This window comes from Xiphias gladius, chromosome 11 (genome assembly GCF_016859285.1).
Source record: "Xiphias gladius isolate SHS-SW01 ecotype Sanya breed wild chromosome 11, ASM1685928v1, whole genome shotgun sequence".
Classification (NCBI taxonomy): domain Eukaryota; kingdom Metazoa; phylum Chordata; class Actinopteri; order Istiophoriformes; family Xiphiidae; genus Xiphias; species Xiphias gladius.
The window spans coordinates 387,796-657,693 of record NC_053410.1 but is presented as its reverse complement, the minus strand read 5'-3'; the positions used below and the strand labels follow the sequence as shown (position 1 = coordinate 657,693).

The following is a 269,898-nucleotide window of genomic DNA, read 5'->3' as shown; positions in this document are numbered from 1 at the left end:
AGAGCTTTCCTCAGGGTTAGTGAGTATGTTACTGAGAGACTTTGGACTTTTGACTTTTAAACACTTGACTACAGTCCAGCTCTGAACATCAAAAATCCCTTTCTGGTCAAAGCAGCTGCCCTTTGAACTTGGATAAGACTTTACATAGAAAGTCAGAAGTTTCTGTGAAACTACTTTCAGTCTGACTGCAGCGAGTTTCATTCGTCAGCTGCAGCACCATGAAGGTCAAACCGGTTTTCCGTCCACCTGTGAGGGGAGGAGCTGTTTGCTTTAGTCATGTTTGACCTTTGTTATGTTCTTTCTTTATGTTCCTTCACCTTAATATAGTATTATACTGTACTCTGATAGGAACTGAACCTTTAGAAGTAGCAGAATCAGTACTTTGCTCAGAGTACCAAAGATATACAGTGCAGACATCAGAGTGAAGTGCAGCTCTCAGTAGAGTTTAACCAGCCTATGGATCAGTGGAGGTCAGAAACACTGCTCAAGGACGTCTGTGTTTTGGAAACAGTCACTGCCTCAGAAAAACCCAAACATGACATTTATTACAGCTGGCTGAGCATCAGGAGAAGAAGAGCATTATGGGAGTGTAGCTAAGTTTATATGCAGGAGTAAGTGAGAGAACCAGACTTACATAAAAGGATCAGTCTGGAGATATTCAACATTTTTCCAATTTGCAGATCCAAACCAACGAGGACTGTCTCCCACTAACATGTACTGTCTGTAATATCTCCTCTGGACCAAGCTCACATTGGTTCATTAGTAGTAAACTGTGTACTCAGTTATCTATACTTCATTTTAACGCTTTTGTTCAGCCTTTAGCTTTTTATGTTATCATTGAGCTATTAATGTAGCCGTTTTATTACCAAAATTCATAGCTTTTAGCTTTGGCCATCATCCATCCATCCATGTTTTTCAGCTGGTGTGGTCATTACAATCATATGAATAACAGGATATATTCTATGTCAGCCTGACACACAGTTGGGTCCATGAGTATCTGGACAGTGACCCAGTTTTCGTAACAGGATCTCAGAGTTCCACATCAGCTTTCCTCACTCCCTCTGCAGTGGACGGACCCGCAAACAAACCCCCCCCCTCCCGCTTCTCAACCAGCAGCTGTCTCAGCTCCGCTACTCTTGAATTTAATATCACTTGCACATCAAACAGGTTAGAAATGAGCACCAATCCAATGTCTTACATTTGTTTAGTTGATCTAGCGTAAGATTTCTTGGAAAACTGTCCAAATCAAACACAAGAAGAAATATGCAACAAACATAGGCCAAAATAATTACCGAACTTAACCAACAACACATGAGGAATAAATGGACGAGCCCCTAGACAATCTATAACATTGTCAACCAGGAAAAAGGCAAAGTGAAGCCAGCATCTGCCAGGTGCCATTTTAAAGTAACACTCAAGAACAGAAAGGCCAGATTAGACTTTGACATCATCTTTCAAACATGGTGGAGGCAGTGTTATGGTCTGGGCCTGTATGGCTGCCAATGGAACTGGGTCACCGGTGTTTATTGATGAAGTGGCTGCTGATAGAAGTAGCAGGATGAATTCTGAAGCGTATAGTTCTAAACTATCTGCTCAGATTCAGACAAATGCTGCAAAACTGACTGGACGCTTCTTCACAGTACAAGATCAATTATGACCCACAACATACTGCAAAAGCAACACAAGAGCTTCTCAAGCCAAAGAAATTGAATATTCTTCGATGGCCAAGTCAGTCACCTGACCTCAAGTCAAAAGAACATGATCTTCACTTACTGAAGACAAACCTCAGGGCAGAAAGACCCACAAACAAGAAGCAACTGAAGGCGGCTGCAGTAAAGGCCTGGCAGAGCATCTCAAGGGAGGAAACTCAGCATTTGGTGACGTCCAGGGGTTCCAGATTTCAGGCAGTCATTGACTGCAAAGGATTTTCATCCAAGTAATAAATATAATCTGTATATTTGTAATTAGGTTGGATTGTCCAATTACTTTTGAGCCCCTGAAAATGAGGGACTATGTATAAAAATGGCTCTAGTTCCTAAAGGGTTAATGTGATATTTTTGTTAAACCCCTCGAATTAAAGCTGAAAGTCTACACTTTAAACACATCTTGATAGTTTTGTTTCAAATCCATTGTGTTGGTGTACAAACGCAAAATTACAAAAATTGTGTCACTGTCCAAATACGTATGTAAATCTGGATGAATTTCTGAATTTGATGCACAGACCAAGGAAACTTGTTCTTCAGTCTGTAGCCAAGAAGTCGAGTAATTCAGTTCAACTAAGTTTAACTTCAGTTTAACTAATCTGTATACACATACAAACTCAACAAAACATTAAGTCTGAGGGAAATTTTGCGAACAGATGTGTCCCAACAGGATTGAAACTTTCTGTGAGTTCAGGAGGTTTATTTAGGAATAAAGTCAGCAATTCTCATTTTATCACCAAACTCTGTGGCCGTTTAAAGGTTTACAACGGGTGTAAAGAAGTCAAAGGTTCATCAGGCCCCTTAAAGCACCCACAGACAGTTCAGGAGAGGAAAGTGACGTTACAGTGCTGTTGCTGATACAGTCCGTTTGATTATCTGTCCTCACAGCGCTACTGTCTGGCTTTATTCGAGCTGATAGAGACACAGTCAGCTCCTGTTTCTCACTGTTCGATGGTCAAGAAAGAACAGAACATGTAGGTCAGAAAGGGCCTTCTCATTTCACAGGGTTCGGGAGAGAACAGAAAATGTCCTGAAAGTTTTATCCGAGATGACTGTGGCCGTGTTGCCTCTGTGCCCGTGATGTTGAACTCTTGGACTGTTGCTGAAGAAAATGGCGTCTCTATGCCTTTTCCAGGTCAAACACACCACTACTCTGACTCTAAGTCAGTGGCTGAATGTAACTAAGTACATTTACTCAAGTACAACTTTCAGGTACTTCCACTGGATACACTGTTGTTTGACACATTTTTGGAAATCTGGAGATGGTTTATAACGTTTTTGGAGAGTAAGTCATTTATAATTTTATAGTTGGTTTCCTGTGCAGTAGAAGGGTGGAAAATAATCACCACAATATTGTGACAGCTTCTGTATGGACCTTTTCAGTCTTCAGAAATAGTTTGTTCCGAATATAACAGACACTCCACATGTGTCTGAAACATTAGTGAAAAACTCGTAGGAAACGGTGTCCATGCAGGATTTAAACAGTGTTACTGATCTGATACACAGGATCGTGAACAGAGACTTTGACCACAGAGTCGGACAAACGAATCATTAAACCGCCTTAAACACGCAGCAAAGTGTGAGCTGTCTGACATCATAACCGGTTTTTATTCCTGCAGTTTATCTGTAAACCACCCACGGCGTCATAAAAACCGCAGCTATTTATCCCCTCTGATCAGACAGGCAGGTGTCTTTCTCCAGATAACGGACATGATTCGCTCATCACTTTCCTGATTCAAGCAGGCTCGGGCACTAAAGCAAGTTTTCATGTTGATCTCATACTGAACCTCCACCTGCACGTGCATCTCACGGTGGACTACGCTGGAAAATCAGTGGAAAGTAAAACGTTTCTGACATTGTGTGATGTGAGATATACTGTAGAGTAGCGCAGTGTTGTTACAGATTGTAAACGACTGACCGTTCAGTGAATAAAACGTCAGAAAATAGTGAAAAATGTTCATAATTATTCCCTGAAGCCTCAGTGAACATATTCTAATGCCTTGTTGTGTCTGAGCAACAGTCAGAGACAGGAAGATGTTGAGTTCAGAAGCTGGAACCAGAGACTTTCTGGAATATTTTCTTAAAATTACTTCAACAATTAATCAATTATCAAAATACTCGGCAATTAATTTCCTGTCTGTCAACTAATCAGCCGCAACCTCTAGAGTCCTGGTTGGTTTCTGGGTGTTTGAGCAAATAATGACACTGACATGGACAGTGGGGGCCTCCCGAGGGGCCCCTCAGGAGGGGAATCTGAGAACAGAAGATGCTTCAGCCCGTTCATTGAGTTTTCTTAGTCTGACCCTCTCTGGTTACGCAAAGCTGCTCATGTGTGCTGAAGCTTCACATTTCCAGTGGAAACATGTTTGCCACTAGTATCAGTGACCAGTAGAGGCCGTCGAACCTCCCAAAATAACTGACAACTGGCAGCTACGGCGCTCTGATGCCTGAAGAAGACAAATCCCTCGAGACGAGGTTTTAAAGGTCACAATGAATGATCAAATAAATGACCGAGTATGAGCTAATGAGAAGTGTGTTGTGTTTACAGCTCAGTGTAAAGCAGTGGTTACCTGTAATCAAGGTGTGAGAGGCGGCCGACTCATCGACCTTAAATCCACAGTGGATGCTGCAGTGAAGCGCTGTCCCACTGTCCAACATGTGTTTGTCTCTCAGAGGACAGAACAACCTGCAGTGATGGGAGAGCTGGACATCCCCCTGGAGGAGGTGACACACCCCCTGATCAATACACCTGATCAATACCTGATACACGTTGGAGATTATTAATCAGACCAGTTTCAGACACTGTGTGTGTAGTAGTAGTAGGAGCAGTATGAGTTGTTTTAGCAGTAGCAGTAGTAGAAGCAGTAATAATAATAGTAATAACCACTTTATTTATAGAGCACTTTTCAAGTGATTCACGAAGGACAAATAAAATAAAATTGAGGAAAGCAGGAAAACAATCAAAAACACAATCACAGCCAGCAAATAAGATAACACTTAAAACAGTTAAAGTAATGGTAAAAGAATGGGTAAAGGTAACAGATAAAATATAAGAGAGAGTCCATACGGTCAAAGTAGGTTTTGAGAGATAATTTAAAAGCAGACAGTGAGTTTTCTAGTCTAAGTTCCTCAGGTAAACTGTTCCAGTGGGTTGGAACAGCTCGGTGCCATGCAGGGCCTTAAAAGTCTAAATCGGACAGGCAGCAAGTGAATGGAAGAAAAAATACGCGAGATATGATCATGCTTTCATGATTTGGTTAAAGGTCTGGCAGGTGCAATTTGGATACTTTGAAGCCATGCAATCATGTTTAGGCCAGGGCATGTAAACACTGCATTACAGTAATCCCAGCCAAGGTCGTTCAAATAAATAAAGGATCTAATTCTAGATACATTTCTCAAGTGGAAGGAGCACGACTGATCTAGCCTTTTAACATGGGAGTCAAGAGTCAAGCTCTGGTCTAAAATAACTCCAAGGTTTTTAACAGTGGGTACCACATGTCAAGCTAGAGATCCAACAGCAGGCTGAACTTGGCCATGGGTGAGCTCGGAGCCTATAATAAGGATTTCTGTTTTGGAGAAGTTAAGTTGAAGAAAATGTACTGCCCTCCAATCCTTAACCGCAGCTACGCAGTTAAGGATTGGTGTCTTTGCAGGACAAATACAGCGGCGTATCATTTGCGTAGCAGTGAAATGAAATATCCTGCTGTTTAATCATTTGGACCAGAGGGAGTAAATAGTAGCAGCAGTAGCAGTAGCAGTAGTAGTAGCAGTAGCAGTAGCAGTAGTAGCAGTAGCAGTAGTAGCAGTAGCAGTAGCAGTAGTAGTAGTAGCAGTAGCAGTACAGTAACATGCTGTATTCTGCAGGTGATGTCCCATCAGTCCTCAGTCTGTCCTGCGGAGCCTCTGGACAGTGAGGACTTCCTTTTTCTTCTCTACACATCAGGCAGTACGGGGAAACCTAAAGGCATCGTTCACACACAGGCTGGATACCTGCTGTACACCTCTATGACACACCAGGTACACACACACACACACACACACACACACACACACACACACACACACACACACACACACACACACACACACACACCTTTGTCTTTCTATACTTGTGAGGATTTACATAATACATTCTCAAGCCCCCCAAACTCTACCCTTAACCATCCAGCCCTGGAGCCAGAAAAAAAATTGTTCAACAGGTATCTGTCAACAGGCTCTTTTTTTATCTCACGTTCAGATCATTAAAACCATTGATGGACAATAATGGAAATACTGTCGATATTTCCATTGCATTTGAACAATATTGGAAAACTTGAATTCAAGAATTCGTTTAATTTTTGCGAGAGGCTGCTGCATTATTGTCACAATCTTTCAGAATTAATTTGGTGTTTTTTCAACGGGATGAAACCAGAGCACAAAGTGCAGCCAATAAAACCACAGCATCACAGTTACGCTCAGTTCCATTTTTATGAAAAAAATCTTCCCAATGCTCTCGCAACACAGTGAATCACGTCTCACAGCATCATGACGTTGTATCAGCCAAACAATGTGAGTCATGGAGAAATGGAGATAAATACACTGACAGCACAGAGTTTGCACTCACACAGCAGTTACAGATGTGGTTTCCTCACTTCTGACAGACGGGACATGTGGTAGATGAAATACTGAAAATGTATTTATCTTGAAGTGAAAGTTCCAGTTTGAATGAAACTCGGTCACCACTTCACCGTTAAACACCAGAGCCGGTGTTTCAATGAGGGAGTAAAGACAAAAGAGAGCAGTTACCCAACAGGCCAAACAAAAACACTGCTGTTTGTCCTCAGAGCGAGGACGAGGAGGACGAGGAGGACGAGGAGGAGGACGCAGCCCTGCGGCCAAATCTGCCGCAGAAAGCTTTAAATTAGCTTTTTCTGATTGGCAAGCAGAAACATCTGCTTTCTCTGCGTGTGTTTGTGTGCAGGGATTGACAGACGCCGACATGTGGATGATGATAATTGACTAAAAACATAAACTATAATAACCCCCCACCCCACCCCCCCCTACCCCCCCATCACTGCCAAATATTTATCAGTGCTAATTTCCAAAGCCGCTTAGCGGCTCAGTGTTCGGGGGGCTTGGCTCGCTGTTTGTTTGGATGAAACAACGGCACAAAGCTGCTTTATCTGAGAAAGACAAGGGCTGCTGGGTCCACGCCAGGGCGAGAGACACTAAGACACACTGAGAGAGAGAGAGAGCGGCTGAGAGGTGGCGTTGCTAGGAACCTCACTCTGGCTTTTCAGCCATTTTGTCTCTGATCAAAACAACTCCAGATTCTTTCCACACTGTGAGAAGACCATCTACCTCAGACACTACTCGCTCCTAATGACATTGAATTAACCTTTTCTTTCCTGCACATAAACTTTATTTAGTTGAGATTGAGATCTGTTTTTCAAGAGAGCTCAAAAGAGCGAGGAAGAACAGTGACAAGGGTCAAAAAACATCAGATAATAAAGCTTTAAAATCGCAGAGGGGAAGGAGTAAATCAAGCCTGACGCCAGTTTACAGGTCATTTAAAAGGTGCAGAAAAAGTGAGACTAGTTCTGCCAGGATTAGTGTGAACATCTGGATTATCTCAGGTTACATAGTGACTGGATCACATAGTTAAGATAAGATAAGTTGTACCTCATTGTCCCCGCAGGGAAATTTGTCTCACGACCTATAACATAATACAAGATAGGTACAGAATTACCTCCTGTGGACAACACAGAACAGACACAGACACAGGGAGTATTTCTAAAAGAACGCGAGGACCTGCCTCAGTAAAGTGGCAAAGTACATCAAACAGAATTACAACAATAAAAAGATGAAAATCAGGTGAGCAAAGGAGGCGAATCGTGTCCATAAAGGAGATATGGAAATTAAGTAAAGCAAGTTATTGCGCTCGCTGTCAGTCAGCATTACGCAACCTTATGTTTAAAACAAACGACTGAGCAAAAGACACAGGCTCTTTGTTCAACAGTCCTATGGAGGGAGGGACAGAGGAGCTAATGATGTCTAAGGATTTCACAATTTAAATGAGAGAGGAGACGTGAGGTCGTTTTAACAGCGGAGCTTTGTAGATACATGTTCTGAGATGTCAGTGAAGACGTCGACCCAGCCCCGTGCTACAGAGAGCACTGATGCGCTGTGATAAGCGGGGTTTAACTGCCAAGTAACGACGGGGCCGCCCGACAGTTTTATCTCCGTGAGCCAGCGCAGACATTAAAGTTACCTAAGAAACAGTTTCAGGGCTTGGGACGAAAAACCAGGCAAACAGCCTTCAGCTCTACACAGAAAGCCCTGAGAAAGAGTCTGAACCTTCAACCACCGTCTGCAGTAAAGCCAGACTCTGCCCATCTAATAGTTCTCCTGGAACACTCAGACAACACACCGTGGCAGTTATTTACCATAGATTCTCTGGTGATCAGGAACATACCGAAGAATAAACGATAAAAAGAAATAATTAGATTGAAAAAATACAAAGTAAATGTACACGAAAGTTTGCGAACATTACAGTGAAAACTAAATCATTTATAGTAATACTAGTTTATTTATAGAGCACTTTTCAAGCAAGAAGCACAGAGTACTTCAGAGTTAAGAAAATAAGAGACACTGACAGGACACAAGCAGCATTTAAAACAACTGCATTAGGTGAAAAGAAAGTATGTCTGTGCTGCTGTAGGCATTAGGGAAACACATGGTTGAACCCAAATAAAAGTTCTAAAAAATGTCTGGAAACTGAAACCATCTCAACAATTATACGTTCTGTCTCGCATTGATATAAACCGAGGCTTCTGGGAAATGTGGTTTAGCAGTGGCAAGAGAAACAGTCTGTTGTCATTTGAGTGACTGAGTAACACTAACCTGAAGCAGAGCAACTTTAACCCCAGTTGTGTCCTGTCGTGTGTCGTGTTTATTTCAGTACGTGTTCGATTACCGGGACGGTGACGTGTTCGGCTGTGTGGCGGACGTCGGCTGGATAACGGGACACAGTTACGTAGTCTACGGGCCGCTGTGCAACGGCGCCACCACCGTCCTGTTTGAGAGCACACCGGTTTACCCAGACCCAGGTAAGATCAACAGCTGGAGAGAAGTTCCAGGCCAACAGATGTTTCCCGTATTCAGTGTTGGTGACTGACAGTCCTATGTCTGGAGATATACAAGAAGAACCCGGAGAGAAGACACCTACGACTCCCAGGATGCAGTTCACTAATCAACAGCCAATCGCAGAGCTTCATGCTCTGTTGCATGCTCCAGCCTGTTTAATTCACCACACATTTGAATTTCATTTTGCTTAAAAAACGCGTGATGGGATATGTATCCGTCCCAAGTTTACACAAAGTCAGCTTCCAAGGCATTCTGGGTAAAAGAGCAGAGCGAGAGCACTTGAGGGCATTTGGACGTTATCTGTCTAGACAGGGGACGGGCTGTCTGTCTCTGGCGTCCTACTCCGTGGAGACGACTGAACCGCTCCCTGGTCCACCCGCCGGAGCTGCCTCTGCACTGTTTGGGGGGCTGGCGTGTGTCTACGCTGCCCGACCAAGACAACTTTTTACGCTTCAGCTTTTCATTACACGCACCTGAATCAAATAAAGACGGTTAACAAAACCTGCACCCACCGTAACTTCTAAATCCTGAACTCACCACGGAGAGCTGACACTCAAAACACTGTGACGTCACTGTGGATCACAGCTGTGCGTCTTTAAAAGCAGCTGTTGCACAGTGTTTTGGAAAAAGTTAGTGTCGTTGAACAGTCAGTGACGGCCAGCGCCGGAATGCTGCAAACCCCACCCCGATAGTGACCAGGCCACTGGAAAGTCACTGTTCCTCAGGGAAAATTCCTGTGCTGGAAAACCAAAGATGCAGATGTAGAAGTTCAGGCCCCGTAGTCAGACCCTGTAATTTATGTTTGACGCCTACAACCATAAATACCCACAGACCAGGTTCTCTGCTCTGCACAGACAGAAGAACTGGCCTTAAAATACTCCTGGTTTTACTCATTGAGGACCAGTCTGGTCTCTCTTCAGAACTGGGTTTTGGATGACATCCCTAGTCTGCAGTCCCGCTAACGTGATAAAATTCCCTTCGCTCTTCTCCTGTCAGGTGTCAGCGAGGGTAAGCGTCCTGAGGTGTGACGCTGTCAGACCCGTTCGCAGAGTAAGTTTCCTGGCGTCTCTCCAGGCTTCAGTTACTCATTAATGTTGTGGATGTTGGTTTATCGCCTGACGCGGTTGATCCCACCGCTATTGTTTTATGGTCGTGTTTCCTCTCGGCTCCGATTGGCCGGCTGCCACTAGCAGCTCTGACCTTACAGACGTCTCCGCGAGGTGATGTGACCTTTTGTCGCTGTGATGTGGCCCTAACCTTCGCCCTGTTTACTTTACCGAGGGTCCGGGAAGAAGCTGTGGGGAAACCGCGTCCTGACACTTAAGAGTCTGACACTGTTCGCCTTTTATTTCTTGTCGGTAGTTAATGTGTCAGAGGGAGGGGCCACAGGTGAGTCACAGGTGAGCAGTGAATGTTACTGCAGAGTGTCCCAGTCCCAGGTCCGGAGCCTGTGGAGTCCAGCAGGCATCATGGGGAAAAATGTTCTCAAATGACTTAACTCGTGCTCTCAAAATAGATGATTGAGCTCTTGAATGAGATAAATCAGGCGTCGCTCCTTCTTGTGAATGTCGTCTGTTACCACCTTCATCACGTCCGGGTTGTGAGTCTGATCTAAACGAGCTGCTCGGGCTGTTGTGTTACCTTTGACGTCCTAAACATACGTTTGGTAAAAATGAACGGTAGTTACGATCAGTTCATGTCTGTGCATGAAAGGTCAATGGTACAAATGACGACATTAATGTTGCAAAGTGACCTGACAGGAAGGCAGATCAGAAGGCGGCAGAAAGTATCTGACCGACTGTGTAGCGACACAAATTAAGAAAGGTTCTTTTTTGCAGAAGCTTACTGGCCCCCCAGCGAGCCGCCACAGTGCTCTCGTTGAAACGAAGGAGGGAGCCGCGTTTCTTCTGGTTAAAACCCAGTTAAAACCTTTTTCCATTTAGAATAGAAACTATGTGTTGTCCTTCAGGCAGGTACTGGGAGACGGTTGAGCGTCTGAGGATCTCTCAGTTTTACGGAGCGCCGACAGCTCTGCGTCTGCTGCTGAAGTACGACGAGAGCTGGGTGAAGAAGTACGACCGCTCGTCTCTGAGGACGCTGGGATCAGGTCAGACACACACCCGATGGTATACATGAGTTTAAATTAAGCTCACTGTAATGTTCACTGACGTGGGAGATTCTAGGCAGGTACTGAAAAACTGATGATTCTGAGCAACTTTTAAAATAAAGGAAAGAAATACTTTTTAAAATCCAAAACTGCAGCTGACCGACGCCTTTGTCTTTCATACAAACACTTACGACAGGCCTGTAACACTGTGTGAGTGTGTGTGTCGTCATTTGTGTGTGACTTTATAGGTTTTCAACTTTCGTTCAAGCTGAAAATGTCTGGCCTGAAAACGGTCCGGGTAAAATTCTGTGTGCAGTTAATCTCAGTTCAGTTATTTACACAACCTGGATCTCAATAATAGAAAAGTTTCCTCAAAGAGACACAAATGACCCCGTATCTGTTGATATGACTTTCATATCATAATGTTGACTCAGTGTCTTCTAATCTTAAATCTTAAATCTTCATATTGAATCCATTCAAATAAAGTTTGTGTAAGGTTTGTGCGTAAAAGTCAAGAAAATATGAGCTTTTACCTTTTTCAACCACAAAAAAGTTTTTTGTTTCATTTAAAACCATGTAAAGAGTGTGTGTGTGTGTGTGTGTGTGTGTGTGTGTGTGTGTGTGTGTGTGTGTGTGTGTGTGTGTGTGTGTGTGTGTGTGTGCGCCTGTGTGTGCAGTGGGAGAGCCCATTAACCAGGAGGCCTGGCACTGGTTCCACAGCGTGGTTGGAGATGGACGGTGTCCTTTAGTGGACACCTGGTGGCAGACAGGTGAGACATACCATTGTTCACATGTAAACTTCAGGGACCGTGCTGGTCCTCATGAATCTACATCGTCCGCAGTTAAATGACAACAGCGACCGTGTGTTAAAATCCAGCAGGTTGATCAAACCGCGGCCTGATCGTTATGTTCGCGGCTTTTTAGGTCGGATGGTGACCTAATGATCAGGCTGTAAGTCCGTCTGATTCTCTCCTTACTGAGGCTTTAACCCTAATTTGAACCAATAGCAGCAGAACATCTGCAGCCCTGCAGAAAATGAATGAAGATCAAATCCTCAACACACTCCCACCCCTAACACAACCCCCCCAGGACAAGACGGTCGAGGATCACTGACAGCGCTGTGTGTGACCTAATTCCTCGACAATCACCACCAGAGTACAGTGTGTGTGTGTTGTTTTTAAATCAGACGTTAAACTCTCTGCCAGCTGCTTCTTTCTGTTAAAAGGAGAGAAAAAAATCCCCAATAAATTAAGAAATTAAAGGAAATTAAAGCTGCACTCAGAGGAAACATCTGACGCCCTCTAGTGGCAGAGAGAGGAATCTTTGTTTTCACTCCGTTTATTTGATTTATAAAGAAATATCACTGCAAGTCACAGATTCGCAAGATAGAAACTTATATTTACATAACAAGAGACTCACACTGCTGATAAACAGCAGGTGGAGCTGATTCTCCAGTCGCTGCTCTTAAACCACCACAGAAGAAGAGGACGGTGAGACGAGGTCGTTAAATGCGGAGAAGATGATGGAAACCTGACGTTTCTGTTGGTTTCATGTGTTGACGTGAGGAAGGTTCCAGCCTCCTCACGGCTCCTCACTGACCTGATGGTTCCCTCTCTTCACGCTTCACGTCAGCGTTTATTCACTCAGCCTGTTTCATCCGTGGCTGCTGTTCCACCCAGCACAACAACAAACACTGTTTCACTTATTTCTGGTGCTTGCACTCAGATTTCTTAATGTTAAAATGAAATATGCAAATAAAAACACACTTAATGGGTCCTGGATTTCTGCAGTTTGCTGCACCAACTGTGACACATCGCAGTCAACACTCACATGCAAAAATAAAGTTTTTTCAATAAAACAGAATTTTAAAAAAACCCACCTGTCATCACCACCAGGCAGCTGACATTTGTCGGGCAGAGACGTCCGTCCGTCCAACACGGTGATTCAGAGATATCTGAAGAACCACCACTCAGAGTGCCAAGAACTTTTCTGATCTCCTTCCTGCTCCTCAGAGGATCAACCCTTTAGATTTTAACGACTGAGCGTCAGGACAAAGTTTAAACGTTTAGCTTCACCACGGTTCAAGCTCTAGGAGTACTTTAATACCAGGTTAGGTATTTATCATCAAATCCAACTGCACCCGAACACAACATGAAAGAGTGGAGCATTTTCTTTCCCAGTCTCAATCTAAAGTAGTAATTTCGTTCCTCCTCTCTCTGCAGAGACCGGAGGAATCTGCATCGCCCCTCGTCCTGCAGAAGAAGGAGCTCCTATTGTTCCAGCGATGGCCATGAGGCCGTTCTTTGGCATCCAGCCTGTTATCATGGGAGAGAAGGTGACCTGAAAACATGCTACACAACCACAAAACACTGTGCTAAACACAAAAAAAGTTAAGTCTTTGACGCTAACTGAGAAAATGACCCTGAGGCCTCTGGACACTAACTCATAGCCAGGAAACAACACTGCTGATCTGATGTTAAAAGGTCTGACTCCAAAAACGTCTAGAGTCGCTAACCCTAAATCCACCTTTTGGGATGGTACTATACTATCTATATCTACTATACTATCAACTGATCCTTGTCCCAGTCTGTAGTGTGGTTTGGAACAGAAGTTCTTTTTCTGGAGAAAATCCAGTAATTCTGTTCTCTAGACTGGTCCTGACCAAGAACCAGTTTGAGAGCCTCATCGTCGTCGCTTTGAGTCTCTTTGAGGTCGTTTTTGAGTCTTTCTGGTTGTTTTTTGACTCTGTGGTCGTTTTGCATCTCTTTTAGCTAATTCTCCCTCTGGTTGTGGTAGCGTTTCTCCTCGTCGTCGTCGCTTTGAGTCTCTTTGTGGTCGTTTTTTGAGTTTTTGTGGTTGTTTTGAGTCTCTTTGTGGTTGTTTTGCATCTCTTTGAATTAATTCTCCCTCTGGTTTTGGTAGTGTTTCTTCTCGTCGTTGTCGTTTTGAGTCTCTTTGAGGTCGTTTTTTGAGTCTTTGTGGCATTTTGCTTCCCCTTGTGGTTGTTTTGAGTCTCTTTGTAGTTGTTTTTTGACTCTTTGGTCGTTTGCATCTCTTTTAGTTAATTCTCCCTCTGGTTGTGGTAGCGTTTCTCCTCGTCGTCGTCGCTTTGAGTCTCTTTGTGGCTTTTTTGCGTCTCTCGGTCGTCATTTGATTGCTTTTCCCTAAGAAAGGTTAACAGTCACATTAAACAAAGGCTCGGCTCCCTTGGGGGCACTGGGCCTGTGCCTGGTCTTGGATACACAGCCAATACTCGTATGTAGAATCAGCTCATTGTTGGTTTGGCTCTGCACATAGGATAGGATTTGTTGACAACAGGAAAAATATAGAATATCGCCAGATTTATCTTTTAAGTAGGAGACACGACATGTGAATAACAAATTAAAAAACTGTAGCCAAAAGGAAAAGTGTGTCTATGACACGGACGGAAGTGTGTTTTGGAGATTCATTCAAAAGACGATCCTTTGAGCATCTATCGGGCCGAGCTCTCCTCCAATCAGCTTCGGAGCAGATGTCCCGTCAGTGCCTGCGTCTCATTAACCCCACTTGACCTATAGATGTAAGAGGTCGAACGAGCCTCGGAACGACACCCCTCTCTCTCTCTCCCAGTTTAATCTCTCAATTAAAACAAGACCAGCAGCATCTGTTTGCTTTGATTAACAGACTTTCAGACCCTGGTGGGACGATCGCCGCTCCTCCAAATTAATTATCCGCTAGTTTCCCCATTTCCCTCCCTCTGTTAAAGAGCTGTAATCTGCGGGCGTTCGAGGGTTTTCCATCATCACTGGTTACTGAGTGTAGATTAGATTAGATTAGGACTCCTTCAGTTTCACATCTCATCTTCAGAGGGGGTCGAGGTCACTTGCACTTTCACTGCAATCTTCTCCGAGTTAACACAAACTGCACTTGAACCGCTGATGAAGACCGTTTTTGCGTCTCATAAACAGTGGTCCAGGATTTAATTTGCACCACTTAACACTGACCCCATTCTCAGTGCAGTAGCGCAGAGTTAGTCCGAGGGGAACCGTGATGAAGGACATTGGAGAGATGGGATCAAAATGCTCGATAATTCTGAAGAAACGGGCCCTGCCATGTCAAACGACAACTGTCCCTGGCAGATTAAAGTCAACCGTACCCAGCGTGGTCAAAAATGTGTCCTGTCCTCTCCCTCTGCCTTCGTTCTTTCCGGTTTTCAAGAGGTGATTAAAAAAAAAAAAGTCCAAACTGTTTGTGCACCGACTCTCTGTCCAACCACAAAATTAAAAGTTGTAATTCGCCTGCTCAGGTTTTGAAGTACTTTGTGTTTCATTCCGTTGGTGGTTCCGAGCACCGGAAGGCAGCTCGGTGTTCAGAGTGAGCCAGAGCAGATGTGAGTCGCTGAGGCAGCTCTAGCGGGAGACCGTTATAAACTACAAGGGGCAGACTTCTCTTGTCGCTACTGTTTCATATAGTACGCATGGGCTGCATCACGTCGTTTGGAGGTGTAGTGAGCAGTGGGACAGTTTCAGGAAACCTCCGTAGTCACGCGCAAGCGTGACGCTCAGCGTCGTTTCCACGTCTTACCTTCAGATTCTGATCCAGACCCCACGTGTTTACCGTGTCAGACCAAACAGCTTCCGTTATGTGCACGAATGGCAGGAAGAGCGACGGGTAAATTCCGCCCTATCGGCATCCAGTGCCAGTTTGAGGTTCTGCACGGATCTCGAGACTGTATCCCCGCTGTAATTAGTCACTAAACCACAGTTGGACTGGGCTCCCTCCCGAGGGGGCCGCGTACTTAGTAGTGTCTGAACCGTTCTTCGCTGACCTGGACGTTGCGTGTCGTGTGGTGTGATTTTCAGGGCGAACCTCTGGCCGGTAACTCTGTGAGTGGAGCTCTGTGCATCAGCCAGCCGTGGCCTGGAATGGCCCGCAGCATTCATGGAGACCACCGGAGATTTGTGGAGGCTTATTTCAAACCGTATCCTGGTCAGTGGAAATAAAACACGCTGCGGTCATTCAGTCCGCGACCCCGGTCTGTGAGCTGACGTCGGTTCTTTCTTCTGTCAGGCCATTATTTCACCGGTGACGGAGCGTACCGGTCAGAGGACGGCTACTACCAGATAACCGGTCGGATGGACGATGTCATTAACGTCAGCGGTCATCGTCTCGGCACGGCAGAGATAGAGGACGCTCTGGTGAGTATACGCATTATCCTCACTCTACTCTCAATATCATCTATGTTTTGAGAAAATACTACAGAAAATCGAATTGCAAGAATTAGAGCTGGTATTTTGAAATCTCCTCGGTGACAACAGTTAATGTTCTCTCAGTATGTTTTGTTTTGTTTTTTTTAAAAAGGGAGGAAAAAAAAGTGAATCCTAGACAATGAGGCAGGGCAGTAATAGGGTTCGTAGATTTAAATTAGAAAAAATCTGATGAGATGAGGAGAAAACTGGGATTACATGACATGAGATTAAATGTGAGATGAGGAGAGAGATTAAGCTAAAAGACGGGAGGTGAGATTGGAGGAGACATCACAGAAGGCGACGTGAACCATCCTCTGAAAACAATGAAACCAGAACAATTAGGCAAGAAATGGTGTGAGATAAGTGGATGGGGTATGTGACGAAGAGAGATGAAACAGAAAGACGCGAGAGATTGTGATGAAATGGAGAAAGATGACGTATATGAGCTGATGAGATAAAATGTAAAGCGAGAGAGGATGCGAGAAAAGGTAAAAACACGAGAGATAAAATGAAGAGATTTCTTGAGATGCCGAGGGATGGCAGGTAGTGTGATCAGATACGATTCGAGGTGCAATGATGAAAGTGTGAGAGGATGCGAGGAACCTTAAGGAGATCCAGCTGAGATGGAAAAGATTGGGCGAATAAAAAAACGAGTGCAAGAGATGACGGCGAATGAGATTAGAGCATCTGAGATGATAATTTCAAATATGGCATGCGCTGATATGTACCGACATGAGATTACAGAGATTAGGATGAGATGAAATGAGATGAGATAATATGAGACACTGCCTGAAACGAGATGCGGCATGAGAGTAGCGGAAACGAGATATTGATTGAGATGAGTTAACAAGAGCCAATTAATCAAGATTAGGTGACCTAAAATGAGTTTAGATGTGAAGTGAGAAAAGATGAAAATCAATCATTTCAGATAAGAGCCAAAGACTAGTGAGATGATAAAACATGATGAGATGAAAGAAGAGAAAATAACGTTTAGTAAAACAAAAAAATCACTGCAACAGAAGTTGGAAATCAAGATAAAACAAAACAGGATTAAAGGATGTGATACGAGAAAAGATGACGTGAAACTATATGCAACTGACAGGTGAGGTGACGAGATACGACATTATATGAGATGAGGTCACAACATCAGTTTGTCCCTGTCAGGCCTCTTCGTGTATATTTGTAAATCTCTTTAGTGTTTCACCTGAAAACAATAAACAACAATAAGAATCCAATGTGAACGTTCGTTGTTGTGACAGTGGTGATTGTTTGTGCAGGATGAACATCCAGCTGTTCCAGAAACAGCTGTGATCGGAATCCCTCATGACATCAAAGGAGAAGGTGAGAGTTGAAACACAGGAAACGCACTGATCTGAACTCCCATCATGTAAAACATCCTCTTCACCATCAGACGGACTCCCTCCTCTCTGTGGGGCGGGTGTTTGCTCTTCGGCTCGACGGGAAGATGCGTCTACAACGTGGACTTCCTCTGTCGTTTCTAAAATCTCTCTCTCCGGCCGTTTCAAAATAAAAGTGTGAATGGGATTTGGTGATGAAGGCAACTGGGATTTTCTGGGTAACGAAGGAGAGAAGGGCGACAGTTCACGTTAAGGATACTCAGAGTTTCAGGACGTAATAACCGGTTTCTAACAGACTCTAAGTGTGATCAGATCCCGTTGTTGACGCCAGTTAAACCGTTTGTTAGAACCGATTCTCTCCGGTTGCCGGTGCCAGTTCGGTGTCTCGGTTTATCGTGGAGCAGAAATCACAGGACCAGAGGTTGAACAGGAGGACGAGGCCACTCCCGCAGGCGTGCTCGACCTCCGGCGCTCTGCTGCCGCCTGCTGGTCTGGCGGCGGACCTACTACCGGAACCGCTCCTCTGCTGTTTATCCATCCGACGCCTCACGATCCTTTAGGAACCCGCTGAGATCCGCGTTTCTGTCGCCGACGGTTAATGGCGAAGATCAGCGACCGGAACCGTCAAATTCCGTTTACGATAAAGTCTTCACGAGGAAACGATCGAACGCTCTGACTCCTGCTTAAGACTGATTCCCCCTCTCTCGTTCTTCCTCTTCACCTGTCTCCCCTTTCTCTTTCTTTCTTCCCTTTTTCTTTCTTCCCTTTTTCTTTCTTTCTTCCCTTTTTCTTTCTTTCTTTCTTTTTTCTTTCTTTCTTTCCTTTTTCTTTCTTTCTTCCCTTTTTCTTTCTTTCTCTTTCTTTCTTTCCTTTTTCTTTCTTTCTTCCCTTTCTCTTTCTTTCATTCTTTCTTTCTTCCCTTTCTCTTTCCTTCTTCCCTTTTTCTTTCTTTCTTTCCTTTTTCTTTCTTTCTTTCCTTTTTCTTTCTTTCTTTCTTTCCTTTTTCTTTCTTTCTTTCTTTTTTCTTTCTTTCTTTCTTTCCTTTCTTTCTTTCTTTCTTCCCTTTTTCTTTCTTTCTTCCCTTTCTCTTTCTTTCTTCTTTCTTTCTTCCCTTTTTCTTTCTTTCTTTCTTTCTTTCTTTTTCTTTCTTTCTTTCCTTTTTCTTTCTTTCTTCCCTTTTTCTTTCTTTCTTTCTTCCTTTTCTTTCTTCCTTTTTCTTTCTTTCTTCCCTTTTTCTTTCTTCCCTTTTTCTTTCTTCCCTTTTTCTTTCTTTCTTTCTTTTTCTTTCTTTCTTTCTTTCCTTTTTCTTTCTTTCTTCCCTTTTTCTTTCTTTCTTCCCTTTTTCTTTCTTTCTCTTTCTTTCTTTCCTTTTTCTTTCTTTCTTCCCTTTCTCTTTCTTTCATTCTTTCTTTCTTCCCTTTCTCTTTCCTTCTTCCCTTTTTCTTTCTTTCTTTCCTTTTTCTTTCTTTCTTTCCTTTTTCTTTCTTTCTTTCCTTTTTCTTTCTTTCTTCCCTTTTTCTTTCTTTCTTTCTTTTTTCTTTCTTTCTTTCTTTCCTTTTTCTTTCTTCCTTTTTCTTTCTTTCTTCCCTTTCTCTTTCTTTCTTTCTTTCTTTCTTCCCTTTTTCTTTCTTTCTTTCTTTCTTTTCTTTCTTTCTTTCTTTTTCTTTCTTTCTTCCCTTTTTCTTTCTTTCTTCCTTTTTCTTTCTTTCTTTCTTCCCTTTTTCTTTCTTTCTCTTTCTTTCTTTCCTTTTTCTTTCTTTCTTCCCTTTTTCTTTCTTCCCTGTTCCTTTCTTTCTTCCCTTTCTCTTTCCTTCTTCCCTTTTTCTTTCTTTCTTTCCTTTTTCTTTCTTTCTTCTTTTTCTTTCTTTCTCTTTCTTTCTTCCCTTTTTCTTTCTTTCTTCCCTTTTTCTTTCTTTCTTTCTTTTTTCTTTCTTTCTTTCTTTCCTTTTTCTTTCTTTCTTCCCTTTTTCTTTCTTTCTTCCCTTTCTCTTTCTTTCATTCTTTCTTTCTTCCCTTTTTCTTTCTTTCTTTCTTTTTTCCTTCTTTCTTTCTTTCTTCCCTTTTTCTTTCTTTCTTTCTTTTTTCTTTCTTTCTTTCTTTCTTTCTTTCCTCTTTCTTTCTTTCATTCTTTCTTCCCTTTCTCTTTCTTTCATCCCTTTTTCTTTCTCTTTCTTTCTTCCCTTTTTCTTTCTTTTCTTTCTTTCTTTCTTTCTTTCTTTCTTTCTTTCTTTCTTTCTTCCCTCTTCACCCCCCCCCCCCCAATGAAAATCCAACCTGCAGCACAAAGTGCAAAGTTACTGTCTGAGGCCGCTGTTAATGTGTTTCACATGTTTAATGTGTGTGTGTGTGTGTGTGTGTGTGTGTGTGTGTGTGTGTGTGTGTGTGTGTGTGCGCGCGTGGTCTCAGTGCCCTTTGCCTTCGTGGTCCTGAAGGACGACGTCGGTGACGACCCCCCCGCCGTCCTGCGGCAGCTCCGGGACCTCGTGGCCACCAAGATCGCCAGATACGCCGTCCCCGAACACTTCCTGGTGCGTCACAGCCCAACCAGCACTCAGAACACCCCAGAGCCGGATTAGCTAGACCAGGTTTCAGGTCCACGGACCAGGTTTATTCAACAGGTGTTACTTTTATATTTGAATATATACTTTATTTTTGTTTCAACATATTTGTTTTGTGTTTCTTTTATTCAATTCTGTCGGTAATAAGACATTAAGACAATATTTATTATTTAGTTCAAGTTATTTTATTTTTTATTTTCTGTAGATTTTGTATTTCGATGTATCTCAAATTTTTTTCTTTTTTTAAATGATTAAAACTATTATTAGCTGCTCTTTAAGAGGAAGAAGAACCGAGGAAATATCTGGTGAGTTTCAGCTCGACGCGTTTGAACCGACGGAAAAGCCTCGTTTATTCTAAACTCCAGGCGTTTGGTGTGAAAACGTTTTAACCGGTGAGAAAGAAAATATTCCGAGGAGGCGAGACGAGACTCGAGGGAAGTACAAGTACCTCCAACGCGTACTCCCGTGCAGTACTGGAGTAGATGTACTCAGTTACACCGAAGCGCGGGTAAGAGCCGTCAGCCAACCGGTAACTGTCGGTCTCCGTCTCTCAGGTGGTGAAGCGGTTACCGAAGACTCGCTCCGGCAAGATCATGAGGCGGATCCTGAGGAAGGTCGCCGCGGGGACCAGCGCCGACCTCGGCGACGTGTCGACTCTGGACGACCCGTCCGTCGTCGAGGAGATCATCGAGGCCCACGAGCTGTACAGGAAACGGAGGAGTCGGGAGGAGGGGGAGAAGAAGGAGTAGGGGGGGTAGGAGGGAGGGAGGGGGGGTCCTCAGGTACTCATCACATCATCCCGACCTGCTGAACCGCTGCTTAATGATCCATCCGACATAGACCAGGGTCCTGACAGCGGCTCCGCTGGGATCAGACGGGTCCAGAGTCCAACGGATGGATCGAGTTACATCCGGCCTCTTTCGTTGGATTTCACCTTCACATTTTTCCTCCTCGGCTTCACGGCAGCCTCCTCCTGGGGAAGCAAAACGAAATCCTTCGCTTCTGAGTTCGTCCTGATCTCACTTGCAAAATGTGCAGATAAATCCGAATTTTCTGAGATGAACTGAGCGTGAAGCCGGACGAGAAACTGCGAGATCAAGACAGAAGTTCCATTTAAAGTGGGTCAGAACTTTCTCTGAACTTTCTCCGGTTTTATACCAAGTCAAAGACATTGAAGCGGAAACTTCCTGTCACGGTCACAAAGGTTAGAAACTCGTCGCTGCAGTGCGTCAGTTCAGTGGGACACTGGCCTCGCTTAGACTCAACGTATGATAATTATGATCAGATCTAAATAAAGTCTGGATTCGGATTTTCGTCCATGTGGCTCTAACCCTCTTCAGATGCTTTTTATTTAACGGAAAAATACAAATATTCCGACCATATCAAGAGATTTGACAGATTTTAGTTTGAAGCTTAAATCATACAGTATGTTAAGAATGTAAGTTAATAAATGTATTTGTTAATTATTCATTCAATTAACCGACAATCAGATCAGACACGTTGTGTATCATTACTGATGTAAAGGTACAGAAATAAACATTTCTAACAAACCTGAATTCTGCTGTTTGTCTTATACACGACTGATTTACTCATAAATAAAGAATAGACACGATTAAAATCTTAGTCATCTAAATTGTATTATTATGTTTATCTGTTATGTTTAATGAGTTTGTATTTATATTTGATTTTGTTTTATATTCATAAAAAAACCTAATGAAATTTCACCTGAACCTTGTTGATTTGAAATGAATGTAAATCATTTTGAATTTTTTACTGTTAAAAAAAATCATTAATTCTAATTGTTTGCAATTTATGTTGATATTTTGATTGTGTTGAATTTATTCATTCCTAAAATAAGATAAGAATTTATATATATATATATATATATATAATATTATATCATTTATATAGATAGATATATTTAAAGTAAACTACAAGAGATGAGAAAATTATACAATTTTATTCGTTTATTTGTTTTTATTGTTTGATTAAATATTCAAAACTAAACATTATAAACTTTTATAGATGAATGAACTTTGTAGATTTTATCATCCTCGACAGCTTTTTTATTGTTTTATTTTTATTGTATTTATTTGTTGTTTATTATTGAGCCGTTGTGTTTTGGACCTCCGTCCAGCAGGGGGCGAAAGGCTGCCGTCTCTCCGCTGCTCCTGTCGTAAAAGCTGCCGTCAGTGAACAGGCAGAAACGACAACAACAGACCGGTTCTCTCTGCAGCCGGACTTCTTGTAGTTTTTTTTTTATTTTTATTTTTTTAATCTTGTTCTTCATTTCAATAAATTTTTTGTTTCAGTAAAATGTCGTCCTGGGTTCAGCAGCTGGTCTCCGTCGTCATGGAGGAATTCACGGTGACCGCGAAGACTGAAATCTGTCAGAGACTGAGACCTGGAAACTCTCAGACTCAGGTCAGTTATAGACCTAGGTCTGTTGCTCCCAGACCAGGCTCAGTTCCAGACCAGGCTCAGGTCAGTTACAGACCTAGGTCAGTTATAGACCAGGGTCAGTTAGTCCCAGACCAGGGTCAGTTAGTCCCAGACCAGGGTCAGTTAAAGACCAGGGTCAGTTATAGACCAGGGTCAGTTAGTCCCAGACCAGGGTCAGTTACTCCCAGACCAGGGTCAGTTACAGGCCTAGGTCAGTTATAGACCAGGGTCAGTTAGTCCCAGACCAGGGTCAGTTACTCCCAGACTCAGGTCAATTACAGACTCAGGTCAATTACAGACCTAGGTCATTTATAGATCTAAGTCAGTTATAGACCAGGGTCAGTTAGTCCCAGACCAGGGTCAGTTACTCCCAGACCAGGGTGAGTTACAGACCTAAGTCAGTTAGTCCCAAAATCAGGTCAGTTACAGATCTAGGTCAGTTACAGGCCTAGGTCAGTTATAGACCAGGGTCAGTTAGTCCCAGACCAGGGTGAGTTACAGACCTAAGTCAGTTAGTCCCAAAATCAGGTCAGTTACAGATCTAGGTCAATTATAGACCAGGGTCAGTTACTCCCAGACCAGGGTCAGTCGTGAGGAGGAGTCGGTCGTAATGCGCCCGGTTCTGTCTGGCGGCGATACACAGAGACACAAAGCGGGAGAACGTGGCTGGTTAATGAAAACTCAAAAATCCGGACTAACGTGTGTGTGGTGTAGGAGGAGCTGCTGGCCGTGGTGAGGAGGCTCTGCGAGGCTCTGCTGCAGGAGCTGAGGAGGCTGCTGGAGGAGAAGCGGGAGGAGAACCAGGATCTCAAAGGAAAGCAGGAGGACGGTAAAGACTCTAACATTCTCACTGTATCACTGTATGACTATACGCTGACAGGACTGCCCCTGCCTCTCTGCAGTCTGCAGTCCAGCCGACCGTCCCCCCCCCCCCCGTGCCACTCCGGACACGTGATGTGGATGCGTGCGTCCTGCGGCGGCTGCAGCCGGCGGCAGGCAGGCGGCCAGGCCCAGCAGCAGCAGCACTGCAGACGCAGCAGCTCCAGCAGCTCCAGACAGGCAGGTCCTGGGGTCCACAAGGCTTCTTCCCCTGTCCCTAGAAGGGGAAAGGGAAAGGCTTCTCGCCTCGCCAGAGAATCAGAGTCCATCAGCTAGCCCACCCGCAGGCCAGTGTTCCGGCCGTGTTCGCGGGTGCAGGTCCTGCGGACGCAAGCGCTTCCGCCTGCCGCGGGGCTCCCGCGGCTTCGCCCGCCTGGCGGGCCACACCGGCGGGCGCGCGCTGAGAGCGGCGACCGACTGACCTGTCCGGGGACAGACAGGAAGTTCAGCTGTGCAGAGTGCGGGAAGGAGTTCTCTAAACACAGTTACCTGTCCGCTCACCAGAGAGTCCACCTGAAGGACAAACCGTTTAAATGTCCCACCTGCGAGAAAGGATTCACCACGCGCCGCAGCGTCCACGTCCACCAGCTGACCGTCCACAGAGGGCTGAAGCCGTTCACCTGCGGCGTCTGCGGGAAGGCCTTCAGCCAGCAGAGCGGCCTCAGGGCTCACCTGAGGACGCACACGGGTGAGCGGCCGCACGCCTGCGAGCAGTGTGGGAACAGTTTCTCCAGCAGGAGCAGCCTGTCGGTCCACCGCCGCGTCCACACCGGCGAGAAGGCCTTTAGCTGCGACACCTGCGGGAAGAGATTCAGCGTGTCGGCCAACCTGTGCCGCCACCGCCTCGTCCACTCGGGCCGCCGGGCCTTCAGCTGCGACGTGTGCGGCCGCAGCTTCACTCAGGCCGGACACCTGAAGGTGCACCGCGCCGTGCACAGCGGAGAGTGGGCGTTCATATGCAACACCTGCGGGAAGGGCTTCCGGCAGCGCAGCGCGCTGCTGCTGCACGAGAGGAGCCACGCCGGCATCAAACCCTACAGCTGCGGCGAGTGCGGAAAACACTTCTCCTCGTCTACCTCGCTCAAACGCCACCAGCTGGCACACGGCGGGCAGAAAGCCCACACCTGCGACGCGTGCGGGAAGAGTTTCACCAGCGCCCGGGTCCTAAAGACGCACCTGCAGCTGCACGGCGGCAGCAAACCCTTCCCCTGCGACGTGTGCGGCCGCGGCTACAGCTCGCTGAGCTACCTGAAGACGCACCGACGCAGCCACTCGGAGGGGAAGCCGTTCGGCTGCGCTCAGTGTGAGAAAACCTTCTCCACGCAGGCCAGCGCCAACCTGCACCAGCGCACACACAGCGGAGAGAAGCCGTTCGTCTGCGAGGTCTGCGGGAAGAACTTCAGCGTGTCGCAAGAAAACCTGCAGCACAGCGGAGGGAGCTCTGAAGCAGAATCCGGGAGGAGCGCTTTGAAAAACGGTCACATTTGAACCTGCTTTTGGTCTCAAGTTACAGTTCCACTGTATCTCAGAGTATTTTGTTATAAAACCACCGACCGACTGTTGATACTGACAACGGAGGTGAAAGTGCAGCGGCTGTGAGGACGGAGGAGAGGAGTAGAAAGGAAAGTGTTGATACTGGACAACGGAGGTGGTGAGTGCACAGCGGACTGTTGATACTGACAGCGGAGGAGGCTGTGGCGTTGACTGGAGGGAGAGGAGCCAGAGAGAGAGAAGCAGGAATCTAGATGCAGATTTCTCCACTGTTTCGGTTGCTACACCCGAGTTCTCCACAGTCGGGATTTGGAAGAACAGAGCAGAGTGTTTTGTCAGTGGGCCCCCTGGTGGTTCAGAGCAGCGCTGCACTTTCATACTCTGAATGATTGTGTTTTAATAACTGTGAATTGAGATACAAATCTTTTTTATTTTATTTTAATTTAATTATTTCCATCTACTTTGTGTGTGTGTGTGTGTGTTCATCTCTCCCACTGACCGTGGGAACAGTTTTGTTTGCAGCGTCGCCGGTGTTGATCCTGGAAAAGCCGCTTTAGAAATGGACTGTGAATCATCTGAACATTTGTTTTTTCAGGCTTGTAAATGGAAAATTCAAAGTCTCTTTAAATCTCTGGAGAAGTGACGCGTTGTTGAAAATTCTCTTAGGTTTTGGTTTGAAGTTTTGATGAGTCCAGGACTGAGTGGAGCTGAAATAAAAGACAGTTTCAACCTGTTTCACGTGTTTGTCAGTGAATCGAGGGAACGAGTGAAGTCATCTGGGGGTCACGTTATCTACATTAGCAGATAAAATAAAGATATCATTTATCTGCTAACAATTATTTGAGGGAGAAGATGTTTTGTAATTCTTGATAAATATCCTATTCATTGTTGCTAACGGAAGTTTACAGTCCCTCAGTCTCTCTCTTTGGGCCAAATAAATGTTAATGACGTGTTTCAGTAGCTGTTCAGTCTTTGACTGCACCTTTTATTTAAAGATGAACATTTTTAGGTCAGTGTTCCCTTTCATGTTTATGTTCATATTATATTTTTTATCTATTTAATTTACTTTTTCTTTCTTGCTTTTTATTTTCTTTTGTTCTTTCTTTCTAATGTTTCAGTTTTATCATTTTACTTTTCCTTAATATTTTACTAATTTTTTCCTTTTATTTGGGTTTCCTTTTTGCTTTTATTTATTTATTGTTTTTATTACACGTTTATTTGTTCTTTTTTGATTTTTTTTATTCTTATTTTTGTTACTTTTTCCTTTTTTGTCTGTTTTTTCTGTTTCATTTGCATTTTTGAAAACTTGCAAATTGAATTCAAAAGTTTTAGTTTTTTGTTTTTTTTATTACAGTTCTGTTTTTTCTTCTTGGGGTTTTTACATTTCTTTTCTTTCTATTTTTTTCCGTTTTTATTTTTTAAACTCGTGAAACGACAAAAGATGATGACCGGCTGGTTGGTGGGGCCTTTATTTTGAAGCGGACCGGAAACGCGCTTGTTGTGAACACCCTCGATAGGATGGTCCGCGGTCTCCGGGTTTCCTCCCTCTCTACCCGGTCTAGACCTCAACACGGCGGCCCGTTCCAGCTCCAGGCCAGCTGCTGAACCCAACCGATCCGAGCCGGTCCAGGTTAACCGTCCGAGTCCAGCATGAACGAGTCGGAGGGGCTCCGGTTCCGCCGGCTGCACAGACCGCAGGTCATCACCGACGAGCTGCCGGAGCACCGACACAAGGGATCCGGGTAAGAAACGGACCCGGGACCGCTCTTAGACCCACGTCCCGGGCTGGACACGAAAACAAAAGCAACCGTTTTTATCACCGTCAATGTACCGGTACGTGCGCACTGCGCCGTTTGTTTCCGACTGATTGATTATTGATCAGATTATCCGCAGCTGTCTCTCCCGGATGCATTGATCACTGTGAGCTGGTTAGAAACTGCGCGGATCCAGGTTTTAGTTACAGTTGAGGTCTTTGATCGCCGGAGCTCAGCAGCCGTCGGCCTCCTGATTAATCGATCAGAGGCCGATTGGTTTCGGAGTCACTAATGATCGATACAAGAGAAGTGAAAATTCACCTGGTGGACAGATTCAAGTTCAACCTGCGCCTTCATACACCTGATCATAGACACTTGAAGGGACACAGTCCTCCTCCTCTAGTCCTGGTTAGTCCTCCTCTGGTCCTCTAGTCCTGGTTAGTCCTCCTCTGGTCCTCTAGTCCTGGTTAGTCCTCCTCTGGTCCTTTAGTCCTTTACTCCTGGTTAGTCCACCTCTGGTCCTTTAGTCCTCCTCTAGTCCTTTAGTCCTGGTTAGTCCTCCTCTGGTCCTTTAGTCCTCCTCTAGTCCTTTAGTCCTGGTTAGTCCTCCTCTAGTCCTTTAGTCCTGGTTAGTCCTCCTCTGGTCCTTTAGTCCTTTAGTTCTGGTTAGTCGTCCTCTAGTCCTCCTCCTAGTCATTTAGTCCTCCTCTAGTCCTCCTCTAGTCCTTTAGTCCTGGTTAGTCCTCCCCTGGTCCCTTAGTCCTTTAGGCCTGGTTAGTCCTCCTCTGGTCCTTTAGTCCTCCTCTAGTCCTTTAGTCCTGGTTAGTCCTCCTCTAGTCCTTTAGTCCTGGTTAGTCCTCCTCTGGCCCTTTAGTCCTTTAGTCCTGGTAAGTCCTCCTGTATTCATTTAGTCCTTTAGTTCTGGTTAGTCGTCCTCTAGTCCTCCTCCTAGTCATTTAGTCCTCCTCTAGTCCTCCTCTAGTCCTTTAGTCCTGGTTAGTCCTACTCCTAGTCATTTAGTCCTCCTCTAGTCCTTGTTAGTCCTCCTCTAGTCATTTAGCCCTGGTAAGTCCTCCTCTAGTCCTGGTTAGTCCTCCTCTAGTCCTTTAGTCCTCCTCTAGTCATTTCGACCTGGTTAGTCCTCCTCTAGTCCTGGTTAGTCCTCCTCTAGTCCTCTAGCCCTGGTTAGTCCTCCTCTAGTCCTGGTTAGTCCTCCTCTAGTCCTCTAGCCCTGGTTAGTCCTCCTCTAGTCCTGGTTAGTCCTCCTCTAGTCCTCCTCTAGTCCTGGTTAGTCCTCCTCTAGTCCTCCATTCCTCCTCCAGTGTTTGTGGACTAAAGGTCAGGATGTCTCCCCTTGTGCTGCTCAGGTTTCTGGTTTCTCAGCCACTTTCCGGAACGCCGTTGATCCATGGCCGGATCAACCCTTTAACCGAGACCTTCAGATTACGACGGTTTCCAGGTTCAGACTCGTAGCAGGTAGGAGGCGTTTATTTGGAGCCTCAGCGAGTCGACCTGCGGAAACTCAGCGGCCGCTCTGACAATCGATGAATCCCGTCAGTTATTTTGCCAGATATTCTCTGGCTCCACTTTTTCACCTTTTTTGTGACGTTCGATTGATTAAACGATCGATCGGTCGATCGATCGAGAAAACAACGGTCAGACTAATGGACAACGACGGCCCCGCGTGTCGTTTAGCAGCTCGCCGTTAAAATGTCCTCTGGCGTGTTGACTCGCCCTCTGTACCGTCTCTGTCCGTCTCTCAGCACCTACAGCGGGAAGGTGTTTCAGGTGACTCTGCTCTCTCTGGGCGGCTTCCTGCTTCTTCCTCTTCTGGTCGTCGTCCTCATCCTGGAGTCTCCAATCCAGCCCGAGGTCTTCAGGTGAGTCCAGCAGAAATTCTTATTAAATACTAAATATTATTAAACTATTCTTCCAAGCGGTGGCAGTTCTCGGCTGCAGAGAGACGCAAAACGAAAGGAGAGACCGCTCTCTTTCAGTCCGGGGTCTTGCGGTTGTGTAGGAGGGCGGGGGCCCGTTGTCTCATTATCCGTCCATGGATCCCTCAAATCTGGATCTTTAGTTTCTTTCCGGTGAGGCTGTAATCGTACCCACTGCTTCGACCGAAAATTAATTCATGTTTATCATTACTGAGTTTGATATTAGTTTCCTGATAATCATAATCAACCCAGAATACTTCCTCCACCTGAACCCAGAGTGGTTCCTGGTTCCCTTCTGCACCTCCCGCACAAACTATACCTCTGTGTCAATGGACGACATCTCTGTCATGGTTTGCTTCTTTTACACAACTTCCACATTCTGCCAAAAAAGTTTATCCTGACACACAAACGGAGATATGAAACCGTCTGGACACCCTCATTTTACAGTGAAACAAAAAAAAAAACCCTCAATTTTATCAGGTAGTTTAGTCCTGAAAATCAAATTTTTAACTTGTTGCAGGACTTTTGTAGAAATAAGAGCCAGTATCTGGAAGTAAGAGAATAAACCTGACCACTCAACTGCAGGCGGAAAAATGATGAAATGAGTAGATTTTTTGTTGAAAGCAGCTGAAATCAGTTCACTCCACTGACAGAGGTTTTCATTGGTTTGACTAGAACTCTAACTTGTACCACGGAGTGTTGGGGGCCATGTTGTGAAAAAAAAAAATTTAGAATTTGAGGATACATTAGTAATATTTCAAGAAAAATGTAAGACATTTTCAAAGATTAATTCAGAATACTCTGAGATTTATTTCTTTAAAAATGTAAAAAATTTAAAAAGTCTCACATTTTTGAGAAACATTCAAAAAAAGTCATATTATTCTGTAAATTAAATGCTAATATTTTAAGGAAAAAAAAGTAATATTTCGTGGATAAAGTTGGAAAATGTCTGAGCAGAATCGTAATATCTTGACAAGTGAATGAAGTTACAATATTCAGAAGGAAAAAAGTAATATTTTTAGAACCTGTAAAATTTTGAGAAGAAGGTTGGAATATATTAAAACGTTGGCATATTGTAAGAATAAAGTGGCACCATTTCTAGAAAAAAGTAATATTTTAAATAAAAAGCTATTTTCAGTTTTTCAGTTTTCAGTTCTGAAAAATAAAAAATGCTAATTTGAGGAAAAGTTGTACATTTTCTAGAAACGTGTTTTAATATTTGCAGAATAAAGTTGTGATGACGATCTAATACTCTGCTGTAAAAACGCCTTTAAAATTTCCGTATTTTTAAAACTTCCACGTTAACCTGTCCTTTTGGGTTCCTTTACTGCCCCCTGCTGGTTGTTTTGTGTGCCGCAGTCTGAAGGAGCCTCCGCTGATGAAGGGCTGCTGGGAGCCGAACCTGAAGCTCAGACAGGCTCAGAGACTCTTTGAAGATCAGATCATCGGACCAGAGTCCATCGCCAACATCGGAGGTCAGCTTGTTTGTTACTTTGTCGCCGAGGAAACTGTCAAACACAGATCAGTTACATCAGCTTGACGTCCGACATGTGCCAACACAAAAATGTCAAGGGAGATTTGGGAGATTTCCTCAGTTTGGGTTCAGCTGCAGCCACTGAAGCAGACATCAGACATCCCTCCAGTCTGGGACACTCTGACCATATCGTGAACTGGGTTGTGCAGAGTTTAAAGTCCAGTGTCCAGACTCACATCTCAGTCCTGTAACCTTTCAGACCCCGATCTTGTCTAGTTTTCCTCTGATGTAAAAACCAGCAACTTCAATTAGAGGTTTTAAACCTGGAGGAACAACCAACTTTATCGGAGTTCCTCAAGAGTCGATCGGTGGACCGCTGCTTTTTAACTTTTAATTTTGGTATTTTTCTGTTTCACTTTGTATTTTCTTTAGTACGTGCTGCCGCTGCCGTATGCACGTTAGTGTACAACAGCACATTCGGTTGTCTTGTATTTAAAGGTTCTTTATAAATGAGATCGCTTCGCCTGTTTTCCTCAGCCAACGGCGTCGAGTGAGTATAAACTATAAACTCACAATGAAAAGAGAATTTTGATTTTTCTAATCTGGTTCTAATCTATGGCTTCATACAGAACCAGGCCTGTTTAAAAATTTATGTCAAAAAACTATTAAAATATGTTTAAAAAAAATAAAAATAAATAAAAATATAAAAAAAATTAAAAATGATTAATCGATTAGTCGATCGACAGACAATTTATCAGCAACTATTTAGGTAATTGTTTTAATTGATTGATCGGTTAAGTCAATTCGGTTGGTCAAAACATTTCATGAATTCAACATTGACTCTGGGACCATGTGACAGGCATTTTGCACTATTTTCTGATGTTTTAGAGACCAAACGATTAACCGATTAATCAGGAAAACGGCCTGCAGATGAATCAATAACGAACTAGTTGCTGATTGAGCTTAAACTGCACAGAAACGCTGTTGGATTTCGATTTCAGCGTCACCAGGTGTGAAGGTTTCCCACCTGCGACGAGGATGATGACGACGCATCTTCACACTGCAACATTTAGACAACAACACTGACTGATGGCTGCACTTGATATGTAAAACTCAGTTAGGTGAAAAAAAACACCTGAGAGAAAGAAAGAAAGAAAGAAAACAGTAAAAATCTGCAAACATGTTGAAATCTGTTCAGTGAGGAGGAGCATGAGAAAGACCGAGAGCTGACAGATGTTTGTCTCCTCTGTCTGCAGATGTTTTGTTCTCTGGAACAGCTGACGGGAAAATCGTGAAGCTGGTCGGTCGAAGAATCCACACGGTGACGAGACTCGGGAAACTGCCCTGTGGTGAGAAAAACTGACGTTTGGTTTGGTTCAGAAGTTTAGTTTAGTTTAAGATTCAGTTCAGTTAAACTTTACTTGACTAAACCTCAACTTTAACATTTTAAAGTTTAGTTTAGTTTAACAGAAGCGAGTTTATTAGCACAGCGCCTGTCAACAAGGAAATTCACTGTGATTTAGTTTCATTTAAACTCGTTTCATTTAAACTCAAGTGTAGTTCAAAGCTTTGATTTTGTTTAGTTTAATCATTTTTTTGTTTAAGGCTGAGTTTGTTTTATTTCAAGGATTGGTTTAGTCTAAAGATTTAGTTGAGTTTAAGGTTTTGCTTAGATCAGTTTAAAGTTTAGTTTAAGACTTTAATTTAAAACTTTAAGAAAAATGTTATTCTTTAAAACCTAACCAACAAAATTCATTAAACTAAGCTAAACCGTACTAAACGTTTAAATTTCACGTTCAGTCTAAGTTAAATGTGACTGGATTAAAAAGGGCTGCCTGCTGTTGAGCAAGGCATTAACCTTTAACCTGCTCACATTTGGAAACACTGTGAGGTTTTTCTCCGTTTGCTCTGGTTGCTTCACTCTGGAGTTTTAAACTTTCACCGGACGTTTCTCAACCGCCGAGTGAGGAAACTCAGAAAAACCAGTGGGACTGAGGCGGCGACGTGTTCAGACCTTCTCTGTTTCAACATTAAACACACACGAACTCGGCTGAGATGAAGTACGACACGTGGCTTCAAGCAAACACAGCTGACCACAAACAGTCTGAGAGAGTTTCAGCCTGTGACCCCAAAGGTTTTATTTTCTTTAATCTCAGTTGCCAAACAAACTGTATTTATACTAAAACATGTATCTTTCACAAGAGAAGACCCAGTGTGCTTTAACATTTATATAAAAACAGAAAACGTGAAACGATAAAGCAGGAGTTTTATTGTGAAACAGGAAGTCTGAGCGGAGAGTGGATTTACTGGTTTTTACTGATGTTTCAGTTGGATGAAACTGGGGAGGAAGTTTTGTTTAGACACACCGTGCAGTCGGACTCGCTGAGCGTTAAAATCCACTTACTGTGGTGGTTCTCCGAACAGGAAACTCACTGATGATGGGCAGATGTGGGTTTGTGACACATTTAACTGGTCCTGCTTTCTGATCTGAGTCTGAGTCAAAAACGAAGGTGGAGCGACAAAACAATTACAGCTAATGTTCATTCACGTAGAATTAGAGATGCCGTGGAAGCTTGTTATTGCCAGAAAAATAAAAGAATAAGCGAAGCAGAAATAAATACAGTGACGTTCGGTGATCGGGGTCCAAGCAGACTGGGAGCATTTGGATGCTTGTTCCTTGTCTGTTCATGAAATATGGTTTTCACGATTGCCAGCTGAAATAACGAGACGCAGTCGGCCCAAGAACTGGAACCTTTGGCGTTAAGAGCAGGTGAAGTAGAGTTGGGGCAGGTTTGAACCGCCAGCTAAAGGTCTGAGCTGTTCCAGAAGAAAACTTCCACCGCACGTTATGACCCCAACTTCCCCCACTCAAGCTACTGATCTGTCAAGGCTCCAAGCAATGGACACACATCTTTTTGATTTTAAGCCGTTCGCTTTAAGACGACGTTCCTGAAACTTTGCAGTCGTGCTCGTACGATCTTTATGATCACACGTGCAAACTTTGGTAATGACTGATTATTTCTTTTCAGAGAAGTAGCTGGTTTACTCAGTTCGGCAATGCTGTTGTGATGTGTTTTCTTATTTGTTTAAGATGGATTGATGTATCAACTTTTCTTGAGCACCTCCTGATTAGCTCTTGATTAGCTCCCGATTAGCTCTTGATTAGCTCTTGATTAGCTCCTGATTAGCTCCTGATTAGCTCTGGATTAATTTTTGAGTAGCTCCTGATTAGCTCCTGATTAGCTCTTGATTAACTCTTGATTAACTCTTGAGCAGCTCTTGATTAGCTCCTGATTAGCTCTGGATTAGCTCTTGAGTAGCTCCTGATTAGCTCTTGATTAGCTCCCGATTAGCTCTTGAGCAGTTCTTGAGCAGCTCTTGATTAGCTCTTGATTAGCTCCCGATTAGCTCTTGATTAGCTAATTATTAGCTCTTGAGCAGTTCTTGAGCAGCTCTTGATAAGCTCCCGATTAACTCTTGTTTCACTCTTGAGAAAGTAAATGATTAGCTCTTGAGCAGCTCTTGATTAGCTCTTGAGCAGCTCTTGATTAGCTCTTGATAAGCTCTTGATTAGCTAATGATTAGCTCTTGAGCAGCTCTTGATTAGCTCTGGATTAACTCTTGAGTAGCTCCTGATTAGCTCTTGATTAACTCTTGAGCAGCTCTTGATTAGCTCTTGAGCAGCTCTTGATTAGCTCCCGATTAGCTCTTGAGCAGCTCTTGAGTAGCTCTTGAGATTAGCTCTTGATTAGCTCCCGATTAGCTCTTGAGCAGCTCTTGATTAGCTCTTGATTAGCTCCCGATTAGCTCTTGAGTAGCTCTTGAGTAGCTCCTGATTAGCTCTTGATTAGCTCCCGATTAGCCACGGTCTTGTTCCAGCAGTTCTGTCAAAGCTCTGAACTGCGCTTCAGACAAAACTCTTCACGCATGAAAAAACCCGTGTTGTTACGTTCGAATCATAGGTTTGCCTGAAATCATTCATTTGACAGCTCAGTTTTGAAAAACGATACGATGGCGTCGTTCGGATTATCGCCCAGCGCTAAGTAGAGAACGCTCTAATTCATTCCCAGGACTTTCTTTTTTGTGTCCCGCGTCCCGCAGGCTCCAGAGAGGAGGAGTCCAGCTGTGGGAGACCGTTGGGGATCAGAGTGGGACCCAACGGGACTCTGTTTGTAGCTGATGCGTACCTGGGCCTGTTCGAGGTCAACCCCACCACAGGTCAGTGAGCGTATCACTTCTTTCAAATCTTCATATTTTGCAACCATCACATTTGTCTGTAAAGAGATTGAAATTGTTACCTTTAGTTTTGTTCAGCTATTTATTATTTATTCCGTTCCGTCTTCTTCGTGTGCTCGCGTACTGATAAAAACAGATTGGGATTTTACTGTACATTCATACGTTTCATTCAGAACGTTTTCAGACTCCTTCACTTTTCTTCACTCTACAGCCTGATGCTGAAATCGTTTAAATTCATTTTCCCCTCATCAGTCTGCCGTCGCTTCCCCACGATCTCCTTGTTATCGGTTTCGATTGGTCGTCGGTTGTTCGGCTCGTCCTAGTACAGTCTGAACTCCGCCTTCTCTGAGTCTCTGTGTTTTGTTTTTGGGGGTTTTTTGTGTCTCCGCAGGTGAGGCGACCAGGTTGGTGTCGGGCGGTCAGGTGGTCGCCGGCAGGAAGCTGTCGTTCATTAACGACGTGGCGGTGACGCAGGACGGGAAGAAGGTGTACTTCACCGACTCCAGCAGCAGGTGGCGGCGCAGAGATTACCTGCACCTCATCATGGAGGCCACCGCCGACGGACGGTAATAAAGGCCGTGAATTCTCAGACAGTGAGATGTGAAACAGGCTCGGGATAGAGACGCTTCCCACCTGTTCACCTGTTGTCGTGATAAATTCAGGATAACATCCACTGCCACAGCCTCATATGGAAGATTTATAACCGTGTTAAAATCCCACACGGAACTTTAATGAAAGACGGTTCGCATTTATTTCCTTTCTAGAAAATGCCTTTAAATGTTTCCCTTTATTATTCTGCTCACTCTTGTGTCTTTATGGGGAAAGAGAGTCGTGTTTCATAAAAATGAAAAGTAAAGTGATCGTAACATGTGAAGGGTCATTTTATGAGACGTGCTTTCAGTTCAATCACGTTCTAACAACTGTTCAAATTGATCGGTGGGTTAATAGATCATATTGAAACTTGTTATGTTATCTTTTTAAAGAGACATTCTAAATCCTCCACAAGATTAATTTCATGAGTAGAACAATGGAGGATAAGACACTTTCTCTTTTAATACAAATATTGTTCCTGTTATGAAACTTAACCCTTCCTGCTGATGTTTCACATTAAAAGCTTCCCAGTAGATCACCTTTTTGTAGTGACAGATTTTTGCCGTGGTTTGTTCTCTCAGAGTGTTGGAGTACGACACGGAGACCAGGGAGCTGACGGTGGTGATGGAAAACCTTCGATTCCCAAACGGGATCCAGCTGCTGCCAGATGAGGAGTCGGTGCTGGTGGCAGAGACCACCATGGCCCGGATACGCAGGTGACGCACCTGACTCGCCTGCACCTGACAGACCAAGTTTGATGAAGATGTTTTCTTCTCTTAAATTCTGAGTTTCCAGAGTTTCAGGTTTGTCTCTGTAAACCAGGTGCCGTATAAACAGTACACTCAACAAAAAAAAAGGTTATGGTCGCCATTAAAATGTGTATTTTTGTGTACGTATGAACGCAGTGATCAATCTAAACTAGAAACCAGTGAGATATCGGTGAGAAAAGATCTGTGCGTGTAGTTTCTTGGATATAATCAGGTTTTTGGAGTCACCTGGTTTTGTTTTTGCACGTTGACATAAAACTGACCAAGCTTCCCGGAGTAGTCGGATGGAAACCTGTGGCCTGTAAACGCCCGATCCGGGTTTCTGATCTTTCATGTGGATCTTTCCTGACGACTTGTCCTCAGCTCCAGTTACATAGTAGATAGTAAAGCTGCTACACAAAATAAAATAAAATAAAATAAAATATAAAGTTCTACCATAAAGTGCTTAACAAAATAAAATGAAATAAAAAGTTCCATCAACAAAAGTAACATATAATAAAATGAGATGAAGCTCTACCATAAAGTACTTTGCAAATAAAATTAAAAGAAACAAAGTTGCAAAATAAAATGCTTCACAAACCCAAATTATATTAGATACAATGAAATAAAATTTAAAAACTGAAAAGTTTTAACATGAAGCTACACAAACTTCAATAAAATAGATATAAGAATAAATAAATAAATAAGTTTGTTTTTTTTCAATTACAACATTGTGTTCTACACAAATGAAACGAAACTAAAAAATAAAAATTTAAAGTTCCATTCACAAATAAAAATAGAATAAATACAATCAAATAAAATGGAATAAAATTTTTAAAAAGCTCCAACATGAAGCGCTTTGAAAACTAAACTGAAAATAAATAAAAATAAAAGTTCCTTGTAAAGTGCTTCACAAAATACAAAGATAAAATGAAGTTAACAGTAAAAAATAAATAGAATTCGCCTTAAATTCGACCTGAGAAACACAAATCCAGATCAGAACTTTACTCTTCGGAACGTTACTGGATTTATCAGGTTAGATTTTAGATCATTTATCAAGTAAAAACAAAAATAACGACTCCACACCTGAAAGACCGGAGCGAACATGTCGTCTCTGTGTATCGCACATGATCAACGTTACATAACCCTCTCTGGGATGGAGGAGGACGTTGGCGCTCTTTGTTGCCACGGAAACAAGCTGGCCTCGTTTTACCGCATGAAGGGAGAGAGAGAGGGTGTGTGTGTGTGTGTCTGTGTGTGTGTGTGTGTGTGTGTGTGTCAGGTCAGCAGTTGTAGTGGGAGGTGTTGGTTTATTTTCATCCTTCCTGCTGTGATGGAAACACTCTGAGCTCAAATCGTTTCTCTGCTGAACTCGATGTCAAATCTCAACATTATATAAATACAACTTTACATAGACTTTATTTTGTACCTATAAGCACCGATAGACATTTAACGACAGGTTTAGAGTAGATTTCAAGGACAGATCCGAGGACGTGTAAGTGGTTATTAGAGGGGCAGTGTGTAAAAATAAGAACTGTTGAATTCATGCTCCAAACCAATAGGGGCTGAGGTGAATGGTCACAAATGTAGAACTGAATGTATGTGTTTACATAGAGGCCCTCGGTCAAAGGTCGTCAGAGGAGGCCTCGCAGGTCGAATAGGAGGAAAAGCTTTGGACGTTAAACCGTAGGTTAGCGACGTTTTTCAGGGAAACAACGGCCCCTATTTAAGGCGAGGGAGCAGCAGCATCAGTAGCCGGGCTCGAGGAAAGATGGAGGAATGTGGCCGAGAGAGGACGACTGCAACACGTACGTAGGTAGGACGAAGACGTAGTAGCTGTGAGTAGGTTTATAAACCCACTCACAGCTACTACGTCTTCGTCCCTCGTGTTGGACTGAGGGCAGATTGGATGCTGCCGTGACTCACTGTCGCCTCTTCAGGTACAAAGCGGTACTACGAGGCGGGGCTAGCTGGTTAGCATGCTAACTTCAGTAGATATCCCGCAGACGTCACCGACACAATGTCCAACTGTGTTGTCTTCACAATCTGTTGATGATCTTAGTTGATTTTTGAATGTTTTAAACCGTTTCACCAAACCGTGATTTAACATCTACAATGCGACAAAATCCTGCGCGGCGCAGTGCGATACGATACGACGTGCCATGTGACGTGGTCCGACAAATCAAATTCATCTTCCCTGCGGAAAAATCCTAAACCAGTAGGAGCACAGACTGTAGCTGCTGCTCCAGGCAGTCGGGGCCTCTACAAACCATCCGTCTTTCTTTTTCTGTACCAGAGTCCACGTGGCCGGTCTAAACAAAGGTGGGATGGACACGTTCATGGACAACCTGCCCGGTTTTCCTGACAACATCCGTCCAAGTTCGACTGGCGGTTATTGGGTGGCCATGTCTGCGGTGCGGCCGAACCCCGGCTTTTCCATGCTGGACTTCCTGTCCCAGAGACCCTGGATCAAGAAACTCATCTTTAAGGTAAAAAAAACAACACAGAGAGCAGGTCCAGGCTTCCTGAAACATCTCAGAGGTGAAACCAGATGTGATAATGTTGTCCAAGTAGGGACAGTGATGAACCGCCGGGTGTCCACGTAGAGACGACCGACTCCCAGGTGTTCAAGTAAGGATGATAACCCACTCCCGGGCGTTGGCGTAGAGACAACAGAGACGATAAATGCTCCCAGGTGTCCACATTTCCACGATAACCAGCTCTCAAGGTGTCCATGTATGGACAATACAAGACTGACAGGTGTTTATTTAGAGACGATAACAGCTGATGTCTCAGCCGTCCACAATAACTCTCCCTGCAGAGACAGTAATGAACTCGTCGTCTCCTCTCGTGAATGTCTCGAGTGTTGACGAAACATGTCCCCAGATGGAGCTCTGACCCGTGAACGTCCTGGAAGTTTTCCAGGAATATTGCAGAATGTATTTTCACCCAGTTTTTACACAAGAGTCCGGACTGTGCTGTGACACTCACTCATCTGGTTTTTGTCCGTTTCCTCCCTCCTTTTTTGTATCCCTCTTCCCTCCTTGGTCTTCCCTCCTTGCCTCCTACGTCCTTCACTCTTTCTGCCTTGCCTATTACTCACTCCCTGCCTCTCTTCATCCTTCCTTTCCCCTCCACCTCTTCTGACCTTCCCGCCCCTCACCTCCTCTTTCTTTCCCTCCGTCTCCTTCTCGGTCATCGTCCCCTCTCCAGCTCTTCAGTCAGGAGGTGCTGATGAAGTTCGTCCCTCGGTACAGTTTGGTGGCGGAGCTCCACGACGGCGGCATCTGCACACGGAGCTTCCACGACCCCAACGGCCTGGTGGCGGCTTACGTCAGCGAGGCCCACGAGCACGACGGGAGCCTGTACCTGGGTTCCTTCCGCTCGCCGTACGTCGCCAAACTCGACCTGCGCGAGGCGTAAAAAAAACCGAGGGATGAGCAGACGGACATGTGAGACTTGTGTGTGTGACTGTAGGATCGGTGTGAAGTCTGAAACCAGGACAAAGCGTTTGTCTTCAACTGTCACGTTTTGATGCAGGAGCTGAATTAAAAACTTACATTCTGGTGGATCGACGTGAAATGAAACATTCATGGTCTCCAAGAGGACGCATGCGACGGAACCGCCTCGGGTTGTGTGTTTGTGTTTGTGTGTGCGAGTGGGACGGATATCAAACCTTTACCTCGTCGGTTCAGACTGAAACGTGTCCGTCAGGCACAGAAAGTCGACATCAAACGTCTGGTCAGACTGATCAGAGCTGCAACTAACAACTAATGCCAGGAAACGCTGAAGATGCTCGTTGTCTATTCTTTTTACTAACATTTACGTTGGCGAGGCCGGAACGGGCAAATGCTCAATTGAAAGTTTAAATCGATAATCTTGACCCGTTCGTCGACGGGAGAGTTCCTGATTTAAATCATCATTTCTGCCGGTTCCAGACTTCGTTTAATTCGGACAAAGTTCTTGTTCCGCTGATGGTGTTTGTTTTTTTTCTTCTGTTCAATGAAAAAAGGAATTTTTGTAGGAAAAGATTTCCACGTTTCTCAAACTAAGGAATCGAACCGAGTATCATTATGGTCTCGGTGCTGAAACTTGGGGGCCGGTATCAAAAGATTTCGACCGGCTCTCAGCCCGAGAACAGACAAGGCGGCCTGGCGCACGTGCTAACGTTACGTGTTACTTGCTGACGGAGCTGACGGTCGTTGCTGCCTCTAGCTGCCGTTTCTCACTGGAATACGTGACGTGTTTGGCCTGAGCCGACAGACGCGCGTCGAAGCGCGGACTGTGGTTAAAGAAGGAAACGATAGGAGGAGCTCTACCGGTTCCCAGTTAGCTGCTTTACTTCTAACCTGGGAAAACCACATCGTGGCCATGACTTTCCGACTTTCATCCGTTCCGTTAACTTAGTCTGACGTTTGCCTCGCTTGACTCTAAATCAGAGGAAGGTTGTTCATACATTTCTCGCTCGCCAAACGAAACCATCTCCGGGTTGTGCCGAGGTCACGTCTTGGTGATCTCAGGATCTGGAAATGACAGCTGTTGCTCACGTTCAGTTTTCAGAGCAGTTACCAGGATTTGCAGCTCAGCTGATGTTCGAGTCTGGTTCCGTTACAAACCACATCTGGTTCCTACGGGAAAACAGCTCGTTATGTTGAGATCCCATAATTAATTCGGCGTCTTTAAATCAGCAGCGTTCAGCTTCTGCTCCTGAAACGACGAGTGCGTTGTTTTGACGTTTTATCGTGTGTTGAGTTTTTCGTGCCTGAGTCGTTGAGACGAGTTGCCAAATTTAGCTTGTGTTTCTTTGCACTAAGACGTTTTTCTGGGAGCCAGGCGCAGTTTTCTGTGGGTTGAAGCTCAGAGCTGTGACTTAAAGAGCTGCTCCTGCCTCCTTCCTCCCTCCTGATCACTTTTCACGTGTATTTCTGGATTGTTCCTTCTTGGCACCTGACGACGGGCTGACCTCCTCCTGTATTTGGATCTGTCTTTGTTTGCAGTGGATGAACCTGTTCTGCAGCTTTTCAGCTTCCTTTGAATAAAACCTGAATAAAATCTGAAGTTTTCATGAACCCGAGGGTTGGAGTCCAGCTGAGATGAGTCTTATTTTGACAGTTTTGTCCATCGGTAGTAACAACATTGTTTAATGTTTGAGATTTGAAAGCGTGATGCGGCGTCGGAAATGATCCATCAGCGTGGAAAGTAAATAAACCAGTGAAACCTCATGTTGAGAAAAGGCTGAGGAGAGAAAATGACAGCGTTTCAGGTGCAGAGAGACACTAAAAACCCGTCTCACCTTTTCAGGTGATTCTTCACCGACGCTCGTGGACGTCTCGGCGTGTCCACTACAGATGGACGGTCTGATGTTCAAATTCCACCTAAAGACAAGTGTTTGGTGCTTTCATTCAATTTACACGTCCATTTGGAATATTTATTCCAAGTATTAACTGTCAATTCAAGGACCTGTTAAGGTGACTGGACAAATTCACGGAAACTTTAATAGAGCGGAACATTAAGGGTTTTTTTTAATAGGATAAAATATTTTTGAACATTAATTTCAAGTTCCCCATAATTAACAGTAGTTCTCTTTTCACCTTAATTAAATCATCATTAATGGGTAAATGAATGAAATTTCAAAATAAAGGGGCTCAGAGTCCTAACACTACTGTTGCATTGTGGTATCGATTCTGGGCCGGCTTTCGTGTTCCTGCGTCAGTTTCAAGACCTTGTGAAGTCCTAAACCCTGAAAATAATTCTTTAAAAAAGATCCTAATATATTTAAATCCACTCATTTATAGATTAAAATCACATTAAATCATTATTAATCAGTAAACATCAGGGATTCAGTTTCATAATGAACCACTGTTTTTATTGTTTTCATAATTACTGGAACTTTACGTGCAGACTTCTTGGGTGTTAAACATTCCTAAGGCACAAGAACTTTTTACATGTTGAAACTAAAGTCAGATTCTGGTCTCGTCTCAGGTTGAGGTTCTGTGCAGTTCAGTCCACCTGTCTGCCGTTCATCCTTCTGACCAGCAGGCGGCGTCATAGGCTGCGGTCTGCAGAAGAACCTGGGCGTCCTATAGGTACCTGGCTGTTTTATTCTGAGTGAGAAGATTTCATTTTACAGACGAGATGAGATGAGAGGCTGAGAGCAGCGAATCAGACAGGCGAACAGGCGAACAAGCAAACAGGCGAACATGTGGACAGGCGAACAAGCAAACAGGTTAACAGGCGGACAGGCGAACAAGCAAACAGGTAAACAGGCGAAGAGGCGAACAAGCAAACAGGCGAAGAGGCGAACAAGCAAACAGGCGAAGAGGCGAACAACCGACAGGTTAACAGGCGAACAAGCAAACAGGTAAACAGGCGAACATGTGGACAGGCGAACAAGCAAACAGGTGAACAGGCGAAAAGGCGAACAGGCGAACAACCGACAGGTTAACAGGCGAAAAGGCGAACAAGCAAACAGGCGAAAAGGCGAACAAGCAAACAGGCGAAGAGGCGAACAACCGACAGGTTAACAGGCGAACAGGTAAACAGGCGAACATGTTAACAGGCGAACATGTGGACAGGCGAACAAGCAAACAGGTTAACAGGCGAACAACCGACAGGTTAACAGGCGAAAAGGCGAACAAGCAAACAGGCGAAAAGGTGAACAAGCAAACAGGCGAAGAGGCGAACAACCGACAGGTTAACAGGCGAACAGGTAAACAGGCGAACATGTTAACAGGCGAACATGTGGACAGGCGAACAAGCAAACAGGTTAACAGGCGAAAAGGCGAACAAGCAAAGAGGCGAATAACCGACAGGTTAACAGGCGAACAAGCGAACAGGCGAACAAGCAAACAGGTAAACAGGCCGACAGGCGAACAAGCGAACAGGCGAATAAGCGAACAGGTTAACAAGCGAACAGGCGAACAAGCAAACAGGTTAACAAGCGAACAAGCAAACAGGCGAACAAGCGAACAGGCGAACAGGTGGGTGTGACCGTCACCAGCACCGTTAAACTCCATCAGGAAGAGAGGCTTTAGAGAAATCTGGAGGATGGAGGTTCTGAGGCAGCTGGTGGTCTCAGGGTTGACATAGGAAGACCAGGATCTTGGTCTCATTGTCCCAGGGAATCACCCAAACCTCAAAGTGGCACTGAAATGTCTGGAAAACACAACACAAAGGGGATTTTTCACATTAAAACCCACAAGTCCTCTGTAGGGTCTCTGGAAAAATTAATTTCAAGTTCCCCATAATTAACAGTAGTTCTCTTTTCACCTTAATTAAATCATCATTAATGGGTAAATGAATGAAATTTCAAAATAAAGGGGCTCAGAGTCCTAACACTACTGTTGCATTGTGGTATCGATTCTGGGCCGGCTTTCGTGTTCCTGCGTCAGTTTCAAGACCTTGTGAAGTCCTAAACCCTGAAAATAATTCTTTAAAAAAGATCCTAATATATTTAAATCCACTCATTTATAGATTAAAATCACATTAAATCATTATTAATCAGTAAACATCAGGATTCAGTTTCATAATGAACCACTGTTTTTATTGTTTTCATAATTACTGGAACTTTACGTGCAGACTTCTTGGGTGTTAAACATTCCTAAGGCACAAGAACTTTTTACATGTTGAAACTAAAGTCAGATTCTGGTCTCGTCTCAGGTTGAGGTTCTGTGCAGTTCAGTCCACCTGTCTGCCGTTCATCCTTCTGACCAGCAGGCGGCGTCATAGGCTGCGGTCTGCAGAAGAACCTGGGCGTCCTATAGGTACCTGGCTGTTTTATTCTGAGTGAGAAGATTTCATTTACAGACGAGATGAGATGAGAGGCTGAGAGCAGCGAATCAGACAGGCGAACAGGCGAACAAGCAAACAGGCGAACATGTGGACAGGCGAACAAGCAAACAGGTTAACAGGCGGACAGGCGAACAAGCAAACAGGTAAACAGGCGAAGAGGCGAACAAGCAAACAGGCGAAGAGGCGAACAAGCAAACAGGCGAAGAGGCGAACAACCGACAGGTTAACAGGCGAACAAGCAAACAGGTAAACAGGCGAACATGTGGACAGGCGAACAAGCAAACAGGTTAACAGGCGAAAAGGCGAACAGGCGAACAACCGACAGGTTAACAGGCGAAAAGGCGAACAAGCAAACAGGCGAAAAGGCGAACAAGCAAACAGGCGAAGAGGCGAACAACCGACAGGTTAACAGGCGAACAGGTAAACAGGCGAACATGTTAACAGGCGAACATGTGGACAGGCGAACAAGCAAACAGGTTAACAGGCGAACAAACCGACAGGTTAACAGGCGAAAAGGCGAACAAGCAAACAGGCGAAAAGGTGAACAAGCAAACAGGCGAAGAGGCGAACAAACCGACAGGTTAACAGGCGAACAGGTAAACAGGCGAACATGTTAACAGGCGAACATGTGGACAGGCGAACAAGCAAACAGGTTAACAGGCGAAAAGGCGAACAAGCAAAGAGGCGAATAACCGACAGGTTAACAGGCGAACAAGCGAACAGGCGAACAAGCAAACAGGTAAACAGGCCGACAGGCGAACAAGCGAACAGGCGAACAAGCGAACAGGTTAACAAGCGAACAGGCGAACAAGCAAACAGGTTAACAAGCGAACAAGCAAACAGGCGAACAAGCGAACAGGCGAACAGGTGGGTGTGACCGTCACCAGCACCGTTAAACTCCATCAGGAAGAGAGGCTTTAGAGAAATCTGGAGGATGGAGGTTCTGAGGCAGCTGGTGGTCTCAGGGTTGACATAGGAAGACCAGGATCTTGGTCTCATTGTCCCAGGGAATCACCCAAACCTCAAAGTGGCACTGAAATGTCTGGAAAACACAACACAAAGTGGATTTTTCACATTAAAACCCACAAGTCCTCTGTAGGGTCTCTGGAGCTCCATCGGTGTCTCGGGTCCCAGTGAGACGTGGGACATTTGGACAAAAACCAGATTCTGTAGAGAAGGTATCTTCACACAAAGAACAACCTGAGGAAACGAATCTGTTCTGCGCTCAACAACAACGACGACGATGATAACAAAATTAATAGTTATCGTATTTTTTAATCTTAATAAAAACGAACTGTCAAACAGAGGTGGAAAGTAACTAAGTACATTTACTCAATCACTACATTTCGAACTAACTGAGGCACCTGTACTTTACCTGAGTCTTTTCATGTCGCTTCATCCTTCGGCTCCACGACATTTCAGTTTTGTTCTTTACTATATTTTTCATACAAAACACATGATCGCCTTTTAAATTATGAGGCATTTGTTGCCTGATGAAATCCACTTGTAGGTTTTAGTCTAGAGCCGTTATCTTCTCCAGCCAGTGCAGATGTGCACTCAGGACACGGAGGCGTCAGGTTCATTAAAACAGCCTGAAATGCTTCTGGATCGGATCACTCGTCCTAAGAAAGGAAGGTTTTCAGGACCCAGGTAGAACCGCGATTGTCTTTATAACCCTGGAGCTCAAAGGTGCAGTTCTACAGCAGTGAAACCAGAGCTGGAAAGTAACTAAGTACATTTACTCAATCACTACATCCTAGAGTATTTCCCTGTTCCGATACTTTATACTTGTACTGCAGCATATTTATCTGGCAGCTGCAGTTACTTTTGACAAATGGTATGAAGAGATTATAAAACAGGTTGTTCTGTTGCCGACGGACAGGAAACTGATTGTCAACTATTGTGATGATTACTTGTCATTTTTCATGTAAAACTCCCAAACATTTCACGGTTCCAGCTCCTCAGTTGTGAAGGTTTGCTGCTTCTCCTTTGAATCATTTGAATCATTTTCATGTGTTTCAATGCCCTTGGTTGTAATAGTGTTGAGGTTTGGACAAAACAAACTCTGAGTCCCCGTTGAATCTTTACAAAACAAACCAAACACATGAACTGAGAAGATAAATCGGCAGATGAATCCAGAATGAATCGTTAGTTGCAGTCGTTTATTAAAGGGTGAAAAATGAGCTCTTGCTGCTCCCCCACACCTTTTAATATATTTCTCTCTTTTATCTGTTCCTGTCTTTGAGTACAATTAAAAGCGCCGTATTCAACCGATTTATTATATATATTATTTATTATTTATGTGCTTTTACCTAAATGAAGGACGGAGTCTTTACACTCGGCGGTATCAGGTTCTCGGGTCAGACTCACCTGGTGCAGACGACCTTTAGGCTGAAAGTCACACTGGGACAGGTTGTCGATGTGGTCTCGTTTACGGCAGACGGTTCTGGAAATGTCCAAATCTACGATGTATCGAATCCCTTTAACAATCTGAGACAGAAACACACACGTATGTAGATGGAGAAGTAACATCTGGAATGACTTTCACCAGGAGTGAAAAGTGTGGAAGCTGCAGGGAGGATAGATGAGAGGATGAGAAGTGACGCTGTTTTTGTGGCGACGTTTCACATGGACAGAGAAACATCTGACTCGAACGTTGGTGTTAACATAAAAATCGTCATTCCGACCCAGTACGTCCATCTTGATTCAGTATCAGAGTTTTAATGTAGTAAATCTCCACGTTTTGACGTAGTATCAGATGGAGGTCCAGGACGTTTAGCCTAGCTTAGCACAAAGACTGGTAGCAGAGGGAAACTGTTAGCATAGCTCCACCGTCTAACGAGCCTGTGTGGTTTGAGAGGAGGAATGTAAAAAGGAGATGGAGCGAACTGCCTGTAGCTCACCCAGCTATGATGCGATGAAGCTATTTGATTGGATTACTGGATTGTAATCGGCCTGTATTAAGGAAGATTTAATTCTCTCTTTTTAAACGTATTTCATTATCTCTTAAAATGTTTTAGGAAACGTTTTTACCAAATAACATTAAAGCTGTTCGTTACTTGTAGCCTACCTTTAAAAATGTCCTTCATTTTTCTGAGGCAACAGTTCAGGTTTGGCTTTAATGATATTTTCTCATTTTTAAGGTTTTTTTTTTTTTTTAAACTTCTTGTAAATCAGTTAATCCACGGTAATTTAGGAGAAACATCAGCCGTGATCCTGCAGAATATTTAGAGGAACTCATTAACTAACTCCATCGGGGATAAATCCTTGGTTTGTACTTTGACTGAAAAGTTAAGATCATTTAAAGCACAAATTCAGAGGTGCATTCAATGGTAATTCGTAAATCTTTTTTTTACCCTTACAGTTGAAATTAAAGTGTTTTTTTTTGGGTTTTAGGGGATAAAGTTCCTTCAATTTTACCAAACAGCATTAAAGTCATCCATGCATTTTTATCTCAACTGAAAAGTTCATTAGGATCCTTGTCAGGTATAAATTCATGGATGTCTTTCACGCTATAAAAAGGATATTTACCTCTTCAGACCTTCTTTTATTACATTCCAGTACGTAACCCATTAATACTACCTTAAAGGCATCAATGGGTAAATTAAGGCTATTTAAAAAGGTAAATACTGAGGACTAGGGGTTTTCCATTGAGCTGCTCCAGACCTTTGACCCCCCACACACACACGAGTGTAGAATGAGTGAGTTCGTTCCAGGTGTGTCTCACCTGTCGCTGCGCCCTGCGGATGGCGGAGGGTTTGAAAAGGAAGGCATCGTTCGATCGGTCGTTGAAGGAGCGGGTGGCGGCGAGGACGACCTGCTGGAGGCCGCGGTCGGTCCTGCTGATGTTGAACGGAGAGCCGGGCATGGAGTAGCCATAGTGGCCGCCGGCTGCCGAGCTCACCCCTGGAGGAGAAGGATGACGATCAATAAAGCTTGTTCAAAGGGATTTTTACTTTGCAGGACATTTGTGTTCGTGGCCTGAGGATCGGTCGACGACGTCATCAGCTGCCGGTCAGATTTTAACCAGAATAAATCGATCATCAGACTGAGGTGCTGATGAACTCTGCGGCCTGTAGGGGGCGCTGGCAGGACTTAAACCGTTGACAGAAAAGGGTCTTTGAGTATTTTTATTTCTGACACTTGTCTGATATTTTCTTCAGTGCTTTTTATGTCGTTCAAGCATTTTTACTAATAAACTAAAAATATCGTGTTTCAGGCTTTTGCAGATTCTGAATAAAGACAAATGAAAAGAGTCAAAGTGTAGAAGTTTTCAGAAAACTGCCCCGGGACATGAACTGCACGGTTGGTTACAGAAATGAGACCAAATATGGACTAAACCCATTTGTCTGGGGAACTGGAACTTTGAGCAACCACCAGAAGGAGAAGCAGCTTGTGTCCTCATTAGGCTTCCTGCTGCTGTGTTTAAGGACGCTCTGAAATCTGACAATCCTCTGCTTTTTCTGCAAAAACCCAATTCTCATTCATGTTTTCACAGTGTCTGTGTTTCCTGAGGTCAGAGCTCGTTATGAGGCGTGTTTCCACACACGTTTTTATGCTCGTGGAATGGAAACACAGCAAATTCAGAATAATCGCTGACGTCTGCGAAGCGTGAAGAGAGGGAACCATCAGGTCAGTGAGGAGCCGTGAGGAGGCTGGAACCTTCCTCGCATCAACACATGGAACCAGCAGAAACGTCAGGTTCCATCACCTTCTCCACACGGTTTCCCAGAGTCTGAGCTCCGACTGCAGCTCTTCTAACGACCTCGTCTCGCCGCGTCCTCTTCTTCTGTGGTGGTTTAACGGCAGCGACCGGAGAATCAACTCCACCAGCTGTCGATCAGCTCACGTTCACGCAGCAGCAGTGGAGGGAGACCAGACTTCGCCAGACGATTTTCTGGAAATTCGGTTAAAGTTTGTGCTAAATTTGGAGGAAACTGTTCTGCTTTTAGAAAAGTCTTGATAATGTGACCTATCAGGTGAAAAAGGACTAAACGCTGAGGGATTGTCTCTCTGCAGGAGGACAGAAGACAGGACACACAGTCAGAACCTTACACGTGGTTATTTTCTGTCATTTTAGACCCTGGAGACCAAGGATGAGACTGGTGTTTTTCTAGAGTTCTCTCGCTCTCTTACTCTTTTCTTTTCACACATATTTCCTGTGAAGAGAAATGTGATTCTGTTGTCGGCTCATTCACCGATTGAGGCCGGTTTTGTTCACCACCGCCACTAAACAGCCGCAGGTTTCAACGTTTACCGTGCCGCCTTGTCGTTGAAAACGATTGTTGCAGAGTTTTTAGGCTCCCGTGTGTGAGTTTGTTGATGGTTTTGAGAACACAGGACCTTTCGGAGCTTCGGCTGTTTTGCAGAATCGGCCCGTTTCTGAAAAAAAGCATCAAACTATCGAGCAAAAGTGTCAAACTCTGCGACGCTGCCTCACCTCAGCTGGTACTGGAGATTTCTTTGTTTGACTGGTGGCGGCTGAGGCCTCTCCCCACAGCATTTTGTGCTCAGTGTTAAACATTGAAACTCAAGTGAAAGCAGCTTTTTAAAGAAGAACATTTGAAAAGCAGCTTGAAACAACTGTCACATGGACGGAGGGAAACCCTGAGACCTCATCAGCTTCAGGACAGAACATGCAGACATTCCCCACATCACAGCAAGTTAAACCAGATTAAACTCATGAAGGAAACAGGAAGTCCTCTTACCCAGGGCGACGAGCAAAGAGACCAGCAGCGGCGTCTTCGGTCCCATCATTCACTCTGCTTGTTTGTCTCTGTGAGGACGTGCCTGTGTTTCCTGTGAGGCGGCCACACTCTGACCACAGATCAGCTCTGTTCTTAAAGAACACTTTTGCAAACTACACTCAGCTGCAGGAACAATCGCTTCACTTCTTCAGACGTGGGAAATGCGTGATGTCACTTCCTGTCAGTGGCATAACTGCCCGTACCTGTGCGGGGACTGAAATCCTCCTGAGTCCTGTTCACCGTGCGGCAGCCGGGTTTCCGCTGCAGGCTCCAGGTTCAAACCGTCGAACTGTTGAGGACTCTAGGTCTGGTCTCACCTCCTGCTCTGCAGTCAGCTCTGTCACAGCTGATCAGTGATCAGTTAATGGAGGCTCCACCTCCTCGTTTCAACACTGGAAACAGAGAAGAGCTGATCAGAAAACCGGGATCCACAGTTCTCCATCCTGCAAGAACGACCCCACACAAGAGTCGGAAGAACGGCGTCAGAGTAAAACAGCTGCTGTCTGAGTTTAAGCAGTCAGACGCATTCATCGGCCACTTCCTCCTACTCACAGCCAACTCTCACCTGATCACATGATCCGTCAGAGAAGGAACAGCCAATCAGAGAGAGAGATGGACCCTACACCTGCCATATTGTTCATTCTTTAAAAAAAATCCCTACACTTTATTCAGTGGAATTATCATTTTAAAAAAGTTCATGTTCTCGGTGTGAAATCTTTAAATCTGCAGGAATAACTAAAAACAGTCTGATATATTTTCAATGTGTAAATATAGAAACAGGGACGAATTAATGGGAAATTGTCTGAAGCGAGAGACGTTCTGCTGCCGGTGGACGAGGTTCCTCAGAGAAACCAGATCTCGAGGAGAATCTAGTTCCACGCTGACGAGAGCAGACGTGAAGACGATCCGAGACCGGATCGCGTCAGGGCCACGTTTATTCTGCTGCTTTGTTTGTTTGCAGCTGATAAATGACATAATATTATTATAAGAGATTTCTATTGTTGTGACTGTGATCGGACAGAAAACGTGGTCGTGCTCAGGTGTCTCTGTGCTGCAGTCGTGGAGGATCTACTCTGAACTTTTTACCGATTTTACTTGAGCGCGTGACACTGCGCGGCCGGACTCTGGTCCAGAAAGCGAAATAGATTCCGAGGTGCATCTCGTGAACCTTCAACTGGCCGACATACGGTTCGCAGACAGAGCGGGACGCACTGTCACAGTTTCTGACCGCGGTAGAACAACGAGGACGCGAGGGGGGTTCGCGGCCGGGAAGAGGAGGAGGAGCGAGGCAGCGTGGCGGGAGGGCTGGGAGGAGAAACCGAGGAAGAGGCGGCCGAGGCCGAGGCCATCGGCGGGAGGGCCGGGAGAACCCCCACGTCCTCAGCGCAAACGTTTCCTAGAGTCAAAATACACTGTACTGGAACACACACACACTCACACATATGCAGGCATATATACATATATACATACAGTTCAGTGTACATACACAGGGACATATTTTTAAATCTTACTCCCTCTCGTGTTTTACGTGACTGTATTTTTCCCACATGGGCCTGAGAGACGACCTCACGGTTGGGGGGGTCACAGGACCTCTTTTCACACCAGGAGGGGGCTCCCTGCACCAGGCTCATGGCACATAGTGCCAACAGACGAAGGGAGGTACAGAAGACAGCGATGTCTTTGAGAACCTGGTAGCATCTCAGCTGTGCACGGGGCCCTGACTAGGCACCTTTTGACAGGACTAGCGACGGAGCGAAGGAGCCACGGTAGCAGTGTGTCAGGGCCGTACAGCGACGGTACGACACGGTGACATACGGTACAGTAAGTGTGACCTGTACACGTTGGCTGTGGCTGCAGAAATCACTGCGTGTGCTGCTGTTTCAGAGCATGTGGTGTTCACTTGTACTCCCATTATTGGGCCTCTTCAGGGCCGATGGGACGGGGCTGATTGGAGACCATTTACCAAAGCATGTGGTCGTTAGGAATAATGGGGGTTTCCGTCACTCACACGCCATCAGGCAATCGGCTTGTGACCGACTGCAGGATGCCGATGGAATCCCTCCCGCCCTATTCCCCTTTCCTCAGCCCAGCTGAGGAGCTCTACTCGGCACGGAGGCGGAAGGTTTACGATGGCCGGCCAGGTACTCGGACGACCCTGCTGGCTGCCACGGGGAAGGCACGTGCGGGGGAGAATCTGGAACGTCAGGAGGTGCAGAAACACTGCCCGATGACTCCCCGCACAGCGCTGCACGTACGCGTTCTGTCCCAGGGATATGCTCCATGTTCACATTTCTAACTTTAGATTCTCTTCCTTTGTGCTATGCAGTGCTGTAAAACTCTCGCGTCTTTTTCTTTTCTTTGTAAAACTGTCCCCACTTTTACGGTGTGGACTCAGAGACAGAAGTGGACAAACGCTCACTATTCATGCATCTCTGAATCGCTCCTCCACGTCAAAAACCACAATGCATCAGGGTTGATTACCCGCCGGCGCCTCCACACCCATCTCAGCTCTGCCGCTGCAACAGCTGCCGCTTATCCTGCCGATCTTTATCTTCAAACTGAGCGCGCTCAGTACGACGATGAGTCAGAGCTGCCTGACCCCGAGTGACCTCGAACCCTCCACGGAGACAAAACTGGGTTTGTCTGCTCTGTTTCATCTGATGGTAAATTCCTGATGTGACGCTACTGAAGGAAACACATCACAGTGTGGTGTCACAAGACCCCCCCCCCGTCAGGAAATGAAACATAACCAACAGGAAAGGAATCTGAAAACAAACATAATGCTCACAAATGAATGAAATGTACAATACAATTATAACAAATATGCACAAATAATTAAAAAAATAGATGCAGATTAATCTATGTAGTCTGGGATTAATAAACTGTATGGTCAGATGATGAAAAATATGGATTATTATTGAAAAACATGAATAAAATGCAGACTTGGATTAGTAAAAAACAATAACAATCAAAAATACATACGTCTCAATGACCCGTATACTCGGAATAGTACCTGATATACTTGATGAGAAATAAGCACAAAAATATAAAAACATACAGCTGCATTAATAAACTGTGCAAATGCGTGAATGAAAAAAAAACCAACCGAATAAAAAAAATGTATACTTAGATTAGAAATAACGTGTGTGCGATAACAAACAGCATAAATGGACAAAAAAATATGCACGGATTAATAAACTGTACACACAGAATATGCAAAATACACACAAATAATCAAATAATAATCAATGCAGTGGTATTAATGCACAATTAATGAAAAACACACCTGAATTATTAATCAACTGTGTTTAGATAAGTCTAAGCATACACATTGATTATTCATACAAACAGATCATAAGAAATACATGCGATTGATTAAAAAATATTCACAGGATAATAAACGTGTGCACTATTAAAAACATCTGCATGGACTGATAATGCGAAACAACAAATGATAAAAAATAAAGGAGATTTAGGAAAAAATGCTCTGATTAATAAAATGCGTCTTTGAGGAATTGCAGTGTCCTGCAGTGTTGCCTTAACCTTTACGTCGGTCATTGTTATCACCGCAGGACCCACAGCGCGTTCTGCTCCTCTGCTCTGTTGTTTTTGTGTTGCGGGATGCTGTGTTGCCTCCCTTGTCACCATGGTGACGGGGGGTTTGCAGCATTCGGTCTCGTCATCTGTCGATGCCCTGAAAGGTCAGAGGTCGTCCGTCCGACGGGGAACGAACATCCTGCTGCTCCGCTGGAGACAGATTTAATATTCAGACACTTTTTATTAACAGATCTTCATCAACAAAACCTGTGATTCTACAGAGCTGCTCCTGAAGGGCCTCCACACAGGACTACGGTACCCAGAATGCCCCGCTGGAGGAGGAGAGCCAGAAGGAGGAAAGCGGAGAGGTTGAAGGAGGTGAAGGAATGATGGAGAGAGGGATTCAGTGTCTGTTCACACACAAGGATCAGGTTTCTTCATGTGCGTTGCTTCGCTGCGTTCGTCGTCTCTGTCTAGTTATTTGGACTCTGGTGACCACGTTTCCCCTTCGAGCTCGTTACAGTTTGAGATGTTGACGTCAGCTGCTGCTGTGAAAACAGAGCTCAGCCGGAGACGTTCCTCCTATTCCTGTTCCTGCCTTTTGGTTTTCACAGCAGAGGCTCTGCTAAATGTTTTCGCTCAGTCGTGATTGAGGAGCTTCCTGTGTTCCTCGTGTTCTCTGAGCCTGCAGACGTGTCGGCTTTTTCAGCAACTGCTCTGATTATCAGTAAATCTCTTCAGCTATTTATTTAGAAAAAGGGGCAACGGTTTTCTGGTCGTTCAATTATCGGGACTTATGCTTTATGTCATTTTTTAGCTGTATCAGGGTTTTGGACCCAAACAACTGGTAAATGTATGAATTCTGCATATTCCTCATCAACCGCGCCTACAGTTTACTTTTCCGAGCTACTCTTTTAATCGTATGTGGATATTTTTGATTAACTGTGATGATCTTCTCATGATAATCAGACAAACATCCTATTGATCGGTGCTGCAGGGTTTTTTTATGAATATTTTTGTAGTCCAACTATGCTTTTTGTTATTGCAAACATATTATTTTCAATAATTCCGCACATTATTAATAATCTAAGTGATCATTTTATTATTCCACTTTAATTTATTATTACTCGCATATTTTTGATCATTTATCATTTATTTATTCTTCCTGGGTATTTGATGAGATCAAAATAAGATATCATCTTATGTTTTAATTTTCATTTTAGGTATTTGTTGTAATTAAATTATTTTAACTCGTTTTATATTCTATGTTTTGAACGTTTATTGCTTTTATTCTTAGGGTTAGCGCTTTACAGTAAAAACGAACTTTGTTTTGAAAGGTAGATACAGTCATTATTATTATCTGTGACCACGAGACTCCTTCGAGACGCCTTAACCCTTCTGTAGTTTCCATGTGCAGATAAATGAAAATAATAAAATAAAAATCACCTCTCACCCCTGTGATCTGTGTACAGTCATAACTGTGTTTAAATGACACATAAAACACATTGAACATTAAAGGATCCTGATCTGATCATTAAGACACAAACACAGACGTTTCAGTGGAAATACAACATTTAATTTTTATTAGCAAGCACTTGAAATTCAGAGGTTGTTTAAAAAAAAAACCAAGAAAAACAACCAATCACAGAGTAGCTCTGTTTGTTTTGCAGCTGGGCAAGAAGTGTGTGTGTGTGGATTTGTTTTGGTGCTAGGCACCAACACAGTTTCCCCCTGGTTCCAGTCTTTGTGCTAAGCTAGGCTAAACACGTGCTCTGAGCTGGACACTGATGAAACTGATATCCATCTGCAGCAAACAGAAATGTCTCTCAGTCCTTTAAGTCTGAGTGACAGTAGAAGGAAAGCTCCACCGTTAAACATCACGTATCAAACTGTGGTTCGGTGAAATTTCCCTGCGACACAGACGTTAACACTGGAGCTGAGACGGTGTTTGTCCGGTTCCGCCAGCGTCTCCGATTTTCTGTCGTCGCCTGTTTTATGTCACAGTAACTGAATCTCTTTGGGTTCTGGACCAAATGAGACATTTGAAGACGTCAGAACTGGGCTCTGGAGAACCTTTTTGGACCTTTTATACCGAAAACAACTGATGGATTAACGGGGAAACTAATCAAGAATAGCTGTCAGTTGCAGCCCTAGTCGGCACATTCAGTAGGTGTGCAGGTGTGGCTGACATCACAGCCCAGGTGTGTCTGCAGACAGGTCTGACCGATGGCGCTTGCAGCCCTTTAGCCCAGAGTTTATAAGTTAAGCTGCCAAGAATGAGATCAAGACCGAACTCTCGTTTCTCAGAACGGGTTTATCAAACGCATTCATTTTGACATTTTCAGTCAGACAGCGACTGTCCTCCGAAACATCCAAGAAGGTCCAGGATCAGAGGCTCTCGGTCTCAGACCGGCCAATCACATCCAGCAACACTCACAACTGTTTTTGGCAACGTCCAAAATGTGTTTGTAGCATAAATATCGAGCCCGACTCCGGTGTGTGGCTGAGGTTCAGGGAGGGTGGTGTCACAATACAGGTAAATAAAGTAAACACATCCCGTGTCATGCTTAAACCAGACCCCCACCTTCCCTGAACCTTGAGGGGTCATTTGGGTCAAACAACACGTGGTTTTAGTGGTTCAGAGTAACTGAGAAATAAGTATAATTCTGGATTCATTCATGACATAGAAAATCGATGGCTGGACGGGTCTCAATGTGTTGGACAGCCCCCCCCCCATGTGAAGAGAAAGCAACAACACATGTCCAGAGTCTTTGGTAATGACAGCAGCCAGGTGGGGCTGACGACCTGCTGCCTCGCTGCCATTCGATTGGCTGTTTGCTGAGTCCTGTTGTTGTCACCAGTTAGTATTTCTCTTAAAGAAGAGCAGCTGTGGATTATCTTCTACTGCACAGGTGAGAAAGTCTGACTTTCGAGGCGAAACTGAGAATAAACTCCTCAGCGTCACCATCTGCGGGATATTGTTCTAAACCAAACCTGGTGAAAAAAATCCCAGGTTTAACGTGGAGCGGTTCTCCAGGCGAACATGGCCGACTGCAGCCTGTCAAAGAAGGAGCGCCTTGCCTCCTGTGTGTTACTGGGAGGAGGCGGTACCTGGTCAGGAACAGGTTTCAGGATCTCTTTCATGAGATCTCTTTTCAGCATCTTTCTGAGAGGATCACCAGACTCCCAGCACATAAAACTGACCTGAGAACAGGTATGCGCTCAGTCAGATTCTCACCTGGGGTGTAACTGTGCTTAATCCCAAACTGTGAAATTGTGTAATTTTCTGGTTTTGCCACTTCCTCCCACATTTTGCACCAGTTTTCTGCCTGTTCCCTTATTTTATTGCACCGTTATAAAACCTCAGCGGGTCCTTTAGCAAGAAAGGATGGACTCAGTTCCACTGTTTAGCAACTAGAAACATGCACCTCGTGTCTGGAGAATGGAGACGCCATCTATTGGTCGGTCTGGAGGCAGAGAGAACCTGATTGGCTGGTCCGGAGGACACGTAGCTTGTGCTTCGGTTAGCTTAGCATCAAGCTAATTTAGGGGAACGTGACCGCGGTCGGCGAGCGAGACTGGAGCCTTTAAGCCAGCTTCCTGTCCGTGCTCCGCCCTGTAAACATTAAGCCTCCGTCAAACATCAGCTGATCACCTGACACCCTGGGGAGCGGTGTTAGCGTTTGTATCCATCACCCCGTGGTCCCGGGCGGGCGGGGTAGAGAAATATTGCACTGGGTGTATTAAACAGATATGTGATCGGGGTCTGATGATGATGATTGTGATCAGATCTGGAGCTGCAATTATTCTTCTGTTGGGTTTTACTGCCGCGATGGATTCAGACAGTAGAAAATAAAAACCAAAGGGATTTAAAGGGGACAGAAGGCGATGAAGTTCTTTCTCAAAAATGATCGTTTTGGATAGAAATGAACTGAAACCAGTGTGTGTCTGGAAGGAATGAACGATGGTTCGGAGCCTGCAGGAAAGAAAAGTAAACAGTTATTTTTATTAATGGTTTGTTGCTTTTAAATCCAACAGGACAAATGTTTGGCAGGTGTTTTTCTGAGGCTGGTCTGACTGTGACGCAGATTATCAGGTCAGCTGACAGTTTTTATGGTAAAAACCCGGACAGAAACAAGCAGAGAAAAGGATCCACAGAGAGAAAGAAAACAACAGAGTTCAGCAGACGAGACAGAAACATCTCGACAGTTTGTCAAAAAAATATGGATCCAGTCTTTGTGTCCTGATACACAAAGTGGAACCAGCCAGTCCAGTGTCACAGATCCAGTCTCGGTGATCCAGTCCATCTGAGAACAGTTTCCTCTTCGTGATCAAGCCTTTTGTGTTGAAATTCACTTCTAGTGTGATTTTTTTCTTTTACCATTTCCCACATTCTCTTGCTGTAGATGATGAAGCGAGTTTGATAAAGTACGAACCAGCAAGTGTTTGAAAAAATGACTCAAACAATGAATCCGTTATCAAAGTAGTTGAAGATTAATTTTCTTTCGATCAACTGATCACTTCATCAACCGACTGCTGCAGCTCTAAATCAGGAAACTAATCATCGAATTACGTACTAATTAAAGTCAGTAATGCAACAACTAGAGACCATCCCGTGATGGGAATCACAGCAGACGCTTGTCAACATGTTGACGTTCAGGCCCATGAGGACTCGTGGGTCGGACCACAGCTTCGAACTCGACCTTCATTTTGATCTCACACCTGTAAAGTGTCTGACTGTATCTTTCCCAGTTGTGATGCTATGGTGGTGACAACATCTGTCCACAGTCAGACAGATGGTGTCTGACTCAGCGGCAGTCCCCACCACAGGAGGCGTCTCCAGGACCGGATTCTGCCATGACGAGACATGCACAGAGCCCCAAGGTGAAAACAACACCAGCCCCGCTGTCACGGCTGGTAGTACGAGCGATTATAGGCTGACATTTGTCTGTTACAAACTAAAATAACTGAAGTTAGAGATTTATAAATGATACAATTTAAAATCATTCATTTTTAATTTGATCTTGTCTAATTTACGTCACTTATTTAACAAAAGAATTGTGGGAAATAACAACGGGAAAAAAACCACACTGGAAATGTTCTTTAAAACTAACTGAATTCCTCAGAGTCAGAAAAACAAATTGCTGGAGCTTCTTTTGTTCCCGCTGTCTCACCTCTTTCAAAACTTCCACAGTTCCTCACAGAGATCCTGGAATCTGATTGGTTTAAAGGTTTCAGGTTGGAGTCCTTCAAAACTCCAGAGTCACCTGTCAAACAGTCGAGTCATCCACAGACGTGGCTCGACCTGCCGAAGAAATGCTCACCTGAGGGCCGGACTCCAGGTGGACATGAGGGAGACGCGGGGCTGATGGGTAGTTTCCCTCCCTACCAGTGGTTGTTCTTGGAGAGGTAGGCGATGAGCGCCACGGCCACGCCCACATAGATACCCGTCCCGATGGTGATTGACAGCACGGCCAGGAAGAGAGCTCGCCTGGAGCTGGAGCTGGCCAGGTGGAAGTCTCCTTTAGACACCGCCTTATTGGTCTGAGAGGAGGGGGGAGGAGAGGGGAGGAAAAGGTGGGAGGAGGAACAATTTCATTGTCAAATAAGAAAGAAACGCCTCTTGTTGTTCCGACTCGGGAGAGTAGACACATTATTCCAGGTGTCGGCCCTGGGAAACAGCTTCGATACAACAGCTCAACACTCAGTAAAGAGGAAGCGAAGCAGTTAAAAACTACTGTAAAATAGTCAGAATAATAATAAATACACAGCAAGGGAATAGAAACACGTACAAATGCAAATGTGCAAAAGTCAAGGTAGGATCAAGAGTAACACGAATTCGATAGTAAACGAACCATAATGTGAAAAGGTAACTGAATGGAGAGTGTGATGTGGGTCGGTGACAGTAAACTAACAGCAGAGTAGTGATGGAGGCGTTGAAAGAGGAGGAAGCGTACAACTGGATGGTCACGGGAAGGAAGGACCTCGTGGGACGTTCAGTGGAGCACCCAGTCCTTCTGAGTCTCCGGCTGAACCTGCTCCTCTGGCGAACCGGAGCACTGGGCGGAGGGTGGGAGACGTTGTCCACGATGGACAGGAGTTTTGACAACATCCTCTTCTCTGTGACTACACGCAGAGGGAGCTGACTCTGGCCCTTCCTGTAGAGGTCCGGTCCAGTTTTCTGTCCAAGCGGACACCCGGGTATTTGTACTCCTGTACCATCTCCACCATCTCTCCCCTAATGGAAAGAGGAGTAGCAGGAGTCGTGGATCTCCTGAAGTCCGCCACCAGCTCCTTTGTTTTGCTGATGTTGAGCTGCAGCTGGTTCAGCTCACAGCAGTCCACAAAACTGTCCACCACCCTCTGGTACGCTGACACGCCCCCCCCCCGATGCATCCGACAGCTGCAGACTCATTCGGGAACTTCTGTAGGTGGCAGGTTTCTGTGTCGTACCTGAAGTCCGAGGTGTACAGGGATAAGAGAAAAGGGGACGGGACAGTTCCCCGTGGAGCTCCAGACTGCGCAGCGCTGTGTCTGTCACACAGTTTGATAAAATTATAAAATAAATATAGGAAAAAGGAAAAAAATCCTGACGTTTGAGAAGTTTTTTATTTCTGTATGAAAAATGAATTGAACAATGAATCAAATGGTTGCCCTTTAATTTTCTGTCTCTACTTGACACATCCCTGGGTGTTGCTGATAAAGACATGTCTCCCCCTGTCTGTCTGTGGACACAAACTGAGACACAATGAAACCAGACCCCGGGTCCTGTTCCAGAAAGCAGGTTTAGTGAAAACTCTTGAGTTTTCAGCCCCAGAAACTGAGAAGACCTTAACTCTGTGAATCTCACCTGCTCCCTGGCAGCTTTTCTTCGTCTGACACTGAGTTTCTTTCTGCCTCCTCCTGCCGAGCCTGAGGCGGCTTCTGAAACTGAGCTTCGGGTCCTCATCCATACAGTCCCCATCAGAGACCACATCAGAGCGCGTTAATGTGCAGAAGTTTGAATCCTGGTTGGACATTAGTTTGTTCCCCGGGACCTGTCTTTACCAACATTACCTCTTTATGAACAGTCAGTCATCAGACAGAGATCCAGATGTTCCACATCGTGGCTTCGTTCTCTGCTCAGAATGAAATCTATTCACTCTCCGTCTTTCTAACATAGAGACTGTGGACATGAAGACAACTGTCAGGTTGTCTCCATCAGTCCCCTGCACTGAACTGAAGCATTAACATCAACCACAAGTTTAACGAAGAGTGAACCTAGTCGACTGAACTGACTCAGATCAGCTGATCTGTAACGGACTCTTTGAAGACTCTGAGTTTCCATCTCAGGATTAGTCGAGTCAGAGTTCAGGTTTAAAGTCTGAGTTTGTTAAACCTCCTTTCCAGAACAGGCCCCTGTTCTTCAGATGTGCTGACAGCTGTTCTGTGATTTCAGCTCTATTTACCTGTAAAATGATCAGTCGGAGAGAAAGTGAGAAGCTCGTTCACGTCTGTGTCAGCTGCCGTGTGGTCAGTTGAATGCGACGGATAAATGTGTGTGTCCGCGGAGGGAAAGATCAACCTCGTGCTCACGGGGCAACACCGGCGACTCTCTTCTACAGAAAGTAGCTGAGGTTTGTCCAGAAAGTCGCTGGATTTGTCGCTCGGTGGTTTTGTGAAGAAAAGTCGCTAGAGGGTCTGAAAAGTCGGTAAATCTAGCGACAAAGGCGCTAAATTGGCAACTCTGACGGAAAGCGACCCCTGATGACGCATAGAGACCGTCTGTCAATTCACTTTCAAAGAGCAACGACCAATGGGGAGACTGCAACACTCAGCTGCCAGACAGTCAGTCAGCGACAGACATTTGCATTTACCGCTGTTGTGGTCCAGCCAAAAAATCCTGACTCATGTCAAAACGTCAACATTATAATCTGGATTACTCGGTTATCCACGTATTAAGAACGGGGCGATTGTCCACAGGGTGAAATATCTGAACTCCACCGACGACTCTGAAATGAAAAGTGGGAGTTCAGAGGGAGGATCCACATGTGGCGGCAGTTAATCTGCTTTACAAAGAAATCCTGGAACACTGTTCGTTTCTGTGCGTTACGGAGAGAGAGCAGCGAGGTAATGAGCAGCTCGGTCGACACAGAGGTTAACAGGCAGAAACACAGAGGAAGAAGAAACAAGATTAAACAGCAGAGGAAGAACATCGGAGCGGACGCATCAGTCTCTCTGCCCTTTAATCAGTTTTTAGTAAAGCTGATCTGATCAGGAAGCAAAACATCCTGTTTAGTTTCAGACCCCGGGCGCTTCCAGGACCCGCTGTACAGTAAATATCTGTTTCTGATCTGAGTGGGGGACTTGCTGTCTCTCTGCTGCTCTGTGGAACTGATCAGAAACATGAAATACTTTTAAAGGACAGATTCAATGTAAAGTCTCAAAACAACAACACGTGCAGCTTCATGTGTTGTTGTCCTCTTCTGTGATTAGCTGGTGTTGTGTTCAGTGACACTGCTTAAAACTCGAAGTCCCAGCCACTGCAGTCTGAGAAGAGCCTGTTAATTGTGCTGCCAGGTCATGAGGTGAGATGATGTGCCGTCAGTAAATAAAGGAACTCAGGTGTATCCATCAGTCTCACAGAGCTCCGTCAGGCGAGTGCGAGTCTCTTAACGAGCTCAATTAACTCTGTAGACGTGATTAACGAGCTCGTTGGCAGGAAACCGCCGGCTTCTCTTTAATTACACGTTCTGACCAGAGAGACGTCACACCCTTGACGTCAGCCAACCAGAGCCAGCGGGGACAGGACCTCCTGTGATTGGTCCAGATGAAAACAATGAAGGCTCCCACACTTTCTGCTGAATAAAGAGCAACGTCCTTGTAGGTCTGAGGAGAGTGTTTGGAGCCAGAGAGTTACGTAAAGAGCTCAGAGTGAGTGTGTGTGTGTGTGTGTGTGTGTGTGTGTGTGTGTGTGTGTGTGTGTGTGTGTGTGTGTGTGTGTGTGTGCTGGGCTGAGCTCTAAAAGCATCTAAATCAGATTATCCACACTGGCTTAACAAAAACAGATTGTTTCAGTCTGCCACTGCACAGTTTACTGTCAAGACATTTTTACTGTCAGGACCATTTTCTAGAAAAGGTTTACTGTCGGGATATTTAATTACTGGTGCAGTTTAGTTTCAGGATATTTTACCACTGGTGGGGTTTAGTTTCAGGATATTTTACCACTGGTGCAGTTTAGTTTCAGGATATTTTACCACTGGTGGGGTTTAGTGTCAGGATAGTTTAGGACCCTGATCTGTGTGCAGTGACTTCAGCTGTTTGGTCACCTGGCAGATCTGAGATCAGTGATTTACCTGTAAGTCTGAACAGAGCTGCTAAACCACCAGCCAAACATCTGCCGCTCTCACCGCCCCTCAGTAAACTCTCCGAGCTGACAGACGTGATGCGGTTCGATTATAGATTTGTTATCGAATACTTCAGCGCGACTGGTCGGACATGCAGCCTATTTAGCAGCTTCAGCATGTTGACAGTGTTTTCCCTGCTGCTCCTGCGATTAGTGCAGCTGCTGCTCAGCATCAGTCACTTCAGGGAACCTCTGCCACGTTTTTACAGCACAAACCCCACAACGCAAACTGAAACACCACCACTCAGACTCTAGACTCCAAATCAAACGTCGCTGCTGTTGAAATCTGAGCACGTCATCAGTTTTTTCTTGCAGTCAATGAGGACGTTTCTACCTTTATTTAGTTCAGTTTTAGTTGGAATGTTTTGGGGATGTTTATTTCTTATTGTTTCATTTGTGTCATTTTTTATTTCCCTTCAAGTTCTGTGGAGCAATGTGGGAGCTGGAGCTTATTGCTGGTGTATCTGGTACAACAGGACATTTCTGCACACTGGTTTTTCATTCGACATATTTCTTGAACTAGTCCGTGTCACGGTTTTAAGACATTTCAAGCACCTCACGCCTGAATGAAAAGTACTGGATGTGCAAATCTTTCTTCCTAAACTGGTGCGACGCTGAAATATCATCATTAGTTTCAGAGATTCTTTTCATGACTTGGATGAACTCAGGAGCTCTTTTCTTCTGTTTTCTCTGCCTGATTTTCTTCATTTTCGATTAGTCGTCTCATATTTTGATGAGTCCTCATCACCAGTAGAGTCTGTTTACTGTCTGGAGTCGTCAGATTAGCTGAACCCTCAGAATTTTCGGATGTTTTCAGTTTGAACACCTGCTGGGACTTTTCACCTCTGACCTCCCTATAGAAAGGGGGGGGGGTCATCTCTTCCTGTTTGTGGTGAACTATTCCTTTAACATGACTCACGTCCTCTCTGGTTTTATTAAACTCTCCCTCCTCCTCCTCCTCCTCCTCCTCCCCCTGCGCCTCCTGCTGTAGAGCTTTCTGTTGTTCAGACATGGATTTCAGTGTGGGAAGCGTTGCCAGTGGCAACCAGCCCTGTTTCTCGTGGAGCTGTAGGTGTGCAGTTGCCATGGAAACCGCATCCAGGACACATGCAGCAGATCAGCTGCCGCCACACAACAACAAGAGGAGCGTTTGCTAAAAACATCTCAGCCCGATTGTTCCTGCTCACCCAGTCTTCACGCACAATACAGAACTCCGTTTGAAATTTAAACATTTTAAAAAATACTCCAGATCTCGCGCCATCCACGCAACGAACACGCTCATCTAAACTATCGTTATGTCAGCTGCAACAATAAGGAGTGACATGAGCTGAAATCTAAAGTATCTCACCGCTGCTCTGGCCTGAAACGAATAACACAGCTGATGAGCAACATTTTGTTTCTTCAAACTATTTAGTGGCTTTTCAGGTCGATTTTTTAATTGTCAGGCGACACACAACTATTATCCTGATTGATAATTTATGAGTTGACTGTTGTGTCATTGTTTTATGTATTGATTTGCCGTTGAAATATTAAAAAGCTCAAAAAACCCTCAGTTTACAGAGATATGACATCACAGCGCTGTGAATGTTTGACATGTTTTTACACAAGAATGAACTCTTATCCGAACTGTCACTGATGCATTTTCTGTTAATTGACCAATCAATCAATCAGTTTATCATTTCAAAACGACCAACATTAGAAACTTAATATCCGGTGTTTTTTTCCCCTCACCGATGTGGTCACTAACTGAGCGAGACGCTCTGAAATACCAGCAGAGTATCTTCTTCTTCCTCCTCCGGCTGACTGCGGATCAGTTACATAAGGTGTGTTGTGTCAGTGTGTGTAGGAGCGGCTCGGTAGTAATGATCCAAACACAGAAAGAGAAGAAGAAGACACTGCAGCAGCAGAGCAGCTCATCTGCAGTCTGAAGACACACACACACACACACACAAACACACGTTGACCTTGGTCACTTTTGGGGGACATTACAGAGACTTGTATTATTCCCAGAGACCTACCCTAACTCTAATCCTAAACCCGGTTCTAACCCGAACCCTAAAACCAGGTTTGGACCCTCAAACAGGCCTCTGAGGACTGGACAAAATGTCCTCACTCTGTGATGGCTATGGCTCAAACTGGTCCTCACAAAGACAGAAGCACAAGCACACACACGCACACACACACACACACACACACACACACACACACACACACACACACACACACACACACACACACACACAGCATACGTGAGGTGATCCACAGCACTGTGCTTCACGGTTCTGCTGGTCTTTACAAAGACTACATCTTAGTGTTGGATCAGTGCTACTGTTTTGTCTTATCTGTCATATTATTATCATAATTATTATTATTGTGTTTATTGTTGAGTTGTTATTTCTGTATTATTTTATTTGCCTCAGTCCTGAAGTGTTTTAACCCCGGTTCAACCATGTGAAGCTCTAACTTTGTTTTGAAAAGGGCAGTAAAAATAAAGTTTACTATCGTTATTATTATTATTACTGCTACTGCTGGTAGCGGTACTGGTTTTGTAACCCACTCAAACAGACCTTTACCACTGCTGCTGGTACGAGAACTACTAATCTACTAATCTAAGGACTGATCTAGTAAAAACTATTGATACTAATCTAGTAATCCTATTACTGGTAATAATACCGATACTACCTGTAGTTTTACTGCTACTGTTGCTGTTATTTTTACTATTATTAGTCGTATTATTATTTTAATTATTGAGCGGCAGAATCCTACTGTGTTGACAAAACAGCAGCCATCTTTGGACGCGCCGTTGTCTGATCGCTGACTCGCCCCGGCTCTAACCGACTGTCGGTTAATGTTTCTTTTTTTTAATGGTTCTGCAGAACCGCTCGTCCAAAAACCTTCACAGTCGACGCTGCACTTCCTTGGATCCTAAGCGATACACACGTGAAGTTTGAAGTCGGTCAGACGAGCGGTCGACGAGAAAATCGACGAACAGACAGACAGAGGCTCCTCCATTTATTAGTAGATACATCAGAATTCAGTGGAGCTCTCTGTCCCGGTCTCAGCTCAGGTGTGTCGGCGTGCGTGCGTGTCCTCACCTCGTGCGACAGGTAGAAAGCTGCGATGCCGAGCGGCCAGAAGCAGCAGAGCATGGAGAAGACACTGAGGCCCAGGTGATCTCTGGGAGGCATCAACAGGAAGGTGTCCTCACTCTCTGATTCGCTGGAGTAATCGCTCTGATAATACACACACACACACATAGACAGGTGAGTCCACCGACTGTTTCCATGCAGTCACGCAGCAACTGTACTTGTGACAAACAGATTTTAACTGTTAAAGCTCAGATGGACAGAAATAATTAGACGTTGTCGCCTGTAAATCACCACCCAGGGTCAATGTTTGGTCCTGTTTCTGAGAGGCAGGAGTTTGTTTGTGTTTCCAGCCCTGAGCAGTGTCTGCAGGTCTTTCTCTCAGCCTCGTATTTCCTGTGACTCATCAGTCTGTTTACTTAAATGCCTTTTTCATTTCTTAATGATGATGAGATCCAGACACATGAAAACAGTTAGATGATTCTGATGTCACTGCTCACTGAGCTGCCTACACTCCTCTGCTCCTCTCCGTGGACATTTACCCGAGGAACGCCTGTAGTCGCTCGAAATGCCCCTAACGAGCTTTGTATCGCAACTTTATGGATTTCCATCATGTGAATACAGAGAACATTCTTAAAAATGCCTTGAATGAAGCAGGTTGTGTACGATATTTTGTAAAAAGCCTTTGAAAGCACAGTGCACTGGAGAAGAGTTGTGTGTGACACGTTTTCATTTGGTTGATGGACTGAAGCCGACTGGTCTGTACTCAAAGTTAGACACTGTTTTTATCGTCCAGTTCTCTCTGATAGATCGGAAAAGGCGACGCCGAAGGGCCTTAGAAACTAAACGCACCGTTACGTCCTCAGCTACAATCAGCTACATCGCTGGTGTAGAAACATTCAAACTGGTTGTTAATCTGCTGGTTTTTGGCCTCCGAGCGCCTCTGTGTGACACGTGCACATCGATGGGTTTCTGTCACTTTGCGGTTCATCGATCAGATCGAGAGAGAAAGCTGGTGGTTGTTCAGGGGAGAAACGACAGCCTCAACACAGAGTCAGTCATTTACACGCCAATCTTATTTTGAAAAGAGGGGTAGGACTACACAATGATAATAATTCCTCTACACTTCACCTGTTCTGTGATAGAATATGTACACTGCTTCCAGTCTGCAAGTCAATCAGTTTTGCACACTCCTTCAGTAATCCCTCTCTCTCTCTCTCCCTCTCTCTGGTATTAGCGGGGCAGAGTAGATTAAACTGGACTTTACAGAGACTAAATCACAGCATTTCCAGCTAATCGTCTCTAAAGCGATTGGCTGTTAGGAAGCCAAATGTGTCGCTCAGAGAGCTGCAGCTCGCTAATCGCGTTCTGCTGGGAAGACTCTGGCTCAACCGGAAGGAGGGAAGCGGGGAGGGTGGGGGTGGGGGGTAAGGAGGGAAGGAGAGGGAGGGAGGAGGAGGAGGGAGGGAGGAAAGGAAGGAAGGAGAGGGAAGGAGAGGGAAGGAAGGAAGTGGGGGAAGGAGGGAGGAAGAGATAAGGAGGGAAGAAGGGGAAGGAAGGAAGGAGGGAGAGATAGGGAGGGAGGGAGGGGAGGGAGGGAGGAGGAAGGAAGTAGGGGAAGGAGGGAGGAGGGAGGGAAGGAAGTAGGGAGGAGGGAGGGAGGGAGGGAGGAGGAAGGAAGGAAGGAGAAGGAAGGAGAGGGAGGAAGGAAGGAAGGGAAGGAAGGAGAGGGAGAGAGAGAGGGAGGAAAGAAGGAGGGAGAGATAGGGAGGGAGGAAGAGGGAGGGCGAGGGAGGGAGGGAAGGAAGGAGGAAGAGATAAGGAGGGAGGGAGGGAGGGAGGAAAGGAAGGAGAGAGAAGGAGGGAGGAAGGGAAGGAAGGAAGGAGGGAGAGAGATGGGGAGGGAGGAAGGGAGGGAAGGAAGTGGGGGAAGGAGGGAGGGAGGAAGGGAGGGAAGGAGGGAGGAAGAGATAAGGAGGGAGGAAGGGAAGGAAGGAGGGAGAGATAGGGAGGGAGGGAGAGGGGCGGGGGGAGGAAGGGAAGGAAGGAGGGAGGGAGGGAGGGAGGGAAGGAAGGAGGGAGAGATAGGGAGGGAGGAAGGAAGGAGGGAGAGATAGGGAGGGAGGAAGGAAGGAGGGAGAGAGAGGGAGGGAGGAAGGAAGGAGGGAGAGAGGGAGGGAGGGAAGGAAGGAGGGAGAGATAGGGAGGGAGGAAGGGAAGGAGGGAGAGAGAGGGAGGGAGGGCGGGGGATGGACGGATCGTAACTGATCAAATTAAATGGATTAACTGATGCAGCTGCTGCTCAGACTATAAATCCATGTTTTTACTGACAGAGCTGAACAGTTTGACCTTTGACCTCACGTATCATCATGAGAACCGGATGCAGTTTTAGCTTCTACTGCGTCTCTGCGTCAGTAGACGTCGGCATGGGAAGAGATGGAGACCTGCCATAACTTTGATGCCGACCTGTTTGTGTGTTCTACACCTCCGTCTATGTGACTAAACCCTGCAGTTCCTCTAACGTCCACCAGGTGTTGCTGAGCTCTGACTCTGACTGTGTTGAAGTGAATGAGAAAAACCTCCAACTTGTCTCCACTAACACAAAAGGTGCTTTCCCACCAAATGTTCCGGGAAACTTCCTCCAGCACACCGTGAGTTTGTGTTTCCAGGTCGGGGCCAAACCTCCGGGAAGATTAAACAAATCAGTGAGCTGACGAGTCAGAAGCCATTTCAAGGCCGGACTTTGTCGCCGGTCCAGGTCGCAAGACCTCTAGGGCTGCTCCTTCGGGATTATTGTCAACGTGTTAGCAGTTGTAGGTTTTTCAAATGCTGGGAGCATAACACTCCTGAGAAAGTCAGAAAGTACTACCCCCTGAGCAGGGGCTTTTTTGGGGGGTAAAACTATCTCTCTTTAGACCCTGGTTCCTCCGGTGGAAACGCAAGGAAGGGGAGTTCTTCAAAAGGCTCCTGTTCTTGGGGGGAACGTTCTTGCGGTGGAAAGGGGCCTAGAGTCAGCTCTGAACTTCGGAGAGATATTAAAGCTCAAAGCAGCGTCTTTACATGTTTTTGCCACTTAATTACAAACCATGTTTTGGCAGCTTGGTAGAACTTCTGACCTTTTGTCGTTTTTTTTAACACGTTCATTTTCATGCAGACATCAGATTCCATTCATTGCTGTATTTTATAAAACTTAGTATAACCCGAACGATGCTGGATTCTTGAGGCAGCTCCTGATTTATACATGGATTTATTCTTTACTTGGATCCTCATCAGCTTCAACACAATGGTCACTAGTCTTCCAGGGTCCACAAAAAAAACAACAAAAATAAAAACAAACTACAATTTGAAATCTCAGTATCACTACAACAACCAAAGGCAAAACAAGCCAAATGTGAAGATCAGAAAAGAAGTGAAATGACTCTACAGTCTTGATATGGATTCCTTGGTTCTGCTTCTAGTTTTTTTTTTCTTGTCAGTGCTCAGTGCAGGGGTGACACTTTATAAATGACCTCAAACCTCGTTTGGTATTTCTGTCCTAAAATTTCCTTATTTATCAGTTGACACAGACACAGACACAGACACTGATACTGATTTACAGCATCTTCAATAAACCGACGTCAGCCTGGTTGATTTTTAGATCTAACTACAGCTCAGCAGACTTGATCTATCTATCAATCTATCATAGCAAATCCCCGGCTGGACGGGTCTCAATGTGTTGGACAGCCCCCCCCCCATGTGAAGAGAAAGCAACAACACATGTCCAGAGTCTTTGGTAATGACAGCAGCCAGGTGGGGCTGACGACCTGCTGCCTCGCTGCCATTCGATTGGCTGTTTGCTGAGTCCTGTTGTTGTCACCAGTTAGTATTTCTCTTAAAGAAGAGCAGCTGTGGATTATCTTCTACTGCACAGGTGAGAAAGTCTGACTTTCGAGGCGAAACTGAGAATAAACTCCTCAGCGTCACCATCTGCGGGATATTGTTCTAAACCAAACCTGGTGAAAAAAATCCCAGATTTAACGTGGAGCGGTTCTCCAGGCGAACATGGCCGACTGCAGCCTGTCAAAGAAGGAGCGCTTTGCCTCCTGTGTGTTACTGGGAGGAGGCGGTACCTGGTCAGGAACAGGTTTCAGGATCTCAGGCATCTTTCTGAGAGGATCACCAGACTCCCGGCACATAAAACTGACCTGAGAACAGGTATGCGCTCAGTCAGATTCTCACCTGGGGTGGAACTGTGCTTAATGCCAAACTGTGAAATTGTGTAATTTTCTGGTTTTGCCACTTTCCCACCTAAAAGCAGCGCTGCTCGTGTGTAGACAAAATAACGCGTTCTCCAGCCTCCGTGACTCACGTTCTACATAAGGTGACGACACACTTCACTTAATGGAACAATAGGAACAAATCCAGCATAAAGAGAGTGAACCAACTTTTCACCTCGAGCTCCTGGAACTCGTCCTCATCGTCGATGTCGTACGACAGCGTGTGAATCTTTATGTCCTCTCCAGAAAAGTCCAGAAACTTCCCATCAGCAAACAGCCGCGCCTCCTTGGCGGACGCGGCAGCAGAGGAGGAGGTGTCAGGACCAAGCCCCTCGATGAAGGTGGTCTCGCAGCAGTCGCCTCCCCCGGCTTCCCCCCACGCCCGCAGGATGCTCTCTGGGCACAGGAGGAGTCCGGGGGCCGGCCTGAGGCGGGGGTCCGACACTGTCTGGTGGGGGAGGAGAGCGCTGGGGTTTAGGAGCTGAGAAGGACCCCCGCTGTGCTCCTGCTGAGGGGGTGCGTTCACCACCACGTGACCCTGGTACTGAGGAGCCGAGTACACTGACAGCAGCGCCTCCCGGGGCTCCACCCCCAACCTGTGGGTGTCGATGAGGCCATTTTGTCTGCAGCTGCCCCCCCCACCTCCTCCTCTTGGTGAGGCTCTGCACAGTTTGGTGAAGGTTTCAGGCTCCTCTCCTCGGGTCTCCTCCTCTCCTCCTCCCTCCATCCCTCCTCCTGGTTGCTCCTCCTCCTCCTCCTCCTCAGAGGTGTCTGTCAGAAGGGTCAGCGATCAGGGCTCAGGGCTCAGGGGTCAGGGGTCAGGGGTCAGGCATTGCACGCTGAACTCTCCTGTAAACGGAAACAGAAAAATTCATATTTCATTCTCTGAACTCTTAGTGGCCCGATTTAACTTGCTGAATCGTTTAATCATTTTCCCATGTAAAGTACTTTGTAACTGTCCTGAAAAGTGCTTTACAAATAAAGCTTATGATTATTGTGATCATTGTTGTTATCGGTGCAGAGTCAGAGGTGGATGTAAAGATACATGAACGCAGAGTTTCGTCAAATCAACGATACCGAAGCTCTGGTCCATCGGCAGGTCGAGTTGGTGGAGGAGTCAGTGTTAATGCTCGGCTAACTGTTTCATTACAGCTCCTAGAGGCCGCCCAGTTCACCTGGACGACTGGGACTGGATGTTCCTGGATGTTACTGGATGTCAAAGTCAGTAGGATTCATCCTCAGGGGAACATGAACCACATTTCATCACCATCCATCCAACAGTGGAGACGTTTCAGCCTTGACCCGAGCGGTGGACAGACAGAGAGACATTGTCATTACTAACATGGCTAAAAATGATCTATTAATAATAATAATAATATTTCAAGAGAAATTACAGTGAAATGTTCCATATCAATGTGTGTGTGTAGCAGTTAAATCCAGCAGTGTCTGGGTTTGTCTCTGAAGCTTTCAGAGGTGTTGTAGACGTCACGACCATCTTCTCAGTTTACAGCACAGTTTTGGTGTTTTCTCCTGTGTTTTCAGACTTTAGGGTGGTGAGGGACAGCTGAGGGGGGAGGCGCAGAGGGAGAGACCGGAGGCACAGTTACTGTGTGAGGTGGAGGGGACAGATGCATGCAGGTGTAAAAACAGCAGGAAGTTAGTTATCGTAGTTTCTGAATCACAACTCAGATCAGAACACACAGACGTGTTGATATGATTCAGTGTGACTTCCACTTCCTGAGGACATCATGAGCTCTGATGTCCCTCCACAATAAAGCTCCAGGATTCCACTTAGAAACCAGAGGACAAAGGGGCTGCAGAACTTCATTCAGAATCTTGCTGTTTTTAAGTTTATTTCAGTATCACAGTGATCCAGTGACGGTTGTCTGAACATCCACGGCTACACTGAGAAAAGGAGCTGGTCACAGCTGGTTCAGCAGCTTTCAATGGGGACAACATACATAAATAAGCAAGTAAATCCCCTTTACTTTCTGTTTATTCATGCTGTTCATTTTCTAAATCCCCCGTCAGTGTTTACATTGATCTCCTTCCTGCCAGGCAGACGTTAATTAGAGTTCATTTTTCTGAAAAGAATCAGCCTGCAGACGGATAATCGGTCACAGTCAGTGTTATGTGACAGTTGAGACCTGAAGCTGTTTTAAAAAATCTGTTTTGTCGGTGTGCTCGAGGACACTCAACAGACTCTGTTAATGTTTTCGTTTCTGTTCAGCAACTGATTCTCAAACCTCAGTCATCGGAGTGTTCTTGAATGCACCAACAGAGAGACTGTCACACACACACACACACACACACACACTTACACACATTCATGATGTGTGTTTGGAGGCTTGTGTATGAGTATAAATAAGTGTCAGTATGTCTGTGTGTGGGAGGGGGGATTCACATGCTGAGCAACATCCTGGATCCAATTAGATGCTTCAGTAAACGCGTGTGTGTGTTTGTGTGTGTTATGTCGTGAGCGGCAGGAAATAGAGCAGGTCGTCCACTGGTTTGGTCCCCGGCTCCTTCAGTCCACATATTGAATTGTCCTTGGGACACATGCTGAACCCTTATTGCCCCTGATGGCTGTGCTGTCTGTACGTGTCAGTGAGTGTCAGGTTGTGTCAGTGTTGTCTGTGTGTGTCAGTGTGCGTGTCAGTGTGTGTCAGTGCGTGTCAGTGTGTGTCAGTGCGTGTCAGTGTGTGTCAGTGCGTGTCAGTGTGTGTCTGTGTCAGTGCGTGTCAGTGTGTCAGTGTGTCAGTGTGTGTCAGTGTGTGTCTGTGTGTGTCAGTGTGTGCCAGTGTGTGTCATTGCGTGTCAGTGTGTGTCTGTGTGTGTCAGTGTGTGTCAGTGCGTGTGTGTCAGTGTGTGTCAGTGTGTGTCAGTGTGTGTCTGTGCCGGTGTGTGCCAGTGTGTGTCTGTGCGTGTCAGTGTGTGTCAGTGTGTGTCAGTGTCAGTGCGTGTCAGTGCGTACCAGTGTGTTTCTGTACGTGTCAGTGTCAGTGCGTGCCAGTGTGTGTCTGTGTCATTGCGTGTCAGTGTGTGTCTGTGTGTGTCAGTGTGTGTCAGTGCGTGTCAGTGTGTGTCTGTGCGTGTCAGTGTGTGTCTGTGTCAGTGTGTGCCAGTATGTGTCAGTGTGTGTCTGTGCCAGTGCGTGTCAGTGTGTGTCAGTGCGTGTCAGTGTGTGTCTGTGTGTGTCAGTGCGTGTCAGTGTGTGTCTGTGTCATTGCGTGTCAGTGTGTGTCTGTGTGTGTCAGTGTGTGTCAGTGCGTGTCAGTGTGTGTCTGTGCGTGTCAGTGTGTGTCTGTGTCAGTGTGTGCCAGTATGTGTCAGTGTGTGTGCCAGTGCGTGTCAGTGTGTCAGTGTGTGTGTCTGTGCGCGTGTCAGTGTGTGTCTGTGCGTGTCAGTGTGTGTGTGTGTCAGTGTGTGTCAGTGCGTGCGTGTCAGTGTGTGTCTGTGCCAGTGTGTGTCAGTGTGTGTGTCAGTGCGTGCCAGTGTGTGTCTGTGTGTGTCAGTGCGTGTCAGTGTGTGTCTGTGCGTGTCAGTGTGTGTCTGTGTCAGTGCGTGTCAGTGTGTGTCTGTGCGTGTCAGTGCTTGTCTGTGCCAGTGCGTGTCAGTGTGTGTCTGTGCGTGTCAGTGTGTGTCAGTGTCAGTGCGTGTCAGTGTGTGTCTGTGCGTGTCAGTGCTTGTCTGTGCCAGTGTGTGTCTGTGCGTGTCAGTGTGTGTCAGTGTCAGTGCGTGTCAGTGTGTGTCTGTGCGTGCCAGTGTGTGTCTGTGCGTGTCAGTGTGTGTCTGTGCGTGCCAGTGTGTGTCAGTGTGTGCCAGTGTGTGTCAGTGCGTGTCAGTGTGTGTCTGTGCGTGCCAGTGTGTGTCAGTGCGTGTCAGTGTGTGTCTGTGCGTGCCAGTGTGTGTCAGTGCGTGTCAGTGTGTGTCTTACCAGTGTGTGTCAGTGTCAGTGCGTGTCAGTGTGTGTCTGTGTGTGTCTGTGCCAGTGTATGTCAGTGTGTGTCAGTGTGTGTCTGTGTCAGTGTGTGTCAGTGTCAGTGCGTGTGAAGGTGTGTGTCTGTGTTTGTCAGTGCGTGTCAGTGTGTGTCTGTGTGTGTCTGTGCCAGTGCGTGTCAGTGTGTGAATGGTGGCATGCAGTGTAAAGTGCTGTGAGTGGTCGAAGCTGGAAACATTCTCATCTGAACATGTTCACATGAAGGCAGCTGATGGAAACATTCACTGATTCAAACTTAATGTTTTTCAAATTAAAAAACAAATGACTAAAACTCGCTCGCTCAAAAACTGAGCCGCTGTGAAACCATCAGCACTTTGTAAAATCCTGTGAGGCCATCCCTCCCCTCCTCCACATCTGTCAGCACTGCTGGGAGGTAACTAAGTACATTTACTCAACTACTGTACCTAAGTACAGTTTTGGACTATTTCCATTTTACGCTACTTTATATTCGTACACCACTGCGTTCATGGACGACTGTTACATAAAAAAACCTATGATAAAGCTATAAAATAATTGAATCAGGCTGCTACAGATCAAACCAACGGAGCGTTACAGGAAGTCCTTCCTGTCTACAGTGCACCCAGACTCCAACTGTAATCCTGTGGATCGAAGGGCGTAGCTGCTGTGTATACTGAAACTATACTGTATCATAGGTATATATACGGTGGGGTCTCAGACTAGTGGACCCCACTATATATACACATATATATACATATATATGTATATATATATATATATAAATGCGTATATGTGTGTGTGTGTGTGTGTGTGTGTGTGTGTGTGTGTGTGTGTGTATTATTTATATAATACATATATATATATATTCTATTTAGGGCTGGTTTTGTTTTGTTTTTTTCCTTTTTCACTCTCTGTTCTTATATTTAGCTGCTAACACAATCTCCCCTTAATAAAATATCGATCTATTTATCTATCAATCTTTCTGTCTGTCTAAAACTCCTTGAGTGACGTCCTGTGTTTGTCTTAAATATGCAGCTCACATTCGTGCCCCCCCCCAAAATACACGCACGCAGACTTGCACCCCATATATAAACACATGTATGTGGTCAAACCTCATCACGGCTCCGCTGTAAACCTGTAAACCTGTAAACCTGGATACCGGCAGTCACCGGCTCTGACGTCATCCCGGGGATGCTAGACACGTCCTGTGATCACGAGAGGACAAACACACGCACGAGCGTACACACTCACCTCCCAAGGTGAGACACGAGACCCTGCAGCCATCAATCCATCTATACATCCAGGCTTCGCACACCGACCCCTCCTCCGTTCTCCAGCCGCCCTAAGTGGGCTCTGAGCCGCGTAGAGAACCGAAATAGTCCCGGTGTTAAGGTCCGTTGGTCCAAGACAGAAAGCCCAGAGAGGAGAGTGGCAGGCGGGCAGGCAGGTGTCCGTCTGGTCGGAGGATGATTCTCCTGCAGAGAACAGATGGAGAAGAAGAGGAGGAGGAGGAGGAGAAGGGAGAGAGAGAGCATCAGCTGCTATAACTGTTCAGACTGTGGAGGGTTTCTACACGGAGGAGGAGGAGGAGGAGGAGGAGGAGGATGCATGTGCGCTGAATACAGAGGAGGTGTGTGTGTGTGTGTGTGTGTGTGTGTGTGATTTCCTCCCCATGGTCCTAACTCCCCTCAGAGCTTCGTGATGAAGTGAAATGAAAACAGAAACTATGATGGTCTTCAGCTGCGAAAATGGCGCCAGCCTCACCTGGTCAGTGTGATCAATAATCAGCTCTGATCAATAACTCTGATCTTGATCCTGTTCTGATTAACTACAGCCTCTTATTTCCATTTACAGAATATGGCCCCACTCTCTGCTTTATCGATCAGTTATAGGATATTAATAACAACATCTTCTGGGTTGCCAGGTTGTGGACGCTTTGTCTTTTCGTCTCTTTGACTCAACGGTGAGACGTCGCCAGTGGACTGGTGGACCACTGATCTTCTGGAAAACAGCTGCAGGACGTCCGGACCAAAACCCCCCGTCTCCATTTGAAGCTTCATGACTTCTCATGTGGACGTCACAGAAAACCCTGGTTACTGGCTTAAACTGAAGAAGACGCTGGTTCCATTTCATGTATGAGCAGAAATGACTTCATTCAGTTACCTCCATGAACCTATAGGACCCTGAATACGCGATACGTTTTTTCAAAAACCAAAAACACTTAGTTATTTTTATATATTCAGGCTGAAAAGTGTCTTTTCTTGTTATTGCGTGCAACCTGTTTTACTTGGAAACCAAGTGTGGACGCCGGTCGGAGGTCGCTGCAGAGAAAGGTCGACATTTCCAGCTGCAGGCTTAGTGGATTAATGTAGAACCTTGTAATGATGGTTTATTAACATTTCTAACTGCAGGTGACGGACTAACTTCTGCCGATGGCTCATTAGAAAACACCATACTAACATTTCTAACTGCAGACCCGAGTTCTTAGTAATGATTTACCGACATGTATACCTGCTTTGTTACTGAATAGAAACACACTTCACCTAAAATGTCATAAAAACTGCTCTTACATCAAAACATCACTTTTCCTGGACTGTTCTCTCAACGTTTGGACTATTTGCAGATCAACAGCCAGTCAGACTGGATGCATTAGTTCATCAATGGTCAATTGGTTGTTAACGGTCAAAAATAATCTGCAGCTGTAAATGTTAACAGTCAGTTTGTGAATGGGTTTTGGTCCGGACGTCCTGCAGCTGTTTTCCAGAAGATCAGTGGTCCACCAGTCCACTGGAGACGTCTCACCGTTGAGTCAAAGAGATGAAAAAGACAAAATGTCTTATAACTGATCCATAAAGCATCAGAAAATGATCTATTACCCATCAATAAGTCCACTGATAACAGCTCATCAGGCCTTGATAAATGGAGCCCGATCAGAGCCCAGGATCCACAGCTGATGGACTTGATTCAGACTAGTTCAGTTTTTCCTTCACACTCTCCAGGACCGAGCGTTCGTCTTCATGTCCCGGTGATGTGACCTAATGTAGATCGAGAGTTTCCGTCTTATTGATTCCAGTCTGACAGCTGTAGTGTTGTTTGGATTGTGCAATACTGAAGTACAAGTACCTTAAAGTACAGTACTTATGTAAAAGTACTTAGTTACTTTTCACCACAGGCACAAACACGTGAGAAAAGCCAGAAAAAGCAGCAATCATTTTGGGGGCAGGAAGGCTCTTTCCTGTCTTGTTAGTCGTGTCGCAGTTCGTCAGATGGATGTTAAATCCCATGTATGTGTCATGGCTCCCTGATGGGGTCTGAGGGAGAGGCCTCCGGCCCCTGTGAACGGTGCTTTCACCAACATGTTTCATCTTGTTCAATGAAAATCAGTCAAAGATCTGATCATTGGAATTTCAAACTGAGAGAAACACACTTCCTGTTCAGCTGCAGTGCAGAGATAAAACGTCAGCGCCCCCTGCTGTTCGGGACGCACGGCTGCCCCTCCACAAACCCTGCTACTGTTGGGGAGCAGAGTGACATCCACACACACACACACACACACACACACAGGTTTGCTGCACCGTGAAGCGTCATCCCCGTCAGCTACTTTATTCAACGTAAGACTTCTACTTTTTATTTTTCGGACCTCAGACACTCATAAACATGGTTCCTCTGACCTGACGGAGGCAGGTGACTCTGTGTCAGAATCTGGTTTTAGGACCTGAACTGTTGCAGTTCAACATTTGTAAAGTTCATTCCTTCAAATTTCTGTGTCAAGTTATGAAATTCACAGAAAAACCTAGAACCTGGGAGAATTGCAACCAACAGTCATCTTCATCATCAACAGGTCTGACAGTTATTGTCCTTGTCCTGTTCGGTGGATAAAATGTCAAAAAAGAGTGAAAACAACATTTCAACATATTCAAATTTCGTTTTTTTGTCTGACCAACAGTTGAAAACCAGTTGTCACAGAAAACTGGCAAATATTCACATGTGAGAAGCTGGAACCGGTGGATTTTTGGTATTTTTGCTTTAAAAGGGACTCAAATTAATCAGTTAATTCATGATTAATCAGCGTAATCATTTCAGCTGTAGAGCACTGGTTGGTTTCAGGGGTCTGGAGAACTACTGACAATGACAGTGGGGCTGTGGGGGTCAATATGGGTCATCTTACCAGTTTAGGTGTTTTTTGTTTGTTTGTTTGTTTTGTTTTGTCTGATAAACCCTTTTGTTTAAACGTTACTGAACAAGCAACAGCAACAACAAACAAACAAACAAAGCCAGAGGCTGTGGCAGAAATCATCCATCGGAGAGTCACAGCGGAAGAGGAATTTCGCTTGAAGTGGATGTTTTCACACAGCGTCCATTTGAGCTGATACAGCAGGGGGCGGTGTGCACCTTTTACTGTGGTTTGTGATCCGCCTCTAAACTCGAAGAAGAAGAAAAAACAAGCCGTAGAAGCCGAAGAAGAAGGAGTCCGTGATGCTGTTCCTGTCACTGTGCGCCAATGCGCATCCTACAGCACGGACCTCCGGCGGATAACGAGAAAACAAACAGTAGCAGGCTGGGAAACGACACGTTAGGGCGGAAGAGAAAACAGCGTTTGAGGGGGAAGACAGAAACCAAGGGGAAAGTCTGTGACACGGCAGGTAAGCCGGACCCACCTGCCCTGGAGCTGTTACTTCGGGCCGGAATGTGTGTGTCAGCATAGCCGCTTTCCTGACTGACCCCGGCGAATAGCTGGGCAGGCCCACTCCGGCTGCTCAGCGCTGACATCCATACTTACTGTACACACAGATCACCCCGAGATGAGCCGAACGCTTGTACCGAGGGAACGACACACCAAACTGCTTTTCAAAACCTGCTAATTAAGCGAAGTCGCACTTATAAATTACAATATGTGAATCCTAACATCGTATTTTACGTCTTTTATGAGTATATTGGACACAGTCTCTAATTCGGTGTACATCTAACCAACGAAACAGCTCTTAGTCCAGTTGAGCATTAACTTTTAGAGCTGTTTTGCTCTTTTTTTTAATAATGTTGTCATACTAAATAATGTTAGCGTCGGAACGCAGAAGGTGACAGTGAAGTGGGCTCCAAAGTATTGAAGTTGTCTTTTTTATCTAGAAAAAGTACAGCTTGTGTATTGTGTACATGCCGAATTCACCGGAAGATTTTTAAAAATCCCCAAATGGTCTAAATTGATGTTTAAAGGCTGTTTAATCGCGGCCAATAATCAACGTTACCTAAAATCTGAAGATTTTGAAATTGAGTTTGGTGTGACGTTCTCTGTGCGGCGTGCATATGGCAAGCTGTCACTAACGATTTAACCAACAAACGAGTCGCTTATGTGAACTAGTTAGGTAGTTAGCTGGCTAACGAGACGGAGAAGCAGTAGTTCCGTTAACTGCCAATGTGAACTGAAAACTCGGTTAGCGACTGCTAACGTTAGCAGCTGTGGTTAGCTTGTAATCTGTTGCGTTCAGGTAACGTTACAAATGACGGGCTGGGCTATTTACTGAAAATGACCAACTACATAGCCCATAGCAGGCGGACTGCATCAGTAACAGCTACGCAACGTCGGTAATAGTTACATCGTTCTTTAATAAATAAGAGTATGTTGGTGTCATTGCTCTTGTGTGTGGTTTCGGGTAACTTCTGAGCAGCGCAGGCTCAGAAGTCAGTCCGAGTTTCATCTGGTATTAGACCGAGCCCTGCTGACGGTGGACAACACGCCCAGCAGCAGCAGCTCTTGATGTTCAGCTCTCAGAGAGCCAAGAGGCCGTGGCGCGTCCAGAAAGAAGAACTGTGTGTCTGCAAACCGAAAATGAAAACCTAAATTTACACTGTGAGCCACCAGGATGTCTGTATCCGGCTAAACAGTGCAGAAAAAAGATGATCAAACTAGGCAGTAAGATTCCAGTTTGAGTATCCAAACCCCGGGTCGTCCGTCCAGCATGGTGCTGATGTTTGGATCCCTGGGATGAGCTGAGTCTCTAAACATGTTCAGAAACAGGGAGCAGAGATCCGGATCAGCAGTGCTAGAACTGTGAAAACAAACCAAATGCACTTGGGCCTGCTCCTAGTGCAGAATGAGAGGAAAAAATTTGAAACTGTCTCGACACAACAAAATCTGGGTGTTTTTTTTCTTTCGAGTTTATGAGAAATGTTTTGGTGGAGTGGGATTGAAGGGAATTTCAGTGACAGATAAAATGAAAGAAGTGAAGCAAGAGTTCGTGTTGACAGGAGCTGAATTGTTAAATGTGTTACAGGTTGTTCTTACTGCCCTAATAACTGGTTGTCACGTCCAGGCTGGTCCAGACTCCGAATAGAAGTTTAATAGTTCTACGTGTGGTGACTCCTTTAAGGTTCTTTTCTTTATTTTTTTTAGTTTAATCAACAGTTCACAGTAAAGGAACAAATCAAACTGCGAGATGCGTAAGTATATGAAATAATCTCTAGGCCGCCAGAACGTCCGGATCCAGATCCAGAGTTTAAAAGATGTGAGGTTATAGTCCAGAAATGATGAAAAAGCAAAACTCCCAAAGAAGCTGAACATTTGACAGTACGAGTCCTGAAGAATACACAACGAACCATTGTTTCCATTATCAATTAAACTGCAGATTATTATATTGATTATTAGATTGGAGATGTTTTCAGTTATTTGTTATCTCCTCTGATGATTCCTTCTCTGATGTCTCCTCTGATTTTCCTCCTCCTGATGTCTCCTCTGATGTCTCCTCTGATGTCTCCTCTGATGTGTCCTCTGATGTCCTTCTCAGTGACCATGGTGGGCGAACGCCGCAATGGGAACCTGCTGGTCCAGCTCGGCCCGAGGCTGCAGGCATATCCCGAGGAGCTGATCCGGCAGCGGCGCACGCACGACGGCCAGACCGAGTACCTGATTCGCTGGTGCCTCGTCACCATCGATGACGGCTCCAGCTCCGGGGGTGGGGCTAGTGATGCAGGCGGGACAGGCGGTGGCAGCTCTGGGGTAGGGGGGTCCAACACTTCCACGTCAGGAGAACCCAAACCAGAAAACATCCTGATGTGGATGTCGACAGAGGACGTGTACGCCAACTGCCCCACGCTGCTGGGCAAGAGGAAAACAGACACACAGCGCCCCCTGCAGACGCAGGAGAAGCAGCAGGGTGGCGAGACAGCAGACGGAGGCCAGAGGAGCGGCGGTGACTTCCCGGCGGACGTCACCTTCGACGAGGTGGAGCTGTCGGACATGAAGGAGGACGTGAAGAACCTGGTGCGTCGAGCCCGGAAGCAGATGGCCAAGAAGAGCGACTTCTCCATCAGCATCACGCACACCATCCACGTGCTGAGCGCCTACGCCAGCATCGGCTCGCTGGTCGGCGTCTTCAAGGAGACGGGCGCCCTCAACCTGCTGATGGAGCTGCTGTGTAACAAGGAGACGCAGACTAGACGCAGCGCTGGGAAGATGCTCCGAGCGCTGGCCTCACATGACGCAGGTAACCACAAACTTTATTTATCAGGTCGGATAAGAGGAGACAGACTTTATCGTATCTTGGGGACAAGCGCTGCACGCAGCTGCAGGGATGTAATTTCCATATGTAATGTGTATTCAAACGAATTAAAACAATAAAAAGGTAAATGAGAACGTAAACTAAATAAAACAGGTTAGTAGTAATACACTCACTACCAGTCAGTATTACACATGAAACCGTGTGTTTTAGACAATCAACTGTGCAAATGATGGATCGAAAATCCCAGGTTCTTATGGAGGGAGGTACAGAGCAGCTTCAGATGGTTGGTTGTGTATTTACTGGCTCTGTGTCGTCAGTTGATACACAACCAACCGTCTCAAACTTTATTTTAATTCAAAACTAAATTTATACCACAACCGGGGGGAATCCTGCTCTCTGATTGGCCCACAGGTGTGTGTTAAAACAACATGCGTTCACCTTAAACACACCGCCGGTCAACAGTTACAACTCCGTCCTAAATCAGAGCTCTGGGTTTATTGAACTGCAGGTAACCATAGCAACAGGACTGGTGCTTCAGTTACCTTACAGGTGAGACTGAACCCTGCGTTAAACTGACTAGGGACAGACTTTAAAACGCGCCGCCATTGCTTCCTACATAGCGGAAGACCTGCTTAAATAACGTGCGGGCAGCATCGTGAGGAGGCAGGTCTCAGCCAATAGTCAAACAGCAACAAGTGGTGAAGATACAGCAGCGAAGTTTAGTTTCAGCTTCTCACAGCTTTTAAGCGCTGACAGAGACAGGTTTACTACATGTTCTGTTAATTATTCTATTTGAATTGAGCAAAAAAAGCCACGTAAAAGATGTGTTTATTAGTCTTGTATTGTTCACTGTGCCGTAGGTACACACGGAAGGGATGGGATTAGATCGACAGAAAAATAGTCAACAACTACTTAAGTAATTTTTCAAAGAAAAATGTTTGCTGGTTCAAGGCTCTCAAATGCTTAAATTTGCTGCTTTTTTCAGTTTTGCGTTGCTGTAACTTAAACATGTTTGAGTTTTGGACTGTTGGTTGGACAAAACAAGGTCACGTTGGGCTGTAGGATACCGAGATGGGCACTTGTCAGTCTTTTCTGATGTTCTATAGACCAAATGATTAATTGGATGATTGAGAAAATAATCAGCAGATTGATTGATAACGAAATAAACGTTAGCTACAGCTCTATATGTTATGGAGCAGGGCCACAGGACGTGTTGGGATTTGGGAGGTGTGCGACCCAGGTTACCCATAACACCCTGCTCTGTGTCGATCAGCAGGCATACTTGAAAGGCCGTCGTCACTCCAAACGGTTGTCCCAGACCTGGCAGTGAGCCACGCCCACAGACCAAAAACCCTGTGTCACAGTGTGATGCTGCTAGAGACCCACGACAGACACAGACTGCGACAAAGTCTCTATCAGATCATCTCGCACAGTGTGACGAGACGAGGAGAGGGTTGTTGGCAGTGGCGCACCGCACTGGCGCCTTGAGAGGAAACTCGTTCACTGCATAGTTTTGGTCAGCGCGGATCATCATTCAACGTCATCAGGAAATTACTCACTAAGTTTGACTCACTTATGATGAAGAACTGCCAAAGTACAGGGAGAAGGATACAAGCACATTGCACCTCCGTTTTATAGATGAATCAATTCATTGATTAGACGAATGACAGCAAATAATCAATTGATCGTTTTAGTCAGTTTTTAAACAAAATGCCAAACATTTGCTTTCTAATTTCTGAAATGTGAGAATTTGTTGCTTTTCTTTATCACGTGACTGAATCTCAAACAAAACAAACATCTGAAAACAGTATTTTGGTCTGTGGGAAATTAAAACATTTTTCTGGCCTTTTTATAGACAAATTAATTAAAAGAAAAAGTAACAGGAAGATTCATCTGTAAGGAAAATAAATCTTGAGTTGCAACCCTAACTTGAAATACTTTTCACTCCTGAGTAGAGGAGAAAAGGCCTGGATAGCAAATGTTTCTCTTGACTGACTAGATCAGCAGACAAGTCAGGTAAATTTGTTTAGGTTTTGAATTCATTTCTGCCCCACTGATACTGTTGTTGTTTTTTCTAGATTGTTACCGATGTCAGTAGTTGGGAGCTAAAAAATCTGATAGTGGTAAATCATCCAATATAATTATTTTTAACATAAACACGTGACATAAAGAAACATTTTTGGTAAGGGTTCTCGACCTTTTCAAAGAATAGTCACCGAGACTTGTGATGAGTGTAAAAGTGGACAAACTCTGTGATGATGTGATACGATGTTTTCATATGAAACCAGCCTCTAGCATATGACAAACAGTAGCTGCTTGATGTCTCATGACGTGGTGTTGAGGATCAAGGTGAATGAAGCCGAGGGAAACTTTCAACGAAGTTGAGCTGAGCAGCCTGGACACTGTGGACATCCCGGACATCCCATGTGATGTATGTAGTCCACAACCAGCCTAGAGCTGTCATAAACCTACAGTTTGCTCTAGGACGCTTTCTGACCCAGCTGTGATCTGTGTAGAGTTTGGAAACATCAGCAGGTGGTCTTTAACCGCTTTAAGAGAATGGTCGTCATCTATAATCACCAAACCTTCAGCTGCTGACCACATCAAACCTCTGGCTGTCTCTGCGAGTCATGTGACTCTCCTTCAGGACCATGTTTGAGTCTGGCCCTGAAGGAGAGCAGGTCTGCAGTGAGTTCAGGACTGGCGAAACCCTCCTGAGCAGCATCCTTTCTGCAGCAGACCTCCCGCTGAGTCTCTGCTGGTTACGCTTCACTAGTTTCGTGTCTTTGCTGCAGCACAGCAGGATGCAGGTGACGTTCAGACCTCAGTGGAGTAAATGAGCCTGTGCGGAGGGAAAGCTGAGGCTGTGATGTCTTTACCTCCTCAGGCTGCAGCCTCGCTCATACAGTATCTGTGTGTGTTGGGCAGCCCGGTCCAAAGGGCCAGTGGCCTGTTGTTTCTGTCGCTTGATCTATCAGCAACAATAATGACAAAATCTGCAGAGGAGTTCTGTTTCAGGTGACACAGACTCAGCAGGTATGAAGCGCAGAGGTGTGTTTGCACTCCACCTGGGCAGAAATGTTGCACTTAACAGTATCCGGGCCAATCGGGGCATATTTTAATGGATCGGTATCAGCTAAAATAAAGCTGATCAAAACCCGATCCCTTTACTGAGCTCAGCTGTGTTGGTCAGCCTCAGCCTGCTGGCATTGCAGCTCTTCTCCTTAATGAATGTGAAAAGTTATTTGGTGACACTGGTGATTCACTCTGTTCTGACAGAATACACAAACCAAATCTGTCCTCTCTCCTCTCTTATCATCAAAGCTGAGAGCAGGAAACCCTCTCGTGTTTATCCGGCGCTGACGCCACTTTCACCGGTTACAGTGACCGACGTCTCCGGCTGCAGGTCACATCAGCTTCGTTGATTAATGTTGATTCTGTCAGTAACTACGTGACAGAACACGAAGAAACTTTTTTTGTTGTCGGTTTGTGTGTCTGCGCTCGACCGAAGATTGTTTATGACGCATTGCGCTGTAACACCACTGTAAAATCAGTGTTTTTATTGTCCCAACAGAGGGACACGTCTTCTCTCTAGAGGATCACTCCACGTCGGTTTAGGGAGTCACATTCTCTGGTTAAACTTTAATTCATATCAGACCAGTAAACTGATCAGTTTAGTTTTGAATCAGGAGCTTCACTATTTGGATCAAGTAGCTCATCAAAAATCCGATGTGTCAGGTTTAGTATCTACAGCTGTTACTTCACTGTGTCACGTACATGCTTGATCAACACGTAGGTAAACATAAGGGTCTGATTGGACGCGGTATCAGCAGATACTCCATATCTAAGGACTTGGATCGGGGTCAAAAACACTTGATCTGGACTTCCCTACTTAAGGCAGGACCCCGCTTAACCTCATGTTTGTAATGACACTGTTTTTAGTTGCTGTTTAACTGAGCTTCAGTTAAGTAACCTTGTCCAACGTGGGTTTAACCTTTAGAAATGGGAGTTTGAAAAAGGGAATCCAAGCCCTGTACTAGTAAAAACACTTTGGACCCACAGGTCTGATACAGATCTGTCAGCAGCTGTTGCAGTGATGTAAGGACCCTAAAACGCTTTGCACAGATAGAATCAATGTAGAATTCATCAAAGGTCAATGTGAAGACTGAGTCCAGTACAGACCAAAACACACCTGAAGCAGGACCACCGAGGCCAAAGAGTCCCACAGGTGGGACGGAGGATTTTGTTTGTCCTGGCGGCGACACACAGAAACCGGTGCATTGCAAAGTGAAATGGGGCTGTGTTCTCTGAACTGTGGCCTTTTTCATCACACTGGAGACAGAAAGTCACATCTGGGGTTCAGATAAATAAAAAAGATGTGTAACATGCTTCAAAAAAAGATCGTGTAAAGTCCCAGCTTTATGGGTTTTTGGGGTTAAATTTCTCCCAGGTTCTTTTTTCATTCGTAACGACTTCTTTCTGTGTGTCCCTGTTGTTCAAAGGTTTAGATTGAAAGTAACTCTTTGTTAGATACTGTCAGTCAGTGCTGTGCAGGCTCACACACAGCTGCATGGACTGTGGTCAAAGGTCGATCACGTGTTTGAAGCAGATAATGCAAAAAAAAAAAAGATCTTATGTCCTTCTTCCTGGGGTCTCACTCCTCTCAGCCCGCTGTGCTCCGTCACCGCCAACAGATTATTTTTTTGTTTGTTGGTCACATGCGGAGAAAATCCTGGGCGAGGAGCAGCTGAGAGTTTTTCCCGTGAGTCACCAGGGGCGCGGGCAGCACACAAAGACATGAGGCTGGTTATAGATCCAGATCACACAGAGCAGACATTGCTTTATGTTAAGAGCTACAATCTCAGCTTTCACAGGAAGGTTCGATGTAAAATATATGGAGACAAAAATTCAAACGAACAAAAAATAAGGCCAAGTTTACCTGTTAATAAATAGCCCTGGACGCTCCGCAGCAAATAAACTAGAGTACAATCAAATGCAAAGGAAAAGGTTATAAGGGTTGGGTATCAGATTAAGGCCATTCTAAGCCCCCAAAAGAAGTCGGCCTTACAGAGAGACCCAGTTTCACCTGTCCATCACAGATGCAGTTACTGCATTTACTCAGCAGAGAAGCAGGATATAAATATGATAATACAGGCTTAAAACAGACAGAATAAATAAGCGCTTGTCAGACCAGTGAAGAACGAAGGGTGTGGCAAACCTCAAGCAAGATCAGGAAAAACCAAGTGCTAACATTCTTCCTTCCTGTCCTTTCTGAGGGTTTGAATCATCCAACTGTCCCAGAGAGGAAGTTCAGAGTCCGTTTGATTCATTCAGTCTCCAGAGACTTTTACTCTGTCCCTGCCGCCGCCAGCAGAGGGGGAAAACTGAAACCATGTGGCAGAACTGCGGACACTGTAAAATGAAACTACTGAGGGTGCTGTTACTTCAGCCTCCAGTGACTCTTAGCCGCAACAGAACAGGACACCAGATGGCCGACGTCCGACTGACCTGCATCTCTGCCTGTCACAGTGTCTGTGTTGACACTACCAAATTTTCAAATTGTATACTTGCTGTAGTGGCTTCAAAGCTGCACCCGTTAATATTTTGGCATGAACAACAGGTGACTGAAACTGTAAAGTGCTTCTGGTAGTGCTGACCCCACAGACAGTTCTCAACAACTCTTTTTAGTCTCTTTTAGCACCTAGTTTTGGTTTTTGCAGCGTGTAATGTTAAAACAGGGAAGGGACAAACAAACTGTTGACCAAACACTGCCGTGTAGAATATGATTTCTCTTCACTGGAACTAAAAAGCCCGAAGCAGGGAGAACAGACTCAGATAGGGGTGTCCACATACTTTTGGCTGTATTTTGCGCATCACATTGAGGACGCCTCATGCTCTCAACACGCTGTTTTGTTTGGACTTTAAAGCCTTTGTGTTTGGTGGAAACGGAATCGGAGCGAGACCTCGCTGCTTTTCGCTGGTCTCTCTCAGACTGATGGGGAAACTTCAGAGCGGCTTCTCAGCCCGAGAGCAGAGAAACAGATCGGGTCGGCAGCTTGTTTTCCAGCTCCTCTTGTTCTGCAGCAGAGCAGGTTTACACATGAAGTACTGAACAGTACTGATTTCAGCTTTTGACAGTCAGACGATCGCAGATAGTTTGATTCAGTTATTTTGGTAATTGATTAATCGTTCAGTCGTTTTTCAAACAAGAACTGAAAAAAATGTAAAAGATTAGCTTCTTTGCCATGTATCATTGTAGACTGAATATTCAGATTTTTTTAGGATTTTTGAACTTTTGGTCTAACAAAACAAGACGTGAATATCTCACCATCAGCTTCAGCAAACTTTTTCGACAATTTCTTGACGTGTCATAGACTAAACGATTAATCGATCAATGGAAAAAATAAGCGGCAGATTAATCGATAATGAAAATAATTGCTAGTTTCAGCCCTGGTGGTGATGGAGGCGGAAGGCTCAAATATTCAGGATAAGAAAATAAGAGACTGAAGGAGTGACGAGGTGTTCAGGCTCGGTATCGTCATGATCTTTGTCTTCCTAGGGCTGCGTATCAAAATTCAGTACATGTTTGGGACTGACTGAAACGAGTCTGAAAGCACTGTCCTGGGCCCTGATGTGCTTCCTGTCTAGTCCCACGGGGCCTGTGCATAATAAAACAAATAACCTTGTAAAAACTGAATTGAAAAACAAAAATAGGATGCACATTACGATGTTATATTTTCGGTATTAATAGTCGTGCACGTTGTTTAAAATGTTTGCCCCGTACATTCTGCGTGAATGACAAGAAGACGTCACTGTAACAGACAGACGAGGACAGATGTGTAAATTGGTCCAGGTGTTAGAGGTGTCGATGATAAGTGTGTCCTACCGTGTCCTCACCAGGAAGTCGAGCCTACGTGCTGCTGTCTCTCAGTCAGCAGGACGGCATCGAGCAGCACATGGACTTCGATAACCGCTACACTCTGCTGGAGCTGTTCGCTGAAACCACGTCATCAGAGGAGCACGGCATCTCCTTCGAAGGGATTCACCTGCCTCAGGTACATGTTTGTACACCTGTGAGAACCTTAGTTGACATAATGCATTCCCTGACCCCATATCAGCTTTCTCTTATTAGTGTGAATTTAGTCAGTAACTCCATGACAGGCCTAAATTAATCTGGGCTGTTGACGGATTGCGAGCTCTCTGCACGCCGCTGTCAGTACTTGTCAACCATAGTTTGCGACGGAAGAAGCTCCACTCTGCAGCACCCCTGTACAACCACGAGTGGACTGAGTGGTTTTTTTTTTTAGATCCAACAAGTCCAACAGAGTGAGACGTCTTCTGTCAGGGACGGCATTCTCTCACTTGAAGTTTCATTCATTTCATATCAATAATTTAAATTTATAAACTTTAAATTTTTGAACCAGGACCTTCAGTATTTTTATCAAGAAGCTCTTAGAAAACAAGGTGTGTGAGATTAACTAGTCTACAGCGGTGTGGTTTCACTGAGTCAGATATTTAATCTACATTCAAGTAACTAAAATATTAGTATTGGATTGGACTCGTTGTCGGCAGATGCCCAATATTAAAGGACTTGGACCGGGGCCAAAACACTTGATGGGGAACACGTCCATCAATACGAACATCTGGCTTCAGTCAGCAAAGGAACCTCAAACCTTAAAAGGTCTACAAAAGAGTCAGACGAGGCTGAGCTCACCTTCCGTCTCAGTTTAACTCCTGCAGGTGTTCCTGCAGGACCTTGACGTCACGGGTTTGGAGCCAATCAAATCCAGAATGAAACTGACACCATGCGATACCCGAGAGTTTAGTGTGAAGGAGGAAACATCTGGTGTTCAGCTGTTCAACTTAAACGGAGATTCTGGGTTTTTACATGAGGGGGAGGGAGGAGACGTGATTTTAACAAGTTTTAACAAAGTGATTGTATTTTTTCCGGAAAACAAGACAAAAACAAAAACACTTGTTCTAAGCTGAATAATTTAAAGGTGCCTGGGGGGGCTCTTTAAAATGTCCCCTGTTTGTGTTCAGATTCCTGGGAAGCTGCTGTTCTCTCTGGTGAAGCGTTACCTGTGCGTCACGTCTCTGATGGACAAACTCAACACGGCGGGGGCGGACTCTAGCTCTGACAGGCAGGACGCCAGCCCCTCCCCTGCCTCCACCTCCTCCTCCAGCACCGCCCACCAGACGGAGCACCTCCGGGTCCAGCGGGAGTTCGACTTCACCATGGCCATGGCCAACCTGATCTCAGAGCTGGTCCGGGTGATGGGCTGGGACCGGAACCGCCAGCCCCCCAACGGCTCTGCCCACCGCCTCGGAGGAGGCGGGGTCTGCGCGGAGGAGCAGGTGGAGGAGGTGTCCCGCCCCGTCCTCAGGTCCATCTTCCAGCCTCGATTTTGCGCCTCCCCCGTCGCTCTCACTGCCAGCTCCGCTGTCGCAGCGCCTACCGCCACACCACCAAAGAAGAAGACAGGAAACGGATTCAAAACACGCTCTGACTTCGCCAGCCGCTCAGCCTACGTGGAGTACGTCCAGGACAACCTGAAGAGCGGCATGATGGTCCGCATGCTGGAGGACTATGAGGAGGTGAGCGCCGGGGACGAAGGAGAGTTTCGCTACAGCAACGACGGTTCGCCACCTGTTCAGGTGAGGAAACGGACACAAAATGTCTGGACCTTACACGTCTTTGTGTTTTTTAAGTTTAGGGCTGAAAATAACGATTCTTTTCATCATCGATTAATCTGTTGATCATTGCCTCGATTATTCCATTAATTCCTTTGTCTAAAAATATCAGAAAATGGTTCAAACAAAAATAGCCGTACTAATTTTCCACAGCTGATGTATTCAGACTCCTCCTACATATTCAGTTTACTATCTCATATGTTGAAGAAAAGCATCAAATTCACATGTTTGTGAAGCTGGAACCAGAGAACATTTGGCATTTTTGTTTGAAAACTGCTAAATTGATTAATTGCTTTTCAAAATAGTTTATTAATTTTCTGTCTAATTGTTGCAGCAGTTATTTTGACAGGGGCAGCATGTAATAAGACTCCAAATATGTGAACATTGATCTGTTGTGCCAGGTACAGCTGATTTCACAACCAACACCTTTTATATTTTACACACGGAGGACATTACACAACAGAAAGATTATGAACGTGAAAATTGGGAGGAGATGTTTGGATTGTTGGAGCTTTCAGTCGGTTCAGACCAACAGGATGAGCGAGATCAGCAGACTGTCAGTAGGCTGCTGTCATCTACTGTTTGGCCGCTGAGCCACTGAGAGTTTATCAGTGATTGTAGTCTCTAGTTATTGTTCCAGATGAATCCTCACAGCTGGAAGGTTTCAGCTTGGCTCCAGATGTTGGAGGCAGCAGCTCCTCCTGCTGGTTGGGGGAATATACCTTTCATACCTTTCGACTGGAGGGTCCCGGTCTGAATTCAGTTTCTGTTCTCCCGAACAGTTCTACCTCCAGGTCACTGATTTGGTCAAACATAGGTTTCAGGCTGCTACAACTTGTGCACAGCTGCAGCAATTCAGAAAATAAATCAAGTGGACAAGAAAAACTTAATTAGCTTGATTCATCTGTTGTTCAAAAATATCAGAAAATAACTCGATAAAACTCGGATCATATTTAAAAGAGTTCCGACTGTGCAGAAATAGTAGTTTGACTTTTTCCAGACCCTGCCCTGTATTTTAATGTGCCCTGTGTGTGTGTGTGTGTGTGGTGTTCAGGTGTACTGGAACTCCCTGTCCAGGACTTACTGGGTCCACTGGCACATGGTGGAGATCCTGGGCAGCGGCAGCAGCAGTCAGGCCGAGAAGGAGACGCAGGAGAAAGCCTCGTCCCTCACACAGACACTCAGACTCACTGCAGGTAAGACCTGATCACGGACACTTTACCTGACTATCTACCCGCCTGTTCCTTGTCTGAAGATGTTTCTCCTTCCACTACTTCTTGCTGCCAATCAGTGAGCCAGACGTTCTTCTCGAAGCCTCCCGGCGGTCTCTACTCTCTGCCGTACCTTTCGGAGGGTCTGCAGATGGAGCCGGTGGCTCTGAGCAGAGCTGAGTGGTGGGAGATCCTCTTCTTCATCAAGAAGCAGGAGCCAAAACAGCAGCAGGAGGTCAACGGCATCCTGCTGCAGAGCCTCGATGACCAGGTAACATACCAGGAGGCATGCTGGGAAACTCAGGCTCCGATCTGTTTTCAGACTCCGAAGATTGATTTTAATTTAGTGGAGATTCCAACGTCTCTTCTTCTGAGGTATTTTTCTGGATAACAGACCTCCAGCTGAAAGGCTAAGGGCCTTTTTCAGACTGAATCTGTAACTTTTCTGTCTCATCTCTCTGTTAGAGGCAAGTCCTTCAGACTGAGGTGTCTGACAGCAGCGTTTCACAAAGAGACCCAACGCTCTGTGATGTTAGTCTGCTGGTGCACAGAGGGAGCTCTGTGAAAAATGATGATGATACCGACGAAGAAGAGAGTTGACAGTTTTCTGACAGGCTACCTCACTAATGGCTTTTAAAATGCAGCGTGAGCTTGAGTGACACCTTGCCCCCCGATAAATTTTAATTACAGAGTTCTACTGCTGGTTTAAAACGTCTGACAGTCATAGAAAAAAATAGAATTGAAACTCATTTAGCTTCTTCATGCTGTATGTTCTGAGATTTACTGGACATTCATACAGGAAGGACGTGCTAGTGTAATTATTACTGTGGTTGTACAAGGTTTAGTTTTATTTTTTACTTATTTTGTCCTTCGCTGTTTCATTTACATAGACTGGAGTTTTCCACAATTGCTTCAGATTCACTCACGGTGTTTTCTGGGTTGTTACACCTACTTTCTTTTCTGATTTGGTGGAGAGATGTTAAACGTGCAGTAAATTCTGTCGGTGCATGTAACATGGGGCTGCTGTGAGAAATGTTAGTGGTTCGACCTGTACTGTTGCTGTCATGGACTTCATGTCACTCGGGTGTGTACTCGGACAGGTTCAATTACCCGAACGTTGACAGAACACAGTGCTGGTCTGAGACAGGCTTCTCTTAACCTGCTGTTTCTACTCATGGATTCATGAAGAATGGGAATAATTTTCTCTTATTCAGCCTGATCACACGCACACAGGAAACCACTTTACTCAAAAGAAATTAGGTTGTGCAGAAAATCGGAAACTTTCACGTGCATGGTTAAATCTGCACACACAGTGTATAAGGGACAGTGTATGCTGCTTTTCTTTTTTCATGACTCCTACTTATATGTGCTTTTTGCCTGAGTCAACAGTCACCTTTTCAGCAGGAAATGGTTTATTCTTCTAAAGTCTACTTAGAGTCAGTTTCAGTCAGTCGTTCTTTAAATTATTTTGAATGAGAGGGTACATCTCTAAATCTGATGATCTTTCCTTTTAATGCTGCTCTGCTGTCACAGTTATAGTTTCTCTCTATGACCAGCGCATGCTGACATGGAAAAAGCTGCCTAGAAACCTGGTTACCTGTTTACATGGCAGAGAAATCAGCATTCACCTGGAGAAATCAGGTTTCTCTAATCCCCTACCCTGGTTACAGAAACCAGGTTGCTCGTTTACATGTTTCAGAAATCAGATTACAAAAGAAAACTGACAGAAACCTGTTTACTGAGCCGCATGTTAACACACTGCTTGGTCCTCCAGGATGGGGAGCTGGACGACTCGTCTCTGATCAGCCTCTCTGTCCCCGGAGATGTGGCCAAGAAGCTGCTCCACTACCTGAAGCAGACGCTGCCGTCGTCGTGCCTGAGCGACCTGCTCTGCTCCCACGCCTTCTCTAAACACTATCTGAAGAGAGGAGGAGGATGCCTGGAGGACGAAGAGCTGCTGGGTGAGGACAGAAACACCATGAAACGCAACATTTTTGCATTCACAAAACAGCCTCAGTGAGTCTCACTGTGCTTGCTTCCCAGCTGAAAGCTCTCTGGGTTCGTCAGGTTTGGGAGGAGGAGGAGGAGCAGGAGCAGGAGCAGGAGCAGGAGCACAGAGCTCTTCGTCTTCATTGGCAGCCTCGGCATCCTCTTCCTCAGCCATGGCCTCTGTCTCTAAGAAGGCAAAGAAGGAGATTCCTTCTGATTCAGGCCTCAGCAGCTCAGAGACGGAGAGCGAGCTGCCAACAGAGGATGACAGCAAATACCCCGATGACCTGGAGGACAAGATGAAAGGTGGGGGACATGTAGGGGGACAGGCGTCTAGATGGGGGTCAAGATATCACCTAACATGACTGATAAACGTAGAACGTGACAATGTAGACTTGTTTTTATGTACTGTGGCTGTGTGTTGCTTTTCATTTTCTTTATGCGCCTCTGTGTAATCACTGTGTGTGGATTTGGTATCAGTGATTGTCGGAGACTGGGCTTCAAACCAATCACACACACAACGTCACACTAACACTCTCTTACTTTTTTTAAAAATTCAGATTTGTTTTAAATTCATCGATGCTTCTTGTTTTTTTGATTTATAGAGTTAAAAGACAAAGATAATCTCATTTCTATAGAGAGAATAGAATCAGATAAAGTCACACAGCTGTTTGTTGTTTCCTCCCAAATTTAGAAGAAAAGTCAGAGAAAAGTGAAGTCGGACAGTTTATGATTAATGTAGCTCATACTTGTATAGATATGACATTAAAGGTGTACCCTACAGTACTCAGCAGTAATTAAAGCTGCTGTGGTGAATTCTCTTAAACGGAGTTTCTGTTTACATTCAGGTGCACGGTGAGCATCAGGAGCAACGTGCGGGAAATACATTTCATTCTAAAAATATTGAGTCACCTGCAGGTTTATTTTGGTGATGCAGCTGAGATCGTGGACTGAGTATGAACTCTTCTGTCCTGACCTCTCTGCAGTGTTTAACAACCCCCGGGTCCAGGGGAAGAAGACAGCGCTGGAGAAGCTGGGGGAGGTTGTGGACATCCTGAAGAAGGGGGGGTCGAGCTCAGACCACGCTCAGCAGCTGGCTGCAGTCCTCTTCATCACCAGGCTGTTGGAGGAGAAGGGGGCCCAAGAGAAAAACTCCATGAGGAGTGACTCTGCCCAGACCATACGGTGAGAAACCAGTACAGGGATGGGCATTATCAGGGCAGTGTTCCAGGTAATAACCAGAGCCAGGTGTAGTTGAGGTAAGGCAGGCGGCAACACATTTCACTTAACTTAATCACAAACGACGAATGTGCCTTACAGGGCCTTAAAATCTGTATAACACTGTACGACACCCTCAATCCTTAGACACTGGAGCGTAGTGCGTTCCAGTAAATACACAGAGCTGCTGGTTAGTGGAGTGCAAGGAGAGTGGAGAGTTCCAGTAAACACAGCCGTAGCATTGTCAGAGAAACAGACGCAGTCAGAGGGTAGTTCAGGGCGCGCAGCCTGGGGCTGTGGCGCGTTCCCAGGAAATAGATAAGGCCGGAGGGGAGTTCAGGGCAGGTAGCCTGGGGCTGTGGAGTGTTCCCAGGAAATAGACAAAGCTGGAGGGTAGTTCAGGGCAGGTAGCCTGGGGATGTGGAGTGTTCCCAGGAAATAGACAAAGCTGGAGGGTAGTTCAGGGCAGGTAGCCTGGGGCTGTGGAGTGTTCCCAGGAAATAGACAAAGCTGGAGGGTAGTTCAGGGCAGGTAGCCTGGGGCTGTGGAGTGTTCCCAGGAAATAGATAAGGCCAGAGGGGAGTTCAGGGCAGGTAGCCTGGGGATGTGGTGCGTTCCCAGGAAATAGATAAGGCCAGAGGGGAGTTCAGGGCAGGTAGCTTGGGGGGTGTGGAGCATTCCTGTCTTGTTTCAGTCAATTCAGCTGTTTCCACAGGCTGAGAAACGCCTTGGGTTTTACTCACATTACACTCGTATAAACATCTTTTTGTGTTTGGAGCCTATTTTATTCACGTAACTATATTGACTGTGTGTTGGGCTCAGGCAAGTCTCAAAAGCCATGCTAATTCACTGAACAGTATTCCAGCAAATACACAGAGCCGGTGGGTAGCTCAGGTGGCCCTGAAAGAGTGGCGTGTTCCAGTAAATACGCAGAGCCACGGGGCCAGCTCTGTCTGATCAGAAAGCTCGAAACCTCTGCAGCCGACATTAATCGTCAGGTCATTATCAGACACTTGAACATCTGCTAATGATTGTAACATCTGTGAAAACAGTCTCAGTGTGTGAGAGCCGGACTTTGTCTTCGTGTGTTCTCCGACAGGGATAAGGTGCTGAAGCTGCTGGTGGAGCTGTTGGGTTCGCCGTCTAAAGACGTGGCGATCAGCACGCTGAGACTCACTCACCTCCTCATGCTGAAGTACGAGTGGAGGGTTTCCTTTGCCACTGAGGGGGGAGTTAAAGCCATCCTGTCCTGCATGCAGGAGTTCTCCTCTGTCACACACGTTCAGCAGCTGGCGCTCGCGGTGAGGAAGCTCCCCACGCATCACTGAAATGTAGTTTAGGGTGAAAATCCACTGATGACGCCGAATGTGTCAGACCGAGTCTTGGGGAAATTGTAAAATGATGCAGCAGACACGTAGAGTATTTTGAAAACGTGAAGTCTGTGGTTTGATGTTCGACTCACAGAGCTTCAGTGAAGGGCTGCAGCACCGGCATACACCTGTCGATTGTCCAATTTCTTTTCATCCTCTGAGAATGAGGGACTGTGAATAAAATGGCTGTAATTCCCAAACGGTTAATGAAATATTTTGCTTGTGCGGTTGTTTCCTCCTGTCAGACTCTGAAGGTGATAACTGGAGCCAGTAAACACGACCTCCGCAGCGTCGGCAGCAGCCTTCCTCTCTCGGAGTCCGGCACTCAGATGATGTTGGAGATCTTCGCCAGCATCGGCTCGGCCACGCCCGAAGGCTCCAGGGGCCTGCTGGGAGCCATCCCCGCCGCCATCGACCTCATGCTCAAGACCAAAGGGTACCTGACCGCTCCCGCTTTGGGTTTTTCCGTCTCTGATGGTCTGCTTCGTGTGTATTGATTACTGATCATCTTCGCAGCTGCATGCTGTCGGTGCGAAACGGCCTGCTGGTCATCATCATGCTCATCTCCAACCATAAGAGTCTGGCGGAGCAGCTGGTGGCCTGTGACGTCACCGCCGTCCTCAAAAGGTGTCTGACTCTGTCCCGAGCTGAGACCATGCTCGCCATCATCGCCCTCAACCACATCTCCATGGTCCACAAGCTGGAGAGCAAAGGTACGACTGACGACTCTCAGAACCCAGCGCTGTTTTCTTCACATTACAAACCTGTAAAAATGAGGTCCAGACCATCTTTCGTCTCGCAAATCGAAACCAACCTGCTGAACCGCTAATGATTATTTAGATTATCGATGGGTCTGACCATTGTTTTCTTGATCTGACCAGTGACTGTTTGATCTATAAAATATCAGAAAATGATAAAAAAAAAATACTTAAGAAAATTTCCTCATTAGCCCAAGATTATGCCATCGGAATTTCTTGTTTTGAATGACCAACACTCCAGGACCAAGATTTCCAGTTTACCATCCCATAGGACTGTGTTTCCCAAACCTTCGGCTTGTTATCTGCTAAAATAAACCAGTGTCCACCCATCTTTCCAGGATGTCATAAGTTAGTAAGTTAGAAATTTAGAAATTGATCATATTGTCTCATTTGAATAGTTTTTTGAGGTAAAACCATAAACTCACTCGCAGATTGCTGACGAGACTTCAAACCGATGCAAAAGAGTTTTTTCTTCTTCTGCTCTACAGAGGCTAAAAGTTCATAATTAAAAAGATATAACATCAGTCCTCATTTTCTCAGATGTTCTCCTTTATCAAGCTTCATCTGGTCAGTACTTCAAAACAATTTAGAGTCAGTCTTTAGAGCGCTGACCCACTGCTGCTGAATGAGGTGAAAAGAGTCATAAGTAATAAAGAGATGGTGTTTGTTCACTCGTCTCCTGTGTAGACTGAATCTTGTTCTCCCCTGGTATGTGTGTCAGTGTGTGTTTCTGTCCGATCTCTACTGGCAGCAGTTTCTGTTTCCTTCTGCTTTTCAGTAATTTAAGTGTGAAGGGGGATGGGTATTATTTTTGAATGTGTGCGGAGGGACGTGAAACCGTATCTCAGTCTGTATGTGTGAAGCGGTCAGTGTCCACTGAAGCACCTGGGGATTGTAGTTTTAGTTCAGGTGCAGCAAGGGAGACCAAGATGCAGTCTCGATCGCTTTTTGTGAGTTATGTTGTAGTTGTTGTCCTGAGCAGTGAATGTAAGGCAGCGTGAGCCTGTGAGCCTGAACTCAGGGCATGGAGCTACCGACACATTTACGGATCTCAGGCATGATGGGAGTGTAGCAGTAGACCGATGTTAAAAAGAGCCCGTGGAGATGTAACTGAGGTGGAACTGCAGATTAATCTGATGCTCCTGCTCGTGAAGCAAAATACTTTACATTTTTGAGTCCATATATTTACAGATTCTTTTACACCAGTTGTGTTTACTGCGCCGTGTTGCTGCTTGTGTGTCATTTCTCCTGCAGAGAGTCGTGAGCAGCTGGACTTTAAGGACACGGAGCTGCAGATGTTGGTGGTGAGTCTGAAGGAGCTAACGGCCACTAAAGAGGTGATCCAGACTCTGGAGCAGCTGCTGTGTGACGACGCCTCACAGCTGGAGGAGGAGCGCAGCCAGGTACGCGCACACACACACGCACAGACACGCACACATTTACCTGCTAATCCTACGAGTGAGCAGGATCTGTGTTCGGCAATAAACCAACTCTTAGACAGTTTTTTACCACATAACGAAACCATGCCGCTGGATCTTTTTATGCAATAAAATTAACAGAAATATTTTTATTACTTCATCAGTGTTTTTCAGTCACTTCTTCAGTAACTAACCCAAACTCGGCGAGTCCTGTGACATAGCGGAGTGACTGGAGGTAGATATTTGTCATAGAGCTTTTAAAGTCAACTCATTTTAATCCGTGACGTATCCTGACATTTTGTATGATGTGCATCAACCTGTGATGACATACAGCCCCAGTGTGTGTACAACTGGACCGATATAGGTGAAAACAGCCTTATTGTTAAGAACATGTAGTCTGAACGGGATGTGTTTCAGCTGTTTTGTTTTTTTTTGTTCGTTTTTTTTTCGGTCCTCGGTCACCTCACGAACGTTTTACAGAAAAGATACGCTTCTGTTTTTATGACTCCAGATGTTTACACAGGTGGCGAAAAGACTCTCACTTGACTGTCAACTTAAACTCTTAGCTGTGACCCAGAGTTAGTTTTTACAAGCTTAACTCCAACAGAGTGAGACGTCTTCTCTCTAACGGATCACATCAAGTCAGTTTCGGGAGTCACATTCTCTAGTTAAACTTTGATTTTGAACGGATCAATAATTTAAGATTCTAAACTTCAGGACCTTCAGTCTTTGGATCATCATGTAACATCAGATGTATCACATTTGGTGTCTGCAGCTGTTTCACTGTGTCAGATGCAGATTTAATCACATTTAGGTTCAATATAAGCATCAGATCAGACTCTGTCTCTAAAGATACCCACTGGTAAAGGACTTGGATCAGGATCAGGACCGAAAAACTCGATTGAGACTCCTCTATTATCGATCAGTCTGCCTCTCTGTGTTCAATCATTAAATATAATTGTTCGTTCAGGTGACTCACAGTCGTGACACCTACCAGGATCTGGTTCGTCTGATGGAGCAGCACCGAGCAGACCGGGCTGTGCAGCTCTCCATCCTCAGGTACTGACCAATCACAGCCTGACCTCTCTGTGACATGTTGGTGTTGTTGTGTCGGTCAAGCTGGCCTGATGTTTTATTTCTTTTTCCTGCAGGATCCTGAACAAGTTCCTGGACAACTACCAGGAGGACGTGCTGCCATGGCACGAGAGCATCGAGCCCTGCCTGTCCTCCATGATGGCCTTCATCAACGACAGAGAGGTCAGCACACGCAGCCCAGAGGCAGAAAACAGAGAAACAAACCCACCGCTTGACGTGCGTTAACCTCCTGTGATTGGTCCTGCAGGTTGTCCAGCTGTTTATCCGCTTCCTGTACCGGCTGGCGTCTCTGAACAAAGACTACGCGGTGGTGATGTGTCGTCTGGGGACCAAAGAGGCTCTGGTGAAGGCTCTGGACAAACACAGCACGAACCTGCTGCTGGTCACTGAGCTCCGAGACCTCATCACCGACTGTGAGAAGTACGCCAGCCTCTACAAGAAGATGACCACCAGCGTCCTCGCAGGGTGTATACAGGTAAACCCAAGACGGGGGGTAGGGGGGTCGTTAGCGGGTGCAAAAAACCTAAAACCTCTTCATCCAGGGTGAAGAACCAGCAGAGCAGAGACTTGGAGAGAAACTGCAGTTCTCCGAACAGATACCAAGACTTTATGGAGAAGCTTCAGCTCTGTTAGACAGAAATATAAACTGTGTGGTAAGAATTAACTGAGGGGCACACAACTGACTTCAGTCACAGATGAAACACTCTGAAACAAGACCCTCACTGTTTCACGGTCACATGGTGCGGGACGGAGGAGCGAGGACGGGGGGAAGCAGAACTGGACGTATGGAAAGTCCCCGTTGACTATATTACCTGGTCTACTTTCTGTTTCCTGTCAGATGGTGTTGGGTCAGATCGAGGAGCATCGCCGCAGCCATCAGCCAATCAACATCCCTTTCTTTGACGTGTTCCTCAGGAATCTCTGCCAGGGTCTGTTCCTCTCATTCTTCTGTTTGTGAGACCTGAATGAATGTAAATAAACCAAGTAAATATGAATAAGAAAGCAAAACAGATGTATAAAGGCTTTATACTAATTTACTTTTCGGTGGCTGCTTGAGGAAGCTTGTAGATAAAGTATCATAACTGGTGTAACTGGTGTTGCGTTCAGGTTCCAGTGTGGAGCTGAAGGAGGATAAGTGCTGGGAGAAGGTGGAGGTTTCGTCCAATCACCATCGAGCTAACAAACTGACCGACAAGAATCCCAAGACATACTGGGAGTCCAACGGCTGCACCGGCTCACACTTCATCAACATCTACATGCACAAAGGAGTGGTCATCAGGTAAAACTCACTCTTCATAATACCTGTGTTAACACTGTTACTGATTCTATGACAGTTGACTTACGACGCTCTGTCGTGTGTGTGTGTGTGTGTGTGTGTGTGTGTGTGTGTGTGTGCGTGTGTGCGTGCAGGCAGCTGGCCATCCTGGTGGCCAGTGAAGACTCGAGCTACATGCCGGCCCGGATCCTGGTTCTGGGAGGAGACGACCCCACAAACATCAACACCGAGCTCAACACAGTGAGTCTGTTCTTCGGATACCAAATGTTCCCTCAGGATTGACAGACCCAGATGAAAACCATGAGGACAAATTCTCGTCGGACCTGGTCTGAGCCATGTTTTACCTCAGCTTCATCAAACTTGGCTCAGAGTTAGAAAGAGGACTGCCTTTCTTAGTCTTGGACCAACCTGAACCCTAAGCGAGCGTATGACCACACTCTGTCTTAAAAATACATTTTTAATAGTTGTGTTTATTAATCCAGTGCAAAGTGAAAACCCCTGGGTTGTGGGTATAGAAGTGCTTTAGTGGCCCAGAGGGGCAATTCAACAGCATTCAACAAATAATTATCTAATTGGCCTGAATGTAGGACAACCCTGATTAGATACCTGTGGAGGACGGAAGACAGTTTGACCCTGGTCCTGTTGGAAAGTTTCCCTGAGATCCTGTTAATCCAAGGAGAAGAGAGTCCTAGTCTTGAGGCCTTTGAAACATGAAATGCAGTGATGGGTGTGTCTCAGTCACAGTCTCTCACTGTCTCCTGTCAGACTGTGGAAGGTCAGAATTATTTCCTCTGACAGTCGGTATCTTTCGGTCTTTCTGAGCTCATCATCTGTGACAGCTGTGATTCTCGGCTGTTTGACAGGTTTTCTCCCTGGTTCATTTCTGCAGTGAAGACGTCGGAGACGCAGTGAACTCGCTTTCACTCCTCACGGATTCATTCAAAACAGAAACTCCTGAAGGTTAAACTGGACCAACCAAACCCTGTTAGTGCCGACTGACTGACTATACACGGACTGAAAACACTGGCTAGCCTAGCAAAATTAGACTACCACCAACCCATAATGCATCACTCTCTGTGGAAGACCAAGTGACTCTGGTACTGACTGAACACAATATCTGATGCTGTGAACACGTAACTGTCTCGTCCTCCAGTGTGAGACGACCCCAGCTTTTTCAAACCAGATCTCCAGAGAAAAACATGCTCTGCAGCGTGGTTCGGTTCAGTTAGCCCTGTGCTAACATGGGTCTTAGCCGCGTGAGGACACAGGAACTGCTTACAAGCTCCTGGAAACCTCTGGCCACACAGATCTGGCTGGTTTTAATGATGCTGAAGCAGGATTTTGGAGCTTGTAGCTCTACTGGTGGTGGTCCCACAGCTGATGTGCTCTCCCACCAACTGCTGGCGTTTTTACTGTCAGAGAGAGAGTTTGTCTGTTGTTTGCAAAGCTCTCAGTAGGAGCGGTATTTGGTTTCCATCTATGATCTAATTCTGTCGCTCTGAGGAGACTTTTGTCTGACGTGGCTTGTAGTTACGAAAGAGGAATGTTCCCAGAGGTCAAAGTTCAAAACCTGGTTTAAGAAATTCCATTTAACTGTATTTTGCAGTAAGCCGTGGTCTTATTGTGTCTTCTTTAATATGGTAAAGCACGTGTCTCATGAATAAAACCCTACCTGCTCTTTCTCTGTCTCTGTCTCTGTGCAGGTGAATGTGACCCCGTCGGCCAGTCGGGTGGTTCTGCTGGAGAACATGACCAGGTTTTGGTCCATCATCCAAATCAGGATCAAGAGATGTCAGCAGGTCAGACTCTGAGTCCAGCTCTGGTTCTATTAGGTGGATGTCTTCCTTTACTATCCTGACCCCACCCTCTCCTCTGGCGCCCCCCCACCCCACCTCTCTGTAACAGGGCGGTATTGACACTCGGGTCCACGGTTTTGAGGTTCTGGGTCCGAAGCCGACGTTCTGGCCGGTGTTTAAGGAACAGCTGTGCTGTCGGACCTACCTGTTCTACAGCACCAAGGCCCACACCTGGTGTCAGGAGGTGATGGAGGACAAGACACAGCTACTGCAGCTCTTCAACAAGTAAGAGAAATAACAAAAAATACTGCAGTAATACTGTTAATACTGCTGCTAGTAGGAGTACTGCTGGAGTATACTGCTGTTGCTGTTACTGTGGTGCTGCCGCCCCCCAGGACAGATCTTACTCCTTACAGCTTCGAACACCATCTGAAACATACCCATGGAGACACAGAGACCTGATTTGGAAGGGAGCTGATGCTGAAAGCTGTTATAAACTGTGTGTGTGTGTGTGTGTGTGTGTGTGTGTGTGTGTGTGTGTGTGTGTGTGTGTGTGTGTGTGTGTGTGTGTGTGTGTGTGTGTGTGTGTGTGTGTGTGTGTGTGTGTGTGTGTGTGTGTGTGTGTGTGTGTGTGTGTGTGTGTGTGTGTGTTCAGACTTAACAGCGCTCTGAGACATGAGCAGATGTTTGCAGATCGTTTCCTGCCGGATGCCGAGGCAGCTGAAGCTCTGGGTCGAACCTGCTGGGAGGCTCTGATCACCCCCATCGTCCACAGCATCACACTGACGGGTATACACACACACACACACACACCTGAACCCCTACCTTAACCTGATTCTAACCTGAACCTTTCAACCAAGTTTGACCCTTCAGACCTTTCAAGCAGTTTACTCTGCTGCCATGTTGTGAACATTCTTCTGTGACGCATCCAGCTGTTAAAAACCAGAGGAGCTAATAGAAGTCAGCTCAGGATTTTATTATGGAACAGGTTCACAGATTTCTAATGAATGAAAATCTCACTTCTACCTCAGCCGTTGAATTCTTTGGATTAGAGGATTTTTTTTTTTTTTTAGTGTTTTCACTTTAACGTGTTTTCCTCTGGACTTTTTTTAATGTCTGCAATCCATAAATAAATCCCATCATATATATATCAGTCTTTACAGTTGCTCACGGTGCAGAAATGTCCTCGTAGTGATGGTTTAAACCTCAAGGTGGACTTTACAAAGATAGCGTAGCAGTACAAGCACACACACTCACTGAGTCCCTCTCTATGTTTACCCAGAATCCTCAGTATCCAGCCCTCTGTCCTGGCTGCTCAGTGAGTACCTGGATAACGCCGAGACGGCCCGCCGCTGTAAAAGCCGGGCGGCCATCTTTAACTCCAGAGTGAGACGTCTCACACACCTGCTGGTTCACGTGGACACGAGCCGTCCGGACAGCGAGGAGCTGAAACCGCCCGTCAAATCAAGTGAGTCTGAAACGCTGATGCACCAGAAACACCAGACGGCACCGTGTGAAACAAAGTATGGTTCCAGTTTATTCCCCCTCGCGTCTTATTTTGGTCGTTTGTCCATCATTTCCTCAAAAAACAACATTTTACTGGCCAAGTTGAGATCAGGGATCTGGGAACATGGTGGACAGTTCTCATCTATTGGAATGAAAGTCGAAACTAAAACTGAAAATAAGACCCAGGTAGGGTAAATCCTCTCCTCTTTGTCTGAGAGTCAGATGTTCAGACTGATCCCACTCACATCTGTACAGTGAATATAAAGCCACAGTCAGCAGCTGGCTAGCTTACCTTAGCATAAAGACTGGGGACTAAATCCACCTCCCAGCATCTCTAAAGCTCACTGATTAACAGGAGCTATCTTTCATCTATAAACAAAGCATAAAACAACAGATATTTGTTTTATGCTTTGTTTTCTTTCACAGGGAGTGTTGTCAGTCTTCTTATCTATTTCTTTAAACCTGATCAATAGTCTCAGCTCATGTTAAACGGTTGACGTGTCAACAACAAGAAGTAACCTTTAAACAGCAGTCAGTATTTCCATGTCAGTCTTCAGGACACTACTCATAGTGTTCAGGCGACTAGATGTGAAAGTCCAGAGTCAGTTTCTAAACCTTTTCTAGGCCCCAGAAAGCAGAAATCATTAGTTGGTTGTCAGGTAAAGTTTATCCCAGCTTTGTATGTTTTCTGTTTTCAAGAAGGAAGAGTCGGCTTCAGAAAGTCTGCCTGCTGTGACAGATTCTGTGCTTTTCTTGTTCCTGTCAGCTGCTTGTGGTTTGGTGTCTGACATTAAACACACTGAAGAAGAGTTTGCACTTTAAACAAGGGGGAAGGTTTTGGTTTCAGAAGTGATCGAACATTTGTATTTGTATCGGTAAATCATGTTGTGATCGCATTTAAATACATTTACATCAATCTAGGAAGTAACAAGTTATGATGACATCAGTCCAGATATCCTGCTATCTGTAATAACAGTATTATAACATATAATTAAAACGTCTGTGGAGGTCTGCATTATGGATCCACTAACCCTAAAATCATGTTTCGTTTCTTTGATAGAAACTAGAGAAACCTTATCTCTGTCCTGCCTTGTCTTTGCATATTTGCTGTAAATCAAAATATGGATCAGCTTTTGTTTTTTTTTTTCTTTTTACCAGAAAAACCAGCTGAAGAGGTGGAAATACTTTTTCAGCCCTGAGTAGTGTCTTCAGGTCCCCACTAAAAAGATAGAGCAGCCTGATTGAATCTCATAGTTTCTGTGAGAAGTATGGGAGGACAAAACAAGGAACGTGCCCCCCCCATCCCACTCATAATTTGGCACATTTCACAGCATGCAGACTCTCAGTTGCCTCCTGTATGAGTTCTGAAGTTTTAGCATCTGTACACTACACTTAAAAAAAAAAAAAAAAAAAAGTAAAGCGTTGAGTATATTTCCTCACTTATATTCTATTTTGATTTAAAGTATCATGTAAATGTTCCCATCTGCTCATCCAGAGGGTTACTTGATACACATATCAGGGAAGAAAGAGGTGTGCAGCTTGTTAAGAATGAATACTGAGCGTTTTTATTCCTCGATGTCTAAAGAGTTTATTTTGTCTCCAGAAGGTCTCAACAGAAGCAAAGAGCTGAAGAGTAAGTAACAGCTGAGTTTAGAGGCAGTCTGCTGCATTTTGTTTGTTTACGCTCTGCTCTGTGACATTTCATGTGTCCAAATGAGGACAGGAAGTCGTCACGTCGCCTCCTGCTATCTAACCTCTGACCTCTGACCACATTAATGTTTATGTTTAGTGTTTTTTCTGTATTTTTGTTATGCTCAAAAAACCCCATGAAAAGATTGTCTGTGGTTCTCAGCTCCAAGCTTTAAAACTCCTCACAAATATAGATTTCATTTTTAAAAAGTCTCAGTAATTTTCCTGAAACAGCTGCTCACTATAGTTTTTATCAAACAGGAGGAAATAGTGCGTTTATTGGGGACTATTTTTTTCTGGTGCTGTAGTGAGTATCTGGGGCAGCAGGACGGTGTGTGTGTGTGGGGGTGTGGGGGTGTGGGTGTGGGTCGAGATAAACCACAGTGTTTGTCTTGATGGTGATGAAGGAAACATGTCACCCAGAGCAGCAGTGTGACTCACTGATGTGTTTTAATAGTTTCTGGAAACAGTGGAGCTCTTTGGCTTTCCAATCGCACCACAGCACAGAAACATTAAAGGATCAGTTCACCCAAATTATAACAAAAATCATATGCTCCCGTGACATTTAAGATACTCAATTTACAATCACAGGAGACCAAGAAAATCAGCCAATACTTACATTTGAGAAGCTGAAACCAGAGACTAATCAATTTACTAGCCAAGCATTTCAGATCCACCACCCGTGTCTTTGCATCTTTTTTTTTTTTTTTTTTCCATTTGCAGGTTCCCCCCCTCTAATATTTGCATTCAGTCTAAACACCCCTTTAGATAAAACATCAGGTTATTAATGACCCAGAATCTAATACTGCAAATGATTTGGAGGTAAACATCCAGCAGGGGGCATCACTTGACACTTCCTCCTCCTCGTCTGAACTGACTGAAACATTCAGCTTCAAACAAACCAACCTGAAGTCATCAGGACGCGGTTACACTCCATCTTTTTCTTTTAGTTTGGACTGCTCTTATTTTTACTGCAGACTTCCTGTTCCCATTGTAGCCATGACACTGATGGGATTTCTTTTCAGATGGAAAGGAAGGACAGAGCAGAGGCACGGCTTTATCTTTACGTTCATGGCTGCTTTCATTTCCGTTTTCATTTTTCTGGTCAGATATATCAATGACGATCTTCATTCAGAAAATCAGCCTTTTTAAATGTTTCTTCCAGATGGTAAAGAGGGCAAAAACAAAGACACCGCCGCGGCCTCCTCTTCCTCCTCATCTTCCTCAGCCAAGCCCAAAGTGAAGAGCAGCAGCAGCATCGCAGGCATCGCCCTCTGTTGGCAGGGGGTTGTACAGCGCCAGGTAAGAGGATCACATTTGTTGGTGTTTCTGTGTTTTATCTCTGGGTTATCATGAGAGTTGGTCCAGATGAGATTTTTGTCCTCAGAGGTTGAATCCTGATGTTTTTGGTTAAAAAATGATCTCTCAGATTATGAAGCATATAATTGACACCCCCTCCCCCCCAGGTGAGGAAATTTCTGGAGTCGAGCTGCAGTCTACCGGACTTCGTGGAGCGCTACCGGACCCTGTACCTGCGGCTGAAGAACGCCATGGAGGAGCTGTTCGGACAGCAGACTGCCTTCGTCCTCGCCCTTCGACATGGCTTCTCCGCTGCACTGCTGCAGCTCTCCATCCTCAGAGCCATGCATGTAAGTCCCGACAGGGTTAAGTCAGGTTTAACTCTGGTTTACGAAAGTAATGTCAAGTGTCTGCACACTGGATTAAAGCTTCCAAAACCTTATCAGCAATTGTTAAAAACTACTTTTGAATGGTTCATCTCAGACAATTGTGTCATTGTAATTGATATACAGTGGTAAACAACAGTTAAAATTAGTAGCCTAATGTGTACTTCGTCTACTTTGTCACTGTAATGGTGAAACTCAGGTTTTAGTTGATCTGTGCAGTGTGATGACGGTGTTCTCTTTGTGTGCAGGTGAGCGAGCGTTTCGCTCAGTACATCGATCAGATGATCCAGGTCAGCGGCACGGCGTCCGGCAGCGTGGAGACTCTGGAGCGGCTGCAGCAGTTTCTGGAGCCGATGCTCTTCCTGTCGGGCCTGGAGCTCGCCAACACCTTCGAACACTTTTACAGGTCCGAACGCCACGAGATCGAGTCGGCTGCAGTTAGAACAATAATGGGCTGCTAATGGACGTTCTGAGGGTCCGATTGCAGCATCAGGAGTTTTTAAGATATTACAACATGACACTGGAAGGAATGAATTCTAAACCTTGAAGAGATATTTCTCTCTCTCCTCAGGTACTACCTGGGCGACCGGCTGCTGGCTCAGGGGAACGTGTGGTTGGAGAGCGCCGTGATCGATCATATCGGCAGCTGCTTCCCGAGTCGCTTCCCTCAGCAGATGTTGAAGAACCTGAGCGAGTCGACCGAGCTGCAGCAGGAGTTTCACCTGTACAGGCTGCAGCAGCTCGACCGGCGCCTGCAGGAACACGACCAGGTCGGCAAAAGCCAGTGAAAAGATTTCTAGCAAACAGAGGACAAGTTCTTTCGCTTGTCTCAATCTCCTGCAGCTTTGACCTTGGCGTTATTTGCTGGTTTTTCTTTCACCTCGGTTATCGTAATCAACCATATCGGCTATCAGAAACAAACTCAAGTTCCTCCCAGTAAACAAGCTGAGTTTCAGCAACTTGGTCATGGTGGATTCTGTCTCCTTTTGTCTCTTTTTCCAGTCCCTTTTGGTTCGTGTTATGCTTTTGTTATTTTTATGGGGTTGTTCACTTTATTTTTATTGTATCAACTCAAGATGCATCAGAACAGCTCACAAACAGAGGAGATGATCCGATTGACAAGTGGACTTACATTAAAAAAAATTATTCAGTTGGAGAAAGAGAATGCTTTTTTTTTTTTTTTTTTTTTGGCAATTAAAAGTTAAATCCTAAATAAATAACTTGAATTATTGCTTGGAAACATTCTCAAGGAGGACACCAGGGAGATTAATACCCAAAAACCGAATTAAGCTCTTTCTGAACATCCTTTAGGGGTTTTATTTTCTTTTCTCCCTTCTTAGTCCTGCTATTGATTCGCTTCTACCCTATTTTCTGTATTTTGTACTCCTGTGTATTTTTTTATTTTCTATTTTTTTATTTTTCCATTATTTTTCCATTTTATTTTTTTCCATTTTAGGATAATAGTTACATTTCATTCGGACTTTAACTTGAAACTTCAAGCTTCAACCAAAACCACACATTTCACAAAAACTGATGAAAAATAAATGTTGTGTAACCACTGAGAGCAGTATACGTTACTGAGATGGAGGACAATGTTAAAATGAGATACAAAATGGTATCCAACTGCACAGTGTAAATCCTTGTGGATTTGTCATTAAAAGATGAGATTTTGATGCAGTTTGTCCTTTTCTTGTTGCCGTAGATGATGCAGGAGGAGTGGGCGGAGTCAGAGGAGGAGGCGGATGTCCAGGTTCTGGTTCTGTCTCCACGCTGCTGGGCTGTGTCCTCGCTCTGCTTCCTGGACGAACCGGCAAAACATTTTCCAGCTGAACTCTGCACCTACCTGAACCAGTTCACCCAGTTCTACGCTCACAGTGAGTACCAGTTCACCCAGTTCTACACAGGTGGTCAGTACCAGTTCAGTCCTTTTTCTGTTCTGAACCAGGCTTAACCGTGGCATAAACCGGTTTTATTTCTTTTGTAAACCACGTTTAATTTGGGCTTAAACCAGGTTTACAGTGATTCTGTTATAAACCGGGCTTAAGTCAGACTTAAACAAATCATATTTCTGCTATGAAGCAGGTTTAATTGCACCCAGGCTCAGCCAGAGAGACATTTGGAGAGGCAGCCAGAGAGACCACGTTGAGACATGAAGACCAGCATTTAGCGTTCAGTGATTAAGCTGATTATTGTTCTTCGTGTCCTGGTTTCTGGCGCGTCACTGTGGTGATGGTGTATTTTGGACTTGGACTGTCGGCAGCAGACATTCAGATATCAGCTGACTGGACCCGCTCCTATCACACCTAATATTATCTGTGTCGCGTGTCCGTCAGGTCAGTCCATGTACGGTCTGAGTCACTCGAAGCCTCGGCGGCTGCAGTGGACGTGGCTCGGTCACGCTGAGCTGCAGTTCGGCTGCTGGACGCTGCACGTCTCCACGCTGCAGATGTTCATCCTGCTGAAGTTCAACAACCAGGAGGTAAGACCCACACACGAGCAGACCGGTTTCCATCACTTAAATGGACATGAGCCTGACTTACATTCCCTGGAGACTGACCCTAACACCAACCCTGACCCCAACCTTTACCTTACACCGAGTCCGGACCCTAAAATGAAAGGATTTCCATCACTGGGATCACAGTGTGACTGTGTAAACAGATTTATGTCCCAGCAACATGAGTAGTAAGAAAAAAAAATTAAAGCTCCGTTCTAGATGTGACAATGTACTTCACACTAACAGACAGATAAATACTAAGTAAAATAGAGATAAGATAAATAAGAAGTAAAACAAATCAAAGGCAAGTCTAGATAGGTGGGTCTGGGGCTGCTTTTTAAAGGTGTTTTTAGTCTGAAGCGGGAAGCAACAAACAAAGCCTGATCAGAGGACTGACTGCGGATACAGGACTGCAGTAGACCCCTAATGTGAGCACGTGTCTGACCCTGCAGAGCTGTATAGGTGATCACGAGAACCTTAAATGGATCCTATAAAAAAAAAAAAAAAAAACTTGTAAACAATCCAGGGATGTTTTCCCAAGACCGGCGAAGAAGGGTTTACAAGTTCAGGCGGGATGAGTTATACACACACGCACAGCTGAGACTCAGCAGAGGGACCAGACTGTTCGTTCTAATGCCGACCACTTGGTTGCGATGCAGGTCGGCTGTTTGTCAGCTGAAATGGGGCGAAGAAGAAGAGATTTAACTATTATCCCGTTGTCTATTACATTTCCTATGATGCCTTTGCTGACCGTTGGCCTATCTGTTGTTTCCCTGCAGGAGGTTCAGGTGGACGTTCTGCTGCAGGCGACGGGTCTGTCTGCTGCCGTCCTGCTGCACGCTCTGATGCCGCTCATCAGTGAGGGAGGGCCGCTGACCTGCAGTCAGCCGGATGAGCCCAGCCAGGGTCAGACACACTCACACACACACACACACACACTCACACACACCCTGTCCTTCTTCCTCCTCCTCTCTGACTGACCCTCCGTCCGCTTTCAGGCGTGTTGAGGTTGAACCAGCAGGTGGCGTCTCGCAGTCTGGACGGCGTCCCAGCGTCGGTCCAGCTGCTACCTAGACAGACGTACCTGAACGTGGACGAGGACGCGGCCGGCACGCTGGAGAGGAAGAGGAACTACATCTACTGTCTGATCGTCCACATCATGAAGCAGGAGAAGGAGATGCACATCGACAACCTCGTCTTCAAGGTCAGAGGTCAAGAGAGCAGCTAAAGGAGCAATCACACAACTTTTCTCTGAGGCCACAACCACATTGCACACGAGTGTACATCTAAACCGCATGTTAAGGCTTCAGATACTGATGTTCAGATATGTCCGCTGACCAGTACCAGATTTAAATTCAGAATATGAAATTATATAAAAAATGAGGACGTAAAGCAAATCTATTAAATTTGTATTCCATATACTGAATTTGTTTCAGTTGTCCGTTTTCAACTGATCATCACTTTGATTAAAAGCTACTAATAAATATATCCGCCAGCAGTGATTCCGGGTTCAAGCCCCTTTGAGCTCAACAGAAAGAAGCAGCTCAGTCGGCCAAAATTAAAGTTTCAGGCCTCACGAAGAGCAAAGTCACTTCAGCCAGTTTACGATTCCTGATATCCCTCTGTGCTTGGAGGCGATTTCGTCCAAAACCCTGAGTTATGTCACAATTAGAGCAACGCAGGGTGAGAGAAGACAGCAAAGTTTGTCCATGACTGTTGGAGATTGTGGGAACTAAGTGTCAGGTTCAAACAACCTAAAACAGATATAAACACAGTAATGAGGCAGGACACAGAGTGGTGAGGTTATATACTTGCAAGGAGAACGGACAGAGAGTGCTCAGTTACAATCTCCGACCCGCTCTGAGTTTCTCAGCCGTCCACCTCGCTCTTTGATTTCCATAGGGCGGTTCTTTGTCACATATGTCGGCATAGCTGCACAATCTCATTTTAGAAGCCTTGTGCCTCCTGCTTGTCTCAGGGACGGAACTATCTGTCTCGTCTTGATTTGGGGAGTAACTGCTTCGCAGCTGCAGATACTCCCCTGCGCATAGCTTTCAAGGGTGCAGATAACAACAGATAATGAGCGAAGCGTGGGATAATTTATGTACATTCTTCTAACACTAAGAGTTGTTTTTTTTTGTTTTTTTGTTTGTTTTTTTCGGGATGGCGGTTTAGAGTGTTGACGGTGTCACACACTCGCACAAACTTTCAAAAAAAAGCATAACGGTTTAATAAAAACAGGAATAGCTATCAAAATACCAATGTAACCCCAAAAAAGTCTGCAGCCTTGTGACCCGTTTAGAGTTTCAACCATGTTTCTACGTTAAATTCTGACGAAGCGATGTGGCTTCAAAGAGAGGTGGGTTTGATCATTTTTCTCACAGCAGGCACATAAACATTAAGAGCGAAGAAAACGATGAATTCGATTCAAAAACCTTCCTCCTCAGTCATAAGTCAGTCAGGTCTGAACTCTCAGACGCACATGTTGATATGACTCAGTGTGATGTCCACTTCCTGAGGACGTCATATTCTCTGATGTCCCTGCAGAATAAAGCTCCAGAAATCCACCTAGAAACCAGAGGAAAAAGAGGCTGCAGAACTTCATTCAGAATCTTCACGTTTTTAAGTTTCCTTCAGTATCACAATGACCCAGTGACAGTTGTCTGTACGTCCACGGCTACACTGCAACAGGAGCTGAACACAGCTGATTCAGCCGCTTCTAATGGGACAGTTTGACTGAATGGAAAATAATATAGGGTAAAAAACAGAAACAAGGCTCATAATTAACCCTTTACAGCCCTACAAGCATCATGGGAACTGTAGTTCCAGATTTATATAAACTTTCTTCATGTTCAGCCATAAACATCTGTTGTCCCATCATTCCTTCCACTAGCGCCACCCTCAGGTCAAACCTCACAGGTTTAGCTCCACTACTGTTCAGACTCTAAGAACAGATAAATGACCAGGATGTTCTACCGTCTCTCTGTCTGTTCTGGTCTCGTCGGTTTCCTCCAGGTTCTGGACTCGTGTCAGAAACGGGAAGCATCTCGGTCTCCAGGCGCAGGTCGTTTCAGCTGCAGCACCAGCGACGTGCTCTCCTGCATCATGCACGTCATCAGTAAAGGTTGCATCCGCCGCAACGAGGAGAACCTGCACATCGTGGAGTTCCTCCCCGAGGACCCGTCCACGCCTCAGAAAGGCCAGGCCCAGTTCTCCTTCAGCCGGACCGAGATCAGGAAGGATGCTGTCGCCGACAGCCAGGCTGACATCAGGTGTGACCTCTGACCTTACGCACGGGGTTCAATCTGGCTGTCAGGGGTTAGTAAAGTTGGTTCAGTGTTTCAGACACAAGAGGAAGGCGGCGCTTCTTTCCCGTTCCTTCAAGAGCAGAAAGTCTCACGGCAGCCGTCTTCATCTTCATCATCCTCATGTCCATCCTGATGATTTATAAAACCTTTTTATTTCGTTCTCAGGTTTTTAATCATCCCACTGATAAAAGTGGGAAATCTATCTCTCTGTCTGTATTTTGATTTTCTCGACAGTCGCTCATCTGATCGACTTCAAACTTCACGTGCCTGTTGCCGAGGACCCAGGGAAGTGCAGTGTCGACCGTGAAGGTTTGTGGATGAGCGGTTGTCGAGAAAAATCGAAAACAGAGACATAAAATAATCTATATAAACCCTACGCAACCATCCAACTGACAGAGGGTTGTCAAGATGCTGAGAAAACAATGTGAACGTGTTCATTATCTTTAACAAAATAATTCAACGATGATTTGATAATGTTGAACATGTGAACAATTGTTGAATCTCCACTCAGCGGATCTATTTTCATTTTGGCAGGAATTGTACATTTTCCAAAGGAAACTAAAATTTCTGAACGATTAAATGAGATTTTAATGTTGTCAGCCGTAGAATTCCATACACGGAGGATGATATTGACTTGACAATGACTGACCCTCTGCTGTTCAGTTAAGTCTTATTTTATCTTTAACAAAAATGAATAAAAAACAAATAAAACAAAAGCACGGAGAGGAATAAAAAACTTATTAAAAGCTTCATGTAAAGCCAGAGTTATTCAAAATAAAACGACCACATTGGAAGGAGAGAATCCACTGACGAGCTGCGTTTAGTTTCCTCTAAACTCCCCTCACACAGCTGAGGTCCCGGCTCTGTGCCATGTGTTACAGCTCTGTGTGTGTATGTGTTGGTTTTCTTTGTGTGCGTGTTGCAGTCTGGCGCCAGCGCCGCGGCGGTTTGAGGACGGCGTTCTGGACGCGGTTTTGTTCTCGATGGGTCGGACGATGACGCAGGAGGAAGTTCGTCAGCTGATGCAGAGGACCGTCCAGCAGGTCGGTTGAATCCAGCCTCTGTCAGAGCTGGTCTTCAGTCCGCAGATCCTGATTTACGTGTCGTACATCAGACAGAGTTGACGTTGTTGGAAGGTGGAGTTTCCCTCGTTTCTAGTCTTCGTTTAGTTGAGTTATTTATTTAGTTGATTTCTGCAGCAGACGTTAAAACGAGCCTTTCTTCAAATGTTAATGCTCAGTTACTCTTTATTTCATCAACTTAAAAAATAGAAAGAACATAAACAGTAACTTTGGACGTTATTCCAGTCGCTCAACTTTTTCATCCTCTTGCTGGTGGTGTTGTGACTTGCAAACCTGTCACGTGGTCACATGGTCACGTGTCACTGTTCCAGTGTCAGTGCTGGTAACGTTAGATGGGAGCTGTGACGCACAGAACTATCACTAAGAATAAATGTCCTTGTCTGAGAATAAATACTAATTAATGTTGATGCATAGTGAATAATGCTGGATTACTATTAATTATTTCATGGGCTACCTGGGATTTTTGTGGTCCCTGTGGGAGGGACAAAAGTTTCAGCTTGGGATTCTTGAAGTGGTTCATGGTGGATTCTGAGGTCTGCTCTGGATCATGGGCCTGTTGTAGGAACTGACTGCAGGATGTTAGTGGAGTCCATTCTTCCCTCTGTCTGTGCAGTGCTTCCTCTGCCAGTGGCTGCCCCCCTCCCCCAGAAAAAGCCGAATATTTACACCCCCCCACTAAGTACTGATCGAGTAGGGGGCCTGTATCTCTGTTCTGGACACACGGACATGAAACTGATATCTGAAACATTGGAGTCTGGAAGTTTTCTGTACGAACCTGGATCTGATTTCGGTTCAGTGATGGCGTCACGTGTGCTTTTGTCTTAGATGAATATATGTATTTAGGTATCAGGCAGGTGATCTTGTCTCTCTCTGTCCCCTCAGGTTGCAGGGACTCTGAGTCTGGACCTGGACCGGGCCGAGCACCTGCTCGTTCACTGCAAGTGGAACGTGGACCTGCTGGTGCAGCGGTTCACCGACGACCCCGACTCCCTCATCTTGGCCGCCGGGCTCAAGTGCCGAAACCCTCAGCCGCTGCCGAGCCCCGCCTCCACCTGCCCGGTCTGCCTGGGCCCCCGCAGCCCCGCCACGGAGCTGGTCCCCTCCCTGAGCTGCATGCACTACTGCTGCAGGGTGAGACAGACACAGTTATCAATATAAGCTGGGGGTCAGTGTATTCTACTGTGTGTAACTGTTGTTTTATTGTGTGTGTGTGAGACAGTCCTGCTGGCAGGAATACCTGACGGCGAGGATCGAGCAGAACCTGGTGATGAACTGTAACTGTCCAATCACAGACTGCCAGGCTCAGCCCACCTCACAGTTCTTCCTCAGCATCCTCACCGACAAGGACACCGTCGCCAAGGTAACGCCCCGCCATCCCGTTACCCTGACAACCTGACCTCAGAGAGCATAAACTTTGGGATGTGCTTATTTGTTTTGAGTCCGGTGTTTCCCGCAGAGTCATTTATTTGTGGCTCGTCACAATATCAACATTGATCACCGCGTATTGATTTTCTATTGTTTTACCATTTCCAGTGGGTAAAATCTGATCTCATAAGAGTCTGTCTCTCTACCGGCCCTCTCTGTGTACCTGTCACTCAGGGTTCACACGAGAGCGAGCTGCGCGTGTGGTCCAGGACTGGGCTCACTGGCCAGTCACGGCACGTAACCGACCCTCACCGACTCAGGCCGGGTCGGGAGGGTCGGGTAGGTGCTGTGTCTGTCGGACGCAACCTGGAGCAGCGGAGCTGTTTATATAGTTTAGCTGTTTATTTGTAAAAAAGTACGTGGTGATTAAAATATCTGCAGTGGAGCGGCTTATATACGGTGTTTAGTTAGTTGCTGCGGGTCTCCTGTGGCTCAAGATGTGGACTATTAATCACATACATGCAGAGGGAATAAACTCGATTTTACGATGTGTCGGTGGGAACGTGAAGCTAACCCCCCTCCCCTCTTCCTCAGTATGAGAATGCCTTGCTCCGAGGTTACGTGGAGTGCTGCTCCAACCTGACGTGGTGCACCAACCCTCAGGGCTGCGATCAGATCCTCTGTAAGGAGAACATGGGCAGCATGGGAACCTGCTCCAAGTGCTGCTGGTCCTCCTGCTTTAGCTGCAACTTTCCCGAGGTCAGAGTCTGAAAACGCACGCAACACGGCAGGTTCCACAGAAAACAGGCTCACAGCACGAGTCTGGAGTCTGAACATAAATGTACGGTAACTGGAACGCATCACTGGACAGGTCTTACCTGGAGTTGTTGTCATTTGAGTGGTCACCTCCTTTCAGCAGAGGGAGATCTCTAAGTGGGCTCATGTAGTTTTGTATTTGGATGTTTGGAGAACCGAAACAGTAACTCTCTGTCCCCCCCGCAGGCCCACTACCCGGCCAGCTGCAGCCACATGTCTCAGTGGATGGACGACGGAGGGTATTATGAAGGGATGAGCATGGAGGCTCAGAGCAAACACCTGGCCAAGCTGATCTCCAAACGCTGCCCGAGCTGCCAGGCTCAGATCGAGAAGAACGAAGGCTGTCTGCAGTACGTACGCTCGTCGGGCCGGCTGACAACACACACACACACACACACACACACAGAGTAAACGCTGAGAATGATGATGGTTTTATTCCTCTGTCCTCAGTATGACCTGTGCCAAGTGTAACCACGGTTTCTGCTGGCGCTGTCTGAAACCCTGGAAACCAACACACAAAGATTACTACAACTGCTCCGCCATGGTTGGTTCAAACACTGTCACGTGATCACAACAATCTTCCAGTCAGACTCTGGGATAATGATAAATGTTGAGCTTCATCCTGAGAGATTTTAAAGTTTTTAGCACGGCATCAGAGAAGGAAATCAGTGTAAGAACTGATGGAACTGGGAATTTTAGTTAGCAGGCTAAAAACCACTGGTATGACCCTGGATGTTTGATTTATACTATCACTGTATTCTATTTAATCATTTGATTTAATGAGTTTCTGGGAAGAAGAAAGGGGGAAAGGGAGAGAAAAAAGAGACAGAAGACAAAATAAAAACCAAAAGAATTAAATGAACAAACCATAAAATAAAATGTACAAAAGCCAGAAAGAACAAATGGTGCTTTTTAAAGACGTGACTTACGTAGCTTCTCTGAGACTTAGAGCTCAAAAGGAATCACGCGACCTGTTGGTTTAAACTTTAGTAATTTAACCAGCATCATTTGTGCTTCGTCTAATTTGTCTTGTTGTTGTTGTCGTCGTTCCTGCAGGTGAGTAAAGCAGCTCGTCAGGAGAAGAAGTTCCAGGATTATAATGAGAGATGCACCTTCCACCATCAGGCCAAGGTACGAACCGGCCCACTGCAGACCAGGGCTGAAGTATCTGCTTCTTTTTAGTTTCATTATTATTATGACCTGAATCTCAACATCCGCTTTTGTGGCTTTTTTATTGTGAAACACCTGGAAGACTTTTACTATGAAGTAGCTGAGGGGGCTTTTATTGTGAAGGAGGTTGATGCCTTTTACTGTGAAATGGCTGGAGTAGCCAGAGTGGTCATTTTTAGCACATCATTGTTGGAAGATCAAAAAAGATGTTACTACATTAAAGGTTTGAAATCTATAAAACTCAGTTGTCTTTACTTTTAGTGGGTAGATGCACGGAGACGCTGCCCCCCCCTCCAGTAGAGTTAGGAGCTGGATGTCTCCGACCCTTGGGAGTCTCATTTGGTTTTGTGGCTGTTTCAGGATTTTGCGATCAACCTGGAGAACAAGGTGTCGTCCATTAATGAAGCTCTGCAGATGAAGTCGCTGACCTTCGTCATCGACGCCTGTAAAGTCCTCGCTCAGGCTCGAAAGGTAAAACCACCACCACCGGCGTCGTCTTCGGGGGCTGGGATCCTGCTGTTGCTCGAAGGTGTTAGTGTGTTCAGTGCACCCTGCTCTGTCGTCTGCAGGTGCTGGCCTATTCCTGCGTCTACAGCTACTACAACCAGGAGACGGAGAAGATGGACGTGATGGAGCAGCAGACGGAGGCTCTGGACCTGCACACCAACGCGCTGCAGATCCTGCTGGGTGAGACTCTGCATCACATTCTCATCATTCTGACCAGTGTCTCTGCGGTTTGAACTGGTCTGACCCTGTCGACTGGTGTGCGTGTTCTCAGAGGAGACTCTGCTGCAGTGCACTGACCTGGCTTCGTGTGTCCGGCTGCTGAAACCGGAGCACCTGAACACCGGACTGGAACTGATCCGACGCATCCAGGAGCGCCTGCTGGCCATCCTGCAGCACTCCACCCAGGTAACCGGTCTGAAACCAGTTTAAAACCGGTCTGCGTCCTGTTTAAAAGCCGTGTATAACCAGTCCGAAACTTGTCGGCTTTAAACCCAGTCTAAAATCTTTCTATAATCAGCATAAGACCAGTCTGAAACCCGTCAAAGTTGAAACCAGTTTGAATCCAGACTACAACCAGTCTAGAGCCAGTTAAACTTACACGACCTCAGTGTTAGTCAGTGTCCAGTGAAACACCAGTTTGTTTCGGGGTCCCTTGGTCCTCCTGATGGTCTAAAGTGAACTGTCCACAGTTTAAACTTAGTCGTGTTTAAGTTTCCGTTTTCTCGTGTTTCTCTGGAGCAGGATCATGTGTCATTATGTCAAACTCAGTCAGTGACAGTTTCCTGTACTTCTGACTCAACCAGGACTTCAGGGTGGGTTATCAGTCCAAGAGCAGCCAGGAACCAGAATCTACTCAGGCCTCCAACCTGTCCAACCACACCGACACCAACAAAGTGTGAGTACGCCACCAAACCCCAGGAGGTTTCTGTCAGGAAGACGTGTTCGCGTGACCGTCGGTCCACCCGCTGCGTGGATGCTCACAGACGCTAATGAGATGAGGTCGAAATATTCCAGATGTGTTGCGCATCATTTTAGACAAGCTGACGGATTCGGGATCTTTGGAAACTTGTGGATCAAACTTCTGTGGTTTTGGGCAACGATTGGACAAAGACAGTCGGCCTGCAACAAACGATATTTTCATTATCGGTTCGTCTGCCAGTTGTTCCCTTGATTAGTTCTGGGTCATTAAAGCACGAAACGGTGAAAAGAAGCCCTTTGTAATTAATTAAGACGTCTGACGTCGCCACTGTCCTCTGCGATATAGAAAGGCGGTGAGACCTCACATACCAGAAGCTGGAGGCAGCGAATACGTTAGTGAAGCCATAAACCGATTATCGGAGAGTTGCGGATCAATTTTCCGTGGATCGACTAATCGATCGGTCGACTAATCATTGCGGCTCTTGTCGCTGTTTCCCGAAGCCAGAGCTGAAATATTCGAATGTCGGAAACTCAGTTTTCTGTCACAGAAGACGGAGAAAACACCTGAGGATCTGGAGCCGGAGGATTCTTGGCCGAAAAAGCGAAACGACAATGAAATGTTGGTGGAATCTGTGGCTAACACGCCGCCTACTCTTAATTCCGCTGTTTTCTCCTTTTGTTCCTCAGGTCGAAGTCGGACCGAGCGTCGGACTCCGGAGACTCGGACAACAACAACTACACGGGTGAGGAGGGCGGCGAGGAGGCGGAGGACGAGGACGACGAGTACGACGAAGAGTATGTCCCCGAGTGGCACGAGGACTACGACGAGGACGACATCGACGAGGACGACTTCTTCTCCGATGACGACGAGTCCGAGAACCTGGAGAGGGACTTCAGCCCCTTCGACTGAACCGGACGGAAAAGCAAAAACCGCCCAGAGTCGAAGAGGAGAGAGAGGACAAGTCGGGCCCCGCCACGGCCCCGCCCCCTCCTGACCACCATCCAGCGCCACCTGAGAACGTCAGGAACCACGGGAGACGATCAGAGGGACGTCCTCCTTCGCCTGAAGCCCCCCACCCCAAACACAGCTGCACTTGCTTTCCACTGTATTTTTCCTTCTGTGTTTCCATGAAGTCAGAGTACGGAAGCAGACGAGGGTCACGTGACAGAGACGGGTTCTGAGTTTAGTCTTTAGATTCTGAGAATAAATGTTTTAGCTTGACATGAAAGTCGTGGTACGAGGTTTCGTTTTTTTTTTTTTTCTTTCTCATTTGTCTGAAACCAGTCTAAACACAGTTCAAAACCAGTCTGAAACCAGGTTTAAATTAAAACCGGTCCGTTTGTTTCAGGATGTCGACTTTAATCTCAGAAATTTTATTTTTCTGAAAATTCAGACTTAAATTTTAAGTCCAGGTTTTCTCCACTGACCCTGATTTCATGATTCCGACTTTAATCTCAGATTTCACCGATCAATCTCAGAACAAGATCTCCGAATTTTCTTCCCTTTTGTCGCGGCCCGGCGTCTCTTCCGCACTGAACCGCCTCGGCTCTGTCCTGGTTTCGGATCTCGGTGGTTTTGGTGTCACTGGACGGATCTGTTCCAGAGGAAGTCTGTTAGTTTGTGATCTTTCACAGACCAAAATGTTTGCGTTCGTTTCCTGCTGCTGCTTTTTGGACGAGTAAAATAAAAATAAAAATAAATAAATAAATAAAACAAAAACAGAAAAAAAGGGATTAGCTCGGAGACTGTTAGTCCGCCTCTCGTTCCTCTTTTTGTACCCGATGTAAACTCAGTTAGGCCTAAAAGTTCTTTGTTCCTGTCATCACACGTTCTGCCTTGATTTATTTTTATGATGGAGGTTGCCTTCGTTCGAGAGTAAAGAAAAATAGAAAGGATTGAAAAATGCAGCACCTCTCAGATTTAGATTCACTGTCCGTAACAGTGAGGGAGTTTTTTTACGTGTTTGAAGAGTTGGATGTTTCTATGCATCTGAAGAAACGGACGCGTTGAACGAATCAACGCCGGTGGGTCTGATCCCGAGCAGAGTGTCCGTAGGAGCTGTAAATTCTGACAAGAGCCTCTGAAGTATCACTGCAATAACCGATCGACCGATTACCGGCTCACTGTTGCGTCATTTGCTAAGCAAAGACTGTGTCCCCTGCTCTGTTTTCTGTCTTTAAGAAGGACGTCGTGAGGATGAGTTTTTGGGTTTGCTGTCGAGAACTCTGCGCTCTGCCGGAGTCGAGGGAAATCTGATATTCCAACTCCCTGTTTTGCTGTAATTTTGAGAGATCCTATATTCATATTGTCTACGTTCTATAATGTTCTTTTCTTTTTTTGTTGTTGTTGTTGTTGTTGTTGGAGTCGAGCGACTCCAGCCAGCAAACTAAATAAAAGCTTTTTCTGCTACTCTGATTTCATGCAAAGACTCTTCATTTAACCCTGAAATCCTCCAGAATTCTCCGTTAAATATAGAGGAATTCTTTGCGTAACGCACCACAGTTTCAACAGTGAAGGTCCGCGCTGAGGGTTTATAAGGGCTTTATTCAAAGGTCGATTGATGGAGGTTCCGGGAACGAAAGGATTTTAACGTTTTCCCCAGTAAACAAATCCCTAAAGTCCCTTCAACGACTCATGACCTTCGGTTTGACTCAGTTTGTCAGTTGAAATAATCAGTGATTTTTCTCATCGTTTGGCTTTAAACTGGTAGAACCACTTAAACAGTGATGCTGGTTGGTATAAATAAGAGTATTCGCCGTCATTCGCTGTCTTTGCTAATTTTAAGGGATTTGAATAGAGAGAAAGAGAGAGAGAGAGACAACTGGACTCCAGATCCAAGCTCTGGAAAAAGTTAGTAAGTGAACTTTGAGTCAAGAACCGTTTTTTCTTCATCACCCGTGCCGGGACTGATATTAACGCATTATTATGTTCCAATAGCAAGCACATGTTTTATGGTGTTGCAGTATACACTATAGAACTGAATCCCTAAATGTTTAGCCTTAAAATTCCATTAGTTTTACCAATAAATATTGATGGAATGAAGGTATTCTAAGGGGATGATTGTCAAATAAACGAATGGCTCCTAACTCACGAAGGTATCTAGTGGATCATCTGCAGGGTTTAAGTGCTGAAGAAGGTGTAAAATTAACATGAAAGTCGTCATTCATACACTGATGCTGTGTTTTTTTAATGTAAAATTTCACAAAATGTTAATGTTGAAAAACAATAAGTAACTGCAGCTGTCAGATGAACTCGATGCAGTAAAAAGTTCAACATTTCCCTCTGAGATGTGATGAAGTCCAAGTTTAGACAGTGAGGTGAGGAATTCAGCTGTGATCCCAGACTGAATTATATACTGTGGCCTCTAAACCCAACTGACACGGGGCGGTGTCGGGGAACCGGACCCGGGGGTCGCCGTCCACCGAGCAGACTTCATCTCCCTGCGCATCCAGTCAGGAACGGGACGCTGTAGTTTCGTCGTCCCGGCTGTTGGAGGCGGTAAAGAGTCTAAAACTCGATTCCTCGCTTCCATTAAAGTGCCGAGGAGAATGACAGCGACACATTGGTCGGTTTGTTGGGTCCTTCGGAGTTTGGGATTTAAATTCTTTATTTTCTGATGAAAAATGTCTGGATTTATTTGAGTCCAGCGATTGTCTGTGAAGTTAAGATCTTAAAATAAACGGGGCTGACGAGTTGACCGACGGGTTTCACTCTGAACTGGAATGTGTTTGTTGATTAGCAGCTAACTCGGTAGCTACTTAGCCGCTTAGCTCCCGGGAGTCCCGGTGTCTCCGCCGTTCCTCGCCGTCCAGGAGCCACTTCAGCCCGGCGAGGGAATGGGACGGGGAAAGGGGCCGACGCGGGGCCGACCGCCGTGCGAAGACAGACCTCCTTTCGACATGGGTCCACCGGGCTGGGGCCCTCCTCCACCGGGCTGGGGCCCTCCTCCGCCTGGGGGCTGGGGCCCTCCACCGCCCGATGAATGGGGGCCTCCGCCACCCGGAGGATGGGGCCCTCCGCCGCCTGGAGGATGGGGGCCACCACCGCCTGGAGAATGGGGCCCAAGGGGGCCTCCGCCTCCCGACTGGGGACCAAGAGGACCGCCGCCGCCGGGCTGGGGGCCTCATCCCGACGACTGGATGCCTCCTCCAGAAGACTGGGGTCGTCACCCAGAAGACTGGAGACCTCCACACCCCGACGACTGGAGACCTCACCCCGATGACTGGAGACCGCCCCGCGAAGACTGGAGACCTCCTCCCGAGGACTGGGGACCAGACAGGCCTCTCCCCCCTCCCAGCTGGGGACATCCAGGCTGGGGTCCCGACGGTCCCCCTGAGCCGTGGGGGCCCGAGTCTGGTCCGCCCGGACCTGTACCAACTGTCCCCCCTCTGGGAATGCCCCCTTCTGTGGCGATTCCTCCATCGGACCCTGCAGCCTATGGACCGGTGGCCGCGCCTCCCGTCCCCCCTCCAAGCGTTCCTCCTTTCGGGTTCCCGGCCTTCCCTCCTCCTGGTTGGACAGGAGAGGTGAGCCGCTCAGCACCCGCCCCCCTCCCCGGATGCTGACCAGTCAGACTCCGGCAGGGTCGCTCTCTCGGGAGCTCCCGTCCCGTCCCCCAGCAAACCTTTACATCCATGTCCCGCTGAGTTTGTCCACTAATGTCTGACCATTTGCTCTCTGGTGTTTTCAGCCCGTTGTAGAGGAACCGATGCCGAACCCACCGCCGGACCAGCCGGAGTGGGTGAGTACAGACCAGGTTCAGGTCTGGGGCTGGTAGAAACAGATTGGTCTGACGTTCTCTCACCCTACCTGAAAACTGAGGGTAGGATTGGTTCAGTGGATACATAACGCAGATAAAACATGGCTGATGTGTTTAACATCAGGTCAGACAAGTTTAAAGAGGTAAAAGAGCAGAAGAGAAGGACAGACAGCCGTAGGAGATGCGTTTGACAGCTGTCCCCCCTCTTGGGTCCAGCTAGAGCTGCAGCAAACCATTATTTTCAACACTGAAAAGTTTGCAGATTATTTTGTCAATGAATCTATAAAATGTGAGAAAATACTGGAAGTTTGTGATCTCAGTCTTCACAAGTCTCGATTTGTCTCAACAACAGTCCAGTAAACAGAGAGACGCTGTTTAACATCACAGAGGAATAAGAGAATTTTCCTTGTTAAATAGGTAAGAAGTTAAAAACTCAAATGATCATTCGATTATCAAAACTGTGGGGGAGGTGGGATGATTTTAATTACCCCCCCCATCTTCTGGAATTAGTTAAATAAACCTGTGATATTAATCGCATTACTTGGCTACGTCTTGAGATGACAGTAGGTGAGAGTGTTTGGTTCAGGTCTTCAGATGTGGATTTGAAACTTCCAGTGTAAATCTCATCTTGTCTTTAAATATCGGTTTGTTGTTTCTTTCTCAGATCAAAGCGCTGATATCTGCTCCGGCTGCTGAAACGACTCCGGGTGAGACTAAAAAACCCACAGAGGAGCCTGCCGTCACCAAAACGCCTGCTGCTGATTCCATTGCCGGCGCTGCCTCCGCCCCGAAACCTAAACCCAAACCTAAGCCTGAACCCAACAAGACTGCCAAAGCTCTGGGCCTGCTGGGAAAACGCACATTTGATAAGTAAGTGCTATCAGGCAGGCTTTTTTTTAGAGGAGGCTGAAAAGCTGCCTAGAGCTGCAGAGGGGAAGATAATTCTCTGAGTTCTGGTTTACGACGCACCCCCTTTCATATTACGGTGGTTTGTACCGGTGTGTCAGGTCACATCATTCATGATAGTACAGGTGTAAATGTTTCTGTGACGTGAACTCGTCATATCCTGCTCCGTGTTTGTGTCCTCAGGCCTCCCCCGGGCAGGTCGACAGGGATCATCTCCTTCATCGGGGTAAGAGAAAATCTGGCACCTGTGACCTGGTCTGGGTTACAGGTGATTGATTGATACCTGGGATTATTTTCTGCAGAATAAAACCATAAGTGAGTAGTAAAAAGCCACAACTCCGGGCGTTAGATGAGGACATTTATTTTGGTAACAACAGTGAGATCGTAAACTGATTTCTGTGCAGCTTCTCAAAACGCCTTAAGTTTATTCTTGTAAATATCAGGCCTTGAAAGTCTGAAACTGTAACTTAAATTTGAATTTGTGAGACTGTAATGTTTCAGTCCTTTTTGATTTCTGATTAGGTTAATTATCAATTTTTCCAAAATTGATGCCCTCAGTAGCAAATCACAGGTTTTAATTGTACCTAACAAAAGAAGAGTCCACGGTGACGTCTCCACACGTCTTGTTTTCAGTTTACTGCGATGATGAAAACAAAGAACGGCTGAAAACCATGTTTCCATGCCCCTCAGTAACCGGGTTCTTCCAGTGAGCCGGTTTCTGGTCTCTGTAATCAGGGTAGGGGATCAGAGAGACCTGATTTCTCCCGGAGAACACAGATTTCTCTGCCATGTGTGCCGGTCGCCGTGTTTCTGTCCTTTTTTACGTACGCACGTGCGTATAAAAGGACTGAAATGATTCCATCCAAAGTCTGACTGAAACTAACAGAAAGTCTCCTCGCACCGAACTGTCAGACACAGTCGGGACCTCAGGACTGAGACGGCGTCTTCTGTCGCTGCCACGGGTGATAAATGAGCTCTGATCTCTGACCTGATGCTCGTACACGCAGGTTTACAGTAGCCAGGTTACGTCAGTGCTCGTAGTCCCGTGACATCTTTCAGTGTTTTGTATCACAGTAAACTGAATATCTTTGACTGATGCTCGGACAAAACAAGACCTCTTCGACTTGGTATCTGGAACCATCCTGTACGCTCAGTCCAGATTTCGTCAGTAATCAGTGTTCCTCTGACTCTGTTCCTCAGCCGACGTTCGGCTACATCGAGAGAGAAGACCTGGAGAAGTTCACCTTCAGCTTCGACGCCTTCTTTGGAAACCCCAAAGCCATGACGCCCGGGGTCAGAGTTCACTTCACCGCCTGCAAGGAGAAGGTGAGGCCACCACCTGACACTTGCTGCGACACGAGCGAGCAGGCTAAAAGATGACATTTTACTAAAACACACAGGCAGGACTAATAACAAAAAAACAACAGACAGCAAAAGAAAAAAGGAAGAACAACACATTCACTTATTTCTATCAAACAAGCTCAGACACATTCATTTCTTTTTCAGTAAACCATTTCCTCTGTTTTCTTTTATCTAATTAGAAGTTCACTCTAAACTTATATATAATTAGCTCCTTGATCTAAATTTTACCAATCTTCTTCCTTTCCAGTCCTGAATCCACAGACATGATTTCCTAACCGTAATGAGGTTTGGATTTAAAGTGATGCTCCTTAAAACTTTCAGTAAATATACTTTAACTGAAGCTCTGCTGCTTACTCGGTAATACAGATTCTACATAAAAAAACGAGGCTCTCGTGATTTTATTAAATCCAGAAAATCTAATTATTTTGAAATAAAATATGAACAAATGAAATAAATATGCTAAGCTGATGCCAGCGTTTTTGAAGCGTTTTATGCGTCAGAAACTGGATTCAGTAGTCGTGTGTGGTGCCCCCCCCCCAAATTCTGATTAGTTCAACGTCTGTGTGTTTATGTACCGTGTGGTTGAGTTTCAACTTTGTGTAACATATTAATCTCACTATCAAGGTTTTTCATGTCGCTCAGAAAACCTCCATCTGCCTCTAAGCTGAGCCCCTTATTTTTTAATAAAATGTTTTATTCAGTATTTAAGTTTGTCCAGTTCTAAACCCACATTTTGATCTTTTGCTCTGCCCATTTTATAGAAATCTCTTTTCTCCAGTTTCCTGTTGATCAGACTGGTTTCACTACTTTTCACTACGTGATTGTCGCGTGTGTGTTTCTGAGCAGAACAGTCTGATAGCGACAGACGTGAAAGTGGCTCCAGGTGGAACAGAGAACGTGGACACAGAGATCTACGAGGCTGTGGTCAGTCAGCCCATTGTGGAGCCTCAGGTCAGTTTGAACTCGAAGATTTTATCTTGTGGACCTCGTCATCCGTCCCGTTTCATGTCGCTGACCCTGTCGGTTCTGTTGGTCTGCAGCCCGGCGAGCGTCAGTACCCCGGTCAGGTTCATGTGACCATCGGGCCTCTGAGGACCAACCTGCCGTTCGACAGGAAGGACAGCACGGTGACGCTGCTGAAGAATGACCACGTGCTCATCAATCTGCTGACCGACATCGTCACCGAGAAGAGGAGAGCCACCAACATCAAACCCAAAATCCCCACGACCTTCAGCCACACCAAGGAGACCAGGGAGAAGGTCAGACCTGCTCCCGGTCTCCTTTCTGCCGATAGAAAACACTAATGCACAACTTCACCAACCAGGGGTCATTGAATATATTTCAGTATTAATGATAAAGTCAGATAGAGAGTTCATCTTTTCTGTCGCTCAGCTTGTTTCAGTTGGGAGCTGCAGGTCGTCTGCGTTCATCAAACTGACGCTGTTTCTGCTTTCTCAGCTCAAAAACGGTTCAGATCGGAAATCATTTATTCAGGTTTAGTTATTAAAGTGTAGAAATCTAAAGCTAAATATCTGTTGGTCCAGCTCTTTGTCTCTTAAATCTGGATTCTCCTCGGCCCGTTAGTCTAAGGTTATTTTTTTTTGTTTGTTTGGTTTTTTTTGTAATTCCTTCGGGGCTGCTGCAGGGCGTCATCATCAGTCTGAAAGACAACGAAGGCGTCATCAAGTCGGATGAACATGGCGAGCTTCCCTTCGACGCCAAAGAAAACTTCAGTGACGTGGAGTTCACCGCCGAGGACGTCAACGAGGAGGTCGAGTTCAACGTCATCACGGTGAGGACTCTGCTCGGGTTTACTCTTACTTTCTCCAGACGGATTTTTAGTCGTTACCTCTCACTGAAATAATTTCATTCTCAGTGTGTTTGTTGATTAGTTTCTTCACTGACTGTTTAGTCCAAATTATGTCAGAAAATAGTGAGAAACAGACAGATCCAGATGACGTTTTTGGTCTAAACAACACCCAAATATACTGTAATATCATAAAAGTACAAATAAAACAATAGGAATCTTTTTTTGCCATTTGCTTGTTAATTGATGAATCAACTCATCATTTCAGCTTTAGTCTTGGTGTTTGTCAAAACCTGTAAACTAAATTTTGTTCCACTTGTTCAACACTTAATTCCAGCATGGTGTTTATTCTAAAACATTAAAAAAGTTTATTTTATTTTGTTTCTCATCAGTTGAAAACGGGGAAGCGGGCAATCAGAATCCGGCGGGTGAAGGAGCCTCTCCTCCTGACACTTTGCAGCGCCACAGTCGCCACCGCTGAGGAGACCGAGGCCGAAAACACCAACGGCGACAGCGATGGAGACTCTTCCAGGCCCCCCAGGGGGAGGGCCAACGGCAAGGTGGAGCTGGGGCCCAACATGAAGCTGGACACGGAGCTGTACGAGGGCATCGTCAGCCAGCCGATCATCGAACCCACGGTGAGCGAGTCTTGACGGGAAGAACACGTGGTTTCAACTTGGAAAAGTGTTCATGTGCACTGGACTGACTCAGACTTTACTTGGGTTGTTTGCTGAAAACAAACCAGTTTCACTGAATGATTAAGGCTGCATGAACTGTTTCAATACCATCAGAGCTGGATGTGAGAACTTGATCCCTTTTTATAGTTCCAGCTGCTTTTGGCGGCTTTGGTGCCACTGAATATCAAAAAAATGAACCGTTTACGTGCAACCAAATCCCCCAGAATGCCTACCTTACTGGTTTCCGGATGAGCAGTTTATTAAACACCCGTTGAACAAGCAGAACATACATTTGCTAGTTTCAGTAGAGGCACCAGAACAACACCCTCTTTAAAGCCAGATCTGTTAGTGTGAGATTGACGTATGGCCGGTTGCGGTTTTAAATCTTAAGAGTCAAATGGTGGAGATTTTTTTTAAGCCTGGTCTTCTGTAATGACCTTGTCTTGAGCTGAGTGTTTGGTTTTTGGTAAAACTGGTTTTAAACACAAACTGATTCGTCCGATCCAAAGAGAGAGTAAAGACACGATATTAATCTGATCGTGATGTCTGTGTCGCTGCCTCCCGTCCTGACACTGCCCACTGTTTTTAGCCCGTCATGCCGGGTTACCCGGGTCAGATCCACGCCAACATCGGGCCCGTCAGGACCAACGTGACCTTCGACCACCGGGACTGCGGCGTGACCCTGCTGAAGAACGACCACGTGTTGATCAACCTGCTGGTCGACATGGTGACCAGGAAGAGGAGGGCGGCCAACATCAGACCCAAAATCCCCTTCACCTTCAGCTACACCAAAGAGAAGAGAGAGCTGGTAACACTCAGTCACTGATCAGCCGTCACCTCAACTCTCCTCAACTCAGCACAGCGTAGTGTTGGTGTTAGTTTGTACCTGGTGGTACCTGTGTCCTGCGTCTCACTGACTGGACTGAGTAAATCACATGTCAAGTGAAGGAGTAGTGCTGCATAGTTGATTGATTATTGATTGACTGTCTTTATTATCCCAAAGGGAAATTGATTTGCAGTGAGATCAAGTACGGGCCCCTGGGCACAGACATGTAAAAGGCCCCCAACCTCTCCTACGTAGCAGCCAGACCCCCCAGACTGAAAGAGAGACAGAACAACTTGAGACGACACGACCTTTCTGTGGATGTTTCTTTTCTCTCTGGTTGTTTTTCGACTCTTTGCTGTGATTTTGTCTTTTTGGTCCTTCTGGGCCCAGTAGGCTCATTCACTGCTCCGTCCACCCTCACGATATGTGTATTCCTCAACAACCCGAGTTTGCTGAACCTGAAATGTGTCCTGTTAGTGTGAGGATTAGATGCGAGTGCAAACTCTCCCAGTACAGAACCGTGTTTTGCTTCTTTGTCAGTGAAGTATCAGTTTGAATGCTGACCGATAAGTCGCAGATACAGAACACAGCAGGAAGTGGGAGCTTTCACTGGTGGCCATCAATCAATTAATCTTTCAGATTTTTTGTTAATTTCCAAAATTGCAAACATCTCCCGGTTCCAGTTCCTCAGATGTGACTGTCTTTCAGGGCGTCATCACCTACTTGGGCGCTGAAGAAGGCATCATCAACTCGGAGGAGCACGGCGAGCTTCCCTTCGACATCTGCGAGAACTTCAGCGACACCGAGTTCAACGCCAACGACATCCACAAGGAGGTGGAGTTCATGACGGCACTGGTGAGTCTGATAGAGACCGGACCACACCTGCTGGACAACAGAGGACAGAAAGTGAAGCGTTTACAGCGGATCCGCATCAGTTTTCAGCTTTGTCAGCGGGGGGCCCTCTCGTGACTGCGCCCTCCATGTGCTGAGAGGCATGAGGGAGACACACAGTTAAAGCACAACAAATAAATATCACTCAGTACAGAGTGAGTCTGAGAAAAACGGGAGAAATCCACAGATAGAAACAGATGAAAGAGCAGCAGGTTGTTACAGTGATTTGAATTACACTTAAAATAAGTTCTTTCAAATCAAACATTTCAAGATGTGTGTAAAGTTTTGTTCTTGCAAGTGCATTTCTAACCTTTTTTTTTTCTTTAACTCTGTCTAAGCCTAACCATGTCACGTGATATGCTACGTCGGGGCACTTTAACAGCAAGTTTTACTAAGACCGCTACAGAAAATCCACGTTATAGACACGACCGCTGACGATGCCTGTAACAAACCGCCTGCAGTTTCGCACACCGGCCACACACGGTCCCGGCCTCTACGGGGTTCTGACCTCACCTTGCTCCTGTGTCTGCAGGTGAAATCAAAGAAGAGAGCGATCAGGCTGAGGAGGACAAAAAGGATCGAGGACAAAATCCTGGAGGAGCAGAAGAGGCGGGAGGAGGAGGAGAAGAAGAGGAAACGGGAGGAGGACGAGAGGAGGAAACAAGAGGAGGAGGAGAGGAAGAGGAGAGAGGAGGAGGAGCGAGAGAAAGAGGCGGAGAGGAAGAAGAAGGAGGAGGTGGTGGCAGCGCTGGCAGCTGCCAGAGACAAGGCGAGAAACAGACGACAGAGAAAGTTCCAGTGACACATAAGAACTGGATTTCATTCTCAGATTTTAGTCTCTAGATTCGGTTTCTTTATTTATCTTCATTTGTTTTATTTACGAAGTGATTTAATTTTATTTCGGATTCGAAAACAAACAGTATACGTGATACAGCAGATAAATGTTTCCATCATTTTCCATCTTTTCTTATAGGTAAGGAAACTACAGGAAAAAGTCATTTAAAATCCAATATAACCTGTTGCTAAGGGCAACGAGAAGATCAGAATTAAATTAGAGAAAAGAAACAGATAGCAGTAGTAGGGGTTTGCTGTATATTTTAGTTTGGTTTAAGATTTACTTTTTCAGGTTCAGTTTAAAGTTAAGGTTATTTTATTGTAGTTTACTCGAGTGTAATTTAGTTTACATTTGTTTAAGGTTTAGAGTAAAGTTGAGATTAATCTGAGGTTTAATTTAGTTTAATTTGTTTCCATTTAGGGTCTAGTTTGAGGTTCAGGTTAGTTTAGTGTATGTTTGAGGTTTAATTTAGTCAAGTTGAAATTAGTTCAGTTCAAAGTTAGATTTTAGTTTAGTTTATTTTTCAGTGTAGTTTAGTTTGAGGGTAAGAATTTGGAAAAAGAAAAAAGATTTAGGTTTGATTAAGTTAAGGTTTAGTTCATTTTAGGGTCTAATTTAGTTTAGTTTGAGTTTTATTTTAAGGTTGAGTTTAGTTTCTGACTTTATGTTTACAAATCCAGATCTTCTCATCAGCTTTAACCTTTACAAAATATAAGACGATTCTTTAACACCTCACTAACAGTTAGGTAGCTGAGGAACTGAGGGGAACTCATGCAGTTTGTCCACTTAATTAAAATCTCACCAGCAGTTTTCACATTATTCCTCATGAAGTTTCAAATCAGATGTCAGTTTTTTTTCTTTACAAAATGTTCATGAATCCCGTTGAACCAGTCCTTAAGTGTGGAGGCATTTTTCTAACAAGGGCCGTTCCACCTTAAATTAACAAACTGCTGGTTTTCCTCACGTCTTTCTGCAGTGGACCCCGCTCGGCTTCAAAATAAGAGACCCCAGCACGCTGGACGACGTCAGCAAGGAGCGATTCGAAGGCACGGTCCTCAAAGCCATTTCCAAAAATCCACGCAAGGAGATCAAGAAGGAGCTGGAGGAGAACGAGGTGGAACGGGGGGGAGGAGGAGGTTCTGAGGGCGGACAAACACTCCTGGGACAGGTAAAAAAAACTGCTGCATACCTGGAAATCCTGGAGAAGTTCTGGGTTCTGTAAAAATGTAAATAATGTAGCCATAAATTAAATATACTGTTCTCTTCTTGCAGGTCAAAATAAAAGTGGAGAAAATGGATGAAGATGAGAAGGAAGAGGCAGGAGGAAAACCTGATAGAGAGGGAGGTGAGGAGGGAAAAATGCAAATGAAAAAGGAGGATGAGGCGGAGGCGGAGGTGAAGAAGGATCAGATGGCTGAAGCTCGAGCTGGAGCCAAACCAGACCCAGAAATGGGCCGACTGGTGATGACCGTCGACGGTCAACAGAAACAACTTCCCTTCGGTCCCAGAGACCTGCTGACCACTGCCACCATGCTGGACGGAGACAAGGTGAGAGTCTCTCCCAGCAGCCCAGGTGCATCTTCTGCTTAGTTTTATTTTTGATAGAATCATTGTGTGTGTAAGATTTAAAAATAGTGGCAGCATAGAGATGTTAACTGTGATAATCAGTAGGTTCTAGAGGTTGTATGTTTTTGTCGGGCTGTGATGTAAACGTTCACCTGGAAGGTAAAAGTGTGTTAAGAAAATATACACCGTGATAGATTTGCTGTGATTTTACAGCTCAAGCCTAATTATGTAACTTGGGGTTATGTGGGCATGAATCTCTCCCTCTCAGTCGATTCAATACAAAACCCCCCCAAAAAAACTTTGTAACGGTGCAACACACTGCGATTTTGATACAGCTCATGTGGTTCAGTACCGATCAAGCTCAGATTCAGCAGCGGGGTCTCAGAGTCTTGAAAAGCTTTGAATTAAGTTTATTCAAAAAAGGCCTTAGAAGATATTAAAAAGTCTTTCATATTTTCTCTACCGTAGGGGAGGCTAGTTATAAAGAACCGGTTTTAGCCTTCGATTTTAGCAAAAACGGACCAAATGTAATTTATTTATATATGGACCTTTTTAAATTGATTAATCCATCCATTCATTCATCCAGCCATTTTTGTCCCCTAATCAAGCTTATTTTTAATGATTATTTAATTATATTACTAGGAATAATCGTTATATATATACAGCTGACAAAATGGGATTCAAATGTCAGTAAACTAATCCACTAGGTAAATATTTCTAGGTCTCATCATCCTTATCATGGTTTTTATTTATCTTTCATACCTTCATACCAGTATGATCATGAAACAAACTATTAAATTAAACTCTGTGTGGTTTAAAAAGGTCCAAGAAGGTCTTAACATTTAATTTGGTGAACCTGCAGAAACCCTGAGTCTGACTTTCTAATTTTACTTTTTGATGAATTGAAATGTTTACAAAAGCAGGCAGTGATATATTGGATATCGTAATAGCAAATCCCCAAAAGAGGATTTATTTTTCACCGAGGTGCTGCTGAAGTATTTGCTGCTAACACTAACATTAATTTCTCCTGTTGGTAACTTCACTGTCAGCTCACACGACAACATCTTATATGAATAGCAAAGTTTAAGGAACGACTATCTGCAAATTTAGTGACTCGGCTGCATATTTTTCCATACTTTAAATGTGATGTAAAGATCTCAGGCAGCGTTGGACATTGTAGAGTCTGACATTTCTTTCAGCATGAAAATGTTTTTCAGCCGATGTTTCACAGTTTCAATTCGAACCAAATCAATTTCTGAAAAACTTAACACAAAATATAGGTGGGGTCTGTGGTTGGGTATCGATGCAAATGTATCTCTGACTTTTTCACCGGTTTTCTGATATGTTATGGTTGGTCTTTCCACCTCTAACTACTTGTAAACTCAAGAAAGGCGAGTGTGTTTGTTTTTGAAGTCAGACTCTGTTGTGTGTCTTGTATACAGCAGCCTTCGCTGTACTGAAACGACCAGCTGCTCCAGGAAACTGGAGTTTGTTTCTTTGTTTCTTTAATGGTAAATTTCTGATGCTGAACTGTTTGATCTGTTAAGGTGCGTTTCAACATCGCCACCCACCGGGAGACCAAAGAGGAGCGAGCGACCTACGTGGAAATTCTCCCCGACTCCTTCGAAGAGTCGACTGAACAACGTCGACATGTAAGACTTTTAAACAACCCTCCACTCATATATTATTCTGAGCCAGCGATTTGAAAACTAAATAACCTGGGAGGTTGACTTGTGTTTGGTTTACAGAGCAGCTGCAGAACCAAACTTTAACAACAGAATGGGAATGAATGTCAATCCAAAAAGCAACCAGTGTGATGGGTTTTAATTGTTTGGGTGTCTGATGTGATGTTTTTCTAACCAGGGCATCGTGATCGAGTTCTCGGAGGACTCTGGACTCATCAAGTGCACTCAGAACCCCCAGCTCTTCTTCCACATGTCAGAGGTGATAGAGAAGAAGAAACTGGAGCTGAACGAGAAGGTCGAGTTCAGCGTCGTCCCGGTGAGTCCTCCGCAACCTTCATCCTATTCAGTTTGACAGCAGAGGCACTTTGACAGGAGGCTCAGGGTTGAAAAAACAATTGGAAAGTTAGGTTACTTCAGGGCAAGAAACTGGCAAAGTTTGTTGAAAGCATTCAGATATCCTTAACCAGAACTACCCAGGACCTGTGGCTGCAGGAGAGTCAGAAATACAATCAATAACTAATTTGAGGATTTTGTTTATACTCTTCATTGCAGCATTCAAAGTTCTGCATCACATTTTCCCCATTTTACTAAATAATAGTGTCTTCTCACTTGCCTGCAAGTCCTGGGAAAGCTTTCAAACGTTTTACGTGTCATTACCCAGGTTCATGGCTTTTGGTAGTCTTGCTTTATTACAAAGTTTTACACCCTGACTTCAGCTTTAGAGCTTTTTAGCCATTATGAATTTCTTCTATTGAAAAAAATAAACCAGTTTGCGAGGTGAACAGCTACGTTCACCATGTAACTGCTCTTACTCTCCATTTTCTAATGTGTATTTTAAACCAAAAAAAGTCCTTACTTAGACCCACCTCGTTCTAAGCAGCAGCAAGCACTCCATCCAGATAGTCTGTTCAGTTTTTCTCAGATAGTCTCAAATGTGAGATTACACATTCCAGTAGAGGATGTAGGACATGACACTCCAAAGGCTAAATCAAGTATCCTGGGTTGTATAATGTATTTTATCTTTAACATTTCTGAGTAGAAATGTCCATTATTGTTTCTCCAAGCATGAAACGGCAGAGGGGGGGACCCAGGCCATCAGGATAAAACGTTACACAGAGAGTGTTTTCTTCCCCGTTCGGAAACTTGGCGGTGTTGGGGCAAACAAAGGAAAGGTAAATAGGACTGTTTTTATATTTATACAGATACGGAATTCGCGCTAGGCAAAGAGTTAAGAGTTACTTTCATGGACTTTTTCCAGTCTTCTGCTTTTAACAGTATAAAAGCCTTAGACTGTTTCTTTTGCATGTTGCAATTTATGTGCAAAATATTTGTCTGATATTAATGCAACTTCCACTTAATTTCAGAAATGCAAGGCTGTACTTTCATTTTAGCAGAAGTAACTGTTTTTGTGACTTTGTCTATTATATGTTTGTCTCCTTTGGTAGATGACCATCAAACTGACAAAAGCTTCAGAAGACACAGAGTGAGTTATGAACTCATTTATTTATTATTATATTATTATTTATTTATCACTGGCAGGTGTGCAGAACAAAATGCCTTGGAATGATCAGGATGGTCTAATATGTTTCTGGAAAGTTCTTGTTCCTATATAATTAAAATCTAAAATCCTTTTTCGTATGTAAATGTTATAGGCTCTAACTGAACAACCCTTTTTTCTTATTTACATCCACATAGGATATATAGAAATACAAACTTTGTAAGAATCCTAATAAGAAAAACCTATCTATAACGTGTCTTACTTACTTTGACATTTCAGGAAGGAAAAACCAGAGACAGATAAGCTGAGGGCGGTGGTGAAAAATCTTAGAGCGCAGGACAGCAAGACCAGTATCAACAGACGGGATTACAGTGCCACTCGGCGTAGATATGGCCGCAGCAGGAGCAGAAGTAGGAGCGGGAGTCCGAGTAGGAGTAGAGCTAGGAGTAAGAGTAGGAGTAGGAGTAAAAGTAGGAGCAGGAGTCCACCCAGAGACCAGTTTGGACGTATCATCAAAAGGAGACGCAGCACCAGCATTGACCATGATCGTAAAAGCAGCAGGTACAGGCAAAGCCGAGAGAGGTCAAGCAGGTGCACCAGAAGTGGCACTAAGAGCCGCAGCAGAAGCCGAAGCCAAAGCAAGAGCTCCAGCAGGAGTCGGAGCAGGAGCCGCAGCCGGAGCAGGGAAAGGGGCAAGAACAAGGCCGGTAAGAAGAGGAGCAAATGCAGCAGAGACCGCGAAGAAAGTCACAAGAGGAGGAGGGACCTGAGCCCTCCTCTTAGACGTGGCGGAGTCATGGATGACGAGCTGGCGAGGAAGAAGCGGGAGCTGGAGGAGTTGAACGAGATGATTGCCTACAAAAAGTCACTGGTGGACATTGACCCCAGAGTACTGGACCCTGGACAGAGGACCTGCATTGACTACGACCATGGTAGGATCGCCATGCCACTCACTGAGTATAAACCAGTCCGGTCCATCCTGAAGAAAAGACCCGAGGGACTTGAGTACCACCATCGTCCTCCTCAGCCCTATGATGATCCTTATTATGACCGGCCATACAGTCCTTACCCAGAACGGCGGTACGGTGACCGCTACGGTGATCTGTATGTCAGCCGTCCCTACACTGATCGCCCTTATGGTGACCGTCCTTATGGTGACCGTCCTTATGAAAATCGTCTCTATGGTGAACCTCCCTTTGGTGGCCCTCCATCTGCCAGCCATCGTTACACTGATCGCTACGATGTTTATGATGAACCCTATGACGATCACTACTATAATCCAGTTTATACGGACAGACCTTACATTGATCCATATCACCCTGTAAAACGGAGCCAGTCTCCAGAACCCCGGGGTCCCTCACCTTCTTCACTGTCAGCTGCCTCCAATCAGTCTTCCTTGACTCATACTACTGCCACTTCATCTTCCCAACCCCCTTTCAGACCTCCTTCTCCCACAGAACCACCTCCTAAAAGCCCTTCTCCCAGATTGAAGAACCCAACACCACGTCAGTCACCCCCAGCTGAGAAACCACCCCTGGACCGTTTCCTTGACATGCTAAATAAAAAGGTGGATGCTGAAAAGAAATCAGAACCGGTTCATGTTAATGACGACCTACTGCCTCATGAGCGGGCGCTTCAAGATGGTGGGGGGTTCTCTCGGATTGTGGGGTTGGCTCAGGAGCAACCCAGCAGCATTCGAGCTCTAGAAGGGGAAAAGAAACAACTAAGCCCTAAACGGTCCTCAGTAGAGAGAACAAGCGAGGAACCAAAGAGCAAGACAGAACCCTATGACAAGATCCAGAGTCTACTCCGTACAATCGGCCTGAAGCTGAGTACCGGAGATGTGTCCAAACTGGCGAGCCGAGCCCAGGAGAAAATCTACAGCCCGAAGTCCTCATCCACAGAAAGAGAGACTTTGTCATCCCCAAGAGAAGAACTACAAATGAGTAGAACAGGTTCAGTTGAATCTGATCACATCCATTCCCCCTCCCCTGTCAGGTCCTCCAGTTTGGAGCCGCTCAGTAGACATAAAGCTGTCTCGGAGTATGAAGGATTCCTGGACCAGCAGGAGTTGGAAGTGCTAAAGAGAGCGCAACAACTGCAGAGTCTTACCAAGACAATGGGGAGCACTCCCTCCACCACTTCTCCAAAACCACCTCCTGGGCCCCCGCCTGTTCAATACCAACGTCCACCTCCGCCAGTCAACTGGCCACTTGGAGTCACCACCCAGGTTCTCCCAGAACAGAGCTCCACAACCCCCAACATGGGCAGTCCAACTGCTGATCAACCACCCCAGAGATTTGGATTTCCTCCGGGACCTCCACCTGGTCCTCCTCCTGGACCTCCTCCACGGCGTCCTGGGCAGCCTCCTCCCGGACCTCCTCCTGGACCTCCACCCAGGCGCCCTCCTGGACAACCTCCTTTCACCCCACCCTCCAGTCATGCAGTCCTTCCTTTTATTGACCAGCCTCTCATAGTTCCGTCCCCTGACTCCTCCAGTCCTCTGCAGCCTTTAACCACTGCCACAGTGACACAGACACCACCATCAACACCAGCAGCATCGAGTTCTGCAGGCAATGACCAATCAGCCATCTCTACAACAGTGGCCAGATGCCTGAAGGTCATAGAGACGGTTAAAATACTGGCTGTGCAGCCACCAGCCAAACCAGTCAAATCAGTTCAGTTCAGTTTGCCCACAGAGTCTCCATTGGCCTCCAGTTCTCAGACTTCACCAGAGACAGACGATGACATCAAGACAAAGCAGAAGGAGAAGGTATGATAAGCAGTGGTACTAGTGTACTCAGACCTTTAACTTGAGTAAAGTAAAAGTAAAAAAGTACTGGTAGATGTATTCAAGAAGGAAAAGTAAGGAAACTCTTTGGGAAGATTAAGAATGGTTCATTGCACCGATAACAGGGGTGTGGTAAAATGGCTGGCAACTTAAGTACAGTTTCTATTGGATGATAACTAATTTTTCTTGTCTTTGGAGCATCCATTTCCGAATTTGTATCTGTTATCAGTAATCCAAATAGGTTATTTTTCTTACCCACATGTATTCCTAGGTAATCTAGACAGAGAGTGCATTGAATAAACCTTAGAAATGATAGAAGACCTCCATGTTTCAACTGATAGCATGTAACCATGACAAGGCATTTGTTTATGTTGCAGCTGGATTTGTATAACCAGAGGATTTTGGAAAAGAGGGAGCAGCAGTTCCAGGAGATGCTAGTCCGCAAGAAACAAGGAGAGAGGAGCAAGGATGGCACACTGATCTCCCCAGGTATCAGATCTTGATGAATTACATGGACATTAAAATTAACTAGCAATCTTTGAATTACAGAAATTTATGAGTTTAGCATTAAGTAAGGTTATATTCTCGCCGGCTTCAAAGATGTACATTTTTATGTTAACATTTTACAGCTGCATGCCATTTATATTACTTTTAGGGCTGAAGAAAAAAGGTAAACACCTTGTTTTTCTTTTCTTTTATTTACCTAGACAGGTACTTTGAGCTGAATAAAATAGATTTCTTTCTCCCAGTTTTATCCAGGCTTTGGTGAGGAGGACAGAAGTACTTTATTAGCAACATAACCAGAGATGGATTCGGTAGAAATGTTAAGAAGATAAGATGTTAAGAGGATAACATGATGGAACTATTGCTAAGTTTTGTCTAGATCTAAGTATACATACGATAAGCAAGGCCTAATTAGCTCTGCGATAGAGAGCAGTCCAGTGCTAAGCTAGATTTATGAGTCTCTGTCGCTGCGGCCTTGCAGTCTCATCATAGATTCCAACAAGGTAGGAACTGATTCAGAATTTAGCACAGGATTCCACTCAGTTGTTGTAGCCCCACCATAATGCTACACAGATGTTATGTGCATTATTGAGGTGTGTCTTTTTTCACTTTGTGATAGAGATGGATGATCACAGCAAGTTTTGTCCTGGATTTGGCTTTGCTGATATACATTTGTGTAGCAGCTCTTGTGCTCGCCCAGTAGCACCAACATATGTTTGCATTATTACGGAGTTGCAGTCAGCTACAGTGGAACGTCTGCCGTATGAATCGAGCCTCCGCACATAGATACCGCTACACCTTGACACGGAGCCATAAAGTTGTCTTTAAGGTTACCTAGACGTCTTAAGTGCATTGCAGTGGTACAGAGATCAGTCATTTTTCTGCTACAGAGGTCGGTCTTTCCACTGCACACGTTAGCCGAGCCTAGTGGTTCGTCCCAGCGATCAAGAAAAGAAGCCAACTACAATCCCAACTGCACAAAGTAAATCTTTTTCCTCTTCATTTTGTGACTCCATTGGTATCTAGCTTTGAAGACACTCATTTGAGTCCAAAAAGCACTGTGTAGTCAGATGAGATTATGAGAGGTTAAGATAGACATGTTTTGAGTAAGGTTGGGTTTTGTTTGAAAATTTTCAAAATACTAGAGCTCATACAGTATCTAAGTTCCAGTACTGATACCAGTACTAGATATATTTTCATACTTTATTCGATTAATGTATAATTAAACAAAACTACGAATTTAACCAAGCATTTGATATCGACTTCCGTACCTTACAGTTTTTAGTACTTGACACTACAGACACATTTCAGTCAGTTCAAGAAAATGATTTAGGTGTGATATCCAGCCTTAGTAGTTAGCTAGACACGCAGTTAGAGTGATACTTTCAAGTAAGGTAGTTTTTCTAGGTTTGGTCTAGAATTGCCGTTTCCAGCTTAAATACAGTTGCACTCAGTGGTCGCTCAGTTGGTACACCTTCCACTTGTTAAGAAATCTTCCTCGACCAAATGTTGAATCTCGTGCTTAGGCTTTACCACAACACGCAGCAGGATAGTTAGAGTTGCATCGGAAAGGTCCAAACTACAAGGCCTAGAATATTTTTGGATGGATACAAGAACCAAAATACCTCCAGTCCTCATCCATGAGAGGTGTCAGAGATGAGTTTTAAGACATACTCAGTCCCAGAACATATGCAATGTGAAGAAGACAATTCTGGCTTTGACTTGTGTCAGTCAAGAACAAAAAGAGGAAGCCACAGTGGTGCATGATCATTAAAACGGACTAAAAAGTTGGAAATTGTAACTTGATCCAGTAGATTTCATGAATTCAATTTTTGAAATTGAACTTACTGATGCAGGCTTCTTCTGCTTGTCCGTGTTTGTTTTATATCATATTGTTAAAGTTGGGTTGGGTTGTTCCCAAAATTTATAGGTAACTTTTGAGTGATTAGAGAATTCATACTCAATATTTCTATCTATGTTCTGTTACTGACTACCTTTCAGTATGTAATGATTACATCCACATGAGGGCGTGGCCTCCATGGTATAACTCCTTCTTGCCATTAGAACTGAAGAAGCCATTCATATGAACAACAAAGCATCTTTCACTCTTCAGTTGCGCTCCGGTGGATACTTTGATTTTGATTAGATAAGGATGCTAAAGGACTTTCTCAAACATTGCATTCTGTCAAAAAAAAAAAAAAGATCTCAGCACAGTACCCATTACTAAAAAGCTGTACTTAAACAGTGACCACTGAGTGTATACATAGTACAGCTAGCTTGAAATGAAACTGCTAAGCTTGGATTTGATCTTCTCATTCACAATAAAACACTGTAAAGACAGAGATATCAAACCTGCTACATGCTGCTTTTCGCACAAAGCTAGAACTCGCCTTCAGCGTCCAGGGTCAACATTGTAGGAGGAAGACCAAGATAAAGAACAAAGCCTACTAACGACTCAGTCTGTACTACAATCGTAGTACTAAGAGGTAGCTCTAGGTATGTAGTACTTTGGTAGTACTACTCATTTCTACTTAAAGTTGGCTAGTAGCTCTTTTATGTCAACTAGTTTAAGTAGCTGACACTCTGCTACAAAAAAGGTCTGCTACAAAAAAAGACTTGAAATGCACTCAAAACAATACTCCAGACTTCATGTAGATCATGTTTTGTGCAGCCTGAGGGTAACGGCATCAGGAGCACATCTGGTCTGAGACTCAGTGGGCCTTCAGGTGTAGATGGCTTTTAAAGATATGGCTTTAATAGTCCAGGGCATAGTCTAGTAAGAATTGCAGAGATGTGAACATCCAGTGTTACCGTAATTTTAGGAGTGAATATAAGAGCAATTCCAAGACTAAAATACCATAAGGAAAATTCAGAGGGTATACAGGTTTTTATCTATTTCTACATGTGAATTGTAGGAATGGTTTTACTTCAGCACCTTGACTTTAGTAAATTACACGGCTATATCACATCATTTCGGTTTGCTTAGAATTTCATACAGCTGTAACATTCAGCTTTTATTACAGTGAAATTACATAAATCTTATATATAGAAAACAAAGTTGTTTTTTTTAACATTTCATCCATGAACTCTGGTCCATCTGCTAAACAGAAATGTAGGCAATGTTCACAAAAGCCTTACGAGTTTTTTACTGAGCCTTTCTACATCAGCTTTACTCGTCCTGGAGTAACTGAAGCTGTTACAGCAGCTTGCCTTCTGATTTTTTAACAAGTTAATGTAGATTGTTTATTGCTAGTAAGTCACATTCCCCAGATGTTTTTGTTTTGTTTTTTTTGTCTACAGAATTTTGTGTTGTACATCGAATAAAACGAATATTGCATTTCCTTTGGTAAGTCCTTGAGCCAGGTCCTAGTAAACCTGTTCCATGGTAAGTCAAGTTTTCACAATTCTGTTTGCGTCAAACAGAGAGCTGTAGATACGTTTTCTGGATATCCAGAAAAGTGACATTTTAACAGAAGATCCAGAAGACTACTTGTAATTGTGACCAAAGTAAAGCGTTCCTGATTCATTTTCAGTGAAAGAAGTTTCAACACATTAAAATTATTTATTTGGATCAGAACTACCTGCTTTGTGAGCCAGGTAGTCCCACATTTTAACAATACACTAGAAGATGTCGTACTGCTAAAACAGAAGCGGTTGCAGGTTGTTTTATGTTGTTACTGCCTCTGAGTTGTGATGCCGCTGATGGTCAGAAATTAGTTCTGTTAAGTAATTTGACAATTTAGAAGATTAAACTTAATATTTCTTAGGAAGAGCTCCATATGTGAGTGAATCAACACGAACACTAGAATGCTACATTTGTTAATTTGGTTAAATTTGCTAAGATGTAAATTCTTTTCTAGGGATGGGAATCAAGAACCGGTTCCAGTTGAGAACTGGTTTGAAATTGTCTGAACCATCGGAATCGCATGCCTCCGAGTTTCAGTTCCTTTTTTTGCTGGGGACATGATTTTCTGACAGCTGCGAATTGCAAAACAACGACGTCAAACTCGTGCGTCTGCGCCGCTCGAAACTTGACACAAGGAGTCATGGCGGAGAGGAAGAAACGTTCCAAAGCATGGCAGCATCCCATACATAGGCTCTACTTGGGCAGTCCGCCAAGGTAGATTAGGACCTGCCCAGGTAGATAAAATCCCTTGGTTTCATCTGGGGCAAATCTGACATTAAAACGTCTTATTTCACTCTTTTCAAACTAACTAATTTCTGGCCAAACACCTGTCTGAGTTGTGTGCGCTGCTGTAACTGACCGGGGACTAAAGGCTTTTCTGTGTGCAGCCGCCCAGCTAGCATCTACTAGTAGCATGCATGCGAGGCGTTTAAGGAACATCGGTCAGTCACATCAGTCACACGCCAAAGCGTTCACCACCACAAGTTGATTCTCAACCTGTGGTAAACACTGTACGGCTTTATTTCACAAAGAGAGATGACAGCAGTTCTAGTTGTAATGCTGTAAAATTACATTTTCAAGTAAGAGTGGAAACGCAGGCAATATGCTGAAACATCTTTCTATGTATCATGGCCTTAAATTCCAGGAATGCCATGTGTTTGACACTACGCACGAGTGCCACTGCTTCCCAACCGAGCAGCACGTCCGTTACTGAGGGTTAAATATCCCATGTTATAAAAACATTAGCACCACACAGGCAGGTTTAACAGATTTTTTCTGACTAAGAAAACCTATATTCAACCAAATGCTGTACAAATATTTTTTGTCATTTCATTCATTTTGGAGGATGACAGACTCAGAGATAATAGTTAACAGTTGCATTAATGCTGAAAACCTGTGTAAGACCACTTTTTTTCCACCCAGAAAATTGATCATTAATTTTTAAGGGAACTGCTAAAGAATCAGACTGATAAGCACAATCGATAATGGCAATGGTATAGATAAAATCTTATTAATTCCCACCCCTAATCTTCTCAGCTCCTGATGTGGCATCACATCCCAGAGTGTACATATTATTTTTTTATTTTTTGTACTACTAACTGCAACACTAGATATTAGCTGCTGTATCTTAAATTGATGGCACAATTAGATGTTTTGCCAGAAGAGAAAGATATGCTTTTACTTCACACTACTTGACATTTGTAAACACCGTTGTAGTCAAGTCACCAAAGCTCAAGTCCAAGCTGAGTTCTGGTTCTTCTGTGTTTTACTCCAAGTTCACATCAACAAGTCGATTAACACAAGGCCATATTAGAGTCATCGAATTCATGGCCAGTAACAAAGGTCATGGCTGAGTCACTAAGGTATGGTTGGCGTGTCCAAAACATTCCTGAATCAGAGTTAACCTCTGAGTTGAAGACAAGAGTTCTCGCTTCACTAGCTGGCAGTCTTATAAGCAGTAGCCAATTATTCTTTTATACCATACCAAAAAAATAAAATCTGTTCTGCAGGCTTCTATATATTTTCCATTTTTGCATGGCCAAAGATGATTTACCAGAGCTGAACTAGCTTGTCTTTTTAGTCTGTGAAACAAATGTTAGCTCAGGAAGCTAACATAAAGAGCTTTCACCACAGGGATAGGGGTTTTCAGTCACTTATCCTTAGCATTAACAGTATGTGATGCAAACTTACTGTTAGTCCGTCATTAACTCTGTAAATGGCCAACTCTGTAACTGATTTTTCTTACAATATACTTTGAGTAATATTAAATAGCATCTTATCCAAGCTAAATTTGTTTACTTTTTAATAAGCTTTGTCTACTGAGTAAGTTCATCACATCAGTGTATTAAACTATAACTTAACTTTGCGTTGGGAATGTAAGAATTCTGAGTCATGAGCTCCCTTTTCCTCTCAATCTGCGAAACCTCCTACGTTAGCTCAGGAAGCTAATGTAGAGAGCTTTCACGTCATTGAGAGGTCAGCTGGATATCGTTAGCTTTAGCAATTTCAGAGGCGATTTACTGGTAGTCTGTCATCAATACGGTAAGTGGTCAACTCTATATTTTGAGTAATATGTTTAAACATTTTTTAAATAAATTAATCCCACTGATCATCACAAGTCTGGGCTGTGAACTAGCCTGTCGTTTTAGTACATGAAACAAATGTTACAAATGTTCCCAGGTTGTCCATCAAATGTCACCAGCTTTTCACCAGTTCGTCAGAGATGTTAAAATTTCGAGTCCAGTCACTGAAACTGGGACTAGGATTAGACCTGGTTGAGAGTCGAGGATACACCATAAAACTCCAGGTAGATATCAGAGGTTCATAGCCAGTCGTTATTTCCACTACCTGCCACAATCTAATATGTGTAAATGTAAAATACGGTCTATGTAACAGGTTGTATAGATATTTTCAGACTCGAGGGCTTGGGAAAACCATTTATCCAGACAGTTTCAGGTCTCTCTCTGCTTTTATTCAGTCTTTGAATTAGCACAAACAGTGTCGTGTGTCTTCAGTCGGTGTTTGAACACTTTTGCAGTTCCGTCACCCAAGCGACAGTAGGCCATCTGTCACTCCTCTCATTTTTGTGCATTTAAATCTACCGTGATCTCTGTCACGCAGTGAGTCTCATCTTTGCATTTAACTGTGCTGCTCAGGTAACTTCTGTTATCAGTCCTGTGACTGTCCACAGGACCGATAACCACACTCCAGTTTAGATCAGTTTGGTTTAGACCAAAGTGGAGATGATGAGGCCCAGTATGGAGTCGGGGAACAGAAATGGAAAATGTTAAATGTCCAAAATAACATACAGAGGAATACCTAGTCTTGCCTCTTTAGCCTCTTCTTATTTGAAATGTGCAACAGAATTGGATTTTTAGTGTCCTAAGCATGCATCCAGTTAACTTTAATTTGAGATTCAATTCCATTTCCTTTCTCTAAACGAAATACTGGACCCTGAATTAACCCTCAAACCATAAGAAACTTGGAATAATGGGGTATGTACATACAGTAAACTCAGCATTTAGCTAGGGAGATGATAAAATACACAGCTAAAAGTCTGCTAGATTTATTCAAATTTTTACTTTGATGTGAAGTATTTAATCATTTACTCAATTTTATTTTAACGTGCTCAGAGGGTTTAAAATAAGTTGTACATTGCAGAATGGCAATATTTATTGTCTTGACAGTGAAGGTAGGTGATCATTTTTGATCTTTTCACAATGTTTTAAAAATCACAATATAATTGTCCGTAACGCATCTGTCACTAATATTACATTAAACTGAACACGGAGTATTAAATATTCACAATGATACATTTACTACAAAAACTTTTCTGTGAAGTTATTTTTCGTTTTTGCATTAGTACGGTTTTGGGTTATCACTACATCCAAAAAAATCAAACTGTTAACTATAGAACCTGACGATTACCTCTCCTGATGCAGTGATTATTACATTAGTCAATTACATGAAGGATATAGTGAGCTAGAAAGAGTTAACAAATAAGAAGGTGCTCTACAACGAATGTTAACATAGCACAAAGTCAGCAAAATGTTAGCAAAAAGGTAGATGATAGAAACGGCTACAAACAGATTGAGAGGGCAATTTTGCACTGAAAATATTAGTAAATATTTTGCACTGAATAATTTCTATTTTGCACTGAAATAATAGTAAATATTGGTAGTTGTATCCCGTAAAATATCTAGTGCTGTTTTCATAAAGATCAACTGGGTTTAGTCAAACAGTTAGATTTCAGCTGGACATCTGAGTCTAGTGGACATCTGTCCATCTTCTTCCAGAACTTCTGGATTTTGCCCATAGTGGATCTGCTAGAAGACCATTTTGAGAGCCAAACAGTTATTGGCCAAAGTCTACAGCCCAGTCTAACAGATCTTTGTGAAACCAGCCCAAGGACTAATGTAAAGTATTGATGGTCCTTAGAGGTCCAATGCGAGAGTTAGTTTGGGACCATCTAGTGAAAAAGATTCTTAAGGCTTTGTGTCTTACAAATGTATTATGTTGAAATTTGTAGGCAAACCGATCAGCAGCGAGCCCAGGAATGTTTGGATTTGTGGTCATTCGCTGGTGTACTGGGCCGAGTCACGAGCCAAGTCTCCAGAGGTAGGTATGCAGCTGGGCATGGACCCCAGCAAGGTGACCGTCTGGTGGAAGGGCACCCAGGGCATGACATGGTCCCAGCTCCTGCCCCAGCTCCACCAACTGAAGGTCACCTGGCCCAACCCGGACGTCCTCATCATGCACCTGGGCGGCAACGACCTGAGTACTGACAGCCCCACCGACCTGCTAGCCTCTGTCAAGAAGGATCTGACCTCCATGAGGAGCATCTTTCCACAGTGCATCCTCGTGTGGTCCAACATCCTTCCTCGAAGGGTATGGCGCCACTCGGCTGACACCCACGAAGTCGATCTGGTCCGGACCACAGTGAATCGCAGGATCCAGAACATCATCTCGGAGCTGGGCGGCACTTCGCTGACCCACGACAACATTCGGTGCGGCGCAAACACGGGCCTGTACCGGGCCAACGGTGTCCACCTGTCCCCCAAAGGCATCGACGTTTTCAATCTCAACCTTCAAGATTTTCTGGAGAAGTGGGAGATGGAGGTGAACAAGGCCTCAGAGAAAAGTTAAGAGGTGTATCGGTTATTTTCTGTCGTTTTTATGTCTCTCTTATTTCTAATGATAGCTTGGCAGTCGCATTGATTCAAATGACGGCATAGATTTTATTCATGCTCATAAAACTCCATCTTTAAAACATCCTGTCATGTGTTTGTAGTTTTACCATGGAGGAACTTCAAGCTTAACTGTTAATCCCTGTTTGTCTGATTTGAAACAATAAACTCGATATCAACTGATCTGCTGTTGTCCCTCAGTCTTTTATCATCCGTAATGAACAAAATGTCAGAACCTGTAGTTATGGATATTATTTTTAACACAAATTCTCTCTATGTTGATTAGTTAATGTTATACGACAGATTTGTGGAGACAGTGTTTATAATGTTGCACATACAGAGTTGTTACTATTGCAGGTAAATGCGATTCAAATAAAAATGGGTTATGATTAGTGATATGATTTTGCTTTGTGTTTGTTTTTGGTTGAAAATAAATAATTCAGTCAAGACTTGCTTTTATTTAGTGCTGACCCAATGTGTTGTAGTAAAAATTTGCACATTATTTGAGAATGATATTTGTCATGACAGACTGCACACTTTATACTGTTAAATGTTTATTTTTGCTCAAATGATGAGGCCACATTGTTAAACGTGTTGTCAGAAGCAAATTATCCAGATTTATTCAAGACAATGAGCAAGTAAAGATTGAAATGCTCACCAGTTGTATCCCTCTCACACGAGTCCACTCATTTGTCTTTTTCAGTTTCTCGTAACAGAAGTGAGGAATTTTATTGTAATTTAAAAATTCCATCTTATTTACATTTTTTAAAAGTGATGCCACTGGATTGCCACTATATTTTCAAAGCTGAAGAGTTTAGTGTGAAGTCATTGTTATCCAGCACAACGTATGAGGACCAAGTTATATTACATTCAGTTGACATTTATTAATAAAGATACACTCATCCGCTCTGTTCCTGTTCTTAGAGTGGTCTGGTCACTGACTAGATGATGGTCAAAGAACCACAAACACAGTTACTCAGTGACGGTTGTCAGACAAAACCCCCTTTGAGGCCTAAAAGGCAACATGCAATAAATTCTTCCATGTGCTTCATCTTGACCATATTTTAAAATATGATGATGATAGATGAATAGATGACCATCAAGTTTTGTTTCCGATCCCATTAACCACCGATGGGGCAGGTTATCAGACTCAGAGTATGACAAACTGTCAAATATCTGGTCCGATTCATTTTGTGGACTTCGATACTCAGCTCGTTCCTGATTTAAATTGTTATTTTGTCAAATTTCGACTGTTTTATCCAGACAGAAGTTCGCATTCACTAGTGTTTTGACAATACTTAACATTGCTGGCTTTTTCTGTTCAATGGAAAAAAGGGTTTAGTAGAAAAATGCCTATCTTTCTCTTAGGTGTTGTACCATGTCGTATTAGCACGAGTATCAATTACAAACAACACTCAGCTCTTAACCGCTGATGGTGGAAGCCAATACAACGAAATACAACTGTTTACATCGGCTATCACGATAAATTTATTTAATCCCAGAGAAAAGAGTAATTAAGATAATTCTAGTTGCTGTTTTATCGCCCAGCACTGTGTGTGACCACTTTATTCTCCACTGATGTTTCCGAGCTGTGTTGTACCTGTTGGAGCCGACCAGGTGAGTCTTTGTTTTCTATGCAGGTTCCAGTCAAGGTGGAACTCCGGACGACTTGAGGACTCAGCAGGTGAACTGAACACTGCCGAACCATCCGACTTCTCTGCTCGTCAGGCACTGCAGCAGAGTCTGACTTGTCTGCACTAATGTACAGAAATTAGAAAATGTGTCTGTCTCTCTGTTTTGGCTCTGAAAACTGAAACTGCTCAGACTCACCAGGGAACCAGCTTCTCATAAAACTAATTTAAAACGTCCTAATCATCGCTTCATCTCCATGTGATACATTTTTGCACAAGAAAAACTTATTTATTCTTACCAGTGTGGTGACTCAGTCCTAACATTTAGAATAACTTAAGCACCCTCAAAATAGTAAATTTCTAACCTACGATGTACTCATGTTTCTGGGGGGTCTCGGGGACAAAAACTGCTGGTGGGCCCCAGTTATTTTCCCCCAGTCCTCCACCTCTCTTTGCTAACTGCCTGGCCTCAAGGTTCTGCTAATTAAATGGAAATACAATTAGGAATATGCAACATATACACAGCACAAAACTGAAATAATGAAGGTCGTGAAAGTAGATTTTGACACATGGACCCTCCTCAAGACAGGACCTTAAGGTAAGAGAACAAAGTAGGACTTGCTTTACTTCCAAACCCACTTTCAGTTAAAATGAGCACAAACCAATTAAACGCTGGAGCTTTTTTTTTTTTTTTTTTTTTATTAAACATTTTGTAGTTTATCTCGGACTTTTGGTGGCTTTCCTGACAGCTGTAAATGTAGTGATGCGCATAACTGAAACACTAACGTAAAGGCCCAGCTAACGATTGTTTATGTTATTCGTTTGTTTTTTTTTTCCCATAAAATTGAAAATGAATAAAATAGTGAAAAATGTCCTTTATAATTTTGCAGATTCTAATATGATGTATTTAAATGGCTTTTTTTGTACGACACACAATCTAAAAGCAGAAGATGTGCAGGTTACGGTCAACATGACAGAAAAGATACAAATCCTCACATTTGAGAGTCCAGAGTTTGGGGATGTTTGGCATCTCTGCTAAAAAGAAATGAAACACGATCGAAAGAGCTGCTCATTCATTTTCTGTCTGATGACTTTATCTTTCCAGCTTTATACTAAAAGGCAGCTGGAGATGCATGACGCACATCAATACACCTGTGCCTTTATTTTCTTACACCCAGGATTTGCCCCAGTCTAAGTTCCCAGTGTCAGTGCTCGTTGTAGTGTGGACAGTCTGGCCTAAATGATCTGCACCAAGCCACACTGACAGTGGTTGAATTGCCACTAAAGAAACAGATGCATGAATCTACCTTTTTGTTTGCAGAATGTGACTGTAAAGATGGAAACGCCTGTACAATCTAATAAAACTACAACCTTGAAAGTAACACCACCTAGTCAGTCAAGTGTACTGTAGTTCAGTTAAAACGCTCAATTCAGATTCATTCTTTCGTAGCTTTTTTAATTTGCTGTATTTATTTTTATTTAAATGTGAAGATAAAGTTATGTGAAACATACGTTGCTTTCTGTTTTTCTGGACACTCAGTGTTGACAATGAATGAAAAAACACTGTTCTCTCTTTCAGTTTTTGCACAATTTGTTTTGCTCGACGGTCCTTTTCAAATAAAGTTTTAATAAAATTAGTAGTTTTCATTTACCTGAATTTCACAGTAAAAATAAGACGTCACTACTGTAGAGTAAAACAGCAAAAGTCCCAATTCCGTTTTAAAACTCGTAACAAATGATTGTGAAGAAACTGAGATGGTTGTAAATGTTTTGTCACAGCAGTGTATAAACGTTATTGTCCTCCACTAGGAAGTTATATTTAGAAACAAACACAGTGTGTTGTCATCCTGTTTCTCCACTAGTTTCTCAGGTTTTTCTTCGGTCCCCCATCTATGGATACTTTCTGTCCACATGCTTTATATATTTCATTTTTATGTGACGGCTTCCTGGAAAACTGGAGGCTGTTACAGCAGCAGATTAAGTGGAAACAGCATCTCACTGAGACAGAAATAAAGAGGGAATGGTTTGACAGGAAGTAAAATGCTAAAAAAAAAAAAAAAAGTGCTGTTAGAGCAAAGTGGTTCAAGAATATTTCACAGCAGGTGATGTTACATCGTCAGGTGTTATAACCGGATGCTCACCTGGGCACAGACCTGCAGAAAGACTCCGAACAGCTAATCAACTGTACGAGTTGCTGAGCCAAAATATGCCAACAAATTCCTCCACAAGCGTAAGCTGTTATTTTAGTGTTCGGTCAATCTACCGATTATTTTCTCAGTTAATCGATTAATCGTTCTGTCTAAAAAAGAAAACCAAAGTGTCTGAAAATAGAGAAAAAGCCTGTTAGAATGTCCCACAGCCCAACGTGATGTGTTTCAATAGCTACTTCTATTCATCCAACAGTGCAAAGTTGACTGTCACGTACAGTATGACAGAGAAATGCATAAAATCCTCATTTTAGAAGCTGGAACCAGCAGATGTTTGACATATTAGCCGGAAAATAACTAAAACGATTCACTGATCATCAAAATAGCTGCCAGTTCATTTTGAACGACTGAAACGTGGCACAGACGTTGCAGCTCTACTGTTGTGGTATCGGAGTAATGCTGGTGTTTTTGGAATCACGCTCAACTTTGCATGTCTGTCTGCATGCGACCCGGCGCCCCTCAGGCACATTCAGATTTCAGGTATCAGGAATCTGCGTGGTTGGACGCTGAGAGAGGGTGTGAATACCTTTCATTCTGTTCATTTTTATTCAATAAAGATTCACTCAGATGGATCAAAACTCATCCTTTGTGCTGTTTCTCTTCTGGTCATTTGTGTTTAATTTTCATTCAGATGTTTATAATTTTAAAAAGTTCAGACCTTCTGCTGTTCTGTGAACAAAGCTCAGAGTTTTTTCAGCTTCAGAAAAGAATCACATCCCAAAATCTTACTTTGTTTAATATGAAAGATTCATCGTAAGGACCCAGTAAATCTCAGTAAGACCAGGTGGGTTTGTTCCTTGATACAGTGGACGAGTCCAGTCAGGACAGATCGGAGGATTAAAACAGAATTTTTTGAAAAAATGTCTCACTTCACAGGAAAACATCTGATAATTTCTAAATGTTCCTGCGAGTACGTTCTGTCTCTAGTTTAAGGTTAAAATGTTGTGTTTTCCCTTCGTCTTTATATAAGTACAGTTCTCAGGTCTGTGATTATATATCAGCTTAGCTGAAGTCAGTTTAAACAGGCGACATGTATTAACCTAAGACTGATCTGAGATAAGTTTATCTGATTATGTTGAATTCCAGCGAGACGCGTGATGACAACAAATTATATGGTTTGTTGAAGCTGTGGACAATGTTGCCGTCTGCCGCCATATTGGATTCAAACAGAGTATCATGTTACAGTTACATTCAATAACTGTCATTTTATTTCCTTCCTCCAGCTTCAAGCTCAAGCAAACAAAAAGTGAGAATCATAAGGAAACTCTGCCGTTTCCTTATTTAAAGAGAAAAACAACTCGACCCTTTAGACCAACTCTAACTTTAACTCCTCGACATTTCCCAAAGTTCCAGTTCAGCAGCTAAATGTGGGGAGTTTCAGGCAAGGACGGACTATGAAACAACGGGCCCCCGGGCACAGACTCCTGAGTCCGTACCAGTGTTGGCCGAGGCCTGATCATTTCCACAGCGCTGGTTCTGTGTCTCTTTGGATTTGTTTTGCATCTATCTTTAATCTTTTTCATCTCCTTGCGGCTGTTTGACTTTCCAGCAACAATTGTTCAAATGTTGCTTCACACACAGGCCCTGGTCCAGGGGCCCCTGACCCTTTGGTGGGGTGAGCTTGGGGCCCCTGAAGTCAACGTGTTATACCGTGTTATTCCTGTGGGGGCAGCAGCTCGTTCCGTCCCGTCTGTTTATGTCTGTCATCAGAAGAAGAAGAAGAAGGCGTCTGTGTTCTCACAGACTGGTCATAGCGCTGGGAACCGAGTGTTTTAGAGAAATATCTAACTAGTAGGTTAATACATAAAGTGTAACTGCCTGCGGTCTCTGCGGGGAGTGAACGCTGGACACATCCGCTGGTTGACCGCGGGGCGCAAGAGAATCTTTGCGGGAGGAGATGTACCGCGGTCGGCCTCCTCCGAGGGGAGGCTACCCGCTGCCTTTCGAAGGCCGAGGACCGCGGCCTCCAAGGCCCTACCCGGCACCGGACTACAGAGACGACAGGAGCCGGCCCAGGCCGCCCTACCACCACGGCTACCATGACCACGGGCACCCGGACTCCTACCGCCGCTCCCCGCCGCGCAGGAGGTACCCTTCCCCCGGGTCAGGAAGTCACCGAGGCGGGGAGTACTGGGCCGGTGGTCCGCCGAGAGAGGTGAGTGAGCCGGGCTCAGAACGGCGTCTGATTAAACTGAAAACGGATACTGTTGGTTGGTGTCAGTGCTTCTTGATAATGAATTCTTAGTCAGCTGACGTTATTCCGTTAACGCCGGTTTGCATTATTTAGTAGTACCCGTACACCAAACTCCATTCAAAAACTTTACAATTTATGACGGCCTTGCCTGTCCGGTGTTGTAGTGTTTGTGGAGCCAGGACTCTAGCGCGCAGTGTTACATCTTCCCGACAGAGGTGTCGAGTAAACTGTCGGTAATTTAAATCCACACCAGTTCAACTTTTAATGCGTCTGAACCGCCATAGTTTTTTGTCACAGAAATGTACCGGGCTCGCCGACGCTCAGCCGGCAATGAAACCGATTCTGGAAGGAGGCGTTTCGCTGTAACAGGTTGTTTCTTCGCGGTTGTTGGTATGTGTTCAGAAGAGTTTCAGAGCTCCAACGAATTGGCTCATTTGTGAACGGAGTTCGTTCATGGTTCTCTTCGTTGAGCGAGCCGACAATCACCGACGTCTGTGTGGAGACGACAACAAAGGACGGCACCGGAGTGTTCGTCTGCGTTAGTACCACACAGCACAGACACTGTCCGTTACCCCTGACGGTTTTCCATCATGGCGTCTTACTAGGGTCCGTGTGATCTTCCCCCCCGCAGCCGTTGGTTTGAGTTTATTTCTGAAAACCACCTGGACAGATCTGAAACCGTCTGCAGGTAGATGTCGACCAGTCACCGTGTGCCGAGTTGATTTGTTGCGTTATCGGTTCATGGCGGTGGGGCTGAGAGGTCCTCAGCAGGAGGAGCTTTAAAGGGCCATGTCGCCCAAAACACACACAAACATTTTCTCTCAGTTCCTCTCAGGACCTCACGGGGTCCAGGTTTGTTTCCATTTTCCCCAGTTGTCTTTATGATGCTTAACCTGACCCCAACCTGACCCCAACCTGACCCCAACCTGACCCCAACCTTACGCTAACCTTACCCTGACCCCAATCTTACCTTACGCCAGCCTTACGCCAACCATACGCCAACCTTACCCTGACCCCAACCTGACCCCAACATTACCTGACCTTACCCCAATCTTGGGTATGTCGTCCTGCAGCTCTACGGTCCTTCAGGTAAGAGACAACTGAGGCCGAATATGGTTTGTCCACGCTGAGGACACGTCTGTCTCTTTGCTGACCGTATGAGACATCTCTCAGAGGTTGACTTTTGATTGTGTTTGGTGCTTGGCTGATGTTAGGATTCAATGATCACACTTTGTTTAATTTATCCCACATTTAAAATCAGTTTACCTGTGGATCAGTCTCCTGACTACTGGGTAACAGGAATCTGACCCATCCTGAGTCGAGACGTTCATTCACGAATAATCTTTGCAGGCACATGACATCTGGATGATATTGTTCTGGAAGATTTTTAAAGCTGTTGCTACAAGTTTGATTATTTTCTGATGATATTTGTTGTAGAGGTCTCCGTCACCACGTGGGCCGATTCCCCTGAACCACAACCTGGTCATCACCGTCGGCAACGAGTTGAACGCACCACCTGGCCCCATCCCTTCGCGCCATCATGACAGGTACACATGAAAAAAAATCGACCTGTTAAACTCAGGTCCTGGTGGATGTGATGAGGAGGTAACGACGACCGCTGTGGTACTGGACAGCCCTACACTAAAACAGCAACTTAACTAAAACCCTGGTTGGTGTTGAGCACATGATTATCAGTGAGTTTAAGTACGAGTCGCAAGTTTTTACAGCTGACTTGAGATTTTTAATAACTGTAGTCCAAATATTTTTGAGAAAAAGTCAAATTACAAGAAAAATGTCTAATTTTAGCTGAAAAATGTAGTTTATTTCAAAATAAAGTTGTATTTTTACAAAAAATTAATATTTCACAACAAGAAAAAAGTCGATAATAAATTTGTAATTCCTCACATCACTTTTTTTTCTCATTATATTTCAATGCATTTTTTTCCTAAGAGTGGCCCAGATACTGAATAAGAGGCAAAAGACAGGCGACAGGAAAAAGGGGAGAGGGAGGGACGGGGTGTCCGCAGGGTTTGAAAGTCTTTAAAAAAAACCAAAGGGTTTACTCCAGTTCCCTCTAAAACGGCCTTAGAAGCTGTAGGGTAATATTGTTCGAGGCTGCTGCTGACAGTGATGTTACTTGTGGGATGTTTGTGTCTGTCGGGAGACACTCTCCACCTCCATAGTAACAGTGACTGAGCTGCAGGAGGCGCAATAACGACCAACTCCTATAGAGGTGGTGTATGTTGTGTCCATGGTGGTTTCCTTTTTTTCCCTACTGGATCGTACATAAGAGCTGTATGTTTACTTCTCTTTGCTCAGCTTGGTCGTCCTTGTTTTTGTTTTTTGATTTTTCAATTTATTTTTCCATCCATCAGTTTTCTGCAGCTCTTCTGGATCCAGGTTAATTTACTTATTAGGAATGATTGTTATATACAACTAGGAAGTACAGACAGAAAATGTGATATAAATGTCAATAAAACCATGTATTTAATAAGTAAATATAATAATTATAGGTAAGTAGTTACAGGCTTTATTGGGCCTACTGAATTTCTGTCATTGTTTGACTGGTGTGACTATAAAGAATGTTTTTAAATTACACTGTGTGGTATTAAAAAGGTCTTAAGTCTTACATTTAATCTGGTGAACCAACACTGAAATGTTAAATCTTAACTCTGATTTATTTTTAAGTGCAGCTGCAGACTGAGTCATTCTGAACTCCAGGAATCACAGACAGGGCCAGAGATCGGATATCTTTGGTGTTAAATTCAGTCCACTTAATGCCGGTCTTTCCGTACAGAGACTACCCTGCTCGACCCGAGTACGAGCGGAGCCGGAGCAGGGGCCGGAGTCCGGACCGGAGCCGGGCCAAGAGTCAGGGCCGGAGCAAGAGCCGGCCCCGCAGCCAGAGCCGCAGTCCGGACCGGAGCCGGGCCAAGAGTCGGGGACGGAGCAAGAGCCGGGCGAGGAGCAGGAGTCGCCCCCACAGCAGGTCTAGATCTAGGTCCAGGTCCAGGTCTAGATCCAGGTCCAGAGGGAGGAGCAGAGGAAGGAGCCGTGGGCGGAGCTTCAGCAAAGCAGCGAGTCATGCCCGCAGTAAGAGCCGGCAGAGGAGCCGCAGCCGCAGCCGCAGCCGCAGTCGCAGCATGAGCAGCAGCTCGAGCTCGAGCGGCCGCAGCAGAGACGACAGTGACGAGAAATCCAGAAAAGGGTTTAAAGAGCTGGAGATGGCTCGACGCAGGAAGGAGCTGGAGGAGATGCTGAGCCTGCCGACAAAATCCATCCTCAAGAAACGCACCGACTCCGAGGACTCGCCGTCACTCCGAGTAGGACACGCAAAAATAAAAATGCACTCACTGATTCCAGCACTACAGGACTGACTGTTTAAACACAAAAGGAGGAGGTTTTACCTGCTTTCTAAGAACACAGGCTGACACATTTCAGTTGTGAATTTTTCAATACTGGTGCCAAAACCATACTTGAGTTTTACCAAAAAAAACACAACAAGCCGAAGATCTCAAATGTTAAATGTTGTCAAAACAGAAAACAACCATACGAGACCTTTGTCTAAATCAGATACAATACGAAAAGTCTGGTTACATCATGAAAAATATGAATAAAGAAGTAGACTAGATTAAAATTCTGACAAAAGGATTTGATGCCGTCTTTTCCTTCTAAAAGTGTTTGTTTTTTTTGTTTGTTTGTTTTAATTAAAATGTCATTTGAAAAGTGTGCAGCCCTAATTCGGACTTTAAGGGCCGCTAATTGAAACAGATTTATGCTCAGGGTGTCTACACATCCTGGGTTGTTCAACCTCAGTTATAAACAGCAACAGGTGCGAAACAAAAGACAACCGGTTTAGACAGAGACTGGCATCTGCGCTATGAAAGATGACATCTCCAGTTTTAGTCTCTTTCAGAAAAGTTGACATGAAATTTCATACAACACATTTTCGATCCCTCAGCTCATAAACATTTAAAAAAATGGTTGAATAGCACCAAGAAAGCACTTTGTTCCAGTTAGAGATGACTGAGTTCCCAGACAGTTGACATCTAATAAAAGTATAACTGACGCTTTGTGCTACAGAGGCATCACTCTGCTCTGTCTCTTTGTGCTGTGTTTCAGAACGTAGACTCTCCCAGAGGTCTGGAGGGCTCCAGCATTTCTCGGGTGGCCGACCAGCTGCTGCAGGCGGTTAAAGGCATGGAGCCTCACATGGTGGCCTCCGTGCTGACGGAGCTGCGGTCCGACCCACAGATGGCTCACCGGGCCGGCCTGGACGCCGAGATCAAAGAGATCCTGAACCTGCTGGGGGGGGCGGCGGCGGGGGCGGGGGCCAAGGCTCAGATTAAGACCGTGGACGACATCGATGACGAGGAGAAGTTCCTGTACGGAGACTCTGAGGATCCCAAACCTCCACCAGTGTCTGAGCCAGTCCGACACCACGGGCTGGATCTGTACGGAGATGTGACGGAGGAGGCGCTGTACGGAGACTACCCCCCACCGAAAGCTGTCATCAGTCAGACCTACGGCCTCCCTCCGGGGGCCTCACCTCAGCTCCAGGCCCCTTCCACTGTGGCGGAGGTGGACACGAGGTTCGCGAGCCGGCCCACCATCAGCCCCGACCAGAACATCACGGTCCAGGTGTCGAACCCTGCCTACCCCCCGGGCACAGAGCCGCTGGAGGAGAGCGAGCGCCAGGCGCTGGAGGAGTACGAGAAGATCCAGGACCTGCTGAAGACCATCGGCCTGGACCTGGGCGTCGCTGAGATCACCAAGATGGCTGCCAGGACCAAGGAGCGTCTCCACGGAAACAAACCGCCTCCGAAGACGCCCACGCGCCGCAGACGGTACTCCTCCGGCAGCTCGGAGGGCAGCCGTGGCCGCAGGAGGCAGAGCTGCAGTGGCAGCTCCAGCAGCAGCAGCAGCAGGAGTCGCAGCCGGGGGGGAGCCCGGGGGGGCAGCTGGAGCAGCGACGACAGCCACAGGAAATCAGCTCTGCCCACATCCCTCAAAGACAGAGACGGGAAAGAGACGAAGGCCGAGCGGAGCGCCGCAGCACCGCCGCAGCACACAGAGCCGCCGCCACAAATCCCCGACCCCAAGAGCCTCCCCCCTCACGCCGGGGTGCCCATACCCACGTACCCCCCCTCACAGGTCCACAGCATGATGCCCCCTAACTACCCGCCGCCGGGTTACGGCCAGTATGGCAACTACCTGCCCTACATGCACCAGCAGTGGCCACCCATGTACCCGCCACCCAGCATGACCCTGCCCCCCCAGACCGCCCCTGACGAGTTCCCCCCCACCCTGACATACAAGCAGCCCTACAACAAACTGGCCCCTGAGCTTGGGGCCAAAGGTAAGTCCGATCAGGGTGATTGATGGTTAAAGGAATATTCCACTTTTTGAAACCTGTTCTTTATTATTAAAACAGTTTGTTCCAAGTCAACAGGAGCTGATGTCAGACAGGATGTGGGATCATCTAAAAAAATGTGTACCTCTAAGAGAAAATTAAGTCTGAGACAAAAGTTTTTATGCAAACTTTCGATGGTTCATAAGGGTTAGCAGAACTGATTCCTGGTTTAAGTTGGACCCACTGTACTTTCTGTACTTTCCGTGGTTCTTTTTTAACGGAACTTAAAGTATTTGTTTAAAACCTGTCTGACTGTCGAACTCATGTTACTTGTCCCTCTGAAGATGTGGTGATCTCATTAAAAAACTGGTGAGGAAATGAGACAGCTTTTCTAATTGTAGTTATAAGCAGCTTGTTTTTTTTTGTGCTGTTGGAATATAAAATCTAATTCCTGGACATTTTTCTGTCTCTAGGTTCAGTGAAAACTTGTGTTCAGGACACTGAAAAGGGAAGCTCTAAACTCAGCAACCACGACAGGAAAGTGTCTGAGGAGCAGAATAACGAGAGCCAGAAACAAAAGGTTTGACAACTCTTAAGTATCAAAGTGAAACAGATTGAACCACCACATGTGGATTAACAGGTACCTGCTTCTGTCATCAGATGAGTTGAACTGGTCTGTTATGTGTTCAGGTTCTGGAGGAGAGGGAGAAGCTGAAGCAGGAGAGAGAGATCAGGATGAAGAAGAAGGAGTACCTGATGAAGGAGCTGGAGAGACTCAGGAAGCAACAAGGTGGATTCATGTTGTTCACCTGCCTCCTGGTTGTCGTTTTGAAACCTCCTGCTCATTTATAGACATGACAAATGATGAATCAAACCCACTCTGCTGGGAGGTAGTTGGGACTCTGCTGGTCTTGAACTTAACTGCATGCGGATTTCCCCTCCTCCCTCCAGTCAGGTAGTTCAGGTTTCATGTGTCCAGGTTTTCCGGTGTCTGTCTCCGATACAATGGTGTTGAATGAAAAACTGCATTTAAAAAAAATCCACATCTGTCACAGACACTGGACACAGTTTTCAGTCTGGTGATGATAGAGAGCCTGAGATGATCGTGTCAATGTGTTACCATAGGAGATTTTTCTACACCAGTCATACCAATACACTCAGCGAGCACTTTATTAGGAACAACACACTAATACCGGGTAGCTCCTCCCTTTTCTCTCAAACAGTCTCAGGTCTTCGTGGTCTGGATTCCACCTGATGTTGGAAACTTTCCTCTGAGGTTCTGGTCCATGTTCACATGACTGCATTACGTCATTTCTTCTGATTTGTCAGCTGCACATTCCTCCTGCCAGTCTCCTGTTCTACCACATCCCAAAGGTGCTCTACTGGATCCAGGTCTGGTGACTGGGCAGGCCACCGAAGTCCACTGAACTCACTGTCATGTTCATGAAAACGGTTTGAGACGACTTCTGCTTTGTGACCTGGAGCATCGTCCTGCTGGAAGTAGCCATTGGAAGGTGGTAAACTGTGGCCGTGAAGGGAAGCACATGGTCAACAACAACACTCAGACAGGCTGTGGCATCAGACCATGATTGGTTTGTGTTAAGGGGCCAAAGTGGATCCAAGAAAACCTTCCCCACACCGTTACACCACCACCACCAGCCTGGTTGGTAGGTTGGGTCCGTGGATTCATGCTGTTTAAGTTCTGACCATCTGCACGTGGCAGCAGAGAGCAAGTTTGGTCAGACCAGGCTACGTTCTTGTCTTCTACTGTTCCTCAGGTTTCTGGTCTTGGCTGACAGGACTGGAACCCGACGTGGTCTTGTGCTGTTGTAGACCATCTGCCTCCAGGTTGGACGTGTTGTTCATCCTGAGATACTTTTCTGCTCACCACAGTGGTAAAGAGTGGTTACCTGAGTTACCGTAGACTTTCTGTCAGCTCCAACCAGTCTGGCCATTCCCCCCTGGATCCCGTGGATCCTAATAAAGTGTGGGGGCTTTTAGTAGCCATTTTATTTTCTATGGGACGGAACGATCTGCTTCTCAAGGCATCTTTGTCAATGGCGCATCAAAACAACCACAACTGTTGTTTTTTGGGTGAAATCCCACACAGCTGTGGTGGTTGGTTTACATATGTAAACTCTCAGCAAAGAAGAAACTTCTTGATATTTCCTCCCCCAGGTCAACGCATCTCCAACACTGTACCCTGACCGCTACTTCTGCCTGTGTGACGTGCTCAGTGTGTGATAGGGAGTCCTTAAAGGACAAGGCACAGTCCGTGAAGTTTCACTGGGACCGTCCTCAAGTGCAGGAGAGAGAGTGGAAAAGAAAGAGGCACATTAGCAGAGACAGTGAGCCAATCTTTGATTATGTTGCATGATTAATAGTAAAAGTTGGTGCTTGGTTTCAGACAGATTTTTTTTTTTCATTTTTCTCATTGATGACATTTTTTTCACATTTTAGCTCAATAGCTCAAAGTCCCGTCTACTCTCTCTTTACTAACATGTTTCCAAATCATCTTGATTTATCACTGAACGTTCGTGGTTATTAACGGCAGCTGATGGAGAGGAAAGTGCTGAGCAACCTGTGTGTGTTGGTCTTCTTCTACATGTTTTTTGTGTTTCCAGGTGAGCTCCTGAGGAAGAAGCGCAGGGAGAAGGGTGGTCACAAAGATCCTCTGCTGCAGGAGATCAGCCACCTGCAGGAGGAGGTCATGACTCAGATCTCAAACCTCCGCAAGGAGCACGAGGCCGCCGAGAAGAAACGCAACGAGATCGACAAGGTGGCCCTCATCCTTGGCCTCAGCCCGTCCGACCGGCCCCGCAGGGCCAGCAAGCCTGCCGAGGACCAGGAAGGTGAGCCGCCGACCCCGCCAGAGAAGAAGAAACGGGAGCCGGAGAGGAGTCCTGAGGGACGGCAGGCGTCCAGCAGCTCCACGTTAAAGGTACAAACACCTGCAGAGGAGGTAACACAGGACATACTACTAAATGGTAGTGTTATACATCATAGCTAGGGATCATTACTGTCATTTTATATTGACCAAAATATACACGTGAATTTATGAGTATTTATATTAAAAACCAGTTTTAAAACCTTTTTTTTTTTACAGTTCAAAGTTTTACTTATTAAATATCTGCATTAAATATTGTGAACATAGAACATAATTAACTTAATTAGTTTAGCTTAACTGATTTCACAGAGAAGGGTCAGATATGATTTATGATGGAAACACAGACCAGATTAAAGACTGAACGTTAAAGCTCTGATCTGTTTCTGACTGTAAGAACTCCTGAATCAGCTGATTAACCTGATCCGTTATCAAACTGCACATTTACTAACCTGTATTATTTATGTAACAGGATTTTCATCAGTCAGCTGCTTTTACGATGCATCTAAACTTGATGCTTTTTTTTTAGTCAAATTTTTGTTCGGGATCGTAGTTTTGTTTTGTCGTTGCCGCCTCGTCAGCTCAGCATCAGCTGAAACTCGTTGCAGCATCACACGGGGGGGTTGTTTTACGATTTTTATGTTTCCCTTCACACAGTCGGAAGGAGACTAAGATGCCAGAGTCGCACATTGCGTGGAGGCTGTGATAAGTGAACCTTTATGTCAGCAGTAATTGAGAGAGCAGCTGTGCATCATAAATCGAGTTTTGAGTCTGAAATAACCGCCCGGGCGGACAAACAAAGGTGGTGTAGGTACAGTTCCACAGCACTGACTCCATCAGTACAACAACAGTAATTAATTCCGTCATTTCTACTTTGCCATTTTTTTCAATCTGCCGTCAGTAAATTTACAAACTTCCTGCACGTATATTTCACAACATAGGCCTGTCAGGAGAGGGAGGATCATGCCCTTTGAGCTGCTGAAATGCTTTTAATGTGGAGCATCTGTGCAGGAAGTGTTGAGTTTAATTGATGGAAAAAAAACAGCAAAGTAGAAGCGGCCCCGGTTTGAGAGTTTATAGTATCACATTTCTCTGCATCAGTCTGCTTAATGAAACTAATCAATTAAGGATGTTTTTCTTCTTTTACTCAACTTTTCAAAAAAGACTTTTGGTGATTTTAGTGCAAACCTGAAATTATAACCACCTGACCTGCAGCTGGATATCGGCACATCTCCCGATTTGATTTTGATTCACAAAGACTAGAATCGATTTGATTCTTATGGATTCAGTCACATCAGATAAATACCAACGCTGAGTAAAGCTCTTTTCAGAATTTACCCAGGGAACTTAAATTTCTTTTACATTCAACAAGTGAGCAACACTGTTGTTGCCTTGAATATTGAACTGTGTAAAGTCACATTATGGGGAAAACTGTAAACACATTTGCTGGTCATAAAACTAACCAAGGATTTATTTTCGCTGGCAAATGTGAAACGACTGAAACACAACACATCTGTATTTTTAGATATACATACGCAAAACAGTTGAACAGGAATTATAAAAAACCTGCAGCACTTAAATTCTGCATAGTCCACCTTAATTATCCGTGTGAGACCAGACAGGACAGAAACTGATTCTGCTCACTGATTCATCTGCACTGTTTGTGTTGAGATCTGCAGAAAGCTGTTAGCTGGTGTGACCCCCCCCCCCCCCCGACAGGGACAGACTGAATAAATTAAGAATCTCTCAAACTGATCACTCCACTTCCACGGCCTCTCATCTCATAGCCAGAGGTAATATCTCTTCATTCGGAGTGTAAAGGTACACAGAATTCACCGTTCGGTACAAGTTTGGTACAGGAAAAAAACAAGGAAAAAAAACCCAAAGCATGAGGAAGGCTAGGTTTCATTTATTTAGAACACACACTAGTGCAGGTTACAGTTTGCTCCACCTCGTGTCGTCTAGTCCTGCCTGAGGGAGTTGGCACAGCCTGTAGCGAGTTATAAGTAGCAAAATGATCACAGGTCATATTTTTATGTAGGGCTGATTAAAAAAAGACAAGACAAGTAGGCCACAATAAGCTACGAACCTGGAAATCATCTCTTATGTTATTAAAGTACAAAATAAATAGAATAATAAAAAATAAAACTTGGTTCTGTGTAATGTTCATCGATCTTCACAGATAGTCTACCACGTATTCGCCATACGTCTGCATGTAATGTTCATACCGTGACGGTTCTGGACGAATATACGTACTATGACATCCCTACTCTTCAACAAACACAAACAGATCGCAGATCAGTCTTCAGTGAGTCAGCTGGCAGGTCCACACAGGCTGTAACTGTTCAGGTCACAGTTTACAGGACTGGTGACTCTGCTCATACAGCAGATATCATCTACGGTACCTTTTAACTTAAAATGACCTTGTGCTCGTTGTTACACCTCAATTTCCACAAACTGAACCACTGCGCGCACACATTTAACACGTGTTTACTGAGAAAAAGCCACAAATGTAAAAATCGATCTCGAAATTACATTTACGATTTTTTTTTTCTTTCTTTTTTCAACATCCCTCACCTGACCTCTGAGCTACAGTTGCTTTTATTTTGCGAACAAAAATAGTCTGTTCAGTTTACAGAGAAATCATTAATGTTTGGAAATGTCTTAAGTATTTTAAACATTACTTGACAAGATTGTCCGATCTTGTCCTGTTAGTTTGAACATAGATAGCTCAGTCAAATTAGATGTTCATGGTAGTCTCTTTATCTCTACAGATTATGAAGGAAAGTTTTCTAGGAACGTTGTAAAGTTGCATGCAACTTCTCTCCGAGTTAAGTGAATCGGTGAATTTAGACCTATTTAGATTTGAACAGTATCATCACAGGCTTGTGCTCAGAGTTTGTTAAAAGACACAAAACCTCGAACCTGTGACTTCGAAAATAAATCAAGCGTGAACTTCAAAGCCGGTTAGAAGTTATCGGTATAAAAGCGACAGCCGGATTTTCTCTTACATGTTGACTAACGTCTTCGAGGCTGGAACTCGCTGAAGGTGAGAAACTTTTTCATTTTCAGATTTTGTGGAGCTGAGTTTTAAAGATCGAACTCGTTCCTTCTCTGAATGTTTTTGTGTGAGTGAATCCTGACTGCTGACTTTTACCTGCCATGTTGACTCTCCTCCATCTTTGTTTTTTAGCAGACCTCGGCGGCGCGGTCGTCGTTGAAAGCATCCCCTGACAAGCCGCCCATAAGTGGCCCTCCTCCAACCCCGCCCCCGGAGCCGTTTGAATACTATGACGCTGGAAACCACTGGTGCAAAAACTGTAACGTCACCTCTGGATCCATGTTTGATTTTTTCACGCACTTGCACAGCAAAACGCATCGAAAGGTTTGTTCATCAGATGCAGTTTTTTATTTTTTCTACCAATTTAAAAAGCATCATTGTGCATATATATCAACTGCTCTTTTAAGATCCATTTGTGAAATTTTATTCAACACATTTTTTGCTCTGGAAGGAGTTGGTTTTTTGCCCCTTCACATTTCGTTTTCTTTTTCTTTTTCTTTTCACAGACTCTGGACCCCTATGACCGGCCCTGGGCCTCAACTCCCACCAAAATCGTCAAGAACATGCCACCGGAAGAGAAACTGACAAAACCTGCCAAAGGTACTCCTACTGCACATTCACGGTTTCCTTGAAAAGTCATCGTAATGCTGCTTTTTGCCCAATGATCCCGGTCTGCGAGCCGCTGAATTTTGTTAGCCGTCCTCTGCTTCCAGGTGGAGCTCAGTGCGGAGCGCTGCTGCAGCGTCTCTGTCTCTTAATGAAAGCAGTGCTAACGAAGTGACAGAGACTCTCATCAAAGCACAGAGGAGGCTGCTCTCCCCAACTCTGATGTCAATTCATTCGTTTTTCATGTCTCATCCTCAAATGAAGGCCGCTGTAAATGTAACGTACTGCAGTAACCTTTGGAAAAGTGCTTTACTTCCTCAGTACAGGTGTGTTCGTCTGCTCATTGCCCCAAACGTGTCTTAACGTTCCTACGTTTTCCGTAGTAACCCTGGTATCGCTGAGCTGTTACAACACTTTTCCACCAGTTACTGCTCTAAAATAAGACCTATCAACTCTTCACCATCTATTAATCTAAATATTGAATAAGCAGATTTCACCTCTCTAACCCTCTTCTGTCCTGACAGGCACTGAAAATGGAGACGTCCAGCAGGTAAACACGATTGACAGTTTATTTTATCGCCAGCTGTGGGTTTAAACAGAGGCTGGTGTGCTTTGCTGCAGGTTCGGAGTTCCTGCTGCCTGTAAGAGGATTCTTCTGCCTCCTGTGTAAAGAGTTTTATGGAGACGCCATCTGTGCAGAAGAGCACGTCACCACGCATGCTCACAATGAGAAATACAAGGTATTTAATTGTTAGAGTGAAGAATCGACACATACAAACGGGGGGTGGCGTTAAAGGGATAGTTCACCCTACTTACCAAAGGAAAAAGCGTATTCTCCATATTTCTCCGGTTAAATATTTTTCGTTTTATTTGTCCATGTGTTTCTCTCAGATTTCAGCCTCCATCCCAGTACAGTGGAAATAAATGAGATTTAGTTTGTGCTGCTCACAGCTTTAAATAATGACATAACTAAACAGCAACATCTGTTGAAGAAACCGTGTCCCTGTTACTCTGGATAATCCACAGAACATACTGGAGACAGAAAGTGGTGAGTTAGAACTGTCCACTGTGCTGCGTTCACGTCACCAGACAACTCCAGACGTTCGTACGACTGAAGAGTTGGTGTGTTAGGGTTCAGTTCTGAGCATTGACAATATAACGCCGTATCCATCCAGTCTTGGTTTAATAGGCGGGTTTCCTCTTTACAGACAGGCTCGCAGCAGTGGGGTAGAAAACATGTTTCCACAGTGTTATATACATTGTGTTATATATTGTTACGTACAAAAATTCTGAGTATTATGAAACCAAGCAGCTGCTGGAAACCGGTAAACTTACTGCTCAGAGGTAAATTTGTATGCGACACATCCTTGCAGATGTCTGTCAGCTCTGGTTAACTAACAGGACACATATCCCAGTGAGACACGGCAGCTATAGCAGGGATAACGCTCAACGAGGCACAAAGTCAGCTCCACATGTGGAGAGAAATGACCTGTGTCCGGAAACAACAGCTGACAGCAGCAGGTTAAAAACAGACACAGCAGCCTCCTCACACAGTTAATGTCAACATAAAAACACTAACGTTGTCCTGCTGTTTGCTGCTGCACAAGTTCAGAGCTCAGACTCACTCCTCCTAGTTTTTAAATTCATATGAAAATCCTGCTGTTTCTGCCAGATGTGTCACTTACATTAGAGAGGACTGCAGTGTGAACAGGCAGAGCTTCACTCCTGACAAACTGTGTCAATACAAGATTTGAATCAGTGTCATTGAGCAGACACACAGGCTCATGAAAGCAGGCTCTGTGCACCTGTTCATTACAAGAATAACAAGGTGACACGTTTTCCATCCACAGCATCAGTCTGCTCCTCCGTCAGCTGTAAGCGAGTCCCCAGCTGAAACTGTAAACGCATTTAAACACAGCCTCAGCAGTATTCATTAAACAGCCTTAAACACACAGTGAGAGTGTGAGCTGACAGACATTAAAACTGGAGTTTGTTACTGCAGTTTCAAAGTACAACATCCACAGCTTCGGACCTGATCTGAGCAGATCACTGCAGCTGACAGCTGATTCTGCTCTCTGAGCTGGATTCCTTCTTCAGATAATAACATTTTCACTCATTACATTTCAGCGTGGTGCAGATTTAGACACAGACACAACTTTTCATGTTGATCTCAGAAACTCTCAGCCATGCTGGGTGGTTTTCTGCCTCCTTCCTGTGCTGCATTTCGCTGATGACGTTGCTCAGAAACCCGTCTATCAGCTTGAACAATGGACTGTGGCTGACGTTTGGCGCATTTGGTTTTCAGGCCACGTGTGTATTATTAAGAGTCTAGTCACATACTGTATGTTAGTGCTTTAAAAAACGATTTCCGAGGCGTATTTAGGACTGGGATGTTGGCGTGAACGGCACTGACAACTGGGAACGTAGTAATGAGTGTATCTTCTCCATCATATGATTGTGGCATTATCCAGAGTAGAAGTAAAATTAGCCTTTGCTAGAATTATTTTGTGTGAATGTGAAGGTTCAAATGGGATCCAGTGAGGTTCATACCAAATACAGGATGCTGTTTGAATGTTTATGGCTCATTCGATGTGCTGGTTATCTCATTTTAGATTTAGGTTGAAAGTAGACCCCTACCAGTACTGGACTTTAGAGACCAATACTAATATTGATATTTGTGTCTTTTAAAGAATAGTGGCCTCTGTGAAATGTACGAAGCAGAGCATTTTACACTGTAAAGTGACCCCAAACGTATCTTTTACTTTTCTCTACCGACGTTTACCGTTACTGACGTGTCCGCCAGAAGCTAATATGGGCCCAGCTCTAATCGGAGGTGTCTGTATGTCAGGCTGAAATGTTGCTCATACGTTTTCTTCACTGCCTCATGTGTTTCTGTTTTGATTCCTCATTCACCAGAAACAAATGTATGAGAATCCACTGTATGAACAGAGGAGGAACCTGGACCGCCAGGCAGGACTGACCTTAGAGACGGGGGGAAAGAAACGCAAACATGAGGACGATGACAAAGGCAGCAAAGACAAGGAGGAAAAGACCAAACACAAAAAGGAGAAAAGGGACAGGGAGAAAAAGAAGGAAGATGATGATGCTGCACAGGAGGAGAATTCTAAAGTTAAAATGGAGGAAGAGGAGGATAGCTTGAAGCGAAGCAAGACAGGAGAGGATTTTAAAATTGCCAAAAGCCTGGAAGAGGAGCGGCCTTCTTACAGCAAGAAAGATGAGGATGAAAATTATAAATACAGCAAAAAGGATGATAAATACCGCCACAGCAAAGAGGAAGAGGAGAGGGGCAAATACAGCCGAAGAGATGACGACGACCGATACAAGTACAACAGAGAAGAGGAGTATCGGTACCGGTATCGCAGGGACGATGAAAACAGATACGACAACCAGCCCAAATATGGCCCGCGGGATGATGAGGATAAGTATAAATGTGGTAAATACTCAGATTTCAGATCCAAATACGACAGAGAGCGTGATGAAGGGAAACCTAAGGCTGAAAAGGAAGCTTTTAAAAAGCATGACCTGGGCAGACCAGCGGGGAAACCAGATGTCAGCAAGCCTGAACCTGCGGCAAAGCCCTATGACCTGCCCAAAGTCCTCTGTGGACCCAGTCCGGCCATGAGGGCCAAACTCCGCAAACAGAGCCTGGAAGCCAGCAAGCCAGCTCCTGTGGCCACGACCGCTTCATTTGGAAAGTTCACGTGGAAGAGGAAGGAGAACATGCTGGCAAAGGTGGCTGAGAAAGTGGCTGCCGAGTTCATCAAGGAAGATGAGGCGGCTGTTAGCCAGCAGCATCCAGTCTCCGTGGAGGATTCTTTTGCAAAGTCAATGGCTGTCGCTAAGGAGATCGCAGAGAAGCTGGGGGGCCAGCACAACATGCCTCCTCCCTGGGTGTCCAATGGCGCCAACCGGGGAAGGATCCGGCCCAACCTCCCAGCACCTGCTGCAGTCTTGAGGAAAACGACCATGATGGGTAAACCTGCACCTCTGAATACCTTTCTCTCCATCAGGCCCCAAAACACAAATTTACAAGGACCTCCTCCAAAAGACGGGCCGATAATTTCTGACGGTCTATCAAAGCCTCTAAATGCTCAGAACGCACTGCTGGAAACTAAACCTGCGCCGCCACATGGTAGACCTGGACCATTCGAGGCTATGCCTGCCCCAGAAGTGTCTAAACCTGAGCCATCTGAGGCTAAACCTCCACTGTTTGTGTCCAGACCTGCACCATTTGAGGTTAAACCTGCACCACCAGTTTCTAAACCTGCATCAATTGAGACAAAGCCTACACCGCCTGGAGCTAAGTCTGCAACATCAGAGGGTAAAACTCCACCATCTGAGGCTACTCCTGCTCAATCGGAGGCTATACCTGCACAACCAGCAATGATAAAGATAGTGTCTGACGTTGCAGCTCCCGGTGTCCCAGAGAGTGAGCAGATCCGTACAGTATTCGTCAAGCCGCCACCTTTCATGAATATGGGTGACGGAGCTCAGAAGTCTGAGAAACTTAAGAGTAACCTGGCTGCAGCTAAAGCCCAGGATTTATTTGGCATCTTCTACAGCAGCACTAGCCATGCAGGTCCCTCTTCCATCACCAAACTAGCGAAAGACTCCAGAGCTGACAGGAGTAGCATAAACAAAAGTCCACTTCCAGCCCCACAGACACCAAAACCACAACCTCAGCCTTCGGCCCAAACCCAGTCCCAACCCCCAACTGAGGTCCATACATCTCCAAAACTAGACTCAAACGGTTCCCCACCTAGTCCACAGTCCCAGCCAAAAACAGAAATTCAGATTACTTCAGTTTGGTCCTTGCAGTCTACCCCAGCTCCAACACTTGAGGCGGCTCCATCTGAAATGAATTCACAAACAACTCAACCAAAACTGACTCCCCCACCTCAGTCTGAGACTCAGAATGTACTCCAAAACCAGTCTTCGACTTCTAAATCTGAATCCCAAATCACCCCACAAACTGAGCCTTCCGAGCCAGAACCAACACCTCAAATTCAGTCCCAGTCCAAACTCCCTCCTCAAATCCAGACCGAGCAGGACACCCAGCCCCAGTGTCATCCAGAGACCCATCCTGACACAGCTCCTGAACCTGAACCCGAACCCGAACCCGAACCCAAACCGGGCCCCAAAAGTAGAGGTAAGGCAACTCCAACTAAGAAAACCTCCCCCGCTCCCCGCCCTGTCCGACAAACTCGATCCCAAACTAGATACCAGACCCGGCGGCAACAGCAACAGCAGAGCCAGTCTGAGCCAGAACCTGAGCTGGCTTCAGGGGACTCTGACTCGGCAGTTTCAGACCCAAAGGGGCTGGAAACATCAGACCCTGGCTCCGGGTCACAGCCGGAGGAGGGGACACTGAGCGAAGGAGATCCTCGGGTGATGGAGATCACCCCTGAAACCCTGGGCCTCCCCTCCGACATGACCTCCCTGGACTTTGAGTATGATTTTAACTTTGAGTAGGAGCTGAGCAGACTGAGTGTTGGGATCTGAGGAGGGGGCTTGTTTAAAACCACTCATCTATCCAGGATGTTCAGACGATCACAAACAGTCTTTTATCAGTAATTTACTGGACTTGAAGGCAGCTGGAAGTGACGAGAGGCGCTGACAGACTTGAGACTTTTAAAACACTGACCTTCATCTGTTAAATGAACAGGTTTGACGTTTTCTGAAACCGTTATGTTCAGTCTCTGTGGATCCAGTACAGAAACAGGTCCTGGATGTATTTGGCCTCGTTTAAAGGATCAGGCTGGTGTTATTTTATCTTTTCAATATCATCAGCAAATTCCCCTGAAGATACAAACCCAACATTAATTTATCCTGTGTCTGTGTTGTATTTGGCTCCACTGTCAAGTTGAAATTAGTCGAATAATCGATCAACAGATAATAATTAATCACCTATTTGGATATTTGATTAATTAACAACTCATTTTTCAAGCAGGTTGCAGCTTCCTCGCTGTAAGAAATTCCTCTTTTTCTTTTTCTTATATAATAGAAACTGTAGTATTTTGGGGATTTGGACTGCTGGTCAGACAAAATGAGGAATTTAAAGATGTCACCTTGTATTCTGGGAAAATGTTAAGTATATTTTCATTAATTTCTGAGGTTTAATAGACACTTAATGGAGTATGATAATAAAAGAAACAGCAAATTAATCAACAATTACAGTCATAGTGAGTTGCAGCCACTGGTGTCAAAAAAACACAGACTGTTTTGTTGCATTTAATGAGTTTATTTTAGTTTATTTTATTCCTCTCAGCTTGTTAAAGAGGCAGTGAAAAGTGAAACTGAGCTCATTCTTATGTTTCATTTATTTTTCTGTTTAGACTGAAAACACAGTCAAAATACACTAAACTTCATGGCGCCGACAGAATTACTCACCCAGAGCAAACTGTTGCTCTGGGTGAGTTATTGCATAAGGGGAAAGTTCCAAAAGCTACTGGCACTAAATGGCCAAAAATATGTGGACACCTCTCTTTTAGGTCTGGGTTTATGGTTTGGGTCCCTTAGTTCAGTGGTTCCACCCCGGATGACAAACTATTAGCAGGGTAAACTCAATGTTGGTGTTTGCTCTTTAGCTGAATTCTTGTTCCTCGTAAAAATATAAAATAACTCGGAGATGAAGCTGATCCGTCTTCTCATCTGGCGCTGGAGAGCAGGATTTCCTAAAATGTCGGACTGCTCCTTTAAAGATCAGCGCGCTGTCTTTGTCCCGTTCTCACAGATAAAACCGCTCCTCGTTCTAATGTCTCCTGCTGAAGGTAACGTACTGTACATGGTTAGTTGTTTCTCTCGTTGTAGAGTCAGTGTCTCCTGTTTAGTTGTAAATCAGTGACCAGACATTCGCACAGTTCAGCTGCTGAAATGAAACTCAAAGCACGGACCAGTAAACAGCTCAGGTCGTTTCAGAGCTGCAGCAGCGTTCACGTGTTAACTGAAGATCCAGGATCTGATCCCTGTAAATCTGCATCAGGTTTTCTCCGTTTGTTGTGTCTGATGCACTGATCTGTGGTCAGCGTCTCTTTGTGGGTCAGAATAGAAACAAACTGTTCGTCTTGTAAAATTTGTCTCTCTAAGTAAAGTTTTAATAAAAGTTAGTGGGTAAAACCAGGCAGGTCTGTGTGTTGTGATTATACAGAGGATTAGGAATCAGCTCGATTTTACTCTAGTTAACGAAATAAAATCTTGCGTCGTCTTTTGTGATCTCCGCTTTTCAGACCACGTTTCTTCTCATGAAGGATTTAGACGACTTCCCTCCTCATCCCATAATTTTTTGCATGATCATAAGATAAGTCTATTTTAAAATCTCAGGGAAATGAAACGTGAGGAAGAACTACACACTCCTGTTCTTTTTTAAATTGCCAACCATGTTGGGTTCTCCTGCAGCCTGGGACTTCATCAATGGTGAAACATTAAGTCCAAAGTTATGGAACAGTTCTGACTGTTAAAGTCAACTGAACTTTTTAAGTCAAAACTAAGACACTTTGAGTTTGAAATATTATGCTGACATTGTTTGTCAAGAAATGTCTACTTTTCTCCTCCTCTCAGAATTTTCAGCTTGTCCTTCCTAACTACCAGATACCCTCAGATGTACATTAATGCCAATGTTGGTCCATGGGATAAGTCAGAGAAAATAATAATGTAATCTGTTGTTTGGCCACCTCGTGGGCAAAAGACATATTTCGTTGATTTTCACCCAGAGGTGGCCAAACTTCTTCATACAACTGTACGTGCAGAGGGAAACGAGTCACCAAGAACTCTCCATACTTCGAAATAATTTGTTCTTTTTAACAACACTGTTATTCCCCGGTTCACCATATTTCCTCCATGAGTCTGGTGTAAAGTCTTGTTTTCAGGTTGAATGGATTCAATCCACCTCAGCAGTTATCGGTCTTGTGGTTCACTGAGGTGGTTTTCTGATTTCCACAGGTGTTGTCATAAACACAGTGAGATGTTACAGGTCAGACGTGAAACTGGGCGACAGTAAATGTCTGAAGGTTATTGACGAACTCGCTAACAGCGCCGCATTTTTTTTAACACAAAAACTCTGTCTTGCTCCAGATGTCTGACGATTTACATCCATCAGCTGTAGAAATGTTTGTACCGTCGAGGTTTCTAAAACCTAAATTGACCGTCTGGTGTACTGATGTTTCTTTTGAATGCTGTAGTCTCTTTGATGGTTCAGTTTAAAGGTGTCACCCTCGTCTTATCATCTTGTAACAGCTCATATGAGTGTGTGTGGCAGACTGATTGTTCAGAGGTTTTCTTCTACAACTCGAACCATCGAGGGTGTGGGTTTGGTTTCACAGTCAACGGCGTCGTGGGCGAGTCTCCTGCAGACAAAGGTAAGACGAGCAGCCCTCAATAACCATCAGCAGCAGCGAGAATCGAAAACTGTCAGCTACTCGCAGGGAACATGTCTCGTTCACATTCTTCTTCATCTTTCCCTATTTTGTGAGTCTAGATTTACATAAATATTTAGTTTTATATCTTACTCATTTTCACTGTTTTAATTTTTGGCTAAGTTGTTGTACAGCTAATTTAGCCTTCTCCCACTTCTGTGGTGCTGCAGGAAGACGAACAGTTGATGTTTCATCACATTTGTGTCAGATAGAACCAGGAGAACCAAGAGGACCAGTCTGAGAGGACTGGTTCTCCTGGTGCTTGTTGCTGCTCAGCCCATGACTGCATTACAGGAACAGAATTACAGAACCTATCTCTGAGATACACGTTGTGTTGACAAATGTAATAGTTCATATAGACACAGAAACTTACTGAAATAATCCTTTAACCGAAGAACTCGGCGATTTGAATCACGAGAGGAAACACTGAAGATTTTTGTATGAAATGATCTGGACAAATAAAGTTGGACGAAACAGACTGATCGTGTGTTGTGATGTGTTTCCATGTTTCTGGGTAAAACCGGCTCTGACTTTAAAGTGAGTTCAGAGACTCATCAGTCAGACCCTGTAGCTGCCTTCCAGTCCTTCCTGAGGGGATTAGAACCCAACTCTTCGGGGTGACACATCAGTGAAGCGCCAGAGGCAGCTGAAGTTGTCCTACAACACTGTTTTAAACATCAGAACATTTCATGTAACTCACTGTTTTTCATTCTGAATCTTTACACAGCACTGAGCCTATATTGGCCACTAGGTGGCGCCACAGTGATAATGAGTGAGCAGGTCTGAATGAAGAAGGGGAGGAGGTGGCTGCATTGTTTGAAATAATATTGGTACCATTACAACATGAATAATTGAATCTCAATACAACTGAACTGAAACCAGTTTGAAAACATGATGTAAAATACATTTTTTATACTATTTGGTGATTGACTATCTAGAAATCTTTATATCTAGAGATAAAATGAATTTCAATATTATAAAAATGAATGATGACTAATGCTCACCACTCGGATAAAACAACGTGTCCCCATTAAACGCCGTGGCTCAGAAATGGGTTAAAATATAGTCCTCTGTGCTCATGTAGCAGAGGACCTGAGCATCGTTTCTCATACCTGTTTTATCAAGCTGAGATAAAACTTCACTGAGCCTGGGGAGGGAAACTGACCAGACAGGCGGGTGACTACAGGATACAGAAGAAAAAGATTTCTAATGTACAACTGCGATCACCTCAGAAAGCTGAACGTGTGTGTTACCTTAGACCAGTGTATAGAAATGACATTCAAGTGTACAACCAACAGCGCAGTGTCCTGCTTTTGATTCTAGATCAGACCGACACAGAAGACACGATACATCTGGAAAGTAGATTTATATCTAAATGTGTGTGTAACTGGAGATGATCCAGGTTTCCCCAGATTCGGTGTCTTTAGAATTTACATGACGTGCTGTGAGGTTGAACAAAGTCTGGGCAAGGAAGTCGAGTTAAAGAGGTGAGAGAAGAGCACTGTTCATCCATCCATGCATCCACCCGCCAGAAGTGAAGTTAATCTACCTGAGCTCTCACCTGGACAAACTGATAAACGCCAACAGTGAAGTTTGGAATTTAAAAACAGCTAAATTCTCATTAATGTCTTTATAATGCAGCTCAGGATGTGAGGCTCAGTCCAGGTGTTTTCAGTGTAATTCATCCTTTCTCTCTGACAAAAAAAAAAAAAAAAAACTGAACTAAAGGTCCACTTACTAGCATTGTTCAGAGCTTTCAACAGCACCCCATAGTCTTCATCAGTGACTGTTGTCCTGGGTTCTGCAGTACGTCCACCTAGGAGGAACTTTACGCTCAGCGTCACCTGGATTTACTTACTCTTGACTTAGCAGAAGTATCAGTCAGAAGGTTTTATTTTTACTTAGAGTAGGTGACTTGTCCGGAGAAACTCCTGAGGTTTATCTTTTCCTTTCCCACTCTCTCTTCTTCTTGGCGGGAATGGGCTTCCATCCTGGTCCCGATGGCTGAACACTGGGTGCTGTAGCGTACTCTCCCACCTGCCGGACGTCAGATGCAGGTAGACCGTGTGGTTCTGTGTCAGCAGGAGCTCCACCTGGCCGAGCCGGGCATCATCAGGTTGAAGGTGTTTTGTTGCTGGGGAAGACTGGAGTCCTGCCTCACCCTCGTCGCCGAGCCCGCAGACAGCCAAACAGAAAAATCCCTACACGCGTCGCTAGGCAGATCCTCACATCAGTAGCCAATCAGATTACTCGGGTCGGGGACGGGCGCAGGGAGCAGAGACAGACCGAGTGACAGCCTCTGAGTCCCGGGGAAGAGCATCACGGAGCCTCCGTGAAAAACGCCCTGCCGCACAGTCAAGATGCCGAACAAAACCAAGAAGGAAAAGGTGAGCCGGCAGTTACCCTACTACAACATGACCAATGTCACACTTAAATATCAGCGGGCGGCCGTGAAGCAGCCGCTGTTTTGACCGGTTAAGAGTCCCGGCGCTATGTTTTACCGAGCAGCGGAGAGCTAACCTGCTAAGGCCCCGCTAGCAGAGGACGGCTAGGCTAGCCGCTAGCTGTGGAGTTGCTAGCCGCATTAAGAGTCGCTGTCTTCGGTGGTCGCCTCCGTAGCCGCCGCTCAGACGCTTTATCCAGTCAAAACCACACGTTAGCGACTGTGTCCGGCTGTTAGAGCCGTGAGGCAGGGTGTTACCTGACCGGGATCTAGCTGGTGAAACGAACGGGCTGCTGCTGCTGGAGCTCCGGGGAGGAACCGCTGCCCGCTCCTTGAATTATTAATTTGGTAGAAAACAGGCAGGGCTCGGGTACTGGAGAGTGTCTGAGCGGACCGTGACTCATTCGCGCCTCCACACAATATGGCATATGTGACAGAGCAGGTTAGCTGGTGGCTCCTGCCGGCTCCTGGTGGCTCCTGCCGGCTCCTGCAGAGGTGTCCTGCGGAAACATCCGATGCCCCGAGACAGAATATGATGGAGACGGTGTCCAGGTCGACTCAGATCCCGTTTAGCTCGGGTCTGGATTTGCCTTCCTGCTCACCGGACTCACGGTGTCAGGGTTCCTGCGGGTTTCAAGTCTTAAAAAGAGCTGGACTCAGTTTCCTTCCAAAGGTCTTAGAAAGTTATTTCATTCACACAAGTCTCAGATATAATCTGTGGCCTGCTGCTGGGTCCATCGGTCCAAAACTCAGATCCTTCACCTCCCACTGAACCTGAGGACAGAAGCGGCAAATCTCTGCTTTTTGTCCCTAAAACAGCTAAATAAAATAAAAAAAGACTGAAACAATAAATCGATTATTGAAGGTTTTTTAAATTTTTCTGATTTCCTGCAGCTTATCTGGCTGCAGGTCACGTTGATCAAATGAATGACCTCTTCGGGAATGGTTGTTACAAACCGCTGGGAAATGCTGACAACAAGTGACACGGGAGCTGGAGGTTGTGTCGTCCCTGCTGGTTCCCATCGTGCTCCCGTCCTTTGTGAGGTGTGGTGGTGGAGCAGGTCTTACGTGTCCCTGTGTGGTTCCGCAGAGGTCTGAGACTCTTGAATCTAACCGCTTCTCTCTGTACGACCAACCAGAGCAGAGACGTTCAGGCCCTGAATCGATCCACAGTAAAATAATCGATACATAACTGAAAGAGGCCAAACGAGATGTCACAGTAGCTGAGTCTCTTGGGTTCTGGACCGGCGGTTGGACAAAACGAGACATCTGAAGACGTCTCCTTCAGCTGTGAAAAAAAGTGAAGGGCTGTGTTTCATTATTTTTTTGCATAGAATAAATGATTAATCTTAGAAATAATTGGTAGGTTATTGATAAGCCCTAGTACGACCTGTTCCTTTCATCACCTCTGCTGGTTATTTTACAAATCATCCATCAGGTTTTAGATTGATCTCCTTTCTTCCAGGCAGCCGCTGGTTTGCTTTCACTTACGGCTTGTGATTATTTTCATTATTGATCCAATCTGTGGATCATTTTTTCATGAGTTCGATTGATTGTTTAGGCAAAAAAATGCCCGTCACAACTTCCCAGACCCCCAGACGGGAAGTCAAGTCTATGGTTGTAGTCTGCCCCACAGTCCAGAAGCCGAGGAGACCCCTACCCTAGAGGATCCAGCAGCTGTTTGAAATTCTAGCTTCATAAATGACTCCAGCGGTTAATCAATTAGCAATATAGTTTGCCATCAATTTTCTGTCAATCGACTAATCAATCTGAAATGATCTGATCCGACCTCAGACAAATAGACTATGTTCATTGGCGCTACAACAACTCGTCGATGGATTGAGTAGTTGATCAAAAGAAAAGTGATTGGCAACTATTTTGATAATCAATTCAGTGTTTCCCATTGATTGATTTATTTCAACACTGATCGCCACGTATTGATTTAATATTGTTTTGCTATTTCAAATGGATCAAACATGTTTTAATAGTGGAGCTCTCTCTGTCTGTCTCTGTCTGTCTGTCTCTGTCTGTCTCTCTGTCTGTCTCTCTCTCTCTGTCTCGGTCTCGGTCTCGGTCTCTGTCTCTCTGTCTCGGTCTCTGTCTCTCTCTCTGTCTCTGTCTGTCTCTCTCTCTCTGTCTCTGTCTCTCTGTCTCTGTCTTTCTCTGTCTCTTTCTCTGTCTGTGTCTGTCTTTCTCTCTCTCTCTCTGTCTTTCTCTGTGTCTGTCCCTCTCTGTCTCTCTCTCTGTCTCTATCTCTCTCTCTCTCTCTCTCTCTCTATCTCTGCCTCTGTCTCTCTCTAGTTTTAAGACCTGAACTCTTTTAGTTTATATTAAGGTCGTTTGTTGTAAAGATGTGTTTTATCAAACTGTTTTCTCACCGAAAACCTCGTTGAGGTTCTGTTCTTCCGCCACAGGAGAACCAACAGTTTTCCTCATTATCAATACGTCTGACAGTTATTTTCTGTAATAATCGATTGATTGATCAGTGGATAAAATGTGAGAAAATATTATTTCCTGAAGCTCGAGTGAACAGATTCAAACGTCTTATTGTCTGAGTCGAAAACACAAAGATGTTGAGTTCACTGTCGGAGAAAAGTGGGAAACCAGCAAATATTCAGATTTCAGAAGCTGGTACCGGAGACTTTTTGGAATTTTGGCTTAAAAAAAGGACTTGAATGATTAATCAGCAATCAAAGTGATTGACAATTAATTTTCCGTCAATGATCTAAACGCTAAATCAACCAATTATCTAATTGTGGATGACACTGACACGTATAGTGGGGGTCACCGGGAGCCTAACACCAGATCTGTGCCCTGGGGCCCCTCAGGAGCTGAATGTGGTCGTAGCTCAGACAATGCCAGTCTCAGATTCATCATCCTGTCACATGAACCTCTTGGCTGAACCCAGAACCTTCTGTCTCTGTTATTAAGAAACATGAAAATCAGAATATCGTGATCAGTAGCAGAGCTCGGAGGCATCAGAGTAGAACAGCTGAGTTTTCTGAGTTTTAGCCTTTTTATCACAAGATCACTACAACATCAGCCCTGTTCTTTCACCAGCGTCCAGGCCTTGAGTTCATGTCACACAATTAACCAAACTAGAGCTGCAGCCACTAGTCCATTGGGTCATAATTCTGGGCAGCTAGTTTGATCATTGATGCATCGTTAACGTAAATCGTTTTTTTTTTTATGTAAAAATGCTTATTACAGCCTCTCAAAACTGAAGTTTTTTTCTTTCTCATATCACAGTAAACTGAATCTCTTTGGGACAAACGAGACATTTAAATACGTCTTGGACTGCGGGAAATTATAAAAAGCATTTTTGACTGTTTTCTGACATTTTGAAGACTAACAATCGATTGATGAAGAAAATAAAAGCAGGTTATTATTTCTACATGTAGCCCTACCTGAAATATCCAACAATTTACACATGGAAAAATGACAGTTTATCTTTGCGTTGTTTCCACTTTTACTCTGTGTGTAAACAGGAAACAACTAAATCTGCCAAAAGCAGCACGAAGAACAGTAACACCAGCGGCGGGAAAGATGCTGCCACAGAGAACTCAGACGAGGTGAGTGTGAGCTTTAAATCTAAACACACGTCGTCCTTGGTTACTTCGAACACGTGATGGAGTTACAGCGCTGAGGTCAGTGTCACGTGCTCGGAGTTGTGTCTGAATCCACACAGCGAAACGTCTGCAGGGCAAAGTGAAACAGTGATGCCGCTGTTCACTGAGACTCAGTGATAACACACACACTGAGTGTGTGACCGGGACGTCCCAAGACTAACACACACACATGACACGTTATAGGAATCAAAAGAAACAAAAAGGGCTTATATGATTTCTCCAAAAGAGAGTAGAGACATAAAAAATCAAATCTGAAATGAAAGTTAATCAGTGAAGAAAGAAAAAACAACGAGAGGCTGCTGATTGGGAATGAAAGTTTCCAATCAGCCAAGGTTTAGTCTGTTAAAGCAGCTACAGTGATTATTCTAATATCACCCCTGTATGAAATGATGGTGTGAAAGCAGTTTACAGTGACAGGAGTCTGTGTCAGGGATGAACCTACTTTACACGAGAGTTTCCCTCTCACACTTGCAGCACACGGCAGGAGACTTTCCGTGTCAGACGTGTTCTCGCCCACTTGAAATACTCCTTGTGGTTCAGGCGAGAGGTGGCGCCTGGGTGGAGCGTGCAGGAGGCAGGATAGAAACATCATCAGCACGCCCGCTCGCTGCGAATGCCCCGGACGAAGGCCTGCGCTGTTCACACATCAACATTACACAGACTTTGCACCAGGGAGCGGGAGGGGTAAAGTCTGTTTAATGTCTGGTCAGATGTCCGAATCGGCTCCTCCGGGTAATGTCCAGAAAAGTTGAGGGTTGCGGTGCATGTGTGGAAGACATGACTACGGCATAGTGAAAGACGTAAATCCGTAAGACGTAGGGGTTAAATGAAGGCGGAGAAACGTTAAGGTTTTTAACCTGGCTCTAAACATAGTCAAAGTTGGGGCAAATCTGTATTTTCCAGCTCCGTCTATTTCCTAATAATTTCCTGACAGTTTCCTGGAAAGAACCTAACTACAGGAAAAATGGAGTTGTGTTGAGTTTATCGGTGACTCCAATTAAACCCCAGTGAAATACTTACTTCATTTGTCATTTGTCACTGGAAACTTCATCCATTTCTGCTGAGATGTTTCGTTTGTGGACACGTGCTCCTGTGACCAGAGAGGCTCAGGGTTGTGTTGGTTTTAGGAGCGTTTAGAAATAACAGTTAGGGATTTTTTTCCAGCTGCCCCTCCAGCATTCGGCAGCTGCGGCTGTTGCTTTCAGCCTGCATCATGTGTTTAACTTCTCCGTATATGTTGAATACTATACTTTGCTCTTCGTCTGTGAAATGTGCCGCCCTGCTGTCGTAGACTTGTCCATGTTTGTGATTGGTCATGTGCTGCAGATGCCGCAGCTTTTATGTTAACGCGCCTGGGGAAACCTGGGTTGACTCACCGAGTTGATAACCACCGCGGGGTGACCACTTAGCGTGATCACGGTTGTCAGGCTCAGCGAAGTCAGATAATGAAAAGATTAGTACGAGTATGTTGAACTGGGTTCGTGGTTCAGGCCTCAGGTGAGTGTTTTGTACCTGTTGTCGCAACATCATCAGACTCTCTGGTGATAAACGGACAGCTTCTCTTCATGCGAGTCGGTGTGAAGTCCAGCGGACGTGTAGTGAGCTGCTTCAAATCTGCTGCAGGGTGTTTAAATGACTGCAGCCAAACTGAAAATAGCTCTTATTGATAGATGTTCGCCCTGCTGACCCCTCGCCCCTCGTGGTCCCTGCTCAACATAACACTGCTGTAGCAGGTCTGTGTCTGTGTCTCAGTCATCCAGGTCACGGTGCTGGGGTACAATACGACACTACCGTGGTACCGTTCAGTCCACTCGGACTGAGACTGGAGTTTTGAGGCTGGTGTTGATGCTGATATCTGAGAGTTGACATTATATAGAATGATATTGGTTGTGAAACATTGTCATTACGATCCTTATTTATGCTTTATAAAGAACAGGTATCTGTTGTGTTTGGGATGTTTTACAGTGTAAAAACAAACTAACGGAGTAGAGCTGAGATAATTAGTTGTGTGACAGAAAATTAAAGTGCAACTCTTTTTAAAATGATTTTTTAAGTCATTTATCAAGTAAAAATATTCTCTGCTGTCAGTTTCTCCAGTCTTAAATTTTCTGCTTTTCTGTGTTACAGCTAAGGATTGTTTTCATGATTGATTAATCCGCCAATTATTTTCTCAATTGATTGATTTTGCATCTTGTCCCAAAGAAGATGTTTTCAGATCACCGGTGTTGTTCAGCCAACAGTGCTACAACGAAGAAAAGCAGCAAATCGTCACATTTGAGAAGCTTTAACCAGTCACTTAAACTGATTTATTTTCTGTCCATCGACTAAACGGTTAATGGACAAATTGTTGCAGCTCTACTTTTCTGTCACAGTGAACTGAATCTCTTTGGTTTTGGACTGTCGGTTGGACAAAAGCAAACATTTGAAGACGTCACTCGGACTCTGAGAAACAGTGATGAGCATCAGTTTCTAGACTGACTATATTTGCAGTTTCCACTGTTTTCTTAAACACCTCTTTTGCATTGACATATACTGTGACTGATCATCTGATGTACCGTATAAGCCTGTACAGTATATATCTGTGACAGTGCAGTAACACACCGCAGCACCAAAGCGCACAGCTTGTTAGACAGGCGAGGACATTTCCGTATCTAATTTATCATTTGTAAACATCATAAACCGCAAAATGTCTCTAAATGAAAGAGGAACGTTTGTTTGAACCCGAACGCCTCGAAGCACAGAGAACCTGGTTTCAGTTAGAGCCAGACTGAAACGGTCTGCACCGATATAACATCTGCTGATGTTATCTGCTTACAAATGTCTCAGTGTCTGATCAGTAGCAGTAAATGTCAGCAGAGAAATGTCAAAGAAATGTTTGGGTTCATTTAGAAACAGAGTTTGTCCGCCTGAGATTACCGACCCGTTTATTTTTACGGCCTGAAATGTCCCCGCTTTCGCGTCCAACAGATAACAACCCTCTAACCACAAACAATCACAATCACAACGTGTAACCGACCCGAGGGCCGGTAGAGAGACAGACTGGGACGGTGCAAACTTTATGGATTCTTTGATGGTCCACCAGCCCACCGATGCAGTGGGATGTCTCCCAGTGCTGCCAATGACCAGTCCGAATATGACAGACAGGTCAGTAGAGAGAGAGACAGAGAGAGAGAGAGAGACAGAGACAGAGAGAGAGAGAGACAGAGACAGAGAGAGAGACAGAGACAGAGAGAGAGAGACAGAGAGAGAGAGACAGAGAGAGAGAGAGAGAGAGAGACAGAGAGAGAGAGACAGAGAGAAAGACAGACACAAAGAGAGAGAGACAGACAGACACAGAGAGAGAGAGACAGAGAGAGAGAGACACAGGGAGAGAGAGACAGAGAGTGGGGTAAGGAGGGGCCAAGCGAATCAATGCGCTGTGCACAGCTCTATAATGAAACCAGATTTGACCCATTTGAAATAGTAATCGATAGAAAATCAATACTTGGCGATCGGTGTTGACATTGTGCTGAGCTGCTACAAATAAATCAATGTATGGGAAACACTGAGTGCGTTTATGTTACGTGTTTGTGGGGAAAAAATGAATGTACCCTGGTTCCAGCTTTGCATTTGTGAGGATTTTCCACTTTTGTTTCTCTCATGTGACAGTTAATCAAAATGTCTTTGTGTTCTGGACTGAAGGTTTGACAAAGGAAGACATCTGAAGACATCTGGGCTTTATGAAATTGTGTTTGACATTTTTCACTGTCATCTAACATTTCCAAACGAAAAACGAAAAATAATGAGAATAATCTTTAGTTGCGGGCCCCAACCGACTGATATGTTATCATATCTTTTTTAAACATATCTGTCAGTGTCAGACTAAAAAACCCAGAGTGGGTTGCGCTCTGGTTTTAACGATGGACTGACTGACTGACGCCTGCTGAGTTTAACTGGGTCTGAACACAGGGAATGATGGGTGTAACCACAGAACCACAACTCCCAGGGTGCTTCACCGAGGAGAAATTTGACAGACGCTCTGCTAAAAACCTGTCTAACTTTCAAACCTGTGTGTGTGTGTTTTCAGTCCCAGCAGCAGCAGAGTGGCAGTAAGCGTCCCAGCAACAGCACACCTCCTCCCACTCAGCTCAACAAGATCAAATACTCTGGAGGTCCCCAGCTGGTGAAGAAGGAGCGCCGCCAGAGCTCGTCCCGCTTCAGTCTGACCAAGAACAGGGAGCTGCAGAAGCTACCTGCACTCAAAGGTAACCTAAGCCTAACCCACACCTGAACTAACCTAAACCTCTGAGTTAAGCTCGTGGCTGATGGCTGTAAAAATACTACGATTCGCCACGGCAACAGGTAAACAAAGAGCAGAGAAGAGAGAATACGGTTACACACAGAGGTGTTTCTGTTATTTAGCCCTCCCTCACTGATAAGAATAGGGCGGACAAAATAATAGAGACACCTGTCAGTACGACCCGATGGTTCAACAGCAGCCTCCACTGTGATCCGACGGTCGAGTCTCGACACGAGCGGAACATCTGAACCTTCACAAAGGAGGATTTGTTACTGTTGTGTCTGCCGTTCCTAATAAACTGAGACCGAGGGGATAGGCCATTTCTCTTTGTTAACCCGTGGACGTAATGTAACTTCGCTGCACCAGATTTTTTTTCAGTCAGACTTTGCTCCTGAAGTATTTGTTCCGTGTTCATTTTCTTTGTGGTGATTTTCTTTATTTCACACTGTTCATTTCAGCGACCACTTGATGTTTATGTCTGTACATGATCAGGTCATATTCACCATGTTTGTACTGCGATCAGAATGGCATCGCGGTGCATTTAGGGGTTTCCCTCTTTGTTCGTTCAGGCTTTGTCTCATTTTGCAGGGAGTCTCGTAAGGTCTTTAACCTGTTCCCAGTCACCACTGAAGTGGGACGTTTGGCCTTGTGTGCCCCTGTGACCTCTGTCTGTTGGTCTTCACCTGGTGGCACCGCCCACGTGTATGTGGCCACTGTCATGCCGTGTGTGTGGAGGGGACTCCGAGGTCATACGGGTGTAGTTTTAATGGTCACGGTTGATGGAAAAAGCTGCTGATTGTGTGACGCTGCTGTTTGTCGTCACTACAACAGACTCAGACCCTCGCTCTGATGGATGAACAGACCAGACCTCTGCTTGTCCCTGTTAACATCACTCTGTTAATAATGGATGCACGAGGATAAAGCTGCTTTCTGCTTCGGACTTTGTCTCGGGATCATGTTGTTTCTCCGGTGGGGCGCTGGGGGTCTTGGGAAACCCCTTTTAGTTTCTGGTTGTTTTTTGGTTGGGTTTAAGGGGTTTTACATGAAAATTCATTCTTATTCAGTAACTGCTCACGATGCCATATCATACAAGTTCTTCAGTTTCTTCCAGAGAAGAAGAGGAACGGAGGTTTAATCAGAAAGGAAAGGTCACCTGTCTTCTTCTGTGGTACTGACTGACGTCCTCCCCCTGTTGCCCCCCAGATGCCCCTCCGATGGAGCGGGAGGAGCTCTTTGTCCAGAAGCTGCGTCAGTGCTGCGTGCTGTTCGACTTTGTCAGCGATCCGCTCAGCGACCTCAAATATAAAGAGGTGAAGAGAGCGGGCCTCAACGAGATGGTCGAGTACATCACGCACAACAGTGACGTGGTGACCGAGTCCATCTACCCCGAGGCCGTCATCATGGTGAGAAACCACGTGCAGACGCACGTTAGGACTTCTGTATTTCTGAGGACCCTCACTGATATAATCGCCCTGTTCAGTCGAGTTTATCAGTTGTCCGTCTTCACTTTTACCGTTGCAGCTGTTCTTTTTAAGTGTACTTTTAATTCCTGGACTTGTGATTTTATATTGGGCTGAAAGTTTTAGCCAAAATTCTTTTGAGTGCACAGCAGTTCTGTGTCAGAGGACTGACCCTGGACGTCCGCCTCCAGCCGGCTGCTGGGTAAAGCAGCTGTAATTTAGATTTTAAAAACACCGTCGTAACGAGATGTCGACGTGAAAACAAGTGTTTAATGTGAATTATCACCTGAACTTTCCCTGGTTACTGATCAATTTCAGAATTGATTTGATGATTTTGCTGATTACATTCAAAAGCTCTTTGTGGTTTAGCTCCAAGGGCTTTTGCTGGTTCGCTGCTCCTCTACAGACCAGAACCTCAGCTCCTTAGGCATGGTTATTCTGGCTTTTTCCAAATCCTGTTTCAGAACTAAAGGTGACCAGGTTTTTATAATCAGGACTCCACAGCTCTGATCTCCATGCCTGTCAAACTGTGACAAAGTTTATGACTTTTCAAATTGTTAAGAAAAAGGGTTTTATTAACTCAAACTTTCCCATTCCCATGTGGTTTATCTGTTCTGTCAGCTCTACCGAGCCGGTTCTGTTTTCAGGTCAGTTTGTTTGTCAGCAGGATCACACAAAAACTACTGAACCTGGTGGAGGGATGGGTGATGGAGCAGGGAAGAACCCCATACATTTTGGGGCACATCCAGATCATTTACTATGATCTGGCTGTGTGCTGTTTGACACTGGCCTTGGTGGAGGTCTGCGCTCTTCTGAGCACATTTTCTAGTTTGTTTATTTAGTTGATTTATCTTATGTTATTGGTGTGTAGTTAATTAAAAAAAATTCTTTTTTTTTTTTTTTTTAATTGCTCACCTACACACTCAGAAGCAGCAGTGTGTGGTAGTAACACTTGTGTGTGTTTGTGTTGGTTCAGTTTTCAGTGAACTTGTTCCGGACTCTTCCTCCGTCCTCCAACCCGACTGGAGCAGAGTTTGATCCTGAGGAGGATGAACCGACGCTGGAGGCGGCCTGGCCTCACCTGCAGGTACACCGTGTGTGTGTGTGTGTGTGTGTGTGTGTGTGTGTGTGTGTGTGTGTGTGTGTGTGTGTGTGTGTGTGTGTGTGTGTGTGTGTGTTTAAGGATACTTTCCAGTATTTTGAAACCTGGGCCCTTTTTTCTCATCTTTTTAAGTCTAAATGATTAATGGGCACTAAAATGTAATCTGAGGGGTGGTCAGATGATTAATGGGAGAGGAAAGAAGAAAAAACACAAATCTGTTTTCAGTTTGTGGACTTTTTCTCTAATCTTGGATTTTTGCTGAGATACTGGATCATCTGAACATTTATTGAAACGAAACCATGCGGGTCTGTGAAAACTTCGCCAAGTTTGGCGAATCTTAATCTTTCAGATAACAGTAAGGTACGTTTTCTGTACTCCAGCTCGGCCTCGGACGGCTCTCTCTAACTCTCACTCAGGTTTACACTAGTCCTCCTGAAACAACTCACCTCCCGCGAGATTTCAGAGCGGGACTTCTGTTACATGTTGGACACACATCTATCTCTGTAGGAATCCTTCCCATTATGTTGTCAGACACTTATGTTAACAATCTGAGCAGGTCAGTGGCAAAGAAAAGCAGTTTTAGTGGACGTACACGGACAAATGTCCCTATTGATTCCGCTGCAGCTGATCGCGGTTGCCGGTTATATTGGACCGATTCCAAACATTTGTGTCCCTATTAATCATTTAGACCCAAGAAGATGAGAAAAAAGGGCCCAGGGTTAAAAACAGTGGAACTATCCTTTAGATGGTAAAACGAAAGCTCGCTCAGCTTTGTTACTTGTTCCTCTAACACCAGGTCAGTGGGGACCATCACACGTAACACTGCTCACTCAGGACAAACCGTTAACTGGTCGACCACAACAACACGAAGAGGTAGAAACTACAGCTACCCGCCGAAACACGTTGGTCTGATGAGGAAGTTGCTCTTTCTACTCCTAGTGTTGCTGGAGTCTCTTAAACAGCCCAGTGCCTGTTTTTGTAGTTATGGTCCTTTTTGAACACCAAACCATTTAAAACTAACTGACCTGACCCACTGACTGTGAAGTAAGGGTGAATACCAACAGAGAGACTGAAACGTAAAAATGAGGGTGGGGTCGTGAGCCACAGGTACAGTTCAGTCATATTGAGACAAAAAGAATGAGGAAGAATATTGGAAATTAAAAAAAAGAAAAAGCCTCATCAATGTCCTTTTATCCGGTAGCCTGGTCTGTCTGTTTGTCTGTGGGTGTAAATCATCTGCGTCTGTGCACTAGTAGGGGATTTTCTCTGGAGCCAGTATTTTATCATCAGCCCAAACTGTTGTAAACCTTCATCATGTTCCTGTTTTAACTTAAAGCTGCTGCACAGCTGCGCACACACAGTTTCACTCTGCGTTGACCAGTTATCATTACCGCCAACTGCCGGAGTGTTAGTTTGAATTAATACCGCTCAGATTTCCGTGGTTCCTGGTCTGACATCTTCAAACTTGTATGGTTCCATAGAATCATCACGTGTTGTTGTTTTTCCAGAAACCAACATGTGTCCTTTGTGTTTGCCTCCACAGCTGGTGTACGAGTTCTTCCTTCGCTTCCTGGAGTCTCCAGACTTCCAGCCAAACATCGCCAAAAAATACATCGACCAAAAGTTCGTACTGTCGGTAAGATCTGATCCCTGAAGTTCAAAACAAGTGAAAATGTTGAACTGTCGTGGTGTTTAACTCGAACAGAGCTCTGACTCCAGGTTTAATGATTGTGTTAAAGCTGCTGGAGCTGTTCGACAGCGAGGATCCCAGAGAGAGAGACTTCCTGAAGACCATCCTCCACCGCATCTACGGCAAGTTCCTCGGCCTCCGAGCCTACATCCGCCGCCAGATCAACAACATCTTCTACAGGTCAGAACCTGCACTGCCAAAGACACGTGGAGAACCGCGAACACCAGCTACAGACACCAACACATAAATAACTTCCTGTAGTTCACAGAAGCAACAGAGTTAACAGCATTGTGGTTGTATTCACAGAGTCTGATCTCACCACACCGACTTCCCTCTCCTCACCTCTTGCTGTCTCTGTCGCCGTCTCTCCTGTGTGTACACTGGATGAGGAGGGACTGCTTATTTAAATAGCTACATGATCCACAATCGCGTTATTACAAAGGCAGTGGCAGAAATAGCTCTGCAGAAATCAATTTAAAGTGGTGGGTGTCCACACGTGATTTTAATTCACGCCTGCACGTTGCTGAAAACATTTTTATGGTCGACATTTCATTATTACAGTATGATCGATGATCTATGATCCCGCTCTGTGTGTGGTCCTGGTCCCGTTGGTGTGCTGCGGCACAGCGCCTCCTATCGGTGCTAGGGGCGGCGCTCGACGCGCCGTGGCGCGGCAGCGGCAGTGAGTTTCCTTTTCAGATCTTGACGGAAGTTTGACTGCAGAACTGCTAAAACTGCGGCAGAGCAGACCCAGTCGGTGTGGATAACCCCAGGTTTCATGGTTTTCAGTCTGTGTAGGTGAATGAGAAACAAGATATTCATCAATACACAGGAGCATTAGGAACAAATTCAGTCAGATGGATAAATCAAACACATTTTCATCCTTTGACGGTTTCATTTTACATAAATGACCAATTTAACTGGATAATTCAGCAATGGCCATGAAATCAGCTTTATTTTAGTATTTATTAATAAAATATGTTTTTGCAGTTTGTTGGGTCTGGGGGGTCTGAAAAGCGACTTGGGTTGGCGAATGAGTACAGAAACATCATCTGGGTCCTTATTACCTCACCACCGTAACAAGACGTTTTTCAAATTTCATTATCGTTGTATTTTTACTAAGCACTGATATGTGATAAGACGCAGTCCCCGCAGCAGCTGACTGACTGTGAGCCTCTGAACCTCTGACGTCCCTCAGACAGAGGACACCTAAAGCTAGGACTGACGCGGACGTTATCTTTAGGAGTTCTCCCTCACTCAGAAAGTCAGGAGCTACTTCTAGTCGTATGGTGTTTTGCGAATCACTTGCAGTTAAATGCAACGTTTGCTTGTTTACTCAGACTCCATCAGCTGCTCCATCACAGCAGCTGTTCTTCCTAAAGGCCCCTTAAGAATCCGTTTTACTGTGACATTACAAAAACCATGACAGAACCACACGCAACCAGAAACAAAGGAAATACCTAGTATACATACAGTATGACAGCACACACACCACAACGTGAAATACAACACTTAGAAACACAGACAAGCTCTGATTAAATAAAAACTGGTGTTTTGGTTTTACAGATTTATCTATGAGACAGAACATCACAATGGCATCGCTGAGCTGCTGGAGATACTGGGGAGGTAACACACACACAGAGGGAGACAGTACGTCTAACACACAGTGTTTCACCTCTTTCCATCTAACGTGTTTTATCGTCTCTCTCTCTCTCAGTATAATCAATGGTTTTGCTTTACCACTGAAAGAAGAACACAAGATGTTTCTGATCAGAGTTCTTCTGCCGCTTCACAAAGTCAAGTCTCTCAGCGTCTACCACCCACAGGTCAGGGATCAGTCTGTGTGTCTGTGACGTCTGTAATCTCGCCTGTGACCGGCAGCGCCTGCCGTCTAAAATAAAGTTTTTGTCTGCCTTCAGCTGGCGTACTGTGTGGTTCAGTTCCTGGAGAAAGACAGCAGTCTGACAGAGCCGGTGAGTCTGCTACAGACATCCTCTCTGTTTCCATGACAGCACTGTGAAAACTGCTGCGGCTGCTGTTGGTGATGAGCAGTGTTTTGTTTCCATAGTAACGCACAGAGGATGGCCACATTAACAGAAACACCAGTACAACAGAATTCGTTTTTAGAGTCTGCAGAAACACATTTATAAAGCATTTATTACATTTGCAAGTTAAAAATCATATTTAAGATTTATCAGATATGACTCAGTATTATTTTTTTAAAAACAAAATCACTTTCTGTATAATTATTAAAGAACAACGTGTAGTTTTCTACTATTGTATTAACTTTTTCCTTTTTTTTTTTTTTTTTTTTTTTTTAACACCATCTGACATGATGATATACGAGACCAGAAGTATTTGGACAGCTAAACGCTTTGTGTTGTTCAGGCTCTGAGCTTCAGCACATTTAATTTGAAATGAAATAATGGCGACGACATTAAAGTGCCAGGTCTGGGCTTTGAGCGGGTTGGTGGAGTTAAGGTGTTGTCGTCTGACTTCCTGTCGGCTGTGACCTGTGACCCCTGCAGGTGATCATGGGTCTGCTGAAGTTCTGGCCAAAGACTCACAGTCCGAAAGAGGTGATGTTCCTGAACGAGCTGGAGGAGATCCTGGACGTCATCGAGCCGTCAGAGTTCGTTAAAGTCCAGGAGCCGCTCTTCAGACAGCTCGCCAAGTGTGTCTCCAGCCCGCACTTCCAGGTACCTGAGCCAGAACCTAAATTGCAACCCAAGCCGGAACCTGAAGCTGAGCTAGCTGAACCTAAACCATGACCTGAGCCAGAACCTAAAACAAAACCAACTAAAACCACTGCTACAGCTAAAACAGAACTAGAAAAAGATCGGAATCAGAATTTTAATCTGAACTAGAACCTGAACCACAAAGTAACAACAGCCTGCCCCCGAACCCAAAAGAGAACCTAAACTAGATCAGATACAACCTGACCCAAAACCAGAAGCCTGAAAAACAAACCAGAACCAGAGCTACAGCCTAAAACAGATCAAGAATTAGATCAGAATCAGAACCTGAACCTCCACCTGAACCTCAACCTGAAAACAGATCAAGAATTAGATCAGAACCTGAACCTGAACCTCAACCCTGAACCTCAACCTGAACCTCAACCTGAAAACAGATCAAGAATTAGATCAGAACCTGAACCTGAACCTCAACCCTGAACCTCAACCTGAACCTCAACCTGAAAACAGATCAAGAATTAGATCAGAACCTGAACCTGAATTGCAACTTAACTAATAAACTGACCTGGAATCAGGTCCAAAACCACATTGCAGTCAGAACAAGAACACTGGCCTGACACACACTGAGAACCTGAACCATGAGACCCTTTGCCATTGCAGGAAAACAATGAAATTATGTTTGGTAACTCAGAGACCAGCAGCAACAGAAAACAAGATGACTATGCTGAGGTAACGTCCTCTATCTGCATAGAATAAATACCTGCCTCACCTGGATGAGGCAGGTAAACAGTGACAGTAACTGTTATAACAACGTTAATTCAATACAGTATGAAATATTACAGTTGTAATATGTATTGTATGTACCAGAACTATGTCCAGAAAACAGAACCAGAACCAGTATTTGCTTCAGTTGGTACAGAATTTGATGCGTTTTGCTTCTGTACTTATTTTACAACAAATTCTTAGAAAATTCAAGTCAGCAGCATGAGACCATCCCGTCATGGTGGACGAGGGTTTTGAGTCCAGCCAGAGACCTGATGTTATGTCATCTGTCCACCGTACACCGTCTCATAAAAGCATAAAAATAATCAAAACAAAACCAAAAGAACTTAAACGTGACGTTTAACCCAAACAGCATCAGTAAATGATGATGTTCCTCCGCCGAAAAAAAAGTTCCCTGTTGCCAGGCAACATGGGCACTGGGAGGACACAGCCAAGACTGCAGCTGATACACGTAATTCCCGAGGGGATGAGCTCTAAGCTGAAGATGAGGATGATGAAGGTGGTGGTGGTGTTGTGTGTGCAGGTGGCAGAGAGAGCTCTGTATTACTGGAATAACGAGTACATCATGAGTCTGATCAGTGACAACGCTGCCAAGATCCTCCCCATCATGTTTCCTGCCCTCTACAAGAACTCCAAGAGCCACTGGAACAAGTAACGCACACACACTAATACACACACACAGGTCAGCGGTCTGTCACCACACTGACATACATACAAACACATCATTCACTCTTATTTAAGTCTTTATGTGTGTGTGTGTGTGTGTGTGTGTGTCCCTGCTGTCGACGCTGCAGTCGCTTTGAGCTGTGGGTGGAAACACCAATACTGATCAATACAGGATCAATACTCCACGCAGAGCCAGGATTTGATACTTAAACTGCTGCTCTGGCTGATGTTAACTCCCTGTGTAATAATCACTGAGCTTCAGAGCTGCTGGGGGTTGGATTTTTTTAACGGAGCCAGGCTTTCCAGTGTTTATGCTAAGCTAAGTTAGCCATGTCGCTCTATACTCAACAAGGACATGATACATTTGAAGATCTGACTCTTTGAGAGGGAGCGAATGCAAATGTTTCCCATACGTTTTAACTGTTTAAGCATCTGTAACCTGACTGTTTCTTATCTCATTTCCAACCTGAACCATATGTAGAATTATTCATTTTCTGTCGGTAAAGAGCCTCAGTTACTCTGAGCAGGAAAAACGAGACAGGACTAGCAGACAGCTGAACACCAGAACCAAACATGACGGTCAGCCGGCCGCCTTTCATTCGTTAAGAACCCTGGTCATGTTATCTGACGTCTCTGTCTCTGTGACTGTGGTGGGAAGACATTTATTGAACCCCTGTCCTGTCAGTCACTAAATCTGAACCTTCTCCAGTGAAGTTTTGTGTTGAGGGAGACTCAAACATCAGAACCGGTCAAAGAGCTGAACGGCTCTGAAGCTGCTGTTAAATCAAAAACCGAAGCACAAACACGAAGCCTCTGTCGCACGTTTAAAAGCTGACCTCAGGCTGAGGTGATCTGAACTCTTCCTCCTCCTCTTCCTCAGGACGATCCACGGTCTGATCTACAACGCTCTGAAGCTCTTCATGGAGATGAACCAGAAACTGTTTGATGACTGCACACAGCAGTACAAGGCCGAGAAACAGAAGTAAACATAATCACACACTCACGCATACACAAACAGTAAGGCTCCGGGTACGGAACAGGTCCGTACGCCGCGTTGTCCGGCCTCGTCTGAAAGCCAAAGCGTTCTGAAGCTGTGGGTCCCTCTGACAGACAGCTCTGACGGAGGTTACCGAGCCATTGAGACCCACAGAACCAGCAGTGTGTTTCCAGACAGGATCTCCAGAAAACTCTCCAGTTTCACAGAAAACTGATGAGCATGTGGGAAGTAGATCTGCGACTAACCGTTACTTTCATTATGGATAGAGCCGCAGAATAGTTTCTGGATTCCTTAAAAAATCGTTTTGTCTTTAAAATGCCACCAAGAGTTTCTTGAAGCCAGAGGCAGTGTCATCTCGTCTGCTTGGTTCCACTAACAGTCCAAAATATAAAAAATATGGAAGCAGATCCTCACAAATGACAAGCTGGACAATGTTTCACAGTTTTACTCTGAAAATCACTTTAATGATTAATCAATTATCAGAGCAGTTGCCAGTTTTCTGTCAATTGATTGATTAATTATTGCAGCTGTAGTGTCGAGTGTAAAGATTTTATAAAGTAATAAACTGGGAAGTTTTTTTAGCTTTAACTTTATTGTTGTTTGATTCTCTCACTTTAATTGTTGTTTTTTCTGAATAAATTTGACCATAGAAATAAGGTTCATTATTAATTAATTTATTATTAATTAATATTATTATTAATGAGAATTGTTATGATTACAGCTTATGAGCCGCCCATTTATGAACTATTTTCTGTTTGCTGTCCTGTAGAGAGAAATATAAGCTGAAGGAGCGAGAGGAGATCTGGCACAAGATAGAGGAGCTGGCCAGACAGAATCCACAGGTAAGCTACTCACCTGTGTCCTCACCTGTCTCCTCTCCTGTCTTCTGTCAACTCCTTTTTAATTGACTGTTTGTGTCCTCCTCCACCTGCAGAGCAACAAGCTCCACCCTCTCCGCCCTGGACTCCACCCACAGGACGAGGTCAGATCACTTCCAGTGTTTTGATTAAATTATCAGCAGTGTTTCATAGTTCTGTCGGTGTGGAAGAAGAACGTGAGCTCTTCTTTAGGTTCTGTCTTTAACCCAACAACACACTTACACTCTGAAATCAAACTGTTGAATCTGCTGAGATGGAAACGTGGAAATGAAAGGACCTGCAGGCTCGTTTAGCCATGTTCACTGATTATAAGAATTAATTCATTCATTCTTATAATCTTGTAACTTGCTTGGGAGCAGAGTGTCACCTGTTGTGACTTTGTGTGTGTATATCTACACAGTACATGCTGTACAGCGACAGCACTGTGGCCGTGTACTCGATGGAAACAGAGACTCCAACAGCTGAAGACATCCAGCTGCTGAAGAAGACTGTGGAGAGCGAGGCCTCGCAGGTACGCACATACACACACACACACACACACACACACACACACACACACACACACACACACACACACACACCCAGTAAAACAGAAGGGAGTGGTGTCAGTCCCTCGTTAGCTTCAAATACGGACGCAGTGAACAAGAAGTCAAGTAGTCAAAGATTCACGATGGATTATGTACATCCGGAATTTATGTTTAATTAACGGGACAACCCAGGTACAAACTACATTCATTTCAGTTGGGAGGGTGTGAAATAAGACACCACATTACTGAACACAAACACAAACTAAGCAGTGAAACCCATGAAGTTCCTGGTGTAACGGACAAACCTTTGACTCAAAGCAGCATCACAACCAGTGGATAAAAAACACACATCGTATTAAAAGACCAATCAGAACATATGCTTGTCTAAGCCTTGGCTTAACCTTCTGTCTGATGCTGACAGCGGGGGGGGGCTAGGATCCATCCGAACACACACACACTTGCAGTATTTCTGAAGTATTTGCAGAAACTGCCACAGTGTCACAGCGTCTGGAAGAACTCAGAGTGTGGAGGTTGATTTGTTGGAACAAACACGAACAGTATCGCAGTTACAGCCAGAGCACAGGGAAAACTGAGAGGGAGCTGAGAGGAGGAATATGATTCCTCCAGAGACATGTGGGTCTACTGTTCACAAAAGAGACAGAACAGGATTTTATTTCTATGGTTTCTGTCTGATCACATTTTTGAGGATGGAACATGTTCCTCCAAGTCTTTGATAGAAAGGATGGTATTTAATATTTCTGTTGACAGTGTCTGATATGTGATGTGATTCATATCAGTGTCACTAAGAAGAACTGATTCACATTAGGTGATAACCATCTGTGGAGGCTCTGTGCTGCTCACACTGCCGACTACTGTCGGCCCTGAAACCAGCGTATAGACTCATGACCACCAACACCTGGACTGATGTGGAGCAGTACACCCTGCTGAATTGTGGGACACTCTGAGCTCTGGATGCCGCTTTGAACCTGTACATAAATGCTCGAGACTGTGACAGTGTTGTTATTTAGACGGACCCACTGTGCCTCGAGTCCGACCTGTGCAGGAGGACGTCACCTGTGAAATGTTGTTGTTGGTTTAGTGTGATGTCAGATCGGGTTTTGTTGTGTGGTTGATTACACTGAAAAAGAAGTACCCTTATAATGCTCCGTGCATGATAGTAGAGTAATAAAATGAGACTGTGCAGGGTGTTCGATCATCTCTCAGACTCTCGGTCTGGTTTCAGGGTCTGAAGGATCTGAAGAAGGACAAGGTCCTGATGAGGAGGAAGTCGGAGCTGCCGCAGGACGTCTACACCATCAAAGCTCTGGAGGCTCACAAGAGAGCCGAGGAGTACCTGACAGCCAATCAGGAGGCCCTCTGACCGGGGGGGGCGGTCCCCTCTGAGCCCGATTCCGCCCCCCTCCCGTCCGTCTCTCTGGGGAGGAAGTTAAAGCTGTCGTGGAGAAACTGGTCTGGGGTCAGATCAGGACGGAGCTGACGCTGCGTTCAAAGTAAAAAAAAAAAAAAAGAAAAAAAAAAAAAAAGAAAAAGCCTCTCACCTCTGCCCCCGGTGGCCGATAACAAGTAGGACACTCTGTAGAAGCTCCGTCTGTCCACGTGGTGTTTGAAGTGTCAGCGGTCCGATGTGATGTTGCACCTTCATCTCCGCTTCACGCACCTGCTGCTGTTTGTTGAAACGTTGCCACGCCGTTTGCACGTGCTAGACATGAACGCTGCCAGGTGACCAGCTCGTGTGACGTTACCTGAACGCAGCGTCACGACCCTGAACGCATCACCAACAGGCCTTTTCCACTGCGGGAACTACAAAGCCTGTGTCTCGAGGTGTATCTGTTGTCTCTGGTTCTGCCTTTGCTTCCACTGTTTCCACTTGACAAGTGAAATGCAGGTTTTACGCACGTCTGCTGTTTCAGCCTCCGTCCAAACTAAACTAACAGGCTTTTTTTTCCCCCCAAAACTAGTCTCAGTGTGTGAATGTTAACGTGTAGCTCGGTGTTTCAGTGTGTTCGTGGAAAAGTGAGACTTTACCAAACGAAGAAGAAGGGATCTACCTGTTTTCACGTTGTCCAGGTGTCTGACTGTAGACAGAGCTCGCCACCTGGGGACTCTGTCGGTGCGGACGCTGATCGGTTTCACGTGAAAACAGCTTTTTAAGAATTAGACGGCTCGGTGCGCCTGAATTCAGGAGACGGACGAATGGAGCAGAGACCGTCAGCTGCCGGTCTTTGTCATACATCACAGTAAACTGAATATAATAAGAATTTGGGTGTTGGAGACGTCACCTCTGACTCTACAAAGCTGTGAGGGGCCTTTTTTTAAACAATGTTTATACGTTTAATAGAATGAACGATTAATCATTAGTTGCAGCTCTACTGACAGCCGGCCTGTCCTGAAGGACTGAGTCGGGTCTGGAGAGCTGGTCTGGAGTCGGTCTCTTCCACTCCCTGATCCATTCTGTCAAACTTCTTCTGCAGCTGGAGATGAACACTCGTTCATTTACTCGTGTAAATGCAAAGAAAATCAGCTCCACTTATTCCGTTGTTGTCGATTCTGCCGCTAAAGTTACGACAATTGTCACAGTGGAAACACAAGGTAGAACCTAGAACCTAAACCTCGTAGGTTCTTTAGGTTCTGTGAAGCTCCAGGTTCCTGAAGTGGAAAACAGCTCCAGCACTTCACCTCTGTCCCGTGACACCTGAACGCAGCACAGATGAGTTCACCGACTCACTCAGTTCTCCGACAGCCGCTCCACTCCAGAGCCCCACTCCCGCCACCTGACCCGACCAATCACCTGTCAGCCTGGATCTGAGGTGGACTCGAGACTGAAGCAGCTTTAGACGAACTGACGGCGACAAGGAGACAGTGAATGTAGACGTCCAATCAGAATCCAGTAAATCAGGGAGGGAGCTGTTCCCCCTGACAGAAGAAAAGTTTGATACCAACGTGATTTTTTTTTTTTAGGTTTCTCTGGTGCGTTTGTTTTATTTTGATGTGGGCGTTACGACACCTCGTCGGCGAGTTTTAACCAATGAGAGACGTCGTTTGCATGAGGGGTCGTTTCCTGTCAGAAACCGGTTCAGTGTTGTTTTGTCCTTTGTCCACTGGAAGCACTTAAAGAAAAAAACCTGGTCTGAATGTTCTCCACGTTTCTGTCTGAGCGACGACGCTCCACCAAAACTGTAGGGATGTAGCCGTCGCTCTTCAGGTCAAAGGTCCAACACAGACTCCTCCACCAGAGAGACGTTCAAGGGATGTAGGAAATTATGCAACTGAAGAAGTAGCTCAGATCTGAGCTGGTGCAAGTGTTTCAGTGTGAATCCTCACCGTCAGTGTTTGTTGAAGCGTTAGTTTAAGCAACTGTTTCACAAATGTACGAATCCACATCGACTCCCAAAGAAAATGCCGCCGACTCCGACTCCACCCACGCATTCCCGTGAAGACCGGGGTGGTGTTGAATGTTCATCTGTCCGGCTGCTGAACCAAACCACATGAAAGTTTATCATAATTTAAGTACTTAAGTATTCACTGATTTTGTTACAGGACCTAATAATCACAGAATATCATAAATGGGACGTTGTAACAAATTCAGTTTACAACAAACACAAGTGTGAGATTTTATCCCAACATGATGAAAGCTGGGACGTCACACGTTGAGCAGAATTAAAACCCGTGAGCGCTGATAAACGTGATTGATTGTTTGTTTGTTGTACGTCTCACAGAGCAAAAGAAAACATTCAGCAGTTTATATGGTAAATTTTAAGTTTCACAATTGAAAACAACAAATTTAAACTTTTAATCGTCTTTTTTTTAAGTTGAACCAGATGTTACTGATTAATGTACATGAAGGTTTTTCAGCTGCAGTTTTAAACTCAAATCTTCTCTGATCTCCGTCCTGTCTGTTCTTCTCACTGCAGACTCAGATTCCCATGATCCTCTGCTGTGTAAATTTTGTTTACTAATCGTCTGGGGCACGTTCAGCTCCGATAAAACCTCAAAGCCCGTTTCACACCGTTTCACACCGTTTCACACCGCGTCCAGGAAAAGTGTCATTTTAACCAGAAATCGTAGCTAAACGCGTCCCGGCTCCTGTTTCGGCTAGAGTTAGTGCTAGTGTCGCGTGCCGCGAAAAGCTTGTAACAGACAGAAAATGTAGAGAAGAGAATCATTCTGTTCGTTCTACAGTTACCACGTTATTACAGAATTTATTTGTGTGTTAATGGAAGAAATGTGTGTATTTCAGGGCATCATGTTGCACAAAGTAGCTACCAGCTCTGTCAGTCTCTCTTCTGTGGCGTTACATGCGTTAAGTGTTGCGACATTTTACTAAAAGCAAAATGTGTTTTCGGTTTCTTAACATTTTGTGAACGGCTCATGTCACAAATGCGGGTTGATGATATACTGGGTCCAAACGTTTTGAAAAATGAGAAAAAAGCAGCTGAATGTCACTAAAGTGCATTTTCCTGAGAAACTCGTTAGCATGTTATGAGTTGGTTTTTTTTGCTCAGTTAAAACCCGATAAACATTAAGGCTATTTTCCTGACAAAGGAAGTAAATGTAATTAAATGGATCTTTGCTGAGAGAGAATGAGATAAATGGGAAAAACTTGTTCTTACTAAGAGAAAAAATTAATTTCACTATTTTTTCAGTCAGAAAATACTTGAGGTCGATTTAAGGTCATTTTTCTTGACAAAAATGTTTTTTGGGCCATGAAAGCGCATTTTTTCTAACAGGAAGCGCCGAGTATCGTCAGAGTGAATTATTTCTGATAAAATACTCACATTTGGCCTTTAAGTGTATCATGGCCGTTACTTGACACTCGGTGAAATTAAATAATTCTTGTGAAATACAAGACGAGACGTCGTGCGTTTCACAGCGAACATCCTTAACTGCATTTTGTGCAGGATTGTAGGCTAGAACTGCATGGAGTGGAGAAGGACGGTTTTTGGACCATTCAACGTGATAAAACGCAGTTTGGCGAACGCATTTCTGTGACATGAACAAATCACCAAACGGCTCCCTCCGTAACAGGCTGGTTAATTAATAATAATGTAAATTCAATAATTCCGAGGCACAAAAAGTTCCACAGCCACGACTTTGATCTGAGCATTAATCCGTCTTTTCTTTTGAGCGACGAAGCCTCGTATTAACCAATGCTTTCATTTCCCGTGACCTTTGGCCCGTCTAACCTCGCTGCTCGACTAAACGAAGCGCCTAAGCGATATTCTTCAAAAGAAAAATCTGTTGGTTCTGCTCGTTCTTCTTCAGACGCGTGGCGCGGCGGAGCGGTTCCGCCTGCGCCCATTGTCGTGCTGGGTATTGTCATGTAGATTGACTCGTGGCCACGCCCCCCTCCACGGCCACGCCCCCCGCCCTGTGACGTTTACACCCCGCTCGTTTTTCCCGCCGTCGTGTGGGCGTGTCCTTCCGAGATCAGCTGTCAATCAAAGCCGGTGAGCTTTCCGGTGGAGGGACAGCTCCGCTCTCTCTCTCGCCCGCCGCTGGACAAAATGGCCCCCGCAGCTCTGGAGCCGGAAGAGGAGCCGCAGCTGAGAGCCGAGCGACGTTGTCTTCGACCGCTCAGGGAGGACTTTGCTTTTGACGACGTGGCCCCGAGACCGGCGGCCGCGTCGTTTAAACATTCGTCCGGCAGGGGGCAGATCAGGGGTCGCTGCTGAGCCAGACCACGGAGGAGGTGGCTGCTGTTGACGGTGAGATCCCTTCAGAGTCTGGCGCCGATACTTTACATCCTGTTTACTGCCCCCCACTGGTCGCGGACTTAGCCGCACCCACACACCCTGGCGTACAGCGGGTTTAGAGTCCGTGTCATCGGTCAGCCTGTAGACTCGCAGCAGAAAACCGTAGACTAACGACCCGTCTGCAGCGAGAACGTGGTCGGGAGCTTTCTGAGGTGGAAGAAAGATGGAGGACAGAGTCCTGAATAGGGAACCGGTCAGCTCTGTGATCCCAGTCACAGAGCTGATGTATTTGCTTTTCACACCCGGTGTCTGTGCTGCATTTCCCACGTTACCTCACCTGCCTCCGTGTTTGGTTTGAATCTGAAGATGTTGTCTGTGGTCTGCCCCCTGCTGGATAAACTGCACGCACAGTGCGTAAAGGTGAACGACGCGGCTTGCGTGGGAGGCGTTCGTCTCTCCGCCCGGCGGACGCTCGTCGGTCCTGAGCTCTGTCCCCGTCGTGTTCTTGTTTTACGCCATTCGATCCTTTGATTAGAGGTTTCGAGAGGACGGAGCGGATCGGTTCTCTGCAGGGTTTTGACCGAGCCGCTGTTCAGACTGAAAACCTGCGGACGAGTAAAAACCGACTCGGTCGATCCCCGAGAAGAAAAACCAGCGTCCAGTGAAACGAGAATCAACCCAAAGCTGAAAGGTGGACGCTTGAACCAAACCCAATGAAAACTGCTTCAAATGTGAGCCTTTAAAGACGCCCCCCCCCCAAAAAAAAACAAAACTTCAGGAGATACGACGTCTGACCGACCGGAGGACGAGATGAGGACCCGACGTCGGACGTGACTACATGAAGAAGGACGGAGGTTTCTGTCCAGCGGCGAAGTCGAAGCGTTGGCGGCGATCTCTCCCCTCGAGTCCCGACTCTCAAATCTGAACGCTGCTTCCCATCATCCTGTACATACGCTGTACTTTACTTAGGTGGAGCATTACTTAGTATGAAAGTCTGATTTTGTACAGATGTTCATGTATGTACAGAAGAAAATAAAAAGAAATAAAGTGGACATGTTTGACAATCAGAGTTTGACTGAGTAGATTCTCACACGCGATCGGACAAAGTCATTTCAAATCAAGACACACACACAAAATCTTTAAAAACAAGGTCAACACTTCAATCAAAGGCTTTCGGGTGGAATGTGATTTTATCCCAAATGTTCAACATTTCACACTGAAAACAGAACCGGACGTCAGTAAATCGCCTTTCAAACTTTCCTTCGCTTCTACGAAGATCGGAGCTGCGACTGATTGTTTTCATCGTCGGCTTCATCTGCAGATTTGTTTTCTCGATTAATCGATTAATAATCTGGTTTGGTTCAAACAGAAAACAGTGAGAAATGACACTTTGTCCAGAAAGTCTGGAAACTCAAAACGTAGTTTACCGCTTCACAACCGAGAAGAAAAACCAGAGACTTTCTCTCTCTTTCTTTTCGGTCGTTCAACTGACGTTTCCATCTTTGCAGCGCTCGTTGCTTTTTTCTTTTCCGGACGCTTTTCTCGAGCTCATCCGTTCAGATCACCGTCGCTTTCTCCTGATAACGGATCTGTTTCCCGCAGCTCTACTCGGGCAGCACAAGTGGAGCCACCTGTGCTGCTGGTCTACAGGTGTGCAGCAGCTTTAAGTTCAGTTCGCCGTTTCCTGGATTTAAAAACGCTTCACGCCTCAATGAAGAGACGCGATGGTCTGGAACTGGCTCCGGGAAACCGGTGGTAGAAACCTCCAGAGCAGCTTCGGCCTCCGAACCTGACCTCAAGCGAACAACCACAGGCAGCGGCTGCGGTGCTCCGCTCTGTCTGTTCGCAGCATCTGTGTGTCGCCTGTCCGGCCGTCAAGCAAATGTAACTCGTACCGGTCTTTCAAAACCAGGTTGGGCAGCGCCCGAAAACACCCGTGTCCCTCGTCGCATTTCTGAGCGTTTGGGCGGTTCAAGGAAACGAAGGCGAGTTACGTCCTGTCGGTTTTAAGGCTGATTCGGATCATTTTTTACATTTTTGAAAATGTGACAGTATTTAAGGCGAAAACAGGCACAAGAAAGTTAAGTGAGTTTTGTTTTCTGAACCATAATGAAACTAACTGACCACAACGTTGATGAAAACCTCGATCCGTGTTGAAGACGTCGCCTGGACTCTGAGCAACTGAGATGGTGAGTTTCCAGTGAATCGAGGAAATGATCAGAAAATTAATTTTATAAATTAAAAGACACTGCCCTAATTAACTGATTGTTTTATCTATCAACATTAAAGTCCAGGTCCCAAGAATCCCGGCGTCTTCACGACGACACATTTTCGTAATAATCCAGTGGGGTTTTTTTTAAAGGTTTATTTGGCCAAAGAAGCAGGAAAATGATCATAAGTCATTGTCAATTATTATGTCAATCAATTAATCAATTGGTCTGTCGAACATCAGACAACAGCTAAAAACGGTGATATCTTCAGATGTCTTGTTTTATCCAACCAGCAGTAAAAACCCACTGTCGATCATTTGGGCTCGATTCTCAACCAACGGAGGAATTTTTGATCCTTAAGGTTATCTGAAGATTCAAATTCCCTAAATCTGATTCCAGGTTTTGACCGACTCACTGCCACAAATCCGTCGTTCTCCTTTAGTCGTTATTTATTTACTGGCGTTAAAGAAATAGAGTCTGAAAATACTGGAATCGGCCAATAAAATAAACTCCAGGTCACAAACAACCCAGAGCACGAGGACACGGAGGACGCGTTCCCCATCCTCAAAGACTACAAACCCTGGATTCTGATCATAAAGCTGAACTGTGGGTTAAAGGTTCAAGAGCGAGTCTGAGAGAAAAAAAAAAAAAAAAAAGAGACTTGAGAAAAGTGGATGTGATTTTAAAAAAACCAAAAGTAAAATTAAAAACATTCAACAGCAAAGTTGAAAGTTTTAATGCGAGTAAAGAAAAACTGCTGTTTGTGATTCACTGGTGGAGTCTGACAGAATGACTCTCAGGTGTCTCTGTCTCACATTTATAAAGTCACCTTCATCCTGTTCTTTCCTGACCCTGTGTCAGTGTCCCTGAAGTGGCCGTGGTGTGTTCAGGGCCCATTGATGTTGCTCCTGCGGCCGAGGCGCAGGGCGCCGGCGCTCTGCCGGCTCTGCAGCGTGTGCTGGACCATGTCCTTCCACTGGTCATCGGAGATCTCTTGGGCCCACGCCGGCACGCCGAGAGACGGCAACGCCACGGCCGCCATCGTCCTCTTCACCAGCTCCACGTGGTCTGCGGGGAACAGGAAGTCATCCGAATATCTTTTTCAGATTACATTTTTCACAACAACGGTTTACGTTTGGAAATGAAGACAAAGAACTTTAGGGATGTACCGGGTTTTCCACAATATTCAACTGGATATACAAGTTTTCTGTTTGTCATTTTCAAGAGTTTAGAAAAAAAATGTCTTCTGACATTAACTCAAAGGTCTGTGAGATGTGGTTGAAAGCTCAGGAAAAAAACCCTGAGTTAGTATTATTTTGTCACTGACACTGTTTTTACATGATATTTATAATCATCTACACTAAAGATGAGACCAGCGATTCGATTTATAAGATTTGGAAACGTAAATAAAGTGAAAACCTCAAGAAAATGTATTTACATTTGTAAATCTTCTTAAAGAAAGTGGGACGAATCATTTTTGCGCTGTTTTTTGTTTTGTTTTTTTAATATGAAGCACCTGAGAGGAAAACCATGGAAACAGTTTCAGGTGGTGGGATTCTTTCCTAAATACAGAAAAACGCGCGGACGTCTGTGAAACAGGAACAGTACGGGAGCCCGTAGAGGACACGCGGAGGACTGACCTGCGTCCATGGGGATGGAGGCTCGGCTCCTCAGGGCCGCTGCCCCCTCAGGGTCCTCCTCCTCGTCGCTGTCAGGGGGAGGAGCTTCGGGGAGGTGGAGGCCCATCACCTGGAGGAGAGAGACAGGTGAGACTGCTGAAGACGCGGGGTGGACAGAATAACGAAACCCTGCAGGTTCCCGTTTATTCGGTCCAGCGTTGATGACAGTTGGTTAAAACAGCGTTTTCCAACCGTCCGCGTTCGGGACGTCACACCTTCGTCCTCACCGCAGACATTTGTCCACTCGGGATTTACCTGTACAGCAGCAGAGCCGAGGGTCAGAACATGCAGCATTAATTCTACATTTCTCAGACAGAAGCAGTAACTTTACACAGCCACATCTCACACACTTCTCCTCCTTCTCCTCCTCCTGTCTACCTTTTTCATCTCTTTCTGTCCTCTCCTTCTTCTCTTTCTCCTACTTTTCCTCTTCCTTCTTTCTCCTTCTCCTTTTTTCTTTTTTTTTCCTTTTTTTCTTCTCCTCCTTATTTTTCTTCTCCTTCTCCCCCTTTTTCCTTTTTCTTCTCTTCCTTTTTTCTTCTCCTTCTTCTCCTTTTTCTTACCCTCCTTGTTTGCCTTTTTCTTCTCCTTTTCCCTTTTCTCCTCCTCCTTCTTTTTCTTCTTCTCCCCTTTTCTTTTTTCTTCTCCTTCTTCTTTCTCCTCCTTCTCCTTTTTCTTCTCCTTCTTTGCCTTCTTCTTCTTCTCCTCCTTCTTCTCCTGTCTACCTTTTTCATCTCTTTCTGTCCTCTCCTTCTTCTTCTCTTTCTCCTACTTTTCCTTTTTCTTCTCCTCTTCCTTCTTTCTCCTTTTTTTCTTCTCCTTCTCTTCTCCTTCTCTCTTCTCCTCCTCCTCTTTTTTTCTTCTCCTCCTTTTTCTTCTCCTTATTATTTTTCTTCTCCTTCTCCCCCTTTTTCCTTTTTCTTGTCTTCCTTTTTTCTTCTCCTCCTCCTTCTTTCTTCTCCTTCTCCTCCATCTCCTTTTTCTTACCCTCCTTCTTTGCCTTTTTCTTCTCCTTCTGTCTTCTCCTCCTCCTCCTCCTCCTGCTCCCCCCCCCTCTTACCAACTATCTTCTGTCCATTACTTGAGCGATTATTGATTTTCTTTTTCTATCAGACAGAGACAGGTCACCCTCGTACTTTCCACCCGTACCTCCGTCACCTGTTGGCGGGCAGATCTCACCTCTATCCTGTGCTGCACCTGCTGCACCTGCTGGGCGTGCGAGGGCGTCTCCTCCTGCTCCTGCTCCTGCTCCTGCTCCTGCTCCTCCCCTCTCTCCTCCTCCTCCTCCTCCCCGTCCTCCTCCCCCGGCTGCTCGCTGGAGTTCAGACCGTCAGGATCCTGGTTCAGAGGTTGGTAATAATATCCCCCGCTAGTCGCCTCCTCCTCCTCCCCCCCGAGCTCCATCTCCTCCCCTTCCTCCTCCTCCTCCTCTTCCTCCTCGCCCCCTCCTTCCCCCCCGCTCCACGGCTCCCCCCCCAGCAGCGCCCGCCCCCGCGCGCTCTCGCCTCTCTCCCTCTCGTCTCTCGTCCTCGGTTCTCGGTCCCTCTCTCCGTCCCCACACATGAGCTCCACACCCACATCCACACAGACACCCTTGGGGGGGGGGGCAGGGACAGGGACAGTCCTGGGTTAGTGAACGCTTTTTACTTTTGGGTTTTAGTTCTATTTACCCTCTAGCTCTTATTTTCTATTTCTATTTCTGAAAAGATAGAGCCCAGCTGATACTGGATGTCTGAGGCTGAAACTGATGGTGGACAGTTCAAAAGTAATTTTTTTTTTTACCATAAATAATCAATCTTGTTTCGGATCCTGAGATTTGTTGTTTTTAAAGAGAAGTGACCCAGATTCACACAGACTGAAATGAGAAACTGACAGTTTCTGTGTCTGATCGCTAATATCAATACATCCGCAGTAAGCTGATATCGGCTGAATCGTGGGCCTGGTCAAGTTGTCTGTGTCTCTGCAGACTAATTAACCAGGACATGAACCTCCTGTGCCCAAACAGAGGTTTAGTAACGCTGCAACGATTAGTCCACTAATCAATTAGTCGATTGACAGAAAAATTGGTCGGCAGCTACTTGGAGAATTTGATGAATCGTGTTCAGGTAAAACTGCCAAACGTGTGCGTGTTCTCGCTCGTCTAACGTCTCTTAGATTTCCTCTGTTTTCTGGCTTAGAAACCGAAAACTAGACGTTTGAAGACGTCACCTGGACCAAACAACTTGTCAATCAATCGAGAAAATAACTGGCTGCTCGTCCCAGATTCATTTGGCAGCAGGACAACGAGTCCAAACACACAGCCAGAGCCATAAAGAACTGTCTTCAGAGACCAGGAGGACCAGGAGTCCTGCAGCAGAGGGTCTGGACCCCACACAGCCCTGATCTCAGCATCATGGAGTCAGTCCGGGATCACATGAGGAGACAGGGACACTGAGACACAGAGAGACACTAAATCCACAGAAGAACTGAGGCGGGTTCTCCAAGACGCTCGGAACGACCTACCTGCCAAGAACCTGGTGCTGGTTTGAAGGCAAAGGGGGGTCACGGCGAATACTGATCAGATTTAGGTTCCTTCTCTTTACTGCACTTTGGATGAAGTTCACTGAGAAATGAAAACCATGGCTGACTTTATTGTTACTTTTACTGACGCTGTGACTCGGGTCTGACTGTAGAGGTCAGTTTCTTTACAGCTGCGGCTCATTTGAACCGGACGCCCAGAAACTGACACTCAGCAGCTCCCATCGACTGATCGATTGATCCGCTGATCGATTAATCCGCCGATTCTCTGATTGATTGATCCACTGATAACGAAACAACTTAAAACAGCAGGAATGAATGGGCTCATGCTTCACCTGAACAGACGGAGACGGGGAGGAGGTTTCTATTCAAACCAGTTTATAGAACACCATGCTAACAGCTAACATGCTAACAGCTCCAGTAGCTCCCGTGTTACCTGGCTGACAGTCTGCACCCACCTGTCCTCCTGCTACGGCCTGTGTGTGAGATAAACCTGGATGATTGTCGGACAGGTAGATGACGGTGATGATGGAGAACCCTGCGGCTACCGGCTAACGGCTGCTCTCTGTTTGTTTCTCTGACGAACTCGTTTGTTTCTCCGGTTATTAAACCCTCTCCCTCCTTGTTGTTTCATTCCTGACCCAGTAACGAACCCTCTCCAGGCGAGGGGCTCCGGGGCTCACCTGTCTGTGTGTCTGTCTGCTCGGAGCCTCAGGTGTTAGCTGTTAGTCGCTGCTAGCTGCAGCTGCTGATCAGACGCTTCCGGCTACGTCACGGGACCGCAACAAAACTGACGTCAGATGCAAAATATTCTCATAAACAACTTTATTAACCCAAGAAACACAAACAGGACAAAGCAGAAGAAAACAAGTAAATGTTAAAAAAAAAAATACAGTTTAACAATTTAAGATTTCAAATGCAAGAAAAAATAAAACTTTTTTCCTCATTTATTCATTTATTTGTTCATTCAAAGGCCGCAAGATATAATATATAAATATATGAAATATATAATCGTTATATAACGACATAATAACCGGTTTATTTATCTGTATAATCAGAATATAGAGACGTAATAACTGGTGTATTTATCCTGTATAATGTGATCAGATCCCAGTGTTTATCACCGTCTCTGTTACCGGCTCCAACTCCTCCTGTGGACACTCGTCAGTGGAGGCTCCTGGATGAACAGGTGATGAACGACAACACAGTAAATCACAGCAGGAATAATAATAAATATATAGAACAAGTACTGAAGATTAATAAACTCTGAAACATGCTCTTATACCTGGTTGTAATCTGCATCACAGTCTGTTAAAACATAAAGTAAAGTCTGACCGAATCGTTTATAACTTTTGATGACTTGTTCATACCGTCGGTGGTGACTCTGTCTGCGTTTTCATGTTTCCCCTTGAAGGAGAATGAAGCTGTTTTCTAATGTTGTAAAAACACACGTGGTCATTGAGATACGACAGTATGTCGAAATTAAAAACACAACCAGCCGTCAAACCCTCCGTGTTTAATCTCTTAACCCCAGATTTAAAGTCCGACCAGTCCTCGTCATTCAGTTAGGGCTATTATTTTGAAAACCGCAGGAAGGTCGGAGCAGGTGATTATGTAGCAGCTGATCACTAATCAATAAGTTTCACTCATAAATATTCAGTTTAATTAAAAAAAAGCTTCCCTTTCCTCCTCGTGACGTCACAGACAGGAGGATTAAAACGAGGCTCAGCGGGCTGTGACGTCACGCGTGTAAAGATCGTGTGACGCGGAAGAGGCGTCACTCTGACCGGATCCTTGTCCGAATCACGGCCTCACCTGTTGAAGTCCTTTGTTGCGTTTTCCCGTTTGAGGGAATCGAGAGGCGAGTTCGAGTCGCTGTGATGAAAGAGAAAAACAAGCCCGAGCTCAGAAGGATTAATTGGGTCATTTGCTTCTTAAAAGAAAAGAGGAAAAACGCGTTTCCGTCTTTTCTCTCTAAACTCTCTGCAGCGTCAGCGTCTCAGTGGCAGAACGTGACGGCCAGTTACGAATATGATATTTCGTCGTTGATGACGCAAGAAGTCGGTGTGAGTCTCGTGCTTTCCGTCATCGCCTCGCTAATGTTAATGTCTGTTTAATGACGTATACCAGTCCAAGGTCTAGAGCAGAAAATGCGCATTATTTTGAATAATTGGTTATTTAATAATAAATGACCACAGGCTTATTATATAACCCGGCATTTTGTTATATCCTGTGTTATTGTTATTCCCGTTAAATAAAACGTCACTATCTTCTCCTGCCCACCCCCTCTCCGACCCTGTAGTCGGTCCTGTGTTTGGTCCCGGTAAACCGGTCAGAGTGAGCCCTCCTCCTCTCTCTCCGCTCTCTGTCTCATAGTAACGGTCACCTGCAGAAACACACCGGGACTCACCGAGCTCACACCGACCGACAGACAGACCCCCTGCCCGGCTGCAGGACACCGACTCCCCTGCTCCAACCGCACCGCCGCACGATTCTCTGTTGCTGATCAAAGCCGGTCAATCGATACCCGGATCGATCGGCTCTGATGTCCGACGCGGTGGATCAGAACCGGCGCGTGGCCTGCGGCGGGATCAGAGGCACCGGAGCAGCGGATGATGACATCAGCGTGTGAGAGTCCCGATCCTCCCCGCGTGAGCTGATCGATCATTTATCAGGTTAATTGATAACCTTGCTGCAGCACCGATCCGAGCCTGAGATCAATACCGATCACCTGATCGGTCTGATCAGCTGATCGGTTCCAGACAGAAGATCAGAAACCCGCTCCTGCTCATCGATACTTTTGATTAATCGATTATTGATTTGCGCTGGTTTATGTTTTAACTCGTAAATTTTCCAGATTGATCACTGAGTTACTCAACTCGGCTGATCTCGCCATGATCAGCATCTACTGATAATTGATCACTAACTGATCAGTTTTCTTTTACAGTCTGAACAATGACAGCAGGAGCTGGAACTATTGATAACAGCGAGAAAACGGATCAACTATTGATCTCCTCCAACTTATTTATCAATTTCATGATCATTGTTAACCCACATCTATCTATCTATCTATCAGTCTATCTATTTATTTATTTATCCACGTATCTATCTATCTATCTGTCTATTGATCTATCTATCTATGATGAGAGTTGATTGATTCTGTACCAACAGCAAGTAACTGATCACAGTAATGATCAATAGAGTATCAATAAGATCAGAAACAGCAAATAATAAAACGCTGAGTCAACATCCTGCTCAGTTTCCCTGCAGCTGTTTAGCAAGTTATGAGTTTTCAAAACAGTTGCAGATTAATTTTCTGTCGATCAACTAATCAATGAATCGATTAATCGTTCCAGCTCTACTCTGTAGCCCGTTTATGGTGTGTGTGGAATGTACAGTGTGGTAACTATGGTGATATACAGATCACGTGACGGCTCAATGTATTGTAAACTAGAATGGCTCTCGGAGCGCAAACCTCCGCCAAGACCAGTGTCAGACAACATACACCAGACTTCAGAGGAAAAAATCCAGATTCATAGTAAATGATCTGGATCTGACCCGGAATGTAACGGGTTCTTCCCTGGTCCCTGATCCATCCCTCCGCCAGGTTCAGTGAAAATCAGTTCAGCGGTTTCTGTGTGATCCTGCTGACAAATAAATAGACACAGGTGAAAACAGAACCACCTTGGTGGAGGTGATGTTGGGGGTCAGTATTGAGGTTCAACCATGGGCCGGTTTCAGCCTTTTACAGGTGCAGTGGGGACTTGGGCCTGTATGATCTTAATATTTAATTTACTTACACTCCGTTTCCCTGCAGCCGTTTAGCAGGTGTCAGGTATCAGCTGTTCTTCAGGACTGTATCTGAGGACAAGCATCATTTTCCTGTTAGTGAGCTGCTCTGTGTCGCAAAAGCAGACTAACTGATATTTTATCTGTGAACTGCCTGTTAAATGCTCTGTTTACTGGGAATCACATTCGCCTTTTTACAGTGACATCTACCGTAGATTTATGAAGAATAATATTAAAGTATTGATCACTGTTTAACTGAAGTCTTCAGCTTTTACGATGACGGGTCAGATTTGGCCCACGGGCCGCCGACAAGAAGAGGTTTGGTGAATAAAGCAGAGTGGTGTACAGGCGAAGATTCGTGCTAGACTTTCTCGTTCTGATGGACTTGCGTTGAGGTTACGTCGGGGTTTACGTTTACATTTAGGTTTGGTTAACTTCCCCGCCTCCGCTAAACAGCAGCACACAGCTGAGCTCTAACATTGGCAAAAAGCAGACAGACCCAGTCTGAGACCAGCTGGTGAACATAGTGTAGCGCTTAGCAGCTAAAGAGCCAGATGTTTCCCTCAGGAGCCGGTGGAGACCAAAACCAGAGCTAAAAGAGAGGGAGTACTGGACTTAGGTTCATCAGGAGATACAGACACCAGATCCAGATGAAGGATCATGTTGCTCTGTAACTGCTGGATGAGGAAAGAAGCAACTTCTGGAAAAACAAGTTAGCAAGTGGACAAAAAAAATCAGTTTCAGTGAGAGACCGTGCTGCCTCACAGAGGCTGGAAAAGGTGGCATCAGTTCAGTACCAGTTTTCCACCAGTAAAGGGCAGACTTTTTCTGTTTCTCTTTAAACAACCGACGTATTGGTAGATCTTATCTGGTGTCTGTTTTACAGTCTGGTTTTTCCCTCCATGTCGCGCCAGGCGTTCCAGTGCTCCCAGTGCTCCCAGTCCTGTCCAGGATGCTACCAGCCTCCATCCAGATCACAGGGGAGCTGCTGTCGGCGGCTGAGGTTCAGGACATCTGTGAGAGTCTGAAGGAGGACAGCGTTCAGCTGCTGTCTGTCCGCGGTTGCCAGCTCTCTGACCGCGACTTTGGACGCATCTGCCGCAGCGTCGCCGAGTCGCGCTCGCTCGCTCAGCTCAACCTTAACCTGGGCGTTGTCTCCAGCATCAACCGGACACGACACCTGGCCGACGCCCTGAGGACCAACCGATCCCTGCAGACCCTGTTGTGAGTAGACCAGCAGACAACAGGGTTTAATTAGAAACTCTTCGACTCACCTCATTGGCTGTTAATACAAGTGCCGACAGACCAAATAACGTGTTAACAAATCTCAATGGTTCAGGTGACCTCCCTGACTTCACCCCTGGTCCAGAGTTCACCTGGACCATTAGGATTCGTCCTCTGGGTACCATGCAAGATACAATGTGATTGGTTTGTAAGACTCTGTCCCCACCCCCCCCAGTCTCCATGGCAGCCCCCTGTTGGACGCTGGCCTGGTGACCCTTAACTCGGCCCTGTCGACCCACCCGGCCCTGGTCTGTCTGGATCTGGGAGACTGCATGTTGGGAGACGAGGCGCTGGGTCTGATCTGTGGGATGCTGCCTCCCGATGGAGCGAAGTCAGGTAACAAACACCTGAAAATTCCTGGTCTAGATTTGACTTCCAAATATACATCTGCTAGATCTCTGCTGTCAGCTACAGGTGGTAAAAATCCACCAGATCAGGGACCTCAAATGTAAAAGGTGATGATCGTGTGACTCTGCAACAGGTGCATCCAAAGTCACAGTTGCATTACGTTCATATTTACTAGTTGGTTTTCATGTCGTCGCCTTAAGCTTCTTGGCAACTACATGGCAACCACCTAATAAAATCCTAGAGACCAGCCAAACGAAATTAAAAACATATGAATTAAAAAATATGCACAGCAACCAGCACAGGTAGCACCCTGGTAACGGCCTGGAACATCTTAGCAACCACCTCAAAAACTTTCACCTGCCATGCTCCTGCCTGCCCATGCACATGACTTTACAATAGACACCCAGCAACAACCCTGACACACTCACCTACCAGCACCAACACAAACCTGGACTGTTGTCTCTGTCAGCCTTTCATAAAAACAGCTACGTCACTTTTGTGTCACCGTTTGTCTCAGAACTGACGAGAGACTAGAAATACAGTTTTTAACTTTTCTTAGAACAGTTGTAAAATATCAGGACAGATCCACTCAGCAAATCATTTTCAGGTGTAACCACCTCTCAGCCACGAACTGCAGAGCTGAGTCAGAACTGAAGACCTGAACCTTCTGAGCTTTCAGGTCTGATTCACGTTCTGGTTTCATTTAGTCCTCATATATAGTCTCTTCAGCACAGTAAGACACTCACTAATAAATGAGGGAAATAAAAGAAACATCAGATTTGATGAAATGAGAGTAACTGGGAACAATATTTCCGTAGGCGTTGATATATATCAGACAGTAACCGAGTGGCAGTAGCAGGACTGATGAAGCTCAGCAGTTTGCAGGAAGTGGACAGTTATTGGTTAAAGCTCAGAGGACGTTCAGTCTCCAGGGACTTTGTTATTTCAGGCTCAACTAACCTGAATTCATCAGCTCAGAAATCCGCATGTTGCTGTCACCACACACTGAGGGATTTAACTTTTCATCTTCACATCAACATAACGAGGACAGAGCGTCCTGTCATCATCACGAACATCCATAGAAAACACAAATAAAACTAAAAGACCTCGAAAACAATGAGTTTCCCTGGAAAATGTTTCGATGTCCAACAAAATTGAGACCATGTAGTAATGAGAGCTGTTACAGACAACACGGCTTCTGAAGTTTATGAGGTCAGGTCCTCCATCCTCTTCTTCTGTCCCCCGTCTTGTAGAGGGACTGTGTCAGAATCTGGTTTTAAGACCTGAACTGTTTATATTTGTTGCTCATTTGCTATAAATTTGTGTTTTATCAAAGTGCCTTAATTTTTTTCTCTGTCAAGTCAGTAACAAACAGAAAACCTTGGTGAGGTCGTATCATTTCGTCACAGGAGAACGAACCGTTTTCTTCATTATCAATAAATCCGACAGTTATATTCTTTAATAACTGGTTGATTGTTCAGTGAATCAAATGTGAGAAAATAGTGAAAAACGTTCATAATTATTCCCTGAAGCCGAAGTGAACAGATTGAAATGTCTTATTTTGTCTCAGCAACAGTCAAAAAAGAATGATCGATGAACGATGATCATGTGATGCAAATGAAAGCTCCAGAACAGCTGCCGAATGATCGCCCTAACAAAAAAACAAAACAAAAACATGTTAAGCAAAAGCTCACATGTAGTTAATAAGAGTTTCATTCACTTTAAAGATGAGTTTCAGGTCACGTGATAGCGGCGAGGTGAGCTCAACGTTTTGGCTAGAGCTCCATGCCACTCGGTTCTTAACATCTGTTAATTCTGACACCAACCGTTTGTTGGTATGAACATTTTGTGCTATGTCCTTAGACTTTTGGCCCAATTCTTTTGATAAAATGGGAAAAAACCAGAAGAATAGAGACAAAAAGGACAACCAGTCTGTGGGCTAGCAGCTAGATAAAGCAGAGGTGAGGATCCTAGCGGTTGAAAACTCTGCCACAGCACAAGAACCGAGAATTTTCGAACTGGAAAAGCAGGTCAGTGCTCTAACGGAGAGTTTGGATCCGGCAGAGAGGTCAGGTCGTTGGCTTGGCAGAAGGCACAGAAAAGGAGGCGGGGGATTTCTTTGAATCTTGGCTGCCCTGTTTCCTCCAGTTACCTACCAAAGCCAGGCACATAAAACTGAAAAGAGCACAACGCTCGCTAGCCTCGAAACCGGACCCCACTAAAAACCCCATGTCGCTGCTGCTGTGATTTCTCACATTCTGAGACAAGCAGAGGGTGATGAAGCAGCACGCCGTGCCAGTCAAGATGGTGCTTTAATGTACAGCGGATCCAAGCTGTCATTCTACAGCAACTTCTCCACAACGGTGATGAAGAATCGCAAGGCATATGATGAGGTGAAACAGCGGCTACGGGAGCCTGGGATACCATATGCCATGCACGTCCCAGCTATTCTACAGGTGTCCCACGGAGGCTCCAAGAGGAGGTTCATCACCCTGGAGCAGGAAAGCGACAACCTAAAATCCCTGCCTGGATCATAATCTCCCAGAGCACGGACCAGATGTACAGGTTGTGTCATCTGTAACATTTTTTTACTACAGTCCTGGTGGTACTCCCACCAAATTTGTCGCTCCCAATATCTGGTATGCTTGTTGGAGACAGGGAGCATAAAATGATCCTTTATGCAGATGACGTGTTAATATTTTCATCAAGACCACAAACCTCTATTCCCTGCCTGACCAAAGCCATTTCAACATTTGGCACTTTTTCAGGATATAGTTAATTTTTCAAAGTCTGAGGCCATGCCACCAGGGTCTCTAATTACTGTTCCAGGCCTGCCAGAGCCTTTTCCTTTCTTTAATATATGGTCAGATGTTTAAGGCCAATTTCCCTCCTCCTAGATCGCTGGGCCCCCTTACCTCTTTCGTGGTTGGGAAGAATTGCTCTCATTCAAATCAAAATCCTGCCCAGACTACTCGACCTACTGCAGATGATTTCTATGTTGTTATCTAATGAGGTTATTAACGTGCTCGAAGGCTGGCTGCTTTCCTTTATTTGGAGCAAAAGGAAGCCCTGATGGAAGATGGCAGAACTCCAAATGGCTTCTCTGATCGGGGCTTAGATGTACGAAATGTGAGACTCTATCAGTTGGAAAAACACCTCCGGGTGAGCGGCAGATAGGTCAAATATGACCAGCCTCAAATTTGGCTCAACATTGAATCCTCTTAGTCCAACTGCCCTTTGTGGAATTTGTGTGAATAGCTTTGTGTCTCTGTACTAACCGTAACAATTTAAAGGCAGTCAGAGCCTGGAAGTCTTTCTGTACTATAGAGGGCCGTGCTCAGTTTACATCCCTTCTTACTCTTATTCTGGATGGCCCAGATTTTTTCCAGGCTGCCAAGACCGGGGCTTTAAAGTATCAGTTAGGGGCTAACAAAGCTAAGAGATCTATTTGATGGGCAGACTTTACTATCCTTTCAACAGCTGCAGCAGCAATATGGCCTACAGAAAGGTGAAGATATTTGCAAAAAACAGACCCTTCATCGCTAAAGATAGCACATCAACAACCACTAGAGCCACCTCATATGTAGAAAAAGCCTTGTCTTTAAGTGTCCAAGGAACACACATGTATTTTATACAGCCCTAATTTCCAACTCATCTCTAACTTCCCAAGCTACTAAAGGAGCCTTGGAGAGTGACTAGTCCATCTCTACTGACAACTTAGACTGGCAGAAAGGGTGGATCCATGCTATGGAAGTATCTATCTGTAATTGAACCAAATCTACTGAGTTTAAAACTGTACATTGTACGCATATAGCACCTTCTCTAAAAACAAGATGGATGCTAATGTGTCTGCGCTCTGCTGTAAATGTAACTCTGAGACTGGTGATTACATTCACTGTTGGTGGTCATGTGTGACGCTACAAAGCTACTGGTCTGGTATTGTGGATGAATTGTGTGTTGTTCTTGGTGTTCTTAGAGTCATGTGCCTCCTTCTTGGTCTCCCAGATGGTCATACTATTAATATCAAACATGAGGCTATTCAATCTATTGACTTTTGCTGCTAGGAAGTTTATTTTGCTCTTTTGGACGTCGCTCCAACAGAAAAGTCGTGGCACAATTTTATAATGTAGTGTATTCCCAAAGAATACTAGGGCTGTAGTCAACCAAAGAAAATCTTGGTAGACTGAAATCGTACCTACTCTTCAACCAAACGATCTGTCGTGGTGAAATGAAAATCTGGGCGTTAATTCTAGAGGAACTAAATCAGCGTAGAGTGCACTCTACCTGGTAGCCTTGTTAGCCTAAATTAATTATAAATATACATAAAAAGCTAGTATTTGCAGCATATTAAATCACTTTAACCTAATTATTTTATACTGAAATGATAAAAACAGACTCAGAGCCGACCAGCGTGCACCTGCCCGTATTCATATGATCTCTGAAACGGAACTATATCTCCTGGTGATTCCTGCACGAGAACTATTGAGGAATATTGACTCAAAGGCTCAGGTGTTGAGAAGGAAAGTTGACGGAGCATCCTAACGCGGTAGCCTACCGTTTCTACATGATGACATGTTGGTCGTTGAGCTGTGACATGTAAACTGCTCTTTGTAAAGTTTGTACTCGACTTTTTAGTAATCTGTTTTAACAAAATGCAGCCACACAAACTGCTTCTTTGACATGTTGTCAATTAGTTTGGTGCCGACTCTGAGGAAACATTCAGTAAATGTTCATAAATGTTAAGTAAGTTAGACCTAGCAGTCTCCATTAGGTTGGCAAGTTCAAAGTTGTGAAAGCAGTGGTTTTCACACCAGTTTTCCTGTAACCTTGTTATTTGTTTACATATTTATTTATTTATTTTGGATGTAAGCTGTCTCTGTTGTTGGGGGTGGTGAGTGTTGCGGATGGAGATAATGCCCCTTATTTTTATTTTTAATACTTATTCTTACCTACCTATTTTTACATGTCGTGTCTGAGCTCTTTTGTTCTGTGTTGTATAAGAAAAATATAATAAATATATTCTTAAAAAAAACACGACCAGGTCGAAACCCAGTATGTTGCTGGACTGGCCCTTTATCCGTTTGTTTCTCTCCGACTCTCTGTGTTCACATATGCAGCATTTTAATACGGCTGAAATCCCAATAAAGCTTTTCTCATTTACACATTTTTCTGTTTCTGTTGTCAGACGACGGAACAAGTATGAAATAGTGACTGAAACGTGGCCCATTGAGACGACATGTTAACCAGCAGTCACTTCCAAGCTGCTGCTCTGCTGCTAAAATCCTAGTTTTATAACCACGACGTCGTCCGACAGAATCACCAGAGACATGAGTTAAAGACAACGTCTGAGCTGAGATTTCAGCTTCATTTACCTGTAAAATGATCACTCTGAGAGAAAGTTAAAAGCTCATCCACGTCTATGCAGCTGCTGTGTGGTCGGTTGAATGAGACGCATAGCGACGTGTTGCCTGCGGAGGGAAAGCCCGACCTCGTGCTCGCGGGGCTTAATCAGCGACTCTCTTCTACGGAAAGTAGCTGAAGTTTGTCCAGGAAGTCAGATTAGATTTGTCTCTAGGTGCTTTTGTAGAAAAAAAGTCACTAAAGGGTCCGAAAAGTCTATAAATCTAGCAACAAAGGTGCTAAGTTGGCAACACTTCCTGTAAACGTCCCCTGATGACGCAATATGGCCATATCATCCTGAAAACGCCCGAGCTGCTCTAGGCATGCGCAGAGAGAGTGACAGGACGCCAACAGAGCACGAGTGAGGAAGTGAGATCGAGAGAGTGATTTTGGTTTGCTCTCCATAGTAATGAGTGAATGAGTGAGTGAGTTATTTGATTGAGAGTTAGGTTTTTTAGCTTAATTCCCCGACAGTATTGTACTGTTTGGGGAGGGGGGCAGTTTTTGTGTCTTCCTTTTTTTGGGCTCTAAGCCCTCGGACTGACAGAATGGCTGCTAGGACCTCGGATAACTCCTCTAACGATGAATAAGACAAACGGACTGAAAGACAAAGACATCGGCAAAGAAAAAACAGAAGCGATGGAAAAGAAGATGAATTATGAGAAGGACTTAACCGTGCAGATTGAACTTTGTGGTGGACTGGAAATAAAAAATATGAAATTACAATGACAAGTGCAACAGGAGAGAACAGCCTCATGGATGGGTTCAAGATTGGATCAACAAGTGTCATAAGCAAGGAGCCGGCGTTGGTGGTGTTTTTCCTGGGACTGCCGGCCTAAATCTCAGAGGACGAGATCCTGGAGAAACTGCATGGCTAGAGAGTTTCGGCCACATCGCCCATAAAGACAGGAATGTGGCCAGGAACAAGGACTGCAGACGGGACGAGGTTTGTGTAGTTAAGTTTGATGAAACAGTCTCTCCCCTACTAAGCAAAATTAATTACAGCAACAGGTCCTGAATATTTCAGGGTAATACACGACAGGCGAATTAAAGTGTGTAGGATCCACATTCAGCCCGCGCACATCCTCAGATTGTCTGGGCTTCACCTGCCACAGGTCCAGAGAGTCCGGGGCATTTAGCCATAAAAGCCATCAAAAGATCTGAGCTGTGCCACAAGTCAAGAGCACGGCATGTGTAACAACGGTAATAGCGAGGAGGAGGTCCACGAAGAGTGTGAGGAGGGCAACGAAGGGAGCGAGATGAAGGAGTGAGATGAGGGAGAGGAGGACATGGAGTGTGTGAGGGCGGCGGCCGCGGCCAGTGAGGCTCATACACGGAGCCCCGGTCGGCAGAAGCAGAGGGAGCGCATCAGGGCTGGGCTCCAGCCTTGATGCGGTGGCGCAGTGCCTGTCCTCCGCCGGACAAACCAGGCGTACTGAGGCGGGGACGGAGCTTGAAAAGACCCGAACCCGCCGATCTTTCTCCCTGAGGTGAATCCACGTTCCTCGTTGCCGCCCAGCCCCCCAGGCGCCCGACTCAGACTCAGAAATGGACCTCCTCCAGATTAACCAGATCTGGAAAAGGCAGAATCCGGAAAAGACAAGTGAGGGAAAAAAAGGCCAAAAGTAAATAATGAATAAGAAAATCTTACTGTTACACCTCTTGATGTCCACTGTTCTCTCTCTAAATGCCTGTGGGCTCCACAATGGAGAGAAAATGGAAAGCATAACAACATCAGTGAAACGTGACATTTTCTGTATACAGGAGACAAAATGGGATGACAACATCACAAACCAGGTAAAAAGAGAGTGGAAAGAGCCCATGTTTCAGGCCAATGGCACTGCCTGATCATGTGGAGTGGCAGTGATGTGCAGGGAAAATGTGTTTGATAAAGTGGACTGTGCACCAGGAGCCTTCAGGGAGAATGTTAGTGGTGGAGCTGGAAAAGGAAGAGGAACAGTACAGAATCATCAATGTGTACGAACCCGAACGAAGGAAAGAAAGGAAAAACTTCTTTAAACAGTTATATAAAGGGTGTAATACAGAGTGCTTAATAATAGTTGATTTCAACATCGTGATGAGCCAACATGATATTTCTGTTAATAATGTGTTCAAGGAAGATGCCAGCAGAAAAATATTGAAAGCAAATAAAAGAGAACGCTCCAGGTTCCTCCAGGTTGCAGAGGGAAAACTAAAACAGTCCAGAATCGATTTCTGTTTGGTCACCTCAGTCTTTCAAGCGCAACATACTCAACAAACAGCTGGAGTGATCATTCCTTCTCGGAGGTGAGGGTAGAGACAGCAGGGAACCCTGAAACGGAGGTGTTTTTACTGTAGCCTCCTAGAGGAAGGAAAATTAGCAATATATTAAAAGCCATGGCAGAAGAAGAGTGTTAGAGTGGTGGGACGGAGCCAAAGGCAGGATTCAAAAAGCATGCGTCAATTATAATAAACAGAAGAACCGGTTAGAAGATAAAGAGGAAACAGACACAAGAGAACAAGTAAAGAAAGAGATAGAAAAACTAGAAGAAAGTCCTTATCATGAAATAAGTAAATACATCGGTTTAAAGAAGAAGCTGGACCACATCAGAGGAGCGATAAATCGAAGTGAAAAACAGGAGAAAAAACATTGAAAACTTGCCCTCAGAGGGGAGGCAGCATGACGCTCCGGATTTCCTCCTGTCGACCGGTGTTAACACCAAGAACTTTCTGGAGATAAAATCAAAACTCTGGTTTGTCAGTTTCCTGACAAAAATACACCCACAATCTGGCATAACATCAACGCCACATTCAGCAGCCTGCAATGTGCAAACACAGATTATAAAATACAGGAGCATCTTCACGGGCGTCATCCTGCACCAAACCAGTAAAAATGCAATGGGAGAGACTGCACCGTATGTAGGGACAAAGAGCAGGATCTGGATCACCTTTCTCCACCGTCCCATCTGCATCCACTTCACGGAGCAGGTCCAGGATTTCCTCGGGAGCTGCTGGGGCCTCAGGATCACCGACCAAAAGGACTGGCACCGGACCCTACTGCTGGACGGACACAGAAAATGGCAGCAGTAAATAATCAGCTGATTAACATCATACTTTCAACAGCAAGACACATAATCTACGTGCTGCAAGATAACAAGGGGATTGACAGGTTGAAATGATTTACAAACTTCAAAAAACTACACACAAGCACCATGTACACAGCCAACAGAGGACTTATGGGGGGGTCTATAAGTCTTCTATCTATATTTGTTGATTTGTTTTGTTTTTAGTTTAGTTTGACTATTTTATTTTATTTTATTTTACTTTAAGTTTGTCGTACTTCTGCCTCGTTTCTACCATTTTTTTTCCCCTAAATTCGGTCTCTCTTCAGAAACACTAGGTGAGGGCTTTGTTTATGTTTGGGGGCAAATGTTTGTTTCTGTACAGCACTGTAGATATCAATGCATAAAGCTGTCATGTAAATAGCATGAATATGTGAGATGTATTGAGTTCTTTTGGATAATCAAAGATGTACCTTCTGCAGTCAGTAAGCGACATTCGCGTTTATAGGGTCGGCTCTGATGTTACGTTCCAGACACACACAAAAAAAACAAAAACGTGAGTTTCAGTTTTTTAAGGCGAGAGTTCGGGCCACGATCGGTACCTTGGTGTGTTGTTCTCATCACGGGTCTCGTTGTGTTCAGGTCTGAGGGAGCTGACACTCAGCGCTAACCCAGGAATCAGCTCCAAAGGCTGGGCCCGACTCACCATCGCCGTGGCTCACAGCTCCCAGCTCCGGGTGCTCAACCTGGACTACAACCCTCTGGGTAACAACACTGTGTGTGTGTGTGTGTGTGTGTGTGTGTGTGTGTGTGTGTGTGTGTGTGTGTGTGTGTGTGTGTGTGTGTGTGTGTGTGAGAGGGAGAGAGAGAGTGTGAATTGATCCAACATGAGCAGAAAAGCAGAGAACTGTCACAGTGAACAAACTAGAACCAAATTATTTTTGTGGAGAAATGTCTAAAAGATTTTTGATTATCAAAATTATAACCAATCATTTTCCTATTTATTAATTATTTAATTTACTGACAAACTATAGGAATGACTCTGACCATCCAAAGCTCTAAACCCAGTACGGTAAAACCTGAAATAATCTCTAGAATGCAGTTTCAGCACCGGGTCTCATGGTTCTGATGGTTCCAGTTGGTTGTTCTGGTAGTTAATGTTCCAGTTCAGATGGATCCGGTTCTGGTAGCTAATTTTCTGGTATTTGATGTTGTAGCTCTTATAGTCCTGATTGTTGTAGTTAATGATCTATTGCAAATGGTTCTGGTTCTAGTATTTAATGTTGTGGTTTGGGCGGTTCTGTTTCTGATTAATGTTCTGATTCTGATAGTTCTGGTTCTGGTTAATGTTCTGGTCATGTCTCCAGGTGATCAGATTGCAGGGATGTTGGCAGTTGCCGTGGCGTCCAGCAGAACCCTGGAGGTGTTGGACCTGGAGGGAACCGGACTGACCAACCAATCAGCACAGGTTGGCCAATCACAGCGCTCATTCCTCTTCTTCTTCTGTTGCTGTTTGTTAGCTCCGCCGAGGACGTACTGTTTTCTTTGTTGGTTTATTTGTCAGCAGGATCACACAAAAACTACTGAACTGATTTGCACCAAACTTGGTGGAGGGATGGATCAGGGATCAGGGACCAGGGAAGAACTCATTATATATTGGGGCAGATCTGGATCTTTTACTATGAGTTTGACTTTTTTTCTCTGAAGTCTGGTGTATGTGGTTTGACATTACTCTCTGAGTGCCGTTCTAGTTGGTTGATGTCTCGCTCTGTCAGGTTTTAGTTGTTCCTGTGTTTGTCCAGCAGGGGGAGACACTGACCTGAACATCCATTTACTCCCCAACCACGAACCTAAAACGACACCTTAACTTAAACCTGAATCTAGTCTGAACCCTAAAACCAGATCTGTTGGTCCAGATTCTCAGAAACCATGTTTCGATTGCACAATTCTCAAAACAACAACAATTAGATGTTACTGAATTTAATTTAATTTGAAGTTTGATGTGACTTTAGTCTGAGTCCATGACCTCCTTCAGATATCTACAATATTTTTACCTATGATAAAATATTCTAAACCCAGATTTCACCTACTAACGTTTGTCTGGAGCTTTCGTCTGTATTTTTACTTGAATAGATCTTGTGTTAAAACCTGAAGCGAACCTTGAGTTTAGGATATTTTACCACTGATATGCGAATAAGAATAAATCTCCAGGCTTAAATATTTTAATCAGTGAGCTCCGGAACAGAAATGTCTAATTTATAGCTAACAAATATTAATGAATGAGTCTTCAGACTGGTGTAGTTCTCTGACACGTCATGCGATTACTGTTGTTGTTTACTGACACTAGGTTTTCACCTGTGTAGATAGACACAGGAATGTCCTGTGTGTGACATCAGCTGACCAATCAGGAGTCAGGTTCAGGCTCAGAAAAATAAAAAAGTAAAATTACAGATGAGATGTTTCTGGGCTTCGGACTGAAGTGTCAGTGTGAACGAGATCTGAAAGACAAATACTGTGAGTCGTCATAGAGATAGAAGAACACACAGTTGTCTTTACAGTCTTTGATGTGTTTGCCTGAGGCCGTCAGCAGAGCTGTAGACCTTCACTCCTCCTCCACCACCACCTCCTCCACCTCCTCCTCCTCTTCATTCTGCTCTTTGATCAGAGCGTCTCCTCCTCATCCTCTCAGACCTCTTTAGCCGAGCGAAGCCTTCACTCTGATTCTGTGTAAATGTCGTATTAATGAGTGGTGAACGACATATTTCAGACCCTTTGAATATTTTTCGCCATCTCTGCTCAGTTCAGTCTCAGTGTTTCCATCAAGCAAGCAGTAAAAAGCAACTGTCCACTACCTGCTCAGCAGCAAACAGCAGACAGACGCAGTTGGAAACCAGCTGGTGAACGTAGTGGAGCATTTAGCAGCTAAAGAGCCAGATGTTTCCCTCAGGAGCTGGTGGAGACCAAAACCAGAGCTAAAAGAGAGGGAGTGCTGGACTTATGTTCATCAGGTGACACAATCACCAGATCCAGATGAAGGATCACGTTGCTCTGTAACATCTGGATGTGGAAATAAACAGCTGTTTTATCACAAGTTTACTACTCTAAGAGATGATAAAATATCAGTGTTGTATTAACTGCTTGTTCACCCAGTGGCAAAAAAAAAAAAAACAGTTCATGCAGATTTACTAAATGCATGAGACCTAGCATTAGAGTGAATCAGAGATTTTTTACATTAGTTCTGGAGCTGCAATGATTAGCAAAGTAACGTGTAACTCCAGTTGTCAGATAAATGTAGTGGATCAAAAACTTCAAGATTTCCCTCTGAAATGGAGGAAAAGTGGAAAATCTCAAAATGGAACCATTCCAGTAAAGAACCATTACCTCTAAACTGGATTGAAAAACAGAAGTGAAGGACATGGTCTCAGGCAGTTCTCACCTTCTGTGTCTCGTCTTTGTGGGGTTTCCACTGTATTTTTGTAGCCCAACATGAAAGCCAGCTCCTCTCATGATTAAAATGGAAGTTTTTCAATGGAAGTTCTGTATTGGCTTTTCTGATAGAAATAGAACGTGCTTTCTACACTTTTTGTTCAAGAATTATTCTCACCAAATTAACTTTTTAACATATTCAAACCACATGTACCGTCTTGCAAAACAAAATGAAAAATGTTTTAATGCTGCATGAATTGAAACCCTGAGCCTTAAATCTTGGTTTTCAGACAACAAGCTGAGCGTTTTGTCCGTTGGAGGAATCAATCTTTGTCTGACAGTTCAGCAGCAGGCCATACGGGGAAGTAATAATCTGTGAAAACCTTTCTGCTGAGATCTGATTACAGTGAATTGATCAGTGAAGTCTGGCAGCACAGGGAAGGATCTGGACTGTCCCTGGACTGTTTCTACAGATGACAGCAGAGCAGTTTGTAGTCAAGCAGCTCAAGCTGCTTCATCTATTATTTAGTCTACTTAATCTAAGTATTTATAACTTTAAAAACCTGTTTTGAGTAGCTCCAGTAAGCATTTTGTCACCTTCACTGTACCGAAGTAACTCTTATTAAGGAATAGTTCAACATTTTGTGGAAAAACACCCATTAACACGTCTAAAGATCACTGATTAACATGTCATATCTGGTTTGTGTAATCCTCACAAAAACCAAAGTGTGAAAACAACATGTTGTGGTTTTATGGGGGGATATGTGTTAGACAGATTTTTTTGGTCGGCTTTCTGAACCGTGCCTTTAAAGTTGGACAATAAAATAGCTGAATAAACATTGACCGTGATGGATTTTCTGAAACTGGTAGTTTTTTTGACCATTTACAAGCGGAGACTCCAGGACCTTTGGTGTTAGTGGACATTCAGTTGACACTGACCGCGTCAGGTCTGACTTGTAAGACAGGCATTATTTGGGTACTATTTGCGGAGTATCATTAGCATACAGTGAGCGCGATACTGTATGCTAATGATACTCAGATCTACATTACTCTTTCACCAGGTGACCATGGTCCCACTGACCCACTTTTTCAGACCAAAATGTTTTCTTAGTAAATAAATATAAAATGGAGTTGATGTTCATTATGTGCAGCTTAACCATGGTGGTGTTTTGGACATTTTATGCGTCATATTAAATCAGTTACTGTATCAGTCTTTTGCCAACTACACACTCTTGGCATATTATGTTCATGGCATGCCCATGTCATATGAACTTTTAGGAGCATTTTTATTATAGATTACACTATACACTTTAATGTATATTTATGTATGCTGTACTTATGATTCATACTCATACCTACAGTATATCAAGTCATACTTGCCTTTTTTCTTTTTACATCAGTAAAAACAGCAAGAAGCTCTGTTTTGGTATAAAGTAGAGCTTTGGTATGTGTTTGGCAATTGTATAAATAAAGTTTTGTTTGTTTTGCATGATCACCTGTTGGTCTCCATGTCCAGGTGTTTTTGGACATGGTGGAGAACTACCCAACCAGTCTGCGGGTTCTGGTTCTGGTGGAGAACGACATCAATCCGGAGCTGCAGCAGCAGATCTGTGACCTGCTGTCTGAAGGAGAGGAGGACGATGACAGACAGGCCCTGCCCCTCCAGCCAGGTCCCACCTCCAGCAGTGCCCTGATGCCAATCAGAGACAAGTACCAACCAATCAGAGACAAGTACCAACCAATCAGAGACAAGTACCAACCAATCAGAGACCAGTACCAGCCCCCCGCTTGGCTACCCCACAGCAGTAAGGGCTGAACACTCCCCCTGTTTCCCCTTTCCCTGTCCACACTGTCCCCCCTACAGTCTGTCCTCCATCCAGACTGAAACTCCCCACCAACTGCCCCCCCTCTACAGACAGCCCCTCTATAGACTGCCCCCCCCCAGACTGTCCCCCCTCTACAGACTGTCCCTCCTACAGACTGCCCTCCTTACAGACTTCCCGCCCTACAGTCTGCCTTCCTACCAATTGCCCTCCTACAGACTGTTGCTCTTACAGATTGTCGCCCCTCAGACTGTCCCTCCCACAGTCTTCACTGCAGACTCCATCCCAAATAGACTGCCCCCCTACAGACTACCCCCCTCTAAAGACTGTCTTCCCCTAAAGACTGGCCCTCTCAAAGTCTGTATCCCCCAGCAGACTGTTCTCACCTCCTGTCCCAGTTTACCCTCCATACTGGTTCCCCAGAGACAGTAAGAGAGGTTCAGACTGCACAAAACCAGTGCAGAACCAGTACAGAACCAGGAGATAACTGGTATAGAACTACTAAACTGTTTATCATCATGGCTCCACTGATAGAAGATTCTATACTGGTTCCACTTGTCCAATTATCATACTGGTTGCACCAGTCATGCTTACCTTACTGGTTTTATCGGTACAGTTGGCTATGCTGGTTCTACTGGTAAAGTATCAATGTTCTAGTTTTAGACTCAAACTGATACAACCTAGGTCTGTCCAGTATGACCTTGGCCTGTCCTTGTTGACGAAGTATTAGTCTGGTTTTGTCCCAGTTGGGCCCACTATTTACCCTGTTCTGTCCCAGGTGGACCAGTATTTCCCTGGTACTGTCCTAATTGACCAAGTATTAACCTGGTTTATCTCAGTTGACCCAGTATTAAATTGGTTCAGCCCAGTTTAATCCTAGATCAGTCCCTGTTGACCCAGTTTTATCCTGGTTTGGTCCCAGTTAACCCAGTATTGGCCTTGTTCTGTACCAGTTAAAACCAGTGTTGGCCTGGTTCTGTCCCAGTTGAGCCCAGTATTAACCTGGCTCTGTCCCAGTTAAGGCCAGTATTATCCTGGTTCTTTGGTGTTAGATGTCCCCAGTGACAGTAGGAGGTTTTGTGTTGTGTATAATAACGGACTAAGTGTGGATCTGGTTAAACTAGTTTTTATCTAAGCCCAGTTAATAGAATATTCTGTATTTCTAATAATGAATATTTAAAGGTATATTCATTAATGCTCCCTTTTATGATATTTTCTGTGGTTCCACTGTGAATCCACCTGGTCCTGGTCCAGGATCTGGTCCTGGTCCTGGTCCTGGTTCTGATTCCAGAGCAGATTAAGGGAAACTGAATATATAAAGGCTCAGCCACACCAACATTTAAAACATCAAAAATCAGTTGATTCACTAATGCTGGCAAGTGAATCTCATGGTGGGAACTGACATGTGGATTTATTTTGCCTCCTAAACTAAGCTGAACTGATTTTGTCTCAACATTTCGCTGTTTTAAACACTGGTTGGACCGAGCCTTTACGAGGAGTTTCTTTTAATGAACACAGAGGAAACACTGAAGCTTCTGGTTTAAGATGTTTAACCAATGTATTAAGCATCATGTATATATGTAAACACTTTCCAAATCTGTTTTTAGATTGATTTAATTTAAAGGAATAGTTCAACATTTAGAGAACAAATACCACCTTGTCTGTACGGTAAATATGGAGCTACAGCCAGCAGCTGGCTAGCTTAGTTTAGCATAAAGACTGGCAACAGCCAGCCCGGCTCTGTCCAAAGGAAACAAAATTCACCTACCAGCACCTGTAAAGATCACGGATTGACATGTTATATCTCATTTGTTTAATCTGTACAAAACCTGAGGTGTCAAACGACGAGTCGTGCCCATTTCCAGTCTTTACGCTAAAATAAGCTAACCATGAGAGTGATATCCGTGGACGTTCAAATGACACTGTCTCTGGACACAATTCCAAGCAAGTTTGGGTGTAAATTGTAAAAAAAAATTATAATTTGGAAACTGTTTGCGCAGTATCATCAGTGTACAGTATCACACTCACCGTATGCTGATGATCCTCAGATCTACATTTCTTCTTCACCGGGTGACCATGGTCCCACTGTGTAAGAACGACGGTTTGTGGTGTTATTGGGGGGGGGGGGTAATGTGCTGGGCTATTTTTTGGCTGTGAGTAGTGACTTTTTGAACTATTCCTTTAAACCTTAAACCTCTAACATTGAGTGTGGTGGACTATCTCTCTGCTGGGGGATTTTTAAAGAAATGAACTGAAACCAATGGCTCTCTGATGGAAAGGATCAATCTAAAAACTGATCAGTGATTTGGAAATCAAGTAAACAGGATTTGTAGTTTCTTGGTCTTATTAATATGCAGACTTGTCGGTCTGCTACTTTAAATCTGGTGTGAAGCTCTAAACATGTCGCTCTTTAACCCTACAGATTCCAGCCCCCAGATGGTCTTGCTGACATCAGGTCTAGGTGAGAGCTTATTGGCTGAGACTGAGATGTGACCCCTCCCACATACACACCCACTTCCTGTTAAACTATTTTCACTTTATTCTCTCTACTTTTCATTTTGGGGTTTGAATGTTCCTGTTTGTTTCTCTGCACTGCACTTCTCTGGGTTGTCAGATCACCTGATCGCTAGCAGCCAATCACATGCTCTGCATGGTTTGATGTAGCACCTGTACATAGACTAGAACAGAGTGAGTGGCATCACAAAACCTTAACACACCAAGTGACTTACAGACAGGTGTTTGATCAGCAGCTGGACAGTGTGTTTCAGTACCATCCGCTGATAGGGCTCCTTTATGAGCTGTAATCAATGGACTTTTTGATGGTTAATAATTCATTTACTGATGCTTCATTGATCAGTTATAAGACATTAATAACAACAACTTCTGGGTTGCCAGGTCGTGGACACTTTGTCTAATCTTCTGGAACAGCTGCAGGACATCTGGACCAAAATTCATTCACAAACTGATTGTTAACATTTACAGCTGTAGATTATTGTGACCATTAAAAACCAATTGACCATTGATGAACTAATGCATCCAGTCTGACTGGCTGTTGATCTTCAAATAGTCCAAATGTTGAGAGAACAGTCCAGTAAAAGTGACATGTTGATGTAAAAGCAGTTTTGGTCCAGATGTCCTGCAGCTGTTTTCCAAAAGAGAAATGGTCCAACAGTCTCACTGTTGAATTAAAGAGATAAAAAGACAAAGTTTCAACAACCTGGCAAACCAGAAGTTTTTGTTAATAATGTCTGACAACTGATCGATAAAGCATCAGTAAATGATTTATTAACCATCAATAAGTCCATTGATTACATCTTATAAAGCCTTTGTAGATGGAGCCCGATCAGAGAGCGGTGCTAGTGTTTCTGATGAATGTACTCTCTGCTCTGTTGGGTTGTTCTGCTGCTCTGATGTCACAAGAATAAAACTGTTTACAGCTTCGTAAGAAACAACGACTGCGATTCGTTTTTTAGAGTCAGGCGGTCAACCAGCATGAAAGTGCTAGACAGAACGAAAAACACCTCAAGGAGCAAATTATATCAAGTTTTTCCACCCTGATATCTGCTGTACACTGCGAGGTCTGGCGGGTTTCACGAGTCCTTTTTTATCATTTAGACCCAGTATATAAACATTTACAAAATGGTTTATAAGCCTCACCCAAATGAGGCATCTCTGTTATAAACAAGAATAACTAAATGAATAAATAGTCTTTAAGATTGTTATAGAAAGTATAATATTAAAACCAGTTCATCTGAGATGTTTAATACAGTTCAAAGTGAATTTAAAAGGTTAAAAATAAAGCTGATAAATAAATCTTTGTTGTTTTGTTAATAAAGTTAATTGAAACACAAACAATTTGTGTGCTTTAGTTGACTACCTGCTCCTAGAGGGCATTAGGGTGTCTACCTTGACATTCATGTACTTGGTAGTTATCGATCAGTCAGTCCAATGGCAAAGGTGAAGGGGTGGGACGTAAGGCGACGCCGTGGTGTGAATCCAGGGGCTATGCCCATTACTGTGGTGGATGCAGAGTTCTGCAGATGGTGAATACGTCTGTGTTTCAGTTAGCTCCAGTGGTTCACCGTGAGACGCTGATCGCGTCAGCCATCACACCGGCTGGTTTGTTGCCGCCTGGAGCTGCTGATTCACTTTCACTGATTCACTGGTTCCGTCTCTTCGTCGGCCAGTTTCATCCTCTTTTGTGTTTAAAGTGGCTGCTCATGGATCGTGTGAGTAACAAACACTTGCAGGTGCTGTATTTCTTCTGTTGCTTGCCCAGCAAGTGAAGGGGCCACCATGTTTTAGGCCTCCACACTTACAAGCTTCGACTCAGGCCTGCATCATTTTATTCCAAAGGACAGTATTTTATTTTGAAGGCAGACTGAGTGTGTGTGCAGACACTGTAGTTAATTATTTTGAACTGGTCATTAAACTAAGAGAAAAGTTGTATTGCAGATCTGTGGTTTATGAAGGAAAATTTAAATTGAATCGCAAGTTTTGAAAAAGTAAAAATTTAAGAAGGGAAACTCATTCTAAGAGTTTTGTACACTAATTTTATGTATTTATTTATTTTATTTATGTTCATTAATGTTTATTTGGCGTAAATGAAAACATAATCTTTATCGAGATTTGAACCCAGTAAGCTGTATACTCCGCTAAGTGGAGGCACCATAATTTCATTTGTAGTTCATATTTCACTTAAAAAGATTGAAAATTTTTAATTAAATCATTTGGTAACATAAGTTAGCATGGTCTGCTGCAGGCAAAAGCGCTTATCTTTAACCGTTCATGCAGCAAGTTGGCGTTGTTCATGTCTGTTTCTTATTTTCCCGATTTTTAGCCTCCTGTTTTTTGGTGATAGGTTGAATCTCTCTCTCTGGTTGAATCTGGTCCTCTGGTGAACCACAGCACTGCGTAGAGGGTGCGAGACGTTGTCCATGATGGAGAGGAGATTTGACAACATCCTCCTCTCTGTGACTACTTGCAGAGGGTCCAGCTCCACCCCCTGGACTGAGCCGGCCTCCTGAATCAGTTTGTTGAGTCTGTTGGTGTCATCTACTGCCCAAGCAGACCACAGCGTAGAAAATGGCACTGGCCACCACGGACTCGCACAGCCGGGGAGCACAGGCCTTGAGCAACCTTGGGCTGATGCCGTCGGGACCAGCGGCCTTCGCTGGGTGGAGTCTACTCAGCTACCTCCTCGTCTGGTCAGCAGAGATGGTCAGCGGATTGGAGGTGTCATCGTTGCCATGTGGTTTTTGACCAAAGTGGTCAATGTGAGTCTGCATGTTGAATCTGTTGAAGAAACGGTTCAGCTCATTGAATCTGTTGATGGTCCCATCTGACTGCTGGCCTTGTAACCAGTGATGGTCCTCATGTCTCTCGAGATTCCCCTGGTGTCCATCTGCTACAGCCTCTACTGCTACAGCTGTTACTGGACCCTCTTTACTGCGTCCCTGTCCCCTGACCTGAACGCCCTCCTCTTCTCGTTCGGGGGAGCTTTGAGGTCCTTGGTAACCCAGGGCTTGTTGTTGGGAGAACAACGTAGCCCCACAGCCAACAGGTCAATGTGCGGTTTGCAGAAATGTTCCCTTGCGGTGATGTGACCAAGGTGACCATCTGTGGTATATTAGAAGTAGAACGTTAAAATGTCTAAAACGAAGAGACCTACGTGACATATTTTGTTGAGTTTTGTACTTACATTATCCCAATTGTTTCCAGCAATTTTCAAACCGAGAGAACTCTGTAATTTTGATCAAGGTAACGGTCCGCTTTATTTGGTCGCCTGTCAATGGCGTCATATCCCCTTTGCGCATGCGTCACCATTGTGGTTTTCTGACAGAAGCTGTCGAAATGGACTTTTTATCCAGTTTAAACCCACATTTTTACGATAAACCTTAGATCTTGGTAGTTTTAACTATATTTTAATCGTATGAAGGATTGTAGTCATTGGACGTCTGGGTCTTAAGTTATCAGAGAAACAAGCTGAGCAAACAGCAAACGGGTAACAGCAAAGTAGTACCATGAGAAATGTATGCATATATAGTATATATTATGTAAACTCTTTATCGGGTTGTTTAAACCCCCAAGTTCCCAGAAACAATACTGAGGGCACGACGTTGGTGCTGTCAGTCGTACCTACAGCCCTGGTTGTGTTTTTTCCATTGTTTTTGACAGGAAGCGTGGAGAGTGAGGATATGACTCCTGACAAAGGTTCCCAGCCGGAATCAAACCAGGGACGTTGTGATTACACGGTATGAATCATAGACCACTACACCACAGGGTTGGAGCCTGAATATGAAACTCGAATTCGTTCTATCCTTGATCCCGGACCTGCCAACGCTCCTGTGTTACCTCTCAGTCTGTCACGCCTGCTGCCGGTATGAAAAACAGCAGTTGACAGGGTTCAGAGCTCATCATTCACAACTTTATTGCACACAGTTTGTTATAAAAACGTCCAACTCTCAGCCCAGAACATCACGAAATGACTCCGCTGATAAATTACACCAATAAATTAGGTTTTAAAGCTGCAGAGACACAGCGCTTCTGTTTTATCACCACATAACAGAGTAGAGCACACAGAGAAAAATACTGAAGCTCATAAAAAAACACTGTCAGTTCACCTCCCTTTAAAACACACTGTAAAATATCGAAACACACGTTGGCTCAGAGCAGGGCCCTCAGACTGAAGTCACTGGGGGGGGCATTAAACATTCAGCAGAAAAACAACAAAAAGTGTCTCCAGTGTTTTTAGTCGACGTCAGTCATATTCAGTCTGAAGCTTGTCTAAGCATCGGTATTACACCAAGAAAGGAAATATTTCATGTTTCACATGGTATATGGGTTATACATGACTAATTATATGTTTGTTTGTTAAAAGTCATTCAATGAACAAAGAAATATACAGTATGTTGTCCAACAAAGTGATATCATTAATATTTTGGGTCACTAGAGCTATGAAGTGTGAGCAGTAGTTTCAGACTCTCGGCCCCATTACACATTATTAGTGACTCACAACTGTGTCAGAAAAAATCTGGTTCTTTGATGAAAAGTCAAAGGTAAAAACATAAAAGTTTCAGGGGGAAAATTAACTGTGACTCCCAAGATGCATCTGGGCAAGAAACATCCAGTCACAAAGCTTAAAGTTCTTTCACATGAGCAGGTGGAAGGTACAGACGACGGTGATGAGAAAACAGAATCTGCAGCTGGAACCGGTTCATTGTTAAATTCTGGCTCAGTTCTGACAGAATTCAGTAGCTGTGGAGCCGCGTTTGTTGACAACTGTGATGATGAAGTGTTTTAAATGAGCTCCGACTGAATCTCTTCTCCATGGCAACAGCAGCTGAGGCTCATCGGTGTTGTAGTTCTCAGACCCGTCTACCACAATAAAACTTGCTTTCTCAGACACGAGGTTGGAATAATTAAGACTGTTGGTCAGAACATGAACCCACAGGGTGGTAACGTCATCCAAGAGAGTCCTGAGTGACCCCTCACACTTCACTGCCCTGTTAGACCTCCGAGATCTGAGGACCGTTTGAGTTTAGAGGTTATGATGTCACAGTCCCTTTCCTAGATAGTAGCAGGTGTACACTGGGAGACTCAGACCAGCTCCTGTTGAACTGGATCCCAGTTCAGAACTGAACCTGAGGCCCGTGGAGCTGTAAGGTCGAAGTCAGTTAAAGTTTTCAGTTTCATGACAACAGCTCTGACCTTTGACCTCTGACCCTGCAGTGCTCACACGGGGGTGGGGGTGGTGGTTTCGAACCAGCTGGGGTGAGAGAGAGCATGCCCCCCATTCCTGTGTTCATCCCGGTGTTCCGACGCCCGCTCAGTCTATATGACCTCCGTGTTGAGTTTCTTCTTCTCTGGTTCTGCAGCATTCAGGAAGCTGATCTGACAGTCCTGCTCGTCCTGCTGCGCTCGCCGCCTGCTCTTCTGTCCTTGCGGTGATGATGATGACGATGATGTTGGCGGCCAACAGGGGGCGTGGCCACGGTCCCTGCAGTGACCCTGCAGCACGAGGGTGGCGGTCAGCACCACCACACCCAGCGTCAGCCCTGCCAGCACCAGCAGGACGATGAGCTGGACCTCTGATAGGCTGGTGGCACCGCGCTCGCTCACCGTCACCTTAAACGGCCGGTCGTCGTGACGACTGCTGTTACTGCTGGTCCTCTGATTCTTACCCCCAGTGGTCAGGTGGTATCTGACCCCACCTCGTCCTCCTCCCCCCTCCCACCCCAGCGTCGTCCAGGCAGGATCGCGGGCATCGCGGCTCCTCAGCGTTGTCTCGCAGGTGGCTCCAGCGTAACCCGGCTGGCAGACGCAGTGGAAGCCTCCAGCGCGGTCGACGCAGCGGCCGGCGTTGAGGCAGGGCCGGCTGGCGCAGTCGTCCAGGTTGACGGTGCAGAAGCGTCCGGTGAAGCCGGCAGGGCAGAGGCAAGAGAAGCGATTGATGCCATCCAGGCATGTGGCGCCATTACCGCACGGCTTCATCAGACAGTCATCCACGTCGGTCTCACAGCGTGGCCCTGTGAAGCCAGCCAGACAGCGACACGTCAACTGTGCCGCAAAACCATCAGCATCTTCACATATACCACCATTTTTACAGGGAGACCTGGAGACAAAAGAGAAAACACATGAAGAACAGGAGAATAATGTATTAGGACTGATGGCAGCGACTGGAATAAAGTGCAGCTGAGGATGATGGGAGTGTCTTTAGTTCTGGACAAAAGAAAATGTTGACCTGATGATGGCGCTAGGGGAAAGGTCAGAAGATCATCAGAGATGTTCCAGTTCATCCTGAGGGGAGCATGAATCTCTGAACCACATTTCACCACAGTCCATCGAAAAGTTGATATTTCAGTTTGAGCCAAGGCAGTGACTGATACCGACAGACTCGCTGCTAACAGCATGAGGAGAAGCTGCAGAGATCAGTAACGGTCAGTCTGTGGTGAGTCCGTCTATAACAGCAGCTGTGTTAGTGTCTGATAAATGCGCTCTATGGTGGATTCCATTTGTCACTTGTTTAAACAGCTTCAGATGGGGACACATAACTGCAATGTCTCCAGTTTGATCATGACAGGAGACCTTTGCTGCACGTCGTCCTCTCTTTCCTGTCTGTTTCTCTACTGGCAGTCACGGTGAGCGCCAAAGCATGGTGGTCCTTTGGTTATCCGGTCTTCAGACTGATAAACTGATGAACCTAGTACAATGTGAGGAGGTTATGGTTCACCATATGGCCTCATATTTTGATGGTCCGTCCGCATCATGCAAAGACCATCAGAAACAAATTTAGTTCCAATGGAAATAAGTACTTTTTGTGTGTTTTGAAGAAATTTGGAACCACCGCTTGTTTGGTTTGACATTATTAAGATTATTTCAGTGTTTACATATATATTTGATTTCCGTTGGAGGCGAAATCATTTCATATTCACCCATCAGCTGTAAAGGTTTGGCAACAGTCTATCCTGGTTATCATTTGACTTTACATATATTTTAAAGCGACAGGATCATTATTATCTACATGTCTGATGTCAGTTATTTGGAATATTTGGACGGACCTTAATGATGAGTATATTTAAGAACATGTGCACAGACCTCCTCTGGTGACAGGGCCCAGTCTTCAGCTGACAATTTCTGCCATGGAAATCTTCAGGACACAGACAGGTGTATTCACCGCTGTCCTCCATCACACAGGTAGCTCCGTTCTGACACGGCTGCTGCTCCGAGCAAATATACAGGTCTGAAACATCAAAAACAGGTATGGAAAATCAAAAACGGGGTCTGGAACATCAAAAACAGGTTTGGAACATCAAAAACAGGGTCTGGAACATCAAAAACAGGTTTGAAGCAGCAAATACAGAAGTCGATGTGTTTCACAATAGTAAAAATAATAATATTAGTAATTGCAACTCAAAGACCGTTACATCAATAAAAGTTAAAAAAATACAACAAGACGTGAGTCAATAAAATACAATAAAATACAAAAGCCCATTTAAATAATAAATCAGCCTACATAACTGCAGGCCTAGAAAGATCAGGTTTTAAGGTTCGGTTTGAAGCCATCTAGTGAATTAGATGATCTGACCTCCTCTGGAACATTATTCCAGGGCAATGGCTGATGACACAGAATCCAGCATCTCCATATGTCTCTGTTCTACTCTGGGTGATATTTAAGAGACCAGAGTTAGAGGATCTCAGGGAAATGGAATCGGCATACCTAACCAACATATCAGATGAACGGGCAGCCAATGAAGGGGGATTACGGGACGTTCAGTGGGCTGCATGTGGCCGGCCTGAACTGGAGAGGGGTTTACCGGATGAGGGGTGAACTGCACACAGCCGGGCCATGAAGAGGGCGCATGACGTTGAGAGCGACAGTCAACAGGGTCAGCAGAACTGTTTGGACACAGCTGTGTAGAGTGGAGGGTCGTCAGACTCTGGAAACGATGGGGGATGTGATGACTGACGAGTGAGGGAGAGTCCTGCTCATCCAGGATGGAGCTTTTGTTGTTCAGCTGGAGGGGTTTAGATGGATCTGGACGAAAGGGGAGCGTTATTGCATTCTCTGCTATGGAACCAGGGCCTTGGGCTTGGCTACCAGCTGAGTCCAGTGATCTGCAGCCTGACATGGGACAGGGTACTCCAGTTCTCTGGTGGTCGTGAAGGCGACAGTAGGGCCAACGGCGATCAGAGAGTCTCATGGATCTGTACCTCCTTTCGGATCTGGTACAAGATGGATATTCTTCCTGTCCAATTCTGAGGTTTTCTGGGTTAGGAGGAGACAGCCGTCGTGTTCGGATTGTGAGTGGGACGTGACTTAGATGGGTCCATTTGCGGTCGCAGCACGGATACAAAGACTGCGCCTGCTGCTTTGGATCAGCCTCCGGTAAGCCGGTTAAATAGCTGTGGTTTCCTCATGCTCTGTGGTATCAGCTGGTTGGCGTGGTGGTAGATTAGTCCAAAAACCAACCATCAAACCACTAAGGTCCGTAAAGGGGTAAAAATTCTGTAAAACTCTTGATTTCACTAGCAAAACACCAGGGTGGCTGCCATCTCGCTTGACAGTCTGTAGTTTCAAGCAACGCGTCAATTCATTTAGTATGCAGCTTAAACATTTTTAGAGAAAATAGAGATACATGTTTGAGTCAAAATTCAAAGGTTTAGAAAAACATTTTAAAAAAGGAAAACAGTCTGAGACAATCTGGGAAAAATCTGTACAGAAAATATCTGAAATTTGTCCAAAACTTTAAGGTCAGATTTAAAAACCATCTTTGACCTTTGTCACAGAAGCGCCCCCCCCAGCCAGGCTCACAGCTGCACTGCCACGGCTGCTGACAGGACCCGTGCCGACAGCCGGGCGTCGGCACGCAGCGGTCGCAGCGCTCGCCGTCCCAACCGGGGTCACACCTGGAAACACAGACACAAAGGGCAGACGTTAGAATGAGTCACAGTTCTCCTGCTGTTCCTGCCATCAGGCGCTCACTAAATGACCCCGCCCCCGTGATCACGGCCCGGTGTCCAGCTAATGGGACCAATGGACAGCAGGTGTCACCGTCACACCTGTGGTTCAGTTGCTTTGGTCCAGACCAAGGGAACAATGGTTCCATTGTTGTCTTTTAGTCCTGGTCCATGTTCACACTGAGTTTTTACAAACTAACTTTATTACCTGCTGTAACACAGGTGAGTAGAACACACCTGAACACACCTCTGTGAGAATGTGTTTTGACTTTCTGATGCGTCAGAGAAAATGTGTTGCCATGGTACAGTCAATGACTGCACAAACTACAGACAAACCACCTGGAAGCAGACTGAGACCCTCTTTTTCAGGAGGTTTCGTTCCAGTTGTTTGGTCTGCATCAGGATTTGATCGACAGCTTTCACAGATGTGTCGAAACTAAACAAGCAAACACACTGAAGCACAGGACCAGGTGTTAAACACACCTGTAACAGCGTCAGGAAAACACATCTGAACACCTGAGCCCTGCTAAAAGCAGGTGAAGGTCCCATCCCACCTGTGTCAGAGACAAATACATATGGACACCAAATACACCTGAAAGACAACGTGTTAGTCTCAAACACCCCGAGACGTAACGTTAGTAGGTCCAGCAGGGACACTGATCAGCAGCCGACTAATTGATGTTATTGATTAGTGTATGACTGACGGTCGTCTCACCTGCAGACTCCGGACTCATCACAGTGGCTGTTGGTGACGTTGCAGCTGCAGTCGCTTCCTGCAGGAGGAAGAACAGGACAGATCAGAGACAGCAAGGACAGACAGGTGGACATCACTGTGACAGGAAGCTGACAAAATAAGAGCCAGGTTGTCTTTCCATTACAGTCCACGAGTGTCTGATGTGGAGACGCCGGGATATTTTCTCTGATTTATTTTCTCTTACTCCTCCCTCTGTGTCTTTAGTGTGTCTTTAGTGTCTCAGCTGTCAGGACATTTGTGTTTCCGGTCTCTGGTTGTACATTAGCGGCAGACAGTTTGACCTCTGACCTCTGATAGTCGCTGAGCCACGTGGCGTTCAGTGTTTCAGCAGCTCGTCTATCGGTCGCAGAGACAGCTGGTAACTACCTGCTGCTTAAACCGATTCGAGTTAAACCCAATAAAAACACGAAAGACGTCCAGTCCAGGGCGAGGTCTCGCTGGGACATGTTGATCGAGTAGAATTATTAATGAGCTCAAAGCAACAAGCTTCACGAGCAGCAAGTGTTTTCAGGACTTTTTTTGCCCTGGGTTTCACCTCTCAGAAAATGAATTTCATGTTCTAATCTGATTGGTTGCTTTGTCGTCGTGGTCGTAGCAGCGTCACGCTGTGAGAATCTGATGCAAACTATCTGAGGCTGAATTTTGCTGCAGTTTGTTTTTGGCCTCCAAAGAATTTCACGGTGAGATTGAAGACCAGAGCGAAGGGGCCTGGACTGTGCACATCCTTGCACTGATTGATCCTTTAATGTTGACAATAAAAAAGGGTGGAATTTCCCAGCAGCACTCGAACACACCGGATGATCTTAATTCCTCCGTGATGTTTGGAGGACCGACGGCAGTGAAACCTCTGTCTTCGGTCTGCAGACGATCATTAGGTTTCTGTCAGAGCAGTTTGAGCCGTTTTCTGACTTTATTCTCTCCTGAGGATCAAACTCATCAGCACGAATATGTGCTCCATGTTTAGACCACAGACCCCGACCTCTGACCTTCGACCTCTGAGCTAACAGCAGCTCTGAACGCAGGTGAAGTGAAGCCGAAGTGGATCGAGTGTCGGCTGGAATTAAGGAGGATTGTTTTCAAAGGGAGTCCCGACAGAGAGACAACAGGCTCCTACTCCGCCCCGGCAGCTCCAGGACTGATGCGGCGTTCCCTGCCCGTCCTGGAGCTGGCGGGACGCCGGCCGAGTCTCACATGACTGCAGCAACAGCTGGGAGGTGCTAAGTGTTATCTGAGAACAGGCAGACAACAGCGAGCGGAGGGTTAATCTGACAGCTGGGAGAGCCCGGATTAACGGGGAACAATAAGCTGCCGAGCGCCTCTGAGCGCGCTCAGTGAGGATCCACATCCATCCGTGCATGCAGCAGTGACACGGAGATGATTTACCGCCGTGCTGGATCACACGACTCCTGTCGATACGTTGAGGATTGTTGATGCGTTCTTTAGCGACGAAACAAAACCGTCTGTCTTATTTTGGGCAGAGCTGGTCTGAGGTCCAAGAAGGACCTGGGGCCACGGCCCCAGAACAGGCAAGTTAGAAAATGTCTTTGTGCTTCCTGTTCAGTTATTTGCATAATTTAAGTCCAAGCTTTAGTTTTTTGCATATTCTTTTTGTACGTTTAACTTGACAGCAAACACAACGAGCCTCATGCAAGAACATTTTCATAGTCTCCTTTTTTCTCTGAGTTTTGTTGGTGCTTCAAATCCGTCACCTGTTCATGAGGAGGTGAATATTAGTGAGATTTCATCATTAACATAATCACTGCCCCTAAGATGTCCAGGTTCACACCATGAAGCTTCAGGTCCAGCTGTCAGAAACCATTAGAAAATATGAATAATACAGCTGTAACCCATGTGTCATCAGAGCAGAGCAGGACTGTGACAGGACTTTGAAGTGGACTTAGATGGAGGAGGTTGAGAAGATGAAACACTTTTATAATGAGAGAAAATGATAACCTACAGCAGGTGATCCTACTGATACGGTCCTGGACAGAGACCGGCAGAAAGACTCTGAGGCTGCGAGAGGAGGGAGAGGAGCTCAAACCCCAGCACCTGGCCCACAGGTGACAAGTGACTAAGATGGTTCTGTTTCGACTCTCGCAGCACTTGGTTCAGGTTCAGGAAAGGTCCTGGCCTGGTTTAATACAGAAAAAGTTCAGACTGACAAATCAGACCCGGCCTGTTCATTTACATTGAACGGGAACCACAGTCCTCCCCTGGCCTTAACCAAAGATGGGTCTCTGGATGTGAACCTGGTCTCTGGTCTGACAGTCCTGAACTTTGTACATCCTCCCTCCACCTCAGCCGCCTCCCGGAGACTCTGCTGCTGTTTCTAAAGCTCTGCGATTGACTTTTTCTTGCTGAAAAGCACCTTGGGAGTTGTAGTTGACCTTTCTCCTTCGGTTTTTCAGCTGTGAGTGAAGCCTCAGGGTTCAGTTTGTTTTGTTCTGGTTAAACTCAAACTGCGGGAGGTCGGATGGACGTTCACAACACGTACAGACACAAGTGAAACGAAGCTCTGAGTGGATATATGGCGTATGCGTGTGTGGTGCGTTGGAGATGAGGGATGCGACAGCTCTGCTCTCTAACGTCTTCAGTCACGTTTCACTCTGCTGCAGGTCTACAGGGAAACTAAAAACGAGTGAGTGAGCAGCTCCACAGCGAAGCCGAGGGAGAGAGAGATCTGCCGCAGTCCACCAGAAACTTCCTCATCTTCACCTTATGGAAGCGTGAAGTCCTCGGAGCAGCAGAGGAAACGATGGGAGGAAGGAAGGATGCCTGTCTCATAAAAAAACTCATTCTAGATGTGTGGGGAACGTTTGCGTTTAAAATGTACTAACAGCAACAATCTGACTGCGATTGACTTGGAATGTTCTTTGTCTGATTTGGAGACTTTAACGTGCAAAGAAGAAAAAACTGATTTCAATTAGGAAGAAAAACTGATGTTGTTTGACATGAAGGTTCCATATAAATCTGACACACGAATACATGTATTAATAGAATATGAATGACTTTAAATACACGTTAAAAACCTCACTGTAACACGGCCGTTTACGTTTCCCTAGATCGACTCTGGGCTGTCCACAAACTTTTGGCTATGTAGAGCAGCTGTCCACATGTGTTTTAAAAATTGGTATTGATACATTTCAAATGTCGCACCTGTAAACACATCTCAAGTCACTAAATTATAGCTGACAAGGTTTCCATGAGAGGCTGCGTTAAGGAGTTCCAGGTTTTCCAGGTTTTCCAGGACATATGGGGCTTGTGCAGATAATCAGAGTGAAACTGAGACTGAAGAAACTCAGAGAGGTGGCGGGAGTGTGTGTGTGTGTGTGTGTGTGTGTGTGTGTGTGTGGTTTAGTGTTTCTGTGGATAATTTTAGCTCTTCCTGCAGCTTTAAACATGATGAATGCTCCACTGATTGAAGCCGCCCACATGCTGCTCTGCCGCTCTCTGATTGGCCGGGGCAGGGGCAGCACCTGTTCCCCTCATTAGCCGTCCAATCAGAGCCACTTATCGAGTCGAGCCTGCAGTTGTAACAAAGGTTGTTGTTGTTGTGGAGGTGGTCGGTCGGAGAGTTTCCATGACAAAGTGGTGTGAAGGCCGCCGCAGGAACACGATCCTGCCGCATGTGTCGCAGTGTGACCTGTGGCCGCTCGCCGCAGAACCGACATGTTTGACCGGAGGTCAGGAGGTCACGCTGCCTTCCACCGACGACAGGGAGACCAAAACCCTGGAGTCCGGGGAAGAGTTTTAACGTTTTTTTATCCTCTTCAGAACAACACGAGGCCGAAACAACTGTTTCGCTCCAGGAAGAAAGTTCAAATATTCCACAACACAAACGTAAAAAAACAAACTGGAAATATCTTTAGAGGCAACGGAGGAAGTGAAAAACATCAAACAATCTAATTTATCATGAAATCAGGAGGATGGAGAAACATTCCTTTGTGTCCTCAGAGGTAGACAGCTAGAAGCGTGTTGTATTGTATATTGTATGTGTTGTATGCTTATAACATACAAAAAACACACGCCCAGCGGGACGCTGCTGATTCCCATTCATTTCTGAACAATATGAAAAATCTTAGGTCGTGATCTCCATCGTACTGAACATCTAGAACATGAGTCTGTTGATCGACTTGATCGAAGGAAACTGTTGCTCTGCTCTCTGGTTGTTGCTGCAGCTACCTGTTCTCTCCTGCTCTCAACTGCCCCCCCACCTGGACAAGTTTCAGGCCGTGGGGAAAAAAGGCAGCTGGCGGACAGCAGACCTCCAGTGGAGGGTCGTACACGGGTCAACACCTGGATGGTGGTTCCGTTTTCCTCATTGAAGACACCTGATTCTCTGGATCTTCACTTCTGTATGAATTTGTCTTAAAGTATCTCGTGTTCATCTGACGAAGGACGAACACAATCATCAAACTTTAGAACTTATAACACGGTGAAATAACATCAGTTAGCACAACCGATGCGTTCCACTGAGGTTGTTCGTCACCAACACTGATCGGTGCGAGCTGAAATAAGTTCTGTCTGTGGACGCTGAAACTCTGACGCTTGACGTTATCTCTTCCTGTGCCACTCGGCATCGACAGATGAACATCTTGACTATCTCACTTTTATCTGCTCATTTTACAGCTGTGACAAAACCTGACATCCGCAGATGCACTTCTAACGGTGTTTCTTTCATTAGCGGAAACAGTCACAAATCAGCAGCCTGTGGTAAAAGTCGCCGCAGCTGCAGCAGGTGTCAGGTCTGGCGTCGTTCTCATCGGAACAACTGAGCAAACACGGAAAGAGGTCTCACTAGAACGCCTCCGGGTGCGGCTGTAGCACGGCGTATCAGGGCCATTGCAGGGGAAAAAAAAAGTACCGTGTATTATGCCTTATTGGTGGATGACCTGATCAAATTATTTAATCAATTACTCGTGAGCCCAGAATCACCTTTATCATAAAGCTTCCGGACTTTGGGCCCATTCAGAAGAAAACGACGTACTGATTTGGATGCGGTGGAAACTTTGGCGCATTTTTTTCTCGTAAATTTACGACTTTAATCTCAGAATGTTTTTTCTCGGAAAATTCCCACCCTCCCCTGGCGCGGATTTTTTTTTTTTTTGCCTACAATGACCCTGATACGCTGTAATATGTTTATGCTGGTTGTTTTTTATCAGGTCCATAATTTCCCAATAAATTTCTAAAAATTTCCTGTGAAAGTTCTGGAAAAGGAGGATCAGTGTTCAGTTGGTCCACCCTCATTGATGTGTTGGCTGGAGAAAATAACAGAAACGCCCGTCAGTATAACACAGCGCAGACTGAACATCGGGACCTTGATGCAGGAGGATTATTTCAGGACCGTTGGATCCGACTGACTCAGTTTGAGACAGGCGTTCCTAATAAACTGATAACTGAGTTGATGTACAGTTTGATTTTTGATGGTAAAATATTTCGACTTTATTGTCAAAATCTTGGCGGCCATTTTATTTATCAGATACACTGTCTTGTGTTTCCGTTAAATTCTTTATATAAATACTTACGATAACATTAAAAACAGGAAATACTTTGCAGAATGATGAAAGTGATCATTAGTTGCATATTTAAATTGATTTATGTTAAAATAAAGTGATGTTGAATACCCTCCTGCCAGAGTTTTACGCTCAGAACTCTAAAAGGCATTTAGGCATTTTAATGCAACGTTTGCTGTCATATCAGTTGCTGCTGATTTCCAACAGGTGGACGATCACACTCGACAAAATTCCTTCTCCCAACATTTAACAGCAGCTCTGTCTGAAACACGGTAGGTAAAATCTTAAATTAGCAGTTTTTAAAATGAGGTCTGGCTCCTGCAGAGAGAGTAAACCTGTGGTGATGTGACCTACCTTGACCTGTGCAGGGCGGGACGATGAGGACGGTGAGGAAGTAGCAGCTCAGCAGCAGCAGCACGGCCGCAGCTCCGACCGCAGACATGTCAGCTGCTGAGAGGACGACCTGAAACAGAAGGAAGAGACGGTGACTCTGACCTGGAGTCGGTTTCTAAGTGTTGATTAAACACGTGGAGCTCTCTGAAAGGTGAGACGGAGACGGCAACGTCTTCAGCCCAGCGTCTCGAGCTGTCATCGTCCCGGTCTGAACCAGGTGTGAGAGAGATAAATCAGCGCTGCTGCTGCCGCTGGTCCAGGACGGCAGACCGGGCCTCAGATCAGCTGTTAACAGGCTGCGTTCACACGGCAGAGTTCATTCGCTTACATCCAGATTTTATGTTACTGTGGCCTGCTTACATCAGCTTCCTGTTTACAGTCTGGACGTGTCCAATTATCAGCCGTCACACAGATCCATTTCACAAGAGTCTGGATGAACGTTTGATCTCAGCCCGGTGTCCCAGGAATTACGTAACTGCAGTCTTTACCGGGACCTTCAACCTCAGCCGACCCAGGCCGCAGCTGCCATGGCGAATACGATAGGAAGTGAAACCTTTAAAACCCTTGCTGTTGGACGCTAAAAAAAGGTCACTGTGGAGGATTTAGCAAACGGCTAACGGTCGAACATTTACTTAACCCAAATCCCAACTATAAAGAGACGCACAACCACCGCCAAGAGACTGAAAACCACCACGGAGAGTTGTGTAAAGGTTCTGATAGTCCTTTCAGCAGGTGGTTTAGAGCAGATCTGTGATCAGATCAGACCTCACTAGCCCTCAGCTCGACTCAGCCACACGTCCGAGCTTTTTAAAGACGCGTCTTCAGGTTTGGAGCCTCGGTGAAGTGTGTGTGAACCTCTGCAGATCAAACCTGACAGACCCTTCGTCAGTCAGACGTGGGACATTTCTGACACGGCAGCGCTGCTGGATCATGATCTCCGACGGGTGAAGGTGGTTTATCTCCTGCAGGAGCTGGAGGCGCTTTGTGTGGATGTGGAGTAACCATCAGAGTCAGACTCATTCAGTCCATTATTGAGTCCAGAGATCTACTCCGTCTGAGAGCGCTTGAAATGGACTCGCCGACCTTGTGGAGATGCTCCTTATGGAGCATGTCTCGTTCTTTCTGATCGTCCAGACTCTGAGCTCTTTCTCTTATTTCCCTTCGGTTTCTCTTCGGTTTCCTCTCTTCTTATAATCTACGGTCATAAAGCGTTGGGATCAGTGCCGGTTTTTCACTGGATTGCCAAACCTCCACAGGCCCCAAATCCCCAGGTTCAGTATCTACGTACAGCTAAGTACAAAATCAACTAATGTGGGTCCTGCATTATTACCTACTGTTGTAGCCCCGTTTCATAGAGGGGCGCTGTGTCTGGATCTAGTTTTAAGACCTAACGACTTTAGTTTAGGGTGGGTTAATGCAGCCATGCCTCAAGTTCAAACCTTTTCATTCAACATGAACTTAAACATCTTTGTCCAAATCCAAACCACAGCCTCCAAACTTGATGAAGATCATCAGTAAGAGAAACAGCAGAAACAGGTCACATCTTTAGCTCCTCTTCTGCTGACACGGTTGGTAACAGGAGAAACTTTGTAAATGTCATATTTCTGTCATTTAAAATGTTCTTTTCTGTAAATTTGTGTTTTGTGGTAAAACTCAAATGATGCCTGTTCAAGAAGAACAGCAGCTGAGCCTGCAGCCGAGCTAGCGTGAGAGTGCGTCAGCGGTGTAAATGTAGATCCTCTGGTCCGTCTCTCAGATGGACCGACTCTAATCTGTTTGCTGTGGTCTTGTTGGCCGTCGGCCTGCAGAGCTCCGTCCTCACGTTTCGATGAATCTGCAGGTTGATCTCTCACACTCTTCCAGGAATTGACGGAGGAGGAGGAGGAGGAGGAGGGTGGGTGTGTGTGTGTGTGTGTGTGTGTGTGTGTGTGTGTGTGTGTGTGTCTACAGAGACTACATTTCCCAGCTTCCCCGTCGTTTCTTCTCAGTGATCTCCAGTTGCTGACTCAAACAGCTGCTTGAGTCTCACCGGCCTCTGAGGAATCACAGTCAGCAAACATCAGGCTGATCATCAGTCGTTTCCGTCACATCGACCTGTTTCCACACGACAGAAGAGGGAAGCTGATCAAACAGTCACACGTTCATCGGAACCACCCTCAGTGTTCACCCTGCACTCGGCGCAGTACTCAGTTTTGTGCCTTAAGGTTTTTTTGTCCTGGGTTTTGGCTTGCAGGCCTGACGCAGGCTGACTGGTGGAGGCTGCTGGATGGACCCTGACAGGAAGCTCTGCAGACACGACTCACTGTACTTTTCTATGTACAGGTGATAGTGTGTAATTTTAATATTTCATTATAAAGAGGCTTCAGTTCAACCCTGTCTCCTAGAAATAACGCCCGCACGCCGGCAGGCGCACTGGACCCTCGTCGTCATGGTTACAATAATAAACACGTGGTTAAGGCTGTTGAACAGTCACAGATAAAAGAAGCAACATCAACTATCAGTCAATGACCAGTGGTCTCCTGTGCTCTATCGACCATCCATCCACCCGACCTCCTCCTAACGTGGACTTTGACTACGTCACCTGACTTCCTCCTCTGCTCCCATCATAACTACTGCGGTCACCAGAGGTCACCTAACAGTAAAGCGTAGCTAGGTCCTGGTAAGCTGCTCTGGGCTGGTGTGTCTTCCACAGACCCGTCTGTGGTTCAGACAACAAAGGCACTTTGGTTGAGGTTCAGAGTAAATAAACAGGTTGTGTCTGAAAGTCACCGTGAACTGTTCCTGGATTAGACCAGACCAGGATCTTTCCTGAACCTGAACCAGGTGCTGTGAGAGTCTGAACAGAACCATAAACCAGTTTAATGATGCTGGACTGCTGCGAGAAAACAGACACGCTGTCTGTGAAAATGTTACTGATTCGTTCATTATCAACGTATGTGAGGCTTAGATTTCCTCAACACATTTCTAGACTTCAAGATCTGGTCGCAGTTAAGTTTCCTACAAAACCTATTTACTGTTGCAGTTTAGTTGTTTGATTTCTAGGAGACAGAGTTGTTCAATTCGACATAAATCAAAGTGAAGGCAGTAAAAGAAAATGTTCCCGACACAAGAACCGAACCGGATTACATAAATATAAATTACATACTAACATTCACACCGTTAGAGTCCTCACAAATCCACATGTACACACACTTAATAAACACAGTTTACATATATAGTTCAAAAGATAAATCCTGGAGAACACTTAATACCAGACTCCTCTGCACTGTAATGAGTTAAATATCAACTGTTATATGAAATGAACATTTCTATTCTTATTATTATCTCAGTGTCATTAGATCAGTTTCAAGTTAAAAGTGTTTGATTATCCTTTTCAGAACTTTATCATCGTGACTTCAGTTGACTCAACATTCACTGGATCTTTTACTACACTCATCTAATTAAGTTATTTAAAACACTGTTAGTTTATTAGCGTAAACTTCCCAGCATGCATTGCATCAAGATTAAAATTGTCAGAAACTCTTTTTTCTCATAGGACACGATGTGTCTCAGAGAAGTCATCCGGTTTTCTCTCTGAGCTAAATGAAAACCAACAATGATGAAGACATGTCTGCGCTCTTATTGTGAAGGGCACCCGCGCCATAGTTGTCATGTTGAGGAAAATCGTTCAAGCATCGTTAGCAACAGTTTACAGTTCAGTAACACTTGTCATGAGGGATAAAACTGGACCAATCGATGATCAATAAAACAGGAACTCAAGCTCATTTGTAGACCAAGAACTTCACGTAGATTCATACAGATTTAAGTTACTTTGAAGTAAGAGAAGTAAAACTTCTGCATCGTGATGATGTTGAATAATCTGCTGAAGTTAACAGAAGTAAAAATTAAAAGTTTAAACTTAAGAACTGAAGTTGCTGAACTCAAACTTTTAATGAAGTTTTGTCAAGTTCTTTCTTTTTTACTCTGTGATCTTTAGTTATATCAACTTGAGTGCGGTGGTGATGAAGCATCTTCCTCTTCAGCAACTACACCTGGATTCTGTATCACAAGAAGTCTTAAGACTGGACTCCACCTCAAACGTCCATGATTTGAGAAATGTGACAAAATGTGATGATTGTAACGAAGCGAAGATGTTTTTAGAAGAATGGAGTTGAACAAGAGGACTGACTGAGTCCTGCAGAAGGAAAACCTGCCCCCTCTGTACCATCAGAGCAGCAGACTGAAGTTCTGAAGTCTCTGGTGAAATTCACTGGAAATGTTAGATTTTCAGATCAGTCAGTTTCTCCCTGCAGAGTCTCACCTCACTCAGGTGTTTCTACGGCTTCCTGTTTTCCTCTGAGGACCCGTCGCCTGCGGCACCAGTTTTTACTGACGTTTAACCCCTTCACGTCCAGAACTGAGCCTCAACCTGGCGAAACCACCGCAGTGACTCTGCTAATCTATTTTAATTTTTTTTAAAAAGACACCTGGCAGAGACGTTCATTCAACATCACAGAAAACCGAGCTGGAGCCTCCTGTGTGATTATGTCACTTTTCAGCAGCAAATATTTGATTTCTCTCCTTGGACAGAAATAATTTCTACCATAATACATTCCTGTAAAAGCAGAGGCTCCTCCAGAGTACGTTTTATAAAGAAGCTGTGCAGTCATGACGCTCACGTTGGGAGGTTCAAGTGTTTTTCCCCCTCAGTGTATATCAGATCTGGACCTCTACAGGTATCAAGGTCTTTGAGTTTTCCACTAGTGGGTGTTGTGCACCTTTCAGGCCACCAAGTGCAGGACACACTAAGGTGATATGTTGGGGTCAAGTGGACAATAAACAAAATGCCTCATTGTCCTCCCAAAATATGAAGCGGCAGGCTACATAGAGCTGACAACGTATGAAACCTCGAAGGGTTTTTACTGAACTCACTGTGATAATTGTGTTGATTCTACGTGTGTATTATTACAGAAAAAAAAAAAAAAAAAAAAGCTCTACCAACTCATATGTTTGTTGTATCATGACAGAAGCAGGAAAAAGAAATGAGACCTGAAGACGATAAAATTATTCACCTCAAAATGCAAAACAATCATTAACAGTAACAGCTGTGTAACTTAACCAAACTGCAGCAGTGAGTCTCCACAGGCAGCAGGAATCAGGAGTAGTATCCACAGGACCAGGCACCGAGTCTGACTCTGGTACGTGGACCCATCTGGCGAGCCACAAGTCAGTCTCATCGGCATTTCTCAACATATGAGCTGCAGTTCAGCAGCGAGTTTGTCCGAGAGCCTGTGTGAGCGGAGCAGTTTCGGGTCGGGTGGAGTCGAGTCCAGCGTACTGGTTGGTACTGGTTCGCTGAACGGTCTCAGCAGCGAGCACACGCAGCAGTGGTAAGTCCTGAGGGGGAACCCTGTGGCAGTCAGTCACTACCTGCGCTGCTTAAAGCTAAACTTTGTCACACAGCACTGAGTGAGTTTTTAACACTATGTGAAGTTGCAATGCTTCATTTGAATGCTGAACGTTGGTTTAGTGACATAAAAGCCGAGTAGGCAGGAGAAGGTGAGAGCTTCAGTTATGTCGGACTGTCGAGAACGAGGCTGTGGCTATTTCCAGGAGTAAGTTTCAACCATTTGTGCTGAACTCGCAAGCATACGAGTAAAAACGATCAGTTTTTGGCCGGCGCTAGTTTTTTCAGCCACCAGGTGATCAGACCTGCCAGAGTGTGGACTGTGGCAGGAAACCCACAAAGACAGCTCTGTCCGACTACAGCAGCTGATCGGACAGGTGGATGTTTTGTCTTTCAGTGCAGCTATGCTAACAGTTTCCCTCTGCTTCCAGTCTTTGTGCTAAGCTAGGCTAACAGATCCTGGACCTCTCTCTTTGCGGGATCTTCTCATCTGACTCTGGATAACAGAGAACCAGAGGACTGACCCAATCACAGACTGCTCCCTTTGAATTTAACCCAGCGGAGGACTTTAAATCATGTGATCTGTCGTGTTTCCAGCTTCCTGTTCCTACCTGCTGCTTCCTGCTGGGAGTTTCTTTTCCCTCCCTGTCCGCCTGCAGGTTTTCACTTCAGATCTCCTCCGGTTTCTGCTGCCAGATCTGTGTTCGTCTCTTCTTCCTGCTTGCAGCTTCAGTCTGTGCAGCCTGTTGCTGTAGCGACGGACCTTGAGGTTGCTCTGCCCACACACTCGACTGGCAGACGGCGGCGGCGGGAAACAACGGGCAGGATCATTTTTCCAGAGATTACAGCGACAAACACAACCTCCGCAAAGACAGGAACTGACATGCCTGGATTACTGAGTGTGTGTATGTGTGTGAGTGTGTGTAACTGAGTATCTTCCATAATCACATACCAAAGCGCACACACACAGACACACAGACACACACACACACACACACACACACACACACACACACACACACACACAAATCTTTTCTTTCAGAGTGTTTGGTTGAGAAAGTAAAGAATGAGGGGAGTGTGTGTGTTTGGGAAAGGATAGCAACAGGTGGCCAATTTAATGCTTCAACATGTACTCATTTACACACACACACACACACACACACACACACACACACACACACACACACACACACACACACACACACACACACACACACACACACACACACACACACACACACACACAGATACTTGTCTTACATCAGTTGTGAGGACACTCATTGACATAATGCATTCCCCAGCCCCTTACCCTGACCTTAACCTAAACTTGGTTCTAATCTGAACTCTAAAACCCGGTGCGAACTCTTAAACAGGCATTTAAACTTGTAGGTTCCAGGATTTGGTGCCCACAAAGCTGTTGGACCCCACAAGTATATTGGCTCCAGGTTTTCAGACCCCAAGAATATAGTAAAACAAGCCCACACATTAACACTCACACATTGTTTTCTCTCTGTGTGCATTCCTGAGAGACGGCGGAAGGCAGCAGCAGAATTTGCAGGTAAAAACGTTGCAATAACCTGTGGCAGCGAAGGATCTTACATCTTCAAGCCCAAAAGTCTGGGAATCACTAGTTTGATCCATAGGCCGGCACGGTGAGCAGTGGTTAGCACCGCCAGGTCTGGGTTCGAACCTGCCGGCTTCCACCCGTGGCTGCACGCATGTCCTGCGCTGTCCTCCCCCAGTGGCAACTCTAAATTTGCCCACAGGTGTGACTGTCAGTGTGAGGGGTTTGTCGGTCTCTGTGTCAACCTGTACAGGTGTACCCCGCCTCTCGTCCAGCATCAGCTGAGATGGTCTCCAGCCCCCGTGACCCTGTAAAGGGTTGGTGGATGTAGCTAAAGGATCGTTTGATCCATATAAATGAACTGTATTTTATAACCTCTTCATATGTTGAAGAACAGGTATTCAGGATCTCAGGAATCTTTCTGAGAGGATTAACAGACGTGAAAGCAGCAGGAGTCTCTGGACGAGGTCATAAACCTGAACTCTGCAGAGCAGACACAGCAACCAGACTGACAGCACATACACCCTGACCTGAGAGCAGGTATGTGCTCAGTCAGATTCTCGCCTGGTTTAAACTGGCTGAAATATGTGAAACAGTGCTTTATGTCAAACCGTAAGATTTGTCATTTTCTGGTTTTGCATTTGTCCACAGTAACTGTTATTGTCCCATCGTTTTTTACACCTTTTTGATTGATCAATGTTTAAACGTGCAAACACAGAAGTAGAAATGCTGTGTTAAATTTGTAATAATAATGCTACAACCCACACATTTTAGTGAGGAACTCAAACCGAAACTGTAAAACTGGTGGGACAAATAAAGGATTTTGGAAACTGAAGAGGACATGTGGAAATTAGCTTGCTGCAGACACACCACTGCTCGGCAAGCTCCAGATGGTGGCTGGATTATTATTCTGCCCACCCAACCACACAATCTGATGTCGACATTCAGCCGCTGATTTTCCACCCAGACAAGTCTGTGATGGATCTCTGATAAAAACGCAAAAGGAGAAAACATGGAAATAAAACGAGTTAAGGAAAAAAAACTGTAGCAGCAGAATGCACAGAGCAGATACCCTGTTTGCCTGCAGCACAAACAGTTTGTACAGAAATACAAACAGACAATACAAATCATCTCTGCAGGCGCTCACAGACACCACTGTTACACGCTGTTTACTGAGACAGAGAAAAATGACTTACTGAATGGGGGATTTAATAATAAAAGCACAACATATAGTCATTATGTGGCACTCTTCAGCTCAGCAGGGGGCGGCATTCACGTTCCATGTTTGTCGGAAATCATTAAAACTAGTAGTAGTAGTTGGGTTATTTTCAGTTTCTGTATTCAGTGTGATGGATCTGGTCTAGACCAGATTCAGAAGGGCCGCAATGATCAGTCAATTAATCATTTAGTCGGTCGACAGAAAATGGACTGGAAACTATTTTTGAATAAAAATTTTACTCCTAATTAAGGCACGAATTATGCCAAACATTCACACATCTCCAGTGTGAAGATTTGATGCTTTGCTTTGTTGTACGAGACAGTGACTGGATCTTTGTGGGTTCTGGTCAGCGACGTCGCCCCGGTCTGTGGGAAATCATACCAGGCATTTTTCACTATGTTCTGATATTTTATAGATAAAACCAATAACTGAGAAAATAATCGGCAGATTAATCGGTAATGAAGATATTGGTTAGTCGCAGTCCTGAATTTCACCGTGAACACCTGAGCAGAAATACCTGCTCTACCACTGTCCGTTGTACCTAACTCTTTGTACTGTTTGTTACAGTGTTTTTATTTTTGTATGTGTAATAATATTTGTATTTATTTGTATTTGCATGTCTGTACTGTTCATAGCTAGCTGGTTGTCAAAAATCTAGATTGCTGGTCGCTATGTGGGCCAGTCCCATGTCGCCCGGATTCCCAGAATGCCTTGTGAAGCAAATGGGGCCGAACTTTGCGTCGCACCATACTTTGTGCGTCTTCAGTGTAATTCTGGTAGCTAGCTGTCAACTAGCTAGCGTTTTGTATTGTTATGGTGCGTTCACATCGTATCGTTCAAACTGATTACGAGCAGCCAAGTGGTAAAAAAAACCTTCGCTTCCGCCTCTGACCTGTAATTCAGCGGTGCAAATAAGATGAATTTCTGACAGTGACGACATCCCCAACGGAATGAGCGGCTGCAAATGGTGACATAAATAAAAATTAAATTTGTCAAAAAACCTTTATATATTGTTCAGAACATGATGCTTTATGTGAACATACTGAACATTTGTGAAATGTATCACTCTCTTTTTCACAACCAAACATAAGAAAGCTCATATGCTGCGACTGTCCCAAGCACCTTTCACAAAGTTTAAACTTGAGTAAAACTAAGAAAAATAAATGCAGCTCTCCTCGGTAAAGTACAGAATGATAACACACAATTTCTGAAAACGACTAGACCAATTTTATACATTTTGTTGACTTGTGTACGTGAATTATCCCGAACGTTTCTAACAATGTTCAAACCCAGAGAAATCCTTAGTTTTATTCAGTGTAACAGTGCGTTTCATTTCGGTCACGAGTCAGTGGCGTCATATCCCCCTCACCTCCTCTAGTTGCCAGTTGCTATAGATGCCCTACGCTCGGTGTAAATCAGAGAGCTAATTTATTGATACGATATTTGAATATCGAGCTAGCTTGCTACGCTGTGCGACAAGTGGCTCATGCCTGCCACCTAATGCGTATGGTAACTTTATAACGTTACAACAACGTTCAGCACGTTCATACAGTTATTTGTAGTATGATTGTTTTGACCACGGGTAACAGCACTGGGCTACCCCCTGATTGAATTTACCACATAACGTTAGCTACAGTAGGTGTATGAATGGTCGACTCACCTAACGGTGAGTTAGCAATTAACATTACGTTAGCTAATGTTACTTGTGGCTATTTCATTAGAATGAAATGACATAGCAAGAATAAAACTTTAATACATTACCTCGTTAGTGAACATGATTTCCGCTCAAGTCGCGTCAGATAGATTTTCATCGGCAACGGTAGTGAAGACAACAACTCCCATGAGCCCATGCTACTTCATGACATCACCAAACTACATCTTTTGTTATTGCTTTGATTGAGAGACCCCCACCTGAAAAATGTACATACTGTGCGTTTAACTAAACAACTACTATACAAGTAATACTATTCCTTATTAGTGTGTTCCTCATGAGAAACATGGTTCTTCACTAGTCCTGTGTCCAATACACAAGTGCTACACAGCGTTTAGTCGCACAACGTTCCACACTTGTGTGTGATTTTCCTTGAACTGTTTTTGTTTGATTGTTAAATGCATATAATACATGATTTTGCAGTGAAAAATGTGGTTCCTCCTACGGTATACCACCATATCGTTTGATGTGACATTCAGAATTGTGACAATAAAAAAGGTTTTGTTCATAAGAATCTCAGTGGAACACATGAAAAATACAATCAGCAAGAGTCACAACCATTTTGTTAGATTTATAACAGGTTTTGGCAGAATTAATCTAAAATATATTGAAAGACTGAGGACAGATGTCTTACTTTGTGCCATGATTAAGAAAAGTAATACAAAATATAATGAATTTCCACAAAGAAATGCTAGCTCTCAAGTCAGTTACTTAAGAAAAGTATACCCCATCTTCAGTTTATATACTATAACTTTCATATAACACCATATGACAATTTTAGGCACTAATGCAACACATTGCTGAAAACATCTGATGAGACTACAAGGTTAGCACCAGGGCTAACACCTGGAATAACGTGTCAGAATAACGTCTGTTTTTGATGTTGTTCATGATTTCATGAACATTACTTGAAGGCAGCATTAGTAGTTAAAATCTGTACTTTTTGTTGTCAGGTGTTTGAAGTGTTTTTGTACCTGTATGTTTGAACTCTTTTTATCTAGCCTTTTGTATTGTTTTTAGTTACCTGTCTGTACAGTTTGTAACTAGCTCGCTGTCAAAAAAAACTAGCTTGTTGTACAGTTTTGTGTTATTTGTAGCTAGTTTATTGTACTGGTAGTTTGTTTTTTGGGGTTTTTTTTTGCAGCTTCTTATATTTGTTCGTAATTGCACCTAGCTAGCACATGTAACGTAGCTAACTACAGCAGTTGGTGCTAGCTAGCTAGTTCTACTTTCCTAAGTAGATTTTTTCAGCTGTTTTTTTGCAGATTTAGTTATGAGTAATTTTTGTTGCTAGTTCCCATGTTAGTAGCTACATGTTTGTACTCTTGTTTTTTGTTGTTGTTGTTGTTGTATGTATTATTTGTAACTAGCTGTATGTAAGATATCTGTAGTTGGGTTTTGTACTGTTTGTAGCTGGTAATTTTTGTTTGTAGCTACTGTAGCTTTTTGTTTGTAGTTACTGTATTTTCAGTTGTTGATGGAAGATTTTTTTCTTTTTTTAAATGCCAATTAAGTTTCTATCCAAATTCTAATTTTCACAATGTCGATGTTTGTTTACCGTCTTCAGGGTTGATTTTTTTTACATCGCAGCTCATCAATAAAAAATGTTCAGTAGTAGCTTTAAGCTATGTTATCATACAGCGATAATGTAACTCAACACATCATACAAAATGAAGGAGCCTTAACACTGACTGTGATGGGTTTTCTCTCTGCAGTAAGTTTCCAGTCTGCAAGTTGATTTTCATAGAAATTAAGTGAAACCAACAGAAGCCTGAAGGAATTAAATCAGTCTGGAGGAGGATTTGGAAATGATCAGCAGGGTGGAGGGTAAACAGGATCCGTAGTTGTTGGGCTCAAACAAGCAGAAATGTTTATTAAGCTCCTGACCCTCAATGAAAAAATAACTATGAACTGTCAGGAAAAGGTTGATTGAAGCTTTTAGTTCAGTTAGTTCAGAGAGGACCTGAAAGCAGTTTTTTTCCTTCCGTGTCTGAACATTAAAAGGCAGATTTGTCGCTCGTGGGCAGGAAGTGGAAGAAGAAGAGGAAAACCTGTTAAAGTGTCTTTGTTGTTTGTGTCTGGCAGCTCTAGCATCTTTCAGCTCTGACAGGTTGGACTTTAAAACTCCAGGAGGAGAATGATCCACTTACAGGAGCACCATCTCCACCCTGAAGGGGATCAACTGCTGCCATGGCAACAGAGGAGGAGGAGGAGGAAGAGGAGGAGGAGGAGGAGGAGGAAGAGGGGGCTGGTCACAGGAGGTGGATTCAGAGTCCCAGCTGTATGATGTTTCTGAGGGTTTCATCAGAGACTGAAACGTCCCTCAGGCACCAGCAGTCGACTGACCTCACATCAATGTTTCATGTGTTTTCATCTGTCAGCTCCTCACAGTATTAAACATGAGCCAGAGTCACTTCACCAAGGGCCAAAGGTCAAAACATCACCACGTCAGTCAAGCAGTGAAGACGTCGGAGACGCAGTGAACTCGCTTTCACTCCTCACGGATTCATTCAAAACAGAAACTCCTGAAGGTTAAACTGGACCAACCAAACCCTGTTAGTGCTGACTGACTGACTATACACGGACTGAAAACACTGGCTAGCCTAGCAAAATTAGACTACAAACAACCCATAATGCATCACTCTCTGTGGAAGACCAAGTGACTCTGGTACTGACTGAACACAATATCTGATGCTGTGAACACGTAACTGTCTCGTCCTCCAGTGTGAGACGACCCCCACTTTTTCAAACCAAATCTCCAGAATAAAATAACCTCGTATACCCACCGTTTCATTCGATTAGCAGACAACCACCTAGTCAACACGTTAAGCATCAAGGAGGCTGTGATTGTGGATTGAACCTGAATACACAGGCAGCCACCGCCCACCGAGACCTCAAACACTCGATAGTCATCGTGCAGCGTGACATGGGGAAGTACAGAGGGTTTCTACGTTACCCAAATATCCTCTGACACGCTACAATAACCATTGTTCAGCAAGAAGGTCAAAGGTCAGAGCAACCCGAAAGTGGATGGAATAAAGCAGAAACCTGTCTCTCGCCCTAAAGCACTCTAGTCTGTCAGAGTCTTTTTAAGGAGTCCACACTCAGAGCTTTTATTTTGAAGTGCTGGTATTTATGGAGTGTTTTTTACAGACCGCTGAAGCTGAACGAGTGTGTTTGATCCCGGCAGAGCTCACAGTGAATCTGTCTCAGGATAAACCAGCAGCAGCTCTGAAGCCACCGAAGCGTTTCCTGTTTCTCTGAAGGATTTAACAGGAAGAAAAACCTGAGAACCCGTCAGAGAAGACCTGCTAGTTCTACTGTCAGCGGAGTCGGACGCACTCAAGTGTAAAACGTGACCTCAGTGCTGCATGATTCTCTCAGACCAGTTTGTGTCTCATGAAATCATCGTCTTTGGACTAGAGGTTTAAGCTGCTAACCATGTATCCACAGTGTCTGCAGGTTGGGTAATTTTCTTCCCTGGTTCCAGACCTTTGATCTGCATAAAAACACCTCTTAGGTGTTTTAGGGATTTAGTAGGTCTGCTGTTGAGCTCATTTACCCACCTGAAAAATATATATTATTATAACTGATTCATTGATTACTATTGAGCAGATGAATCTGTAACCATAAATCATATTTAATCTTATTAAATAAAATGTTAAACATCAGAGTGTAACCAGTAACGGCGGCTGTTAGATAAATGTACTGTAGTAGAAGAGTAAACAGTACAAAGTTTAGTGGTTTAGAGGTATGAAGCAGCAGAAAGTGAAAAGTAAAGTACAAGCACCTCAAAATTGCACTCAAACACAATACTTAGGTCCCATACCAATAAACGATATACTACAATACAGCTATATTGTCGACATGATGAAGAATGGGGAGGAAAAAGTACCACAAAAATGTCTGGGGCCTCAAACCGCTGTTTACGTACATATGGACCAATTTATGTCTGTGCAATTTTATTCGCTTGTGTAAACGTATAAATAAAATTAAAAGACTGATATATATGAAATTTCTGTCTTTTTTTTTTTCTGTGGACCCCAGGAAGAGTAGCTGTGGAACTGCTGACGGCTGATGGAGAGCCACATAAATAAGCCAGTAAATCATGGAAATACAGAGATGGTGCAGGATGTTTTCCTCCACCTGCAGCTGCTCAGTGCTGCCACTGCTGGTGATGAGAACTGTAGTTTTCATTTATGTATCTTCAAATAACCCTGCACCATCGTTGAGTTTAGCAGGTTTGTACTGACTTTGAAGGAAGATGCCTCTCTCTGTTGAATGAAATTATGCCTTCGGTGACTTTACATCTGCCTGACTCTGATTATTTTACCTTAAAAGTCACTAAGAACATTCCCTACCAACCTGTGAGTTTGTGTTTTCCACATGCTAACAAATTTCACGAAGGACAGTGAGTGAAATGTCGTTATTTAGCCTCCCAGGACTCAGAGCGAAGAAAACGATGACCTCCAACATATCACCTTTGCAGGAACTGACAGGATCGGCCTTGTCGCGGGTGAATGACGTAATTTTTTAGAAAAGGAAAGTTTTAACCACAGAGGAGCAGGTCGATGTTTAGCTTATTAGAGCTGAAGCATGAAAATCACCCAAACTTCCCTCCAATAAATTGTAGGACAGAAGAGAGGCCTTAAAAATAACTGTCAGCCAGTGAAGTGATGTACGTACACTGACAAAACATCCAGCAGCAGCACACAAATCACAGAGAGGTCATGAATGTACCACCAGCCGCAGACAGCCGAGTCTGAAGATTTAACACAGCAACACAACAGCCTGTTTGTGCTGAGATTTTAAAATGTGCTTTAACAGCTCATTTCTGTTCCATCAGAACTGATTTAACTTACTTTTCTCAGTATTCAAAAGACCGAGTCTGTGCTGCACAACTCTATTAATTCTGGTTCCCAAAGTGGGAGCTGCTGAGACACTGTGGTGCTTTAAGGACAGACTGAGGTTGCTGCAAGATGTGTTTATTTCCACATTTTTACTGCACAATTTCAACAGTATTTCAACGCATGAAAAAAAAAGGTGACATTTAGATTAACTACAGCCATAAACATGGAAATCAGCATATCAAAACCCTATGAAATAGGCAGATAGGACACAGCAAAGTAACACAGCACAGTTTCTGGCTCGTCAGTAAAGTTTGTGACTGTCCCCGCAGCAATGGAAATATAAGCCACTTTAAATGGATCTCAAAGAATCGCTGATTGATTCGTGGCAGACACTGCACCGCACACCGTCCCCAAATAATCCCAGGTACCGACCCAAATACTGATACTGCACATTAACAAGATTCTTAGAAGTTGGAGCAGCTAAAAGCAACAGTGCTGCAACATAAAATGACTGCTTCACATGTAAAGGTCCTGCAGTGAAAATGCCACAATAAAAGCATATAAGTATTATCTAACTAAATGTACCCGAGTAGCAAAAGTAATGAATGATAATGTGAATGCTCTACGATGTTATTAATACATTATTATTATCACTTTGCAGCATTTTACTGTCGGAGCCGCTTTTAACTACTTTATAAACAGTTTCTAGTTTAATCTATAATGGTTCATTATTAATCTGTAGAGTAACTAGTAACTATATGTGTTAAATGGTGCAGTAAAAAGTACAAAAAGTATAAAGAAGGAGAAAATTAAAACAAAAAAAAGTACAAGTACCTGAAAACTGTACTAAATCTAACACTTGACTAAATGTTCTTGGTCACTTGAGGTTTATTCTAACATGACAGGCTGCTGATCAATAACCAATATATTCTGGTCACTTCCTGTCCACGACTTGATTCGGCAGGTAAAAAACAAAACAACATGTCATTTCCTGAGTTAACGCGTGAGAACAGTGAGTGTTAGAGAAGCAGAGTAGAGAGTTCTTACCTTCAGATGACAGCTTCCACCTCTGCTGCTTTAATGTCACAAAGCTCCTTAATATTCAGCTCAAACTCGCTCTCTCCTGCCCTTCAACACACACACTAACACACACTCTGCTCCTCTGTGGGGTATCTCAAAGAGTGTGTGTTTGTGTTTGAAGCTGCAGACAAGCAACCGGGAGACTCTCCTCCACCCGTCCTCCCCTCTTCATTTAACACACTCCCCCTCCACAGGGTATGTCGGGGTCATACCCTGTGGAGGGGGAGGAGGAGCTGCTTGGTCTCCTGTTGTTTGTCAGATAACTGTGGTGTTAAATTAAATCTGATCAGAGGAGAATCACCACACCAACACACGGACACTGTGTGTGCTTAGTCCACCTCTACAGCTACATCTCCACAGTCAGGTGTTAATAAGTGTTGATTGGACTCATAAACACTGTCAGTGTCAGATTTAACACTTTCACAGTCAAAGTAAAAGCTGCAGTGGAGACCAGTGAAGTCAATTCTGAGAGACGTTCAAGTCGGAGCAGTTTTAAAACCAAAAGTCCAAAGAACAGAACTGTTCAGTTATCTTTATCCTGTGGTCTTACTGTTGTTCATAGTGGAACTACTATGTTCTGATCTCATAAAGGTTTGTGTTTGCTGAGCAGATATGGACACATTTAACTTGTGTTCCTTCACAAATACAAATTTAGGAGATTTAAATTTATAAACCTGCCTGAAATTAGAGGAAAATACATAATCATCTTAGAAACAAAACAATATTGTGCAATTTCAGATGCTGACAATGAATGTCGGATATTGTTCCACAAATTTGTACATAAAACTACACGTGGGGAAAAAAGGCAAAGAAAAAAGCCAACTGGACTCGGTCTGGAACAAAGAACGAAATGGGTGAGATCAGTAGCCAAGACAAGATGAGGACGAGTCAAAGCCCTGACGAGACAGACACGTCTGAGTCAAAGCATCCCAAAGACAGACTAAGACCTGAGTCAAAACACGGATGGGCTGTTTGACACGTCTGTTTAAAATCTTGTCTAGTGTCATACATTATTTCCTGTTTTATTTTGAAATACTCGTCTGCCTTGTCGTTTCAGCTTCCTTTCATACCTGTCTCAAATCCCTTACTGAGAAGGGACCAGCTGCAGAACTGCAGACTCTACAGACCACGCCCCCCTTCAATTATTATCATTTGCAGCAGTCATTTGTTAGTGGTGGCGGAGAGTCCGAACCACGCCTAACCCTGACCCTGACCCTGACCCTGACCATATTTGGAAGTTGGCTGCAGCTGGATATTCTTGCATTATAATTTTCCAGATTGTCCTTGTTCCTTCATGTGTACATATCTCTCTGGCGTTTTCTCCTAATGTTTGCTCTTTTGGTTTTTTGACTTTGGATTGTGGATTTTTGCCTTCTCCCTGCGTACTTTGTTTGCCTTGTTCAAACTGCCCACCCGTGTCTAAGTCAGAGAACCAAGGAGACAGAAAAAAAGTATAAATCACAACACCCAGAGGACCAAGACCAGTCAGAGTCAAAACATGCTGAAGACAAGTCCGAGTCTAAACCCCAAGAAGATAGACACAAGCCTGAGTCACAACACAAATGAGACAGACACGTCTGAGTCAAACACCCATCAGACAGAAACCAGTCTCAGTCTAAACATCCGTAGGACAGGGACGAGTCAGAGTAAAAACATCAACATGATCAAGACGAGTCCAAGTCAATACACCCAGTAGACTAAGATAAGAGATGAGATGAGACAGAGATGAGTCAAAACACCTTTGAAACAGACATGAGTCTTAGTCAACGTATCCATGACACAGGTATGAGTCTGAGACAGAACATCAGCATGTTTGAGTCAAAACACCCAGGGGTCTAAGACAAGTTTGAGTCAAAACACTGACGAGACAGAGACGAGTCAGAGTCAAAGATCCTAGAAGACTCTAAGAATAGATGAATCGTCTGTATGTTGTTTTTTTTCTGTAATAAACTCTACGGCCTCTAGGGGACGTTAGCAGGACGTCAAACTATTTTCTCGTCAATTCTGCTTCTATTGTTATGAATTGCTGTGTAACTCAGTTTTTATCTGAGCTCTGCGTATAAAACCTCCAGTCAGTGTTCCTGATGTCTGATTCTCCCTAAAATATCCATGCCTGCTGGAAGTTTTTCAGACCTGGAGGAGACACTGATTTTTCTCGGTCTCTCTGATTCCTTTTTGTTTATAATCTCACCGGTCCTTTCCCCACAGTACTCAGATGTTTGTTCAGAACTCCCTGCTCTATCTGATCCTCCACACTGATCTGTTATGTTTGAATAACTCAGCTCCCGGCGAGCCAAGTGTGTCGGCTTCAGACGCCGTCTCCTTCCCGTCTGCTCGTGTTACTGCACGTCTGTTACTGAATCTGATCTGACCTCGGATCAGGAGATGCCTCACGTCCCAGCAGGCAGAGACTCGTCCTCACCTGGAACAAGGGGGATCTTTTTAAATGTTTTCATGTGAGAGTGAAGAAGAAGCAAATCGGGGAAAGCCGATCCTGACAGACGACACACTGGGAAACAAGATGAACTCCCATTTCAGATTCATTGGAGATGTCCTGGTATTTTTCTAGTTTTTACTCTTTTTCTAAAACTTTTCCCATCACTATACATACACGCTGTGAGTTAGATATATTCACTGATATACCATACATCCAGATTTTGTGATAAGTGGGAGTTTTGTTTCGACACTAGTGATACAGAACCATGAAAATCAACAGCAAATTAAATCAGAAACTGAGTCAGAGTCTTATTAAAACTCTGGCCTTGAACAAAAGTGTTGGTCAAACCTATTGAGGACATCACTGTCCGTCCAAAACATACAGCAGCACTAACACGTTGCTCACAGAGAACCTCCTGAGGGACCATTACAACCACATAAAAGACCCCTAAAACCTCCTACAGGACCCCTAGAACCTTTTTGATTTGTCCTAGAACTTCCTAAAGGACCCCTATAACCTACTAAATTTCAATTAGAACCACCAAAATGACCCTCTGAACCTCATAAAGGCCCATAAAACCATCAACACTAACTCTAGAACCTTCTCAGTGACTACTAGGACTACCTAGAGGGAACAAAGAACTTTCTCAGTGACCAGTAAAACCACTGCAAGGACCCAGCGAAACCATACTTAGAACTACATCAGTGATCCCAAGGATCACCTGATTGACCTCTACAACCTCTTCTGCCACCACTACAACCACCTAAAGAACCACTAGAACCCCTTAAATGACCCTCAGTGACAACTAAAATCTCTGTAAGGACCACTATAACCACCTAAAAGACCATAGGAACATCCTCAATGATCACAACCTTTTTAAATGACCAGGAGAACCTCCTTAAGGACCTCTTTAGTCTTCTTAAATTACCACTGTACCACTTACAAAATCCCTAGAACCACATAAAAGACCCCTGGAACCTCCTACAGGAGCCCTAACACCTCCTAAAAGACCACCTAGAACAGGGTAAGAGGTGGGTGTGGAACCTTTTACAGGTCCCAGTAGAACCTCCTAATTGAGCACTATAACCTCCTTGATGACCATTAAAACCTAGGAGTGGACCTTTTGAACCTCTTTGGAGACCACCATAACCTTCTAATGGACGCCAGGACATCCTTAACGACCCCTAGAACCTCTCCATCGACCACTAGAATCTCTTTAAGGATCTCTAGAACCTGCTCGATGATTACTAGAACCACTTAAAGGACTACTACAACCTCCTATAGGACCCCTAGAACCACTAAAAAACAAAAGGACTGCTAGAACCTAATTGATGACACTAGAGCCTCCTCACTGTCAACTATAGCCAAGGAACCCCCTGAACCTCAAAAAAGTCCCATAGAACCACCAACAGTAACTGTTGAACCCCATCAATGACCACTAGAACCTCCTCAGTGACCACTGGAACTACCTACACGACCCTGACAACCTCCATAGTAACCACAGAACTTCCTCAATGAACACTACAAGAACCTCCTCAATGACCAACAGAACCTCTTTAAAGACTCCTAGAATAATCTACAGGAGCCGTAGAGCCTCCATAATGACCATTAGAACCTCCCGAAGTATTAGATTGTCTTCACTTTCACTGTCTATTAAAACCTCCTAAAGGTACCTCCAGAATCTTGTCAGAGACCAGGTTTTTCCTTTGACTTCTCAACTGTTTGTATTTCATATAGTCGTCTGTCTCTTTGAATATGTTGATGACACATTGATGTAAATATATTGATGATATATTTAATCTGTCAGTGGAAGTCAAGGCCTCCTCCCCCTGTTTGTAGCCTCGCTCTGAATGCAACCAGCCGATATGTGGAGATAACGCGTCATAGTTCAGGTACTGTCACCTCCGTGGGGGGGGGGCAAGGTGTCTTTGATCAACAACCAATTATAACACCCCACCCCTCCACCAAACAACCCGTGTCTATTTCCTCCAGAGTTTCCTTTTATGATTTCACCATTTTTCAGATTTCAGGTTCATCCCTCTGAGCTGCGCTCCTGCTGACGACTCATGGAGCCACACACAGAATAAAACATCCACCTAACAATCAAAAACCAATAATCTTCCAATCAACCGAGATAATTTCACCTCATTATTTTTCCTGTGTTTTCCAGCTGCTGCTTTTACTGCCACTCTGGTTCAGTTTTCTGGTCTTCAGCTGTAACTGGATCTTCCTGTGATGGCGTTTGGACGCTAAATCTGACCGTCGCCTGACGTTCGACCGGCACTCAGAGGTGGGTGGTGGTGGTGGAGGGGGTGTGGGTGTTGAGGGGTTGATGAGGGTCTAACCTGCTGAATGAAATGCAGCAGGAGCAGCTGGGAGATTCCTCTCTGCTCTGCACTGTCAAACCACCTGCCTCACAATGCCTCTCTGTTTATCCAGGGAGAAGAATGGAGGGGGGAGGTGGGGAGAGGCAGCCTTGACCCCTCCCTCACCACAGCAGCTGAGGACCCCCCCCAACCCCATTTTAACACTCAGATGGAGGCATCACTCACAGTTTGAATGGAGTCACGTTTCCTTTATTACTTCCTTTATGCTTTTATGCTCTCTCCTTCTTTTACTGCTATTTCCTTCCTTACCTCCTTATTTCCTTCCTTACCTCCTTATTTCCTTTGTTACCTCTTTATCTACTTTCTTACTTCCTTTGTTTATTTATGCTTTGTCCTTCTTTTACTGCTATTTCCGCCCCTAGCTCCTTGTTTAGTTCCCTACCTCCTTATTTCCCTTACAACCTCTTTGTTAGCTTTTCTATACTTCCTCCTTTCTTTCCTCTCAACCTGCTTTTTCCCTCCCTATCTCCTTGTTTCCTTCCCTACCTCCCCCTGTCCTTCAGTTGCACCTTCTTTTTCTTTCACCTCACCTTTCTTTTGTTTCTTTTTTCCTGCAGCGCCTCTTTCTTCTCTCCACTTCCTCTCTGACAACAAGCTGACTGATGAACTTTTTGTGCGACCTTTGACCTTGACATGCAGTTATTTCAGTCCAAAGACAAACCCAGTCGGCGTGATGTTTCAGCGTGAGTTTTTAAAGGATGACAGCGGTTTGGACAGAAACAGCAGATACGAAGGAGGAGCGGAGCCGCCTTCATTTAAAATCTTTATTAAACCTCCTTTTCTTTTGAAAGAGTGCATCAGATTCTTCAGGTGCTGCCGTTGACTCTCATTATTAGAGCTGAAGTAGAGTTTCTATTTCTCATGTAACTGGTTTCACCCGTGACCTCTGACCTTTTCCATTAAACAGGTTGTTGCTGATGGTCAGAGTGACCTCGTGTTCTCTGAACCATCAGATAACGATCCTGCTTCTCTCATTAGTAGGAATAAGTATGACAGCTCCGTATGACCTGAGATCAGGTCAGAGAAAAGACAGTTCTTCTTCTTCTTCATCATCTTTCCAGCTCCTCTGTCCTCCACATTTGCCCTGATGGAAGATGATCTGATCACTGAAATGTGTCTCAGAGGAGACGAGGAACCACAGGTGTGTCCTGTGAGGACGATTTTTACTGAACAGCAGCACCTTTCGATCAGAATCTGTTGATTAATTGCTGAGATTAATGTCTACATTTTGTGATAGTTTAGATAAACTACCTGTGGAGACACAGTTTATTTTTCTTCTTATTTTCTTCTTGGCTGGATTCAGGAGTTATCAAACCCAGAGAAACCAGACTGGAGGTCAGGGTTAGAGCGTGTCGTCTCCTCACAATGACGCTGCGGTGAGAACGTCCTGTTTGGTGAAAACATTTCCTCTGAAGGACGCAAGGAGCTTCACTGGCAAACATAAAGCAGCCTAACTCCTTCCTTCCTTCCTTCCCCCCTTCCTTTATGTGGTTGTCTCTGTTCTCTGATCTGAGTACACTTTCATCCCTGATATCAGAGCTCTGTTCAGTCTGAAATAATCCAGACCTCCATGTTCCTCTTCTCTCTGTTATCTTCTTTTCGCCTCCTAATTCAATCAGCCGCTGCCTCCGCTTTATGTCCCGGCTAATAGGAGCTAATCATAGGCCTTTACACAGAGGATAAAAGTGTGTGTGTGTCTGCTTCCTGTGAGGGATTTCACACAGTTAGCTCTGACGCTAACTGTGCTAAAACCACAATGTGTCCTTTGTACATTTCTGGTTCTATTTCAGTAAACACACACGTGAACCCAGACCGCCCCCCCAGAAAAACTACACCTGTTTACGTCACAGAGAAAGTGACAGTGCCCTCTACTGGTCGTAGTAAGTTTCTTAGCAACAGTCAACGTTGGTTTCTTTTAACCACGACCTCCATCGTCCTGTAACCACAACCACGCGGTTATTATTGTTACCAAGACAACAAGGCTCCCTTAAGATGAACAAAGGACTTACTTTAACCTGAACCATGATCTTCCTTCTCTGGCATCAGATCAGAAAACACTTCTCCGTGTCGTGGAGAGCGCGCACAAACAATGCACTTAGTTTTTTAATTTGTGCGACTTGTCTCCCTGTGTTTTTCCATCCACCTGTTTTTATCCATATCGTCAATTTGCACATAAGAAACTTGAGTCAAAATATCATCGTTTTCTTCTTCCTCTTATCTGAGGCGTTAATGTTGTTGTGTCAATAGAAAGGGAAGTAGATTTATGTCGGACAGACACTGTGCGGATTCGGTCCGATTTTAGCCCTTAATCAGACTACATTTAGAATGGGGCTGAAATTCTGCCAGATCGGTTGTTGCTCAACCTGCAGTTTGAGGAGGGTCACGGGTCCCGATCGACGATCTGGCTCCTGGGCGATCGGCCGATCTCTGGTAGGTCAGAGGTTCCGGTGGTCCGTCTGCAGCTGTTCCACAGTCCGACTCACCACTCGGCTGCGGGCAGAAGGTCTGCTGTAAACTGCAGAGAGCTGGTTTTAATATCAATGAAGTCATGGTTCACAGGTTGTATAGCGACAGAGCAGAACAGACTGTCTGTAGCCTCCACCTGCAGCTCCATCACATCCAGCCCGACCGACTGACTCGAACAGAGTGAGCAGAGACTGGAACCTTCCTCACATCAACACATGAAACCCACAGAAACATCAGCTTTGGTTTTTCCACCGTCTGAGCTTCGACTGGAAACCGTGAGAAGACAGTTTCTGTGCTAAGGAGGAGATTTAAGTCACTTTATGAGCCCGACTCTGCAACAGACGTGTGTCAAAGGGACATGTCTGATGTCACAGCATTCAATCATCGATCGGTATCAGATCAGCCGTTAACGACGGTGCGGAATCATCGATCGGTGTCAGATCAGCCGTTAACGACGGTGCGGAATCATCGATCCTTATCAGATCAGCCGATAACGACGGTGCGGAATCATCGATCGGTGTCAGATCAGCCGTTAACGACGGTGCGGAATCATCGATCCTTATCAGATCAGCTGATAACGACGGTGCGGAATCATCGATCCTTATCAGATCAGCCGTTAACGACGGTGCGGAATCATCGATCGGTGTCAGATCAGCTGATAACGACGGTGCGGAATCATCGATCGGTGTCAGATCAGCCGTTAACGACGGTGCGGAATCATCGATCCTTATCAGATCAGCCGATAACGACGGTGCGGAATCATCGATCGGTATCAGATCAGCCGTTAACGACGGTGCGGAATCATCGATCCTTATCAGATCAGCCGATAACGACGGTGCGGAATCATCGATCGGTGTCAGATCAGCCGATAACGACGGTGCGGAATCATCGATCCTTATCAGATCAGCCGTTAACGACGGTGCGGAATCATCGATCCTTATCAGATCAGCTGATAACGACGGTGCGGAATCATCGATCCTTATCAGATCAGCCGTTAACGACGGTGCGGAATCATCGATCCTTATCAGATCAGCCGTTAACGACGGTGCGGAATCATCGATCGGTGTCAGATCAGCTGATAACGACGGTGCGGAATCATCGATCGGTGTCAGATCAGCCGATAACGACGGTGCGGAATCATCGATCGGTGTCAGATCAGCCGATAACGACGGTGCGGAATCATCGATTGGTGTCAGATCAGCTGATAACGACGGTGCGGAATCATCGATCGGTGTCAGATCAGCCGATAACGACGGTGCGGAATCATCGATCGGTGTCAGATCAGCCGATAACGACGGTGCGGAATCATCGATCGGTGTCAGATCAGCCGTTAACGACGGTGCTGTGGAATCATCGATCCTTATCAGATCAGTCGATAACGACGGTGCGGAATCATCGATCCTTATCAGATCAGCCGATAACGACGGTGCGGAATCATCGATCGGTGTCAGATCAGCCGTTAACGACGGTGTGGAATCCTCGATCGGTATCAGTCTGACTTCCCGCCGCTCTCCATCACTTAGCGTCTTCTGGTGATTCTGGTTTTGAAACATGTTGGAGAGACACCAGCAGCTGCGGGGACTCAAACCAGTGACATGTTGTCCATACCTCCCATTACTCCCATTACTCCCATAGCTCCCATATCAGAGGACAGAGGGGGGATCTGCATTGTTGTGGAGCAGCTGGACATTGTCCTCGTCTTTCCGCTCTGCAGGGAAACGATAATCTGCTCAACAGCTGCTATCTGTGTGTGAGTGCGCGTGTGAGTGTGTGTGTGTGTTTCTATCCTTGTGAGACCAGTCACAGTGTGAAGACGAATTGATTGGTGGAATGAAAACATGCAGGTCTTCACTCCTCAGGTGTTTTAAAGAGTCCAGAGATGAGGTCTTTGGTAGTGGTAGGTCCACAAACCGGACTCTGCGGCTCAGGTAGTGGAGCAGGTTGGCTTGTATTTGCAGGTGTGTTGGTTTGATCCTGGACCGAAACCTTCAGTGAAGTCATAAAATAAAACACACAAGAGCACGTTGCAGAGCACAAAGGGCTGTTGAAGTAAAGGCTAAACTGCAGACGGCGTCAGCGCCAGTGTGACTTCACTGCAGGAGGCTAAAGAACCTAAAGGGACCAGAAATAATTACAACCTGAAAACCAGATGTGCTTTAAAGTGCCAGAGCTTTGTTCCTCAGGAGCCTCGGAGAAAAGGTGAAGGGATGTGATGCTGGTGTTGCAGGACAAACAACCAATGAGAGCAGCACTGACGCGGTGTGTCCAGGCTGTGACCATGGCAACTGATGACCAGGCTGAAAGGCAACACAGGTCAGCAAAATGGGACCAACACCTGCACGCACGGTTTTCACACCGACATTTGTTCCTCATTCTAAGTGAATGAAGCATTTATATATTAGTGGTTGTAAAAAGTCCAGGACTGGGACACCAGAAACCAGGTCCACTAGTTCTGTCTTCGGTTAAGGTTCAGGAAAGATGGTGGTTCTGATTCAGCGTAAATTAACAGGTTGCGTCTGAAGTCACTGTGAACTTTTTCTGTCTTAAACCAGGCCACAAGGTCCAAACCACAAGACAACCTGAGTCCTGAATCCTGGGGAGTGGAGGAGCCGGAGTTCAACAAAACCCAGTCTGACCTGGGAAACACAGAAATCATCAGGCTGATCAGGATCGGAGGAGCTGCAAGCTGAAGGATCAGGTTCAGGTTCAGCATCAGGATCAGGATCAGGATCAGGATCAGGATCAGGATCAGGATCAGGATCAGGATCGGAGGAGCTGTAAGCTGAAGGATCAGGTTCAGGTTCAGCATCAGGATCAGGATCAGGATCAGGATCAGGATCAGGATCAGGATCAGGATCAGGATCAGGATCGGAGGAGCTGTAAGCTGAAGGATCAGGTTCAGGTTCAGGTTCAGCATCAGGATCAGGATCAGGATCAGGATCAGGATCAGGATCAGGATCAGGATCGGAGGAGCTGTAAGCTGAA

At 44.9% G+C, this 269,898-nt stretch overlaps 12 protein-coding genes across 34 annotated transcripts in view; 8 read left to right on the top strand and 4 right to left on the bottom strand.

The window, feature by feature from the left end:
- Positions 1 to 20,828, top strand: part of acss1 (acyl-CoA synthetase short chain family member 1) — a 29,544-nt gene extending 8,716 nt beyond the window's left edge. For 2 of the 7 annotated variants that reach the window (XM_040138896.1, XM_040138895.1), the window contains exons 5-15: positions 4,252 to 4,427; positions 5,568 to 5,720; positions 8,644 to 8,791; positions 10,798 to 10,935; positions 11,613 to 11,705; positions 13,158 to 13,270; positions 15,777 to 15,903; positions 15,985 to 16,112; positions 17,441 to 17,504; positions 19,928 to 20,049; positions 20,634 to 20,828. In XM_040138896.1, the coding sequence (XP_039994830.1) occupies positions 4,252 to 4,427; positions 5,568 to 5,720; positions 8,644 to 8,791; positions 10,798 to 10,935; positions 11,613 to 11,705; positions 13,158 to 13,270; positions 15,777 to 15,903; positions 15,985 to 16,112; positions 17,441 to 17,504; positions 19,928 to 20,049; positions 20,634 to 20,828 (1,457 nt within the window). Of the gene's footprint in view, positions 1 to 4,251; positions 4,428 to 5,567; positions 5,721 to 8,643; positions 8,792 to 10,797; positions 10,936 to 11,612; positions 11,706 to 13,157; positions 13,271 to 15,776; positions 15,904 to 15,984; positions 16,113 to 17,440; positions 17,740 to 19,927; positions 20,140 to 20,346; positions 20,523 to 20,633 lie in introns of those variants that run through there. The other 5 variants (XR_005708356.1, XM_040138898.1, XM_040138897.1 and 2 more) reach the window with 5 other exon arrangements.
- Positions 20,829 to 22,227: 1,399 nt separating this feature from the next.
- LOC120796652 (zinc finger protein OZF-like) lies at positions 22,228 to 24,888 on the top strand. The gene is made up of 3 exons (XM_040139688.1): positions 22,228 to 22,503; positions 23,236 to 23,373; positions 23,719 to 24,888. The coding sequence occupies exons 1-3, from the start codon at positions 22,396 to 22,398 to the stop codon at positions 24,886 to 24,888; spliced, it is 1,416 nt and encodes a 471-aa protein (XP_039995622.1). The 5' UTR covers positions 22,228 to 22,395.
- Positions 24,889 to 26,352: 1,464 nt separating this feature from the next.
- Positions 26,353 to 40,703, top strand: LOC120796178 (adipocyte plasma membrane associated protein). The gene is made up of 9 exons (XM_040138634.1): positions 26,353 to 26,633; positions 28,409 to 28,525; positions 29,942 to 30,057; positions 31,313 to 31,405; positions 34,158 to 34,274; positions 34,684 to 34,858; positions 35,465 to 35,599; positions 37,926 to 38,118; positions 38,843 to 40,703. Exons 1-9 carry the CDS (start codon positions 26,542 to 26,544, stop codon positions 39,050 to 39,052), a joined length of 1,248 nt encoding a protein of 415 aa, XP_039994568.1. The 5' UTR covers positions 26,353 to 26,541; the 3' UTR covers positions 39,053 to 40,703.
- A 2,442-nt stretch (positions 40,704 to 43,145) lies between these two features.
- LOC120796179 (cystatin-F) lies at positions 43,146 to 51,717 on the bottom strand. 6 transcript variants are annotated; one of them, XM_040138636.1, is made up of 5 exons: positions 51,649 to 51,717; positions 49,129 to 49,559; positions 47,148 to 47,326; positions 45,791 to 45,910; positions 44,011 to 44,462 (listed from the first exon to the last, which is right to left on the bottom strand). In XM_040138636.1, exons 2-5 carry the CDS (start codon positions 49,175 to 49,177, stop codon positions 44,382 to 44,384), a joined length of 429 nt encoding a protein of 142 aa, XP_039994570.1. In that variant the 5' UTR covers positions 49,178 to 49,559; positions 51,649 to 51,717; the 3' UTR covers positions 44,011 to 44,381. The 6 variants fall into 6 exon arrangements, with proteins under 6 accessions (XP_039994574.1, XP_039994570.1, XP_039994569.1 ...); XM_040138635.1 differs by having other exon boundaries at positions 51,587 to 51,699; XM_040138637.1 differs by lacking the exon at positions 51,649 to 51,717 and adding an exon at positions 49,733 to 49,767.
- Positions 51,718 to 57,209: 5,492 nt separating this feature from the next.
- LOC120796651 (synapse differentiation-inducing gene protein 1) lies at positions 57,210 to 70,158 on the bottom strand. Its single transcript, XM_040139687.1, has 3 exons — positions 69,607 to 70,158; positions 65,185 to 65,322; positions 57,210 to 58,248 (listed from the first exon to the last, which is right to left on the bottom strand). Exons 1-3 carry the CDS (start codon positions 70,156 to 70,158, stop codon positions 58,090 to 58,092), a joined length of 849 nt encoding a protein of 282 aa, XP_039995621.1. The 3' UTR covers positions 57,210 to 58,089.
- A 7,671-nt stretch (positions 70,159 to 77,829) lies between these two features.
- On the top strand, positions 77,830 to 120,663 carry LOC120796235 (cullin-9). Of its 5 annotated transcripts, none has more exons than XM_040138788.1 (45): positions 77,831 to 78,032; positions 80,169 to 80,867; positions 87,783 to 87,937; positions 88,926 to 89,540; positions 90,631 to 90,772; positions 90,868 to 91,058; positions 92,562 to 92,748; positions 92,855 to 93,082; positions 93,763 to 93,961; positions 95,094 to 95,295; positions 95,610 to 95,800; positions 95,881 to 96,077; positions 97,377 to 97,525; positions 98,511 to 98,599; positions 98,692 to 98,797; positions 98,883 to 99,110; positions 99,474 to 99,564; positions 99,743 to 99,914; positions 100,046 to 100,151; positions 101,615 to 101,710; positions 101,817 to 101,992; positions 102,363 to 102,496; positions 102,990 to 103,175; positions 104,817 to 104,846; positions 106,068 to 106,204; positions 106,369 to 106,551; positions 106,836 to 106,993; positions 107,159 to 107,357; positions 108,290 to 108,461; positions 108,921 to 109,066; positions 109,861 to 109,987; positions 110,080 to 110,285; positions 112,097 to 112,353; positions 113,315 to 113,432; positions 114,354 to 114,602; positions 114,691 to 114,831; positions 115,431 to 115,595; positions 115,839 to 116,002; positions 116,103 to 116,196; positions 116,709 to 116,783; positions 117,183 to 117,293; positions 117,392 to 117,509; positions 117,601 to 117,734; positions 118,133 to 118,224; positions 118,935 to 120,663. In XM_040138788.1, the coding sequence occupies exons 1-45, from the start codon at positions 77,891 to 77,893 to the stop codon at positions 119,155 to 119,157; spliced, it is 7,980 nt and encodes a 2,659-aa protein (XP_039994722.1). In that variant the 5' UTR covers positions 77,831 to 77,890; the 3' UTR covers positions 119,158 to 120,663. The 5 variants fall into 5 exon arrangements, with proteins under 5 accessions (XP_039994725.1, XP_039994722.1, XP_039994721.1 ...); XM_040138787.1 differs by having other exon boundaries at positions 92,831 to 93,082; positions 104,820 to 104,846; XM_040138786.1 differs by having other exon boundaries at positions 92,831 to 93,082.
- A 1,132-nt stretch (positions 120,664 to 121,795) lies between these two features.
- On the top strand, positions 121,796 to 150,202 carry si:dkeyp-121d4.3. 6 transcript variants are annotated; one of them, XM_040139667.1, is made up of 22 exons: positions 121,796 to 122,774; positions 122,939 to 122,989; positions 123,672 to 123,877; positions 124,097 to 124,139; positions 125,114 to 125,239; positions 126,122 to 126,226; positions 126,316 to 126,534; positions 126,921 to 127,067; positions 127,475 to 127,720; positions 128,349 to 128,567; positions 129,294 to 129,440; positions 130,009 to 130,245; positions 131,288 to 131,479; positions 131,584 to 131,859; positions 133,425 to 133,529; positions 133,741 to 133,878; positions 134,627 to 134,734; positions 135,008 to 135,045; positions 135,340 to 137,833; positions 138,229 to 138,340; positions 138,507 to 138,521; positions 148,588 to 150,202. In XM_040139667.1, the coding sequence occupies exons 1-22, from the start codon at positions 122,085 to 122,087 to the stop codon at positions 148,638 to 148,640; spliced, it is 5,967 nt and encodes a 1,988-aa protein (XP_039995601.1). In that variant the 5' UTR covers positions 121,796 to 122,084; the 3' UTR covers positions 148,641 to 150,202. The 6 variants fall into 6 exon arrangements, with proteins under 6 accessions (XP_039995601.1, XP_039995599.1, XP_039995602.1 ...); XM_040139665.1 differs by lacking the exon at positions 148,588 to 150,202 and adding an exon at positions 138,975 to 144,315; XM_040139668.1 differs by lacking the exon at positions 138,507 to 138,521.
- A 2,277-nt stretch (positions 150,203 to 152,479) lies between these two features.
- znf318 (zinc finger protein 318) lies at positions 152,480 to 173,784 on the top strand. 2 transcript variants are annotated; one of them, XM_040139671.1, is made up of 11 exons: positions 152,480 to 152,940; positions 154,417 to 154,526; positions 155,777 to 156,302; positions 157,102 to 158,338; positions 158,806 to 158,912; positions 159,023 to 159,122; positions 160,957 to 161,273; positions 164,413 to 164,601; positions 164,784 to 164,877; positions 165,505 to 165,623; positions 167,800 to 173,784. In XM_040139671.1, exons 1-11 carry the CDS (start codon positions 152,683 to 152,685, stop codon positions 170,374 to 170,376), a joined length of 5,634 nt encoding a protein of 1,877 aa, XP_039995605.1. In that variant the 5' UTR covers positions 152,480 to 152,682; the 3' UTR covers positions 170,377 to 173,784. The 2 variants fall into 2 exon arrangements, with proteins under 2 accessions (XP_039995605.1, XP_039995604.1); XM_040139670.1 differs by having other exon boundaries at positions 164,410 to 164,601.
- A 1,809-nt stretch (positions 173,785 to 175,593) lies between these two features.
- On the top strand, positions 175,594 to 198,495 carry ppp2r5d (protein phosphatase 2, regulatory subunit B', delta). The gene is made up of 17 exons (XM_040139672.1): positions 175,594 to 175,702; positions 179,247 to 179,330; positions 183,454 to 183,631; positions 184,870 to 185,069; positions 186,103 to 186,213; positions 187,772 to 187,864; positions 187,968 to 188,098; positions 189,485 to 189,544; positions 189,636 to 189,744; positions 189,838 to 189,891; positions 190,447 to 190,617; positions 191,918 to 192,045; positions 192,941 to 193,042; positions 193,827 to 193,899; positions 193,992 to 194,039; positions 194,336 to 194,446; positions 195,706 to 198,495. The coding sequence occupies exons 1-17, from the start codon at positions 175,676 to 175,678 to the stop codon at positions 195,841 to 195,843; spliced, it is 1,818 nt and encodes a 605-aa protein (XP_039995606.1). The 5' UTR covers positions 175,594 to 175,675; the 3' UTR covers positions 195,844 to 198,495.
- A 2,847-nt stretch (positions 198,496 to 201,342) lies between these two features.
- mea1 (male-enhanced antigen 1) lies at positions 201,343 to 205,628 on the bottom strand. The gene is made up of 3 exons (XM_040139686.1): positions 205,245 to 205,628; positions 204,027 to 204,135; positions 201,343 to 203,454 (listed from the first exon to the last, which is right to left on the bottom strand). The coding sequence occupies exons 1-3, from the start codon at positions 205,626 to 205,628 to the stop codon at positions 203,273 to 203,275; spliced, it is 675 nt and encodes a 224-aa protein (XP_039995620.1). The 3' UTR covers positions 201,343 to 203,272.
- A 3,251-nt stretch (positions 205,629 to 208,879) lies between these two features.
- Positions 208,880 to 228,489, top strand: lrrc73 (leucine rich repeat containing 73). 2 transcript variants are annotated; one of them, XM_040139579.1, is made up of 7 exons: positions 208,880 to 209,233; positions 211,286 to 211,595; positions 211,831 to 211,991; positions 221,087 to 221,209; positions 221,812 to 221,912; positions 225,387 to 225,675; positions 228,116 to 228,489. In XM_040139579.1, the coding sequence occupies exons 2-7, from the start codon at positions 211,324 to 211,326 to the stop codon at positions 228,184 to 228,186; spliced, it is 1,017 nt and encodes a 338-aa protein (XP_039995513.1). In that variant the 5' UTR covers positions 208,880 to 209,233; positions 211,286 to 211,323; the 3' UTR covers positions 228,187 to 228,489. The 2 variants fall into 2 exon arrangements, with proteins under 2 accessions (XP_039995513.1, XP_039995511.1); XM_040139577.1 differs by having other exon boundaries at positions 208,880 to 209,257.
- Positions 228,490 to 232,322: 3,833 nt separating this feature from the next.
- On the bottom strand, positions 232,323 to 244,923 carry dlk2 (delta-like 2 homolog (Drosophila)). Its single transcript, XM_040139685.1, has 7 exons — positions 244,897 to 244,923; positions 243,775 to 243,883; positions 237,869 to 237,926; positions 236,972 to 237,102; positions 235,291 to 235,435; positions 233,930 to 234,307; positions 232,323 to 233,857 (listed from the first exon to the last, which is right to left on the bottom strand). Exons 1-7 carry the CDS (start codon positions 244,921 to 244,923, stop codon positions 233,527 to 233,529), a joined length of 1,179 nt encoding a protein of 392 aa, XP_039995619.1. The 3' UTR covers positions 232,323 to 233,526.
- Between the last annotated feature and the right edge of the window lie 24,975 nt (positions 244,924 to 269,898).

Coding starts and splice junctions, on each gene's coding strand:
- LOC120796652 (XM_040139688.1), top strand. CDS start 22,396: ATGTCGTCCTGGGTTCAGCAGCTGGTCTCCGTCGTCATGGAGGAATTC. Junction 22,504..23,235: donor CTGGAAACTCTCAGACTCAG/GTCAGTTATAGA, acceptor TGTGTGGTGTAG/GAGGAGCTGCTGGCCGTGGT. Junction 23,374..23,718: donor AAGACTCTAACATTCTCACT/GTATCACTGTAT, acceptor TCGCGGGTGCAG/GTCCTGCGGACGCAAGCGCT.
- si:dkeyp-121d4.3 (XM_040139663.1), top strand. CDS start 122,085: ATGGGACGGGGAAAGGGGCCGACGCGGGGCCGACCGCCGTGCGAAGAC. Junction 122,990..123,671: donor CGCCGGACCAGCCGGAGTGG/GTGAGTACAGAC, acceptor TTTCTTTCTCAG/ATCAAAGCGCTGATATCTGC. Junction 127,721..128,348: donor AGCCGATCATCGAACCCACG/GTGAGCGAGTCT, acceptor CACTGTTTTTAG/CCCGTCATGCCGGGTTACCC.
- LOC120796179 (XM_040138636.1), bottom strand. CDS start 49,177: ATGATGGGACCGAAGACGCCGCTGCTGGTCTCTTTGCTCGTCGCCCTG. Junction 45,911..47,147: donor TCCGCAGGGCGCAGCGACAG/GTGAGACACACC, acceptor TTTCTGTCTCAG/ATTGTTAAAGGGATTCGATA. Junction 44,463..45,790: donor CTAAAGGTCGTCTGCACCAG/GTGAGTCTGACC, acceptor TGTGTTTTCCAG/ACATTTCAGTGCCACTTTGA.
- LOC120796651 (XM_040139687.1), bottom strand. CDS start 70,158: ATGGAGGGAGGAGGAGAGGAGGAGACCCGAGGAGAGGAGCCTGAAACC. Junction 65,323..69,606: donor ACGAGTTCCAGGAGCTCGAG/GTGAAAAGTTGG, acceptor GTGTATTATCAG/AGCGATTACTCCAGCGAATC. Junction 58,249..65,184: donor CTTTCTACCTGTCGCACGAG/GTGAGGACACGC, acceptor CCCTCCTCTCAG/ACCAATAAGGCGGTGTCTAA.
- lrrc73 (XM_040139579.1), top strand. CDS start 211,324: ATGCTACCAGCCTCCATCCAGATCACAGGGGAGCTGCTGTCGGCGGCT. Junction 211,596..211,830: donor CGATCCCTGCAGACCCTGTT/GTGAGTAGACCA, acceptor CACCCCCCCCAG/TCTCCATGGCAGCCCCCTGT. Junction 225,676..228,115: donor CGCTTGGCTACCCCACAGCA/GTAAGGGCTGAA, acceptor TTAACCCTACAG/ATTCCAGCCCCCAGATGGTC.
- LOC120796235 (XM_040138786.1), top strand. CDS start 77,891: ATGCGCATCCTACAGCACGGACCTCCGGCGGATAACGAGAAAACAAAC. Junction 106,205..106,368: donor AGGGGGTTGTACAGCGCCAG/GTAAGAGGATCA, acceptor CCTCCCCCCCAG/GTGAGGAAATTTCTGGAGTC. Junction 117,294..117,391: donor TCCTCGCTCAGGCTCGAAAG/GTAAAACCACCA, acceptor TGTCGTCTGCAG/GTGCTGGCCTATTCCTGCGT.
- mea1 (XM_040139686.1), bottom strand. CDS start 205,628: ATGTGTGGGGACGGAGAGAGGGACCGAGAACCGAGGACGAGAGACGAG. Junction 204,136..205,244: donor AGGTGCAGCACAGGATAGAG/GTGAGATCTGCC, acceptor TCTCTCCTCCAG/GTGATGGGCCTCCACCTCCC. Junction 203,455..204,026: donor CTCCATCCCCATGGACGCAG/GTCAGTCCTCCG, acceptor TGTTCCCCGCAG/ACCACGTGGAGCTGGTGAAG.
- znf318 (XM_040139670.1), top strand. CDS start 152,683: ATGTACCGCGGTCGGCCTCCTCCGAGGGGAGGCTACCCGCTGCCTTTC. Junction 152,941..154,416: donor CCGGTGGTCCGCCGAGAGAG/GTGAGTGAGCCG, acceptor TATTTGTTGTAG/AGGTCTCCGTCACCACGTGG. Junction 159,123..160,956: donor GAGACTCAGGAAGCAACAAG/GTGGATTCATGT, acceptor TTGTGTTTCCAG/GTGAGCTCCTGAGGAAGAAG.
- LOC120796178 (XM_040138634.1), top strand. CDS start 26,542: ATGAACGAGTCGGAGGGGCTCCGGTTCCGCCGGCTGCACAGACCGCAG. Junction 34,275..34,683: donor CGAGGTCAACCCCACCACAG/GTCAGTGAGCGT, acceptor GTGTCTCCGCAG/GTGAGGCGACCAGGTTGGTG. Junction 35,600..37,925: donor ACCATGGCCCGGATACGCAG/GTGACGCACCTG, acceptor TTTCTGTACCAG/AGTCCACGTGGCCGGTCTAA.
- dlk2 (XM_040139685.1), bottom strand. CDS start 244,923: ATGCTCCATAAGGAGCATCTCCACAAG. Junction 237,927..243,774: donor CCCGCCCTGCACAGGTCAAG/GTAGGTCACATC, acceptor TTCCTCCTGCAG/GAAGCGACTGCAGCTGCAAC. Junction 233,858..233,929: donor CCTGCCTGGACGACGCTGGG/GTGGGAGGGGGG, acceptor TCAGAGGACCAG/CAGTAACAGCAGTCGTCACG.
- ppp2r5d (XM_040139672.1), top strand. CDS start 175,676: ATGCCGAACAAAACCAAGAAGGAAAAG. Junction 188,099..189,484: donor ATCAACAACATCTTCTACAG/GTCAGAACCTGC, acceptor TTGGTTTTACAG/ATTTATCTATGAGACAGAAC. Junction 190,618..191,917: donor TCTCCAGCCCGCACTTCCAG/GTACCTGAGCCA, acceptor TTGTGTGTGCAG/GTGGCAGAGAGAGCTCTGTA.